The sequence below is a fragment of the Mauremys reevesii genome, linkage group 10 (genome assembly GCF_016161935.1).
Source record: "Mauremys reevesii isolate NIE-2019 linkage group 10, ASM1616193v1, whole genome shotgun sequence".
Taxonomy (NCBI): Eukaryota; Metazoa; Chordata; order Testudines; family Geoemydidae; genus Mauremys; species Mauremys reevesii.
The window spans coordinates 15,877,167-16,139,153 of record NC_052632.1 but is presented as its reverse complement, the minus strand read 5'-3'; the positions used below and the strand labels follow the sequence as shown (position 1 = coordinate 16,139,153).

General features: G+C 43.5%; 3 protein-coding genes across 7 annotated transcripts; all 3 read right to left on the bottom strand.

Annotated features, from left to right (window-relative positions):
• Positions 1-30,405: 30,405 nt before the first annotated feature.
• On the bottom strand, positions 30,406-169,122 carry LOC120372809 (cell migration inducing hyaluronidase 1). 5 transcript variants are annotated; one of them, XM_039490201.1, is made up of 29 exons: positions 168,993-169,122; positions 93,634-93,736; positions 90,369-90,521; positions 89,534-89,672; positions 87,045-87,281; positions 85,556-85,735; positions 79,975-80,045; positions 79,123-79,218; positions 78,369-78,490; positions 75,848-75,989; positions 74,587-74,778; positions 63,904-64,079; positions 62,913-63,122; positions 55,866-56,071; positions 54,104-54,173; positions 53,103-53,231; positions 51,736-51,821; positions 48,546-48,677; positions 46,453-46,488; positions 46,190-46,345; positions 44,571-44,751; positions 42,456-42,671; positions 41,549-41,760; positions 40,918-41,103; positions 39,483-39,687; positions 38,583-38,672; positions 38,101-38,258; positions 33,155-33,255; positions 30,406-31,093 (listed from the first exon to the last, which is right to left on the bottom strand). In XM_039490201.1, the coding sequence occupies exons 2-29, from the start codon at positions 93,689-93,691 to the stop codon at positions 30,966-30,968; spliced, it is 4,068 nt and encodes a 1,355-aa protein (XP_039346135.1). In that variant the 5' UTR covers positions 93,692-93,736; positions 168,993-169,122; the 3' UTR covers positions 30,406-30,965. The 5 variants fall into 5 exon arrangements, with proteins under 5 accessions (XP_039346135.1, XP_039346137.1, XP_039346138.1 ...); XM_039490203.1 differs by having other exon boundaries at positions 38,583-38,669; XM_039490204.1 differs by having other exon boundaries at positions 90,369-90,518.
• On the bottom strand, positions 104,401-181,338 carry LOC120372811 (cell surface hyaluronidase-like). The gene is made up of 25 exons (XM_039490208.1): positions 181,265-181,338; positions 180,482-180,758; positions 173,896-174,399; positions 168,175-168,315; positions 167,207-167,762; positions 166,251-166,420; positions 165,801-165,989; positions 165,258-165,427; positions 163,884-164,093; positions 159,336-159,541; positions 157,609-157,678; positions 156,788-156,916; positions 155,573-155,658; positions 153,998-154,129; positions 153,842-153,877; positions 152,789-152,941; positions 150,003-150,180; positions 143,442-143,657; positions 133,568-133,776; positions 119,651-119,833; positions 115,701-115,920; positions 113,671-113,772; positions 109,991-110,151; positions 107,983-108,092; positions 104,401-104,782 (listed from the first exon to the last, which is right to left on the bottom strand). Exons 2-25 carry the CDS (start codon positions 180,744-180,746, stop codon positions 104,628-104,630), a joined length of 4,551 nt encoding a protein of 1,516 aa, XP_039346142.1. The 5' UTR covers positions 180,747-180,758; positions 181,265-181,338; the 3' UTR covers positions 104,401-104,627.
• A 3,515-nt stretch (positions 181,339-184,853) lies between these two features.
• On the bottom strand, positions 184,854-236,503 carry ABHD17C (abhydrolase domain containing 17C, depalmitoylase). Its single transcript, XM_039490207.1, has 3 exons — positions 235,538-236,503; positions 191,398-191,577; positions 184,854-186,353 (listed from the first exon to the last, which is right to left on the bottom strand). The coding sequence occupies exons 1-3, from the start codon at positions 236,074-236,076 to the stop codon at positions 186,134-186,136; spliced, it is 939 nt and encodes a 312-aa protein (XP_039346141.1). The 5' UTR covers positions 236,077-236,503; the 3' UTR covers positions 184,854-186,133.
• Between the last annotated feature and the right edge of the window lie 25,484 nt (positions 236,504-261,987).

Genomic DNA, 261,987 nt, shown 5'->3' with positions numbered 1-261,987 from the left:
GCTTAGGTCAACTTACCGCGGTGTCTACACTGCGCTGCGTCCATGGGAGATGCTCTCCCATCAATTTACCTTAATTGTCTCGTTCCGGTGGAATACCAAAGTTGACCGGAGAGCGCTCTGCAGTCGATTTAGCTGGTTTTCACTAGCAGCATCGATCCCTGGTAAGTGTAGACATAGTCATGATGGCCTACTTTGCACAAGAGCTTTTGGTGAGGGACCTTGTTGAAGGCTTTCTGAAAGTCCAAGTGCACTATATCCACTGGATCACTCTTGTCCATATGTTTGTTGACCCCTGCAAAGAATTCTAATAGATGGTTAAGGCATGATTTTCCCTTTACAAAAGCCATGTTGACTCTTCCCCAACATATTGTGTCAAAAAAAAATTGCTGTTAGTTTTTGTCTTTTGCTAATTGCTCTTCAAATTCTTTCTGACCTGCCTAATTATACTTTTATATTCAACTTGCCAGAGTTTTTGTTCCTTTCTATTTTCCTCAGTAGGATTTGCCCTTCAATTTTTAAAAGATTTTATTTAGCCATGGTGGACTTTATTTTTGGTAATCTTACTCTTTTTTCCATTTAGGGTATACATATAGTTTGAGCCGCTACTATGGTGTTTTTAAAACTTTCTATGCAGCTTTCAGGCATTTCACTCTTTTGAGTGTTCCTTTTTATTTTTGTTTAACCTCATTTTTGTGTAGTTCCCCCTTTTTGAAGTTAAATGCTACTTTGGTGAGTTTCTTTGGTATTTTCCCCCGTACAAGGATGTTAAATTTAATTACACTATGGTTGCTTTTACCAAGTGGTTCAGCTATATTCACCTCTTGGACCAGATCCTGTGCGCACTACCTGGGACTAAATCAAGAATTGCTTCTCCCCTGTGGGTTCCTGAACTAGCTACTCCAAGAAGCAGTCATCAGTGGTAATTGCAGAGCCATTGGCCATTATCTTTGAAAACTTGGGGCAATCAGGGGAGGTTCTGGACAATTGGAAAAAGGCAAATATAATGTCCATCTTTAACAAAAGGGAAGAAGGAGAACCTGGGGAACTACAGCCTCACCTCAGTCTCTGGAAAAATCATGGAGCAGGTCCTCAAGGAAACCATTTTGAAGCATTTGGAGGAGAGGAAGGTGATCAGGAACAATCAACATGGATTCACTAAGGACAAGTCATGCCTGACCAACCTGATTGCCTTCTATGATGAGACATCTGGCTCTGTGGATATGGGGAAAGTAGTGGACATAATATATCTTGACTTTAGCAAAGCTTCTGATACGGTCTCCCACAGTATTCTTGCCAGCAAGTTTAAAAAGTATGGATTGGATGAATGGACTATAAGGTGGACAGAAAGCTGGCTAGATTGTCAGGTTCAACAGGTAGTGATCAATGGCTCGATGTCTAGTTGGCAGCCGGTGTCAAGTGGAGTACCCCAGGGGTCGGTCCTGGGGCCGGTTTTGTTCAACATCTTTGTTAATGATCTGAACGATGGGATGGATTGCACCCTCAGCAAGTTCACAGATGGCACTAAGCTGGGGGGAGAGGTAGATACGCTGGAGGGTAGGAATAGAGTCCAGAACAACCTAGACAAATTGGAGGATTAGTCCAAAAGAAATTTGATGAGGCTCAACAAGGACAAGTGCGGAGTCCTGCATTTAGGACGGAGGAATCCCATGCACTGCTACAGGCTAGGGACCGACTGGCTAAGCAGCAGTTCTGCAGAAAAGGACCTCGGGATTTCAGTGGATGAGAAGCTGGGTATGAGTCAACAGTATGCCCTTGTTGCCAAGAAGGCTAACAGCATGTTGGGTTGCATTAGTAGGAGCATTGCTAGCAGATCGAGGGAAGTGATTATTCCCCTCTATTCAGCACTGGTGAGGCCACATCTGGAGTATTGCGTCCAATTTTGGACCCCTCACTACAGAAAGGATGTGGACAAATTGGAGAGAGAGTCCAGCGGAGAGCAATGAAAATGATCAGGAGGCTGGGACACATGACTTACGAGGAGAGGCTGAGGGAACTGGGGTTGTTTACTCTGCAGAAGAGAAGAGTGAGCGCGGATTTAATAGCAGGCTTCAACTACCTGAAGAGGGGTTCCAAAAAGGATGGAGCTTGGCTGTTCTCTGTGGTGGCAGATGATAGAACAAAGAGCAATGGTCTCAAGTTGCAGTGGGGAGGTCTTGGTTGGCTATTAGGAAACACTATTTCACTAGAAGGCTGGTGAAGCACTGGAATGGGTTACCTAGGGAGGTGGTGGAATCTTCTTCTTTGGGTTGTAGCCCACAAAAGCTTATGCTCCAATAAATTTGTTAGTCTCTAAGGTGCCACAAGTACGCCTGTTCTTTTTGAGGCTACAGACTAACACAGTTGCTACTCTGAATCCTTCCTTAGAGGTTTTTAAGGTCAGGCTTGACAAAGTCCTGGCTGGGATGATTTAGTTGGTGTTGGTCCTGCCTTGAGCAGGTGGTTGGACTAGATGACCTGCTTTGGTCTCTCCCAACCCTAATCTTCTGTGATACTATGATGATTTAGAAATTTTATCTTTGCATCCCATCCTGAGGTGATGTATTTCCAGTCCATATGGGGATAGTTGAAATCCCCTACTGTTGTTGGGTTTTCTGTTTTTGTAGACTCTCTGATCTCCCTGAACATTTCACAATCAATCAGCTTTCTGGTCAGGTGATTGGTAGTATATTTCTACTGCTATACTCTTATTCAAGCATGGAATTTATATCCATAGTGATTCTATGGTACTGTTTGATACATTTAATATTTTTACTAGAGTTGACTCAGTTTTCTTTCATATTAGTGCCACTCCCCTACAAGTGCGAATTATTCTGTCATTCCTATATATTTTGTACCATTATTACCATGCCCCATAGATTATCATAATTCCACCACATTTCTGTGATGCCTATTATATCAATAGCCTCATTTAGTACTAGACACTCAAGTTCACCCATCTTAGTATTTAAACTTCTTGCATTTGTATACAAGCACTTGTAAAATTTGTCAATATTTAGTTGTCTGGTTTCATGTGATGCAATTGAATGGGATTCTTTCATTTGTTTCTTTTCAGCTCCTACCTGTAATTTATCAACTTCTATCCTCTCCTCTTTATGAAGTTATAGAGTATCCCCTTTAATAAATCATCTCCTAAGGGTGAATCTGTCCGAAGTGTGTGCTCCCCCGCAGTCTTTAGTTTAAAAACTCCTCTAGGAACTTTTTAATTTTACATGCCAGCAATCTGGTTCCATTTTGGTTTAGATGGAGTCCATCTTTCCTGTATAGGCGGCTCCTTTCCACAAAGGTTCTCCATTTCCTAATACATCTAAATCCCTCCTGTGAACACCATCATCTCATCCATGCTTTGAGACGGGCAGTTCTGTTGGTCTAACTGGCCTGCACGTAGCACTGGAAGCATTTCAGACACAGGAGGCGTGTGGACCTTTGGCTGGAGGAGACTAGCTCCCAGTCCTGGAGTGCAGGGCAGGCGGGTGGTGCCCGCCCAGCCCCAGAGTGCTGGGAGGGCAGGTGCCATGGCCCCAGCGGTGGGAGGTCGGACGGCACGGCCTCAGAGTGCTGGACGGGCGGCGCAGCCCCAGCCCTGAAGTTCTGGAAGGGTGGGGAGCATGGCCACAGCCTCAGAGTGCTGTCTGGGTGGGCAGCATGCACGGCCCCAGTGCCAGCCGGAGCCCAAGCTGGGGCCACTGCACAAGAGAACTGGGATGAGTGGGCCAGAGCAGGAAGCAGGAGGGGGCCTGGGGGCGGAGCATGAGTGGGGCCACGCCTGGCACAGCCTTCCCCAGCCTATGATACTCATTGTCCACTATTTTAGAGAATGTTACCATGGAGATCCTGGCTTTTAATCTCTTAGCTAGCACTAAATTTGCCCCCCCCTCCCCCTAGGACTTGTCTCCTACCTTTGCCTGTGTGTGTGTGTGCGGGGGGGCAGGGGGGAGGAGTTTGCAGGAGAAGAAAGGGGAGGTGGTGTTATTGGCCTACATTCAGTGAGCATTTCTTAGGTGGAGCTGGCTCTTCTGCTCCTGCCCTAAAGTCCGACACAAAACTCTCATTTGCTGTACCTGTTCTCTTGCTTATTAATTGGTTTTTTAAAACCCCTGTTCTCGCTGAGTTATCCCCATCTCCTTGTCAAGGGATAAGGGAATCCAAGGATGGCAGGCTAGAGCCTCTTTAGGAAGCTCTCAGCATTGCCTGACACGCTGCTAGTCTTCTTAGCGCAAAGAGCCCAGCTGCCTCCCATTCCCTCCGAAACAGACCATATTATAAAACTGCAATCAAACAGGCACATGGCAAGCAAGCTCACGACAAACAAACTCACCTCAAGGATCACATAGTGGCGCCTCCTTCACCGGGAGAACTCCCTCACAAAACTCTTTGCTGTGCCTGCTTGCCAACTTTCCTAACCTCCTGCCCCAAGCTCGCTCTTCCCTGCCACCCTCCATTTTCAGAGGTGCTAAGCACCAGCAATTTCAAGTCCATCTTGGGAACTGAGATCAGCTACACCCTTGAAAAATTAAACCTTAGTTGTGTCCAGTTGGGCACCCAAAAAAATGGAGGTACCCAAACTTAGTGGATATGCTTGAAGTTATGCTCTTAAACTGAGCCACAGAAAGGTTAACTTGCTTTCTGTAGCAAAACAAGGTATAAAAGTGCTTACCTACCTCAGACAGGTGTTATATGGCAACTTTGCTATAGAAAATTATTTGGCTGTTGTCTGGCAGTGGCAGATTATGTATATGAGAGCAGCAAGGGTCAAAGCAATATACTTTAGCATTATTTAAATACCTATATGTTATTGGATAAAGCATGTCACAATTTAGCACTAAGCTTGTAGTTCAAAAAGTTATATATTTTTGCCTAACTGTTTCTCCATTTTGGTTCTGTGGGAGGCTACTGAAGTTGGCGATATTGCATCTAACTCTGCCTTAACATGGGCATAAAGTGGGAGTAATTGCATTTTAGTCAATGGAGTCATTTCAGTGTAAACTCAAAAGTGGGCCCAGTAGCTACTACTACTATACCCCAGTAGCAATCTGAATTCTATTAAAGGCTTTCTGAACAAATGTACTTAGTAATAAGTGATGAATTCAGGCTATAGTGGGCAGTTCCTGCTCTTTTGCTTCAAATAGGTTGCGGTGTGCTTCGAACGATTGATGCTTAGCAAATAGTTTATGCAGTAAGCATTTGGGAACATAAGCAGCTGCTTCATACAGATTTATATTAAGTACACAAAGACACTTACATTTTACAGCCACTAGTGATGATAAATTGTCTGAGTCCACCATTTTGCATTTTAGCTTAAACTAAATATAGCATACATTTGGGATGCTGTAGTATAGAGGGGGATGTAGTTATTGCCAACTGCATATTTATATATGATGTAGTGGGAGTCATGCTGTTCAGCCTGATGTATTTTTAAACACCATTTGCCAATAGTTAACCCTGATGCAAGCAATCCTGTATTATAAAAATAAAGGCCCCAAATTTTCAAACCCATCTGTTTATAGTTAGGCGGCTGAATCCATTTCTTGGCACCCACATACAAATAATATGTTTTTCAAAGCTATGGTGCATGTAAATATTTCCTGCTTACAAATGCTATGCAGTTCTCATCTACTTCAGTAGGCTTTCTGCATGCTCAGCTTACCTGAAAAAAGGGAGGGTCTGATCTTTAGGTGGCTAAATATGGCTTTAGGACCCTTAATTTATGCACACGGCATAGAACATTTTAGCACCTCTTTATACATAGATGGCATTTCACTTTTGAATTTGAGCTCTGAGTGGCTTGAAAGCCTGTACCTTGCACCACCAGACGTTGGGCCAGTAAAAGATACTAGCACACCCACCTTGTCTCTCAGTCTCAGGGCCCTCCCTGGAGGGGTGCAGGGACAAATCAGCCCATATGGGCTCCCCCTTAACATTTTTTATACGGGTGAAATCTGGTGTGGGGAGGGGACAATGCAGTGTCACAGAGTGGCACTATGCTAGGGGCAAAAGGGCCCCTTGTGCTGGGGGGTCCTGAAAAAGGGAAGGGTCTGGGATGGCAGGGCAATGAATGGGGTCAGCCTGGCACTGGTGGGTCCTGGGGGCTGGTGCAGCGGTGGGTGAGCAAGAAAAAGAAATACACCGTACGCTTCCTGCCAGTGAGTGTGAGCCTGACCCCTACTGCTGGCACCAAGCTCTCCCCCCTGCCCTCCTGGCTAACCCCCCCAGGCCATCCTGCCCCCCCAGGCACTCCTAATCCTCCCCCGGGATGGCCTTGCTCCCCAGCACACGACACATGCACATTGACTCACCCCCGCCCCCCCCAAAGCGCGGTGAGCAGTCATCCCAATTTGCCATACCCAAGGGGCGGCTCTGCTCACTGCACTCTCCACTGTTAGCTGATTATAGTAAGTGTTACAGGAGCAGTGTGCCACATAGTTCTGTGCTCGTTAGCCCCTTGAGGAGTTAGGCCTGGATTCTTTGGTGCACCCAAGCTGCACTTGACGTAGGACTAGGGTAAAGTTGGCAGGGAGGGAGTACACAAAAGTGACTTTACACTTGGCTGCTCTAAGTTGCATTCAGCTGTCCAGGGTCCTTGGGTGCCATTCTGGTAGCTGGAATTTAGCAGTATGCTATTCACATGCAGCCATGCCCCCAGCAGTGGAGGACAAGGCCATTGAGCTGCCACACCAGCCTTATGCCAGGAGACGGTTCTCCCTGACCTGGGGGACCTCCTTAGAAGGCTGGTTAAGCAAGTTTTACAGCCCCTTTGTCCCTTGCGGGTAGGCCTGCACTGCATACTTCTTTCAGCAGCTCGTGGCGTACATACCTGCATAACGCCCCTCCCCTGCCCAGGCACAGGTAGAAATAGTTGTGGAGCTGGTGAGGCAAGTAGAGGAAAGAGGGAGGTATGTGAGTATATGCCCTACACAGCTCTCTACTCACCCAAGTCATGCCACCCCAGCTACACTGCTCCCCTCTGTAGGAAAAGACTTGCCGAGCCGGGAAAGGCTGCGCCAGCTCCTCCCCCGCTGGGAGCCCTTCCCAGCCACAAGGAAAGGCTCTGGGAGCTGATGAAGATTTTCCCCAATGTCTCCCCCCACCAGAATTTTTCACAGACGGTAGATTCAGAGACCGAGTAAGATGTATTGGGAGCTGGGGACAAAGAACATCCCCCCACCCCCGTAACGCCCACCCACGGGGCCCTGCCCCCCTGCCCCAAGGCCTGGCCAGAAGCTGGAGCCGGGCCATTGTATGAACTGCCCAGGGAGCCCATGGCCACTGTGGGGAGCCCTGGACCCTCCACCTGCCCTGGTGGGGGCAGAGACACAGGCTGGGGGCTGCTCTCAGGCTCCCCAGCCCCTCACTCTGGACATGTGAAGGGTCCAGGACTCCCCACAGTGGCCCAGGCTCCCTGGGGAGTTTTAGGCATTTGTGCCACTGAGCTGAAGAGTACAGGGCCCTGTGAGATGGTTTGACAGTCACTCACCAGAGCAGAGCTGTGCCGTGCGTCACCATTCGCCTGTGCTGTGATGGGGAGGCCACAAGATCCTGCTGAGCTGGGGCACAGGGAGGGCGCTTCAGCCCCTGCTAGAGCATACCGAGCAGGGACGGGGTAGGAAAGCCTTTGCAAAGGCTCCTCCCAACCCTGATGCTGCTTGTTCTCAACCTCTGCATGAGCCGCTTGTGCCCAGCTGATATGCCAGTGCCAGGCCATGGCTGAGCACTTCCACAAAGAGGCAGACTGGTGTTGCTTATGGAGACCACTGTGCCCAGCAAACCCCAGGTAGCAAGTTTGGGGCCTGTGGGACCTGGGGAGGGAACCTGAGCCCAGCATCTCCAAGAGGACAATGGAGTGACCCCGCCCTGGGGGAGGGAGGGGCAGGTGAGACGACGCTGGGGGTGGGGTGAGGCGGGAGGGGGGACGGGCGGGCTCTGGGCAGGGGTGGGAGTGGGGAAAGAGGTGTTCAGGCCAACTTGGGGTGGGGATTTGGGCACCCTACCTACCACCGCCATCGCTGGCTAGACACCACACTGTAGCCACCGCAGTGTGGATACAGCAAACATCCCATGGCAGTGTGTAGCTACGCATAACGTACATCCCGCCACCAACGGCATGTCATGTAGCTGTAGCATCAGAGCGGTGCAAAGAGGCTATGGTGCACCTGAAAAAATCTGCCCCTTTGTATTTTAAATACAGTTGAACCCTGTTATGTCGCCGGCCTAGGGGTTTGCCAAAAAGCGTCGAGATAACCGATGATCGAGATAAACATTGGGACCCGGACCCGGGCAGCCAAAGAAGCTGGACCCGGTAAGCGGGCCGGGCGGCAGGCAAAGCGGGGAGCGGGTAAGCGGGGCCCGGCGGGCGGCAGGCGAAGCGGGGACCGGGTCTGTGGGGCCGGGCGGGCGGGGACCGGGGAAGCGGGGCCGGGCGGACGGGCGGGCGGCGAAGCGCGGGACCGGGAAGCAGGGCCGGGCGGGCGGGGCGCGGCGGGACCGGGAAGCAGGGCCGGGCGGGCGGGTGGCGGCGGGGACCGGCGAAGCGGGCTGGGCAGGCGGGCGGGCGGCGGCGGGACGCGAGGAGCTGGGCAGCTGGGGACGCGGGAGCGGGCAGCTGGGGACGCGGGAGCCGGGGCCGGGGCCGGCAGCTGGGGACGCAGGGCTGGGCGGCCGGTGAGCGGGCGGCTGGGGACGCGGGGAGCTGGGCGGCTGGGGCTGGGGAGCCGGGGTCGGGACGCGGGAGCCGGGCGGGAGCCGGGCGGCTGGGGGCGACGGGCCAGGGCAGGAGTCGCGTGGCCGGGGAGGGATGCGGCAGGAGCCAGGCAGGGCCGCCGCCGGAGTTAGTAGTTTACCGGTAAGTGGCAAATTCGGCGCTCTTCTGTGCTCGAGATATTAGGGTTCGGCGAGATTAAAGAATCGACATAACCGATGAGAAACCGATAAGACAAAGAGGGAGTTTGGCGGTTCCACTTCTAAAACGTCGACTTAATACGATTGGCAAGTTAACCGAGGTCGAGATAAATGGGTTCGACTGTACATTATAGTAAATGGTGTCTACAAAGTGTAACACACACCATTTTTCTCCTGTGTTAGCAAAAAGCAGGGTCAAATGGCACACCGTCCAGTCATGTTGTTGGCTGAGCTTGCAAGGCTTTCCACTCACTCGACGGCATGCCTCGGCCTGCATGTGTCTGTAATGTACTGGTCAACTTTTGACTGGCCATATCTGATCAAGTCCAAAATTTCAGAGGCTATGCTAGGCATCAGTGGCCAGAACCCCTAGTGATTTGCGGGGAAAGAGACAAAGGGCACATGGGGGGCGGGGAACGGGGACTTTCGAGCCCCTGCCTGCTGCTTAGCACAGACCAGGTCCAAGCACCTCTGCAACTGTCTATAGAGCAAATTAAACAATGAACTTATTGATGGCTCGCATGAATGGCTTCGAACATACCCCCACCCCACCCTGAAGAGTGCCACATGCATGAACTGCTGGCAGCACCCAAACAGCTCCGTCAGTAGAAAGGCCTTCTTCCCGCCTCCCTCCTAGCACCCTGTCTCCTCATGTCAGTGGCGGGATGGGGGAAGAGACAGAGGGCATCAGCCTGAGCCCACCCCTTCCAAACTAGAGGGAAGACAGATACGTGGGAGGAGGGGTACAGCGATCCCCTGAATTGGTGAGGAGGAGGATTTGGTGGGGAACAGAGCCCCTGCTGTTGGGAGAGGAACAGAGTCCCTGGCATAGTGGGAGCAGGGCCGGCTCTAGGCACCAGCCCTGCAAGCATGTGCTTGGGGCGGCACTTTCTAAGGGGTGGCAAACCCCCCCCCTCCCTTTTTTTTTTTGCTTGGCGTGGCAAAAAGCCACTCGCCCTGTGATCCGCGCCCCCTGCACAGCCCACTCGTGCGGGGAAATGCCACGCCGCCCTCGGGCGACTCAGCACGGCAGCGGCAGCAGGACCCCTCCCTGCATCCCAGGCCCTGCTGCCCTCCCTCCCCAGCACCTCGTACACTCTGGGAGCCCCTCTCACTGCTGCCGCAGCCCACACTCAGCTCCAGGGCCCAGGCTGTGGCGGCGAGAGGGGCTCCCGGAGTGTGAGAGGAGCCAGGGAGGGAGGGAAGCGGCGTGGCGTTTCCCTGCCCGAGTGGGCTGTGCAGGGCGCCGCTGGGCTGGGCAGGGGGTGCGGATCCCGGCTCGTGCGCTGACAGGGCAAGGGAGGGAAGCAGGGTTCCCTGGAGCCGAGCCCTGGCTGCGGCGGCGAGAGGGGCTCCAGGAGTGTGTGAGGAGGTGAGCGGCCGGCTGGGCTCGTCAGTGCTGAGCCCGTAGCCCCACAGCCGGAGATCCTCGCCTTCCCGCCCGCTGGGGCTGGGCCAGGGCGTGGTGAGGCTGAAGAGCAGCAGGTCCGGGGGGGTCTCCAGGTCCTCGGCCGCCAGCATGTCGGGGGTGAGGGCGGTGAGCATGAACTGAGCCACCTCAGCCACCAGCAGCACCGCAAAGCCCAGGGAGGGGGCCGTGTTCTCTGTGCCACCCCGCAGCTGCACTGCCATCTGGAAGTACTCCTGCGCCGTGCTGCCCAGAAGCTCCACCCACATGAGGACGGAGTTGCGGCTGGGCCAGAGCTCAGCTGCCATGTGCTGGAAGCGGATCCCATGTTTGGGGGTGGGAAGCCTAGTGCTGGGGTGTGGGTGGTGGGGGAGAGAGAGCCCAGTGCTGGAGTGGCGGGGGTGGGCATTGGTGGGCAGGGGGGAGTCCAGGGCTGGGGTGGGGGGGGTCAGCCAAAAAATGTTTTGCTTGGGGTGGCAAAAAAAACCTAGAGCCGGGCCTGAGTGGGAGACCTTGTTGTGCAGGGGGGATGGGGAACAGAGCCCCTGGCAGGGTGACTGGAGGACCCTGCTGTAGGAGGAGCACACAGGACCCCTTGCAGATAGGAGTTTCGGCATGGGGGCGCATGCTATGGGCGAATGAGAGTTTGCAGCACCCCTGGTGGGTCAAGGGAGCTGGGGAACCCTGCTATGGGCAGGTGACACAGAACCCCTGATAAGCAGGCATGGGGCTCTTTCAGTGAGACTATGAAACAGAGAGGGATGGGAGAGTGACACACAACGAGCTTGTGGAGCAGAAATGAAGGATTGCCAAGAGCCCCTGATCCATACAATGAGCTTGGCTATGGAGTGTGTTTGGTGCCGAATACAACTTACCACTACAAAGGTAGACAGTGCCTTAGTCCACTTGCAAATGTATGGCACCGTCTTATGTAGTAAGGGGTGGTTTTGCTCCCTTTTTGGGTAAAATGTAACATGACCTCATCAAAACAGTAGGAACACGTTTAACTAGAACCAGGACTGTAACCAGAGCACTAGTTCTTAAATGAAAGGCCTTTAAGCATTTTACAGGTAGTGTAGCAGGGGACAGATTATGATGCTGCACTGTAAATAGAAGACGTGTTTTCTCTCCATACATTGTTTATTCCTAGGTTCAACATCAGCCAGAAAATGGGCTGATTGAGTAAGACTATTGTGTGTATAACGTAACTCAGGGGTTCTCAGACTTTTGTACTGGTGACCCCTTTCACACAGCAAGCTTCTGAGTGCGACCCCGCCTTTATAAAAACTTTTTAATATATTTAACACCATTATAAATGCTGGAGGCAAAGCAGGGTTTGGGATGGAGGTTGACAGCTCGCGACCCCCCCTGAGGGGTCCTGATCCCAAGTTTGAGAACCCCTGACGTAACTGTATCATAGAAGGGCACTTACTGCACTTACCGCAGCCAGTAAGTCCAAAGGCATAATTTAAACTACAGAACTATGTCCCTCGCCATGCTGACCAATCCTCAACTAACCCCACCAAATCCTTTGCCTTAACTGCATCTAAGTCTGTAGCAGTAGATGTCAATATGAAAGTTGCTGTAATATGGCAGTAGTGATAAACACAGTCAATTTCACGCAATGGGATTAGGAAATCAACCTGGGGGTTGTAACAGGGAAGAGTGTTCAAGACAGATCTGAAGGCCAGGTCTGATTCTGACTTTAGCTGTACATTGAAATGCTGGAGCTGGACCTCACTTAGCTTAAAAGACTAGAATTGAACTGTTTACCAACCAAAGGCTGGAGCAATGATAAGTCTCCTTTTTGTGAAGTACCATCATTTTCAGTTGAAAATGAACTGGCTTTAGTTCTTAAGTGAGACTAATTTCCCCGCCCGGTTGTATTCCACTGCACAGCAACAACAAAGAATAAATGAGTGGCACTGAATCTTGTACTATGAGCTCCTCTCTTTGCAACTTCGCTTTGTGTAAGCCACACACCTTCTGGGTGTGATGTTCTGTCCCATCTATTGGGGTGTGGTTTGAGAGAGAGAGCTCTACATGATTGTTGGCTCTTAGCTCCTGCGGTAGATGCTCATGTACTAAGCTCCAGCGGTCCCATGTTCAATCCTGACCAACGATGACCAGGATCTGTCAGTGTTACATTTGTGCCTCTTAGCAAAGCTATTGATTTATGTTTTAAAATGGCCTTCTGCAAGATGATGTGGAATCCCTGTCATTGGTGGGTTTTTTTAAAAGAATAGGCTAAACAAACATGATTTAGGTCAGTGGTGGACAACCTGCGGCCTGTCAGGGTAAACCGCTGGCGGGCTGTGAGACAGTTTGTTTACACTGACCGTCCGCAGGCACAGCCGCCCACAGTGCCCAGTGGCTGCGGTTCGCACGTCCCTGCTTCCCTGCTACCTGGTGACTGTTATGGTGATTTACACCAGCTGGTGATCTGGCCCCATATTATCCAGAACGCATCATCGGCGATCCCTCAAAGTTGAGGATGATTGTCTTTCATGGATTATCCATTTCAAGTTAACTGTGGGACCACTGATGGCTGCTGAGGCCTAGTCTAGAGCCACAGACTCTACCACATTGCAGGTATGTATTTCCGAGCAGGATGGGTGAATATGCAATGTTAGTTCGAGCCATAGTGTGCTCTTTCTGTTACTCCTGTTTTACCATTACCGGGAGTCACATCTGGTTCTCAAAGTGCTGAGCTCCCTACCTCAAGCAAGTCCTCCAGTGTTGTCAGTCCTGAGCTATACATTCCCATGAGTTAATGTCAATATTACATTTCCTCATATTAGCCTTGAGGACCTCTCTGTAGTGTTTTTTTTAATGCCCTCCTCTAGCACATTTGCCTTGGCTGAATTGAGACTTGAGATCTCGTTTTGGCAGTCTGAAATCAGGCATCTGGACAACATGACCTGCCCAGGGAATTTGATGATAGCTAATCATCATGATTGCTCATGATATTGGCTTGCAAGAGGACGCTGATGTTAGTGCATCTATCTGCCCATTTAATTCAAAGCATCTCACGCATACAGCATTTATGATACTTCTCCAATGCCTTAAGATGTGTCATCTATATTGTCCACGTTTCAGACCCATACGCTAGGGCTTTGTAAACCATAAGTTTGGTTTTAATTCTGATGTCGCAATCCTCAAACACCCTCTTTCTCAAATGACCAGAAGCTCAGCTAGCACATTTGATCTGGTACTGGATTTCTTCCTCAATGTCAACTGTCTATGACAGCAGCAAAGAGTCCTGTGGCACCTTATAGACTAACAGATGTATTGGAGCATGAGCTTTCGTAGGTGAATACCCACTTCGTCGGATGCAGTTTTAAACCCATTACATGCATCCATCGAAGTGGGTATTCACCCACGAAGCTCATGCTCCAATACGTCTGTTAGTCTATAAGGACTCTTTGCTGCTTTTACAGATCCAGACTAACACGGCTACCCCTCTGATGTCTGTGACAGGTGGCCTTCAAGATGTGGGAAATGCACAAGGTTCTCTAAAAGGTTATCATGGAGCTGTGTTGCTGGTGCTGGAAACTGTGTACCAGGAGCTTGCTGACAGAGAACCTTTGTCTTCTGAATGATGAGTATCAGTCCCATTTTCTGGTATGCGTCAACAAAGACATTGATGATCGCCTGAAGCTCTGTTTTCGAGTGAGCACACACTCCAGCATCGTCAGCATACTGAAGCGCGATGACTAGGCTCAGCAGTGTTTTGGTTCTGGACTGGACGTGGCCCTGGTCGAACAGCTTACCGTCCATTCACTAGCTACAACTACACGTGTTCTATATACACAGGTGATGGGATAAATTCAATTTCAGTCTCATTAGCATATGTACAGCTCTAGGCTGAACACTCTGGGCTAGATCCAGAGCTGCATTGGGACACAAAGCTGTGCTGAAGCCAGCTTACCTGGCTCCTAGAAGATCCCAGGGTAGAGGGGAGCTCATGGGGTGAGGTGGCCGGGGCATAGTCACTGCAGTCACTTCTACACTACTGCTCCCGCCAGCCAGTCAGCCAACATAGGGGCTAAGGAACAGGGGGCACAGCAGAGGTTCCTCTGTTTCAGCAATCTACAGCTGCTGGACTGGTGCCTTGGGGCTGTAAGCAGCCAGTACAAATTCCATTGGCATATCAGCCTTGTTAGACATGACCCACACAGGAGGCAGTGCAAAGTGGGGCATGGGCAATACACTCTGCCCAAAGAACCCTGGGCAGGAGGGAGTAGCAAAATAACCAGGTCCTACTGTTACAGCCTCTAGAGCTCGTGCAGGCAAAGAGAAACCAGCGGGTTATGCCCTTTTGTTGGCTTGTGTTATAAGGAAGGGAAAATACCTTTACTGTATTTGCTAGTGAAGTTACTTCCGAATGGACAGTTACCGAAAGTGAGGCTGCACAGAGGATGCTAGATTGTGAGCAGTTTTAAACCCATTATTGTCATAGGGGGTTATAAGAGGCCTTGCTACAAGGGCATAGTTCTTTGCCTTTCTGTCAAGGATCAGCTAGTCAGTCTCTCATCTCCCTTCATTTCAAGTCGCCAACAATCCCTCTGTTTTCCCATTACATAAGAAAAACCTAAACGAACAACAAATACCCTAGAAAGTGGGATTTTAAAAAAAAGGCAAATGCTGCCAGTAAACAAAAACAATGCAACGTGTGAGGCACTGGAGCCAGACTAGGAACATTCAACAAATATGTGTGAAGTGAAGTGTTACAAAGTGCTCATTTCCCCAAAACTGGATTAAGTCAGGCTACAGTTTGCTGCAGAGTATGAAACGTGCAGAACTTTTTACAATGGCCCTCCCACATCCACATCCCCTTCGCTTTTATAGCGCATCGCAGGCATCAGTCTCTCAATCCAGATCAATGAATGAAATCCCAAAGATGCTTCCGGTTCCATTCAGTGGCTCCTTCCTTTGGGGAGTTAAAGGCTAACACCAGTGCACATGGGGAATGTTCTGCAAGAATGATGCATGAATGCACCCCTTCTGAAGGAAAATAATAGCTGGATGTGACCATACTAAAATGACTCCAATGTCAGATTTTTTTAAACCCACCCCTCTCACTCATCTTCACAGATGGAGGAATAAATGAATAATAATATTGCCAGCTTGGGGAACACTTGAGAACATAATAAATAACAAAACTATATGTACCACTACTTCCAGTTTCTTTTAAAGACATCAGTGTAGCACTTTCTCTTGTTACGGAAGGGATTTCAAAACAGGTAACAGTTATTCATTTCTCTTGTAATCTTTAAAGGAATCAAATACTTACATCTGCTAGAGTAATCCTGCAAAGCCTTGGAAAATAATGTTTTGAACTGCCTAAATGGAACGGTCAATAGCCACTAGAAGGCAGTCACGTATAAGGGAAAAACTTCAAAACCAGATTACTGTACCAGATGTCTCTGAACCAATTATGCATGGCGCTCAGAAATCTAATTCTACAGTCATGAGTTGTTAGGATCCTCATTTGTTTACTGTCATTTTAAAGTATTGCTTTATGTGAACCAGGAGCTTTCATAGCCAGTCAGAAGGGAAAAGAACCCGCATCTCTGTCTTGTATTAATGTTTTGCAGAAATACTGGTAACCTTTCAAAGAGTGTCAGCTTTTTAGCTGGGCACCTGTGAGGTATCTGATTTCAGGCAGAATCTCTGAGGTGCAATTGCTAAATCGGTGGACTAAGTGTGAACATCTGTTACCAGGTCTAACATGCTTATAGACATGAAAACATGCCCATAATTCCAAGGTAAAGCCCAAGACGAAGAATGCTGTCTCGGGATAATAGTCTCCTGTTGATCAGCAAAGCTGAGGCATTTATGGAAAGTAAATGTGTTGCAGGCAAAAACCAAGTGGTGTATTTCTGAATCGAGAGCTATTAGCCCCGTGACCGTCTTTTATCACATCAACTCCATTTCTGTTCCATTGTGTGAGTGGCCCAAATGGTCACAACAGCACTGCAATGGTCAGTTTGTATGTACAGCTTTGAGGTGTGGGGCTTTGTGCTTGGGGGTAGGTGACCGCGATGCTTCAACAGTAAAGCAGTTTCACTGAGAATCTTTAGTGCAACCCTGTTAAATGCTGGGCTGCCTGAGGCCTGGGCTACACTACAAAGTTGTGGCAGCTTAACTTTACATGTTTCGTCTTAGTTTTGCATGCACCCACACCTCAATTTGTCTCCTGTCAATGTAGCAACCCTCTTACAGCGACACAATAACACCACCTCTTCGAACGACGCAGAATCAGTCAACCTGCTTCCATCAAAATAGTGCCAGTGTAGACACTGCATTACCCGTGTCAACCCTAACAGTCCTCCAGCAACTGTCCCGCAATGCCCTGGCCCTGCAACAGGGGCCACTCCAGTCACAATTTTGAACTCCACTGCCCAGAGGTCACAGTCAACAGAACCAACCCTCCCCCCCCCAATGCTTTTAAATCCCCAGCATGTTTTGGAAATGCCTTTTCCTGGGTTTCCACCTTGGTGAGCATCCAGCCATTCTGGCTCCATGCATACAGTGAGCTCCATCTAGACGTGTTCCTGCCTGAAACAGGACAGAAGTCCTGCATCCCCTCAGCCTGTGGGAGACAAGGCTATACGAGCCCAGCTGCAGAGCAACCAGAGGACTATAGAGAACTGTGCAGCTTGCACAGGGGATGCTATGCCTGGGGCACAACAGAGATGAGCCTCAATGCTGGGTGAAGCCAGGGAATGTCGGGAGGCAGAGCAGAAGACAAGGGAGGGCAATGACAAGTCTGGGGCCACCCTGAATACCTGCCGCGTCACAATGAACCGCATGCCATACTTGGTGGGGACCCCCACCAATACCCTGAATGCAGGGATGCTGAGAGCCATTGAACTAAACCATAAATCCTAGATATAATGGAAACCACTTCGAGCTAGGGGAGTGTGGCAGCACCCCCATTTCCAGCTCCTATGCCTGAATGTGACCACAGACACTTGGTGAGGGCTGGGCGAGAAAACCCCTCCAGTGCACAGCGAGGAGGAGGGGCTAAAGTAGGTGACACAAACAACGTGATGACCCCTGCAGCGCTTCAAAATTCTGCCAGAACTGAGCCAGTCCTGTCAGGTGAGAACAGCTGAGCCTGGGAAGGAAGCGGTAGGGAGCTCAGGTAGGTGTATTGAGGCACTAGTTCTTATCAGCATGTTTGTTTCCCTTTTCAGAACCTTCCCCTTCCGCTGCCTGGGTGCTTGTTTCAAAATGGTTCCCATCTGCTCATTCAGAGAACAACAGCATTTCATTTGTCGCTTTAGTTTTGAAAACAGCAGTAGAAAGACAATTAAAATGAATACATGGGCAGGCATGTATAGCTGCCACTTCAGTGAAGTATACATGGTAGGAAATGAATTAAAAAAGCTTAGGGTAGATTAGTCTGACTTACACAGTTCAATACAGATCATTGTCCTATGCTCTGCTTGAGCTAGAGGCGGCGTGGTGGTTACTTTTGGTGTGTTGTTCTAGGCAGGGTGGGGGGGAAGTCTCCCCAGGAAGAGTACAGTACTTTATTTATATGAACAGGGATGTCCCTTTTATCCCCTTGAACAATCATGATGACACTTTCATGGAGCTACTCTCAACCCTTTCTCAAATGTTCCTAGGAATGGGGGCCTGGTTTCTGCCCCCACAGTAGGAGACATTCCCATGCCATTCTCCAGTGTGGGCCACTGGCACCATTACAGGAAACAGGACAAGAGCATACGGGCCCTGCTGGCTTTGGCACATCTGTAGCCGCTGCTTTCTTTGGGCCTCATACACACCCTCTAGAGTGAGATAGCCAAAATCACCACTGCCTGTGAAAATATTGGCAATATTCAGTGCATGGTCCCTATATGCATATGCATGGCAATCCAGCATCTAAACCTCCCTTGCAACAAGTCCCCACCCTTGCTATGCCATACTCACCATGGTTTAAGCTGTAGAGCAGTGCTGTAATGAGCTTGTCATAACTATAAGGGGAAGGGTAACAGCCCTCCTGTGTACAATACTATAAAATCCCTCCTGGCCAGAGACACCAAAATCCTTTTACCTGTAAAGGGTTAAGAAGCTCAGGTAACCTAGCTGACACCTGACCCAAAGGACCTATAAGGGGACAAAATACTTTCAAATCTTGGTGTGGGGAAAGCTTTTGTTTGTGTGCTCTTTGTTTTGGGGGTTGTTCGCTCTTGGGACTAAGAGGCACCAGACAGCAATCCATGCTTTCTAAATCTTTCTAAACCAGTCTCTCATATTTCAAACTTGTAAGTAACAGCCAGGCAAGGCGTGTTCGTTTTATCTTTGTTTTCTCAACTTGTAAATGTTCCTTTTGCTAAAGGGTTTACCTCTGTTTGCTGTAACTGTGAATCTAAGGCTAGAGGGGGTTCCTCTGGGCTCTTTGAATCTGATTACCCTGTAAAGTTATTTTCCATCCTGATTTTACAGAGATGATATTTACCTTTCTTCTTTTAGTTCTTTTTAAGAACTTGATTGATTTTTCCTTGTTTTAAGATCCAAGGAGGTTGGATCTGGACTCACCAGGAATTGGTGGGGGGGGGGGGGGCGGGGGGAAGGAGGGGGAGTATTTAATTTCTCCTTGTTTTAAGATCCAAGGGTTTGGTGGAGAAGTCTCTCAAGGCTACTCAGGGAAGGGTTATAGTACTTGGTAGGAAAATATTCTGCGGGGGAGGTAGACAGAGTTCTCCAAATAACTCATAAATAATTTGGGTGGTGGCAGCAAAAACAGATCTAAGCTGGTAGTTAAGCGTAGAGGTTCTCATGCAGGTCCCCACATCTGTACCTTAGAGTTCAGAGCGGGGAAGGAACCTTGACAGAGCTGCTCCAAAGCTAATCTGGCACTTTGATTTTTTTTTTTTACTGAAGATCTTTATGGGAAAAATGTCAGGAAATGCTGAGACATTTTTCTGTTATACCTGTAAATCTAATGCTGTATCTGTCTCTTTTTATCAGCAGCCTCAACCGAGGGGAGGTGGCCATTCCATGCCTGATCAGGCCAAGAAAGAAGCGGACCTGCGAGCTCACCATGACCACAGGGGCTGAATGACCCAGACCAGGAACAGAGAGAGCAGATGCTGGAGGAGGGCATAGCGACCAAGAGACGGCATCCGGAAGAGCACCAGCACATTATGGCTGTGCTCAGGCAAGAAACGCAGATGTTGCAAAACATTACGGAGGTAAGAATAGGTTGGCCAAACATCTGTGGTTTACTTGGTCTTGCCTCAGTGCAGGGGGTTGGACTTGATGACTACTCAATGACATTTTCAGCCCTACATTTCTATGATTCTATTATTCTAAATACCCAATGACTCCTTACACAGCAGCATTTTGATTCCACAGAAAGCTCCATGGTCACTGCTCCTCATACACCCCTGCACAACAGGTGGCAGCAAGGCCTGAACCTTTACCAGTGCACAGCAGCAGGGGAATAAGGAGAACTATGATTATGTCTACATTGACCTATGGTAACTACAGGATCAGCCAGCAAGCCCAGTGCACTATTTGTTTTCACCATGAATAAAGCTCTTTAGTATGCTCAGTGATGTTTTCTCATGTACTTTTTACTTGTTTTTGTGATAAATATCAATTTTCAGCTTGTTTATTTGCCCTTCAGGCTTGTTCATTTGCACACAATAAAGTTTTAGTTTTTGAAAGGCAGAGTATATTTATTTATTAGTTTGCAAAGCACCATCCCCTCATACACACGATTTCTAACAACCGTCACTGCCCCCCTCCATATTTAATGTCTTTATACAGGGAATCAGACAAGTGCTCAAAAGCATCACATAACACTACTGTGGCCAACTGTTAAAATGATCTTTTGAGGCCTCTGTCAGCCAGATAGCTTCACAGTTGGCTCTTCTAATTGGCCTTGTGTCTGGCTGTTCAAAATCAGCAGGCAGCCGGTCCACGTCGCCCTTCCCTCGGCCCTTTGCTTCACAAATATTACATAAAACACAACACGCCGCAGTAATGCTAGGAATGTTTGTCTCACTGAGATCCAAGCTAGTCATGAGACATTGCCAGTGAGTTCAAAGTCTATCAAGTGCACATTCAACTGTCATCCTGCATCTGCTCAGCCGGTAGCTGAATCGTTCCTTGGTTCTGTTGAAGTGGCCAACATACAGGTTCATGAGCCATGGGATCAAGGAGTGGGAGCAAGGGGCATTTCAGCATCACCAGTGGTAATATGCTAGTCAGGGAAGACAGGCCCTACTTGCAACTTTGGGGGAAGTCCTGTGTTTTAAAGATGCAAGAATCATGCACTTACCCTGACCAGGCCACATTAACAGCAGTGAAGCATCCATGATGAGCCACTAGCACTTGCATAACCATGGGAAAATCCTCCTTTTGGCTTACATGCTCTCTAGCAAGGTCTGGTGGTGCCAGAATAGGGCTATACCCCACCAGAGTGCAGGACCCCCCATTGCTTCAAACCCATCTCCTGTTTCCTGCACATTGCCAAGAGTTACAGTCCTGTGCCGCAGGAAACACTTAATGGCCTTGCACACTTGGATGACAACAGCCCCCCCACTGTGGATTTTCCAACGCCAAATGTGCCCATGCCCAATGGCAATCCTGTGTTGCAAGCTTCCATAGCACAATCACCATTTGCTTTTCCAGTGTTGATGCAGCTTTCATTCTGGTGCCCCAGGCTGGAGGGAGCTCGATACACAGAACCAGGAATATGGTCTTTTGCATCCGAAACTTCTGCAGCTACTGCTCTTCACACAATGCTATCCTACTACTCAGTGCTCATTTTTTCTGGCCCATAAGTGCCTATCCATAGTGTGACATTGCTCAAGCTAAGATTTGCATTCACCGTCTACATCAGCCATTCCTCCTCCTTGGGTAGCTCATCTTCGTCACCCACCACCAGTAGTAGTGATAGTTGGTGACGTTCCACTAACAGAGGAGAATCCTGCATCCTGTATTAGCGACTGACATGAGAATTGCACTGTGCAGGGTGCATGTTGCTGTTGGAGAGATTGCAGAGACCTAAAAACGATGCAAAGAACTGTGGGAATTTTAAAAGAGGCATGAAAATTATGGGGCTGGAATAACCATTATGGGATGAGAAAGTGAAACTGTGGGCACTTGACCCCCTAGTTCCCAGAAAGCCCTGGGCAAATTGCTGATAGCCTACAAAGCACTTCAAAAATGTCCCAGAAGGTATTGCCTTGGAGGCAGTCCAGGCACTGGGATATGTACCCTTTATGTACCGCATCTTCTGCTGACACAACCACTTGTGCTGAGGGCGTGCAGGACTGACACAACAGCCAGGCCTGCATGCACTCCAGCAACATACAAAGGTCAGCGGCTCTAAGCTGCCATAACTTCAGGCAGCCAAACTTTGGGGTGTAGGTACAACCGGAGAGTCTGGCAGCAAGCAGGAGCGCGGCAGTGACAACCCTGTGAGCACACAAAGAAGCACCACAGAAACCAAGAGAAACTCCATGCTGGTGATTATGCAGCATCAAGCCTAGCATGATCTTGCTGGGGAACTATCATGCTAAAGGTTTTGGGGTGCTACCTGTCCCACCTGAGCTACAGTGCCACTGGCTTTAGAAGCAGGGGTGTTCCCCATCCCTGAGCTTTACCACTTGCCTTGCCTGGAGGTTCCTCATAGGGAGCAGCAGCTAAGTAACGCCTTGAAGCCACAGGGAGTTTCAGCGGAATCCACCTACATAGAGGAGTAGACTGTACACACCTTCCAAAGATCCCAAGCATGGGTATGTCTCCATTGTCTACGTAACAAGAAATGAAGAGTAAGAATTATCCTGTAGCATCAGCAGTCCCAACTATTCTGCTAGGCACAGGGCAGACAAAAGACAGTCCCTGCCCAAAGAGCTTACAGTCGGCGTGTAAGACAAATAGTGAAAGCAACCAAAAGGGGAGGTCTGGAGGATGGGGCAATGGTGATACAAACACAGCCACTAGCTTTGTGCACAGGTTAAAGGGTTAGGGTAGGTGGCTTGCTTGGATCATCATCAGCAGTCCTGGCTCAGAATTACACTCTCATAAAATCTCCATTTTTCCTTGGGCGAATGTAGGCTTCTTAAGCGTGGCATGTCTCTTTCCTCTGTCCCACCCTCCAAGGATGGAGACCCAGCTACTTTCAGTTCAAAAGTTCAACTATGTCCACACTTCCCAGAGTGCCTCTTGTTTCTCCTCTGGTGCCTTAGTTGTCTGTGGTTTCTCGCTACACAGGCTGATACAGTCTGTTGGGGTGGGTTTTTTCCGGGCTTCAGTTTGTCCTTTTCCCTCCCCTTTCTCTGGATTCCAATTATGCTCAGGGCCAGGCTGCTTTTTCCAGCTCTGCTTCAGCTTTGGCACCCTGCCGTTCTCCATTGTATCTGGGGTTTATTTTCTTTCTTCTTCAAGTCCTCTCCCAGCAGAGGCTTTAATTTTTCACTGTCATGTGCTTAGTAGCTGATTTATTCCTGGTCTCTTTGCTTTACATCATTAGACCCGCTGACAAGATCTTGTACTGCCTTTTGCTTTCATCAAACGCTTTCAAGTTTTTCCCTGTACATTTCCAGCTACATTTCTGGCTCTGCTTTTGTTTCGGCACTCGTTCCTTCCTTCTCCACTTGCCTTCGGCGGCTTTGTTTTCAGCCGAGCTGCCTGTTATTAGAGGCCAATGTCCTTTCATGCTCCGGAGTCCCCGGTCCTTTTTATACTTCAACTTTTAAAAAAGGCTCTTTCTAGACTCTCAAATGCCAGGACAGGCACCAGGAGCCAGGGGCCTTGGAAGGCCTCCACTTTACACTGGAAGGTGCGTTTGGTATTAGCAGGCAAGTCGCTCAGCTGAGTTGGAACTGGAACAGCTTTGCTTAAAAGTGAAAAACCTATTTGTATGTGTCCAAAAGATGAAAACAGATTTTTTATTAAAAATAAAGGCCTCAGTTCTCTCAGCCAGCCAAGGTGGGCTTGGCACACGCCCAGGAGGAGGGCAAACATGGCCTAAAGGCAATGGTGCTGGAACCTCAATGGCCACGCCCCTCACTTTTTAACATGGGTGTAGTTTGGGGGGAGGGAATAGGGGGAAGCATTTCCCCTCCCAAACTGCAAGCCTTGGGCAGGCGTGGAGCAGTGCCGTCCGGGGCCGTGTTTCGTGATCCCCGAGAAGCACAGCCCCCTGCTGATGCTGCTCCGTGCCTGCCCAAGGCTTGTAGTTTGGGGGAGCAATGCTGCCCCCTGCTGATGCTGCTCCATGCCTGCCCAAGGCTTGTAGTTTGGGGGAGCAACGCTGCCCCCTGCCTCCCCCAAACTATGCCCATGTTAAAAATGGGGCAGCGGCATGGCCCACTGGCCTCCTCCAGTTCTGGTGTCCCCAGTTCTACAAAGGTTCCGGTGGCCTTGCCTTAAGCCCTCTTTGCATCTCCTCCTATGCTACGATTCTGGGACAGTTACAGTGATCATGGACAGGGATTCCCCAGCCACACCTCTTTTTGCCTGCCATTGCCCCTGCACCACCAATGAGGGCGGGACTGTCTATGTGTTGCCATATCAACGCTACCACAGCCGAGGACCCGCCTGCACTGGGGGAATTCTCCAATGGCTGGTTAACCCAGAGTTAGCGCTGCATGGTGACCCAGCTGGCTTCATTTGTGACCTTACGGATGGGCAGCTGCAGATATACCCCCAAAGCTGCTGCCAGAGGCAAGTGTTATGTAGTACTGGGGCCACTGAGCCTGCACCCAGGCTAGTCACCCATTGATTTCAGGGAGTGCATGCCAGAGTGCAGGACTGGGCCCAGAGTTTAGATAAAGGTTAGCAAATTACAGAGGGCCCTACAACCCCAGCTGGGGGAGGGGCCACATGGCCCCAGGAGCAGGGGCACAATCATGTGCATGCTTCATCCTTGTGCCAGGGTGAAGTAATCGGTACCAGCTCTTGCCCTGGTGCAGCGTACGCCCAGGCCTGGAAGACAGGCTGTAGGGCGCAGGGAAGAGGGGGGTGCAATAAGCCCTGAGACCTGTGGCAGAACAGCAGCTCTAGCCAGAAAGCGGGACAGGGGCCCAGCAGTGCCTGCCAGGAACTGACCATGACCCCACCCCTCTCTGTGGGGAGCGTCGAGCAGCTGGCCCAGAATGCTCCTGCCCATTACACAGGGGACCAGCAGCCCACTGCTCTGCTAAGCCACCGCCGCCTCTAGCCAGCACCAACTGGGACAGGTGCTGCCACCACCTCCCGCCACAGCCTCCTCCACTGCCCTGCACTGCAGGAGGTGAGTCCCGCTGGCCGGTGTCAGTCACCTGGCAAATGACCCCTGCCACTGCCTCCCCACCCCCAGCCTCCCTCCCTTGGCTGAGTGCGGTCCTCCACCTCTTGCTCGCTCCCTGGCTCTCCCTCTGCGTGCTAGCAGAGCTCAGTGTTCACCCTGCTTGACCTCAGCCAGGCTTTGCAATCCCAAGGGCGATGGAGACCTTGCCTAATTGGGGTTGGCTGTTGACTTTGGAAAGAGAGAGACGTGTGTGTCAATTCCTACTCCCCCTTTTGCCCTGGTTAAACCCTGTTGCAAACATTTGAGTTTTTCCTTTCCAAGCCGGAGGAGGAAAATCTCTCACGGTGCCTGCCCTGTTTGGTGTGTGTCATGGCAAGTCACTGAGTGTGAAAGGGAAAGCAAAGGGACTACCACCCCGGCCCTCCTCCAGTTCTCACTGATCACTTGCTGCCAAGCCCCAGGGAATGTATTCTCCTCCCTCTCATTCGCCAGGGTATGGATATGTACTTTGTATCATCATGTGATGAATATACCGTTTGATACGTAGGTTTGGCAGAATTAACATTTTTTAATATAATTTTGTCAGATAATGTCTGTGTATTGGCAACACACCATGCCACGCCACTCTTACTTTTGTACTGCTGCTGGTAGCAATGCTCTCTTCAGAGCCGGGTGCCCGGCTAGCAGCTGCCCCTGTTCAGCTGCCCAACCTGGGCTTAATTTGTGCCATGGCTTGCCAGGGCTGTGCCACGGCACCTTTTTCCATTACAAATTAAGCACTGCCCCCACTTCCCCTCTCTCTGAAATGGGTTGGGCTTTGTTTTTTTGAAGGCAGAGCTGGGTTTTTTTCTCCTCATGAGACTTGGCATGAGATGCAGGATGATAATGGCACAGGCTCGGGTGGGAGGGAGGATATGAGGGAAGGGACAGGAGCAGATGGGAAGACAGGGAGGGAAGGGACAGGAGGGGACAGGAGCTTCAGTGCTGCCTTTGATCTCATCTTCCATTTGTTGCATGTAAGTGATTTGGAGATTTCACACATATCATTGATTTCAACCAGAAAGGAGTTTGTAGCTGCCTTGCCTGAATCACTTAGGAGGGTGATACCATGCCCTTTAAAATGCTAATTACTATCACTAGACTTGGTTCAAAAATGTGTGCTCGGATGTTGGAAATACTGATTTCCTGCCACCAAAGTCTCATTTTAGGAATGCTGCCTCTGAAAGGTTTTATAGAGACAGTCTGTTTGGCTCAACCCCACTATGGAAAATGTAACACGCTAATATAATGATTGCCCTGATTATCAGAACCTCATAGGGATACATGGATACTCATGAAAAAATAAAATCAGGATTTTTTTTTCTGCTGTATACTCACGCTTATTTCACAAATGTCATAAAAAATAATCGTCACCTAAAGTACTCTAGGTTCTGGTTAACAGCGGTTATAGAACAAGCAAGCAGCATGGCGGGAACAGGCACACACAGTCAAAAGGATATGTAAACAAATAGCAGTTCACTGCCATAAAGTTATAATGAAGAGTACAAGAGACAAAGTCATAATTTGGCATTGAATATTTATTCTGATAAACCTTTTTGTATTCCAGGCTACTACATATTAATTCTGTTGTAAGCAAAAACTTTTGGAATGAATCTTCCAAAAGCTTTTGTCAGCATAAACTAGACAGTCAATGCATTGCCACATTCTGTGGACATAAAACTTTCAAGTGCAAAGCAGATTATCTGAAAAGACATATTTCCAACCTCCTTAACAGCTTGGACAATGCTAAAATCCAGTAACAGGTCTTCAAATCTCTGCAAATTTAGGTCTCATAGTGCCTTTGTAATAAATAAATAGAAAATATATCTTTTTCATTGTGAAGTCTATAGGAAAATGTACAAAACACTATACATCTAATTCCGAAAAAGGACCAGCTATTTCGGCAACAGGTAAAACAAGCATTTGAACTGACACACCCCCACCCCAAAATTGCCCTAATGATGACAACTGTATATGTAGGCTAATGTGAAAATATTTGCAGCAATAAAACCTTACAGACAGGATATTTACAGTTTGTGAACGGGACAGCTTAAAGAATGTACAAGCTACAAGGAGTCAGTCAATTCACTATTTGCAGAGGAACACACGTACAACCTCTAGAATCCACAAATATTTAAAAAATGATATATCAGAACTACTGGTTGGTGATATTAGGCCAAATTCTGCCGCCAGTTCCATGCACTTAACTCCCATTGAGCCAATGGGAGCGGCTTGCATTTCGGGGACGAATCTGGCCCATTATGCCGAGCCATGTTCTCTGTCTAAGGCTTAACAAGTTGCAGTGACCCTATCCTAAGTATTTACAGAGTAAGACCCATCCCCTTCCTCCTAAATGGGCCCACGTGACTATCCTTGCATGACAGAACAAAATAGACTTTTATTTTCCTGGATAAGATGTGATTTAAAAAACAAGTATATTTCCTAGTGCCAAGTCTTATGATTTCACCCTGAGAATTCCAAAAATTGTGAAAATTAGAAGCTACACTTCAGTACAAATGCAACTTGCCTTTCTGTATTAGTTAAACAAAGAACTCGACTCCTGCTCCATTGGGTTTGATTGTACTGAGTCGATAGGTGCTCAGCTACTACAATATAAAGACGTGGTTGGCTAGAATAGCAAAGGGCAAAAACAGGATGTTTTTGGAAAACCCAATCCAAACCCAGAGGGGTTTTGATCCTGGTTCCTCTCCTAAAACCTTCAGAATAAAAAAATTCTGGTCTTGGCCCATTTCTAGTCTTTTTCATTCATTATATCGTACAAATGATCTGCTAATACAGAGCAATAGATGCCGTTGTACCTACAGTACAGCCTCGATTATGGGACTATTGTGGAGAACACTGAATGCATTCAGATAGCCAGGGTTCTGAATAATCAAGGATTTTTTAATGTAATTACTAGACTTAAGGGATAGGACCCTGTTTTGGCTAACAGAGAGTTTCAGATAAATGAGATTTGTATAATCGAGGTTGAACTGTAAGTGAGACTAATCTTTTTTAAGGAATAGTTGTGATCTGGGGATGGAAAGAACCCAAATCATCATAAGACACTGGGAGAGAAATATATATTTTTTGAGAGCTATGCCCTTTCACACTGCATCCAGTGGAATTGGCCCAAAAGGCATGAATGGTTTAGAGCAGACATGCCTTTGCTTGACTGAGGAATCCTTCATTAATAGACATTAAAGAAGCCAGGGAAAAAGGGAAATAACCCTGGATCCTTTTAAAAAAATGAAACACTCTTGAAATTCCACTAAGGGAAATAAATAGTATAGAAAAACAGTGTAGAAAAAAGCAATTCCAGTTTTTAAACCCAGGAAGGGCTGGAGGGGCACACACCTACATTAGAGCCTGAATACCACTTTTAGACCAGCAACCTGGTCTAAAAACAGTGCCAGAAAGGTCTTTTGGAATTCAGCACCTGCCCAGTGACACCATGTGCAATGACACACGGATTCATGGCTGCATCATTCCAATCCAGAGCTGACATTTTAGATACAGTGAAAAAAAAAAAAGACACTCAGAAAAAAGTCCTATTTAAAAAGACAAACCAACAATGGATTTTTGGGGGGTAGTGGAGGGGAGGGAAACACAGCTGCTCTGGCATATGGACAATTTGCCTACTTCAAGAAGCCATTTTTTTTTTTTGGCAGTTACCTGAACAGAAGCCACTTGAGACACCTGCATGACATCTTTGGGAAACACACAGCATTGCATCTTGTGCATTTTTGAACAATATACAGTGTTTTTAGAAGGTTAAGATACATTTCCCAGCTTAATGAAGTGTGCTGGCAAGCAGTTCTGGTTTACACTCAAATTTGCGCATCATCCATTTTTTTAAACTTAGACCATTATGTTTCGAAGGAAAGGGGGCAGAAAATACACAAGATTACATTATTTGGGGAGGAGATGTATCTTCTGGGATCAACTTTTCCTCTTCAGCCCTTCCATGTGACCTCAAAGCCCCCTACATCTTAGTGATTCACCCTCCAGCAAAGATCTAGCTCCCTCTGGAGCCTATTAACATACTCACTGCCCTGGCCAGAAGAGACTACAGGCAAGTAATGCACAACACATTGGGCCTGATCCTGTCCCCCCTGATTGCACTGGAAGTACAATTTAATCCTCACCCTTGATTAGGGATGGAGTAAGATGACTCCCCAGCATTCCCTGCCTGGGAGTGAGAGACCCAAGTGTGGATCCTCTCGGTAGCATGGCATGTAGGCACAGTCCACTGGGCTGGCTCTGAAGATTTATATTTGAAGGAATGTGTGAGAAAGTCTGAGTAAGTGTGAAGTGCTTGGTTGTCAGGTCTTTTCCACCAGTCTGTGGCTGCTTGCCTGGGAAAAACACAGAATCATGACAACAACTATTTAAAAGTATAACCTTGGGAATACCAGTTGTTGGTTATGGGATTAAGCAGAAATAGGAGGTTCCATTATGACAGTATTTGGTTTGCACATATGTGACCCTAAGAGCACCCCAACGCCAGAGGGTAAGGGGTGCCCTGGTTTCTAGCAGTGAGCCTCCATTGGCCTAACCAGCTCAGTGTACCCCAATGTACTGTATCTAAAAGGTGCCATGTAAGATATCATAGGCAAACTGGTAACAAGTTGGTCATTAATATTATTGCTGGTGCATGTATGAAAACTTATAAATGTGCACTGGAAATATGTTCTTAAAAATGTGTTTGGCAGGTAGGGCATAAGGCACCCTGCCCTTGACAAAGGAACGTGGTCCCACCTGCACAAATGTGTCTCTGATGTCGTCAATTGAGCCAAGAGAGACAATGGAAGTACATTTACATAAAAGGTAAACAAAGCCATCAAACTAGCGAGTTGGGGAGAGAGCCACTATCACGACGGGAGGAGACGACTGCAAAAATGAACATGGTGTCAGCTCCTGGGTGGACCCAGTAAGCTGAGTCCCCCAGCAGGCTTCCTGACTTTGAAAACAAAGATAAAACTTTGAGGATATACGCAGAGAGAAAAAGCTTTTTTGGCATCCTTCATCTGAAGAGATAAAGAAACGAAGTGCTTTGAGCTCTGTGTTGGTTCAGGGTTAAGAACTGGCCAGCCACGCTGGAAGAACAAGTGTGGTGAGAAAACTACTTTGAACAAGAGACTCTAGTTTAAGTTAGGTTTTAGTCTTAGAAGTGTATTTTTACTTTTGTTTGTTTGTAGCCATTTTGGTCCCAGTTCTGTCTACTTGGTATCACTTCAATATCATTTCCTTGTTAATAAACTTAATCTTATTTTAGTACACCACCATCTCAGTGCAGTGTTTCAAACTGAAGAGTGAAATCCTCAGCCAAACTAACAGGCTGGTGCTGCGTACTCTCTCACCAAAGGAGCAATGAACTTGATAAGGTTTGGTGAATGCTACAAAGAGAGGGGCTGAGCACCACAGGGGAGACTGTTTTGGGTAGACTCCGGACAGAAGAGGCTGTTGGTGTCACCTAGCAAGGAGTAATCAAGCAGGTGGAAGCCAGGGTGAGATCACTGAGCTGGCTGCTGGTGTCAGAGTTCTGAGCCATAGCTGCATAGTACGGAAGCACCCAGGGCAAGTGGTGACACAACCCCTTATTGGTCTGGGTGAACCCAAAGCATCACAATATGTTAAATCACTCCTATGCCATTTCTTTCCCCACTATGTACCATCAGCTGAAATGTGATAACTCCCCAGTGGTTCAGCACGTACAGTTTAGTCTCAGGATTCTGTGGCAGTTTGACAGAATAGTGCAGAAGCTTTCAAATAAATTCTCATTGTTTGACCATGCTTTGCAGCTTTTAAATACTGACTATAATTTATGATTTCTGATCCAAATTTTCAGCCAGCCTCTGAATTTGCATTCCCAGTTTTGTGTGAGCAGCTGACTGCACTCTCAAAAACAGCAGAGAGTGGATGCAATCAGTCCCATGGGAAAATTCTGAGTCTTGTATGAGAATTAGATTTGACATTCATACCTGAGAGGCTCACAAGGGATGTAGAGGCAGAACATGACCAGGCCATGTAAAAGGCACTGACGCTCCCCTCCCCACTATTTGAAAACAGTTTTGCCCCAGATATTAGCTTAGAAAATAAAGGTAAATCTGGTTTCAGCGAGCAGATCAATAGGGCAGGATCAAACAAGATGTGCAGCACAAGGAATGCTGTTTGTCACATGTGGCCATCTACCCACTTGCAATAATGCTTTCTTCATGTACAGCAACAAAGAAATGCTACATCTCTGGAGCGCTGTGGCACAGTGCCTGTTGTGAGCAGAGTCAGTAGTCCTTTTCTACTGGGGCAGTGCTAACAGCAGGAAGGCAAAGCATGGTGTCCTCATAATTTCATTTTCTTCACCACAGGGATTGGCACAACTTGATAGATTTTAGCTGCATCCTCCTCGGTGATCAGTTTCACCCAGACTGGTCGAAAGCTGCCTTTGAATCCGACAAAAGCCATTTTATCTGAAAACCAACAGCAATAAATTGGTATTGCAGCTGACTGCAAACAAGTGGAAGCACTTTTATAGATTCAGAGGAAACCACTGAGATCATTTAGCCTGGTCTCCTGTACTACACAGGCCATAGAACACCCCCCAAATAATTCCTACAGCAGATTTTTTAGAAAAACATCCAACCTCGATTTAAAAAATGTCAATGATGGAGAATCCACTATGACCCTTGGTAAACTGTTCCAATGGTTAATTACCCTCATTAAATGTATGCCTTTGCATTTGTCTAGTTTCAACTTCCAGCCATTGGATCGTGTTATACCTTTCTCTGCTAGAATGATGAGCCCATTATAAAATATTTGTTCCCTGTGTAGATACTTCTAGCCTGTAACCAAGTCACCCCTTAAATTTCTCTTTGACTTCATGCCACTCACACACATGCAAACTTCGTGGAGCTAACCACTATGCACTCTACCTGTGTTAAAGAGGATGCTCTGGTTATAAAATTTTCTGTTGTATGTGTTAGATGTTTGTAAGGTCATACTCTGCTGTGTGTTGCAGAGAGGAACACCACAATGTTGAAAAGTCCTGTTTTTGACATTTTCCAAATAAAACAGTTCAACATTTAGTTTTGAAACAATCCTTTGTTTCACATTTTGTATGAAATTATGTACTATAATCTAATACACATTTTGAAAGTCAGAATCAAAATGAATGGCCCAAAATATCACTTTTCAGAATTGTCCTTTGCAGAGAATTTTGAAATTTTTAGCTTTTATTCCTATTTTGAACAAAGGGGAATTTGGAAATCTTGAAATTCTTTGCAAAACAAAATTTCTGTCCTCCACACAGCTCTGCCCACAATGACTTGTTTTAGCCAAACAACATGGTAAATTTGGTTCTTGATAAACAGGAACCTCACAATTAGGTCCAAACCAATTGGACTCTTCTAACTTTGCCTCTGACTCTAGGTGCACCCTGATCTTTCTGAACCATCTTGTATGTAATGGTGCTGGCTGGAGACTCCATTTTCAATTCTTACTGGTTCCTTTAGCTCAAAGAAAATACCTGCTAAAGTTACACAGTAGCTTCCAATGGCAAACTCTCTGGGTGTGCGTCTTGATGCAGTGTAAATATGTACAATTCCAGAGCAGATATCAACCAACCATTTCTCAATGACAATATTATACAGTCAATTACAGACACACTGGATGCTGGGGCTAGGTGTGGTAGTTTGAATATATGATTTATCTCTGAACCAATGGCCATCTTAAAAGAAATCATTAGTGGAATCAGAGGACTAGAGAAGTTAGAGATGGAAAAGAGGTACCAGAGCTGTCTCCCCTGAAGTAAGTTCTCTACCTTCTCTAAAACTATGTCATTACTTTTGGGAACAGCATTTAGCAATGGTCATTGCTGTGACAGTGTGCAGAGATGTACTGCCTTATAGAGGATGCACTTACAAGAGGGAACTCAAAGCAATTCTGTGTTAACAATATTCTCTGTCTACAGTGCTATGATTAAGTAGATATGGAAGATTTAGGCATGTGCAAGCAAAGCAGGATTAAATGAGCCTCGGTTTAAAATAGCTGTTTAGTTGTGCTGATACTTGGCACTCTGGTTTAACAGTCTGGATGTTTAGGAGACACCTGGACATACTCAGAATGGTCTTTAATTTGGCATTTTCACTCCCCACCACTTGGAAGGATGCTATCTGGGCACTTCTTCCACAAAGGGTACCAAAATGCGCTGCCTTCTCTACAGCTGGTGTGGATGCCATCTTAGCATCCATTCAGCACCGGGATGTTGTAAGTGTGGCTTCTCCTTATGCCTTATTCCCCATTGATAGACATCACACTGAGCCTGGGTGGCAGGAATCCTGAGGTCTTTCCCAAACTGTCCTCAAGGAGGGAGGTCTGCATCTCTCTCACTGACACATGAGTCCAGTTGAGAAGCATAGTGCCTACTTATTTGTGCAAGGTCAGTTTACTAGCAGAAGTTGGTATATTAAAGGTTTTTAACTTGTTCGGTTAACAAATCAAAAGTTTATATTTATGTTTTTAAAATTCCTTACCTTTTAACTTAAAACCCTTCTCAACTCCAAGTTTTTCCAGTACTTTAGTCCAGGGTCCTTTTGAAATGAATCTGCCTTTGGATGCCATCACCACTATAGAACTAAAGAAAACAAAGTCATTTATAAACAAATGAGCAATAGTTAAACCTTTGTCACTTGTCTGATTTAAGCACTGGTGTCTGCCATCAGTGTGACACTGGGACACCAGTGAACTAGATGTTCTCCAATGACTTAACCACATATTCACTTTTCCATATGTGCAAAATCCATTAGAAAGCATATTTAATTTGCTCATTTTACATGGAGTTTCTAGAGCAGTTTAAATGTTCAAAATCAGCATTTCCATCACATGCCACTCTGAGTGGAATGTGCTTCATCTGGGATGCCCTAAGCAGTTCTCATTTAACTCTTTGTTTTCATATCAGCAATGGACTAAATCTCAAATAAATTCACCTTCCTAGAATCTGTGCAGAGGGTCAATTTTCCTTCTTTTTGAGTGCATGTTTGATGTAAATGTGCATTATTAGTGTCCTTATAAATAGCATGGTGTCTTCCAAAAGGTCCTTGGTTGCTTTGACTGAAGTACAAATGATGTACAGTTCAGGGATCAGATCACCTTACCTATCACAAATCTGCAGCAACCTCTGGGGTAAAATTTAGCAGCTGTTTAAGCAACACTATAAAACAGGTTAGGGCAGAAAGTGAAGAAAAATCCCCTATCAAATTGAACGCAGAAGGGGCATTCTGTAGACAGAACCATCCAAGCTGAAGTATAGGCAGGTTAATGAGGTTAGCACCCCTATTCTGCAAGGTGCCAAGACCTCTCCAGTGACTGCACCAAGAAATCCTGACCCTATTGAAGAAAATGGGAGTTTTGCCATTGACTTCGATGAGGCACAGATGGGCTCTGGTCCTTGCAGTCAAGTGTGCACCTCTTCATTAAAGAAGTGTTGCAGGGTGATTGATAAAATGTTTGACTAGTTTAATTGATTTTATTCTATCTTGCAAGCTCTCCAGGTGAGGTGTCCCAGTGATGTGAATGGGTGCTCTGCAGGTAGAAAGCCTTGGTGGATCAGCCCGATTGTGTTACAGTAGTACAAACTGTCACTATAATTAGCCATCCAAGAGTTCCTTGTTTTCCAGATATTATTACATAGAACACAACTGCTGTGCTGCTGAATGGACTAGCTACATCTTAACATGACAATTCCATTAAAATCCATTGTAATGGGATAATGGCAATACAGCAACTACAAGGAAAAACCAGGAACAAAAGGGTTAATAGTCACTAAGGCCTGATCTCCACTTAAAACTTGGAAAATTCACACTCCTGAGAGATGTAGTTAAGCCAACCTAAGCCCCAGTATAGACACTGCTAGGTCGGTGGAAGAATTCTTTCATCAACCTAGCTACCAGCTCTCAAGCAGGTGGATTAGTTACAGCAATGTAAAAACCTCTTCCATCACTGTAGAAAGTGTCTACACTACAGTGCATCATACCTGTCCCATTGTAGTGTAGACAAACCTTTAGTCTGTTTTTAGCTTAAACCTCAGCTGTTACATTTAATACTTGCACTGTTATAAAACTAATTGGGTTAACAGCATGTATTTAGTTACATTCTTGGTCTGATATTAGTTTTTTTTCTTTCACTTTACTAAAAAATCATTTATTTCAGCTAAGTCTTTCTTGACTTGGAGCTTTAAAAAATAGCTTCGACTTGTTCCAGCTATTTGCTTTGGAAAACTCATCACAAAAGTATGAACATACACAAAATATGACAACTTGGCCTGCAGTAAATTCCTAGAGTGAACTAATAGGCTCTGTCATTCCAGGGAAAAAAAGCAAGGAAAAATGTATAGTTCAAACAGATTCATCACAGCAGACCCCATTTTTCTTTCCTGGATAAATGGTATGTTTAACAGCTATAGCTAAAATGTCTGGCTATATCCCATTTCCAGAAAGCAGGCACGAGAATGGAGGAAAGGGCTAAGAGAACATTTCAGAAGAGCAGGAGAACAATCCAAGGTTACTACCCTACTAAATACATATTGCAAAATTAGGATCTGTGAGGTGCTAATTGTTCTTCACGTCTATTGACTTCCATGGGAGTTGAGGGCTCAGCAAGTCCAAAGATCATGTTCATAGGCCTTGCCTACACACACACACACACACACACACACGTTGTACTGCTTTAATTTACTCCTTGGGGAATTCTGCACCACTGTGCATGGACAAAATTAATGTCTCCAGCAGATTTCTTTGCTTCCCCGCAGAAAAATGACTCTCTCACAGGGAAGCAAAGGGAAGCTGCAAAAACAGTCATGCACGACTCCCTAGCAACACAGGTACAACATTCCAGGCACCCAGCGCAGCCGGCAGAGAGGTAAATCACTGTGGGGCTGGAAACACTCCAGCCAGTGGCTCCTACCCTGAGCCGGGGGTCAGCTGGCTAGTCCTGGCTGGGCTGGAGGCAGGAGAGGTTGGGACTTCCTCTTCTCCTGCAAGGAGCAGCTGGGTCTGTGTCAGACACCCTCCCCCAAAAAACCTCCCCCAGCTGCAGGAAGCTCAGTATCCTCCCCTGCTTCCTGCCCCCATCACTCCTCAGCTGTGGGGGGAGGGGTCACTGTATGGGGGAGCTGCTCCCCCACCCACCCAACCCCTGTGCATCTGGACCTCCCATACCCAGACACCCACACCATCCTCACCCCGTACACCCAGAACTCCCCTAGCTCTCCATACCCAGACCCAACCCCACTGCATGTCAACCCTTGCATCTGGAACCCCCCTGAACCCAGATCCTCTGCTTCCGGACCCCTGCACCCAGACCACTCCACACTGAGTTCCCTACACTCAAACACCCACCCTGGGCTAGGTTGACCAGATGTCCCGATTTTATCGAGACAGTCCCGATTTTGGGTTTTTTTTCTTATATAGGCACCTCTGTCCTGATTTTTTACACTTGCTGTCTGGTCACCTACCCTGGGCCCCCACACCGACAGCCAACTGTCTGCACCCAGACTCCCACCCCACCAAGCCCCACTCCCCCAGCACCCAGACCCCCCCTACTAAGATCCCCACACCCAGACCCCTCTGCTGAGCCCCAACAACCTTCACCTGGAAGCCTCTGTAGAGTCCCGTTGCCCCTGCACCTCGAAACCCCCCCTCCAATGAGCCTCTGTGGGGAAAACACCACAAAAATGAGGTGTGGGACTACACAAAAATGAGGAGGTTGGTTAAACAGAAATTAAAAGATACAGCACCAAAAGTAAAATTCCTGCAATCTGCATGGAAACTTTTTAAAGACTCCATAATAGAGGGCTCAACTTAAATGTATATCCCAAACTAAAAAACATAGTAAGAGAACCAAAAAAGTGCCACCGTGAGTAAACAACAAAGTAAAAGAAGCAGTGAGAGGCAAAAAGACATCCTCTAAAAAGTGGAAGTTAAATCCTAGTGAGGAAAATAGAAAGGAGCATAAACTCTGGCAAATGAAGTATAAAAATATAATTAGGAAGGCCAAAAAAGAATTTGAAGAACAGCTAGCCTCAAAAAGTAATAGCAAAAAATTTTTTAAGTACATCAGAAGCAGGAAGCCTGCTAAACAACCAGTGGGGTCACTGAATGATCAAGATGCTAAAGGAGCACTCAAGGACAATAAGGCCATTGTGGAGAAACTAGATGAATTCTTTGCATCGGTCTTCACAGTTGAGGATGTGAGGGAGATTGCCAAACCTGAGCCATTCTTTTTAGGTAACAATCTGAGGAACTGTCCCAGATTGATGTGTCATTAGAGGAGGTTTCGGAACAAATTGATAAACTAAACAGTAATAAGTCACCAGGACCAGGTGGCTTTCACCCAAGAGTTCTGATGGCACTCAAATGTGAAATTGCAGGACTGCAAACTGTAGTCTGTGACCTATCATTTAAATCAGCTTCTGTACCAAATGACTGGAGGATAGCTAATGTGATGCCAATTTTTAAAAAGGGCTCCAGAAGTGATCCTGGCAGTTACAGGCCAATAAGCTTGACTTCAGTGCTGGGCAAACTGGTTGAAACTATAGTAAAGAACAAAACTGTCAGACACATAGGTGAACATAACTTGTTGGGGAAGAGTCAACATGTTTTTTGTAAAGGGAAATCACACCTCACCAATCTACTAGAATTCTTTGAGGGGGTCAAAAAGCATGTAGACAAGGGGGATCCATTGGATATAGTGTACTTAGATTTTCAGAAAGCCTTTGACAAGGTCCCTCACCAATGGCTCTTAAGCAAAGTAAGTTGTCATGGGATAAGAAGGAAGGTCCTCTCATGGATCAGTAACTTGATACAAGATAAGAATAAATACCTCTACCAACAATTACATGTATTACTACTCTACAAACCAATATGAGCAGAGAACACAATCCTCAATTTAAGAAGCATTGATATGGTTTCTATTAGTATTTAAGGCTGGCTAGACTACTGTGCTCCAAGATACAGCTGCTCGGAACATGTGTTTGGTACTCAACAGTCTAGTTTCATTGCTCTGGATCTTTAGCTAGCATGCTTACAGAAATCAAAACACACCGCACATGTGTTTAGGGATGGAACACATGCACATAACATGCATATATTTTATCAGTGGCATCTGATGAGAACTAATAGATTACTCAGGCAATATGAAAACATGTTAGGAGCATTGTGGTTTAGGAACTGATAATGACAGTTTTTTCACAGGTTTACAGTCCATGCCTTAGTGCCACTTTGAAACTCAGCATTTGGATTCTGATGGGATTCTGATGAAGTTGACACTGAGCCATGTCATGCAACTGAATCCTGTCATGAACAATGTCATTAAGATTTTGTAACTAAGCCATATCAGGTGACCAGGGCTAAGAAAAAGGATCAGCATTTCAGCAACAATCCTGGATGCTAAAGTTTTATTACACACTGGATTATTTACTCACTTGTTTTTGATGTTGGTGACATAATTGTCTATCTGCGTTGGGATACCCTGTAGAATAGAGTTTTTGAAACTTATTCGGTCAACAATTTTTCCATGTTCCCCATCAATCACAACAACTTGGATACCGTCATCAGCAAGGAAAAACTTCTTATTATCAACCTGCAGAAAAGAAAATATTCTTGATGTGCCAAAGAAATCCAAGTTCATAACAGTTAACTGTAAGAAGCCTCATGACTGTGGCATGGCAGTGTTGAACTGCTCTTTGCTTCAAGGGATAGGATTCCCTATCTCCTAGCTTGGACCAATTTGAATTTTTGTCTATTATGTTGTACTACTCATATTCGTAAGAGACATAGCCTGAATGACCTAATTCCTCGAAACGATCAGTGGTAGTTTCCTCAGTAAATTCTGGGTGAACCCCCAGAATTTTAACCTATGTATTTCTAAAAGTCCAACAAATGTGGCTGAGAAGGAACCACTTACCTCAATGTATGCAAAGTCATCCCTGAGGTGGAAGTATCTGGTCTTGAAGGTTTGTATTTTCAGCTCTAGGAAATGGTCCTTATTATTCTGCTTAAAAATAGAAAACGGTGTTTACCACTTTTGTACATTCCCCAAATGCTATTTATTTTAAACCAAGAGCTTCCTAGCAGTTTAATCAACAATAAAAAAAGTACCTAATATGTTGACACTTGAACATGAACCTGTCTTTCAGCAGAAGCCTTGATGTGCAAACGTCCACACTGCTATTTTCATCCCCACAGCCTGAGCTCTGTGAGCCTGAGTCAGTTGACCTGAGCTCCGAAACTTAGTGCCCTGGGTTTTTCTTTGCAGCACAGACACACCCTTAGCTATGCAATCCCCCCTCTGGCATTGCTTCTGCTATTAGGCAGGCGTGGCTTGCAGCCATGCAGCAGAACTCTCATCAGAGCACAATCAAGTTCTCCTGAGCAACCCGTCGCCCTGCTCATCACTTTGTGTGTTGTGTTTCTGTGTGCAGCACTCCACCCTTGACCATTAGATCAAATTCTTACTGTGAAATGCAGTCTTCAGTACCCCAGAGCTATCCCCATTGCCCCCATGTGTATCCAGCACCTATCCCTAGGAGGCAGGCATATAGTATGGAAAAGTAACTGTTAGGGAACACCTGCTGCAGCTTTAAGTATCTCTTCCTTTTATGAATCTGGGTTTTCTGTACTAGCTGGTGGCTGGTTTAGGTTGCTTTACACTTCTGGACCATTTCAGGAAGTTATGCACAGGGTAGAGTAGTTCTTATAGAGATGATCTCCATGGCTACATGGAATGATGCATGATAAAGCTTGCAAATTTACAAGGAAACAGAACAACGGTCATAGAAATGTAATAGCAAACAAGGTACTTTACCAGTTGTGTGTTAGAGAGCTTCTTAGGCATCGGCACATCTACTACTGCATTTTCCGCGTATTTTGGATAGGCCTTGGCTTCACAGTCACTGATTCCAGCGTTCTTTGGGATCACAGCTTTGATCCTTATTCTCTCACAGCCTTGGACTGAACAGAAGGCAAACTTCTCCTTCTCATTCTGGGCTTTGAGTTTCAGAAACAGCAGCCTGCAGATTGGGGGTGACAATGCACAAATCACGGGGCGTTACACACCAAAACGAATAGGTCCAGGTTATAATAGAGTACGTCTCAGTGCTTTGTGATAACAAATGTGTAATACGGCCATCCTAGACTGATGCTAATAGAATATCTATACCACATCTCGCATTATGTATTTATATAGCTCTAGAGGTCTGTTATTTTTACATAAATCAACGTGTGTATATATATTTATTCAGAGGGGGGGGATGATATTCCCTGTGAATCAGGGGTGGAGGAATAGGAGGGAGAGCAAAAGGGAGTTACTGAGAATGGAAGTGGCGGGGATGGGCAGCCCATCCAGGTTGGGAAGGGGCTTCCTGGTAGTTCTGATGGCCATTCCTACAGCAGTTCCTCCATGGCTGGTGCCCTGCACTTCCCCATCCCTCACCAGGAGCTTGGCGCCATGTGCACTACTGCCCCCTTGCTCCCTGTCCAGGTGCCAGTCCCCTGTGCCATCCTCCACCCCACCCTGGCAGCTAGTGCATGTGTTCCTGCCCCTCCATCAGGCCAGGTGTCTCCACTGGGGCCCATGGTGACTGGAAGGTGGCCAAGGAGACCTTCCTGCTCCCCAGTGGTCAGTCCAATCTCATGTACCACAGCAACCCCAGTCCCTCCTCCATGAGATATTGTGGGGATGGAAACATAGATCCACTCCCTCCCAATATTCCCATCGAGGGAGCGCTAGCCCCCCAGTATTTATTATAAATATACATCTCTTTCTCTCTATATATACGGTATATAAACCAGCCTCAATTTCGTATAAGAAAGAGTCCTATCCCTCAAGGGGTAAATTTGTCCTGTTCAAATCCACTGGGCAGCTATGCATCACCCATGTCGATGCTCATAAATGGTTGTGGTTTAAGATTCCTAGATCGAATTTTTGAAATGAGAAGGGCTTTATGCTTGTTCAACCTAACTTCATTGCTATGAATTGGGTCCTCTTTCTGCTTTTCCTTTGACCCTGCTGTACATTCATTTGGCACTGGGAGCCATTGGAGGCGAGGGGCTGTGGCTGGGAGCACATGAATGAAGGGCAGCTACCATGAGTCAGAAGGAAATGAAAAGTTGATCGGGGCTTAAGGAATCTGTTTGTTGTGATCCCAGTTTGCAACTGAATGTTGGTCTTGGCCAAAACACTTTCTGGGTCAGATGGGCTCTCTCATATCTGTCTAGTTGACCAAGGGCTATTTCCTTACCCAGTGTCCTCATCCCAGTAATAGTATCCCTTGGTAGGATATCTGTACTCCAATTTGTCCATCTGCAAGGTCCTATAGAAGGTCCCTGTTTTGTATGTTTTCTTCAAGAGACGATTGTGGATGTCTGAGAGAATGGAAAATGTTGTCCCTTTAGGATAACACAACCCTAGCTGGATCCAGTCGTTCCTAAAATAGCAAAGAGCCACATTATAACAAATAATAGACACATGACTATGACTTTCCTGGGCACGTCATCAGCCAAGTTAAATAGTTCACTCTGAAATGTAACACTTTTTTCCTGGCCGGTTAACATAATTTAGCCTTTAAGAGAACATCTATGTGCTACTTAAGCAATATAGGCTACACTCATCCCTGAGCTAATACCATTGGCATCTATTCACCAGGGATTAATTTGATCCTAGGCATCTAAAAAAAATGTATTCAGAGGGACATAAGTATCACGACAAATTAAAAGATGGGGCAGTTCAGAGTGGTCTTCATGGAATAATGATGTCAACCCCGAAAGAACTCCTCATGACTATTTCAGTAACATCACTCTTTAACCATTTACAGCTACATTACTGAGTTGGGATGCTACTTTTGTGTGGTAGGGTTTGGAGGGATCACTCACTTGTTGAAGTTGATGAGCCATATAGCCAGTTCCTCGGGTGCCGTCTTGTCCCAGTGGACGGTATAACCTTTCTGCAGTGTTATAACTGGCTGATACTGCTGGTAAGGAGAACTTTTGCTTAAAGCCCCCTCCAAGTAGAGAGGATGACTGTGGTAGTCGTTTTTGATTATTTTCATTCTCAGGGTGGCTGACTTGTAGGCCTGGATGTATATCTAGATTAGGGAAACAGTCACAATTGGTTTAATAAGATAGATGGCTACAAATTGGCTTTAAGTATGTTATTCTGAAAACACTCCCAGTACCTAAAACAAAACTAAAAAAGGTCACGGCACATAGGAGAGAGTGAAGGACTGGTTCCAGGCAGTGGTACCAGGTGCTTTTGTGGGAAGAAGAATAGTTTTGTGGCTAAGTCACAGGAATGGAAGTTAGGAGATCCAGATTCCATTCTGGCCTCTATAAGAGACTTCCTACGAGACTGTGGGTAAGTCACCTAACTTAGCTGTGACACAATTCCCTCCATAAAAATGTGGAAAATAACACTTCCCTATCTTAGAGTCAGTTTGTGAAACTTAATTAATGAATGCTTCTGACATGCTTGGAGATCTTTGGAGGGAAGTTGCTACAGAAGTGCAGTGTTCTTTTCATTGTTGCATATTCATGGCCAAAATTTTTAAAGTGCCTCTGAAAATGTACCATAATATTGACAGGCAAACTCACGTGTGTGTGCAAAACCATGCAGATAGATGCACTGCCAAATGCTATGACACCCCGAGTGTCCTATAAAAGTGCATATTTCTGAGTTCAAGATGACTTCAAGCCCTACCGTACTGGGAAATTTAAAATAGCTATAAACCTATCACCTGTACGCCAAACGCAATGCCAGTGGTGTAATGTAAATTCTTTGTACCTGTGCATAGTGCCCACTGCAGATGGCACCTCTCCAATCTGGCACATCAATACAGTCTGGGTGTTTGATCAACCAGTTATCTTCCTTTATAAGGTATGAGCCGGGATATTCCGACACAGAGCCATCTACATCATGAAAAACTGATGTTTTATCACCATCCATATTCAGGTCATTGAACCAGGGTCCAGGTTCTCCAAAGAACACTCTTGAAGTAATCTAAACAGAACAGTGACATATATTTACATACCAGAGGAGCAATTCAAGTATTTTAAGTACTTAGCATTTTAAGTGAAGGACAATTCTGTGGTTGTTTGAATGGCTTGAATTGTTTGATTTTAACTAGCATTGTAAAATAGTTGGGACAAGAAGTGGCATTTGGATTTGCCAGTCACTGTAGGGATGGGGAAATTTAATTGTACATTAGGGCCAATATTTTCAAAAATGATCATTGATTTTGGGTGCCTCCAATTCTGGGTCCTCAACTTGAGACATCTTAGATCTGGTTTTCAGAAGCTCTGAGCACCCACAGCTCCAGTTGAAGTCAATGGAGCTTCTAGGTGCTCAGCACCTGTGGAAGGAAATCAGGCTCTGAGTAACTCAGGCTGGGTGCCCCCAAAAAGGAGCACCCAAAATCTGAGGCCACTTTTGGTAGTGGTGGTCTCGTCAGCTAGCAGGAATTTCAGTGACATTTGCTAGAATATTTGAGTTGCCCCCCACTTGTCTACATACTGCATGCATGGTCAGTGCTTGAGGCTAAAGCAGAGCTAAGTCACGCACAGCAGAAGTCTGCTGGGTCATAAGCCCTTTCCTGTTGACCATGAATGAAAGAGGTAGATGACAAACCACCAGCATTCTATTCCTGACCTCCATCCTGGGGTTCACGTTTTGTTGGAAGGTTCAGGGACATTTTTATTTTATCTGACCCAGTTCATGTGTTCCTACTTCTTCTTCTTCTTCTTCTTCATTTTTTAAAATTTGTATGCTACATAAAGTTGCACTTACACTGGGAACAATCAGCGGCCTCCCCAGGGACATGGCTGCTTATGTGACTTCTGACCAGTGGTTCTTATCCAAGTTAAATAAATGGAATGTCACAAACCAGTCTGATGAAATGTGGCTGAGGCTGGGTTGGACACTTTTGGGGATTTTTTTCTCCCTACCAGACACTTGGCACAAAGATTTTCAATCAACTTTTCTCATGAAATTTTAGCATATCTGGTATTTAGTAAACATGAGGCAATCAGAATCATTCGTTCAATCCACAGATGTCTGTAAATACCCTTGCAAGGCTTGTTAATTGGATTAAACAGCTGCTAGGTACATTTCATCAGGAAGAGGGACACACTCAGGACCAGCAGGCATATATTTGTTCAAGCAGATGCAAAAATACCTGTCAATTTCTCTCTCACCAGGATTAGTTCTAACTAATTTCTTGGTTTGGTTCAAACAAGCACCCACAAGTTCACATGCTTATTCAAAGCAGATCGGAACCTTTTGGGCCAAATTCTGCTCTCATTTACATTTGCGGGACTGATGTCAATGGAATTACCAGATGTAAATAAGAACAGAATTCAACCTAGATTCTGCTCACAGGGATGTTCCTTGGTATTTCTTCCTTCTGATTGGGCTGGAACTTTTATAAGAACAGCCTTTCTATGCTGGCACTTCAACATCTTACCCCACCTGGAACCAAAGGGGACTTATTTTCCTCTCACCTGTACTGGTTTTACTCCAACTGTACCTCTCTTAACTTCAGTAGAATTACTCTTTGTAGATGAGAATGGAATCAGGCCTATGGTAGCTCAGAGGCTCATGGAAATAGAAATGCTATTTATTTATATGGGAAACAAGCTTTGGGGGAAATAGGTCCGGTTCTGGTTTGCTCTGAGTTTGTGAGAAAGTTGGGCTTGTTTGTTTTTTTTAATTCAAACCAGTTTTCTTATCCCTAATTTACACCTAATTTGCTAAAAACATGGCAATCATTGGGACTAGGTTGTTAGGCTTCCAATTCTGATGTTGGTTTTTCCCAGTGGCCATTTCCTGAATCACATTTTTCACCATCACACTCACGTCCAAAACCAAATGACAAGGAGCCCATTTGAAGGAATAACTCACGGGAACGTCTTCAAATAGAACGTCTGTGACGTTGTTATTGGGGCAGCTCTGCCAGGCATTGTTGAGCCGGAATGCCAGGGCACTTGTGTGGCGACCATCCAGTGCAGCAAACTTGCGAAATGTACAGTTTTGGACATTGACCGGCCCATCATAGAACTGAATCCCTCGAATTGGAAAATTGCTGAAACATATTTGAAAAACAGAGAGAAGGAGATTTGGTCAGAATGAGTTACCATTAATCTGTATCTTAGATAATGGATAGCCACATGATGCTTGCTCTGTAGCTGATATTATTTTGCCCAGCCAGCAGGATAACTCTGAATTAGTGCTGCTTTTGTTTTAGCCTGTGCAATCCTTCAGTTCTTAGGAGTTCAGTCAAGGTCTCTCGTGTCTAAGCAGATCATCTTTATCTGTACTCCTAAAGGCAAGGAACACTGGATAATGCCAAGGCACTGACTTAAAAAGAAAAAATTCATGCTGCAATCACAAACAAGTTCTGCAGCAGCAGCAAAACCTGTAACCGATCACATCTGCACTCCTTATTCTGAATCACTGCAGGGCTAAAATCCCAAGACAGCTGGCACAAATAAAATAAAAACTGGCCTTCAAAGAAGCAAAAAACTGTTGCACTGCCTAGGATACAGTTTTAAGGGAGCTGACACACTGCAGAGCACATTAACCCAGACATCATTTAGATACTGGTGGAAAGGTAGAGAAGACACATGCTTTTTCACATTCTGATTTGAGTGGCTGTGATGTTTTAACCCTTTAACAGGCTTGGATAAAACATGTCAAGGATTGCTCATAATAAACAAGACCACAATCCCTTACTCACATGACTGGCCCTTCCTCACACAAGAATTTCTCATTCAAGTGAGTGCTCCTTGCCTTCGGGAGCTCTTACACACAACTTCCACTGAAGACAAAGGACTGTAGAACAGGGTACTAAAAAACCATTTCACTATTGGTATAGAGGATAGGCCGACTGGGCCTCCATTGACAAGCAGAACTGGGGAGTGTCATGCAGAAAGAGACGACATTCAAGCTCTTTGTGCCCTGGAGGCTTCTCTTGGGGTGGTTACATTTTTAAAAACAACAAGAAAATATCCTCGCCTCTGCAAAACCAACTCAGAGCACCGAGATCACGGACAAGGTCACCTGTGAAATTCACAGGCAGCTTGTAAAACATTTAACAAGGGCACAAAGATCGTGCGACCCCAGCAGCAAGTCTGCTTGGTCCAAAGCCCGGGCAGGGGTCCTGAGAGATTTCCTTGGTGACTGGCAGCTGATACGGGTGGAGATTGCGGCCTTGCCCGACCCTTGCTGACTACATGTACACAGTTGAAAAGCTTGGCCCAGTTAGCAAACTTTTCCTCTACTTTAGCCGCCCCCCCGAGTCCCATTCACGAAGCAGGTATTGATGCTGTCCTGGCAGCCTGCAAGCACAGGCCTGCCAGCAGCAGCTGCACAATGAGGACCTTGAGAACAAGAGACATGAAACAAAATCCTCTGTGTATAATTTCTTCAGTTTAAATTACACCAAATAGTGCTGAAAAAATATATCAACTTAAACAAACAGAAGGGATGGGAACTGTTCACTTGTGCTGGGCAAAACTTACTGGCCTATGGGGAGAGTCCTTCCACTGTGATCCAGGCCTCCAGGCCCCCAAATGTGGTTGTCCATGGTCTCGGTCCCCACGTTTTTACTCTCACCGACAAACAGGCTGTTCTTTATTTCTTGCTTTGAACCATCGTCATGTGGGAAAGTTCCGCCGCTAGGAGAGACAGGACTGTATGTTAAAGGGGTTGCTTATGGCAAACTCTATTTTGGAAACATAGGCCAAAGTAGGGGGATGGCAAACTAGGAACGAATAATGCTTACCTTGCCAAGGTCAGGCCAATGCCGTTGTCAGCAAATCTGCAATGAGAGAAAAGAGTGGGGAGGTGCTTCACACGCAACGATACAGAGCCTTCGTTCTTCCCAAAGGTAGGCAATGCCAAACTGAGATATCCAAACCAGTAAGGATTTTAATATGAACAAGGAGGGATGGGGTTAATTAACAAAATTAAGCTCCCTTATGTTAAGTGGGAGGGTGGGGCGAACTAAAAGCGTTAGCAATTTTGTTCATATTCCAGTTTGTGAAAAAAAGTTTTCTAGCATGGCTCATAAGGTGTATAGATCCAGTGTAGTGGTAGTTTGATAGATCTTTAACTGGGATTATATCCTGCCATTGCAGGGAGAAGGACTAATTGGATACTGATCAGTCTCTCCCCTCCCCCGCATCTCTGTCTACCATGACCCTTTCAAAGTTATTTAAGGAAGTCCTGTATGTCTCAAACTATTTTCTGTCATGTAATAATCCTCTGCCCTACACACATTCCCCCCTTATGCACCTCTGTGTTTATTACTCAAGTCATAGAGCCTTTCTATGCAGTAGCTTAAAAGGGGGTAGAAGGTTCTGACTTCTGTTTCATCAGTGATCAGACACAGACTGGAGAGAGACCTGAATCAAAACTTTGGATCAAAACGCTACTGAGTTTTGGTGAGATTCAAACTCTGAATCTGGACCTGGATCTTAATTTTACAAATGGTTCTTATTTTTATAATGGGTCAGACCAGAATGCCAGTTCCAAACACTCCCCAAACTTGGAGGACGTTAGAATCCAGATACAGAGATTAATGTTATAGTTTGAACCCATCTCTATTGTATACTGACACAAGCATCACCGTTACAACTTGGTGCTGGAATTTAAACTGTCACGCACAAGACAAAAATCAGTGGGAACAGAATAAAAACAATCTCCTTGATTCAGTCAGTAGGTGGTAGCATATTACATGCTATCTACTTTTCATGTATTATTCTTCCAGCCCCATGAAATGTTCATGTACTGCATGCCACATTAATATTTGCTTTGTTAATGTAATACATAGGTCTTACTGTAGCAACTGAAATGAAAATTAACTCTGTGATTATGGCTATAAAAACAAGTTACAGTTTGAAGGCTGCAGCCTCAGATGCACTCCAAAGGGCACTGCCAAAAACTGATAAGATGGAGAAACTATTTAGAAACTATGGTATTTCAGTAACGAATGCAAATGTCGAAATAACATGCAACTAATCTGAAAAGGCAGGAATGTTAAACATTTTTGGCTAACACAGTCCATATGAAGGACAAGTAACAAGAAGACTTGATATCATATTTCTGTCCATTCTGACCTACTTTCATTCTTGCTTGTCTCACGGACTCACTAAGGCCAGTTTATAGCCAGTGGTCATTTTAAAAGGCTTGGATTATTCTAAGGTAAAGCAGTTTTTGCAGGCACTGGCTACTACATATGGGCAGACAATTGTACTAGCGTAGTGCAATGTACCCTGTAAACTAGCTTTTACTTTTTTGCCTTGGTTAATTGAGGTTGCTATCAAGATACTGGATCAGAAGCAGAAATTGAAGAAGATCATCCATTCCCAAGTGCAAAGAGAGTCTGTTCTGAGCAGCTCAGGAAACTGCTTTCAAAGGGCGTACAATGTGCATTTTCCCAATTCCTCTCCCTCTCTATCATGATGCATAGTTTTATGTCTGTTTCCTTGGTACTGGCTTATTCAGCAAAATGCTGAACCACATAAAACTGAACCATGACCCAAGCTTAGCTGGGGAGGCTGGTTAGGCTTATGATTTATTTTGTTTATTTTAAGCTCTTCATTTTTCATATAGAATGGTTTATTTGAGCCAATTTTTGCTGCCGCTTTGAAAATCTGTACAAAAAGCACACTCAAAAACAATTCAGCAGACTCTTCCCTTTGGACAAAACAGGTTTTGTTTGTGTAAAATAATGCCTGTGTTTTCTTAATGTTTCATTTTTATTTTAATCATGACCATATGCAAGGTGCAAAGCGATATAAATAGTCTAACCACAACTATGCTTGCCATAAACACGGAGTTCAACTCCGAGGGTTGAAATAAGGCAAAACTCACTGGCAGTCATCCAGCCATACGTCTCCACCCCTCAGCCAGGCCCCATGTTCCTGGTTCTTGTACGCAATAAAGCGTTCAATTATCGCAGGTTCCCTAGGCTTCAAAGGGTCAGCATCTTTGTGTGGACTATATCTGCAAACACAAGAAGAGCAGAAACTGTTGTCAGTGGAAGGCAGTCTACCCCAGTGAGATTCAACTGCTGTATTGACTTGTTAAACCTTTGGTGGGATTATTTCTGCTAAACACAGGAATTGTCAGGCTGAATCAGACCTATGGACCATCCAGTCCTGTAGCCTCTCTCTGACAGTGGCCAGTACCAGCTACCAGGAATAGGCGAGAAAAGCTCCAATAGTCAGTCATGAAATAACCCGTCCCAGGAAAAGTTTCTTCCTTTAGTTAAACGTTGGTTTATGTCCCAAAGCATGACACTGTATCCTTTCTAACTCTTGGGATTATTTAAAATCCTCCCAACTATAACTTTGGAGATTCTTATTATCTATACAAATGTCCAATTCTTTTCTTTTAATCCTGCTCAACTCTTGGCCACATGGATATATTGTGGCAGTGAGTTCCGCAGGCTAACTGCACATTGTGTGGAAAAGCAAAGATGGTATAAAAGTGAAAGCATTTTGAGGAGACCATGATGACATCTTCTTTGCTGCTCCTACCATAAGTCACCCAGGCCACTAATAATGAGATTTATTAGCTCGCAAGCTCTCACACATGATGAAATGATGGTCTGGGGAGTCATGGAGGAAAAAGGCAGAGATAAATGGAAACGGCAGTAAGGCATTTCCACAGTTGTTGTGTCAGCCTGCTCTTGGGTGACAGCATTTGTGTAAGCCCGGATAGAAAGATGTTAAGTTGGGTGACAAGGTGGGGAAGGTAATATCTTTTATTGTACCAACCTCTGTGTAGTTCAAAAAACTCGTCTCGCTCACCAACAGAAGTTGGTCTAATAAAAGGTATTACCTCATCCACCTTGTCTCTCTAATATCCTGGGACCAACACAGCTACAACTACACTGCACGTTGGGGTGTCATTTATTCCTGCTCTTCGGGGGCAGCTATCCTTATCATTACTAAGGTTTAAGTTACGCAACTTCAGCTACGTGAATAATGCAGCTGAAGTCGATGTACTCAGACCTACTTACGTTCTCCTGTCGACTCCGCCTGCGCCTCTCACCCTGGTGGAGTACGGGAGTCAACAAGAGAGCGCTCAGCAGTTGATTTATTGTGTCTAGATTCTTGTGGACACAAGAACAAATGGGTATAAACTGGACACTAGGAAGTTTAGACTTGAAATTAGACGAAGGTTTCTAACCATCAGAGGAGTGAAGTTCTGGAACAGCCTTCCAAGGGGAGTAGTGGGGGCAAAAGACATATCTGGCTTTAAAACTAAGCTTGATAAGTTTATGGAAGGGATGGTATGATGGGATAGCCTAATTTTGGCAATTAATTTTGGCAATTGATCTTTGATTATCAGCAGGTAAGTATGCCCAGTGGTCTGTGATGGGATGTTAGATGGGATGGGATCTGAGTTACTGCAGAGAATTCTTTCCTGGGTGCTGGCGGGTGAGTCTTGCCCACATGCTCAGGGTTTAACTGATCGCCATATTTGGGGTCGGGAAGGAATTTTCCTCCGGGGCAGATTGGCAGAGGCCCTGGAGGTTTTTTGCCTTCCTCTGCAGCATGGGGCATGGGTCACTTGCTGGAGGATTCTCTGCAGCTTGAGGTCTTCAAACCACAATTTGAAGACTTCAATAACTCAGACATAGGTCAGGGGTTTGTTATAGTAGTGGATGGGTAAGATTCTGTGGCCTGCTTTGTGCAGGAGGTCAGACTAGATGATCATAATGGTCCTTTCTGACCTTAAAGTCTATGAGTCTAATCCCCACTGGATCGACCACTGCCCGTCGATCCAGTGGGTAATATAGACAAGCCCTAAGTGTCTTCTGTCAAATACAATGCAGTTTAGAAAAACCTGACAGATTGGCATCCATGTCAGTGCCAGTAATGGGCAGCACTGAGATTAAACTTCATGGGTCAGAAATGTGGAGTGAGGCCAGGCTGTCAAATCATTAACAGATATTCAACAGCATTTTATTTCACTTAATAAGCCATCACATCAACCTAAATTGAGCATAATGATCATAAGGGTCCAACAAATGAACATCACTTTGCCGGCTTCATCATTATGAAGTCACTTGGTATTCATGGTGAAATCACAGATCCCAGTGAATTCTCTAGACACTAACAAACATTCACTTTCGGATGGATTCTGTCTCATTTACACCAGTGTATATCTGGAATAACTCTCTCGGAAGTAGGAGTTAGCATGGATTGATACTTCTCTAACAGAAAGCAGAATATGAAGTCTATGGAGTTATTCTCAATTTACAACAGTTCTACGCAACACAGAATCTGTCCCAGGAAGTCTGACTGTCATTCAGCAACACTCTTTAATTGCTAAGCTTTTAGGGCTCATTCCAGCCTTCAAATTGGAAGGCACAAACTTTTTTGGAATCAGCTACTGTGTGTATACGCCATAGCCAGTTTTCCAAGGCACATATTCTGGTATATGAAGAGGCAACATCAAACTCTCTGCTGTAGATGCTTACTGCAGCAATGGAAGGAGTTCTTCTGTCGCTATAGTAAATCCACTTCTCTGAGAGGCGGTAGTTAGGTTGACCAAGAATTATGCTGTAGACCTAGCACTGTATACCCTGGGGTTTAGGTGAGCTTAACTCTCTCTCTCTCTCTTAAGGGCCGTGATTTTTCCACATCCCTGAGTGACGTAACTCGGTTGACTTAACTTTCTAGTGTAGAACAGTCCTTGGTAGAATTCTGAGGTATTATCAGGGGTTTTAAAACAATCACCCTAATGGGTTGAGTTTACACTCCTCACCAGCTAGCTTGTAAAATCAACTACTGTGGTTGTACCTTGCTGTGTGGGAAGTACCAAACCCACCAATGAGATTCATGGAGAGTGTCGGACTGCAATGGAACGGGTAGGTCACACCCCAGTGATGGCAAGGAGAAAGTGAAGCCTTTTGCTCATTAGGGAATTTTATACAACACCTACTGACAACAATGAAGAAATTCCCATTGACTCCAGGGGAAGCAAGATCCAGCCCTCAAACTGTGTTATACACATAACTTTCCAAATCAAACCATGGACAATGCATTACCTCCCAGAAATCAGTGTCAGGAAAGGTCTTTTGTCCTTAGCAGATGCTGGTGTGGTTTTGACTCCATTATCAATGATCATGCCAGCCTGGGGAGGGAAAGGAACTTTGTGATGTATTTATACGCTTGAAAATGATGATGTCGTTTTAAGTTTCTGGGCCAAATCTTCAAGCTGGTGTAAAACACCAAGGGTTTTTTTTTTAAGTCAAAGGCATTATCCTGATTTACACCAGCTGAGGATCTGGCCTTCTACATTTAAAACACCACCTAGACCAACACCAGTGAAAGATGGTGCAACATTTAAAGTACAAAGCAAAGATTTTTAAGAAGGACCAGAATTTGTTAAATTTGTCCTGATCACTTAAGCAAAACTTCACTTTCTTCAAAGTCACTAGCTCTCTCTGACTTGGGTAGGTGCCTTATGCTTTTGGAGAATCTTTAGCTAGCAACATGGCTCTCCAGAAAAATATTTGTATTTTATTAGAATTATTACCACTCCAGTTGGAGATGAATTGAAATACCAGCCCCTTGCTAAGTAAAACTCCATTCCCGTTGATAGTCAAGCAACCTGGTTGTGAAATCCTGCCCAGAAGTGCTGCTCCTAGAAGATGTGCATCTGAGAATTGTGTCATAGCATCAGCCACTCGCTGTGTCCTATAATGCATCATTTCAGCATGGCCCACTTTCAAGGTTACTGTTTCTGCAAGTGGCATGAGAAACAGGAGGACTGTCCACTCTACCACCTTCTGTCTGCAGCCCCTTAAAAAGCCCTTTGTGTTTTCCAGCACCTGTTCAACCCATCTCACTAGCCAATTAAATATGTGCTGCAATCTAAAGACATTAAGTAACAGATGAAGGCTCAGAAGCTCAGTGAACAGTTTCCCAGGGTAGTATGTCTGGGCTGAATAAGTAAAGAGATTTAGAAAGTGATTAGACTGAGATTATATTATGTCGTCTACCAGATGCTATTTGATCAATGGCTAACAATGGCTAACATTGGCAATGATCTATAACCAGGCAAGCTGCCAAAAGATGCAGCTTGCAGCACCATTTTAGAAGAGCAAAAGCAGACCGATGACCTGGTGGAAAGGAGTGACAATAAGACCCTCTTATCTCTCAACGTCCCAATTAGAAAGTTTAGCCTTTAGCCCAAGAATAGTAAAGTGAATCCAATGTAAACAGAATCTGTAATTCTATTATACCAGCAAACAAGCCACTTTGTTTGTAGATACATATGCTGAAAATTAGTTTGCAGTTGCTTGTAGTGAATCAGAAATCACAGGACTTAATGGCTTGCAGGCTCAGAAAGCTGGAGAAATCGAGTGGTGTTTTTAGACATGAAGATAGTTTTCATTGCGTGCAGACTCACTCGGTAGTTGGAATGTGCCCGATTGTTGTAGAATTTCCCCATTGGAATGTGCTCAGTGTAGCCTGGAGAATATATTCCTTCTGAGGGGCCCGTAGGCACATGGTGAAAAACAAACCAAAACCCTGTTTCCTGCAAAAGGGAATAGACAGCGTGAGCCTTCACTTGAACTTTACAGATTTACATTTGGACAGGGGCTTGCCAGGAAATAGTGCAAGGTGAAAGCCAGCAGATTTCAGGACACATAACAGTAGGTGGTATTGCTCTGTAACTATATGGAAAAGACCCCCCCCCCCGCCCCTCCCACACACACACACAAAAGCAGTTAGGGCCAACATTTCCAGGCCACCTAAAATTAGCCTCAGGCATCCATACTGAGGCACCTAAACGTAAACTGGCCTGATTTTCTGAGGTGCTGAGCACCCACAAACCCTACTTTCATCAATGAGAGCTTCAGGCACTCAGCATCATTGAAAAATCAGACCACTTATTTAGGTGCCCAAAATTGATAATAGGTGCCTACATTTAAGCATGGAGATTTGGAAACCTTGGGCAACATACTTTAGTTTGTTTATTTTTTCAATTAAAAATAAACAAACAAAGACAATCGAGCTGAGTTAGAGTTTCCGTAGAATTAGCATTAGGATGGATTTAAATGTCACAGCCCTACATACCATTCAAGTACTGGTTTAGGACTGAGCCTGTCTCCATTGCGGCCAATAGGAGCTTTGTCATTGACTTAATGGAAGTAGGAAGGTTGGGTCTTTAATTTATACAGGCTCTGGTTTGGGAATTTTGTTAATAGTAATCCAGATCTGCAGTCCCTAACTTCAGCAAATAACCAGAAGTGGGCAGGTGAAGCAAAGGAGATTGCATTTGCAGCACTAGCTGCATCAATATATGGCTTTTAGAAATGCCTGAGCAGTGGAAACAGTGAGAACCAAAAGTTGCAGGGCTTTTGCAGTTGTTCTGAATTTTCCCAAATAAGAAACCTTTGTACTCACTTCGGATCCTGCAGCTGCACAGTTTATAAGGTTGTTATGCGGATTGGCCATCCAGAAGGTGGATACAGCACTGCAGATCAGGAACAAAGAAGAGCATGAAAGTGACACCCGAAGCGCACACAAAGGAGTTAGCATTTCATTACATACTGTACAGGCAGGTCAGATCATAAAGCGGATAAGCTACTGCCTAGAGGGTGTAGCAACTGGGGTTTCTTTCTCTCTCTCATCATATCACAGCTGTCACCATCATCTGCAGATGCAGCAAAATGGCCTTATCTTTAAAGACCTCAGGAATTAAATGAAGAATTTCTACTGAAATCCCAATCCTGGTATGAAGCTGTTAGCTGTCAATTATATTTCATGATAAGGTAAATGTGTCATTGCACAAGTCATAGACAAGAAAAGCCCTACAATGGAGCTCCAGGTTGCCTGGAGACTGGTTTAGCCAGGGTTTTGACAAAGTGTTTCTATGGGCTTTTCATAGCAATCCCCTAGCATCTGCCCTTTCCACATGCTACTGTGCTTCACTACCATCCCCCACTGGCTTCTCAGTCCATGGCCAGATTCTCATATCCATCCTTAGACTGAATACTCCCACTGAAATCAAGAGGGGAGTACAAAGCAACATGTGTAAAAATGGACAGAATCTGGCCCTATAATTTTATTTCAAAAATTCGATAAGAAGCTGGAAAAAAAAAAGAGTTAGCCCTCTGATGTCACAAAGCCTAAAACTTGCTGTTAGCTAGCCGTAGTTACCAGTGAAACCCTAGCTCCAGAATGCGGGTTCATAGACAGAGAGGGCAGCCATGCTGGCCATGTTTCTCCTATACTTCATCTAAGTCGATCTTTACAGAGTAATGGGATAAACTGCAAAAAGAACTCTGGCTAAAGTGCTTTTCATTTCAACCACTCCCGAGATCCATCCCATAAATCTGCCCTGTTGAGGTTTTGTGGATCTGAAAAGACACATTAGAAGATTGGATCTTGCAAGATGGGAGATGAGGTTGCTTAGCACCTTCTAGGAGGCACTCAGCGGTTTGCCAGGCTGGGCTTAGAGTTTGCCTCAAATAGAAATGGGCTTTAAGAACTTTCATGCACTCACTTATACAGTGATTAGTAGCAGGGACTCTATGCTTAGGCAATCTTTGATATTCCATAGCCACGTTCCAAGATCTTGCTGAACTACATTGAATTCAACTCTTCGGTTTGAGTTTACTCCCTTACAGTATATGCCAAGTGGATGCAAAATATGACTGTTGGGACAGATTCTTCCACCCCTCCTTACCCTGAATAGTACCCTTACTCCACAAGGAATTCCACTGTAATCAGTGGGACTAGCTGCAGAATAAAGTACAACTCAGTATGAATAAAGGTGGAAGAGTCTGTCCCTTTCTGAATGTAATAGCATTTTATACCCACATAATGGGGGTGTAAATGAGATGCAAGGCAATGCAGAGTCAGGGCCATTTGTCTTCATATTGCACTTTGAGAGGGATGCATGCAAGAATATCTGCGATAACAAGCACTTTAGTTGACCTTACACTAAAAATACTAAGCAAAATTATACCCTGCCCGTGTAAATGTATAAATAGCATGGAAACATCCTGCAGAGACAACCACCCTATCTTTTTGAGCACACGACCCATATTCCTGAAAGCAGAGTACTCAGCTATATACACCCAATCCTGTGTTTCATGGATTAAAAAAAAAGTCAAATCCTACAAGGCGAGGGAAAAAACAAACAAAGAAGATTTCCACTTACTTGCAATCCTGCCTGGGTTTGGGGATGTACCCTGGGTATGCCCCTTCTGTAATCATCTTGCACATTTTACTGTCTCGGTCAGATGGCAGGAGAGTGCTAGGTTTAACGAGCAGCCCAAGGCAGTGATCAAATGTGTTGCGTTCCTCTGGCCCATCCTCAGTAAAGAAGCAGTGTCCCAGGGTGTTGTAGCCCACAACGTCCTTAATCTGCATGTACAAAAATGGAGCTGCATTCAGATTTAGTTTTCCCGCCACTTAGAGATAATAAATAATAATAATGCTGTTAATTATTATTATTTTACTGTGGAGCCTCAGTCAGAGACCAGGACCCTATTGTATCAGGAGCTGAGCATAAAGACGGCCCTTGTCCCAGTGAATTTACATATTAAGTGATAGTGTAAGCTTTTAAGATTTAATTAGAATTTGCCATTTCATATGAAATGCTAATTACACTCTGCCGTAATCTGCATGTCGAGCAAGTGATAATATTATAATAAAAGACAAAAAACTTGAGAAGACAAAGAGATGGGAATGGGGGAGGACATCAGATATTTAAGCCACATCTGGGCTCATTCATCTTTGTGCGCAGTTACACAAACAGCGAGGTGGATGGACTAAAATGTATCCCCTGAAGTGAAAAAATAATAATTTTTCCAGGCTATCAGAGATGCTGCTAGTTGTTTACTGGACAGGCTGAGTTGTTTTAGGTCTGACCTGACCCTTTTTCCAACTGATGACAAGAGCTTTACTTGATATTGAAACAAACCAGCTGGTGTTAGTCAGCGTAGTTCCATTGAAAACCCTGCAGTTCACATGTAGTTCACACTGCAGCCCTATTGTCTCTCGCAGAGCTGTGCTGATTTATCCCAGTTGAAGATCTGAGGTAAAATTTTCAGAAGCAACTAAATGACTTAGGAGCCTAAAACCAGGGCTGGGTGGAAAACATCATTTCCATTTCATGGAAAACACTGAGGTTTCAGAATGGTTTTTGTTAAGATGTGGAACAAACTTGAGACCTTTCCAAGTTTTGTGAACAGTGGGGGAGAGCAAGAGATCTCCAGAACCACCAGATGATAGAAAACTCCCATGGGATGTGGGAGATCCAATGTCAATTCACTGCTCTGCCTGGTACCCCCTCTCCCTGGCCCAATGAATACTCATTTGTCTATACAAAGTGGAACAGCTCCAACAGGAGACACTGAAATGAACTCTGGAGCATGGAATGGGAGACCCAGGCTCAAGTCTCTGCTTTGCCAGATTCAGAGCGGGTACTTGAACATGGCTCTCCCACACCCCAGGTGAGCACCCTAAGCTCTGGGCTACTGATTATTCTGGGGTTGCCATCTCCAGCCAGATCTTCCTGATGAGGTTTGTGTGGAAACCAAGACATTTCAACCAAACAGTTCGGTTTAGACCAGTGGTTCTCAAACTGGGGCCACCAGTTGTCCAGAGAAAGCCCCTGACGGGATGGGCCAGTTTGTTTACCTGCCGGGTCCACAAGTTCGGCCAATCACGGCTCCCACTGGCTGCGATTTGCCGCTCCAGGCCAATGGGGGCTGCGGGAAGCGGCAGCCAGGAAATCCCTTGTCCCGTGCCACTTCCTGCAGCCCCCATTGGCCTGGAGTGGCGAACCGCGGCCAGTGGGAGCCACAATCGGCCGAACCTGCAGATCTGGCAGGTAAACAAATGGGTCCGTCCCACCAGGGGCTTTCCCTGAACAAGTGGCGGCCCCAGTTTGAGAACCACTGGTTTAGATAAAACAGCTTTTCCAGTAGGAAGAAGTTTTGTTGAAAACTTTTTGCAACCAGTTCTACCTAAGACCCATTTTCAGAACTGATTTAAGCTCTTGATAGACCAAGTTCCATTGACTTTAAATGAGACTTGGGCTCCTAGATACCTACATCACTTTTGAAAATGGATGTAGACACTTTTAAAGTGTTCTCTGCTCTTTATCTCAGAGGTTTCAGCCAAGGGGAACCAATTTCCAGGGCTGAACTTGAAATGGTTAAATATATACACTCAGGCAGAATACTTTGCCTGCCAGATCTATTACACACTGCCATGTGCAAACACATGTATTATGCATAGCCCCTGGTCCAGTGTAAATATTCAAGCTTCTGAACACAAATCATCACAGTAAATTAAAGACTGTTAAAATTACATGCAGTGTAATACATTCTATTAAATTACTTCTCTGAAATTTGCTACTAACTCTCTCAATTTAATTAGATAGCCAAGCAAGTCTAACACCACCAGTATTTCACTGTAAAATGAGTGTGCTGTGCCATTTTAATAATCCCGTCTTGGAAAGCATGAAATTTGCCAGCCTTGCAGTTAGAAACACCTATTGGATACTAGAACATTTCATGAAAATTAACTAAAATATCCTCAAGAGGAGTATCACCATACCTTTACATCAGCAAGGCCTTTAGTCACAGGGATGCCAAAACTGCAACTGACCAGCTGTGTAAATCTATTATTTTTCCTGAGTACACTGGCAATGCTTTAGAGACACATATATGGTGTTTCTGGAGTGTTTAGCTGCTGAAAGCTGACAAGTGACTTCTCAAATAATTCCTCAGCTACCTGCTACACCAATTCATCACACCAGTGAACTCTGGAACTAGATCTGTATTGGTGTAATTAATACATCAGGACTGAAAAGTGAAAAACTGACGTATTACTTAGAACACAGCTAGGGAACAACAAATCCCTGTATAGGTTCAGCGAAAACCACGAGGCGTCCTTGGGGTATCTTAGAGACTAAAAATGTGTTTGTCTCTAAGGTGCCTCAAGGACTCCTTGTGGTTTTTGCTGATACAGACTAACACGGCTACCACTCTGAAACCTGTATAGGTTCAGTACCATTGCAGAGGTAAACATCTGCTAGTATTGTAAGAGGGAAGCCAATATATTGGCATAGGCTGGAATGCTGTACTGTATCATCTCCTTTGGCAGATATCCTAATGTAGGATTCTGGCTGTGGGGACAGATCCTCAGCTGGTGTAAGTCAGAATAGCTCCACTGAAGTCAAAGTAGCTACACTGATTTACACCAGCTGATTTACTTGTCACCCTTTACTTGATTAATTATTTTTCCTATTTCTGGCCCCGGGATGACTCAGACTGGAAACTGACAAATGTGGAACTGTTTCATTTTCAGATTCTCATGCACCAGCACAGTGCTGAAAAGTTTGGGAACTGCTGGACAAGATTTATTTGTTAAAAAAAATGCATTGGGGGGAAAAATTAAATTTCACAAAAACCTTACAATTAGTCTATACGCTTATTTTAACAGTGTGATTTATGGCTAGATTTGACAGTGCCCTTTTAAATAAAGCAATTGCCATGTAGCACAGTTGGATTACTGAAAGCAGATATCACTATAGCAGTTAGATAACACTGCTGCTTATCCCTAGCAGCACAGCTCTCTCTTGAGTTCTGCCAGACAGTTTATCAGCCTTCATTTAATGTGCATCCTTGATAACAGCTTCCATTTCAGCCTACACACTATGGGCCAGTTCAGTGGCTCTGACCAGGGTGTAAGTAGCAGCAGAATTTGATCAATGGGGTTGCAGTGGTATAAGGGAGAAGGAAAGTTGGCCAGCATATTGCAGCAATCATGGACATTTTCAATTACATAATTACGGCAACAAGGCCATTTAAACCAGTTTGGTTTGAGAAGGGCCCTCTATGCCCTTAAAGTGAACATATGCTTGTGGACAAGCGTAGAACATATTTGGTTCGAGCCAGCCACAGCTATTTATTTATTGTCCAGAGACAGGCTTTCAGCATCAGTGTGTAAATGCACAGGAAGATGACTCTGCCACCAGGAGCAAACAGTGACATCTGTTTATTTTTTCTTTCTAATATTTTATAGTGTTGACATTTCTGAGCCTGCTGCCAAGGGTGCTAAAAGCAAAATAATTTGTGACACTAGTAACCTGAGAGCCCAGTGAGGAGTCTGCATAAAAATCTCCAAGCTGCTTTAACAATGACTTAACTGTTACAAAATACCCACGTGCCTCCCCCCTCATTCACCGAAGCATTAAGCAAGCCCTTAACTATAGGCCTGTGAGCTGTCCCATTGAAACCAATGGAAATACTGGAAGTCAATGGGACCACTCACATACCTAAAAATAATCATCTGATCAAGTGCTTTGCTGGTTCGAGGCCTAATATTCCAGCAACTTTTTTGTGTGTGTCTACTAAGAGGCTAGTTCATTCAAAGATCACCAAGGCAACTGGTCTCCTGGCAGGTTATGCCTTGGGTCTATCTGCTCATAGAGGCATTGAATGATATGTGAGGAGAAGCGGGCAGGAGATAACTGTTTCCGGATTTTCTCTGCTATAACTTAGCTAACTTAAATAAATGGTGCCCAGATACTACAGTGAAGACCATCTTAGAAGTGCAGGTAATAAAAACAGTACTTTCCTCGTTGGAGATTTGGCTGTGTTTTTGTGACTTCCGGTAGTATCTCAAGGGGGAAAGAAACCTAGATTTCATAGCAGAAGAGCGCGCTGCAGGATCAGCTGAGGAGGAATTGCTCGGGGTATACGTCCAATTATAGGGTAATAAGATCGAATGCATTTTTAATTGAAATGAACTACATCTGTGTAGTTTATCAAACTATTAGCAATCCTCTTTTGTGATGCAATGGGACAAACAGCTAGACTGCACAGCATGGAATTTATTTCACGAAGCATTTCATTTCAACAGAGGGCAACAAACATGCAGCTGAAATAAAATGTGCAAAATCAATTTTTTGGAGGTAATGAGTGTAGATTAGTAAATTATACATTTTTTAAAGTAAAACAATAATCAGATTAAATGATCAATGTAGGGGGTTTTTTTATAGTTGCATTTCTCTTTTTGTGGAGGTTTCTTTTAAATAACTTGTCATGGAACAAACTCTAAGGCCCCTCAAAGAATCACAGTTGTTGAGTAACAACACCAGAATTAAGCAGTTTTCTTCGATCACATCAGCCTGTCTGCATTTCATCATTGCTGTCTTGGCTGGAAAAGCCTGAGAACAGGGATCCTTACAGTATTTCCTAGTCACAATGACATGGTTTTCATTTGGAAAAGGCACAAGGGACTGAAAATTTCCAAATACCCTGTATAAATCCACCCAGCTGAACCGTGAAATGCCACTCTCTGGGTATTTGGTTTGGCAGTAAGAACAAGTATCAGTCAATAGAGACACAGGGTTTAAAATTAGAATCAGAGCTGAGGTTTTAGTCATCCCTCTGCTAATCAACAGCTGTGCAACCGCCACATAGCTAGAAGATGTGTTTATGGTGCCATTATTAGGAACCTTCTCATTACTTGACAAACAGACTCCTGGCAATTCTCTTCTTCCAGGCTGTGCGTTAGTTACATTCTTAACTACACTGAGCTGCTAGATGGATGGCTTTAAATTGGAAAGCAGCTATACACCTTGGATGCCTACTAAAATTTAGGCAAGGTAAAGTAGAATAGATTTTTCAGAAACCAAGTCTACAGCAGATTTTAGGATCCTGTTGAAAACAAAATAAGGGATGAAAAATGTTGAGCTTGAACACTGCAAGCTCTTACAATGGTTCAATGAAAAGTTAGTGCAGGTGTTTTTAAAATACCAGTGATATACTGGGAAAATTCCTAGTGCTCAATGACCAACATTTGGCACAGCCAGTGGCATGGCATGCTGGTGGTCTCATGTTAAAACACTGATCTCTTATGTACAGGGTTGAGATCTTGGCTGGTTAAAGACCTGTTAAAAACACTTTTGTATATTAGCTCAGATTCTTTTTTTCACATGTGGTGCCAACATAGGAAAAATGTGGGATTCCCGAGGAACCAACAGGTATGTTGAGGCCACTGTTTTGGATTGATGCTTGGGAAAAGCTGAGAAGTCAGTCCTGATGTTTGTTACATGCCTTTAAAAGCTCTGCTTTCAAAACACATTTCTGAACCTTTTCTGAATGTGGGGCCAAGGTTTCTCTCTCTCACATTCACAAAATGAATGTATATGGTGGTTGGTTATATGGTTTCAGTACTAACATCCAAACTGTCCTCTTTGGCCTTGGGCCTAGATATCCACAAGCAGTTGGGTGGAGCGGACATGGGGTCCAAGCTCTAATTTCTAACGTGCCCAGCTTTCAAAATAATCTTAAAAACAACATAAAGTTAAAGTTAAGGAACACACTAAAGGTAAATGTGATGAACAGAACCTGCTTCTATTTGAGAAGGCACTAAGACGACAAACAGTGCTCCATGACAAAGCTCTCAGAGCTAGCATAACAGTGATACAGAAGGTGTGCATTTGCTGATCAAAGCCTTTTTGAATTAAACTCAGCTCCAGTCCATGTACTGTTCATGCCCCAGGGAAGCAGCACTGATGGAGTCTTATGAAAATGTGAGAATGTTTTTCATTACGTTCTTTACTCTGAAGTAGAGTGATTGCCTAGAGGCTCAGGGAGTTTGCTGCTGTTGCTATGGTCATTACATGCGCTCTCCTGTGCTGTAACTTACCTGATCAATAGATGTTGTACTATAGGAAACCTTCAGGATTACCTTATGTTCTGACAAACAGCTCTGTTAAATCAGAGGTCTCTGACTGCTTACGTTGTGAATGGGAATTTCAAACAAAAATCCTTATTAGCAATTTAAAGTAACCTTAGATCTGGTGATTACTTTCTTTAACAGTAAACTATTTGTTTATAGATAGATTCCACAACCCATTGTAGATGGGATTGTCTGCAGGAATCTCTGAATACAGTGGCATTTGAAAGCCCTGTCAGCTTTGAGTCACGTATAAAATTTGGTCCCTGGTTTTTCATTCTTATGTTGGATTTGTGTTTTAGACACATGTTGAAATATATTCATATTAATATCACTCAATAAATCCAAGGCAAAAGAGAAGAGCATTTGGTCTAACTCTACAATTCTATCAGTAATGAGACTTGTTTCAGGGACCTGAGTAACATTTTCATGTTATTAGGGACAGCAATTGGGCTGGGAATCAAATGACATCTTGATCAGCAGTCATCAAACTGCTGTTTCTTACCAGCAAGCCATTGGAGCCGTGGACTGTGACACAGCGCGAGAAGGTGTGGTGAATGGAGACGCCCTTCACATAGGATGGAGGGTGGTAGCCTCCCTTCTCATCCACATCTCCAGCCAAGTGGAAGTGAATTGGATAGTGTCCCATTCTCTGCTGGCCCATATGTTTCAATTCTAAACCTTCAATATGGGCAGCTTTAAAACCAAGACCAATCTGCAGAACAAATAAAACACTAGTCAAGTGGCAGTAGGAACATCTGGCGGCTTGTTTCATATTATTCACTGTTGCATGCAGTGTTGTTGTAGCTGTGTCTGTCCCAGGATACTAGAGAGACAAGGGGGTGGTGGTGAGGTAATATTGTTTATTGAACCAACTTCTGTTGGGGAGAGAGACAAGCTTTCGAGCTTACACAGACTACTTCTTCAAGCACTGTGTAAGCTCGAAAGCTTGTCACTCTCCCCAATGGAAGCTGGTCCAATAAAATATATTACCTCAGCCCCCTGGTCTCTCTGTTTCATATTAGTCAGGCAGAGCAAGTCTTAGACTATGATGGTTGATAGAGGGGGGTAGAATTTGGAGTAATCATAAACCATTGCACAGCAGATGCTTCCTAGTTTGCAAACTCAGCCAAACCTGTTTGCATTTAATGCTTTTCATAAAGCAATTGTGATAGATTTAAGGGGAGATGGGCTTGAACTGAAGCCCCAGATCTGAGCACCACCAAACCCTAGGGAAGCTGGATTTTGGATCCAAACTCTGCAACCTGTGAGTGCTGAGCCCCAGCCAGTCTGGCAGGGTAATGTTTGAAGGGGTGTGGTGAGCCCTGCGAAGAAGAGAGAAGCAGGAGTTGAATCTATAGTCTACTCTAGGAAGGGCTTGTTTACGTTGCAGGCCTCCACTCACAGGACATTCCCTGCCATCTCATGGCCACCTTACTAGGTGCATGATGTTTGGTTCTGTGTAGAAGGGTATCAGTAAAGGACTTATACAATACCTTGATGTGTCCCCCAAAGGTGTCAAAATCAAAGAAGGTGCATAAACCATTGCTATAGTCATAGCATTGCTTCTCCATCTCTCCCATCACCACTATGTTTTGGCTTAGCAGCCCTACTTCCGCCCTCATGTCCACTCCGTCGATCACTTCTCCTATGTGAAGGTAGGCTGCTCTCCCTAAGGGAACAAGATGCATTTCCATGTTTATTCTGAAAACACCGCATGTACCAGCTGACTCTTACTGCTGGTGGGGGCTGGGGCGGTAATGAACTAAGCACCCGAGTCCACAAAATCTGTTGGCAGGCACCTCAAGGCTGGGGAAGCCCAGAGCACAAGAGTCAAAAAGTCCGATGGAGATATCCTCTACAGAGGACGTAGGATTTGTGGGGTTTGCTTGGGTCCATTCGGTAGGCCCTAAAATAACAGCTGCTGTTAACTGTGTCCAGTTTCTCCACCTTTAAAAGAGACTATACAGTAACCTAAAAAGAATTTTTACACTGCCTGGAACACAACTAGGTTTGTACTGTAGCCTGATGCATCGGGAAAAGTTTAGCTACAAGCAACGAGGTGTCAGACCTATTGAACACTGGGAATTCTCCCACTATATCAGCACAGAATTAATTTTTCATAGTTGTAGCTATAATTATGGGACACTGGGAAAGACTCGGGGTGTATGACATGGCTCATGGGTGGCTGGTGGCCAAATCCCACAGAAACTAGTAGGTGCTTTGCTGCTACCTTCATCAGGAGCAGATTGGGCCACTCTGTGCAGAAATCCTGAATAAACTGCAGTGCGTGACCCATCCCAGCTGCTAATCCAGGGGATGGGCTAGAAGAACCCACATGTGGTTTCCAAGCCACTTCACCACTGTAAATGCTGATCCACTGGCCCCTCCCTCAGCCCACACTCAATGCTTCCTTCTGTGCCAGCTCAGTCCAAACTGGTGGGGAGCTCTGCACACAGAAGTGCAGTGGCCCCCTGCCAGGCCATGCTGCACCTAACTACCTTGAGGGTTCAAGGAATGAAAGACTTTGCGTGGACTGGCTAAAAATGGGTGAATTCCAGCCAGCATGAACAACGAGAAAGCAAAATAATCTCAGCGCTGTAAATTTCATTAAAACATATGCATGATGCACGCCTTCTTCCTGGCTCGGCTCGCTTGAAGAAAAAGAAGCAGGAAAGGCTTATTTGACTGACTACATTTCACATTATTCCAGTAAAAATAGGCAATAAACTCGCTAAGTAAACACTGTGCTATAAAGAATGTTACACTGGCATGTATTTCATTTCAGCAGAGACCTACACAGCAGTTATTAGAAACAAAGGGCAGGCTTGATGCTGAGAGATCTCTGAGAGGCACTTTCTGTTTGAGCAGAATCATCATGTGGGAAGAGGGGTTTTAAAAAAATTGACGTGGCCTCTTTTTAAATGAAACATGATGTTCTCACTTGATCGTAAAGCTAAAGAGACATCAGTTTGATACAGGTTATTCTCCTTTAGCCTTCCAGTGAAAGGTAACATGGTTTAGGGGATAAGGCACTGTGCTGGGAGCCAGGAGAGCTACATTCTTTTCTGGCTCTGACACTGGCTAAATTACTTGCATTTCTCTTTACCTCAGTTTCTCCATCTGTAAAACACCTTGAAATCCTTGGATGAAAAGTGCTAAGCTATTACACAGAAGCATTACAATGACAGACACAGGACAGGCTTCCTGATTATCAGAAGAAGGGCATCTCTTTTACCCGTTGTGTCTAGTAACTTTTATTCCTCTTCTAGTGAGCAATGGGACCAACTACACTCTGTTCAGAGGAAAAAGGAAGTGTAGACGAACACTGATAGGGACTAATTCTTTGATGGGATGTTAGCCATATCAGTCGCTAGCCATATCACCCTTCCCTCTTCGAACCTGCATCATAATGGTAGGCCTACATGTGGAACAGACTAGCCTATTGGTAGTGTTCCTTGAGTCAGCTGGAAGGGTTGCTAGAGAACTAAAGTAATTCCCCCACCCCTGTGATGAATGTGCTGCTTCTACAGTGTTCCCAGACCAGAAGTAAGGGCCCAAGCTTGGACTCTGGCCTCAGTTCTCTTGTTTTGTCACAAGGCTACGCGGTGAGTGGTTTTTTTTGCATATGATCAGTCTGGGACCCACTAGTTCTCACAAGATCACTCAACTGGAACAGACACACCCTAACTGAAAAGGGGTGTTAGTGCCCTTGTTTGTGCACATCAGTCAGTGCACAGACCTGTCACTGGCCCCCGCACAAGGAGACTCTATGGTGGATGGTTGAGACACTGCAAATCAAGGGAGCCCCAACAGTAGGGCTGTTTTCTTGAATGTTATTTTCAGTTATCTCCCATCATTGGCCTCTCCCTTACATACTGAAACACAAAGCGAAGTTCAGATAATCTGATTTTGAACAGCTCTTGGATTTGCAGTACTGCAATTAAAACAGATAGTTTTATTATTTGTGAGTGTTGAGCTCCGGCATAAATGTCATGATTGCATGTATTTAATATAATTTAATTCCAGCACAGACATGCACAAAATTTAAGCACTGACAAGAATGTTAAATATTCACTAACCAGCTTCTAAATATAACTTTGTTGGGTGTATGCTTTTGCTCACTTGGCTTGATGTGAGATAAGAAAATTGCCTTGCATCTTTCTTTTTAAAATGTAAAAGTGTAGTTCTAAAATGGTGCCTTTAACGGGCGGTTTCAAAAAACAACAAACCACCTCTTGTAACAGCAGCCAGAACTTCACGCTCCCCTTAACAATGTAATAGGTGGGCCATACTGCAGAAAAGGTGGGCATGCTTCTTGGAAGAGACTACTGCTCCGAAGTCCTCATGTAATGTAAATTCCATGTGGAAAACAAAGCCAGGCGTCTCCACATAGCAATGAGCATGATTCCCATTAAACACTTGGCATTCATGGGGCACATTCAGAGACAGATGTGAAAGAAATCTGCTCGAGAGGTCACAAGGAGACAGGACCGTCTCTGTAGCATGGTAAATTGAGTTTGAAATTAAGTTGTTGCTTACAGCCGGCATGCTGAGAGTTGCTTGCTGGAGGTAGGCAGTTTGCCGACAAGTGACATTTGGGACACCTGCCATATGAAAGCCCAGCATCAGTGACTTGCAAACCAGTTCCATAGTGGTTTGGTCAGAAGAAAGAGAACTTTGCTGCTTTGAATATTGTCTTCATTGTTTGAACACCAGAGCTATTTTTGTGATTGTCCAAAAATGAGCGAAGCCAGATGCAAAGCAGTTTACAGTTTTCATGGGCTCAGTATTGCTGGCATCACTCAGAGGGATGTCGTCAAGTATCAGCTAGATGGCTCCCACCAATAGCAGTCAGCAGCTGAGACTTATTTTCATAACCAGAGTGATGTGGTTAGCCACATTGCATGGCCAGTGTGGCAGAATCAAAAACTTGCTTGATTTATCATGTGCCATCACACTAGAGAATTAAACTAACAAAATACAAATATACACAGAAATAAGTCACTTTAGTCTGTGTGTCTATCTAACGGAGGCCCTGGTTTGGCAAAGCAGCTGCTTAAGTCCATCCCTACTCAGCAATGCAATTAATCACACACTTAAAATTAAGTATGTGCTTAAATTCCATTAAAGTCAATAGGATTTAAGCATGTTCTTAAAGGTAAGCATGTGCTTTGGTGAACAGGGATGGCTTGCTGAACCAGGGCCAGACAGAAGCAAAATAGAACGGCAAATCAGAACCACTCTAAATTCTATGGAGGTTCATATTCAGAGCTTCGTATCAGAATGTAACCCTCAAGCTTTGATTCTGGGTTCTAATCAAAACCAGAAGGAACCTGGGGATCAGATTTAGGAATGTATTTTTAGGCACCTAGTGGGATTTTCAAAAGCACCTAGGCAGCTAACTCCCAATGGGATCTTTAGGGGCCTAAGTCATTTTTGAAGATGGGATTTTTGGCTCCTATAGGTGCTTTTGAAAATTGTACCCTTAATCTGATAGAAACACTGCAGCCTCAGGCAGTGTTTAACTAATCTGTCTGCCTGTTTTTCCATTTGGTTGTCTCTCCATCAACCTATCAATCTGTAAAATATATACTTCACTGATGTACATATTTCCATTTTTGGCTATTTAAATTAACCAATATTCAAACTAAATTCATGTTCATAGATTTTCCCCCCCTTGGATTAAAAAAAGAGAGAGTCTCCCTGCTTTTCAGTTTTTTGGGACCCTGACCCCATTAGCACCATGGAATATTTAAAATTATTCATTTTTCTAGCATTCAAGCAAAGCACGTACAACCACAACACTAGCTACAGTCTGTTCTATCTAATGTGGCTGAAAGCCTTTCCCCACTTCTTATCACTCTTTATAATCATCCAGATGTAAAAGAATTGTCATTTATTTCAGAACAATATTAAAAATTGATTTCCTCTAGATCTGCATTCTATGACCTCCCAGAGATTTTATTTCTCAAGAATGCTCCTGGCTGTTTCTTCTCTCAGACAAAATATTTGGGTTTTTTTTATGTTTAATCTTGCACATATCCTGGGCCTGATCCAAAGCCACATTGAAGTCAACGGAACTACTCCCACTGATTGCAATGGGCTTCGGATCAGCCTTTCTCCAAGGAGCTTTTGCTACATCTTTTAAGCCATGTCTACACTTGGAGCAAGGGGTGCGATTTCCAGCTCAAGCCGACATTCGCTTGTTAGTGCTTGTGCAGCTAGAGTGCTAAAAACAGTAACGTAGCTGTGTTAGCACAGGCAGCGGGAAGCAGTAGCACACGTTAGCCACCCCATTACGCACCGAGGGGGTTCAGGCAGGCTTGAACTCGGGGCAGCTAGCCTGTACCGCTGCTTCCACGCCATGGCTACACTGCTATATTTAGCGTGCTGGCTCAATAAGAGGCAGCGTGAGTAGGTCTGCTTGAGCTGGGAATCACACCCTTAGCTCCAAGGGTAGACAACCATAAAGTAAATGCTGCACACAACCTTACCTGTTTGATTCACATTTTCTTTATATTGCTTATGTTTAATGGCAAACAAACACTCTTTCCTGCTATCCATCTTCCAACAGAATCCTCACTGGTCTGCAATATATTGACGGCATTTCCCATTTTTATTCTGGCTGTAGCTGGCCAGTGGAGAATTCCCCTGAACCTCACACCCAGAATGCAGCCACTTAATTAGTTTTATGAGACAGCCTGACAAATTTATGAGTGGGATTGTATGATGGAATTGCCTGTGCTGGGGAGGGGCAGGGCTCAGCAGCCCTGCGGGTCCCTTCCGGGTCATGTCTTATGTTCCTAAAATCTCATGCTGTCCATATGCAGGGATCAGAAAGGGATTCCCTCCCCTCCCCCCACACACACTGTGTTGCGTTTTGGGTTTGGTTTTGTTTTTTTAAATCTTCTTCCTCTGAAGGATCAGAGATGGCCACTGCTGGCGCTGGGACAGTGCTGTGAGGTCAGTGCTTAATTTGCAATGAAGGAGGTGCCTGGGCTCAAGCACTTTTTTTTTTTTTTAACTTTCATAACTGACGTGGCAAGCCCAGAGGTGCCGGAGCTCTGAACTGCCAGGCCCAGAGGTGCCGGAGCTCTGAACTGCTAGGCCCTGGCACCAATTAATCTATGTGAGGTGGTGCAGAGAATTCTCTCTCTCAGGTTCTGGATTGGCTGGTTCTTCCTCACCTGTTCAGGGGCTAACTGATCATCATATTTGGGGTTGGGAAGGAATTTGCCCCCTAGTCAGATTGGCAGTGACCGTGGATTTTTTCCCGATTTTCTGCAATGTGGGGCCTGGATCATCTGGGAATATCTCACAATCAATTGCCTGATGCTGCAGGGGCCTCCGGCACTGGTGCACCTCGGAGCTTTCTAGCCTCTGCCTGTGGCACACAATAATTTAGTCTCCTGAGGGTTGTAATGAATTGGATTAATTTCAATTGTTGGGTTAAAAGTGCGAGTGCTCATCTCATTGCCTGTAATTGTTTGTTAGTACTTTCTGCTGTAGCTAATAAATCTGACAGGGTAGTTCTTCCTATAAATATTAGGGTTTTTTCCACACTTGTCTATGACCCAATATGCCTCCCTCTTGAGAACAGCCTGTTGTTTTTTTCCTAATTTCCCTTGAAACAAAACCCCTTGTACCTGGTATTGGGAGTGTGAGGTGGAAAAGATGGAATTTTGATTGAGAAATATTAAGGATTTCTCCCTCTCCCCCATTCCTAAAAATCAAACCTGTTCCCACCTTTTTTGAAATGCTGGGTTAACATTTATTCAGGGTTTTTTCTTTACATCTGCTGCCAGACAATCGCCAGGGCTAGAGGAAGAAGCATCAAAAGACAGCTAGAAAGGGCCTTTTTTGTGATAAATCCCCCAAGAAACATGGTCTCCTGAGGTTTCCGAGCTAAACGGTGCACATCTGTAGAAGGTATGGAGAGTTTAAATCAGCACCTAAACTTTTGGGTGCATATAACAAACCTGGACATCGACTCTCCATTACCCTGCACCTTCTGCAGTCATTTACAGGGCCAAGCTAGTACAAAGTGCTACTAAAACAAGAACGGTAGCATTTTACACTCTTCGCCCTGGTGTAAATATCTGCAATGGAGAATCCAGCTCAACACCTTTTGAGGAGATGGCTGAATCTGGCATATTTTAGAATACAAGAGATCAAGAATTTTCCTACTAGCTTAGTGTAGAAGAGATCAATAAGCCAACTCATGTATCGGAGCTGGAATGGAGAAATTGTCCCCACATCTGTTCTTAGGTAAGTTCCTTATTCTAAAGCTCGTCTCCCATATTTTAGCATTACCAGATAAACTCAGTAACGCTCCACAATTATTCAGTCTCTGCAACCATACCAGTTGGATTCTAGATGTGTGTGAGATGCAGTTGTAATCACAGATTTACTAATGGGTGGGATAATATGAGTAATTAGGCCAACCATAAGTAGAGTATTTTTTTTAAATCATGCTTTATCAAGTACAGTATATGCACAAAAGGTTGTTTCATCATGTATATTCCATCCATGGTGAAACTTATCAGCATTGTTAGTAACTTCATATACAGCCACAAAGATACAGATAAGACTGGTTTCCTGGGGAAAGCACAAGAAATACTTGATCTTTCATCCTATCCTACTGTAATAACACAACCCTTCCTTCCTCCTTCTCTCCCTCCTCTGACTTGCACTGTGTTCCCCCAGTTTTGCAGAATCCGGAGATAAAACATCAAACAGTTTTAATCATTTCCTCACAGAAAATAATCTAGACATAAAAATGACAAGTGAAGACGGTTAAACAAAGGAGGAGAGAGAGGGGGGAGGAGTTCCATTTCAATACATGACCATTTTACTGGGACTGGTGACCTCCAAGTTTGAGCCTCATGGAAGTAACAACTTTGAAATCAATACAACTGCTCACCTGAGTAAGTGTTTGCAAGAATGGCTCCTTAGGGGCCTGCTTTAGCTATTTCGGCTGGAATTTTTAAAGAACCATAAGAGAATTAGGCACCCAAATCCTATTGAAGTCCAATGGGAATAGGCGATCTAATTCCCTTAGGCTCTTTTAAAAATCCCACCCTTAGTGCTCTAATATTCATCTTTTTACTGCTGCTTACGCCACTTGTAGTCAGTAAAGCAAGTATGACGTCTCAGCAGGAAGTGTCAAATATAAATAGTATATGAGCTGGCTAACTAGTTTAACTTATCTGGCAAAATATCCAAAGCTGTATCTGTTAAAATATTAAAACATTAGAACACTCATTATAATTAGACTTTTGCTCTGCCAAATTGATGTTCCACAAAAATCCTTACAGCCATATTGTTAAATGGACACTTCAGTAGTTTAGGGCTGGTCTACACTAAGGGGGAAAATCGATATAAGATACGCAACTTCAGCTACGTGAATAACGTAGCTGAAGTCGAAGTATCTTATATCGATCACTTACCCGTCCTCACGGCGCGGGATCGATGTCCGGGGCTCTCCATGTCGACTCCGCCACCGCCGTTCGCGGTGGTGGAGTTCCGGAATCGATAGGAGCGCGTTCGGGGATCGATATATCGCGTCTAGATGAGACGCGATATATCGATCCCTGAAAAATCGATCGCTACCCGCCGATACGGCGGGTAGTGAAGACGTAGCCTAAGTCCTGACATTTATGTTTAGTTAAAAAAAAGAAACAACCCCAACAAACCAAACTGGTTAAAGGGGACAAAACCTATTATGAGTAGAACTATTTTTATAATTTGTTTGTTATTTCCAACAGGCAGATTTTTGGAGCTCTCAGTTCCTAACTCAAACTGTGTTTACATCTTTCTATATGAAGATCCTTCACTGGAACTGATACGGAAAACTGAGAAGAATGAAGTAGACTGTGGAAGAAGACAGAAAAAAACAGTCTTTTCTGCCCAATCCTGCATGTTATATGAATATGATACAATGGGACTGATCACCTGTCTAAACACTGCAGCATCGGGCCCACCGCTTGCTAGTCATTTTAAATGAAGTCACAGAGAAGAATGGAATGAGATCTCAAGGTGAAAGTCCCAACTGTACACAATCAAGGACAGTCCCTTGACCTATTTGTCTTCTCGTGAGGATGGAGGAGATTTCAATCTTTCACATTATTCCTTTCAACTAGACTGAACTATGTCAGAGTCATGCAGGATTCTTCCATTTTATTTTTAGTGTGTGGGATTTTGCTATAAGAAAGTTGGATGCAGTTATTATTGGGTCAAATTGTGCCCCGACTTATATAACCAGAGAAATCCCATTGACGTCAATGGAGTTGCAGGGTTGTAAGACAGGGCAGACTGTGTGTCATCTGTGGTAATAAAAGGGATGTCCAAATTCTCCTAACAACTAATTGGAAACAGAGCACAAATACTTCAACAAGTATTTCCACTTAGATCTCTACTTGAAATCACATGGCTTCTTTTTCCCCCCTGTCTATGCACTTCCCTAATATTAACTCAATGGAAATTGTTGTAGAAGATTAATATAATTAAATTATAAAAATTGTAGAGATCCGGGAAGACCCAAGGAGAGTCTTAGAAATGTATTAATCTGCGGTCTTCAGTTTTATTTACTATTTTCCAAGATTGTTCTCACAATGTACTTTGCATCATTATAGATTGATGCAGGTTTTCCAATAGCTCAAGTGTTTCATGAGAATAATATTCAGCTGGCAGTCGCATTCTCTGGGGGAGTGCTTGTCACCTTAAGTCATAAGACTATGATGAATTCAAAGTCAGAATAATATTTTTTTTGGCTTAACCAATATCCCTCTTTTTGCCTGTTGAACAATGAATGACTAGAGCCCTTCCAAAAAAACAGTGCAGGAGGAAACACTTGTATCCTTCAGAAAGGGCTGCATCAGAGATAATGATGCATGAAGTAGTTAATGTTGCAGAGCTGAGCAAACTGCCTGGTGCACTGATTGTTCTAAGTGGGAGTATGTTTTCTCAAAATGAATTTACATTAAGTGTATGTTAAAAATCTCTCCTCAAATGAATCTGACTCACCATTATTATCTCTTATTTAAACACTGGCAGTTCATTGGCAATGCAACATGTCTGAATTACCACCATAACCATTCAGCTATGCTACATTTTTACATGGTTTTTTGTTGTTGTAAAGGACGGTACTGGAAAGTCCTCTGTCTATTGACAGAATGGGTAGCTAATGCACTATATCTTCACACTACCCATCGATGTGCCAAAACCAAGTTCTGGAAGGGAAAGAGGACCTGACAGACTCAGGGGAAGACTTAAAAGCCATTTGTTGTGTTTTGGAAAATCTCTGCCTGACATCTGTGCCTCTCTGCTGAAATGGACAATAAGGTGTCACTTTCTGGTGGCTGTATTTTTTTAACTGGATTTAGAACACAAAGACCATTGAAGAACAATGAGACAGCAATGATTTTTCACCGCCAGCAGCCTGTTCCAGATTTGAGCTAGTCCTCCAGAAGAGAAAAAAACAACAACAAAAAACCTTTGTATCACTACACCCACCTTCCCATTTCCTGTGTCTCAGATCAATTCACTCAGCATTCTACAGCAACTCTGGTTTACTCAAGCACCGTGGTTTGAGATTATATGGCTGGTCATGTGACTTTAGGGACATATAGTTAACACATCTCCACTATGTCATGTGCTCTATATAGATACTAAAAACAGATGGTTTTAACAGAGTAGTATTTTATAAATGGGATACTGTGTTTCTGCCTAAATATATCTGCATGGCATAAATAACCAGCTTTACAATAACACAGAGCCTTAAAAATCTCTCATGACCTGCTCCTCCTCTCCCTTTGATAATAAAGGACTTCATCTTATGCTTTTCAGAAGCTGATCCTCTTCTAGAGCACATCAAATCCTATAAACTCAGGCCCACCCTGCAAAGTGCTTGGGAGATAAGATCTAGAGCTGGATGCTTGGGAAGAAAGATGGAAAACCCACAGATAAACCTGAAGGCACTAGCATCACTTACAGATGTCGGGTGATTTTCAGATAGCAAAAAGGTACAGATTTCACAATAGCATCAACAAACTGAAGGCCAAATTCAGCTCTCGTTCACATCTCTGCAACACCTTTGGTTTAAATGGAGCTTCTTGGGTCTGAAGGAGAGAAGAATGTGCCCATCGAAACATGCAAATGACAAGATAAATCCTCACCTGATACTTTGACCTCAGTAGGCCCACAGGCTCTGCACGGCAAGACTTGGAATTCTTCCGCCTGGTACATGGAATAATCTGTACTGGCAACAACAAGTCTATCTCCAGCCTTCCATGATCGTGCATCATCTGCCAGCCTCAAGATTGTGCTGTTCACATTGGTATCAATGCTTACAGTAAGCTTTGGTCTCACTAGGAAGCAAAAAGGGGATGGCAGAGAATTCAGCTCACTGAACCTTAAATTATCTGCTAACTTCTCTGGGCATTTTTGATACTAACAAAATTTAGTAGTTTACTGATCCAACATAAATGTTACAGCTCTCCCAAGTACGTTCTTGGCTGGGTTTGGTTTGTGAAAAACAAAACAAACAAACAAACAATAAAAGGCCCGTTCATTAGTTATTGGCGAGTAGATTTTCCACTAGCCATTTAACTAAATTTAAATGTAGCCCTTAGTGGCTCCACTCACCACACCCACTTAGCTCCAGCAGTTATGGTTGCGCTGCACTGTTATTTACAGTAGCCATAAACCTCCCAGAAGTGGTTTTTAACATAATGACTGCTTTTTTCCCCAAGATAACTGCCTTCCATCTTTATCTCCCTACTAAATGAACGTTAAAGAATCACATGTAATTACCAGTATGAGGGCAGGTATTGCTTAAATGAATAATTGCAAAAGAAATAATTACTTTGAGAAAAACATTGCTTCCCAACAGCATTAGCAAGAAACACAGTCTCCTCACTTGCTGAAGGAATAATCCTGCCCCATCTTGAAATGCTTTAGGAAGCGTGGAGCTTGTTACAGGTCTTGCCAAAGTATCTGTACAGTATTACTGAGGTTTGTTGACATCACGTCATTCCACGTAGTGCTCAGGAATCTCTCTCTCGAGATACTCTATTGAAGACTTGTCCGGTTCACCCTAATATCCCAGCCAAAAATCAGCTTGAGGAGCTACATTGGACCAAATTCAGTTCTACAGTAAATAGAGGTTACTCCCATTTACATCAGTAGGAGGTGCTCCATCCGGCCTAGTTTGACCCATCCTGTCTACCTGTGGCTAAGTGCTCAGTCAGGGACCCAGACATCAGAAGAAAGCAAAGAATGCAACATGGAAATCAAAGGGTTTCCCCAGTGAATTATTGTGTTTGGTATCAAATTTCTGCCTTCTATAAAATAGCCAGCTCAGAAGGAGGAAAATTCAAAATGGGATTTCTGCTCTGAATAACATGGCAGCTGGGCGTTAAAAAGTGAGTCACATACCAGGTTTGCCACACAGGAACCGCACTCGGTAATTTTGGCAGCCTTCGTCTGTCTGATCCTTACCATGGCACATAAACCTATAATCGTGGCCGCTTTTGTAGAAAACCTCAGTTGTTAAATTGGCTCCAGAGAGTGTAGCTGCCTAGGATGAGAATAGAAATGCACAGGGGTGGTCATTAAACATGAACATCCTCTTACTCTTTCTCTGCATGGAATGAGGGTGATCACTGAGCATTAAGATGATGCACAATGACCATGTAATAAAACAGGATGAATGATCCTGGGTAGAATCCAGTTATATACTCTAGTTGGTTCATGCACCATAACTTTTTTATGCAGACCACATGGATTTAATACTAGGTGAATCATGTCACTCCCACATCTATATTAGGACTTGTTTCCAAAAAAAAACAAAAAAAACAAAAAAAAAACCAGGACTCTGAGCTTGGCTAATGCTGCCTTGTTTCCCTCGATTTTAGATCTTCACTACCTTGGGGTCAAATTCAGATTCTTAATGCAGATGGATGGGCCCAAACAAACTCATGGCTGTTAAGCATCTTAACTTTTCTCATTTCGTTACCTGGGGCCAGACTGTGTCTGATCCTTGCAGGAGAAAGGAGGTGGGAGTCTTCTCTCTCTCTCCCTTGCAAGGGCCAAGGATAATTGTTATCTCTATACTCAGGGAGCACTAGGAATGCTCCCTCATTCACCCTGAGGTCACAAATTGCCCCAAAGGGGGCAAGAAGAGGGGGGCCTCTGCTCTCCCACATACAAACCAGCCTGTGCAGCTGGCTGGGTATGCTGGGAGGGGATCAGGTTACACCACCCCAAGGGATGATTCAACATGTCGAGCATGCATTCCTCCTGGGGCAGTGCAGTCCATACCATCCCCCTTCAAGGCTGGGATTCAATACCACAGTCTAGACCTCTGTTTGCAACCCTTTTTGCCATTGCATAAAAATGCTACACATTGCATAGGACCAGCCAAATAACCTTCATTTTAAAAAGGCACGAGGCTCATAAATGAGTCACCATCTAAATTAGGGGCCTGATCCTGCAAATCCTACCAACTCATATAGGCACGCTCACTGCAATCAATGGGAAACGTGCCCTTGGCTACACATTTCTTGTTCTATTTTGATTCTTCTTGTGCTTAGCATCATTGGGGGAGGTTAGTTCTGATTACTCAACATCCTCAGCTGGTGTAAACTGATGAAGCCAATGGGCTACACTGATTTACAGCTGAGGATTTAGAAGCTCATGATTTATAACTTTTCAGAAACAGAAAAATACGGCGTTTCTTGTTTCACTTTTAATACATATGAACAAAAGCAACTATTAGTTAAATTAGTATCTGGCCTAGTGGCTCTCATGTTCTGAACTGAAATCCCTCTTCCAACACATGAACAAAAGCTGAAATGCATCTATAGTCAGTTTTACCACTGACCTGAAGTAATAGTGAACAATGAGGAAAAAAACTGTTCCACGATGAGTAAATTGAGTAAATCAGTCCTGGAAGCCCTTGTTCGTACAGATAGTCCTCATTGCATGAGTAGTCCAACTAAATTTAATGCAACTATTCTTGCGAGCAAGGGCTACTCAGGTGAGTAAGAGTTTGCTGGATCAATTCCTACATGCCTTAATGCTCAAGCCAACCCTGTAAAAACCCCACAGTACCAATCATTTTATGGTCTTCTGTTAAGCAGCACTTGAACTGCAGAATTTTATCAACTGGACATTTAAATATGCAGAGGGAATTTGTCAATGAAAGCCATTTTTCCTTCACACATTAAGTAGTTTTTTCAGTCATAACAAGGTGTACATTTCCCCCTCAACATGTACATTCAAGGATTTCATTACATGTTTCGCACAATGGAATTCAGACTTCTTTCTACCAAAGAAAAAGCAATGGACTTTAAAAAATGACTGCAAGCCCAAAGACATTTTCCCTCATAACCTAATGCAACCTGTAGTTTTAATATTATGATCACATTTTGTGCTTAATTTTTCAGACAGCTTCCATTCTAAGGCCATTTTAGACCCTTGGAAAATTTCCATCCTCTCTTTTTTCCCATTAATCTTCCTGTAGGAAACTACATATTTTGTGGACTGCATAGATGCTGTCCACAACCCCATCCACAGCCCTCAAGGTTCCAGAAGTGAGAACTTGAAGAAGAAGATCCAATTCTACAACTCTTCCTCACACCAGTAGTCCTATTGACTGACCTGGGACTGGTTGTGTGAATAAGGGTTGCAGGATCAGACTCAGAATGAGGAATATTGTTTGTCTTATGAGCCTCCCATTAGTGTTAAACATTTGCCAGCATTGTGGCCAGTCTATGTGCAAGAGCATCAAGAGACGTCTAGAAACTAAATGCATTCACACTCACAACACGGTCACCAAGAAGGCCTGAGGTCTACTAGAACTTTCTTGACTTTGATGCTGCCGTTAGTTGCTTACTATACTGCTATTGCACATCAGGCAAGCTAATCTATAGGGAAAATGGGGAGTTTGTCCTACCTGGATATCAAGGGGGTGACTACATATTTTGCCTGGGTTTGCCGCTCTGAGGTCAGAAAGTTTCTCCGTGTCTTTGGATCTTGCCTTTTTGGGCTTCTCAAACCACTCTGTCCATTCTACATCTGGAGACAAACAGGAAAGATCGTTTTATAGAAAGCCGTACTTAATGCAGCAAAAATGCACTTACCAGCATTTAGTCTCAAATACCATGAACCAGTTACTTCAATAACTGCCTAGTTCCTGGTTCTCCTGGCCAGTCTGGCAGCTACTTTACTGATGCTCTGAAGTGTAGCAAGGCAAGGGAGCATGGAATTATTTAAAAGCTACGTAGCATGAGCATTTCTAACAGCTGTAGAACTCAAATTGTGCCCTTCTCTCTAGAGCCCTCTGTATACAGTATATTCAAGTCAGCTTGTAATCAGCTGCTGTTCGTTAAAGGAAACGCCATTCTGACAAGTGGTGACCACATAATCAAAAGAAATAAGAGGACGTATGTTGGTTTGGTCTTAACACATGGACTGTCACATTCAATGCAAAAAAGACAAAGGATTCAAATCACACAGAGTCTTGCAGGGGTTGGAAATTGAGATGCTGCTTGTGTTCTTGTTTGGATTAAAGGCAACCTTAGCAGATATCAGACCCTTTCTTTCTAAAAAGAGGGAATGTGATTGGTGTGAGAAAAAGGAATATTTCAAAAAGCGATTAGCACTGTTTAAGCGCTGTCACTCTGCTAGCAGGCAAACAGATGGCTCACCTTGAACCCACTCACTGGTTGAAGACACATTAAAATGCTCTCCATTCTCAGCCTGGAATAGTTTGAATACTTTGGCCACTGCTGACCCTTTGTGTCCTGTAAAACAATTAACAACAATTTCATGCAACAATTGCAAGCGATAGAAGCTAAGACTTAATAGGAATGGAGCAAGCCCCTGTTTGTCTCTCTTGGGAGACTAGAGCAGATTCAGTAATTGCCCTCGAAATTTCCAGCAAAATTGTTCCTCCTTCTCTTGGAATGATTTTTCAGACTCTTTCCTTCTACTCAGACTTGATTTTTTGCTAATTCCTCCTCTACAAAAGCAAAGTGAATTAAGAAAATCATATTTTTTGGTTTTATTTTGCATTTTTTGTTCGCTAGTTTACATTGTGAAAAACTAGGTCATTATCTTTATTTAGAAAATACTATGGTATTCCACAGCAAATAGCCTCAAAAACTAGTATAGGCTGCAGGGTTTTGACTCTCATGGTACAATATCAGGTCTTAGATTTGCATCTCATGTTAACTGAGATCATTCCACTGATTTATGTCAAAAAGATGGATACATAATTTGGCTTCAATAGAGATATACTGATTTATAATAGCTGAGAATCTGGTCCTGTATTCCTGTGTACGAGTGGCCTGTGTCAAACCCCATCCAACTGCATCACAACATGGGGATAATGTAAGGAGGTAAGACTCCTGTTCACAGCTTCAATGTAGTGTCGTGTCAGACAGTACAAACGTCATGGAACAAATTTATCCCTTATGTAATTACACTGACTTCCATGGAATTATACCAGGGAGGAACTTGACCAGGCAATTTCAAGCAAGCATTTGCTTCTGCATTACCTAGATATTCAATGTGGTCTTCGACAGAAGAGGAAGGGTTTCCTTTTACTGTAATAAAACTCCAAGGATGCCTGAGAAATCAAGATGAGAAATGATTATATTATTTCATCTGGTACTTGCATGCATCATTTGTTTTCTCCTCCCTGGTGCACCATCTTCAAGACAGACAGATTTATGTGACACTGCAGTTTGTTTTACACTGACAATATCTTAACACTTAATATGCTTTGCTAAATATGCAACAAGAGAAATGAGGTTCAAAGACAAATATCTTCTTGATATAATTAATCACAGTGTTGTAAAAATGTAACAGGTGGACTTCATTTTTTATTGAATATCTAAAGAGGCTTTTGTGTGATAGCAACACGGGACACTGGCAATGCCTTTGGGTGGCTGCAATGCTTCCCCCCCCCCCAAAAAAAAACTTTAAAATAGCCAAATTCGGTTAAGCAAATTGAATTTGTACTGAAATGGTGCAGGTCAGGTTTCAGCCTGTAGTGAGCTGTGGGGATTTATAATGGACTCTGTTTTATTGATTTTCTGGCAAAAACTGCTATCAGAGGTGCATAGATATGCTACAAGAATAGATTTTCTTTACTTTGAACTGTGATCAGGAATGGGGGTTTATGAGCCACGATCACTGGTTCAGCTCCAGCCCCAGGTCAGTAATAAGTGAAGTTTGTTACTATCTGATGGTCACAGGTGGACTCAATCCAGTATCTACTAGAGAGTTATCAGCAATGCTAGAAACACTAGCATGTGAACTGAACTGGGTTGGGGAACAGAGACTAAATTGCCCTCTCAACTTTGGAGATGAACCCTCTAGAGAAGGGCACTAATGGGTCAGAGCAGGGAGTTTTGTCCTGCTGCTGAATGTGATTTACTGTTATGTGTCTAAATAGACTAAATAGCCATGAATGCTATTAATTAATAATGCGCATCACAACAGAACAAGAAGTGCATTGTGGGACTTCCACTATAGTAAAGAGGCCCCAACATTTAGCAAATAAAAACCCCATTAGAGAAATCCTCTGTCTCTTGGCAAAACTTCCATTGATTTCAATAAAGTCAGGACTTCATGCTAGGAGTCCAAGCCAGTACCTCACACATTGCATTTGATGGTAACTGGAATGTAGGTGACTTTAAAACCTGCCCTCAGGCGTCTATAGAAAATATATATGGACGCTAAAAGCCAACTATCAAAAACAGACTATATATTACCAGCCATCTCACCTTTATTAGGGTTTGATTCTGTTCCCGTTGAAGTCAACGGCTAAATTCCCCTTGACTTCAGTAGGAGCAGACTCTGAGTAGGCATGGTCCCATGGTGAGAATGGGGGTGACATATACCCCCCCTGTTAATGTAAAGAAAATGGCTTTTCAAAAAATCAAGGCAGCTTCAGCAGCTCATCAGTGGCCTGACCACAGGACAGACCAAGGGGAAGCTGCGAAGCTGCCAGCACAACTGCCTGAGGCGTCTGCCAGGGAGCCAGATGCTCCTCCTGGAAAACTTTCCTGCACACTGAGTGCCAAAGGCATTGGAGTGCTGTGATCTCCATCCAGAGAGAAAGAGAGGGGTGGGACGGTGGAAGAAATGACATTTTATCACTCAGCAGGCAGGACAGACTTCCCCCCGCCTCCCACCGACTTCCTTTTTTTTGGGGTTAACAAAAATAAAAACAAATGACAAAAATATGATTAAAAAATAAACAAGGCCAAAAGCATTCAAAATACATTGCAGAACAGTTCAGTTTGTTCTTAAACTAATATTTGCACCCGTTTCGTTCTTCCCAGTATTTAGTTCCCGAGTTAGTTTATGGCTAACAGCATGGTTAAGCCAGTTCATCCTAATGCACGTGGCCACATGTAACGTCCTGATGGCGTGAAATGAGAGGACTGAATTCCACTCTCCTTTATGCCTGTATGAACCCAGAGTAGCACCACTGATGCCAGTGTGAGGTTCTGATTAGAACTGTTAGCAGCTAGTGCTGAAAGACTTTGTCTTGATTGATTTATTTTTTAAAAAAAAAGCTCATTATTTAAAGGGCACATTCATTTCTCAGTGAGACAAGGAAGGGGAAGCTCTTCTATTCATTCTGATTTTTCTGGATTCAGCAAATGGGCAACAGGAACAGACATCATGAGCCAGATGCTCAGCTGGTGTAAATCATCATTCCTTTGACTTTAATGGAGCAATGCTGATTTATGGCAGCTCAGGACCTGGTTTAGTGTGACAGAAGTGGAGACAGATGGTTTCTATCTATCTATCAATCTCCCTGTGTAGCCCATAGTACCAGAAAATTACCCAGGCAGTGACTGAATGACCCGATTCATTTGGCACTTTCAAAAATGCAAAACAAATATCTGACCCCAAAATTACTAGCTGGGGTTGCACCAGTTATTGTCTCAGCAACATTCGCAATCTGTCTTCAGCAACGGACGTAGCGCTGTGCAGATCTGGCACACAGGTGTTTGATTTAGTACCATCAGCCCGTCATCAAGCCAACAGATGTTTCAGGGTGATCAGAAAGAGAAAGCAATCAATCCACTGCCCATTGTCTGACTCCTCCTCTGCAGTGTAGTTTAGAGGGTGGATATATAATCTAGCAAATCGCCCAGAGTCATTTTTACAAAACTACAGAACTTTATACTGTCCAGAATGAGCAGGGACTTTTTACCTTTGACAGGCCCTTACTTTAGCAGTACTAAAAATGTGCCTAAGTGTACAGTGCACTAAAAATCACTAACTACTACAGAGTAAAAACCTAACAAGAGGCAGCATGGCATTCAGACTTTCTTGTATGATTATGTAGCTATTGATATGCAGTATCCAGGCACAGGTTCAAAAATGACAATCAAACAACATCCAGTCCCTTTCCCTCACTATCTACTGCACTGCAGAGGAGAAAGGGGTCAGATATAACAATCTTTGTTATTATCTGATTCTGGTACAAATATAGGTTTGCAGTTGAGTTTCTGCTCAGAGTAGAGATGGGTCTAAGCTGCAGAATTCAGAACCAAATGAGGTTGTTCCAGTTCAGGCTTTGGGTTCATCCTGGTGTAGAGAAAGGAGCCAGTTGTGAAGTTTGGGATCTGGTTCTGGATAAAGGCATCCCCAGGTTTCAGGGTGTTTGTGAGTCATGTGTTATTTGTGGACCAAACCTTGCAATCCTTAACTCAGGCAAAACTCAGAACATTGGCCTCAGTAAATAATGACTTCAACGGGAACTTTGCCTGAGTAAGGATTCCAGGCTTTGATCATGTATAATTTAGAAGCTAATAATTAGGCACCGGGGCATTGTGGAACAGAGAATCTTTGCTAGTTTGTTATCCTGATCGATTTTTAAAATAACATTTTCAAAAGTGCCTAAGTAAGTTAGGTGTCTAACTCCCATTGAAAGTGTGAGGTGTCTAAAGATGTAGACAGGTGCCTAGTGGGTTTTGAAAATCCCACTAGGCAGCTGTCTACGTCTTTAGACACCTAATAGTTTTATAAATCTGTCACAGGAGACCAAGACTCATTAAAAAAGTCATTGGGACTTCAGAGGTAACATTTTTTAAAGTGGTAGATGCACTTAACTAGTACACAGGGATGCAAGTATTTTTACAAACCTGTATGTTACCCAGTGATCACCCTCAAAGGGTCAACATTTGCCATGAATTCCCACATCAGAATACCCAAGATGTCACTGTTATTTCCTGTCAATAAGAAGAGGTGCAGTCTCCCCACACACGCCAGGTTTTTGCACTTGCTCAAAATTCCACATATAAAATGGAACTGGGGGGACTCTGGCCAGACAACTTTTAGAGGTCCTGTACTAAATCAGTAAGGGTGCTCCCTGAGTGATGCGGAGCAGCACTCTGGCTGTGTGGTCACAACACTGAAATTTGACCTGGCTGCTCCTCGATACAGACAGAGCTGTGGCCAGGCCAAATTTCAGTGAGTGGCATTGCAGGCGGGTGCACAGGGTCACAATGCCACTCAAATTTGGCTTGGCCACCCCTCCATCCAGATGGAAGGGCATCCATGCCAAATGATGTTGCAACTTGGTGCCCAGGGGGTCTGTTCCTGTGGGGTGGAGTTCAGGGGAGCCTGCTGAGAACTCGACTCCTGGCAGCACTGACTCATGCAATGTGTGGGTAAGAGGGGGAGACTCGCCAGCCAAGGGAAATCCAGGGTCTCTATGGCGGGGGATGAGTGGGCACTGGAATGAGCTCCCCCCCGCCTCACTGGCTGGAAGAGAAGTTTCCCTCTTACCCAAGAAATATCCGAGTCGGCACCATTGTTCCCTATTTTAAAATATAGAAAAATGCTGCAGTAGCTCAAGTAGCAGCGTGGCAAGTGTTAGCTTTTAGATGGCAACTGCTAGTTCATGGCAGAGCTGAGTCATAACACAATGAATCAGATTCTCTAGGCATTTCCATTAGAAGTACCTGTAGTAAAGGAGCTGGAAATTAACATTAAAATGCCACTGTTGGATAAAAATACCAGGAGCAGTTTCACCAAAATTATGGAAAAAAAATTTTTTCCCCATTGCAGGACTGGAAAAAAGATGTAGGATTTTCAAAGTCTCTTTCTGTGTCTCAAAATTAGAATTACAGAAGCAGAAATCTGGCTGGCCATTGGGCCATAACATGGACTGTGGGTATCTGGGAGGAAATAGTGGGTTTTTTTGTTTGTTCAGTTTTTGTCCTATTTTTTTTGCAGACTAGGTTGTTTCATTAGGAATTCTCAACACAGTGCATCCAATTCCCTGTAACAGATAAGGGACTCTCACGGCTAAGTTTCCTTATATACCAGAATGAAAATGTTCTCCATCTGCAGGTACCTAATTGTCACACACATGTTCACAAAGATGGGCCTTTGGCTCTGTTCTTGAAGGATTTTTAAAAAATGGTCCACAATGACTCCTCCAGACTTTACATAGACTATGACCTATTGGGTAACAAACAACCACTTTTTAAAAATGCAGAGCAACGTGATAAACTAGGACTCCAACTGGGCAAATAGTACATATTCTCTAAAACAGTATGTGTGCCAACATATACTGTATATTGGCCAAAGGGCTTTTAGAGTCTACAGGGTAAATATAATGCATACTAAATTATATGCTGCACAAATCCCAAATATATATTTGATCAGTTATATAATATATTTTCCAGAATGTCTGTCTATGTATTTAGCCAGGGCTATATGGCTGTTATACTAGCCCTAAAGTTTGTTTACCCAAGAGAACAATATGTATATACAATACACTGGATAGATTTATACATACATCTTAAATCTCTAGGGTATGCCATGGAAACAAACAGGAATGGATAACTTGTGGGGTTATCATGGAAAAATACAGGCCTTTTAATGTGAATCATGTGTTATTCCTCAAACTCCTAATAAAAATGCCCAATATAGACACTGAATGCATCTTAGGCTATTTAATTAACTGCTAAAAGTTCGCACAGAAAAAAGGAAAATTTTTCAGTGTGAAAGAACGTTGTGCCTTTGAGAGAGTAGAATTATCTGGCTACATGAAAAGCATAATAAGTGCTCTGTGCTGGCAGAACTGGCAGGATAGGCACATACCTAAACCCAAGATGGAGGAAATGCTTGCTGCCCAGTTTGGTCATTGCTTTCCTGGCTGAGTCATCCAAGTTTCTAGACCCTTCATCATTCACTGCTACTGACAGGATCATGCCATTGTCAATTGCTCTCAAATACTGGACAAGACGGGCACTTTCCCCTTTCAGTTTGTAGGTATCGAACCTAAAGGAAAGAAAACAAGCATTTACCCAGGGAGCATCACACCTTCTGTATATTCCCTCTGGTTAAAAATAGGTATTATATAGAGAGATCTACATGTTTGTATTGCTACAGATACCATTATACATCATTCCTTGCAAAAGTGCTACTTAATAGTACAGTGAAATGGAATGATTATTATACTGGTTTGTTTAAAAGAATACATTATGGATTTCCATAAAACTAATTCAGAGAATTGCCTCAGATCTAGATAATGAAACAGCAAAATTGTAACAATAATCGTCCCGTTTGAGAAATAGTGGCAGGTGAAAAAAGTAGGTGGGTATGTAGGAAGAGAGAAAAAACGTTTGGTTTTTTTACTGATATACTTTCTAGGATGGTGTTTAGAATTGCTTTTTATCCTAGTTTAAAAAAAGCATGCCACTACCGGAGTAATACATTACTTATTGTGCAGTTATTTCCTTTTGTAACACCGGATTAGAAATAAGATGCATGCCTGCATTTTAAAAAACAACAACCCTAGCTCTCAGATGAAAACCCTTACAACCAGCAGTTCTTCATAAACATTTTTAAAGCTTTGAATATTTAAAACTAATTGTCTTAATTAGTGGTAACATGTTTTCTTAGAGAAGGGACCCAAATTTGATTGAAGTGAGCACAAGATAAAATGCATCACTTCACTTATTTTTGGTGAGACTACAGTGCTGCTTCAGTTGGAATTCAGCCAGCAGCTCTGCATCTCCTTTGAAGTCAATGAGAGGTTTGTCTGAGGCAGTTCTTCAGGGCCCGGTTAGGATACTAGTTTGCTTAGATTGTAAGTTTACTGGGGCCCGATCCATCTTTTTGTTCTGTGTTTTACAGCTGTCAGCACAATAGGGTCCTGGTTCACGACTAAGGTCCTAGGAACTACCACAAAACATATAAATAATAATAATTTCATATGTAATAAATCTAGTACTTGCTAATAACCCATGAGAAAGGAAGTTTCTGGGTAAAATGCCCAGAAAAACCTAAGGACTCCATGATACGACTGTCTTTGATCCACATTAAGGGCCTGATCCTGCAAGGTGCTGAGCACCATCTACTCTTGCTGACTTTGCAGGGAGTTGAAGTCATTCATCATCTTGCAGGATTGAGCCCTAATTTGGTTATGGAGACTACGGAATTGAAAAAAGCTATAGAGAGACATACAATGAGACCTACATAAATCTGTCACTGGAAATTCCCTTTGCCCATCTCTGATCTGACGGTGATGCTGCCTTCAAGGTAATGTCAAAAGTTTCCAGATACTGATGGCTCTAAACTGACTCACCGATCTGAATGGACGACTGCCCCTGTTTTTGGGTCAATAACATGGACAATGACACCTCGATGCCCCCAGCTCCTTTCAAAGTAGTAGCCACCTTCTTCCATGCCACCAGGGTGAAGAGTCTTGTTTAGAAAAGTCCAGGACAACTTTTTCTCACCATGGATCTCAAGGGTTCCACCTCGACTGACCCCAATATATTTTTGCCCAAAGTCAGCGTCTGGCTGGATGCCATCATCTGCTCTGTAGTGTAAAAAATATACACAGATATATGAATTAGAATATTTTACTATCAAGCCAACACCAAGTGCTGGTAGTGCCGGACAGGAGAGGAAGCAACATGTTTAGAATGCATTTCTTTCAAGAGATCCTAGGAAATGCAAAATGCTGGGACTCTATAGAAAATAAATTCTTTGTCTGAAATAACACTAACAACAGGGGTCAGAGACAATTTAGGACAGACGTGGCAGCTGACTCATTATCACTAGTTTGTTGTTCTTTTAGATTACTATCGACATTCCACTTTGGAGGCTTGTTGACACACAAAAGTTGTACTGGTAGGAAAGCAGTACAACACACTTAGTGTGGATACAGTCATATTGGTATAAATGGGCTTACACAAGGATAGCTTTTCCCATATGGGAAGGGGAATATGCTAGGCTGATATAGCTGCATGCACACTAGCGGTTGTAACTGTATAACTTTTTTTTTTTTTAAAGCAAACCACATCCCTAGCTGAAGTAGTTATATCAGTACAAAAGCTGTATATCAACCAGGCCTGAGTGAATAGAAAGTAATATTTACCAACTTGAAACATTAGAGCACTTTGCACAGAAGAGAAGTCTATTTCTTTGACTGAGTTACCTCTTGTGACACTACACCCCATATTCTTCATAGAGATATTGTTAGATATGAACATGGCATAACTAAGATATGTTTCACGTAAGATGGATCATGTGAGGTATCATTGGAAAGGTTGTGATGTAAGGACTATGATTATCCTATTTGTATGCATGTATCATTTCTGTATCTGAAGTTAAGAATATTGCCTATGTAACAATTACAACTGTGTTTATACCTGGGGAATGTCCACCAGACAGTAGGCAATCAGCCTGGATGGGCCATTAGGGAGAACAATAGGACTCTGAAGATGCTAATCTCCCACCTTCCTGAGAAGCTTCCTGGGATGCTGCTTTGACATGGCAAGGTCATGTATCATGTCACCTGGTACTGGACCCCATCTTGGCCTACTAGTATTTGTCCACTAATAGTGGTGGGGACCAAGTGTGGAAACAAAGGATTCCCACCATATATAAATCCCATTTAAGGCAGGGAAGTGAGTTAATCTAGGTCTGTTCTTCACTGAATCCTTGCCCAAGATGACTGCTGAAAACACCTAAGACTGATCTGGGGAAGAAAGGACTGGACCCAAGCTAGAAGGTGTCTGGCCTGTGAAAGGAATATCTGGAGTTCTAAACTGCAAGCAACAGCAGTTTGTCTACAAGAAACTCTGTAACCTGCTTAAAACAACATTTAGGGTGAGAAATTACTACTTGTAGCCAGTTTCTTTAATGGATTAAGTTTAGTTTGCGTGTTTGCTTTATTTGCTCAGTAATCTGCTTTGCTTTGTTTGCTACGCCTTATAATCACTTAAAATCTATCCTTTGTAGTTAATACATTTGGTTTTGGTTTCTATAAACCAGTTTGTGCAATTCATAACTGGGGGGGCAAAAAGCTGTGCAGCTCTTCCTCCACATTGAGGGAGGGAGCGAATTTCATGAGCTTAAACTGTACAGTTTTCTGTGCCACACAAGACAATACAATTCTGGGTTTACACTCCAGAGGGGGTGTACACTTGAGTGCTGGGGAATTCTCGAGCTGAGTCTTCACACGCAGTGTCTGTGTCTTTCTGCAGCTGGCTGTGGCCCTGCCAGTGTGTGCGGGAGGAGGTTTCAGAGCCTGGCTCAGCAGGGCAGTGTAACGGAACCCAGACTGGTGGAACCGGCAGGCTCAGTGGTACCTCAGTACATCAGAGACACCTGTCACACCTCTCCCTCTCTCTGGCATAAGAAGGAAAGAAATTTAGGCATGAAAATTTTCAGACCAAGGTAACTGCAAGAAAATAATGGAAACGTTGGGCCTTTTTTCCTGTGACTTTAAAATATTTGAAAGAAAGGATAGGCTACAAAATCTCTTGAGCAAGACAGCTAATGAGATCAATTGGTGGTGAAATATGTGGCAGTTTTGTGATAGGTCAAACAGGACTCAAAACCAGGTCCCAAAGTTTCTCTCTCTCTCTTTTTTTGTGTGTAAAGTTAATTAGCTCTATAGGCCAAGAAGCCTCCCACAAAGCATTGTTTGCATGAGTGATTCATGTTTAATGTCAGTGAAACCTTAACTGCGATTATTATTTTGTATCTCTGCGTTGTGAAAGGGAACATGTAATACAGAGATCTAGCACTAAGTTAGGGGATCCATGTTCTTTAGGTACCTACCGCCCGTATAAGATGATCATCACATTACTTTGGTATGGACATAGCTCACTGCCGATATGTAGCTCTCCTCCATTTTCAATCAATATATGTCGAGTTCGCAAAACTATAGGCTGTGTATTGTCCTTAATTACCAGTTTTCCTAAGGAAAAAAATAATGGTATGAAGTTTTAAAACATAGCAAGTCACCAGAGTTAGTGGTGCTATTGTGCAAAAAGCAGGGCCAGCTTTCCCAATTGCATGAGAGAGAAATGTCAAACATATTCCCCAAAACTGCTTTAGGGCCAGATCCTAAAGTGTGTATTTGGCTTTTACTCAGACAAACTCTCACTGAAGTCAATGGAGTTTTGTATAGAGAGGGACTGAATAGGAGACTGCACAAGGACTTACGAGTTAATGCTGAACAAAAGTGGTTAATGCTAGCAGTCATCAGCAACAAAATAGGGTACTGTCCTTTTAGTCAAAGAGTAAACACATATCTGCCTTGTCCTGAGACCCTAAGAATATCCTTGCTTCATTATGACATTATCTGTACAGCAAATTGCTAGGATAGGGTTTACAAAGGAAACTGTAGGACCAGAACTATTAAGCAAGTCGATGTATTTTTGTAAATTCTCCAGAGAAGACAACAAACAAGCGACTCTTAGCTGCCCAGAGCTGATATCATCCCTATCATCACCCACCCTGGTACGAAATTGAAGTTGGCATTATCCAATATTTGCTCTACCTCATAGCACCCTGGAGGAAGCTGTCCCTGTGCCATATGTGCTGATCTAAGTAGACCTAATGGAGAACCCTTGTCCCCTGGCTTGGCTCTCAGGCTGGCAGAAGGATTTACCTCCGTCTGTGATGTGGATAGAGTGGACGGTTGCAGAGGAAGAGAGAAGGAGCTTCCTGCCTTTGCTGACTTCAATGTGTTGCTCTTCATCATGACCAGCGTTCCAGGATTCCAGCTCAGGATCCTGATCAGGACACACTGAGGCTGCTTCTGCTGATAGAGATGAAGGGAGATGATACAATTATCCTGGATTCACTCAAGAAAGAAAATGTTACATCTATGCCCTTGATGTTGTCATGCTCGATAAATTACATTCAAAGAGGATGCCTCTTCCCTGAAATGCAAAGATGTCCCACCTTGATTGGACTGTATTTGGGTCATGATAACAGGAAAATGATAAGTTTGGGAACATAGATTCATAGCCTATCAGGGTTGGAAGGGACCTCAGGAGGCCATCTAGTCCAACCCCCTGCTCAAAGTAGAACCAATCCCCCAACTAAATCATCCCAGCCAGGGCTTTGTCAAGCCTGACCTTAAAAACCTCTAAAGGAGGAGATTCCATCACCTCCCTAGGTAACCCATTCCAGTGCTTCACCATCCTCCTAAGGAAAAACTTTTTCACAATATCCAACCTAAACCTCCCCTACTGCAATTTGAGACCATTACTCCATGCTCTGCTGGACTCAGGAAGCACAAAAAACCTTACTACCTTGCACAGCAAAACATCACTGGTCCCACCGAATCAAGATAATGGTAGAGAAAAGGGGAGGATTTTGCCCTTAATGTTACAGCTCTGCCTGTCAATGTCCAGCTATAATATGGGCAGTCTGTCACTAGCTGCACAAAGGTGTCTGCTCTGGGGAGCAAATGAAAAAGGAGAAAATAAGACCCAACCTGAACCATCACCTAAACATGAGCTAATGCCAAACAATACCTGTGAGGTTGGTAAACTTAAAGGGGGAAAAAAAGCCATACACTTCTACAACCTTTACTCTTCAGTTGGGATTGGAAGCATGAATGGTTTAAATACCATAATAGCCAGGATAGTTCTCAGGGAGATTCCAGTCTGACCAAAGCCAGGAAGAGCTAGAAATCTCATGAGAGAATGGTTGGCTTCATTATATCTTTCACACAGAAGAGAAGGATCCACCCTCCCGAGGGTTGCACATCATTGGTCTCCACATACATACACACACATCTCAATTGTGCTCATGCACCAAACCCAAGGGCATCTCATGTTACAAGTATTTAAGATAAGATATTTCTCTGCTTTAATCTTACCCAACACATTAGCCCCATGTCTACTCTAGTTCAACAAGGGGTGTGTGTGTGTGTGTGTGTGTTTGTTTCATGATGGTTAAAAACTTCCTAATGAAAGAAGATTGTTTAAACTCCCATTGTCCTCAATGAATCCTTTCCCGCAGGTTCTCATCAGTTCTTGTAACTTCGCCTAGTGCGATCAGTTTTAAGACTCTCTCACTGTCAAGATCTCCCTCACTGACATCAAGAAATACTGACACAATTAGGGAGCTATATAGTCTGTATTCTTTTGCCACTAGAAAACAAGAAGGACAATTGGAATTCTGTAACATCCTGAACAAAATCTGTCCATCTGCAGTCAGTTTTCCTGTCAGATCCCAAATCAACTCCAACTCTTAAGAAAACAATAGAATTTGATCAGCCACTGGTTTGGTGTCTCTGAAGGACATCCTCTATTGAGACTCCAAAGGACCAGTTATCTAGGGTAGCAAGTGACATTTCATGTGTGCAACATGTGTCCTGGCTCTAGATGAGTTCTTTATACAGAAATGCAGGGATCGAGTCAAAGAATGCTAATAATTGTGGAGCATGATTCAAACACTGAAAAACATCGAGGACTCAAATCAAATATATGCACCAGCTCAAACTGGAGTGATTCCATTGGTATCAATGGTATTCCTCCCAATTTACACTGGAGCAGAATAGATCAGAGACTCAGGCTCCTGATCTCTACTGGGAGACGTATAGAATTAATAAGAGTAGCCTGAAAAAGAAATAATTCAGGCAGTAGATAGAACTTGCATTGCAAGCAGATGCCTGAAAACACTAATTTGAATAGACAACAGTCAAAAAAATGATCGAGGGTTCGACAAGGGACAAGAATAATTGGAAGTGTGCTCACATCGAGATTATAAAAATCAATCACAGACACTGCCATTTGAGTCAAATGTAAAGGTGTAATCTTCCAAACAGGCTAAGCTGGATGGGTAAAAGGCAGCTCATTCTTATTATTTGTTTTTCGTGGGTGCTTTCCCAACATTCAAGAAAAGACAGCACCAGCCCTGAGGAATTCAGAGTCTAACAACAGGCAGAGAAGTAGACAGAGGTTAGGGGGAGGGGATTTACTCTTATGACTTGGATTTAAATTAGCAAAAGCCAGGATAATTCAGAGTTAAAGGTCCAAGCTCCTTTCTTAACCCATTCATACCAGGAGCAGTGGAGAAACTCTACAATCCAATCCTAGTCTGTGTTCTCCAGCAAGACATCCATTGCCAGCCATAGAAGGACTGAAACAGCTAAAGGGTTAACTGGTTCTCTAGTACCCACTTACTTCATCACAGATCTAATGTCAGCCTTATCTATGAATCTCCTGGTCTTTTTGCACTCAGATGCCAGCTCCCCTTCAGGGCACTCTGTGGAATTAGCTACGTTTCCTTTTGGGCCTAAAATTCCCAAAGCAAAGCAGACAGTGTACCTCATGTTGTTGCTTAATGATGGCTTTGGGGGTTAAATTAGGGAGAATTAAAAAAAAAAAGTCAGAAACAAATCAGCCATACTTAGAATATAGAGAATACCACAGTGAGGAGAGATGTAGCTGGGAAAGGGTGAACCTAATGCATGAAATGCTTTTACATTTATCAGCAAGACCCAGAGAAGGACCGAGGAAGCATCCAGGGACAGGATGGCTTTTTGCTCTCCCCATAATTTCTAATGTTCTAGCCATGAGGGCAGAGCTAGGACAATGCAATAAAATGCTCAAAGCACATCTCAGAACGACAGCTCTTGGGCTATTTTATAAACTTGGCTTATTCAGCTTCTTCACTTCACATAGCATTTTCAATTGCTTAGTAGTTTTCTCCTTTGCCTTTAACGAAGCTGCTCTAAACTAGGGAGGCTGGTGAACTTGGGAAACAAATCCTGTTATGTATTTCCCCACATTGCTTGTGCTGTAACCTCCCTGCAGACACTGGATCAAGGACTGAAAAGACACCTGACCTACAGCTGCACTTTCCCGAGTTACAAATACTGTTGTTATTTAGATACCTTCTGTTGGCTGGAAACTTACCTGTGCGTACGGAAGAGATTACAAATAGAAGAGAAACAAAAGTGATGACCAGGTCCATCCTGGGAAGGGAGGCTGCTTTCAGTATTCTTAGTTCTGTGGAGACCTGTGACAAAGAACACCAAGACAGGAATTAGATCTTTGTCAACTCAAGCATATTTTAAGCAAAAGTTACACAGGACATGGAGAAAGGTTTACAGCCTGTTTTCTGACTAAGCAGGCCTTCACTTTTCACCCTTCTTGACTTGTTAGAGAAGAACAGGAAAACAAGAACACCCCCTCCCACCCAACATATTCCCCTTTGTTAGGTTTAATATTCAGATATTCAAACATGTACACAGAAGGAAATCACAACATGTGACAGGAAACCTCTTAGGAATGCAGTATAAACACATATGGTATCAGGACTGTGGATGGCTGCATACTCACATGTGCAACCCTCCCCGCCCAGAATGAAAAGAACACAGGATCAGATTTTCAGAGTGGCCTCAATGTGAGTACCTTAAAGCATATGCCTGTGTTCTGGCAACCATGTTCAGTGCATCCCAAAATTCTGACCTGTGGTCACAGTTGCAGTTTTGAATCTGCACCTTCTGGACTTTTGGGTGCTCAGTCACTCAGCCACTCCAAATTGCAATTCTGGGAACAAAGCTAAAGGATGCTTTTAGAAATTTCCCCCGTGAAGATCTAGCTTCAGTGTCATGACATTTAGATTTGGAGTGGGCTGGAGCGCTGTCTTTAAGTAATCCCACTGTGTCTAGGATTACTGTGATTATAGCCCATATGCTAAGAGGCCTGATTATGCAACTCTGCCTCATGCTGGTGAGAGTTCACGGACATGAATAGTCCCACGGAGGTCAAGGGTTGTGTATTTCTGTGCATACTACTTATGTAAAATGTTCACTCATATGTATTTGTAAGGCATTGTTTAAAATCCATATTCTTTAACCAGTATAGTCCTTGGAGCCATTACATTTCATTGTGCAATTCTGTAGTGATGGACTTTTAAAGAAACTTGTTTGTAATCTGTATAATGGTTATAAAATAATACAGAGTCAGCATATGATTAGACAGATTGTTCATTCATCTGTTATATCCATAGGGTTCTTCTGTATGTCAACTAACATCAGTTTAGGCTCCTCTTCGTATTTACATACATTTGCTTTTAAAGTCACTGATAGTTGTGTGAGCATCTTGAGCGCAGTCTCTTCAAACACAATGTTTGGTTGCAAATAAGACCCTTAGGTTCTTTTCCAAATTAAATAAACCTCCTTATGCAGACACAAGGAACCTATTCATATTGCAAAGTAAAAGAGTGTCAAATATTTGTTTAGAAAAATCACATTGGTTTGGAGTTATACAGGTAAAAACAATAAAAGATAACTCTGGGGAGCTCCAATTTCTTACCTAAGAAAACTTCAATTATTGTACTTATCCTCTTGTAATAAAAAAAAACACCCCAAGATTTAGTCTGGAACAAATTCCACAGCTGAAATAAATACAGGAGGTGTCCGCGCTGTGCATGTAAATGGTAAAATTTTAATTACAACTACTTACCCAAAACATATTGCCATGAAATTTGAGGCATTGTATTAAAAGTAGCATTATAACCAAATTTGTCAAGAATAGGGTGATCAGATGTCCTGATTTTATAAAGACAGTCCTCATATTTGGGGCTTTGTCTTATATAGGCACCTATTATCCCCCACTCCCTGTCCCGATTTTTCACACTTGCAGTCTGGTCACCCTGGTCAAGAAACTTCCCAACGGGAAATAAGTTTGCTTGTACAGTTGTAGGGCATAGTAACATGAGGATTGCTGGTCACATGGCTCATGCCCACTGAGTGAAAGCAACATTCTATCCATGAGTGACAATACAGACAGCATGCCACGTGATACTCAGTGTTAAAAAGGATATTGCAGGATAGTAGAGAAAAAGCAATACACACAGTAATAGTGTTGGTCTGAATTTTGTCATCAAACCTTCCCACCAAACTCCCCCCGCCCCCAAAAAAAAGGAAGCCATTTTCATCAAATTGATTTGAAGAACATGCCAACTTTGACAAAATTTTGTTAAAAAGATTAAGTGAAACATTTCAATAATGTTAAAACATCCTGTTTTGGCATCTTCAGTATCAAACACTTTGATTTTTCATTTCAAAATGACTTTTCCAAATGAAATAGTGTTTTTATATAAAAACAGTTTGAAGAAAGTTAAAAAGTCAAAATTAAAATGAAATGTTTCTGTTTTATCAAAACGAAATGTCCCAGGTGTTTAAAAACATGACCTTTTTAGAATTTCATTTTTCTGGAAATTAAAAAAAATTTTCATTCCATTTTGGAACTGGCGAAATTTCAAAATAATGGAATTTCCTGCAAAATGGAAAATCTATTTTCTTCCTAGCTCTACTCAGTAATGGCTTAATCTCCGATTGATGTACATTTTCAGTGAGTAGTAACCGTTCAGTAGGATTGTGGTCAGAACTAAGCAGCATGTGTCTGACCATTTAACAGTGTCAACATTTTATACGCTAACAATGTTATAGTAAGTGTTATTGAAGTACCAGTGACCATTAAAAAGTCAACATTTGCCCACTGTTATTACACAATCTGATTTGAAATAGGGTAAGTATTGTCTATTTTAAGTATAAGCACAAACTGTGCTGTTGTGATACCGCAGTATAGCGGTGCATGTGGAAGCGACTTTGTAATGATGACTGAGGCACATCAGTTTTGTTTGAAGGCATACATTTTCTAAAATGAATGGTTTGGTCTTTCATTTATAACACATTGGTTAGATACAAAAGGTATGAAGTTTGACAGGGATAGCATGCATTTTCTATCTCATTATTGGGTAGTAAAGAAATTTCTTTGCCAGAATGCAAGGACAGTTGTCACTTCCTCTGGCCATTGCTTCCTTTGGAGGCAACAGCTATGGTTTACTGCCAGCCAGTGCTAAATGGCTTTGTCCTCAAGCTCGCACAGCATGGTGTGGACCAAGAATACAAACATTTAAAATATAGACATTTTTGGAGATGCCGCTTGTGTTGGGCCCAAATAACTTCTGCAGAATCTAAACTGCTGTGATTAAAACAAGCTCTTTCCTGTTCTCTGACTAAATGGAAGGGGGGCTCAGTTCAGTTCTCAGTGTTCACTAGCACTGTTAGTACAAACTGGCATCCTTTTTGGATGTCCCAGAGAGGCCAAGGAGAACAAGTTCCGCTCCCACTACAAACAGTGCCTCTGCTGGGCCAGATTTGAATTACACTGACAGAGCCATGTGGGAAAAATACGGTTCCTGTTCTGGGGATAAACAGAAGATCTCAGGTTCCGTGGGTGTCAATTCAACACCTTTCACAAGTGCTAGAGTCAAACAATTAAAAAAAAAATTAAGAAGGGGAAAAATGACTCTTTTCATTCATGCCTTCCGTGCGGGAGGGTTTCAGAATAGTGCCTGCTGCAAATGGGTTGTTTTGTTAGCTTAGAGTCATGTGGGAATAAAGCAATCAAGCTCCAGCTTACTTGAACGGACGCCATATTATTAAGTTCAACTATGAAGTAATAATTTCTGTCAACAAATGGCTATATATATTCAAATATTCTGAAAGCGCAAGGGCTGTGAAAGAATCCTTCTAAATAAATCTTGAATGTTTCTCAAACTCCATCCGCAAATTCTCTGTTGGGTGAGAAAAGTTTTTTTCATTTAGCCGTTAAAAGCCACCTGGCAATTGTGAGTGGGAGTCATATCCCTACGTCTGGCAAGACACACTCTTTGGAAGGATCCAACAGCTGGGAATCATTTCAAAAAGAGTGAATATTAGCAGACAATGCTAAAAGTAGATACAGGAAGCCATTAGTCAGTGCTTAGACGGCTGCTACTGCAGGTGTCAATAGTCATAATGCACTAGAAAGCATTAAAGAATTCTGTAGAAAGGAGCCCCCTGATCTATCTAGTTCTTCGTAGTTGTATGCTGAAGCAGACAGAGAACAGATGGTGCTGAGGGGAAAATGTAAACATACATTTAAAGACAGCTTGAGATTTAAAAAAATTCATAATGAAATAAGTGTGGGCTCTCTAAAGTTCCTCAGTCAGTGGGGCGTAGGTGGGGGAAGGGAGAATTACTCTTCTCCTCACAGGTACATCTCATGGTTGTCAAGGTAATAGCCCAATCTGACTGATGACTGCAAAGAACATTGAAAGCCATTTTGCGTTACAGATGTCTTTGGTGCTATTAAACGGGTAACAATGTAGAGGGAAATGCTCAGTTGAAAGAGAAGCCTGTAATCTCCACACTAACTGGAAAGTGGAAAATGGGCAGAAATGGCAAGCATTTAAACAGGAGCATTCCCTTTCTTTTCTCTCCTCTCACAGTATAGGGGGTAGGATGCTGGACTGGGACTCAGGAGATTGGGGTTAAATTTCTGACTCAATAACGGATTTCCTGCATGATCCTGGGCAAGTCACTTAATCTCTCTGTGCCTCAGTTCCCCTCTGTAAAATGGGGATAAATGACATTTCCCTTCCTCACAGGGGTATTGTGAGGATAGTATTCATTACTGATTATGAGGTATTCAATTATTACTACAATGCTGAAGCCATAGAAGTACCAAGACAGGTAGATAGTTATCTAGTAGCCTAGACACCCTGGCCAAGATTTTCAAAAGTGACTCATGACTGTGGATAACTCAGATTCTGGGACCAATACGATATACCTGGAATGGGGCTGATCATTAGAATGTGGGTCCTCAACACTTTCTGAAAATGAAGCTCCTTTAGGGTGTCTGAAGGTAGGCATCCAAAAATGGCTGGGGACACCTGAAGTCACTAGTAGTTACTTATGAAAAGTTTGGCCTATGGGCCTGAGCCTTCTCACACTGAAGTCAAGGAAGAACTTTTATAAACTAGAACGGAAAATGGACATGGGAAAGTATATAGCACCTTAGCTACTCTAGAATCTCTTTGTAAGATCGGTGGTCCACAGAGCAGATCTGCACAGAACAGTACACATACTTAAAGAGAGATAAAAGAGATGATGATTTGGTGTTTCTTTTAATGGAATTGCCAAGCTGAGTGATATCAGAGAGACAACATCACCAGATTGTGTGTCCCACTGCATGCTGTGCTTGGTGAAAACTGGAGCTTTCATTATACTTAGGAAAGATTAGTCTGAGCCCATGTTTAGATTTCAGTGTTTTGGTGGCCAGTTCAGAAGTGCATTGGAAGCTTCCTTGTTCATGTGCAAAGCGCTCTGGGCTGATCAGGAAACTGATTTCTGAGAAAGGAATGGGAAGTTTAATTAGCGCCTATGCTGTCCTTTTACTGCCATCACACTTGTGATGACAGTTCACATTCCCTATGCTGAGAGAATATTGCTCTTTGCCTGTAACAGGCCATTTCACATCTTAACTCAAGCTGGGAAAACTGACTTGACAAGTACATTTGGCTTTCTTCACCTTGGATACATCCGCCTTTCTTTACACTGACATTCCTGAGCTAGGGTGAACCATCACACAGCAGGCTGCTAATACATTTCTGTAGTTATTTAAAAGCCTTCATCCAGCCCTGCCACCATGCAAACAAATATCCAGGGATTTCCAATTCAAATGCTTGCATGACCTTAGCCCCAGTGACATAAATGCAGCATTGTTAAATCTTAAATGGTACTGTACATGAGTTTGATGTTGTTTTTGCCATCTGTACATTAGGCAGATTTTTGTGGCAAGGCAAGGGAAAAGGGAACCAAATAAAGATGATGATCTTGAAGTAGAATAGTTGAACCAATCATTCTTTACAATTGGCTTAATACTGGAGCCAGAAACAGAACCTGACCGCTCTCTCTCAACCTGGGTTCCCTATCAATTTATCTAACATTTTCCTCTCCTGGGAAGGGGATTTAGTTCAGTTCCTCTCTACGTATACTTGCTGCAAGTTCTTTCATTCTGATTCCTCCAAGCAGATCCTGGGAGGTGCTGAGTGCTTTTATCTCCTACCAATTTCAGAGGAAGTTGAAGAAGGACAGCACTTCATAAAAATCAGACCCACAGGCCTCTAAAGTTTTGGGCAGCATTTTTCAAAACACGTAGGTCATTTAGAAGCCTAAGTCCCACTTTCAAAAGTGATTTAGGCACGAAGGAGGCTACGTCTCACAAAGTCAATGAGACTTAGGTGGTTTAAAAATGTCTACCCTTTGCAAATAAAGGAGAAGGAAAGCCTTTGTGTATTACTCAGGAAGATGGCCAGTTGTCTCAGACTGGCAGTTGGTGGCATAATGTAATGCGCATATTGGCTGCATTTGGAGGTGGGTGCATTTACACATTTGCTAAGACGCAGCACAGGAATTTTTTGCAAATACAGCTAAGTTCCCTGGACAAATGGGGCCAAGTTTTGAAGAGGTCTAAGCCAGCCTCTTTACTTGCACCCACACACTCATATATGCAGTTTTTAGTGCACGCGCCATTGAAATTTAGAAGCAGCTTTTGAAACATTTGTCTCTGGTATCCTCAGGGGCGGCTTTAGGTATTTTGCCGCCCCAAGCACGGCAGGCAGGCTGCATTCAGCGGCTTGCCTGCGGGAGGTCCCTGGTCCCGCGGATTCGGCAGCACGCCTGCGGGAGGTCCGCTGAAGCCGCGGGACCAGCGGACCCTCTGCAGGCATGCCGCCGAAGGCAACCTGCCTGCCTCCCTCGTGGCAACCGGCAGAGCGCCCCCGTGGCTTGCCGCCCCAGGCACGCACTTGGCGTGCTGGTGTCTGGAGCCGCCCCTGGGTATCCTGAGTGTCCAGGTGGAAATAGTGTCCTTTGTTGAATGTTCATAGCTTTGGGGTCTCTTTAACCCTGACTGGAAGGAAAGTTTTTCCAGGAGCCCAATGGGCTAGTCACACAGCACTACCCAGGGTTCCACATTGGGATGCAAATATTTTTCTTTTTGCTTTTGTGGCACTTTACTCTTTGTGTCTGGCTCACCTTAGCTCCTTGCCTGTTTCCCCTGGACACTTGCCACTTGGCTTAATTTTGGGAGGAAAGGTATTCTTCAGAAGGTTGGGTACACGACTTTCCTTCCCCCAGCTTCTCCTTCACCAGCTGTTAGCGTTAGACTGGGTGTAGGACTCTGCGTTATATTACTAGGATTCAGGATCTGGATCTGTCTGATATGATCAAATAAATCTCCAGGATAATAAAGAGCATGTACCATCAGTGATTTGTTCCAATGTTGGGGCTCAAACTCACAGCCAAATACCTCTTGCTCTTACGGCCTCAGAAAACTGAATTGGGTTATAAGAGGACTTCAAAAGCACTTAACAGTGCTGCTTGGAGGGTTCAGTCCTCATCTTATCTAGATTTTTATATAACACTCATCACCTCATATAGAGCTTGATCCTGCTTCCTTTTCCTCCAGTGGCCCATGGAATTTATCACATCACTTTGTACATTACCTTTTGAACCTCATCGAGGTCTTCCTCAGTCTGGCTAATGATCCAGAAAAAAAGCTCTGTTACCTTGTTTGTTTTGGCAATGAATCCACAATCCACTCCTCTCCTCAGGCAGTTTCTCTCTGACCACCTCAGGTGTCCTACCTCATAGGCTCAAGAGATCAAGTCACTCAGAGTGCTCTGAATCGCGTCAGCTTTGTAGCACAATGGCTTGGTCCCACGTCAGTGGCATGACGTTGCTGGACAGTGAGTATGCAAGCCATTCATCAGAGAGCAAGAATCTAGCCAACAAAACACTAACCTCAACATGTAAAAGTCTCTTTGGTTGTTTCAGCTGTGAAGTCTTCAAAGCACAGAACAGATATTGGTAATGCAGCCCTCACCTCCCTGGCCCATAACTTGTGCACATGTATCAAAAATTCAAAGGAGAAACAAAGCAGTAGTGCAGAATATGGGTCTACTCAGTGAAATAAGGCTTAGCTTTAATATGCAATGATCCAATTACATAATATACTGAGGAAAGAAGTGGAGTTAATTCTATAGAAGGACTAGTATAAAATTACCAATTTATCCAAAATAAATTATATAAGGCTATCTATTAACATGAATTTATACACACACATTGGAGACATATACCATTAGGTATGTTTATAGACATTACATTCACATACATGTATACAAATTTTATACATATAGTATAAAAATGATGTCAACATCTATGCATTAACATTTCTGATAGGACTGACTCCATCATTTGAGTCAGAATTTCACTCACCTCATTCAGTTTCAGTCAAGGGAGACGCCAAAAGCAAGATGGAGTCATGATGACCACACATGGGGAGAGTTTGAAGGCCCCTGGCCTGGCCTTTCATTTTGAATTATCTTCCCTTCCATTCAATCTGTTTGACCCCCTCATTGAAGCTGAAATTGTCACAGCTAGACAGACAATTAACTGTTTCAATGGGGCTGAGAAACATGCTGTACCTTTGCTGAATCTTGCTCACCAACCTAGGCATCATCTGGGCCAACAGGACAGGAGCTCGTATACCATGGTGATGAAGATAACCAGACAAACAACCTATACTTTAACTGTGTGTCACTAATAAGACGAAAATTACTGTTTGCAGTGTTCATTGACAAACACCGGCAGATAAAGCAAGTCCCATTTCCCCCACTGAATTATGGGAAAGCTCTTGCTGCTCTCACTCACTCAACACACTCATTCTGCTCCACAAGAGATCATCAAGTGCTTCATTCATACCACTGAACTGCATATGCATTCAAAAAAAAAAATCATGCCGAGTGCATCTTCACATTTCTAGAAAATCCCTAAATTGTGTCCATCAACTGCAGTGACAGAACTTCATTTGGAAAAGATAGAATGGGAATGAGAAGCGATTCTGCTGAATGCACCTAGGATGCACTTAAGTTCTTATTACAGTATTTAGGCTACTGGACGTCAGTTCTCTGATCTGAGCGGAGGATCACATGATCTTTAATTCACAATCAGTTTTACCTGTAATTTTAGTTTTTCCTTTTATATAGCTTTCCTGGGAATTTAGTGTTGATTGACAGCTGAGGAGACCAGCACTCCTTCTATCCATAGAGCAAAGATAACAGTATTGCAAGCTTCCCCATCACTGACCTGCCAATGATCTGAAACTAGAAGGATAACCCCCAGAGATGAGAAAATATTCTGGATGATGACACAATCCATTAGTTTTTGGCCTCAGCCAAAACTGCTAACAAAGTTGTCAATTAGTGCTAGTTGCACTGCTGATTGTTCTATGAACAACTGCCTCCTAGGAAATGCACTGAGGAACATGCCATTTTATAAACAAAGAAAAAGAAATAAAAATTGCTGATTTATTTTTTGGGGTGCAAAGGTTATCAAAATAGCCCCCTGGCATCTAACTCTCCATGTACTCTGCAGTCTGTAGACATAGGAAACACTAATTTCAATTTAAAACTGTAAAAGCCCTTGTCCAGCTTTTGACGTCTAGCACAGTGTAAAATCTCAGATAAATCCATTTCCTCAGTAATAATAGGAACAAAATCATCAAGTCATCTGTTTACACTGCAAGTTTACTCTAGTCAGCAGCTTTAGGTGAAGTCCTGGGCCCCCTGAAGTTAATGGGAGTTTTGCCATTGACTTAAAATGGGAGCAGGATTCTACCTTTCCTCACCCTCCCAAATAATATCCTTTCCTTGTTGCATCCACACACCTGCTGGTTCAAATCAGGCCCATCACCAAGATCAGCGAAGCACCTAAAATGTGACCTTAATTAATAAATGTCTAATACCCTGAAGGAGTTTGGAAAACATTTTACGGACAATCTCATCGTTATTAGCAGTCAATCAAATCTAAATACATTTCAAATTTTAGTCCAATTGGTTTTTAAAATTCTCAGCATTTTGGATTGCTGCACCTCTCAAAACAGATATTTACCTGCATGGTTTCAAAATTACCTCTCCTTTATTGTTATTATCGGTAGCACAATGTTAACCAAAATTCCAGTGCAGTCACTGCCAGATAAGTCAATACCTGGTTGTCAATACCAGTTGTTTCCCACTTTCCATTCAATGATATTATGTCTTAATTACTGCAAGAAGCAGCAGTTTAAAGAAAAACCACAAAGAAAGAGCCTGTATGTGCCAGCAATGGCCCAGATACTCTGCCTTACACAACCAAACTGCTATTGACATCAGCAGGAGAAAAGTCCACGTGAGCATCACCTGAGGAAGGTAAGATTTGGCCTTACCATACCAGGACAACTTATCTCGATTCATATACTTGGGAGCCTTTAATCAAATTTTCTTGCCAGTAGAGTAGACATGATTTCACAGTCATTAGCTACAGATAGAAACAATTGCACAACAGTTGTATATAATAAGCCTGATGAGAAAGAAGATATTATAAGATTATTGTGAGCTTATCTGTTGATGCGCATTGATTTTATTAACTTCAGTTCATCTAAGGAGCTGTGGCAGATGTTTTTTCTTGTTAATTTTGTGTTTTGTTTTTAAAGCAAACCTAGATTTGAATGGAGGTCATTGGATTCCGGAGTGCAAATTAAAGGCAGAATGAAGGGTAGGAGTTGTTGCCTACCTCTGATGGGGTTCACCTCCTTTCCTGGATACTGTGAACTTTTCTTTGCCAAATTTCATTCCTGACTCATAAGCTTCCGAGGAGCAAATTTTCACCTTTGGAATGCACCGGATTGTACCAAATGGCAGGTATTTTCTGGTTTCCTTGGGAAAAAGTAGCCTTTAGGGCCTTTAACTATCTCCCAACCCAGCAAAACCATTCCATCCACGCATTACTTGAAAAACAAAGCTTAACCCACACTTTGTAAGATCAGAATATATTTATTAGTTATAAAAAAAATACAAATGAAAAATCAGCCTGACACAAACCCATAAAAACAACACCATCCAAAGTTACACTGTGAGTTGCAGGATTTGCCTGGCTGATGTTAAGCCAACAACAACGCAGCAAGATTAAATTGTCTGATTTCCCCAGCCACTCTGGAGTTGTTTTGTAAGTGGTTCAGATACAGAAAGAATTCTAAAACTCTGCAGAGTTAGCTGAACATTTGTATTCTCTCAACATCAAGGGAACATAATGCTGTAGAAAAGCAGTTTTCTGATTAGCAGCTTGGTTAAGGATTTTAATCCAGGAGGGTCTGGCCTGTCCTTTATATCCAAGCATAGCAAAACTCCCTGAAAAAGGAGAGACAAAAAGAGTGACCCTCTGTATCACTGGGTTAAGGGAATAACCGTTTATTGTCATGACACAAACTCACTGCACAGATCAAGGAAACATTTTGGCCATCCCTTTGCTTGGATTATAGTAACATAGCATTTTATAAAAGACATAAGGAAGGAGGAAGGAGAGGAACAAAGCCTGAGATAAACCACATTGAAGCAGTATTCTGATTGCACTGTCCTCAGGAATTTCAATTAACTAACTGTGACGGAGGTCCCAGGTTTGAGTTAGTGGGACTATTGTTCTGTTGTCTGTTTTTAAATGCTGTTATTTTTTCATATCTGACTGGATGAAAATGGCTAGGGAATTTTGAATCCTTATTTTATTAGGTTAGATCAGTTTTCTCGGCCATGCCTAGGCCATTGTTCCCTGTGTTGACTCCCCGTAGACTGTGGGCTCAATCCTACTCATGCAACAGGACTATTAATGTAAACACTTTTCACCTGAGTAAAAGTTGCAGTTCCAGGCAACAAGATCCCAATCCTGTTCCCGCTAAGGTGAACAGCAGTTTTGACAGTGGCTTCAGTGCAATCAGGTTCAAACCACATGCATTTAGAGGAAATGTTTCATCCCTCATTAACATATAATCACCTCTGGAATGGATTGTGCACTGTTAAAATAGCTGCCAGACAATGTCAGAGTTGTGGAGTCAAATACTGCATACAACTGAAGCATCAGGGGGAATTTTAATATAATTACCCAGATTCAAGTTTGGGACTAACACCCTGGTGCTTCTGAAAAGCCAGTTCTTTGGTTTCTTATTTCATCCAAAAGAGAGCAGCAGCACACTATCACTTAGCTACCTACCAAACTATCAGCACCTTTAGCTTCCTGCAGCAACATGGATTTTCATTAAGATAGGTGATTCTGTGTGAAGCATTTCCATTTCTTTCTACACCACCAGAGTAGTGATACAGAGAGCCACAGTGGAGGACAGAATCATGCATGTAAAGTACCCTGAATAGAGCTAATCAGGAAGGGTTTTTAGATCCCAAAAAAAATTACACAAAAAAAAAAAGTTTTCAATTTTCTTCAAAAATTTCTGTGTTTTCATCAAAAAACTGAAAACATTTTGGTTTTCTGCCAAAGACTGAAATTTTTAGGGTTTCAATGGCTAAAAAAATGAAAATTATTTTCTGCAAAGTTAAAAAAACAGCTGATCAGTAACTAAAATGAGCACAAAGGCACACCCACCCTCCTTGCTCTGAAGTGTATGTTCTCCACTTATTATAAGAATAATATGAGTGAGTTAACATGGCTACTTAAACCAGGCATCAGAGTAAGTTTAAATAAATTTTTCTGGATAAGTTACTTCACTGCTGTAAACAGATGCCAAAGAAAAAAAGAAGTGTGACTGAAAATACAGCCAACTCCAATTCTGACCTCTGCTTAAGAGGTATCAAACTGAATCACAGATGGCTGGCTGATTTTCTTATCAACTAAAGGAATTACTCCACAAAAGCGGTACTTGGCCGACCTTCTATTTTCCAGTAGGATTACTGTGTGGAAATACGGCCCCACCAGTACAGTGTGCACATGGCTGCTACATTCACACTAAACCTTTGACAAGAATTTCAGCTAAAATCAGCAAGAGACAGGAAATCCAAGATTAAGTCTGTTGGTCTGGGGCACTACAGCCTAATCGAGTACCTCTGATATTCTTGGAGCTATGCAGTTCTTCAGCACAATGGTGGGAGGTACTTGGTTTCAAATTCTGTCCTCAGGTGCATGCATGCAACTCCTTTGGAAGGGGAATTGTGTGCAATTGGGGGTGGAATTTGATCTGGAGGACGGAAGTGCAGACGTAAATCTGGCTGTCCCTTCCTTTGATTATTCTGCTCCCACGGAAGTCAATGGGAGTTTTATCTGCCGCAGCAGCAGGGTCAGTGCTAGCTCACTTTAAGAAGGTCTGACCTTGCTATGTTTTCTCGGTCTGAAGAGAGCGGGTGTTTGTCCTGCCTAAGGACCAATTAATGGTATTAGGATTGGGCCACAGTTTTGTATCACTATATTCCCCCCCACCTTCCTTTTTGTTCCTTTACAAATATCTTTATTGATTTTAAAATAAGGATATGAAACTCTAGATGGCCTGATTAAACCATTGATGCCAATGGAAAGAAATCCATTGACTACAGTGGGCTTTGGATGGGGCCCCGGGAGGGCAACAAACTCTGGAAAAACAACCAAAAGGCACTTCACCTTCCTTGCAGAAGTCAATCCACTGACTGGAAACTGAAGTGGTACTGAGGGTGGGATAGGTACCCCAGCAAAGACAGTGCTAGCCACTTCCATTAAAGGGAATGATGGAAAAACACCTAGTCCAGATTGCAATCTAGTTCATCCAAAATTATCTCAAGTTTTTTGGTCTGGAAATAAGGCTGGAAAACAACTTTTTAGATCTGGGTTTCTTCATCTCCCAGTTGGGTTGTGACTACAGTGAGAAAAGCCCTTGTTACGTATTTGGTATTTTGGAATGTCTGCTTCTAGTCTTGGGAAGTGCAGAGGTGCAAAAAAACACTAAAAAAGAACAGAGATCAACTGTCTGGTTTCAGTTTTGAGAAAAAGGCTCAGCTTCTTATTTTTATCTGAACTGAAGGGGCACTTCATTATAGATTAGTTGATCACTGTAAAATGTCTTGCTACTGCAAATGATCTGCAGGAAATCAAGGTAAAAGTATAAGTAGGGTTGTCCAAAACTGGTGATTTTTTTTCCATCGTGATCTACATTTTGCTCTCATCTGAACTTCATTTCAGGGTATTTTTCTTTCTCATTAAACTTAACTTCATGGCTGGTTTTTCCTCTGAAAACATTTGAATTTTAAAGTTGGAGTCTACCCTTTGATCAGAAACTGATTAATTTCCACTGGAAAAATGAGGCTTTTTTTGTTTTGTTTTTTGGAGTGAAAAGTTCACAAAATGTGGCTATTTATTGGTGAGACCGGTTCAGTTTTTGATTTGTAACAAAAGGTAAAAATTCCTCAAATTTTTGCCTAGCTCTGAGGCTCGAGCTTTTCAACATTTTTCCCTAGATCATATTGGTATAGTATATATTTATAAACTCAGAAGGTGGTGCCTGTACATTTTTGCTAGACAAATGCACTTTCCGTTTTAGTCAAAGAAGGCATGGCAGTGTAATTCACATAAATATAGTCACCTTTTTTGTGGAAGACAATAGGCTTTGCAGAACCTAACCTTGTAAAAACAGACATTTCAGAGCTTCCCATCATTTCTGACCCGTCTTTAGAGCACACAAGAACAACTGAGCTGAAAAGAAGGACAATTATTATAGCACAATAGCATAAGACTATTCTTGCTAAGTGTCTGTTGCATCTTTATGCCCCAGTTCAGGAAAGCACTTAAGCATATGCCTAAGTCCCATTGACTTCAATCACACACAACAATGCTTTAAGTTAAGCATGTGCTTCAATGCTTTCCTGAATCAGGGCTTTACCTTTTCAATGTCACCTTCATTTCATTCTGAACCAAAGCAAAGCAAAAATTATTGTAAAAGCATATCCTACATAGGGTGTTGATATCTACCCCCAGGAAAAATTCACTTGAAATACAATATAGTCCCAAACTCAAACACATTCATAACATCTGCATTTTGCATCTGATTCTCAATCAAGCCTGAGGCTGGCCTCTAACCTCACAGATGCAATTTTGAGCCCACAATGAATTGCACCTGCAATGAATTATAGGCCCAGTTGATAGCATTCAGGTGACTGACTACCTGTTTGTGCCTGTGAAATATGCACCCAGACCATGTATGTATCTATGTGGGTATGTGTGAGTAGATTATTTCATATATTCACACATACATATGATGGCGTGTCCACCCCACACAAGCCCATGAGTGGTTACGGTGGTTAGCTGGGCCAATTAACTCCTCAGGTTGCACCTGGAGGAGGAGCCAGGAAGCAGGGATTAATTGGATGAGGCTCAGCTGGATGGGGAAAAGAGGGCACATAAAGCCTAGTAGCTGACAGCAGCACTCTGCAGTTGCTCCCTGGTTGAAAAGAGACGTGAGGGGCTGGCAAACCCAGAAAAGGAGGGAGAGTCACAAGAGGCCCAGGGAGAGACAGTAAGGTCCAGGAGAGACCAGACCTTGGCTGCTGAGTACAGGATCTGAGTTGGAACCTAGAGTTCTACTCCTGAGGGTGGATCAGGGTTCTCCTACCAGCCACTAGGGAAGTGGCTCAGACCAGGCAGTGGAGAACAGACTGCCTGGGACAGTTTGAATGGGAAGACTGATATCCCAGAAGGGAGGACCAGAGTGACCTGGCCAGAGCTGGAGCGAGTGGGGCTGCCGGGTGAGAGAGAATGATGGGTGGAGAGATCTTCAGAGGAGGGCACAGCACCCGGAAAGAGCTAATCCCCAGAGGGACCAGGAGGTGGCACCCCTAGCAGTGAATGGATCCTGTGACAATACACATGGGATAGCTCAGCAGTGTTTGTATCCATGGTCATGAACTGCTCGGAAATGCCTTGGAGTGAAAGTCTGTTTTCTGGTTATTTGACCTGCTTTTACCAGCAGCCAAGAATTTTTCTATAAATCTCTGCTGTTCCATGTTTATGTGGTGACACAGGAAACCACAAGGAATGTGGAACAGACACAGATGATCCAGCTCACTGCCGAAGCACATCTAAGGTAACAGAGCCGGCAGGTCAATTAACTGGCTTGCCCAAGACAAGTCCTGTGGGAGAGTCTGGCACACCTCTGATTCTTCTCCATCAAAAAAAGCAAACAACCACCAGCAAGAATAAACAAACTCTCTCTCGTTTCAGCAATGGAAAAAAATGAGTTATCCCCTGCCAGGAAATTGCTGCCGTTTCAGTTGGACACCAGGGTAAGTTAATAGAACTGCAAATGTCATTGCAAAAGGCCTTAGGTACCTCACAGTGAAAAACAAACTGTTAACTCAAATGGAAGTGCCAGTTTTCCAGAAAATTTGTCTCCATCTGCAGTCTGTGTAACCCTCTGAGAGAAGCATAGTGATTTATTTTTTTTAATTTTCTGGAGAAAATTTGATTTTTTGGAAAAGCTTCAGTCTGTCAGATTTCACCAGGCACAAGATCAGCTATGAAAAGTAGCTCATTTTCCTCTTTGTCTATCACCCACATGTTGCTACATGAATTTAAACTTTCAGCACCCTGCTTACCTCTCTTCTACAGATGTTTGAACATAATCAGTTATTGCACTGGCAGCATTTATAGCACTAACTGTGTCAAAGTGCCGCCTACTCACGACTGCGCCTGAACATGCGTCTAGCACCAAGAAGAATATCCCCTGGCTATTGAACTGGAAAATTTCATCATTTATCTGCAACCAAAATACAGGTTAGGATTAGCTGAAGCAGACTGTGGACAAATAGGCAGCTTTAAACTCTGGTCCTATCTCTTGTGTTTATAATTCCCTTCTCACAGACAGGTGAGAATATCAAGCATTTATACTCTAAAATTTATCATTAATATGTAAGAGGTACCAACTCCTGAAGAGGTTTTATCATTGGAGATAATGAAGAATAATAGTTTTTCCTAAGTCTGGTGAGCTGTGTGCTATATGAAAAGAGAGGAAGTCGGGGTCTGCCTCAAAGAACCTAGTTTCTATATTAAAACAATAGAGTTGTGAAACACAATACACCGGTGGTCACATTTTCAGCCTACTTTTAATCAAGCCTCTGTTCACACAGGTGCATTTAAGGTCAGTTAGATGTCTCAGTACCTGGTTTAAAAAATGGTTCTTTCCCTTGACAACTTCAATTTTTTCAGTGGAAATTTGATTACTAAGAAAATTGTCAAGCAGAAATATTTTGATTGGGGAAATGCTGCCACCGGCGTCATGGGAGTTGTAGTTCAGGTACCTCATGCTCCAGTTCTCCTCAACAGAAATTTAGAACTAGGACTACTCAATACCATGGCATGGTATTGAAGCTCATGTAGTTCTCCATCAGGGAGCTGCATAACTATGGGTAAGGCTAAGATTTCGTCATGGATATTTTAGTAAAAGTTGCGGGCAATAAACAACAATCCATGGAGGCCTGTGACACTTACTTAGAATACTCTGGAGGAACACTGCCAGGGCTTGCAACTGCTCCAGCCCCAACAGGGGCGGCTCTAGGATTTCCACCGCCCCAAGCATGGTGGCACGCGCGCGGGGGGCGCTCTGCCAGTCGTTGGTCCCACAGCGCCGGTGGACCTCTCGCAGACGTGCCTGCGGAGGGTCCACTGGTCCCGCGGCTCCGGTGGACCTCCCGCAGGCATGCCTGCGGATGCTCCACCGGCGCCGCGGGACCAGCGGCCCATCCGCAGGCACGTCTGCGGGAGGTCCGCCGGAGCCGCCTGCCACCCTCCCATGGGACGCTGCCCCAAGCGCACGCTTGGTGCGCTGGGGTCTGGAGCCGGCCCTGAGCCCCAGCCACTGTTCCGGTGGCCCCGGGGCTGGTCTGCCAGTCCGCTGTTCTGGTGGCTGCTGTTCCAACATAGCCGGGGCTGACACCTGCTCCAGAAGAAGTTCCAGAAAGTCACAGAATCTGTGCCCTCAATGACAGAATTGTAATCTTAACTATGGGTGACCTTCTGTACTAATACCTTATGGCAGTGTTTCCCAAAATTGGGACGCTGCTTGTGGAGGGAAAGCCCCGGTGGGCCGGGCCAGTTTGTTTACCTATGGCGTCCACAGGTCTGGCCGATTGCGGCTCCCATTGGCCGCAGTTCGCTGCTCCAGGCCAATGGGGGCTGCTGGAAGCGGCGGCCAGGACGTCCCTTGGCCCACGCCACTTTCAGAAGCCCCCATTGGCCTGGAGCAGCAAACCGCGGCCAGCGGGAGCTGCGATCGTCCTGACCTGAGGACGGGGCAGGTAAACAAACTGGCCCGGCCCGCCAGGGGCTTTCCCTACATAAGTGGCGTACCATGTTTGGTAAACACTGCCTTATGGAATGAGATACATAGGCACACTGATGAAATGGAAGCATTAACTCTAAATTTATTTTGATCCTTCAATGTTATTCTTAAAGTAAGGTTTAAAAACAATACAGCAAGAGCTGGATAGATTTTATTAGGATTTCTGCATAAAAGGCATAACATGGCATGAGGTGAATCTAGTGCTCAAATGGTTTTAAACCTTCTGGACCCTTATTACCATTACAGGTTTGCCAATTTTGGTTGGACATATTCCTGGAGATTTAATAACATGACAATCCTTAATTAAAGATTAATCTTTGGCCTGGAGTCTCCAGGAATTAATCCTGCAGGGTTGGCAACTCTAATCACCAATGAGTTCAAATCTCATGCTTCTGATGTGTGCTCTCCAAGGAATACAGGCCCAAGGTGGATGAGCCTGGATATACATTGGCCAAAACCCAGCAAAAAAAACTGCTAGGGCTGCTTTTCCCTGCAACAGGATATGCAAAGTTAAGAGCACTGAGATTTCAGGGTTGGAAGGAGAAGGGAGTTCCAACAGGAAAAAAAGAATTGGGAAGGAGCCACTGCAGGGTCACAGAATAAAAGGAAACGCAAGGATAACTCTGGGTCAAGGGTAGGTATTAATTGTGGGTCATGGAGCGGTGGAGAGAAGCTGTTTAGGATGCCAATAACTGAGACTTTTCTGACACAAATCACAGATGAATGTGTCAGCTTCCTAGACCTGGGAGACTTCATTTTGCCAAATTTAAGACTTATTTGGAAACATCAGGTTATAAATTAAGAACCACAGTTGAGGCTTGAGTTTCATTTGGTAAAACAAGAGTTCTGGGCTGCTGCATAGCTTGTTCTTTTGGGTGTTTTCCCCGCAATTCTCTAGGCCTTTACTTTCCATATACATGTTTTCACAATTAAATTTCCTTTGAAAAATAATGGTTTGAAAATACCCTTGGCTTCTCCCATCATCTCTAAATAGGTCTGTGTGGGAATAAACTGCACAGAGTACCTTATACATTCATTTTACAGTTCAGTGCAGCCAGTAATGCATCCTCAGTTAATTCATCCTTGATTTGGGGGGGGTTGCAGAGGAACCAATGCAGCCGACAATAAATCCCAGCTATTCTGAATCCATAAGGATGGCACACTAGCCTGAGCTGGCATTCATTAGCAGTAACAGCATCTCAAATGTACAGGTACACTCTGACAATACATATGCAAGCATACTGTCTAATGAGAGAAACTTGAAAGATGTGCAGATATGACCCTATAGCTGTAAATCCCAGAGTACTAAATAGAGCTGGGCATAATTATAGAATAATAATTTTGGGTCATAACAGAAAATGAAATTTTGAAAAATTTCTAGTAAAAAGCTAATTTAGTTTGGGTCAATTATTTTCAGTTTCAACCATTTTTAAACGTTTGAATTTATTTTTAAAGTAAAAAATTGTAAACTTCAACCTAAATCAAAAGGTTTAATTTAGAAAACGTCAAAAACATTTCAAATTAACTAAAATAATTCAGCAAAAACATGAATTTGACATGAATCTGCATTTTTTTACACTGAAAATGTGTGAAATTTTGCCCAGCTCTAAATGATAATCTGGTTTATATCAGCTACAAAACAGTGACCTGGGGTTTTGTTTTTGCTTTCTTAACAACAGAATGGTGGATTTTAATCCGATAAAGGGCTTCTTTATTAAGGCCCCCATACTGGTCCTATTACAGTTAAAACTCCCACTGATTTTATTTAGAGCCAAATGCTAGTCCCCATAATTATAAATAAGAGAAACAATGCATATGAATCTTCTAATCTAGCTTCCCATTTCTATTGCTTTCACGGTCTTCAAGATTTTTCAGTGACTTTTACAGGAGATGAATTCCCCTATTTAATCACGAATTCAAGTCTGGTAGAAAGCATACCTTAATGAAAGCTGACTTCGAGTGATTCTGTATGTCAGCTCTACTGACCGACTGGATCTGGATTCTTACATATTTGGTTGAGGGTTTACTAGTGATAGCAACCTGTAATTATATGAAGGGAAGAAGCTTGGTGGGGGGAAAAGTGGCTCTCAAACAATTGCTCATTAACAAAAAATTGTATCAACTGCCCATTTCATTCTACCACACACCCCTGGAATGCCATCCTGCAAATACTCCAAAATGCATATTTTTGCAGGTTATGAACCTTAATCACAAACACATGTATAACTCAAACATTTAGCCTGATGGGAAGAGATTAGGATAAAAATGATAAGAATAGTTACTCAAAATCAATCTAAATCAAGTACAGATATCTCCAAATACAGGGTTGTCAGTGCCTAAATACCTTGGTTATACTTGCCTATAAACTCCAGCTCTTTCTTACCCTCCCTGGCCCCTCCATCCTCCTGTATAAAAACTTGGTGCAGAACAAGAATGCATTTAGAAAACGGATCATTTGTTGCTGAAAGATATGCAAAGGGGAGTGGACTGTTTCAATAATCTAACCCTCTGCTGGTTTTTTTGTTTGTTTGTTTTCATTCTGTCTCATCTTATTTCTACCACCATATATTTCTGACTTTTACTGACAACAGGCTTGATTCCACGATTCTCATATCTATTAATTAGTGCTATTCTGCAAGCAGCCCCACTGGTTTCAATGGCATTCATTGCAGAGTAAGCATAAGAGCACATGCTTAACTTCCCTTATGTGAGTAAAAGGTACTAGAACTGAATGCAAAATGGGACAGAATTTTGAATGCCAATTTTTTTGGGGGGTGGGGGGCAACTCTGGTAAAAGGCAGGGCAATAAACAACTCATGAACATTGTTGTAAAAATATCATCCTCTGTTAACTTTCAGTGTTGATAATGTCATTGCAATTGTTTGAATTTTGAAAATTCTAGATCCATTTAAAAAGATAAGCACATGCATAGGTGTTTGCAGGATCAGGGTGTAAGGGACTTAGTGTGAATCTAAAGATGCCATAGAAAGTAGAACTGAGTTACTGTACCTTTTTTTGGCAACAGAATTACATGTTTAAGTAAAGATGCAATCTGGATGGCTATGCCTATGTGTAGATCACATATTGAACCTCTCTGAATGCTTCATTAGAAACCATCAGTTCTACAGGTACCATTCATGAAAGGAAAAGATTTTTCCAAAGGTCTGGGAAACCACAGTGTCCTCTGATCTGTGTGGAATGCCCCTGCATTAATTAATTCAGGGAAGTCCTATGGACTGTTATACAGGTTATCAGACTAGAGATTGTCACAATGTCTTTATAATCTATGAACTGGTCTACTCCTTGGCTCATTCTGAAATTAACTGCATTGTCTTTTTGAATCAGGATATCCTATACTTCACTTGGGCAACAGTCATTGTTCAAAAGAATTTCATCACATTAGCTAATACGCTGAGTACAATGTCATATAATCAGTTAAGTGTTAAGGATGCACATGCCTTGTCTGTGCATTATAGACTAGATTCTGCTCTCTGTTACACTGGTGTGAATCTGGGATGACTTCACTTGATTTACAGTGGTGTAAATCCAAAGAAAGGGAGATCAGAATCTGCATGGCTATTCATTTAAAATACAGATAGATCATGATCATCATACCCTGGCTTGAAGAACAGCATTTTATATATAAAAATAAAATATTGTACATTTGGATTCAAAGCTAAATACATCTCAACAATCCCCGTGACAACTTTAGTTGCTACAAATATACGCTTCATTTGCTTCTACTTAACTGACTTCGGAGGAGTTGTCTGTCTCTGCAGCATACTATAAAATGCTGTAGAAAACCAGACCCTCCTACTACGCTATCCTACCTTCTGGTCATGTTCAGGAGCAGAGGGAATTGCCTAGGGCCTTCTGCATACCTTGTGAAAATTACCTTCTTATAAAGATGCTTACGTTCTATAGAGGAAGTTCTGATTGGCATTGCAAAATAGTATTCAGTTCTGTACCTGTGGGGCTCCACACTGGCTGCAAGGCACAGTCAGCCGCTGAGACATTGAGTGCTGTGTAGCTGGTCTCCTGTTATTCTCCAGGAAAGGGTTCAGGGCACAACTCCAGGAATCCTTCGAGGACATATGTGTGATGATTTTAATGCGTTCACAGCCTCGCTGAGAGCAATAACTGTGCCCTTTTCGAGCTTCATGAGCTTGGAGGATGATAAATAGGTACCTGACAAATGAGACCATTACAAAATGAAAGAAAGGATCAGAGCTACCCGGAGTGCTAGCAGAGGAGTATTGGCAAGAGACAGGATCTGTACTGCATGAAACTCCCCCTTGTAATGTTTTTCTGAGGAAAGTTACTTCAATACCTTCCTCCTATTTAGTACCCCATAATACAGCACACTATGCACAAACCAGCAAGTCAGATTCTGCCTGGGCCCAGGGGCGCTGGAACAGTCTGTATAGTGGGGGTGCTGAAAGCCATTGAACCAAACTATAAACCCTGCATATAATGGAAATCACTTCAAGCCAGGGGGTGCAGCAGCACCCTCAGCACCCCTAGTTTCAGCTCCTATGCCTGGCTCTGAATGAGGGTGCAAACAGCTCCTTGTCATTGTGCCTTGGTGTGGAGGCCTGGAACAACTGCTGTCCTTGCACTTGAGGACAAATTCTACACAAGTATATTACCACTTGACCACCTAGAGGGAGCCAGCCACCTCCCCCCACCATTCCAAAGAGCTACCAGAGCTGGGCTGCATCTAGCCAGAGAATGGAGTAGCAGCCATGCTCTCCCTATATCCTGGAGGTATTATGCCTGGCAGAGGACTCTAGCAGCTCCTACTGGGGGTCTCTGCCTTTGCATTGCCTCATCCCAGACTGTCCCTTCCAGGCAAAATTCATCTCAAAGTGTGCAGAAGTAACGCTTGAAGCAGCCACTGTACCAATTCTCTGATTCTTAGGCTCATTTTTCTAGCTGTTCTAAGTATGTTTTCAACTTTGTCTATTTTGTAGTTTAGGCTGGATTAAATCACAAACAGCTCAGCTACACTATCAGGGCTTTATCGAAAAGGGTTAATTTTAATGCTTCTTCTTCTAGGCAAATGGAAACAAATAAGTACACTTGGTTCATCTCCAGAGATTTAGCACATGTGGCTGAAAAGAGAAGGGGGAACATCCCACGGATTATGAAATAAAAGCTAATAAAACCTCCAAAAACTCAACATCTATTTTTGGTCAGCCTAAAAAAAGCAAAGCTTAGCTAAATAAAAAACAAACAGCCCTGTAGTTCCAGAACCGAGTCAGGTCAGGCCCATCAATCTGTGTTCAAAGTCGAAAAGAACAGCAGGCAGCTCACGGCTCTGTCCCCTGCATACCCTCATGAGTAACTACTTTCGCATGCACTTCCCTGGTAAATAATCTGTTTGCACCATTTGGGTAACATTTTGTACAGATTGAAAGAGAGAACAAATGAGCAAATAATTATTTCACAATTCCTATCATGAGAACACATTTACAGCATTGCTGAGTCCCACATAGCATAATATACACTCCAGGATTTGATTGGTCACATACAGTGTTTGAATGAATGACTATTTTCCTTTTTTTATTTTAAAATCTGACATTTGTGACTTGACTTCAATGTTCGCTGCATTGGTAGGTTAGGTACAATGGGCAGTGCACATTGTGTACAAAGGTACACATACCTTTTTTGCAAGTACTTTAGCAGAGCACTAAGCTGTGGTTTTTCTATTTTTCTTTAATGGAAGATATTTGGGTCTTATTAATATTACTACTATTCATTATTTGTATGATGGTAGAAGCCACAGGTCTCAAAAATCGCAGCCCCATTGCACTGGTCACTACACATGTACAGTAAGAGAGTTCTTGCCTTACAGACCTTACAATCTAAATAGACAAGACAAAGGATTATTTTCCCCATTTAATAGAGGGGCAACTGAGTCAGAGCATAAATGACTTGTCCAAAGTCACACAGGAAGTCTGTGGCAGAGCTGAGCCTAGAACCTAGGTCACCTGAGTCCCCCATCAAGTGTCTTAAGCACAAGACATGTCTATCCCAAGGATATTAGTTTATTGGCTAGGAAGAGTTTCAGCAAAGTGGAGAAGGGTGAGAGAGGTTATAACATTTGGACTTGTGGAGATCCTGTATTCCCCTGTGGTTCTTAATGCTGTTTCTGTTCATTGTTTTGTTTTTAAATTCACTTTTTTTTCCCCCACAAGCACTGCTCTGCAAAATTCAATACTGGGGGCCTAATTCTGCTCTCACACATCTGTGAAACCTCTCACATACCTGTGAAACCCCACTGCCGGCCATGAGAGCCACATGGCTATAAACAGAGGGAAAGTTTTGGGCTCAGGAGCACATTTTGTCTGCCCCTAGAATTTCTTTTGAAAAGTACCAGAGGGGCAACTCTGCCTCTGCCTCTTCTTTAAGGCTTGCCTCACACTGTCAAAATGTGAGAATCATCCAGGGCTTCCCCTTTTGAACCCGCTCAGGCACACAATCTGTGAAAGGTAGTTCTAAGTCTCTCAGCCACACTGTGCACTGGAATCACCACCCCAGGATGGTCACCTACTCCAGATAGATAGTCTCTTGATGTGTGATGGTTTTTAATATGTATATCAACACAATGACCACCATTCTAGTGATGTGGACACCAGTGGGGGGGTGTAGCCCCCAGCACTTTCAAAGGATCTGAAGCCAGGAGAGAGAGAGAGAGAAGCAACTTTCTCGGGTGGGGGGGCGGAATTACTGAGCAGTAGAATCTTAACACAATTATTGTTTTTGTGTTTTCCCCTTAATTTCGCTTTCGTGAATGGCAGTTCAAAGTTCCACAGCCTGTCACAAAGATGCTCTTCATAACTCTGCATTTTCTATCCCTGTAATACAGACAGTGGGCCAAACTGTGCTCTCTCTGTGACACACGTGTAAATCTGGAGCGACTCAACTTCCAAGAGGTTATTCCAAATTTACACCAGAGCATAGCTTAACCCCCCATCTTAAAATTTTCTTTTGGAAGGAGCACAGACTGCAGAGTGAAGATGGAACAGGTCTGGTGTCAGGCAGAAATATAGACACTAGTAGTGTCTGTCATATCAATCTGAATAAACATTAAAAAAAATCAATATGATAATATTTATGTTCTGATATCACCTGACGGTCAATTCCAGCAAAAGGCTAAAATATATTGCTTCTGCAGATAGCACCACAATAAGCAGAACTTGCAGACCTGGGCATTGGAGGTCAGATAAAATAAGACACCCACACACCCTGAAACTTTGCCCAAAAGTCTAATCAAGACTAACTAGTTTAGAAGTTTGCAAATGCTTGGTTATCTTCCCTCATTAATTTATATTTTCTTCACCCAGAATTCCCTTTTTCAGCTGGAAGTGAGAGTGCCAAAATAGCACAAGACAGACTGTTCTGGCAGGATTTAAGCTCAGAGAATGCAGATAAGCTTGTAAACTTCTGCCTTGGGATTCGGTTCTTACTGGAATCAATGCCAAATTTTGAGGATCAAACGGGACTAACTTAGTGCTGCCAAGTTCCACCCAGAAGCTTGAGGAAGTTTTTTGGAAGGTGATGGATGGCTTACAGGACTGATGCCATTTTTTCTTCACCCTCCCCCCCTCCCCCACCATTTTGGTTTCCTGCTTTGCTACCCTTTTGCCTCTTCTGCTCTCTTCCCTGCCCCAAATTAACTAACTTCCCCCTTCCTCACCCTAGTGATGCACAGCTTCTCATCACCAATACAGTCTTCACTCTCAGAAACTTGCCTGAAAGACATTAGAGTGAGGAGCGAAGCACTGAACACAGAGGTAGCAGTGGGAGATAAGGGAAGGCAGATGAGGGAGAAGGGTCCCTAATGTGGGATGCTCTTTCCTTAAGATGGCTGTCCTGGCAAGTCTTGAGGCCTGTGGTTAGGAGTCCCACTCACCCCAACGCACTGTCGAAGTAGAAGAGCCGCTCGCCCGTTCTGTTGAGCACGCTGGGCCAGGAAGGGGCTGCTAGGTAGTGTTTTACATTGTGCACTCTCCCCGTCTGTCGCTGGTAGATGTCTGCCACAATGGTGAAAACAGCCTCCTTGGGATAACATAATGCAACGTGCAGCCAGTCTCCTCTGTTGGCAAAATGGTGCAAGGGAGTGAGGAGAGAGATAAAAATATATGCTTGTAAGTGTTCAAGGAATTGAAAAGAAATGAGAAAAGGTCTCCTGCTGCAAGCACAATATTTAAGGGGTAGAAAGAGTCTTTGTTTTCAACACCCCTTCCCCTTTTGAAAAAGCCCAACCAAACTAACTTGGGGATTCACCTTGTTTGGAAGCAACTGCTTCTTGTCACTATAGGCCCAATCCAAAGACCACTAGGTCCACAGAAAAGACTCCCATTGACTTCACTGGGCTTTGAATTGGGCTCCAGAACTGCTTTAAAATCAGAGAATTGCTCTCAGCATCCAATACGACCCGGAGACAGCAATTCTCCAGGCTTTATTACAGGACAGAATTTCTTTTCATGATGTCCATTGTCATCTCTTGAAAGGCCATTAGGCTTGGTTTTGTTCATCTAGCAGGAGGAGCTGGTTTCAAGCAGACATTTCAACAGGGGCACTGATACAGGAATTATATAGAAATCTCTGAGCTGAACCAGAGCCATACTTTAAAGAGACTTGCTTCTTCCACTTTATAGCAAAGTTTATTATTGTGGTTTCCATTAAAGCCCTCTCTCCAATACTAAACTTATAATAAATAGGGCTATAGTTAGAGGGTCTTTTAACTCCAGTCTTCCAGAATTTCAGCCATGTGCTGATGACAGCCAACTGAGAAGAATGCGAGTTGACTTTACGCCCTGGCTCTACCACGGCTATTTCCACTGCCACTGTTGCGGAGAGGAAAACTGGTTTAAACCTGTAAACCTATGTTACAAGTAGCAGGACCATGCAAGGTGTTACAGTACAGTTCAGAAACCGACTGAGGAGAATTTTCCAGCAAATCATGGTTTCCAGATGCATTTAGCTTAGAGAATTTTTTGTAGAACAAGAGAAAGAAGCTGCAAGTCATAGAAAGGCTACGTAAGGGGGGGGGAAATAAAGGGAAAAAAAAGTGTGGCTTTCATTGTTTCTGGTTCTCCTATTCAGTGACTCTGTGCCACATATAGGCATCTGAACCATTGGCATGGTTAACTTTACCAATTGTCCCAAAGAGAAGATGGGATTCTGGGATTTCTGACTGTTGATGTTTTAAAATATTTTTAAGAATACTTGGATTCCTGTTTACACGATGGGATGTGGTTCAGAGACAGAGAAAACCCTGTATATCCTCCAGTGTCTTTTCAAGGCCCTACACCTCTGGAGTAGAAATGAATTTATTATTCCACTCAGCTGCTCTGTGAGGGCTGTATGACTTATACAGTGCAGAGTTGCCAGCCAGCCATGCAAATGTAGCCGTAAATGGAGGCAAATGGATTTGGTTTGGGGAGTTCTGGGAATCTAAAAGCCAAGACTTTCGCTAAGTATCTCCGCATTAGCTGCACTGAAGGCAAAAGCCAATCCCATTGGAGCCGTTCAAGTTCCTCCTGGTTTTCCCATCTTGGTTTATGTTTAAAAAACAAACAAACAACAAACATATATTACAAGGTGGAATAGAGGGCAAGCGGTTCTAGAATAATAAACCACATTCCTATACCCAGGCCCCATCACACTGAGCCAAATACTAACCTCTAGATTTTAAGTAACTCCAACTGTGCCACACTCAGCACAACTAGAGACAAGAGATATTTTCAGACATATTGGCCTCCAACTAGAGGAACTACACCAGAGCCATGGTCATGGAATATTTTTAGGATAGTGTCCCAAGAACACAACTGTTTCTTAAGGGTGATTTTTTTCCCTCTCTTTGCATTGCTTTAGCACATTGGGTTCCCTGGAGATGCTGCCACAGAAACATCCCGACACCTCCTTGAAAGGCTGGGAACTGACTCTTGCGCAGTGTTACAGTCCCATGGGGGAGAAAAGCACTGAATACAAACAAGAAAGCGAAGGGGGAAGGAAGACACATGAGAGAACAGCTGAGACGGTTGAGTGTCCCCAGGCACTAAAGCCTTTTGCCAACATGATGGGGCTGACTGGATTTTGGAAAGAAATTTATTGAGGGTGAGATCTCTTCATGAAAACAAGCCTTTCTTTGTGAATGTTCTCACAGGCATACATAAGCCTTAAGGATATTACCACAGCAAAGCTTTAGAACAGTGGGGAGGGAGAGGAAAAAGTCTGGAGTCGTCAGTTAAATATAAAAACAAAAACAATTGATTAAATACATTTAAACAAGATGCAATAAAACAGCCTCTTATTTAATCCTAGTTTTGTTTTGAACTCTCATGTTAGCTACTTTGGCTATTTTGTAAAGGGGGTGGGGTGGTTGTTTTGTATGAGTCATTGACAACCATCATCCATACATTTTGCTTTGCTTGTCTGTGGCACCCAGGACAAGCAAAGCAGTGATAACAGATGATGCCATGTAGGACCCTGCACTGCTTTTGGTGAGCAGAAATGTACAAGGTCAGAGCCCTTCTGCCAGGACCGGCTCTAGGCACCAGCAAACCAAGCACATGCTTGGGGCGGCACAATTCCAGGGATAGCATTCTGGGTGGTTTAGGGTTTTTGGTTGGTTTTTTTTTTTTTTGCTTCGACAGTTGCACTCTCAGAGGTTTTTTTTGTTTGTTTGTTTGTTTTTTTGCTTGGGGCGGCAAAAAACCTACAGCTGGCCCTGCTCTCTGCAACCATTGCCAGGACTGCAAGGGAAATGCAGCCTCCCGATACAGTGGCTGTAAACAATCAGGCAATGTAGCTTAATGGGTCAGCAGAAGATTTAGGCTGAGATGACTGCACACAAAAGAAAAGATGGGAGCTATTCCTGCTCGCTGTTGAGTGATGAATGTAGAGAACTTTGTGGCTGGAACTTTAGCTGCAGGAAGCCTTATATTCTCTCTCTCTCTCTCACACACACACACACACACACCTTGGTTGTTTTTTTTGGAGAGCAGTTAAATTATGGCTCCTCCGTGTTTCTGAACTTAAACCTCTCTGTTTGGATTCTTGTTTTCAGCTGGAAAAGTAACAGCTAGAACTCTCACAGATGAATCAAGCTAAATTTAGACTGGCATGCATCTCTGAGCCAAAATGGGCCATGTTCCGCCTTTCCTAACATGTAAGCAATATCAGCTGGGATTTTCCAAAGCCACTGAAAGCCAATAGGGCTTGTGTTCCTCCATCATTTTTCTGAGCTGCTCCTGTTATCATAAAGAGAAACGTTTACAAATATTATATTTTTATATCTGTAAAGGGATGCCTTGATTTTAATTCATCTTTTGGAACAGACTAGATTCTAAAAGTAGTTGCAGTACTTCACCTGCCTGAGTCCCCTGTGAGAATCTGTAGTTTTAGATTCCCTCATGCTGAATGAAAGATCAAAATAAAAGGGGATGGTGATTAGCAGATTGTACAAAAGGAAGTAGTGAAACCGACTGTAGATAAAATGCTGTCAAATATAGAAAGCAGACAGATTTTCTTCTTTTAGTTATGAGGATTTACTTGTAACAATGGGTTAACAATTTTCAAGCAGAAAGTCTGATTTTTTGGAGTTGATCCTTTAAAATGAAATTAAAATCAAAGTCAGATATTTTAGAAGCTTTAATGAAAGAAAATAGCTGTGTTTACAACCTTTACTGGTGACCTTATTCCTTTCATTCTCATAGTAGGGGATTTAAAAAAAATTTTGGGAGGTCAGTTTCCTCTCTGTTTTTTCGCCAGACTACTGGCACCTGAAGAAGCAAAGCTAAATAACAACTGGTACAAAGTCAAGGTTTACTGAGTCCTACCAAATATCTTCAAATATTAAACTGAATACTTAAAATGTCTACTGGCACAGGCATATCTCAGCGCTGCAGCTTCTGCTCCTGTGTTACTGTCATTCAACAATCCACACAGTGTATTTCATTTTTTTTTTATGCATTTGCTTAGCACTGTTTATTTTCTCTTGGAAATGGCTGTCTTGTGGCCTTTTTTTATTGCAATATTGATATTTGCTGTTCTGACTCCCCAAGCGAAGCAAAAATACCAAAATGTTTAAAAAGTTCCTTTGGCTGTTGCCAGCTGCTGAACTTCTTGATCAAATGAAGCAACAAGGGGGAAGTGGAAAAAGGAAAGAGAAGCATAGAATATCAGGGATGCGAACGAGCTCAGGAAGTCATCTAGTCCAAAACCCTGCTCAAAGCAGGATCAATCCCCAGACAGATTTTTGCCCCAGATCCCTAAATGGATCCCTCAAGGATTGAACTCACAACCCTGGGTTTGGCAGGCAAATGCTCAAACCACTGAGCTATCCTTCCCCACAAAAACACACCACTTCAGAGATTTCCTATTATTGGACACAGGATAGATCTGTAGTTTACTACTGTCGAGTCCCATAGTAATTCCAGCAAAAGCTGAACCTCCCTCTACTGTTCAGTTCAAAGCACAGCTCCAAAAGACCCAGAAGAGTGCCTAAGACCCCAAATGAAAGACCCAAAGGAAAAAGTTTGACATATTCCCTTAGTACACACAAAGTATTTTATATTCACAGGGTCTAGATTTTGCATTTCTGATGCTAGTAGTTTCTAGGAATAAACAAGGAAATACAGTAATGCCTGATTTTTCTGGTATGGTGATAAATCTGCATCTGAAGTGAGAATGGTATAACTTGGAGTGGTACAGACAAGAGGTTCAGCTAAGTTTAACAAGAGTGTACATCTGTTTGCTGCCCCCTCCTACAGGCAGAGGGCAAAGAAAGTTCTTGGACCATATAGGTTTAGGTGGAGCATTGCCCTCTAGAGGCTGGAATGTCAGACCTGAGCCAAATGTGTGTGACCATGTCTACAATGCACTTTCATCAATAAAACTTTGGTTGCTCAAGGGTGTGGGGAGGGAAAAAAACCAAAAAACACCACCATACCCCTGTCTGACAAAAAGCACTGGTGTGGACAGTGCTTTGTCAGTGGGCGAGCATCTCCCACCGACAAAGCTATAGCCCTTTGTTGGGGGTGGTTTTATTTTGTTGGCAGGAGAGCTGTCTCCTGCCAAAGAGAGGCTACACTGCGTGCCTTACAGTGGCATGGCGTTAGTGGCACAGCTGTGCCTCTGGAAGCTGCTCAGCGGAGACACAGTCATCGTTGCTGGCCTATGGAGAACATAAGGAGCCCTGATACGGTTCTCGCTACTGGAGAGTCTAAAGTGCAGTGTTCTGTCCCTGAAAACCACCATGAAGATTTTGTGGACATGATTTGTTCTATGGCTGATGACTATGAAATCTACAAACCAGATTCTGATCTCACGGGTGAAAATCTGGAGTACCAGTGCAGAACAGAATGTGGCTAGAGAATTAGGCTGTGTCTACACTAGTACTTTTATCAGTGAAACTTTTGTCAGTCAGGGCTGTGAAAAAATACAAACCCAAAACACACCCCGGACCGACATAAGTTTCGCCAACAAAAGCGCTGGTGTTGACAGCACTGTGTTGGCAGGAGATGCTCTTCCACAGACACAGCTACCACCCCTCGTTGGGGTGGCTTAATGATGCTGGCGAGAGAGCTCTCTCCTGTCAACACAGAGCAGCTACACAGATAGGAGATCTTACAGCTACACTGCTGTAGGGGCTGTAGTGTAATCATAGCCTAAATAGCAGAGAAAAAAAATCCAGTGGTTATAGCTGCCTGCAGCTCATATTGGGAATTAATAAAGATTAATTGATTTCCAAAATATAGAAGTCAGGAGAATGGGAGATTTTTGCTCACTAGGTCAGTTTCCCCCAAACTATTATTACTCTGAGTTAAAAATGGCCCTCTGATTCCCCCCCCCTCCCCAACCTATACAAGCACAATGAAATGTATTTTCAAAGCGTGTCATTTGATTCCTATTCACATCAATAAGAAAGTTTCAAATAGAAATCCTCATGCACGGCTCTGAAAGTTAATATCCCAATGGGTAATATAAATCACACACAGAGAATTCTGAAGTGAAGATGACAAAAAAAGATCATACTCAAAGCTTTCACTCCATCTTAGCAGCAAATCCCAAGAGGTGCTCAGCATCTGCATTTCCCATTGACCTCAGTGAGAAGGCAGTTTGAGTGATCAGTTCACTTCTCCTAGGAGTCTTCAGATACAGTGAACTGTCTGGTTGCAGGCTCGTTATCTGTCCACCAAAAGCTCAGATAACGAGCCAAGTTCAGCCAAGTTAACAAACACAGCAGCCATCTCCTGAAGGCTAACTCCACTCCAGTGCTTGACTTGGAAAGGGGAGTGTGATGTACTCTCCACTCATGATTGGAAAAAAGGCTGAGAACAAACCTGAGAGTATCTTCACTGCCCTCCTCCACCCCCAATTCCCACACCTTCCATTTCAGCAGACTGGCCTTGAGTCCATGTTTCCCAGTAGCTCACTAGAGCTGTCCATCCCATCCACTCAAATTTCTTTTTAAGGCTTTTTCTTCAGTTCCAGTCCATTAAGCACATTCAAGTCCTCACAGGGACAAGACAGCTACCAGGCAAACAGCCAGCAATTTTCCTTTTCAAGGCCTTGGTAAGACTAGCCGCTTCTGAAAAACAACTCACTACAGTTCTAGTGACAAATGGAGAGCATGTTACATTGCCAGAGCGGTGTGAACCAACTAACAGAGCCTAAATCTGCATAGATAATTGACAGAGATAGTTAATATTCACACACACCATTTCATTTTCACATTTATGCCACTTTAGGCAAAGGGGGTTATATTTTTGAGGTCCAACAAATTAAAGCTCCAACCCTACTGGTGATAGCTAGGAGGCATGGAAAAGGAGTCAGCACAGTATTTGGCTAATAGAACCTTACATTCAGACTACAAAGAAAACCTGTACTGAAATATTAGGAGTTTCGCTGACATCATATTTTTTCCCTAACACACTGGCTTTCTTGAAAGTAACGATTTCATTTTTTTAATTTTCTCTCCTTAACTGGATTATCCAGTACTGTATTGCTATTTTTCTGTGAACATGTCACACGCACATATGGTGAGAACAGGTCTGTGGGACCTGTGAAATTCACAGCCACAAGACCCGCTGGTTTGGGGAAAGGGAGAGGAAAAAAAATAAAGAAAAATCTCAGCTTCCAGTGGGTGAGAAAAGAAAAAGTAACATGTCTAGCCCTTTTCCTCCTGGAGACAGCCTTGAAAATGAAACCCAAAATAAACCGAAGTAAATGACTTCCTAGGGTAGAAAAGAACATGCAGCTGGGTTCTGCATCTGCATTAGAAGGCTGGGAGTAGGGATGGGTCTACAGATTGCCTGACCCACACATTCTTCCCATATGTTTATTATGTAAAATGAGTCAGTTAAGAGTCACCTCGCTAACCTTCCCCAATATCCTCAGGCCAGCCCTGGGCACAGAAGTGGACAGGAGGACAGGTTTGGGGACAGAGGGTGACAAAAGCTGTTTCACAGGCTTACTCAAAAACATTAGCGCCAACTCCACATATGCTACTACAGTAATAATTTGCAACTACAGCTAAGCAACTCGCATTCCAAGGTTTCTGTAAACATTGCAGCTCCTTTCTTAACAGTAAAACATCTCACTACAGCTCCAATCTATTTGATTAACCTAATGGATCAAAGATAAGTAAGAAAAATTATTTTTGAGACACAGAGAGTTTAAATATATTTACTAATTTCTATGTTATTTGGATATTTGAATTTGAACTGGGATATAATCAGCATATTTAGGGCCAGATGGTGATACCCTAACTCACATCTAGTAGCACATTATTATTATTATTGATCATTTGTATCCTGGCTGCACCTAGAGGCCCCTACCAACCATCAGAGACTTATTGTGCTAATTACAGTATATACATATAACAAAAAGATGCTTGCAGCCCTAAAGCTGCCAATAGCAATTTGATTTGCAGAAAATTTGCTTTCATCTTCCTGTGTATTTATCAGTCCAGGTAATAATGGCAGAAGCAAAGGGTTGCTCATACACTAGTTAATTTATAAAAGAATAAAACCACAACTTAAAAAAAAAAATCTCCATCAGCTGGGCATGTTTGCAACAAGCTCATTCTAGCCTGGTTTTATTTGCTTTGTTTTCCTCCAGATTGCATCACTGGTAAAGAATTTAATTGTACACAAGATAAGTAGCTACAAGCATGAATCATACTAAAAAAGCAGCTGTAGGCAATAATCCCTTCAAAGTTCAAACCAGCTCATATGAAGCCAAATACTATTAGTGCCTTGGCGTTTCATCTGGGGAGCTGGAGAATATAGACGGTTTGCTTATGCTGAAGGGCACATTATGATAATTTAGGTCATTTAGATCAAAACACTCATCCAGATCTCACTTTGCTAAACATGGAAAAAGTGTTAAAGTGCCACCTTTTCATCTAGAAGTTAGTCATGGGCCCAAATCAGAACCTCAAATTTGAGGCATGGGGAACAGGGGAGTGGTGAAGAGGCGATCTGAACCTACCCCTGTGGTTTGAGTTCTGGGTCAGATTCAAAATAACTCCTTTTTTCCGGTTCCTGTTCAGAAAATTTCAACACTATTGAATATGATCACAAACCCTAGCTCTGGTAGAGCCTGGAACCAGACCTTCAGACCTCAGTCTAATACAAATGAGAATCCAAACACAGCCTCCTGTGCCCATTTTTATAGAAATGTAAATATTCAGCCCTTCCATATGCCAGTGTCTGAGTCCAAAGAAAACATGAATACATCCAATTTCATTCACTTCCAATCAGAATAGTACAAAACCAAAGCCCCCCAGTCCTTCCCCATCACTGAAACCTTTGCAGAGGTTCAATGAAGTGCTGAGCACCTCTTACGACGTGCTGAGTATATCAGCTTCTATTGACATCAGTGGACACTTAGCATCAGGCCACGAGACAGTACCAATGAATAAAGCATTATGAAGACTGCCATGAGAGTTTCCACAGTCCATGGCAATAAGGCAGATCAGAGCATCCGCAGGGAGGTTTTGTGGGGGATTGTGAGGATTTGACTGTAAGTGACCTCACCAATTTATTAAGTCTGTTATTCAGCTACACCCTGGTATTTCCCTCAGTCAGCTGAATCACAGCGGATGGGGGAAAAGTGTTTCTCTCTTAGCGTTAACAAGTACAGCGGTATTAGCTGGTGCTCATTAGTAATGCTGAATGTACAGCCTAATTGCCCTTGCTTTTCAGGCTATTTCCATAGCACAATTTACCACATGATGCTTTGGACATTTACTTTGAGGTGATTTGAGCCCTCTTTAAATTTTCCTGATAACACAAATAAACCCTACTGATTTACTGCACTGAACCATGCATTTGATAATCGTCTTTGCTTTAGCCTCTTGCAAGATTAGAGAATCTGCACACAGACAAAGACTAGGTCATTAAATTAAAGGACTTTGCCTACTGTATGAAGTGCCAATCTTTGGACCATTTCTCCAGAGTCTGAGAGGAGACACTTACCAGAGACACACAATGTTCCCTATAGTCTCCGCCTAGCTTTCCAGATTCTCTCCCCCTCCCTCTCCCTCACCTAACAAGCTTCTGTGGTTCTTTGTGCTTCACAAATGGATATTAGTGCTGAGCAGAGCCCTTAACCTAGTTTTTACAGATATTTCCATCCCTCCATGAAGAACAAAAAAACAAGGGAACATTGAAACAGCCTCGATGAGGAATATCGGCCAACAGAGAGATGAGATACATTGTGGAGAGGTCTTAGGTCTCTGTTCATGAAACTTTCACACACAATTTATGCTGGACAAGAACAAGCTTCAGAATATTTTGATAGGTTCTACGGGACTTTATTCCCGATAATTAAAATTCCCGATAATTAAAATTCCAATTGGTATTCTCTTTCTGCTCAGTTGCCAAAATGTTTGCAAGTTACCAGGTCCTATGTTAATAGTTTCAAGAGCCCTCAATAGCACACCTTCATCTTATCCTTATACTACAACTCACATCCACCTGACTACACTATGCACTAGAAGACAAAAAAATGTTCCTTTCTGAGCCAGCCTGGACATGCCCAACACTAATTTAAAGCTCAATCTGCAGATTTTAACGACTTTGATTTTCTATATCAAATCAACTGGTGAACCAACTGCCATACCCAACAAGTCACATGCATTTCTCACTGGAAAGGAAATCAGTTTTCTTCATGCAACATACCTGTACAAGAGTTTCCACCCCAGAGCCACAGATGGCAGCAAGTGGTGGTTCAAGAGGTCAAGTTTTTGTTTGATTTACATTTTTTAGTGGAAACTGAAGGAATTTCGAGGGGAGGGGTGTCACAATTACTGTAATCCTCACGTAGCCATCGAAATCAACACTGAAGAGGTACCTCCATGACATTCCTTCAGCTAGTCACAAATAAAAGGGAGGGCTCCTCCTAAGTGCTTGGGCTCCAAATAGCATCCTAGATACACACTTGTGCAGCGCTGCTGGACACAATGGGTTAGATTCTCACCTGGAGTCAATTCACATTGACTCCAACTGAGGCATCTCCATTTACCCCTCTGGCCCACCTAGTGAATTTCAGTGCTCCAGGCTTTCAAACCAGTGATACTTAGACTGAGGGTCAGGGGCTGCAAGTGGCTCTTTACTGTGTTTCCTGCCACTCACTGTGTGATTTAATTATTAACCAATCAGGATGCTTTTACTGTGTTATTAACCAATTGTAGAATACCTGGTCAGTCAGTTTGCTCTGAGTACATTCATTCACGCATACACAGAACATGAAATAATGAATTCATGCTACTGTGGCTCTTTTGGGCAGTGTTGATCACAAATTTGGCTCCTGAACCACTGAGGTCTGAGTATCACTGTCTTAAACAGATATCTGAACTAAATGTAAATTACCGCTGTTGGGATTTATGGAATTTCTGGTGGCAATGAAGGAGTTAACCATACAAGTATTCAGCATCAGTATTATGCCTGACTGCTGGAGCAATCCAAATCCTGGTACGCATCCCACTGTCAAATTCTTTATTTCCCCCCGACCTTCTTTTAGCCAACTCAAAAACACTATTGCTGCCTAGCTGAAACATCAGTATCCCTGATGTAGCTATCCACTGCTCTACCAATGCCAGGTAAACATAATTTAATGATTTAATAAAGCTGCACTGCAATTACTACTCCCAAGACACTGCTATTAAGCTTATCATTCATTCTTCTTGGTTTTGCTCAATATGCACTTTGTACATTCTTCACTATGTCAAGAGTGTTCATTTTTTGGTTGATTATTCACAGTACTCTGTGTTTAAAAAAAAACAAACAAGAAGAAATATTAAGGCAGGTAAAAACTTCCCAAGGGGTCTAACTTGGATTGTCTACATCTTGACTTGTTATTTCTTCCATTCCAAAAATAATAAGAATGCTGCACTGAAGTAACGGTCACTTTGGAAATGCTTAACAGACAGTGTTTTTAATCAAAATCCTCTTTTCCCCTCAGTTAATTTGCCCTTCCATGAGAACCTCTTTTCTCAGTGCTTCCCCTGTGCAGCCTAAACTCTTCATCATTCCCATTACATCATTTCAGTTCTTGCCCTACTTAGAGCGTCTAGTCTATTCAGAATGAACAGGAACTTGCGACGCTTGTTTCTTTCTAGACTCTTGCTAGTAAGAAGTTTTATATGAAGCAAAATTGTGGTTTTCTTTCAGTGTATTTCTTCAAACCAGACAGCCTGACAACTGTTTCTTGATCAGAAAAAAAAAAAAAATCTAAGGACAGGCAGCTTTCCCCCATTCAACTGATTTGATCGTGGTTCTCTTGTTGTTGTCTTTTGTGAAACTAACCATACTGCGGGGCTTTGAATACATGATACGTGATTTATGTTGCTGCCTGAATAAGGGACCAGATCTCTGGCTGGGTATTGTCAGAGACCCAGGGGCTGTGTATAAATTTGAATCTGTTTTAATACTGTGGGACAGAGCCTCTACTGGAGTAAAAACTAGCCTGGCTCCCCTGGAGTCACCAGTTACACCAGCTGAGGATTTAGCTCTATAATTGCAAGGAAAATTACTTTTAAAATAGGAAAATAAATGACAAAACTAGGGCTTGTCCACAGATGACAAATTGACTTTTCTTCTCTGTGAAAGTACAAGATCTTGAAAACTCTTAGACATTAATAGCTCCTCCATGGCAAGAGAGTGTGCGAGGTGTGACACACATACACAACACACATATCTTGGGACTTACACCATGGCCTATATCTACCTTCATCTTTAAATCAAAGGAGAAGTTTGCAGAGACTACATCTCAGCACAGTCACTGGGGAAGGCTGCTGGGAGTATGATAGAGCAGTTCATGCTGGGATACCTGATCTCTATGAACAGCATCTCCATACCGGAGATTGAGAATGTCCTTCTCCGGCGGCAGCTGTGAGTCATTTGGACAAAGCTACCAGCAAGTATTCAAAATGGATTTTGGTTGGGCAAAGCATAAACACCTCTGCTGTATGAGCACTGCCCACAAATTTGGGCAGAATTTGACCCAAAAAATTCAGCACAAAAATTCAAGGAAACCAACACCATTCAAAACAGAGCCAAAAATGCTACCTTCAGCTAAAACCTGTGCAATTTAACTGTCTTGGAGGGGCAGAGTTAGATATTCTCTATGGGCTCAATTTGCAAAGGTATTTAGGCACCTAAAGATGCAAAGACTCCTAACCTGCTTATACACTTTTGAAAATCACACTACATGCTTACCTGCATCTTTGGCACCTAAATACTTTGTGACTCTTGCCCTATGTCAGGGTTTCCCAAATTTGGGACGCTGCTTGTGTAGGGAAAGCCCCTGGTGGGCTGGCCTGGTTTGTTTACCTGCCATGTCCGCAGGTCTGGCCGATCGTGCTTAACAGTGGCCGCGGTTCGCTACTCCAGGCCAATGGGAGATGCTGGAAGTGGCATGGGCCAAAGGATGTACTGGCTGCCTCTTCCGGCAGCTTCCATTGGTCTGGAGCAGTGAACCACGGCCACTGGGAAGCATGATCAGCCAGACCTGCGGACACGGCAGGTAAACAAACCGGCCCGGCCTGCCAGGGGCTTTCCCTACACAAGCAGCCTCCCAAGTTTGGGAAACAGTGCCCTACGTGATTAAGGCAAAATGTAATAACGCAAGAGTTAGTTTGCACAACTCTGCTCTTTTACTGTATCATCCTAACAGGACTCAAGAAGTTATATGTGCTAAAGAACCTGTGTGTCAATTACAGAGTTTTTTATATTGCTTATCACTGTAGTACCCAAGTATCTATTTTGACAATGTAAATAATGCGTGTGCCTCACATGTTGTGAGGCTCTCTCTCCTCTCAATTACACCAGATCCAATCAGGTGCAGCTGCACTGAAGTGGATGGAAGCATGCCAATGTAAAACCCGTGTACATGTGATAAGAATCAGTCCCTTTACCCAATAGTCAAAACAGGAGAGATTGGGAGGCGGGGAAATGGAACAATCTGCAGGGGAAAAATAAGTCTAAAGTCTAAAGTCTAGTGTGAACAAATGAGAAAGAGCACGAGGTCTCCTATGGATCCAATTTCGGGGACAGCATGCTAGTTGTAAGCTGGATTTTATTTCAAAACTTACTGGAAGGAGAAAAAAAAGTCTCTGTGCATCAGAAAGGCTGCAGTAAAGTGAACACAGAGGCATTTGTTTGTAATTGTGACGGTCATAAACAACTTACTGCAGCTCTCTCAGAAGTTGCTGATATTGTGCCAAAAGATAAATCAGCAGGACCCTGGAAAAACAACAAAGCAATACTCACATCAGAGACAGAACACATTCAAAGGAAATCTTGGGTGGTACCTGTTGAAGTTGATTGGGTACAGAATGACATCCTCAGGTGCTCTCCCATCCCACTGAATGGTATAGGCCTGCTCCAGCATCACTACAGGTTGGTACTGTTGGTATGGTACTCCTCTATTCACTCCCTGCAGCCTCAGGGGATGAGAATGGTATGTTGCTCTGGCAATAGATAAGGTCAGATTCTCAGGACGTCTGGCCTGAATATAAAGCTGAGGGTGAAAAACAAACAAACAAACATTCATTAAGCCAACCGGGTCTCACCTTAACATCTGTGTTTGATCATCATTTCCTTTAAATGGCTTTGCTGATGGAACGTTCAGAACATTCTGAAAGCCACCGAAACATTTCTGACTCCAGTAATGCAGTACATCAAAACCAAATTTTGTAGCTATCTGCATGTTATTTTATGGCGTACAAAAGGACCAGAGCACCAACCAATGTTTACAATTCAAACTCAAAGCGAAAAGGGGTTATTCAGAAAATATTACTAGGTGCTTTGTTCCCTTATAAAGGCAAAAACAATTACATTTTAAATGAAGGGCCACAGGCCTGATCCAAAGCCCACTGAGGTCTTTGGAGGTCTTTCATTGACTTCAATGGACTTTGGATCAGACCCATAATCTGTTGTGGAATCCACATGTCTATTCCACTCTGAAGCATTTGGGGGCTGGAACATACAACTAGGGTCCTCGTAAACTTTCCCTCATTCCAAATAGTGTGTTACGTGATCCACAGCACTATTCTTCTGCATTGAGCCTAACAGATGCACCCCTCCCTCACAGGGATCAGGATGTGGATTGGCTCAGCACATTCCTAGGAATGAATTTTTGCCCTGACTCTAGCTTCATGTGAAAGCCAATTTTTGTTGAAAAGCTATTTTAGCCTTTAGGTCAGAGGTGGGCAAACTACAGCCCGTGGGACGGTCCTGCCCAGCCCCTGAGCTGCCGGCCAGGGAGGCTAGTCCCCGGCCCCTCCCCTGCTGTCCCCCCTCCCCCACAGCCACGCTGCTGCACGGGGAGCGCTCTGGGCTGCCGCTCTTGCTGGGCTGCGCGGCTTGTGCCCGCTCACCTCCCAGGCTTTCCAATAAGCCAGTCCTGCTGCTCTGGGCAGCATGGTAAGGGGGCACAGAGCGGAGGGGTTGGATAAGGTCTGGGGTCCACGGGGAGTGGTTAGGGGACAGGGAGCAGGGGGTGGTTGGATGGGGTGGAGTTTGGATAGGCATGGGAGTCCGGGGGGGGGGGGGGGCTTGTCAGGGGTCGGGAGTGTGGATAGGGGTCGGGGCAGTCAGTGGACAGGGAGCGGATAGGGGACAGGCTGTTTGGGGAGGCACAGCCTTCCCTACCCAGCCCTCCATCCTGTTTCGCAACCCCAATGTGGCCCTTGGGCCAAAAAGTTTGCCCACCCCTGCTTTAGGTGGAACTCCTAATGTACAGCAGCCTTCCCATATCGGGAATGCCAAGGCAGTAGCTGGATAGAGGTATATTCAGATCTGCTAATGTAATGTTAGCCCTTTAAAACATTGTGCAGTGCAGCCACACTCCCTGGAAGATTTAAAATAAATTGGGAGCAGCTTAGGACACATATAATCATGCTTCACTATCTCATATACTGGTCAAAAGGAAAGTGCACCCATCTTCAGCTGACTAGCACTTTAAATTTTTAAATAAAAAAAGCATACATGAATGAGCTTGTTTCTACAAGAAAATTCATTTAGTGCTACCTGTTCTGAAACAAAGATTTCACACCCTGAAGAAGAGCAAAATGGGGACAATCCTCTGTCAACAGCTTTTACTACCACTGGGGAGAATGTGAGGGGGCAACAAAGACTAGTAGATGGAGCACTGGACTGGGAGTCAGGAGACCTGGATTCTGATCAAAGCTCTGCCATTAACCATCTGTGAGACCCTAGGCTATTCACCTTTAGGTGCCTCTTTTCCCCTCTAGGCTGTTGTCTGCTTTGTCTATTTTGACAAATTGCTTCAAGGAAGGCAGGGACTGTCTCTTACTAGGGGTATGTACAAGATCAAGCACATTAGGGACCTTATCTTATCTCTAGGTCCTAACATAATAATAATTCAACAGAGAACATAGTGTATTTAAAAGGAGTTGCTCCATGGGCATGACACAGACTATGTGCAGAACCACAGCCCAGAAGCAGGGGCGGCTCCAGGCACCAGCACGCCAAGCGCGTGCTTGGGGCGGCAAGCCACTGGGGGCGCTCTGCCGGTTGCCGCGAGGGCAGCAGGCATGCCGCCGAAGGCAGCCTGCCTGCCGTGCTTGTGGCGGCAAAATGCCTAGAGCCGCCCTGCCAAGAAGCTGGGTCTGGCCTGCACCTCACTTTTCTGTCAGGCATAACATACAGCTCAAAATGTTGCATCCAGCTTCCTTCTTGGAATCTAACTTCTTGGTGACAAAAAAAAATTGATTTGATAAGAGAAAGTGGTGGGGAGTCCAGCACAGGGGTTATGTAACCGGTGGTCTGCTTTGTGGCATGATATTTTTGGAAGCGTCTCAGCTTGAGATTTCATGCTTGGGTGTCTATAGGCAGACTCTGAGTTCAACAACAACAACAAAAACAAAGTGACCTGATTTTCACTTTCAGGTCCTATTGACTTCAGTGAAGCTGAGGATACTCAGTGCCCCTGAAAATTTGGTTAAGTGTATAACTATGGGGTTAGCAGCCTTACTGTAGGCACCTACGATTGAAAAATTTGGCCTAAAGTCACAAGAGATCATTCAAAAAAAATTGATCCATAATTTTTAGACATTTGCTCAAATCCTGCTCTCACTTACATTGACTTAGATAGGACTGTTCCAGAGTAATCATAATTACATCTCTGGTCCTGGCAGTACATAAAGTACCACTGGGGGCTGGCACCTTTTAGGATCAGACCAAATATTAGAATTAACTTGTTCTCCTTCCCCCTCCCCCTGTTGAAACCATAAATCATAATTTAGTAAAATAAATTTCCCAAGTGAAGCACATTTGCTCACTCCTCAACGGCTCAAGGAAAAATGAATGTCTTTTAAGTTCACATGTAAAACTTCTTTTAAATTTATGAAACTAAAGAAAATCCATTTGCCCTTTACATACAAGCCCCAGATCAGGAGGTTAAAAGCACAGTCACTGCCCCCAGGTTGAAATTCTGTATAACCCACACCACAGGAGGTCAGATTAGATTATCATAATGGGCCCTTCTCGCCTTAGTGTCTTTGAATTTATGTATTATTCTTGAATTGAATGGTGTTTTTCTGAGTACGGAATGTTGGAATCATGTCTGACACTGCAAAATAATTCTCTAGACCTCTTTCCACATGAAAGTCAGTAGAATTCATCATGTCACTCTAACCTTTGTATTCCATGGTTCTTCTCCCTGCCCTCCAAATACATGTCTCAGGATAGGCAGAAAATCCTTACATTCCAGGATGGAAAAGAAAAGCATCCTAAATTTTTTAACTGCTGAAAAGAAGTGGCCAAGGGTTGTGAACTAGGCAGTCCACTGCACTTACTGTTAATAGGTTCAAGAAAGGATAGAAGAGTTTAGAATATGCTTCCAAACTATGTTTTTTATCATCTTGTGTCAGATAAGTTATCTGGCAGTAAAATTTTCTTAATGTCTTGGGACAAAGTTACAGGCTTAACTAAAAGTATAATAATTACAGTTGCTTTATAAACACTGTATCATTGTCAATGAATAAAAATGCAAGCCTTGCGGTTAGCTACAAATATTTGTAAACTTACTTCATTTCCCATTCCAGCCAACACATGCAGGATTTCCAGAATTGTAATCAAGTATCTTTTTAGCTACACAGTACAGAGTTTACATATGCTGGATACTTTGAAACTTGCCTGTTCATTTTTATTATTAAAATATCAAATGCTGAAAGTCCTGATCCAGCAATGAACTCCATGCAGACAGGCCCTTGCACTCATGTGCAGCCCCAGTGAAGCCAACAGGTTTAGGGGACAGGAGCTCAAGTATCAGACTCACAGTCAAGTCCTCTTGTTATCCACGGAACTGAATAAGAAGCCTCACTGCAAGTTTCCCTATGCCACTCTGCCTGTGGACTTCATCCCTGACCTGGAGGGATAGATCACACCTAGGGAAAAGGAGGGAGCCAAGGCTATGTCTACACTAGCACTTTTGTTGGTCAAGGGTGTGAACTTTCCTCCTCCCACTGACATAAGTTTCACCAACAAAAGTGCCAGTGTGGACAGTGCTATGTCGGTGGGAGAGCTTCTTCTGCCAACATGGCTACTGCCATTCGTGGGGGTGGTTTAATTATACCGACGGGAGAGCTCTCTCCTGTCAGCATAGAATGGCTAGACCTTACAGCGGTACAGCTGTGCTACTCTAAGGTCTATAATGTAGACATAATCTAAGTCTCTGCCTATTCAATCCCTGACTTTGCTGAGTCTGCCATCCAGGATGCCGATTAGCACTAGTTCTAGCAGTGATTTCATGATTTGGAAGCCTGCTCTCTGTGGATTGAACTTAGTCCATTTTATATAGCCCCAAAATAGCCAACAACAACTTTTGGTTACTACTGCACTGGCTGAAGTCAAAACATCTACACAGCAACCAGACACCCACTGCTAGCCCATGCCAGCTGACTCAGGATGGTGGCACTCAGGCTGCGGGGCTATTCAATTACTGTGTAGGCTTCTGGGCTCAAGTTGGAGCTCAAGCTCTGGAACTCTCCTGCACCTTGAAGGGTCGTAGAGCCCAGGTTCCAGGAAGCCTACACAGCAGTGAAACAGCCCCACAGCCTGAGCTCTGCAAGGCAGAGTCGGCTGACATGGGCCAGCCCTGGGTTCTTCTTTGCAGTGTAGACTTACATGTAGACTGCATATCACTACCCTAAGCAGCCCAGTCTCCTGAAAACTTGACACAAACACCGATATCTACCTACTCTTCTTATAATGTCATGACAAAGTCCCTTTCCTTTTCCTCAGTCCTTCATTCCATGACATCTTTACTCTCTTCACTTGAAACTGAAGAAAAGAAAAAAAACAAAATAATCTCCATATATTTCTGGAGCAAGAACTTTGGTATATGTGAACTAATCATCTCTCTCCAAGGAGGAAGAAGAGACATAGCAAGAGAACTTTGTTCTAGAATAATAGAAACCCAGCTTCCCTTTGCTCCAGTATATATGTTTACATAAATAAATAAATAAAAATAAATAATCCAACAGGAGGAAGAGAAGTGGGCAAAATATTCTAAAATGTGAAGAGTGATGAGAGCCTGATCTAGCATAAGGAGAAGAGACAGCTATTTGGTAAGAAGAATCCTAAAGGGAATCTTATAATGGCTCATTTAGATGTGATTAACACAGTAATCCAGAAGGATTTAGTCCCATCTCAGTTTACACTGAGAGATTATTTAGTAGATTGTGAAATTGAGAAGTTCTCTTCGTAACTCACATGTTATTTATTATCCACCTGGATAAAAAGTGTGAAGATAAGCAACATACAAGGTATATACACACAATACATTCTTGGCTTCTGGACTAAGGCAATATCTGTTTCCCATCTAATGATCTAATTCAGCCATTGTTTTTATTCCTGCTATAGTGTTTGGGCATCAGACCTCAATCCGAAGTTCAAAACTAAGCGCAAAACCTTGGGTAAGATCTAAGGTGCAGTGTTTCTTCAGTAATCCTTTAGAGCCCGTACATGAGCCTGGAAAGCTGGTAACTTCCAAAAGAAGAGCTATTTCCCATGACAAGAATTTTGTCTATGGAGTTATACAGCTTGCAGTGGCCAACTATACTGAAGACCTCAATAGTCTTTGGAAGATCCCTTTTTAGTTCCATAAAACATGCTGGGAGACATTCCGATACCCATTACACCAGCATGAATCCAGAGCAGCTTTGCTGAAGTCAGCAGAGTTATTCTGCATTTACACTGGTGTGTAAGTGAGATCAGAATGTGATCCCCTAATTGCACTTGAAGACACAACTAGCTTAGAAAGCTTGTTAACTTTTCATTTTCTAAGGACTCAACTCTGAGGTTTTAAGCCTCCTTAAATCCCAATGATTCAAATTGAGCCCTAATGGATTCTATAATCTTCTCTATCTCCTCAAAAAGCAACCTTTCCTAGCATGGTTTAGAAAAATTCTGAGAGCAGCTACCTGCAATATTTCTTGGGTGTTTTATAGTGTATGCATTCAGGAATGATGATGGAAATATCAAAGTCATAACTGGCTAACTAGGCTTTGAATAGGTCAGCAGATGCCAATGGAAAAATCATATTTATATTATATATATAAACTAAGCAGAGAGGATGCATATATCCACTCTAGAAGTGTTTTTGACAAAATAAAAGCATTAAGAGAAATGGAACAACTTCCTGCCTCTATTAGAATACCTCAACCAAATGAAGAAAAATGGACCAAGTGGGGTGAATTGATTAAAAATAAATAATTGCTCTAAATTTTGATAATAGTACTATAGTATACTACCTCAACTCTGCTGTACTCCCCTATCTTTTAGTGCTTACATCAGAAAAATCGCTTGTTCTGCCAATTAGTAGTTTAAAAAAAATAAGTGTTTCCCAGCTTCTTCTGATTAACACCTCAGGTGCTGCTTGGAAGGCATGTGAGAAGAGAATAAAAACCTGGATTAAACTGCTCAGCTGAAGTCAACGTGGCAATGGGCAGGCACGATGTGTAACCATTTTAAAGTGCCCAAGTCAATCTTGGACCAACAGAATTTGAGTGTGTCCTAGAGACTCTGCAGAAAACTCAGAGTTGCCAACACTCATGATTTTATTGAGAGTCTTGTTATGTTTGGTATTTTTCTTAAAACTCCAGCTCATGGAATCATATTATAGGAGAAGCTCAGTTTTCATTAAAAACAGAAAGGAAGTTTCCAGCAGAGTAAAGCATGAAAACATTGAATCCTAAAGGCTCAAAACTTAGGAAGCAAATAAAAGACCCCCAAAATTTTTTTAATCTCATGATTTTTAAGCTAGACTCATGATTTTTAAGCATGTGAAGTTGGCAATATTGGAAATGAAAGTGGTGGTGCTCCTCAGGGACCCCTGCTGGCAGCCCCATCCAGGCAGCAATTTGAAACCAGGAGAGGTAAGGGGTTGTGATGCTGGCTGCTTATAGGTGGGAGTAAGGGAATATAGGAACAAAGACAGCTCTGGAATTCACACAGTGATGCCTCAGGTAGGCTAGAGAAAAACAACATGAGGTGAGAGAATCAGACCAGAGAACTCTCAAGAATGACAAGCTTCCAGTTTGTCCTCAAAACTTGTCTGAGTTAGAAATACTGCAGGAGGAATGGACTTTTCTATAGTATTTCCACTTTGGGTGCTCATCAAAACCAAGGGGGAAAAAGCCAAAGCAGTGAACTGAACTATCAAAACTTTCTCAAAAAAAAAATTGGCTTAAGTTCCAAAAGAAGGGTTTGGTTCATATTTTATATGACCTAGCTTGCCCATCCCTAATCTAAATACCTTCGTCTCAGTTCAGCTGTGTAAAGAGCAACAACTCCCATTGACTGAAATTACACTTTCACCTGCTTGTGCCATGGGTGAATATAATGTCTTGTCTTTTAGAGCTACATGGGAGGGGAAAGAAAAGCACATTTTGTAATGGAGTTTCTAAGATTAAAGTAAACCAAAGGCTTCCTCGTCTTTCTCCATGATTGGGTTCATTCTTTTATGCTTTTGAACTGAGATATGTAGTGCCAGATTTAGCACACACACAAATCATCAGACCCAGCAACTTTGGTGTTGCAGTAAAGCATTCAAATGACTATTCTGCAAATTAAATCAGCTCCTATTATGTAGAACCAACTATCTTCACTGCTTTCATTTCAGATTCATATCGATTTCCCCACCTAAGGGCTCATAAAGTGAAGTTTTTAGTATGTACTTTATTCACCCAGCTGGATGCTGATTGGGTGAAAGGAGCTGGTAAGGGACAGATCCCAGGGAAGTGAATGTTTATTCTTGCCTGAACTCAGCCAAGGAAAGTTTCTATGGTGGAAAAACCGCCTCACACTGTACAGTGCCATAATGGGAAGAGTATAAATAGAAATAAAAATATAGATTCCGACTTGTTTATCATTCTGAATTTAACCCTTGAGTCACCAGAGATGGTGATGCCTCACACACTCTCTCTCTCTGATTTATGGGGTTGCTACATATGAGCCCAATCCTATTTCCACTGCAGTCAGCAACAAAAACCCTCACTGGACTTCAATTGGGCAAGATCAGGCTTATACTTTGAAATAGCTAGCTGTGCGCTCCACTGACAAAACAAACCTGATTAATCAGTGCTGTATGGGGGCACCTCTAACACTGCACAGTCTTGAATAACTTAAGCAGGATTTTGTTCTGTGCTATAGCTGTCATAGTGATGGCTAATGAATGCATAAGGAGACATGCATGTGCAGTATGCCCCATCAGACATACAAGAATCTTAAAGAAACATGTGCCCTCACAGTACATACTGTGGACTTTAAGACCGTATTCCCACCTTCTCACCCCCCATATATCCTCCTGTCTTATATCCATCACTTTATTTGGGGGGAGGGGAACACTTGGGGAGGCAGTCTTGATCACATTTTTTTTATCATTAAAAATGAAGATATTCTGTCTTGAGAACAGGTCACTTTAAATGAACAGCTCAAGCATTTTCAGTGTAATTCTTCTTGTGTATGGCATGTCTCTTTTGCACTGTGCCACTGCAGAAATGAAGTGCCCATCTCCCCGTAAGTGAAGAAAGAATATCATAGATTAGAGAGGAGAATATTACAGCTCCTTTCGAGAGACACATCTCATCTCATCTTATGGGCTCAGATGCCAGCTTTATAAACACAACCCACACCTTGCCAGGTACATCTGCTGCCTCGTGGTTCAATTTCTCATGTGATTGCATAGCACCTAATAGCTGCCATGTAAATAATAAATATAACATCACTTGGGGTGATTAATGTGTTTTTAGTCAAAAGGGCCCTAAGAATGCAAGAAACTAGTGATTTCCGTTCATAATCCATACATTTGTATTCTCTCATTTTCTCTTTAGGAGTAATATGATTAATACTACTACTTAGCACAAAGACAGGCCTTCTTGTTTTCAGGGCTCTTTACAAATACTTACAAACTGAGCATCATAATCCTCCTGTTATATAACCAAGTAAGTATTACTCTGCCTCTGTTTAAACATAGGGAAATTAAAGTCAAGGGCCTAATTCTGGAGCCTCATTCACAAGAAGGAAGGGCTCCAGGATTGGGCACCAAGTGATTAAGCCAATGCCTCTTAGACAACTTGTAGCCATCCTGGCTTCCAGTCCAAACCTAACTAGTTTGTTATATTAAGACCACGTTTTCCCTTAGTACCCTAGCTGGGTGTCACAGGACATACCATGGTGTATCTGCTTAGCATGAGGGCCCGGGCAAGATTTTCAACTAAATGTAACTTTAAAGCAGGTTATATACTTTTCTTTGCTGTATGGCTGTAAAAATATAGTCTCTAGAGGCGGGGGAGTGGCATGGAGAGACGGATAGAGAGGCTGCTTTCTTTTTCCCCAGACATTAAACAAATCCCTGATCTACATTACAGAATTACTACTGTATAACTAAAATTGCTCCAGGGTGTGAATAATCCACAACCCTGAGCGGCGTAGTTATACCAACCTAAGAGCTGATAGATAGTGCTATGTCGGTGGGAGAGCTAACGCCTCTCTCTACCTAAACCAGATCCACAGTACTAATGCTTGCATCAAGACTGATTTGAAATATTACACTGGGGATGGTAAAATGCTTCATTGCTAGTAGTGCCCTGATTCAGCCCATTAATAAAAACACCCACTCCCAACCTTTCCAGATCCATTACAATCTCCCAGTGTTACCTGTGCATATTTCCCACTGCATATCATTCCATTCCACCGTGGGACAGTAAGACATCCTGGATGACGAAGCAGGTAGTTGTCTGCTCTCCCTATGAAGGTGTCTGGGTATCCCGTCACTGAACCATCCAGGTCATGGAAAATAGAAACTTTGTCACCATCATTATCATTGTCTCCAAACCACTGGCCTGATCTGCCAAAAAACACCTTGAGTCCAACCTATAGAGAGAGAGCCAAAAGAGGAGTTACTGGTGTAGCCATAACTGATTACTGGGCATAGATGTGACATACATTAATATAGCTCTGTCAGGAACACTTTTGACATAGAAAATCCTATGGGTTTGGAGCACCACACCAAGACTTAAGCTACTAATGCATCCTGGATTTAGAAACAATTTTGATGGTATAAAGTTTATTTACTAGGATTTTTGTCTTCCCTTGTTTCTTAATGAGGAAGGATGTTTTCATGAAAACAGGATCTTTGGTTCTTAGAAATTCATCTGTTCCTGCTGCTTACTCCTTGAAGTAATAAGCAGAAGAATGTGACTTTAAGGGATTAAGCAGCTTTGGAAGCCTATGAAATGATTAAGGAACAAACATCCTTTACATGGAAAATGTCAGAAAAGTACATTTTTATAAATGTTCCCACTTAGTCTCATAAAAGTGTGAAACAGCAGCTTTTTTCAGAATTCCCGTTAGTAAATATTCCAACATATGATTTGGACACTATTCTTTTTGGAAAGCAAACAAAACAAAATAGAAGCTAAAACCTCAGTTGCTCTCCCTATGCATAACCTCAGTTTTTGGGATGGCTAAACATCAAAGCAAAAAGCATAAGCCTATTATAAAAATACAACAAAGTAGGGAACCTGCAGATGTTAAGCAAAAAGGTGTTGACTATTTTGATGTCTGTAGAGAAAGCAAGTGAACAGGTCACAAGGCGATGGTGAAGGTAAGTGTTTTAGGTCAGGTAGTTTTTGCTGACTCCCTGAGTAATAATGTGTGCTACACAAGACAATAGTGGCTTGATCATGCAGACCCAAGGAAGAAATCTTACTTCCATTAGACCCGTTGACTTTAATGGGACTACTCACATGAGTAAGAAATAATTACTCATGGGAGCAAGGGTTTGCAGGTAAGGCAGCAAATCTACTAAGGTCTTTGAAAGCTCAATTTTATAATGCCCATTGGGCATTACCACTACCTTACTCACATGAGAAGTCCTATTGTTTAAATGGGACTACCTCACAAGGGTAACAACTACTTGCATGAGTAAAGGTTGCAGGAATGGGCCCTTAAATTATGTTTTAGTTAATCTAGGCTTTTTCTATTACTTTAAAATCAAATCAGATCCTATAACCACTTTTCCTTCCTTCTCCTAACCTAATTCCTAGCCTCTTACTGAATCAGTCCTAAAAAAAAAAAAAAAACCCACACACACCACCAACCAAAACACACTGAATTGTAATGTTTGTTTTTGAGCAGTTTCAACTCTTTTCTTATTTCCCCGCTGGAAACCTCTGCCAAAGGAGCTATTTGGTAAAGAAGAAGGATCCTGATGGATACTTTTTTTTGTAATATCTAAAAGAGGAAATTAGTAAAATGTAAACGTTATCCTGCAGTTCAAAGCTCTACTATAAATACCTTGCACCAGTGCATTTCTGGGTTTGAATATGGACACTCTAACGGCAAGAGAACAGAGACCTCAAAACAAAGTACAGTGTGTACAGTTTCCATTTAATTAGCACACTAAGCTTTTCCAGACACAACACAGAAAGTTTTATTGTTTAAACCCTAATCTTTCTCCTGCATTCTCCTGTAAACTGTGAGAATGAGAAATAAAATGGCTATTCTAAAAATTCAGGTTAAAGATTACAGTAAAGTGGACAAAAGAATCACTGCTAAACTCGTAAACTGGGAAATGGTCTGTATTAATTTATGAGCCAATCCTAGGAAATACCATCTTTTGTACTGTAGACACGGAAAGGAATCAGCTTCCAGGTATAAAGTTTTGGGAACAGGGATAAAAAGCACAAGACTGATTTATCTATATCTGTCATATCATGACTTTTATGGACTTTAGTGGGAACTCTGTCTAAGTGAAGACTATAGAAGTTGGACATCATTTTGAAGATCTTCACTTATATACTATTTAGAGTGATAAATTATATGGACTACATGGTGGGTGATAGGTATAAAGATCTCTTTACTCAGGGGGTTGGAGTATTAGAATAGCAACTATAGGGAGATGGATTAGTAGACTGAGGATTAGTAGACAGATATGTGAAATTTAATCATCAAATGCCTCTCCAATTTAATCACATGGATATCATCTCCACATATATAGTATATACACACATGAACATGCACCTACACGCCCTTATGGAAAAGCCCTATAGACTTCAATCAAAAATTGTAAATTTTCGATAGATTTTTGTTAAATTAACCAGTGGAATTGAATAAGGAATTCCATCTTTTCAACAAAATTCTATGGATGGTGCAAAACACCCATAGAAAGAATATCCCTGTCTACTACTACTATCATCATCATCATGTGATAATCAATATTTTTACAGAAATGGGTCACCAGGGAAATTTGTTAACCAGTGTGGACCTACCCCTGTTTTACAGTCACAACTCCTGAATCATTATTGTGCCTCTTGTTTTGAAGCAGAGATTAAGGTCCTGATCCTGCAAGCTGATCAGTGCAGGCAGATCCTGATACCTATGTACAGCCCCCCTGAATTTACTGTAGCTTTAGAGGGCAGGGATCCACCTGCATGGAGCAGCTTGCAGGACTGGGACCCAAATCAGGTAAGAAGGAACAATCTCTCTCGTATTATAGAAAAATATGGCTGACAACATAAGACATCTGTTTCTATGGGGTCTGATCCCAAGCCCATTGACTTCGGTGGAGTTGAGGGCTCAGTTCTGCAACATAAAGACGCCTTTTTACTTCAGTGGGAACAAGACTGGCCCCTTAAGCCCACAGCCCTTTTCTTTTGCTCCCCCTGCCTCCCATCTTCAGGGCAGAAATGGTTTGTGATCAAGTGCAGCACAATTATCTTCCTGGTTTTTGTCTGGGGCTTTTATGGGGGGGAAGGGGGGATCCACACTATCGGAATTGCCATTTTTAAAGTGCATGAAAACTTCAGTTTTGCCTGGCACTCAGGAAACACCATGGTAAGACGGCATAGTCCTAATATAAAGGCAACTGCTTACATTACAAAGTGCTCCCCTCCTATTCACACAGCTACACGAATCCTGCCAGTGTAAACGCCCTTTCAGCAATTGTGTGCTATAATGGGGAGTCATTAGGCTGAATCCAGGCCCCTCCTCCCCCCAAATATGGCTCCTCTGTGCACTTTCAGCAATGCAAAGGGCCATAAAGCTGTCCTGAACAGGGAGCTGGGGATTCCCCTGGCATGGGCAAATCCATAGATGGTAAAGAGCTGCCACAGCCTGCTGTCAATGGGCAGAGCTCCATCTCCAAACTCCAGCTATTCCTGGTAGCTGGAAAAACCACCACAGGAGCCATTAACGGTCAAAGTTAGAACATGCTCAGGGGACTGAACCAGTCCTGGGCTACCTGACGATCATTTGGAGCTCAAATGGTGACCTACCACCACCTTTCTCCCCCAGGAGCTGGCACAGCCTGCCATAAAGGGGCACAGCTCAGACAGACCCAAAGACTGGGGCTGACATTTTTATTATTCATTAATTTTTTTATTACACATTTATGAATAGTACAATGGAAAGCTTTCCTAGGAAACTATGCACGAACTCTGAATGACCTAAAGAGGATATTTCCTCCTACCTGTCTAGATTCTAGCTATGGGACATGGAGGGTATGTCTACACTGCAGCTGGGAGCAAACCTCCCAGCTCGGTAGTCACTCACACTAGTGGGACTCAAGCTAGTGTGCTGAAGACAGCAGCATGGATGTTCCAACTCGGGCTGGAGCTCAGCCTCCCAAGCTTGAGTGCCCAGGTTGAAACATCCACATGGATATTTTTAGTGTACTAGTTCAAGTCTGTCTACTTGGGCAGGGAGGCTTGGTCGCAGCTGCAGTATAGATATAGCCACACAGACCCATGGCACTACATGGCCATCTGAATCTTGTGTAGGCAGAGGACCAATGACTGCTTTGAAGATAGCCTTTTAATAGCACTTTATAAGCATTGTTATTCGTTTTATTACCTGTAAATGCACAGATTTTCCTTCCCTCATATGCAAGCTTTGTGTTTGTCAACAGAAATGTGAATAATACTTTTGTAGAGCGCAATGTTTTGCTTTTCTGTTTCACTTAACAATTTGTTTTTATATTGTAATTAAGCAAGACCTGACTAGTTTTATTATTTAGTTATCTAATCAATGAGCTGATTAGCTCGAACAATTAATATGATTATGCACCCAGCATGACTAATAGCTTTAGTATCATTATGCAACTTGCAATAAGGTTTGTTTGTTTGGGTTTTTTTTAAGAAGTGACAGTAAAAATAAGCCATCCTTTAGGGAACTTCTTTCAAAATTAATAAACAGAAGCCTATAGATGGAAATTAACAAACAGCTTAGGGGCTCTATGTTAATTATATGTTATCCAATAAAGCCATTTGCCACAGAGCAATATGCAAGAGGACCTTGCAGTTTTACTTCAGAATCAGCAGCTCTGGATTCAATCTGGATAAAGCAGAATCAAAGTGAAAGGTGTTTTTAGTAACTGCTGTGGCAGAGGTGGTTAACTGCCTTTTTTTTTTTATATGGTTGGCAAAATATAAGGTAAAGAGACATTTGTTGGGAATGGACAAAACAGGAAGTAATTACTTGGATAATGTAACTAACGTTTTATAATAAACTCAGCATGTGTTATTTAAGCATGTTTGTCTTTAATGCAGAAGCATTGAATAACTCCTCTGAAAGGTTCTGCTTTGCAGACCTCAGATCTTAAAGGTGTTGCTGTAATAAACTGTCTCCCAGACCTGAAAAGGTGCAGTGACATTAAACAGGCTCAGACCTCAAAAAGTGCTACAGCTTTACACATCTGCATTTTCAAATTTTTCTACAGGTAACGATCCACTAATGGGCCTAAAAACATATGCATTTGAAGTTAAAAACCCCATCTGACAGCCCTTACTCAGGTTACACTCCCACTAGCCTCAGATCCACTGCAAGATCAGACCTGTGCATTTTATGTTTCCCTCTAAGCATACTCCTCATTCCATGCTGGATGTTGCATCTTCATTGTGGCTAGTTCCCCTGAGGGATGCAAAGAATGTACAACTAAATTATCCCTTACCCTTGTTCGGACTTCAGATGTGACATACATGGGTAATACAGAGGTCTGATTTATTTAAATGCACTAGGATGAAGTGCACTTTATTTTCACAACAGTACCACAGGAGTGACTGTGCTAACACAACCTTTATATAAAATATGCTCCTGTTGTGTGGATAAGGTGTGATGGAGGAAAGGCAGAAAAGCTGCCTGCTCAGCCAAAGAAAATGAGGTCTGTCAATATTAGAGCTGTGGAAAACTTCCCTACAAATAAACTCAAGCCTTGAGCTAAGGTTATAGAGGTTCATGAACCACACAGAGGGCCTGGGCCTTGTTTTGGGCAGGCCCGGGATAGGTTACAATCCCCAGAAGGAAGCCACCTGGAGGTCAGTAATTTTTCATGGTTTCAGCCCAACCCAGGCAACTTGTAGTGATTTTGAGAGAGTTTGGTTTTGAGTTTTACCGGCTCAAATGAACCAAGAAACTCAAAAGCCAAACTCAAAGAGATGTGAATGCCGCATGAATCCACGAGAAAGGCTAGAACACCTAAAGCATTTTACAACTCCTGCCAGCATGCAAATATGGGAGCTGATTCGGCAGTCCTTCCTCTTGCTCAATCCCCACTGTGATCCACAGAACTTTCAGGGAAGACCCCAGGATCAGGCCCAAGGTTCTCTCTAGGTATCTAAGGGTATGGCTACACTACCCACTGGATCGGCAGGCAGCCATCGATCCAGCAGGGGTCAATTTATCATGTCTAGTCTAGACACAATAAATCAATCCCCGAGCGCTCTCCGGTTGACTCCTGTACTCCACCGCCGTGAGAGGCGCAGGTGGAGGTGACAGGGGAGCGGCAGCAGTTGACTCACCGCAGGGAAGACACTGCAGTGAGTAGGTCTAAGTACGTCAACTTCAGCTATGTTATTCACGTAGCTGAAGTTGCTTAACTTAGATCAATTTCCACCCCCAGTGTAGACCAGGCCTTAGAATTGTACTACAACTTTCTGGCACTCATGCTTGTTGAAGTTTGATTTGTGTAGCTCCCAATCATTGGGCCAGATCCTCAACTAGAGTATACCAGCATAGCTCCATTGAGGTAGATACCGCTATGGATGACTTACATTAACTGAGATCTGGGCCTCTATGTTAAGACCTTATGCTATTGCAGATTTTGCATCTCTACTCACCCAGAAGTAAGATGTCTCTGGAGTAAACCTCTCAGCATGGTTAAACACTTTTGAAAGTCAAACAAGCTCAACCAAAACCCATACTCCTATTTTTCTCACTTACACTTCTCTCCATCCTGATCTGGGACACGTTGTTCTGAGGGCTTATCTGCCAGGAATTCTTCATGAAGAAACCAATGGCGCTTGAGTATCGGTCCGCAGTGGGAGTAAACTTTCTGAAAGTGCATTTCACCAGCCGAACAGGCCCATCATAAATCTGGAATCCACGAATAGGGAACGTCCTAGGGAAGTTTCAAAATGAACAGAATTCCAGTTTAGACATGTGGGCAGGATCAGTGCTTTCCTCCAAAAAGCACAGAGAGACACTACATTTGTCTCTAGCAGTTACACCCTCTTCACATTCCCTAAATCAGGATCATGCTGCTCCAGCCATGAGGTGCTGAGCAACCTCATCACCTTGTAAGAGGCACCCAGCTCTCCCCAGCTAAGGCTCAGAAGAGGAGCAGTGGTTAAGTGAGTGATCTCAGAAATAAAATCCCAGTCCAGAGCAGGATCTTGCCTCACCCCACTTTACGGCCCCTTATGGCCAGTCAGCTGGGGCAAAACACCTTAAACAAGCAGCTTCCTGGAGAGTCCACGGAGGTCAGAGAAATCCCAGGGACTGTAGGGCCAGTGTAGTGGCGCCTTTGATACTTCTCCAGCCCAGCCCAGCCATAGGCATAGCTGGGGGGCTGTAACATCGGTCTAATCCCCTGCTGGTGTAATGGCCTCTTGAGAGCAGCCATCCACTGGTTCAATTTAGAACAACTTGGATTTTCCTCTCCCCACAAGCTGCTCCAGGCATCACACGGTCATTCCCAAGGATATGGCCCATAACATTTTACAGTTGTAAGATTACATCTTCAGGGCTGGCCTGTGGAATATGGCCATGTTGCACAGAATATCAAAAATCTAGGAGATGCCACTGCAGTCTCAGGTGAGTATTGATCCCCCTTTCTTGTTTATAGTACTGAATTCTGTGTTACGCAGGTGCTGTGTGACTAATGAATGGCCTACGGTACCTTCATAAAAAATAATGAAAGGGGCCAGTGGAGACATGTTTACAATTAATTTGTTCAGAAATTTAGGTAAAGCTGGATTGCTCAAGCATCAGAAGCAGAAAGCCCGCGTGTTCCTTCTTATCGATTACAGACTCCACAGTTGCGTTCAGTGTTATATTATATACAGCGAGATGCAAGAGTGAGATTTTATCTCTTTGAATTTGACTGTAAGTGTCTATCCCAGGCTCTAAGTGCTTTAACCAACTAAATTAAAATATAAAAAAACCAGCACCCCAGCATATAGTGCAATGGGAAAACCAGAGGTACATGTGGGAAAACCCAGTCCTTGATCCCGAGCTCACTGAAACCAAAGGGCTTTGGGTCAGGCCTTTACAATGCCACTGCCTGTGCTATAGCTATTCAGCAGATGGGACTGATTTTAAATGCACTTTAGATTTAGAATTTTATTCTGTTGAAAGATGAGACAGTGTGTCAGGTAGCAATATTCCTTCTTTCCAGGTTTGCAGTTCCTACCAATAAACACAGGTTATTAAAAGGTGAACACTGAAATGCAATGGAGCATTCCAAATGGTTGCCTGATAATAACAGTGGCTCTAATTGTTCTGTAGAGATTCAATTTCATAGCCAGGAATCTCCTGTGGTTATACAGGTCTAAGGGCTACTTGCATGCCGGGCATGTTATAACCAACCAGCAAATAGTCTATTGTTACTCATTGCTTTTTTAAAACATTCCTTAATAGATGTTTGTCATGAATGACAATTGTTTTGGAGTTTCTATTTGTTCAAGGCGTGGGCAATTGTAGAAATATGGGGGTGTGCATTGACTGTTAAAGAGGCGGGCTGTATTCCTGTAAAGGGAGCTAACATACAGCCCTAGAAAGAGAAGTGAGATCCTGAGTGACTTTTCTTTTGCTTTCTTTGTCAAACTGGTCATATGTTGTTCGGACAGGAAGAAAATAAATGTACGCCCACTGGAAAAGGAAAATCAAAAGAAAAATAGCATCCAGTCGCTTGTTTGGTGACTTCAGTGGGAGATGTGCCTGTGTCAGGAATGACGAATCAGGTGCTTACTCAGTAAAGGGTATGTCTATACTGCAATTAAACGCCTGTGCCTGGCCTATGTCAGCTGACTCTGGCTCAGGCTGCAGGGTGATAAAATTGCACTATAGACGGTTGGGCTTGGAGCTATGGGACTCTTCCCCCCCTCCCTCACGGGGTCCCAGAGCCCAAACATCTACACCAGACTTTTACAGCCCCATAGTCTAAGCCCCATGAACCCAAGTCAGCTGACACAGGCCAGCCACGGGTGTTTAATTACAATGTAGACATACCCTAAGGGAGATCAAATGTGTGCCAAAGTCTCTTTGGAGTTGGATGCTAAGGTGTACAGGCAATCTTGTCTCCCCACCCCTTCAGTTCAAATGGAAAATTATCCAGCTTTCCCTATGATGCCACACTGGCATGTCTGGGTTCAGAACAATATTTACAATTGAGTTATAGTGTAACCAAGAGAGCCGTCAGCCCAGACATTGGCTGCAATTGTAGCACTGAAAAAAGTTCTTGGTTTCTTTCAAACTTTCTAATCCACTCTCCAATGACTAATAAATTAGGCAGAAAAATTACATCAAAGACATCCAGTTGTTAAAGCTCTCACTGAGTTTGTCTGGAGAATGGGTTTTATTTGGATATTCATTGGTTATGGCCTGTATAATAAATTTAAACATCCATTTACATTACCCTTTAGTAGTCACATTCATTTCAAAGGCTTTTCTTCTATCACATTTTTCTTATGCTAATATCAAGGATAAATGCCAGATGAATAACCTACTTGTTTCTGGGTAGTGTTCTATATTCTCCATTTGCCCCTCTTCCCCAGTAGCTGTTTTGTCCTCCCTGGGAGCCAATGTTGTTGCTTTCTCCAACAAAGATGGAATGTGCAACTTCCAGGCTGGAACCCTCATCTGTTGGGAAAGTTCCATCACTAGAATCAGACAAAGAAAAATGGAAGGTAACTATGTGGCACAGTTCAAAAGAATAATTAATGAATAATTTAAAGGAGCTTTTAATTGCACTTCTGAAACGGTCATTTTTAATCTGAAGAGATGAATCTGCAGGAATTAAAAAACAGTCTTTAGAAACCAGCCAATTAGTATTAAGCACCAGTAATAATGCTAATTTAGTAGTTCAGGCAACTACACTTAGGTCTGATTTTTATATAGCATCCTCCATCCTAAAGCATTTTACAAAGCATGAGCCAAACTCTAGTTCAGAATTGGGAAGTTACAAATTCTTTGAAAAGTGTGAAAAAACAAAAAACACAGCTAGGGTCTGATCCAAAGCTCACTGAAGTCAATGGAAAGATTCCCACTGTCTGCGACTAGCTTTGGATCAGGCTCTTAAATCACAATTTATCTCAGAGAGGTTTCTGGTTTACAACAGAACAAACCTTTCCATTACCTGCAGGTAGTAGGAATGTGGTCAGAAGAACCATTCTACAGCCACACAGAGGGCCTTTTCCTGCCACTTCTGCATGGAAATATACCAAAGGTATGGACATTTTTGGTCTTGCCTTGACGAGACTGAATACGAATCTCCTTAGCGTGCACCAGAATGTTTAGTCTAAGGGTTTAGAATCTACAGCCCAAAAGTCATAATGTCTGATTATTGACATATTCCCCAGACACGATAAGGCAAAGAAATTGAAATGCCATATTGCCATTTTCATTAATAACTATTACAGGAGAGACCTGATGTGGTTTGGGAAGGACATGTGAGATTCTTGCATCTTAATCTGAGCACCAGAGAAGCACCTTCCATTCTTTAATGTTTTAAATTGTGGAGAACCCTGAAAAACACAGCATACCTAGAGAAATGAAATTACCTAGCTAGGGTGAGTCCAATTCCATTGTCTGAAAACCTAGAAAAGAAGAAACACGAATGTGTAACATCAGACGTGCCTAGTAACTTAATTTGTCCTACAGACCCACTTATGTCAGTAATGAGCAGAAGGATATAAACTGTAATTACAGTCACCTACCCACAGTTGCGGAAAATAATGTCACCGCCCCTGGCCCAGGCCCCATGGTCGTTATTTTTAAAAGCGATGAGGCCATCAATTAAGGCAGGAACTCGTGGTTTTACAGGGTCAGCATCCTGATGTGGGCGGAACCTGAAGCAAGGAATCTAGTTATTATACCAGAGCAATGGGAAATAACCTTAAACACAGGAGGTCCTGTCAGTCACAGTCACTGATGGGTTTCAGGGAAGTAATTTTGTTTCTATTTTCAGCTGAATTTATGTATCCTGGATCACATTCAAAACAATAGCTTCATTTTGGTACTGCATCTTATTGCAAGGCTAACACAGAATAAACATTAAGAGTGAAATTCTGGCCCCAGTGAAGTCAATGGAAAAGCACCCATTGATTTCAATGGAGCCAGGATTTCTCTCTCAGGGTGGATTTTCAGAAGGATCTACATGATTTAGGAGCACACAGTAACATTTGCAAAAGCACCTGTCACTTGGTTGCTTTTAGAAATCCTACCCACAAGCCCCATTGAGTTTCAATGGGACTTGTGTTCCTAAATCACATTGGCATTTTGAAACTCCCACCCTGCAAGAAGATGCCAACTGATGATAATTAAGTGACATGCATGAGCTATTATTCCAGTCTTAAAGTGGGACTCCCATGTCTGAAAGCTTTACTCAGCATGAATCTATAGATTTTCCAATCACTTTCAGAATATTTCTTGCCACGCTTGCTGATTACTGAACACTGCTGAATTTGGGAAGAAAAAAAATCCCCTTATTCTTCCCCAGTCCATCTTCACATTGCAGAAGGATGAAACTGAAACTCATGGGGCTGTATTGTCCCCTCTGCTCCCAGAAGCAAGGGGCCCGAGGGAGGAGGGAAGCCACAAAAAGGAGAAGTGTCACTTCCGCTGCATTACTGTCCCTATCCTTCAACTCCGTGGGAAACTCTCAGTGCTCTGTGAAGCTCACAATGTACGAGTGAGGTGGGGCTGGCCAGGACACAGCAGAAGAGAATGGCTGATCTCTGCAGCATTGCTCCACGTAAGCCCACAGGATTCCAGTGGGTTAGCCAATAGCATTAAATATTCACTTTCCCTCTCCGTGACATGAATCCCTGGAAGCTTCCCTCTCCCCCGCCCCCCATAAATGTATAGACAAAAAGAGACACCCCGTGTGTGAAGATTATTGCAAGCAGATTATGTAACAGATGGCTGAGATTGTACCCAAAATCATAGGCACTAATTAGGTTGTGAAATTGATTTTATCATCTAGATTTCAGCTAAGTCATTGATAACAATAGTTAACCAAATTATGAAAACTCCATTCTTTTCAAGGACTCTTCTGCCAACATCTCAGAGCTCCAAGTGCACATTTGTCATTTTTTAAGCAATACTACAAAGGATTCAGCACACAGTTCTGAAATATTTGCCTCTTTATATCCCAGGTTGTGGGTCTATATTCTCAGGCTATTCCATCCATAACAAGGTCCAGCAACCCGCCGAGTATACTGCGGGCTCCTGAAAACACCAGAAGCAATAAAATGAACCCAAACATTTTTATCCATACAGCATTTACTCACCTGGCATTATCTACAGTAAGATACTCTCGAGGATTTTCAGCACTGGCTTTTGTTGTCTTTACTCCTTTTCCAATAAACAAGCCAGCCTGAAAAATATATAGGAGTTCAATTATTTTAACAAGGAGACCACACAGCACAAGCTAAAGAAGATCAAACGGTATTATAAATGGAACACAAACATGTTTAAGGCACTGTAAGCCCTCTGCATGCCAGTGCTTTCCATCCCAAGGATTGGCCTCTGAGCCATTTGGATGTTGTCACATTATTACAGTGCCCTTAGTGAAATACATCAAAGTCAGGGCAGAATGCTACAGTGCTATGCCCTTTACATAGTCATTTAAGTGGGCTTCTGAGCCAGAACAAAGAATTTAAACCCCCTCACGCCAGGAAATAAAGCATCCCTGCTGGCCCCGGGAGACAAAGAATGATGTTGCAGAGAGAGAACAGTGCTCCTGCTGAGAGGCAAGACCTTAATTCCTCTTAGATTTGTAATTTCTTTACAATCAAAGCAGAACATGATCCAGTGTAGTGAAGTTAAAGATTGCAATGCAGTGTTATTGCAGAGATGAACCAGCACATACATGGATAGAGCAAGATAAAGTTGTATGAAGTTCTCTTTATCTATTAAAGTATATCCTAATAAAACCACCACCACCACCCACCACAACGTCCCAAATTTGATACAGTAATATTTGCTTCCTCTCCATCTGGAATCCTGAGCAATAATGAAAAAAGGATTCTTATTTGTAGATTCTGTCTTTATGCCTACAGCGCATTTAGACAAAATGTTTTCATGGAATTACCTTCGAGTGAGATTAAAGTTATTGCAATTATTTGGGGGGGAGGGAAGAAAGCAGACCAGGATTTGGCCCTACCCCAGCTATTTTGCAGGGCTCTGGTCACACCTCCCCACCCACCCACCATTGCAGTAGAGAGTAGCCTACAGCCTTCTACCCTTTACACTACATCTACTACTGCATGCATTCCTCTGTGCTGTGTGGCACAGAGCAGCAAACCGCCCACAATCTCAGTTTGTTCATCTGTATAATAGGAATAATACCATCCAGGTACATTGCAGAGATGTTGAGACAACTGTTTAGTCAGTGTCTGAACAGCACTATGAAAGTGTTTCTAGCCCATGCGACCTGAGAGCTACCTACAGTAAGTGCTAAATCTTATTATGTTTGTGCAAATGTAGGAAAATCTTTTACATGCCTTGAAATTAGAATGGACTCTGTTGTTGTAAAATATCCCCAAGGGAGTAAACTCCACCTGTGCTTCTGGGTATTGTCCCTCAGACTGTCCGGTTGGAACCCGGTGGAAGATGTACCATATCCCAACATCCTAAAACACAATAAAAAGGTTGAGACTCTGGAGCAGTACAATAAATTCTCAGACCCTATAGTATTTAGCTTTGCCAGCTGCACCAATATAAATACAGTATATGAAATCAAATTTTCAAAGAAACTTCTTACACAGCCTGCAAAATGAGCAGGCACCACTTTGTGCATACAAAACCAACACATCTGTCTATACAAGCTTACTCCGCTTGCATGCATAAATGCTCATCCGAGCACACACCTGCGGACTTTGCATGCACATATATTGGGGGTATGAAGGAGAAGGGTAGATGAAATTTTGGCTTAGGGAACATGCCATCATTCATACACAGGATTTGCATGTATAGCTGGGGTTCCAGTTCTTTATTAAACATTATTATTAAATACAATGGTCACCATTAAAGAGTCAACATTTGCCAACAGAAAACCACACATTTATTTCCTGCTTTACACAAGGGGAAACTGTGGTGTCACATATCAGGTTCTGTGCACATGGATGATCTCTGGACACAAACACAACTTTCCAGTTCACTAGCAGTGATATTGTACCAGGTCAATAAATTACCTAATTGCCTTTGGCCTTATGCAGCAATAGGCACCCAGATTCTACATTAAAAATGTGATGCCTTTCACACCAATGGCATCAATAAGTGGATTGAAGGTGATATATGGCCCTTGCTGGTTAAATTATATTACCTGAGCACCAGCTGCTGCATTCTCTATCAAATTGTTGTTTGGGTTAGCAATCCAGAATGTGCTGACAGCCCTGAAAATAAAAACACAAAATGATCCTAAGGAGTAACGAAACAGGAAGGGCTAAGCTTTTATAGCATTGCATTAGACTTTAGCCACAACACTCCCATTGATTTTAAAACTCCATACATACTCTTCATGAAAAATAAAAGCAATGATGTCAGACATGTTCATTTATGGTCCTACATACTGAAAGCATTAAGTTATATGAGGCTATTCACACAAAAATCTGTGCTCTGTTAAAATCAAGTAAGGAAACCCGAGGTCATTTTTTCAAGCATTTGCTAGGGACAGAATTAAATAGCTATGGAAAATGTCTAAAAACTGAACTTCTGTTCTTCTTTAGAGCTGGGAGTGAGGGAGGAAGGTCTAACTCCTTACAGCTTTACGATCCATTCAGAAGGACACCAGAATAAGCATCCTCTGCAAACAGATTATTAATGGGATTAAAGAGCGATACTAATTCCTTTGCTCAAATTAAGGACACTATCAAGCAGAAAGATTCATGGCGGAACAGACAAAAGCTAGTTATATTTATGCAAACATTATGGTTTATTAAAGCAGACTTCCCTTTTTGTTTAAGAAAAATAAATTTGATGGACAATATATACCACATGTAAGGAAAAAATATATATAAGTATTTACTCATAGAAGCTAATTTGATCATTTTTAAATCAGAAAATTCTAACACACATTTATTTCTTAACCATCCTATTACATTTGTAGGGTTTCCATGCTCATGGGAACAGTCCTAAATCAACATGAATATCCTAGTGGATTGGATGGTTTGCAGGAATGGCCCAAATACCTGCAATATACCTGTGTTAGCCACAAAAGCACAGGAGTATTCCCAATGAAGTCAATGGGATTACTTGGCAAGTAAAAATTATCAGGATGTGGCCCTTAAATTTTATCCCGGAAAATACAGGGGTCCTGGGCTAAACTATGCTCTCATCAGCAACCCTAGTTGAGTCAATGGGATCGTATTCGTACCCACATTACAATGGACCATTTCTTCAGTTTGGATGTGTACTCCAGCCACCAATAATAAGGACTTTTGTTTTTCCTCTGAGCAAAGTGCAACAAAACATGGCTAATTATAATTTATGCTAATCGTTACATTTGATCCCCTAATGTATTCATGTGCTAATGGCTAATTTACTCTAGACGCTATGATCCAAATTCATCATTGGTGCAAAAAAAGCGGGGGGGAACTCCCTTTGAAGTGAATGGGATTTATGTCTGCTTATGCCAGGCTGAAATGAGCCCCATTTATCAGACAGATTTCATGGAACCTTCATTATCCCAATTCAAAAGGATTCAGAGACGAGCAAAACACTATATTGTGTTTCTCTCTCACTAGAAACAGTGACAAGAATGGAACTCAATAAATAAATAAACTGACTGAGATTCAGGTCTTTATTAGCACAGACCTTCACGACCCTCCACCTCAAGACACTTTACCTAGTAGGTAATATTTATTTAAAAAAACAGAAACTTGCAGTAGAAGCTAAAATTTGTCACGACCCCAATAGTACCATGTGTCAAACTTGGGAAAACAAACCCCACTCTGTAAACACCTTAGTTTCACCTCAGTATCATAAATTTAGTACTTTCAAGACCAGATGCTATATAATAGTGAAGACTTATTGTATTCATTGAGGGCTTACATGCAGTCGGTGCTTGGTATAGGTATATAATTCCCATAGACATTGCTACGCATTGCGAGGCATGTGGCTTCATCGCGGTCTGAAGGCAAGATTGTTCCAGGCTTGGTAAGGAGGCCCAAATTGTGGTAAAATGTATTGCGTTGCTCCAGCCCATCTTCAAGGAAAAAACAGTGACCCAAAGTATCATAGCCAATAGTATCTTTCACCTGAACCGATTATACAAAACATGGGTTACATGTTAACTACAAAGATATTTGTCATTGATAAACTTCAAAAACCTTTAAGACCAGTTTTGCCACCCTCACTCACACTGAATGGTACTTTCATCTGTGAGTAGTCCTGAAACTAAATCCAGAGTAAGATATACTCAGTAAGGGTAGGGTGACCAGATAGCTATTGTGGGGGGAAAAAAAAGCCACCACTGAAAAAATGGGATGGGGAGGGGGGGAAATAGGTGCCTATATAAAGAAAAAGTCCCCAAAAACCGGGACTGTCCCTTTAAAAAACAGGACATCTGGTCACCCTAAGTAAAGGTGAACTAATTTGGCCCTTACTAAATTCAGGGCCTTATCTTCCTCACATTGCAGTCAACAGCAAAACTCCCATTAACTTTAATCTGATTAGGATCATATGCATAATTAATAGCAAATGCTGCAATTCTAGGTTTGAAACTGCACTGGATTCTATGTAAGAATATTTGATACAGATAAAGTATTGTGATATTTATCAGCATGAGTGTGTTACTCTAGATTTCTTTGAGAGATTTCCCAAGTGGTCCTGGGGAGTCGGAGGTGAAGAGATTCAGTAAGAGTTTTAATGCAGAAAAATTTGCACTACTAAATTCAATAAGATGTTTCATCTACATTTTCTGGTTATTAATTCTCCTAATGATTTGCAGAGGTTGCAACCCATCATGTCTACATTCTTAAGATTAACTTGACACGTGCACAAAAATATTTCATTAAAACATACTAAGACCAAGCGGACTTAGCATAAGCCTGCTTCGATGTACAGCATTACAGTGAGGATTTCTAAAATATCTTCATAACTGAAAATACTAAAAATCAGACCAGTTAAAATACTGAGCATTTTTTGCCAAATCTTATTTGACAGGTTTCAATGAAACTTTTAAGTTAACTCTATACTTTAAATGTCAGCACATTTACTTGCAGTCTTTACATGGACATTACGCAAATCAGGGGCGGCTCTAGGATTTGTGCTGCCCCAAGCACGGAGGCATGCCGCGGGGGGCGCTCTGGCGGTCGCCGGTCCCGTGGCTCCGGTGGACCTCCCGCAGGCATGCCTGCGGATGCTCCACCGGAGCCGCAGGACCAGCGGACTCTCCGCAGGCATGCCTGCGGGAGGTCCACCGGAGCCGCCTGCCGCCCTCCCGCGGGATGCTGCCCCAAGCGCGTGCTTGGCGCGCTGGGGTCTGGAGCCGGCCCTGACTCAAATTGATGTCAGTGGGAATTTTGCATGTATAAGGAGCAAGACTAAATAATATGAACCTACATGGTTTCCTCTAGATACAGAGGGATAGTTAAACCAGATATAGTATATGAATCTGGGGAAAAGGATGATTATTATTGTAAGTGTACTTGTAATTCAGTGTTTATCTACTGTATACAAGTATACTTACAGTATATGAATCTGGAAAGCAGTATGAGAATTGTATGGTACAGACTTATATAATAATTGCAAGTGACACAGTTGCCAATTCCCACTGGCATTCATTTTCCCCTGATAATCAACTCTCTAAATTGGAATCAGCAGCTTTTGTATCTGTCTCAATGAGATGTCTAGAGAGCACTTAATATACAGGCAAAAAAAACCACAACACAGACACACACACACACAAACACACACCTCTTACTGACTGCAGTTTTTGGAAGCCCACTGACAATATTCCCACTCAGAATTCAGGAGCACATGCTCAGCCTGAGAGGGTCAGTTGCAACAAGCCTGAGCAATCTAGAAGCAGTGGCACTGAGGAGTGTGCTAGTCAGTTCAGCCTTGCTAACAGATAGCTAAACCCATTTCTGAGCTAACAATGCCACATGTCTTTGCCAACCTCCTAAGAATGGTAATGTTCTATCTAAATATGTCCTTTAGTGTGATGGGCAGGAACAGTGCTGAGGATGCTTTCAATCAGCAGTGAGCTAAGGAATAAACACATAAGACCAAGTACTCCTCTTTGGAAGAAAATAAATGATTAACAATAAATCTCTCCATGCCAGAAAGACAGAATTTCAGTTGCATCCTTTGATTCTCATGGATCTGGCTGAGGGTTGCAAACTTGGATTTTAGATCCATGGTGAATGATGAGCCAAAAGCTGACCCTGTGCCTGAAGCAAGATTTAACTTTTAATTCAGGTGGGTTTTTTTGTTTAAGCCAGAAAAAGACAGGAGCTCCCTAGTAATTTTAATATCTGAAACTACACTGACCACACACCTAATTGGGAATAACACTGTTTAAAGATCATTTATATTTGCACTGAAAAAAATCAGGGTCCAAAGAAATAGTCCTGCAATCATAATTTTGGCCTGATTATCCTGGTGTATTCATGAATATATATTACAGATCGAAACCAAAGGTTTGGAAAAGAAGTACCGTACTACCTATCACACTGTGATATTGGGAGTAGCAGACTATTGTATGTTTAAGAATGAAACTGTGTCCACTCAGTAACCTTGTGCTCCAGTAGTGTTTCCAATATCAGATAATTAGGATGCTTCCAAACGCTGAATTATATATAGCTCAGCAATACAATATAAGTGACCTTCATGCTCTGCAACTTTATACAGTAATGACTACAGTGTTCGGTGGCATGTGTTGTGCATGTCAGTGAAGTAGCAGGCTTGTCACAACCCGCTTTTCAGCTGTGATAAGTAACCTAAACTGTGCTGCGAGGCTGCTGACTGTGTGCCATGTCTGTGCCATGTCACAAAGAGCTGACATCGGACGTGGCTTTCATCTTGTTGACAGGTACACAATTGTGCCACAAAATGCTGCATCCCACCTCATATTTTACTAAGTGCTCCAGTTTATTCATTCATGATAGCATAAAACTGGGGGAAAACCCTGTATCAAAGTTTCTCTTCTCCAAACTCTGAAGCATCACAACATAAGGCCAAATTAATGTGCATATTATATATATTTTAACATATTACTCAATTGTTCATGCACTGAGATATTTGTTCCCGTCTGAAACCTCAGATTGGTCTGAGAGGACTAGCTACAGATTTATTTTAATTACTGCACTGGAGCAAAATGATTTCCTTCACAGATTCAGCTAGTACATTTATCTACTCATTGATCTGGGGACTCAGAGCCTTTGCAAACCCATATGCTATCCCCTGCAGGGCTAGATTTTGCATTTGGGTTTCTAATTTAGTTGACAGATGTGGAATCTCAGTCAGACAGCTCCCTACTGACTACACTTTTGACAAGTCTCAAGAGCGCAAGTTATTCCAGTTAGGTCAACATTAATATATCCTCTAATTGTTCATCTGATTCAAAAGATCTAATATAAATAAATGATTATATTTGTGAGGAAGGAAAAGGAAGACACTATTTATTCCATCAACTTTTGGAGGTTCTGCCAACACAAACACTTAAGATATGAGGAACTGACAATCAACCCTTTTTGGAGGAGATCTGGCCAATGCAAACAGATCTTCAGGCCCACAGAAGGTGCTTTCAGCCCCTGACTCACTTACAAGTACAGTACCAAATGGGCACATACTGCAAAAGCAGTATTAATATGTACATGTATAGGAGCAAGAACAACGTTTCATGAAGAGTGCATAGGGATCATGGATAGATCAGGGTGGGGGAGGATGATGACTAAACACAGGTAACATGCCCCACAAGTACTTCCCTGCCAGTGGGGCCTCACTTCAGCACACCATGCTATTTCATGTGGGGGTAAGAAGAACATGGAGATGCAGTGGAGAAGTTTCCTGAACAAATCTTGGCACTTTCTTGGTTGGGCGCACAGTTTCTGGTAAGCCCCTTTCCACAGTAACTTCTGCCATAGAGTTTGACCCAACGCCAAATTCCCAAGCTCTGTTGGTTTTGCAGTGGGCATTTTGGCCCTTCTTGCTCACATTTCTTTCCCCTTGGTTTTACAAATATTTTTGTATTAGTCCAACATTGTTCCTGGCTTCAACTATAGCTCGATTGTATCACTGTTGCAAATTCCAAGATCGGTAACTTTACCATGTGTTGATGAAGATGACTGTGATAGTGTGAAACTTTCACTGAACAGATTGCTCAGAACAATCAAAGATTTCACTATCTAATCATTCTTAATTATAAACATAATACACAGAACTTGAAATTTCTTTCAACTAGTAGGGCCACTATAGTGTCAATTCTAAAATTTAACCATTTCAAGGTTCATTCCAACAGATACACTAGGAAAAAAAAAGTCATGCTTCAAAATACGTAATTGCATGGTGTTAACATGTGTCAGGACATATTACACATTTTTTAACATTCAGCAAAATAAAAGAAGTAGTTTGTCAGTAAAATGTATCTCTTACCAGAAGGCCATGTGTTCCATGAATGGCAACACACCTAGAGAAACAGTGGTGTATGGCCAGATTATCAAGGTAAGTAGGGGATTCATAGCCTCCTTTCTCATCCACGTCTCCAGTCAAGTGAAAATGAACGGGATAGCTGCCCAGTATTTGCTGCCCCATGTTTTTTAATTCCACTCCTGCCATGTGAACAGAGGTAAAATTCCTTTGGATCTATTGAGACAAATACAGACCTAAGGAAAGAATTTGCAGTACAAGAGTGTGACAGCAAAAAAACCAAACAATTGTTAAACAAGCATCAAGTAACAAAGTGCGTGATCCTGCAAAGTGCTAATCTGCTTCCACTGACTTCAGTATAGGATTGGGCCCAAAGGTTGCATCTTTCTACATCTGTCTCAACTTCCCAAATACCGAATGGGTAGTGGTGTCCAAAATGAACAGTCTTGAACCATTTATAGACTTTATTCCTGGCAATATACACACTTATTTAATAGCTATAGAAAAAAAATACTACTGCCAGCTACCAAAAAGTCATATTCAACATCTTTAAGGTGCCACCAAAAGTCTATATTTCCTGGTAGCTACATCTCAATCAAATGCTATTGGGCTAGATCCTCTGCATAGCGCAATTGATTTCACCACCTGACCTCGCTGAGGGTACTCTGATTAACATCAGCTGAGGGTCCATCCAGTTATTTGGAGGGGAAGAGGGGGAAAACAAAACAAAACAAAACAAGCAACAACCACCACCTCTCCAAAAAAAACACAATGGCCCAGAATGTGATTGGGATCCGCATGGCTGCACTGAGGTAAAGCTAGTGTGACCCTTGCTTCCTTGAACAGCTGCCAGGGGCCACTCACAATAGTAGACATTGTGCTCTGGAAAACACATGGAATGCTTGCTCCCACCATCCTACAGAGATGAGTACACTGAAAATGAAAAGGGATGTGAACACGGGATCAGGACCCACCCCACCACCACATGGGCCTGTGAAGCAGGGTTGATGCACTGAGGGATGCAGTGCTCCATCCTAGTGAATAAAGCAAAATGTGCCTCTGGAGGGAGTAAAGTCTCCTTCTTGCGTAGTGTAACTTCCCAATGACCCCCACTCAGGGCTATGGCTTACAAAAAACGAACTAACCCAGAGGAAGATAGAAGTGTATATTACACCTTATATTAGAGGTGAGCCAGAGGGTGTAATTTCATTGTGGATCAAGTTTTGCAAATAGCTCAATAACCTTTTAGTATTCTCTCTCATTACATACAAATACATACCTGCTGTACCTGGGGAAAAAACTGTCATTTTACATTACTCATGTAAAAGTTGGATAGTAAATAAATATCTGAAGTTGAGAGAGAGGACAAAAGCCACTTACTTTAATCTGTCCTCCAAATGTGTCATAGGAGAAAAACTGGCATTGATTTTGTCCATAACAAGAGTCCTCCATTTCTCCCTGAATAAGTATATTTCTAGTCAGGAGACCAACTTCTGCCCTCATGTCTATGCCATCTACAACTTCCCCGATATGAAGATAAAGTGGGCTGCCTGTGGGGAAAAAAAAGTTATATTTGAATTTAGCTAAGTTTACTATCTTCATTCACCACACAGTTCTAAACACATACACAATTTTCTCACAAGATTCAGTCAGTCATTTTAATTATAATAAATTTCTATGTGTTTCACAACTGTGAAGGGTCGGATCCTGCAAGTGCTAAGCACTTATGTTGAAATCACTAAGCAACCAGCCAGCAAACACAGGCGAGTAGTCTCATTGCCTTCAATGGACAACACTTTGTGTAAACTTACATGCCTAAGTATTTGCAGGACTGGGCCCCAATTTTGCAAACTTCAGCTAAAGTGGAGTTAAAAAGTGACAAATATTTTTTGCACAGAAATAACTTAAGAACGTATTTCATACCATCAATCTTCACTTGATTACTTTTACATTCAGGGCAAGGAAGGAGATTAAATTCTTCAGCTTGATGCATGGAATAGTCAGTGCTAGCAATGACTATCCTATCACCAGGTAGCCAACTTGTAACCTCATCCACTAAGTTAAGAATTATGCCTTTGGACACTTCCACTCTAAATCCATTATGAGGAATTCCTAGGGGGAAAAACAGTCAGTTATTCTTTACTGCTGTGTACCAGTGCATTTTGGATAATTGCACTGAGTATCTACTCAATCAATTTTAATGAAATAATTCAAGGTCTCATATCCTTTTATGGGGCATAAAGACTATGCCCAATTATTATTTCATGACACTTTTTGTCTGTGATCCCCATGCATCGGACCAAGTTCTATAATATTAGTCTAAATTAGTACAGATTTCAATGGTAGAAGAAAAAAGAAAAGAGCACACTACACCTTTTACCCATCCACTGAAAGCAGTGACTCTAAAATTGATTCCTTCATAGGTTTGAAAATCTCTTCCTGCTATTGCTATCCCAGTTGTTCCAGTCCCTTGATACTGTTTTCTATCTTCTGTTGTTGAAAACTGACCACCTCCAAGGATCCCAACCAGAGCCCAGGGCTGCCTGAGTAAGATCAAGAAGAGTCTGATCATATTGACAGAAATACACCCTGTACCCCACAACCCTGAAAGGGCCTTTGTACACAGAGTCCCTGTTACAGAACGTATTCTTAAAATAAAGCAAGCCTGGATTCTAGAATAGTCTCCCATACAGCTCCCTTAATGGCTGTTTTCTTTAATATTTTATATACCAGTGGCTTGAAAAATATTATTTTTTCCTAGTTACAGAAGTTTGCTTGCTTTGATCTTATTATTACACTATGCACCTGGGTATGAGTTTATACACAGTTTTGCGATCGTGCTTGTTAAAAGTAATGTTGAATTCAAAAACCCTCTTAGATGATAGGGAGTTACTATTACAATCTGGAGCTGACAGCTGTCAGCTGTTAGGAAAGAGGCCCAGGAGCTGTCCATGGTGGCGCTACAGGTTTCGCAACGCCTCCCTGCCACGTGTCCGATAACAAAAGCTCTGCCCTGGAACACACACACACACGCTGACAGACACCATGTTCATGTCCTTGTGGAAAAGCCTGATCCGGACACCCGGAAAGTTAGTTCTAGCCCGGTGTCCCCCACTTTGGCGGTCCCACACTAGCGCTGACTTCCCGCAGAATCAGCCAGCCTGGGGCTAGTTTGCGTTTAGCTTGTGTTGTGACCCCAGGCTGGACCAGGCTACAGCACATTCAATAGTCTCTGCCCAGAGGGCGAGGACTGAAGGTTTGGGGCTCGTGCATGATTTCCGCGCGGGACTGAAGCAAATCCCCACCCGAACACCCCGCCCCGGTCTCACCTGTACCCCAGATGCAGGATGTGTTTGCTATGCAGAAGCTCCTTGAGGAGGAGTCGGGTCTCCAGAGTCAAACTCTTCGCGGCTGAGTCTCCTACTGCGGCTGCCACCACCTTGCCCGGAGCTTGGGTGGCTAGAAACTCCCGCAGCCTCCTGCTCTCATCGGCCAGCAGGTGCGTGTCAAAGCGAGCAGCGGCCACCACCTGGGCTGTGTCCGCATCAATGATCCGGATGTTGAGGCCTCGGCTGCTCCAGCGCTTCTCGGACTGGTAGGATCCATAGGGGAGCCCGCCCGCGTACAGGGTTTGGTCCAGCAGCGTCCAGGAGCGAGGCTTCCTCCCGTGTAATTCCAGGGTCCCTCCTCTGTCCACGCCCAGGAATTTCTTTCCGTAGTTCTCCACCTCCGGCCCCTCGGTGGCCTTCCCGTACAGCGAGATGGTGGCCCGGGAGCGGTAGGGGCACCGCGGGGAGCCAATGTGCAGCGCCCCGCCATCCTGAATAAGGATGTAGCGGGCCCTTAAGGCGATGGGCTGCTGCTGATCTGCAAACACCAGCGCCCCTGGAAGGGAAGTGGGGAGACTCGCAGCGACTCCTGCCCGGCTTTGCTGGGCACCTGGCAGCCCGGCTAGCAGGGCGCAAGCCCCCTTCGGCCACCGGCAGGCGCGGCACACAGGATCCCGGGGGCTGCAAGCGGAGGGGGCCAGTGCAAATCTCCCCGACACGCCAGGACCCCCGCCCCCATCCAGGCTACTGGTAAGGCTCGGAGCCGGGGGACGCCCAGGTTTAGTGTCCAGTGACCCCCCCTCCTTGAGGGGATCATCCCAGCGGGTCAGGCCCCCGCGGTTCCCTGGGGGCCTGCTCCCTTCCCAGGTTCTGGCCATGCCCGGCTGCAGCTCTCCCCCCAGACGGGGCTCCGAGCGGCTGGCCAGGCTCAGGGGAAGGCGGGCGCCAGGCCCCTGTTGGTTCCTTACCTCCGTCCTGAATGCGCAGCGAGTGGAAAGTCGCGGAGCTCTCCAGCCTCAGGGCCTCCCCCCTGCCGATGACCACCGAGCGGCTGCCGTCGTGCCCGGGACGCCAGGGAGTCAGGTGCGGGGCGCGCTCGGGACACGGCCCTGCAACACACAGGCGCACACGCCGGTTCAGTGCCGCCCGCCGCGCTCTGCCCGCAGCCCGGCTCCAAGCCCGGAGGATACGCACCTGTTGCGCCGGAGTTCGCCGCTCCACCCCTCTCGCAGGGGGCTGGGGGCAGGCCCAGGCGAGGAGACGGGCCGGGAGGAAAGCCCTTGGGACGAGGAGGCCGCAGCACTGGCGAGACGCCCCCCGAGGCTCCTTGGTCGCTCTCGGACTCGTGCGCCCACGGGGAGCCGCGGTTCCATCCGGTCCTTGAGCCCTGCCCGGCTCGCGGCGGGGCTCTGCCGGCCTGAGCCCGGAGGAGCAGCAGGCACCTGCTGCCCGGGCCGGAGGATCCCCCAGGCGAAGGTGGCAGCGGCTGGGATGGCCCCGCACGCGGCGATGGACGCGCCAAGCCCCAGAGACACACACAGACACTTCGTTCAAAGCATTTTATTCCCACCGGCCCCCGCTCTCCGGCGCCGCTGCAGCCCCCTGCGGAGTAACGCGGCGCTGGGTAAACGCTCCCCGGCCCGCAGGCACGTGGGCTCCGGCGCAGACACAGCGACGTCCCCCAGCAAAACCCAGCCCAGCCGCGGCACCGGACAGGACCCAGCGACAGAGCCGGGCCGCCGCGGGGCAGAGCCGCCAGGGGACCAACGTGCTCCGAGCCGCTTACCGAGCCACGGCTGCTAGGCAGGGCTCCCTCCGCCGCTCTACGGACCGGACCAGGGACAGCTGGCGGGCGCTAAGGTGAAAGCGGCTCCTGAGCGTCCGGCCGCTTCTCCACTCCGGCCGGGCTCCCCCAGCCTCCCTATTTATAGCCCATCTCCCGGCCTCCGGCGCGGCCCCCGCTGTTTACAGCCGCCGAGCCGCTGGCTCCGCCCACCCCGGTGACGCCGGCTCCTCCTGGACCCGCCGTGCGGCTCCCCAGATGGCAGGAGCCGAGCCGAGCTCCCGCCGGCGAGCATCCCGGCCCGGCCCGCCGGGGCCTGCAGGGGGCGCGCGCCGAGCGTTCCGCGCCCACGTGGCCGGACCTGTCAGGCGGCTGGAAGAAATTCCCTGAAACGGGGAGTGGGGGAGAGGTGCCCATTCCCTGCTAACATCCCCTGCGGGATGCAGCTGCCGCCTCTCTGCTACCTTCCAGTGAGGGTCAGACAGAGGGAACGGGTGGCTTGGACTTCCTCTATCGCTTGCACAGTACAGGCTTCACCTTAAAGCGACCTGGGGGCCCCTATCCTCACCGGCAAGGAGCTAAACTTTTCTGCAGGGAAATCGGTAGAGGAGGTGAGCAGTAAAGGGAAAGCTGTTGCCAGACACACAGGCTGGGAAGCCCCAGGCTACATGCTTAAGGAGTGAGGTGCGTTCCTCTTGCTACCCTAAACAAAGCCTGTAGGCAAAGGAGGTGGCAATGGACACCTGCCTAGGACCAGATTTGGATGGCTAAGGATAATTTAGAGAGACAAAGTGGCGAGGTTATATCTTTTATTGGGCCGATTTCTGTTGGCGAGAGAAAAGTTTTTGAGCTTACAGAGAGCTCTTCCTTTGGCAGTTAATCTTGCAAAATCAGTCTAATTAAATCAGCCTCACCCTTTTCTCCGGGATGTGTAGCCGGAGGGCAGCTGGGAATGACTTTTTGTTTAAAGAACTCCAATGGGGAGGACTCAGGACAAGAATGCATGAAAATTGCAGGAGGTAGGATACCACTGGTCTGAGGCTGAGACACCCATGGAGAGGTCATCTGTCCCACAACAGTCACTGTAATGCTGTAGAAAATACCTTCAGGGGTTATTCCAACAAGTCTTGGGCCTGATCCAATGGGCTTTGGATCAGGTCCCTTGCTCTTAAATGATCTGCTCCTGCTCCCATTGATTGCAGTAGTCTTTAGACTGGAGTAGAAAGTCCATTTCAGATTCCATTTTTTTTTCTGAATCAAAGTTATCAGTATTTCTTATGCTGTTAAATGCAGCATGAAAGACCAGAGATTCTGCCAAGCAATGTGTAAATATATTTGAGCACAGATTTGTGGCCACTGAGCTAATTCATTCCCTCATCAAATCCTTCACTAACCATTTAAAAAACCTCAATCCAGAGGAGAGGGACAGCTGGAAGTGAGGAGGCAAATCTACCAGCCACAAATACCACAAAGAGCCAAGGCTAAAGAGGAGCCCACTGTGCAAAGCCATAAGTGCTGCTGATCATGAACAATAAGGGAAGGGAGATACATTCATGTGCCATCATCTGGTCTCACTGTTTCAATCTGTTGCCTCTGAACTTTATTCTGGGGCAAGATTTCTTCTGACGTAGGGGACAGGGCCAATTAAATTGTTTGGAGATCTCTGGAGTCTGAATTCACCTGTCGTAAATGTGCAGAATTTCAGGTAAAAGAGAACTAGAACTTATTTTCCATAGGCATTTATCCAAATGTCCGTTGCATCCCCTGACTGTCGTATTCACCTTCAACTAAAATGTTCATTCTAGAGGAAAATAAAGGTTAATAGACTTGACGAAAATAAAAATAACAGGTTGAGAAATTATATTCAAGCTGTATGTATTATGCTAATACATCAGTACTGGAACTAAATGTATTAAAGGCTTGGGTTATCACTAAATGAGCCCCCTCCCAGCCTACACTTGCCTTAGGGTCCTATGCAACAGTCATTAACTTAGGCGAAATTCCCTCTGATTTCAGAGGGACTTTTGCCAGAGGAAGAACTGCAGGCTCAGCTTTTAAATCTTTATTCGTATGCTTGCGGAGATCTCCAGATTCTTAGATTTAAGTAATTTCCAAAATCTCTCTCTCTCAGTGGTGTTAGTAGCAGCACAGCTATCATGGTTTGATTCTTTTCCTAAGGAAAAGGTTGCCTTGAGGTGAGCAATTTAGAGGCAATTTTCTCCCAGTATTGAAAAGTTCCTAACTGGCATGTGGGCAAAACTGTGGAACAAATTAGACTAGAAACATCTCTATGCTTTTCTGAGAATCCACTTCAGGACTATTTAGGAAATATTACTATCCGAGAGCTGACACTAAAGAGGTGAAATGGGGCTGATTTCACCCTTGACAAACCTCGTTTTCAGGATTATTTTTCTTTTTCAGAAAGAAAGAATAAACTCCAGATTAAAGTTTACACAATACTCTTCAACTACGCAAGATGTTCTCTCAGCACAAGAACATTTCCAACCATGCAAACATCCTCACACCTTCACACAGGAAGACAGAATACCCTGTCTCATCAGCCTTTCCTAGCAAAAGGACCTCATTTTGCTGTTACTCTTACTCTTTTTTTTAGGCTAATCAGTAGTAATCCATCCTGATAAAAACAAAATGGGTCATGCCATTCTTTCCTAATGGACTACCTGATATTAGGAAACTTTTAACAATCCAAGCCCCAACGTGTTGCAATAAATGTAATATTTTGCATGAAAAGTTTAATTGGATTGACTGGGATCTAGTGAGGTCTCATTTAAAGGGAATGACAAAAAAATAGCTGATTCATGACAGAGACATTTTGACTAATAGTTTGTTCCCACAATGCCCCTGACTTTCTTCTGGCAGTAGACACAAAATTCACACAGGAACGAAGGGATGGTACTTCCTTTGTAAGCACTTTCCTCCCTGGTAAACTCCCTCTGTGAATGATATCCTGTTTCCTTAATACTGCTCAGAGGGTGGAAGGAAAAGCAGGGTCAGTTTTCACTAAGTAGTTCCCATGGAATAGTTTGAACAAAAGTACCCTACCTAACGCAGTCCCTGTTTCTACAACACAACCCAGTCTGTCTACTTTAGATAAAAACTGGATGCTCAGGACAGTTTTCAAATGCACACAATACACATACACGTTAGCATAAATTATATAAATAGCTTGGGCAACATATGTGTATGTATCTATGCACACATTACATATATACATATATACACACACACACACATATATATATATATATATAAATAGAGAGAATGAATTAGTGTTTTGATCTGTATTGTTTTGATATTCTTTTTTAATATTTATTAATTACATAGATATAAAATCAGAAGCTACAAAAAAGCCAATAGACTGGTTTACCAGATGGGGATGGTCATCTGAATATTCTGTGCTGAGATTTGTCCACATCTGGTTTTAAATTCTACCAACAGGGGTCACCCTTGCACATGGTTAGCATACTCAGTCCTAATATCTTTCAGATGATCTCTCCAGGGCCCTTTTCATGAACAATACTGAGTAAGTCTTATTCCAGGATTTGTACTGAATTAACTGCTTGCAAGGATCACTTAAACCACTATACTTGCGATGACTGCCGGTTTAGGCTGGAATGGGTCAAAGCAGGAATCCATTTCATAAGAATTCATATATAATGTGACACTTCATCCTGAAAATGGATAACACGAGTCTCCAACTTATACGCCACCATTAAAACACAACGTATTTTCAATAACTAAATATAAAACTTGCCTCTTCCCATCTGCAAATGCTACTGAATATTCTGTGCTGATATTTGTTTTCTCAACAAAAGTTATATTACTTGCATCTCTCTGTAGGCAAATACATTCAGTTTAGTCTTGAGAAAATCAGAATACATCAAAGTATTTCAATTTGTTCTAATGGCTTAAAAACTTCAGTACAACCACCTCATCCAGAAATGCTTTGTATAATACACAACAAATTATTGATCATTATTTGTATTAAAGTAACACTCCAAGACCCCTGTCAGAATTGGGGGGGGGGCATTGTGCTGGACATTGCACAGCCATAACATTCCCTTTAATGGCTCTTGACTTTCAGAGGTGGTCTTCTAACAGAATGCTACTCAACCTTTCCAGGCAACTGTACCAATTAACCTGTCAGTCAGTGACCTCTACAGTCTGCATCCAGAATCTTTCTAGCATCCCTTACTCTGCAGCCAGCAAATTCTCCTTTCTCCTACCTACCTTAATGGATCCCTTCCTACTACATTTTGAACACCTTCATCTCCCACTAAAGTCAATATGGAAATTCAGGTGCTCAGCATTTCACAGGAGATGCTTCGCAATGCACTTTGCCAGTTTGGGCGTTTAATAATGAACACTGGGTCAAGGCTTTTACAGGGCCGCAGTGAGACACCTATAACCCTCTCCTACTGGATTCTGCATGATCCTGTCTGCTTGTAGCAAACTATCAGCACAGCAGGCCAGATTGCAGGAGGCTGGTTTACAGCAGCCCATGCTCCACTGTGGGTTACAGGTCAGACAAGGGAATGAGAAGCGGGCAGCAGTGTCAGAACAGAGGCAGAACATCAAGCCTTTCATTAAGGGGCTGATCCTATAACCCATGCCATTAATCCCACTGAAGTCAGTGAGTAAGCATTGCAGGAACGGGACTTATGGTGTGGGAGGAAATGGAAAGAGGGGAGGAAGATGGGCAACCAAGTACTAATCAATGGCAAAAGCTGGAAGCACCAGTGCTTAGAAGCCACCATTCTAACATGTATCCTTAAGCTCATAGGTGAATCAATTAAACATCATTTGTCACATGAGGCTGGTAAACATAGAGGCAAGCAGAAAACGTTAAGAACACAGGAAACATGCATTCTCCTTAGATACGTACCACTTTGTTTCACTTCAGACTTAAACAACATTCTCCTTGTTTTAAGCATTTGCTTCTTTAGCAGTGAGAAGGCTTTGGATTGCTGGGCCTCAGCCAATACTCCCATATCCCTGAGGACCTTAAGCACACGGTATAACAACAGTGGCTTCAGTTTAGATTGCAGCAGCTTGAGAGGGTTGATCTGAATTTTGGGTGGGTTGACTTCCTTATCACAGTTATGAAATCGAAATATACTCCAAGCAAGCTTAGGTCCAAAGGCATCCATAAACACATATCTGTAAAGCTTAAGGAGCATGTCACAGGATAACTGCTCTTCCTTTGATTTCTGAGTCAGGTTCTGATTTGTTACCAACCTTCTTCTTTCCTCATGACTTACAAGAGCATTACTTCTAAGAAGGCTGTAGAGTTTATATGAGCCAGGAGTCCCTGGGAGAATTTTCTTACCGTGAAATAGTCCTTCATAATCCAGATCCCACAAAGAACTGTTGGGATTCAGGCTATTTTCTGAAATAATCATAAATACAGTAAAAACCTATTAGGCATAACCATGGAAGAACATATTTCCTCCTAGCAGAGTTATAAAAATATACATTTAAGAATGTTTCACTATATTACTGAATATATTTTGGCTTACTGCACCAAAAATGTATTTTGGCAGGCTTACTGTATGTATGAATAGCCAAATGAATAGACTACAATGATGACTCCTGTATTTTAGCTATTGGTGCTTTACTCTGGTCAAAGATTGTAATCTAAGAACCATTTTGTGTATTTTCTGGTCTAAACAAGTATCTTACTCAACTGTTGTTATAGTCTATGTAAGTGTTATTGTATGTACATTCCTGAACAAGAACTAATGACCATGACAATGCATTCTGTTCTGTATAATGTCTGCAAGCAAATACAGTGGTATCTACTACAGACCCGCAATTGGACCACATGAGTGGCTTTGTGGTAGACTGGCCCTTTTTTTGACTTGGCTGAGAGGGGGAAAAGGCCCCCTTCTGTCCCCGTGCTTAGCCTACTCAGCTCTTGGGCCCAGATCTGGGGCCTGATTCAACTCTCATTCAAGTAAATGGGAATCTTTACACAGACTTGAATGGGAGTTGGATAGGGCCCCTGCTGTAGAGTTCACCCTCGCAGTCTAGAATGTTTTCCCAGTGCGGAAGTGGGCAGCATTTTGGCTCCACCCCACTATCCTCCAGATGCAAGGGGCCAGCTTCACCTTTTCAAGAGCTGCAATAACTTAGGCCCAGATCCTCAATGGTATTTAGGTGCCCAACTCCCATTGAAATCTGTGGGAGTTTGGTGTCTAAATACCTTTGAGAATCCATGCACTACTTTCTCACTGGAGCAATAGAGAGACGGGAGAGGAATTGTGACTCCCTGAAACTTTCCAGGTTTGCTCCTGAGGTAGAGCAAGTTACACACCACCCTCTACTCCAGGCTGAACCTAGAGGCTCAATCTAGCCCTCTAACACTAATAAATCAACAATTAAGTTTAATTAAAATACCCTCTGACTTTACAATAAATAATACATCTTATCAGCCTGAAAATCTCAGACATGATCACTGCAAGAATTAAAAGGAATAAGAAAACCAACCCAACCAAGTGTGCCACCCCAAAGGCTTATAAAATAGGTTTTTAAATAATATCAAGATAACTGCTCCATGTCATGTCCTCAGAACCCTGGAATAAACCTGGAGCCTTCCTGATCCACAGTTTCCTTTTCTTTTCTGCTTTTGAAGGAAATGACTAGATTTTAAGGGGTTTTGTGTTTACCAGAATGGCTCTCTGTCCTCTTGCATGTTTTAGAAGCTTAAAATGTACACCTCTATCTCGATATAACACTCTCCTTGGGAGCCAAAAAATCTTACCGCATTATAGGTGAAACCGTGTTATATTGAACTTGCTTTGATCCACCAGAGTGCGCAGCCCTGCCCCCCCACAGCACTGCTTTACCGCGTTATATCCAAATTCGTGTTATATCGGGTGGCGTTATATCGAGGTAGTGGTGTATTTGATTTCAAGATAATGGCTAACAGCTCATTGCTGGATCGATGGGTGGAAACATTAAACTCAGACAATCATCAGAAGTTTGACTTGCAGGTAGTAATCCTATTAGTTCAAATTTTATAAAATTGTTGGTTTTTTTCACGCTTCAAAAAAGCATATCCAGGGCTATAAGTTCATAGCCGTACTAAATAACCCTTTACTACATCATAGCTGTGATATGACTGTTTTATTAGGTGGTGGTGGGAATGTATAACTATCTCAGAATTATTATATCATAATAGTAAATAACAATACTTTGCATTTCTATAGCATCTTTCATCTGGAGGATCTCAAAGCACTTAAAAACTTTGTTAAATTAAAGCTCACTACACCCTTGTGACATAGATTGTAAGGCTGGAAGGGACCTCAAGAGGTCATCGAGTCCAGTCCCCTGCCCTCATGGCAGGACCAAATACTATCTAGACAATCCCTGATAGCCATTTATCTAACCTACTCTTAAATATCCCCAGAGATGGAGATTCCGCCACCTCCCTAGGCAGTTTATTGCAGTGTTTAACCACCCTGACAGATAGGAACTTTTTCCTAATGTCCAACCTAAACCTCCCTTGCTGCAGTTTAAGCCCATTGCTTCTTGTTCTATCCTTAGAGGCTAAGCTGAACACGTTTTCTCCCTCCTCCTTATGACACCGTTTTAGATACCTAAAAACTGCTATCATGTCCCCTCTCAGTCTTCACTTTTCCAAACTAAACAAGCCCAATTCTTTCAGCCTTCCTTCATAGGTCATGTTCTCTAGACCTTTAATCATTCTTGTTGCTCTTCTCTGGACCCTCTCCAATTTCTCCACATCTTTCTTGAAATGAGGTGCCCAGAACTGGACACAATACTCCAGTTGAGGCCTAAACAGCGCAGAGTAGAGCGGAAGAATGATTTCTCGTGTCTTGCTCACAACACACCTGTTAATGCATCTCAGAATCATGTTTGCTTTTTTTGCAACAGCATCACACTGTTGACTCATATTTAGCTTGTGGTCCACTATAACCCCTAGATCCCTTTCTGCCGTACTCTTTCCTAGATAGTCTCTTCCCATTCTGTATGTGTGAAATTGATTGTTCCTTCCTAAGTGGAGTACTTTGCATTTGTCTTTATTAAACTTCATCCTGTTTACCGCAGGACATTTCTCCAATTTGTCCAGATCATTTTGAATTATGACCCTATCCTTGAAAGCAGTTGCAAACCCCCCAGTTTGGTATCATCTGCAAACTTAATAAGCGTACTTTCTATGCCAATATCTAAGTCGTTGTGAAGATATTGAACAGAGCTAGTCCCAAAACAGACCCCTGCGGAACCCCACTTGTTATACCTTTCCAGCAGGATTGGGAACCATTAATAACTACTCTCTGAGTACGGTAATCCAGCCAGTTATGCACCCACCTTATAGTAGCCCCATCTAAGTTGTATTTGCCTAGTTTATTGATAAGAATATCACGCGAGACCATATCAAATGCTTACTAAAGTCTAGGTATACCACATCTACCACTTCTCCCTTATCCACAAGATGAGTTATCCTATCAAAAAAAGCTATCAGATTGGTTTGCCATGATTTGTTCTATACAAATCCATGCTGGCTATTCCCTATCACCTAACCACTTTCCAAGTGTTTGCAGATGATTTCCTTAATTACTTGCTCCATTATCTTCCCTGGCACATAAATTAAACTAACTGGTGTGTAGTTTCCTGGGTTGTTTTTATTTCCCTTTTTATAGATGGGCACCATATTTGCCCTTTTCCAGTCTTCTGGAATCTCTCCTGTCTCCCAGGATTTTCCAAAGATAATAGCTAGAAGCTCAGATACCTCCTCTATTAGCTTCTTGAGTATTCTAGGATGCATTTTATCAGTCCCTGGTGACTTGCAGGCATCTAACTTTTCTAAGTGATTTTTAACTTGTTCTTTTTTTATTTTATCTTCCAAACCCACCCCCTTCCCATTAGCATTCACTATGTTAGGCATTCCTTCAGACTTCTCGGTGAAGACCAAAACAAAGAAGTCATTAAGCATCTCTGCCATTTCCAAGTTTCCTGTTACTGTTTCCCCCTCCTCACTGAGCAGTGGGCCTACCCTGTCCTTGGTCTTCTTCTTGCTTCTAATGTGTTTCCCTTTATTCCTGTAGCTAGTTTGAGCTCATTTTGTGCCTTTGCCTTTCTAATCTTGCTCCTGCATTCCTGTGTTGTTTGCCTATATTCATCCTTTGTAATTTGATCTAGTTTCCATTTTTATATGACTCCTTTTTATTTTTTAGATCATGCAAGATCTCGTGGTTAAGTCAAGCTGGTCTTTTGCCACATTTTCTATCTTTCCTACCCAGCAGAATAGCTTGCTTTTGGGCCCTTAATAGTGTCCCTTTGAAATACTGCCAATTCTCCTCAGTTGTTTTTCCCCTCAGTCTTGAATCCCATGGAACCTTACCTATCAGCTCTCTGAGCTTACCAAAATCCGCCTTCCTGAAATCCATTGTCTCTATTTTCCTGTACTCCCTTCTACCCTTCCTTAGAATTGTGAACTCTATGATTTCATGATCACTTTCACCCAAGCTGCCTTCCATTTTCAAATTCTTGAATTCCTCCCTATTTGTTAAAATAAAATCTAGAACAGCGTCCCCCCAATAACTACTATGCCCATTTTACAGATGGGCAAACTGAAGCACAGGGAGGTTTGCCAAAGATTAGATGATAAAGTCAGTCACAGAGCCAGGAACAGAACTCAGCTGGAGCCTAACTATCCTATTATTGAGCAGGGGGTTGGACTAGATGACCTCCTGAGGTCCCTTCCAACCCTGATATTCTATGATTCTATGATTAACTGTGTACACAACTCCCCCTGAAATCAAATGACTGGACAATTAGTCCCGAGGAGTCCTGAATCCCAGCTTCCTGTTCTGACCAGTACAGCCTTGATCCAAAACTCACAGCTGTAAATGGAAAGCCTCCCATTAATTTCAATGGGCTTTGGATCAAAACCCCTGGGCGCTATCTAAATAGGTTGCATTTTGCAGCCATGACAGCACACTTTGTAAATTTAAAATATTTCTGGTTTGGAGTTTTTCCAATGAAAACCCAAAAAGTGTTGGTAGTAAATGTTAGTCATTTTTCCCCATGGAAAACTCAAAACATTTCCTAACTATATGTACTAATAATAAGCAATATTTTGTTTTAAACAATACATATATCTGCTAACCTTTTCAAATGAACCTAGCACTATGTCATGTGTTCTAAGCATCTGAGTTAAAGATAAAGTATTTAAGACTGTGATTTTATCTTTATAATTACCAGCAATCATCTGAAAGATAAACTAAAGATCCTATTAGGGGCCTGCTTGTAAATCAAAAAGGGAAGAAGCACCAATTGGGTTTGCCGTCTCCACTCAAGAGAGATCCAGGACTGGAAGTGGAGGGGCAGAGGTGCATTAGAACGGCCTTACTGGGTCAGACCAAAGGTCCATTCAGCCCTGTATCCTGTCTGCCAACAGTGGCCAATGCCAGGTGCCCCAGAGGGAGTGAACCTAACAAATAATGATCAAGTGATCTCTCTCCTGCCATCCATCTCCACCCTCTGACAAACAGAGGCTAGGGACACCATTCCTTACCCATCCTGGCTAATAGCCATTAATGGACTTAACCTCCATGAATTTATCTAGTTCTCTTTGAAACCCTGTTATAGTCCTAGCCTTCACAACCGCCTCAGGCAAGGACTTCCACAGGTTGACTGTGCGCCATGTGAAGAACTTCCTTTTATTTGTTTTAAATCTGCCGCCCATTAATTTTATTTGCTGGCCCCTAGTTCTTATATTATGGGAACAAGTAAATAACTTTTCCTTATTCACTTTCTCCACCCCATTCATGATTGTATTGAGGGGCAGAGCTGTGTAATGGAAATTTGTGCATGGCCTATGTGTACATGCTTGAACTCAGCTAGTGCTCACTTTGGGGCAGGGGAGAGAGAGAAATGCAACTCAGATTATGGAGAGAATAAAGGAGATAAATGTAAGTCATTACCAGGAAGAGAATAATCAAATAATGGTGTTCTGTGTATTGGCCCTTCTCCCAAGGGCTAAAGTACTATGTGTTAAGGAGGGGGTATGGAATTAAACCACAAAATTCTGATCTAGATGCTGATTTTGGACACTCAGGGGCTCCGAACTGAGGAGAAAATGTGGATCTGGGGAAGTCCAGAGGAATTGCCAAACAGTATGAAAGATGGGAGTGTGTATTCACCATGCTGTGGCAAAATGGACAGAACTCTGGGTTCTAGTGTTTTAAATGCCCAAGCACTGTTGATTCGGCAGGCTCGCAGGCCTCCGCTTTCTGCTTGTGAGCCAGATAAAGAAAGCAGCTTTGCTGCCAGCGCTGCCCATTGGAAAGCTCTGCATTGTCCACCGCATTTGTAATTTGAGCTGCAAACTACTGGTCCTCATGTCATTCTAGCCAGCCTCACGCGTCAGCTGCACCATCAACGCTACATTAACCAACCCACGGCGGAGCGCGTGCGGGAGACACAGACAATGTTTTACTAACTGGTTAAACTTGTCGCTTGAGAACCTGGGCAACGAGGCAGGAGCAGCAGCAGGTTGGCAAGTACCAGGGCACGGGGGTTGGGTGCAGAGAGACGCACATCGTTGGCTTTCTTCTTCGGGCGACGCTCAGCCGGCTGCAGCCCCGCTGCTCTGCTCTCTGCCGGCAGGGAAGGTGACCTGGAAGCCATGGCAGCAGGCGAGCTGGCAGTTCTGCTAACGGGAGGCGCTGCTGCATGAGGGGTCTTGGAGGCGGAGGGCAGAGACATGGGATTGTAAACCTGCAACCAGGGCAGATGGAGAGACGGTCTCCAGCCGTTCGCTCTCTCCCGCCCGCGCCGCTTTCCTCCCCTGCAGCCCCGGTCCCCGCCGCCTGGCCCCCGCGCTGCACAAGCACCGAGCGGGGGAACCGAGAGCTCCGCCACCCACCAGCCTTCCGGGACTCCCCGAGCCCCGCTCCCCTCCGCTCTGCGGAGCGAGGCCCCGGCGCCCAGCCCCCGGATCGCTGAGCGCGGCGCAGGGCGCCTGGCTACAGCGCGCACGATGCCCCCTGCCGTCCGCGGGGCACCTCCAAGCCACGTCTCAGCCCCAGCCGCGCTAAGCGCCCGTCTCCGTGCGGGAAGCGCCAGGGCCCTTGCCCGGCGGCTGTGCGCCCTGCTGGGGCCGGGGCTGCAGGCGGCCCAGAGGAGAGCTGGGAGCGCCCGGAGCCGCGGCGAGCTCGGTGCTTGCCGGGTTCCCCCGGCCGCCTGCTCCTCCTCTGCTCTGCGGCGGCGTCACCGCTTCTTACCTGGCAGCCCGGCTCCCGGGGACTCCCTTCCGCCCCGAGCGCACGGGGCACAGCAGCCAACGCAAACCCCTCACTCCCTGCCGAAAGCCGGCCCCGACCCTGCCCCACGAGCCGGCCCTGCCACAACCTGCCAGCGCGGAGTGGCTGAAGCCAGGCGCAGAGGGGATGCACCACCAGGCACTTCAGGCCGGTCCTGGAGGTCCTATTCCCATCCCCCCCCATTAGTCTTCGGGAACGTGGAGTTGGCCCGGTAGCAGTATAGGACCTCCCCCAGCTCCGGGCTAGGTAGATCAAGTGCAAAGGTACCTCGAGCTGTTATTTTCTAAGCTACGGCTGTTAGGAAAGGAGGTAGCAAGAAGCAGCAGAGGGAAGTTTCTCCTCAATCTGCCTTCAGGAGAAATCCAAAATGAAGGAGTTAGTTAGGTTCTCTGTGAGTAAGACTGGACAGTCGACCGCAGCACACCTGGCTAGTAAAGAGACTCCTCCTCATTACAGTATAAGGAATAGAAAGTAGGTTGATGCAATTGTTTTCAAAGGCAATTCTTCTTAAGTATACAGGTAAATATTTCAATAGGCTTGTACTGAGTAACAGAATTTAGGCCAACTTTGCTATTCTCCTTGATTTAGTGAATCCAGATTATTTTATTCTAGAAAGTTTTGAGCCAGTTACTCCTTCCCCATTAAATAATTATAGGCCTACTGAAATCTAGGAGACAAACATTTTTACACATCGAAAGGGAACATTTAAAATTCAAGTGATAAACATCTCCAAAGATTAGTGGGTGCACTGAATATTGCAGATCCAGAGCACTAATCTGAAAACAGAGTTTGGTGCTTATTTAGAGGGCTAATGAGTCAACACCCCATGTAAAATTGCCCCAATTAGGGGAAGGGCCTGGAGTCTGGACACATTCCAGCAGAAAGTAACAATGATAAAGGATCTCCCTAAGGGCTGGTCCACACTAAGAAGTGGGTGCACTAGGAATATTCAGCTACGTGAATAGCACTGAATCTGAAAACAGAGTTTGGTGCTTATTTAGAGGGCTAATGAGTCAACACCCCATGTAAAATTGCCCCAATTTTGCAGTGGTGGAGTACCTGAGTTCGAACTATCACTTCCAGTTTGAAGTAACAATGATTAAAGGATCGAACTCCCCTAAGAGTAGAAGATAAGTCTAATTAGCCTATATCACTACACAGTAGATAATTAAGCAGTGGAGGGGGCATAACATAACTTATATAGGGAAGAGTCCAAAAATTAAGTGATAGGGTACCAAAATTAGAACCAGAATGAATATATTAGATCTGTAAACAGTGTGTATCAGATTCCCAAATGCTGCCATACCAGCTGTAACTGAGAAGTCAAGAAAAAAAAGTATTTAGATGTATAGTTGTGCTCCATGCCATCTTTCTACCCCAAAATTCTACTACATAATCAAAGCTATCACAGCTGTCCCATGTAAAAAATAAATGGAAGCAACATACACACCTAAGAAAAAAAATGTTAGGAAACATTACATCCTAAAAGACCAACTAAATACTCTAACAACATGGTTTACAAAACAGCATATAGTCAGCAATTAATTTTCAGAGACATCTTGATAGCTCTAACACATGCTTACACTATGGTAAGGGCATATCTAAATGTAAGAACAAAATTATATTACAAATTTGAGTTGGTGGGAGGATTTTTTTTGTTTTGTCAGCTGGAGTTTAGCAAAAGTCCCATTGATAATATTTTTTGCAAACCCAGAGCATTTTAAATAACAGTTGAAAGCCCCTCCCCCCACAGTATCACTCCATTACTTCTCCTGATGCAAAAAGGGTCCTATGCTCATGCTATTCTCTTTCAATAAAGGGTGTCCTGGATTTGCTCTTGTATAAGCTGTTCCATGAGTCAGTCATGGATTTTTAATTAAAATTTAATTCTGACATCCCATAAATAAATTTTTTAAACAGGTGGGAGATTTTTAAATGTATGAATTAGAAATATTCAATTGCCCAAAGTCAGGGAATGATAATTACAAAATTACTGGGCTGAAGAGAGAGTTCAATATAGATTATATAGGCTTTTTCACTGAAGAGTTTGATAGCATCACACAACTCACAGAATTGATTCAAGCATGGGAACATTGTTGAATGCACTGAAAATTCTTTGAGGGTAAATTTATTGAATTGAAGGAAGAAAGCAACAAGACCTAGGGGGTCATTGCAGGGATTGTTATTTAAATGTTTTCATTGATGACAGGGAAAGTTTAAAACATGTTAATGAAATTCAGATTATATGGAATTGGAAGGAATTACTGACATTAACCAGAACAGAGAAACATCAAGGGACCTATACATATCAAAAATTGGCAGAAAGTTTGGGTAAATGGAAAAAATCTGAAGTAAGTTTACAGTTTTAGAGAAAGATCTGGAAAACGCTGGAGCTGAAAAATCTAGTGGTGAGGATACACAGGATGTGTTTGCAATGCAATAGCAAATATCAGTGAAAAATCCTATTGCAAGATAGGGCTGAATATATAGACATTTCAAGGAGCAGCAAAGAGACGATGATTCCAACCCTATACGAGGCTGATGTGACCACATTTGGAGAACTGTATTCAGCTATGGGCACCTCATTACTAGAAGGATATTGACAAATTTGAGCAAATTCAAAGCCTATCAAGTGATTGAGGAAACCAGGGGAAGTGATTTATAAAGGAAAGATTAAAAAAGAGCTAAGTGGAACGTGTCTAAGCAATATTTAAAAGTGACTGCATTATGCAGGGGAGGGGAAGAGACACTCTGGCCGAAATTTTCAGAAGTGACAAAGTGGTAAGCATTTCCTGAAAAAGCAGGCCTCTAAATTGTCTGAAGTTGGACACTCAGAACTGGAGAAACTGAAAGTCCCTAGTCACATTTGAATGCATAGGCCTGTATCTACAAATGGGGAGTATACACAGCAGGGGCCCCACTCTTTCACCACAGGGTCTGAACAACTCCCACAGATGTTGTTAATAGGATTTGCTGTCCCCGGAGTTGGAAAGGAATTGCTTGGACTATTTAAAATCTGACTGGACAAGGTCTATTGCAAAGAACCAGCCTGGACTGACAAGGAGAGGGACTGGATGACCTAACTGACCTTTTCTATCTTTAATTTCTAGGATTCAGGGATAGAAATGAAAATTTCAATTTTACTTTAATTACTAGGGCACTACAGCTCTAAATCAATCTCAGAGACAGCATGCACACCGTGCTCTGCTGACATTATTAGTTAATTGCGTTCTTGTCACAAGATCTCATGATGACCATATTCAAACATTGCTCCCAGCCATGATTTTCAATATTTAAACAGTACGTCAAGAATCCTTACCCAATAACATCAGTTTACATTCCATTCACATACAAAATTGAGCAGAATGGCAGGTTTGCTCTTTACAAAAAGGCACAAAATAATCCTAAACATTTAACATTAAAATGCAAGGTTAGGCTATCAGATTATTTGGTATTTTCTCCCCCTTCCAAAATATAATTTTTCCATACCTCATGTTTGCTGCCTTTGTATGAAAACTATAGAACAAATGAGATTCACAATTCAATATGCTCTAATCCATGCATCCTTTATTCCATTACAACCACTGTGTTGCATTCTAGCAACAGTACACAAACTGCAATCAACCGCGATCAATTTTTACAACAATCTGAGGCTTACAGTACATTTAAGGCCTTTACATTTGGAAAAAATTAGACCTATAGTAGTAGTGTAACAATTGTAAGTGTCTTGCATTTCTGATGCATATTCTGTGCGATTCCAGTGTCAAAGAATCAAATTACTTCGAAACTAAAAAGATTAGTTCAATGAAAATTTAGTTACATAAATTCATCAAAACATAAAATGTTAATTTTTTGCCCAGGAAATCTTATAAAATTTTAATAGCAAAATAATATAGGGATAAAAACATATTTTAACAAAATGTATTCAATCATATACAAACCAGAATTTTGCAGTTTATTGTATTTAGACAAATTAAAACTACCAATTAAGAATCTATGCACAATGTAAATTCAAATATGTACAGTACTTTTAAAAAGTCTACAGGAATGCTTTACAGATGGAAATGTTATGGCTCTTATTCAGACCATCTGAATATTAAAAGGAGTTTTCTATTAATGAATTTATACATTATTTTTATTAAACAAAAACAATTTAGTCAATTTTTCCTTAAGAATATTCCAGTTATATTTATACAGAAAATGGCTGAGAGGTTGCTACAGAATTTAGCCCCATGTATTAGTTTTGGTTTTTTTTCCCCCCAGGAAAGAGTAGGACATCTTAAATAATTTACTTGGGAAGATCAGTAAGTTAAATAAAGATCACTAAGAGGAAAGACCTCATCACAATAACTTGCCAGTTACAATACCACAGCTAGAAATTTACAAAGAAAGTACTCCCTTAGATCGAACCCATGAATCGATTGTTAAGAACAAGCTGCAGTTCATAACAGTTGTGTTCCATATACTGAGAACACTGAAAAAAAGTCTCATAGGACAGAATTATAAATGATCAGAAGATAGAGAAAACTGACTTTAGAATATTAATATAGCACTAGATAAAAAGTGTCCCCATATTCAGCTAGTATCCCCTTGTCCTCCAGGGTAATGAAACTAAAAGTCATTGGAATTACAGTAGTTGACCATATTGTGTGCATTAGTAGAATAATTTCCAGATATAAAAGACAAGTTTCATCAGATGATGATTAGAACACCCTAAAGACCGGTATTTCTTCATAGTATAAAGCTATTACAGCTCTCCAGTTAAAGCATGTGCAAAAACAGGTAATTTCTTCCATTCACAGTAACTGAGGTAAAATCAAGTAGGCTTCTTCAGGAGTTGGGGAGTTCATGAGATATGAACTGTTTTAGTCTTTCTAGATATTGTGCATAAAGCTCTATGTCGTTATGCCCAGCCCCTTCCACCCAGAGGGGCTCCACTGCACGTGGACATCGCTCATACATTGCCAGGCCATGGGAGAAATCTATTACCTCATCTTCAGTACCATGAATTACCAACACAGGAGAGGTTACTTTAGATATCTTGTCAATGCTGGAGGGATGGAAAAGAAAGAGAAGTTACTCAGGCTTTTAGTTTTTACATTTGTAATACAAAAGAAAACAAAGTTGAATTAATCACTAAACACAATTAAGGAATATTGTATTTTTTTTTTTAATGGATGCCCCCACTTGATGCCCCACTGACTTATCCACAAAACAGGCACAGATAACTGAGAGTGCAAGCTGCCCTTTTATCGCCATCTTGCTATCAATCTCTTCAATGGCAAGAAGTCTGTTCACTCTCCTGCCTGGTCAAATCTTTGGCTTATTAGTGACTATCTTACCAGCTAGCATGTGGACATCTGTCTAACTCAGAACCAACTTGAGCCCACCAATGCATTCCCACAGAGGATGAAACTTAAGTCACCATGTCTGAATCTGAGCTAGTGACCAATGTAGCCTACTACTAAGCTAGCGACATTTGCTCCCTAATTCACTATGTCCCTTTGATTAAAAAAATCATTTAGAAAGCATCCTTATCTATGTTTTTGACCCCAGAGATGAATACAGATTCTTTTAAAGGATTCATTGATTTTAAGATTAATTTGAAAATATAATTTTCTAAACGCCAATATATCATATTTAGACAACAATTTACATATACAATTATTTGTTGCTTCCCCATCAAGTACTAGAATGAACTAAATATACTATACTTTTCATAACAGGTAAATACATCTCAATCTAAAAATATTTGATGAGTGTGGACACCAAGAAAAGAAAGGAACTATTTAGGGTGGTACAAGGGGATAGAACTAGAAATAAGGAGATGAAATTAGGAAAAGGAAGAGTTGGCTTGCTTGTTAGCAAGTTTTCTTAACAGTGATATCTACTATACTGTGGAAGAGTTCCCCAAGTGGCGAGAACTCCATCGCTCTGGACATCTGAAATAAGACATCAGAAGATCTATTGTAGTGAACAATCTTGAACTGACAGAATAACTAGAGTAGACAACTTTTTCCCACCTCTAATTTCTATGATTTGTTAAATAAAGTTGAACAATAATTAAAGGGAGTCAGGATTTTGCTATTCCCAGAAGAAGTAAAGGAAGTAAAACATCTAGATGTGAAAGTGACTACACAAAAGTGAAGCTGTATCTATCCAGTCGCTCAAAATGAGTAAAAACCAAAAATATAGCCAAGCCAATGTGACAATTTATAAATAAATGTAACATTTTGAAAATACAGATAATTCAATTCAAAAATTTAATGTGAACCGGAACAGAGAATTTCACATGTGTAAAAGCTCAGCATTAGGTGTACTGTGGGATTCTAGGTAACAGCTATTGCTAAATAAACATTTTGGTCTCTCTACATCCCAGTATCTCTTCAAAACAGACTGTACAAGCTTAAAACAGTAAAAAGTTAAGTCTTTTGATTTTGAGATTAGATTCTAGGTAGGAAAACATTAAATATGGACTAGTCAGGTTTAGCTTTTTCCATGTGGAATACAGATAAGGACTTTAAGAACATTAGAGAGAGACTGTCAATGTAAGACATGTACAATTGTAGTTTTTATTTGCATCCGCAGGTGAAGAATACCACAATTAAATGGCAATTTAGTTTAAAAAAAGTCTTAAAACCCAATGGACTGCCAGCCACTGAGTAAAGATTTCATAATAGGCATGTCAGCTATGTGCAGTTATGTACACAAAAGGCTTTTTATATATCACTCTTACTAGCTAGCTACTGTTTTTAATACATTTTAAAAGCTGGGAAACTCCCATCATTGCAGCATCCAGGTAACTAGCTTAACAGTTTGTGAATACAGATGATGAATTGTCATTCAAGAAAAAATATTTGTATTTTGCAAAAAATTGGAAAGCATCCCATTGCCAACTCAGCTACGTGTAAGGCAGTATTTAAACTGCACATTAGCCTACTTGGTATTCTCAGCCACACCACTCTGCAGCTAGGAAATCTACAGAGATTACATTCTCATGGGGTCGCAACATAAAATGCACATAACAGCAATTCTCCAAAGGTGTATATAAACATATTGTTTCCTACAGTAAAGGCAGACAGCTGAGCTGTACACATTAATGAAAATGCACAAATGTTTATTTCCCTTGTTTTAAGTATAAGTGAAGTGAGTCACAGCAATGACCAGATCAGTAGAAGGTTAATAAAAAAAACACTGTACAACATCTCTGCTGTCAAGCTTTAAACTCCCCCCCCCACGTATTTACTTTTTAAACTGTTTGATTTGGCTCATTTAATTTAATCACTGCTACACAATCTTGTGAATAAAGTAATTAAAACGTTAGCTTTTTCTCCTCTAGAAGTATTAATTTTAATCATAAATGTTAGAAATTAAAAAACTCTAAGATAAGAACAATGCACAAGTTTGAGAGCAAGATCTTTTAAACTACTAATACACCCTCAGTGAATTCACATTTTAACTTGCTGAGAAGTGTACTAAGGATGACGACTTCACAAAAAACTTGTAGCTCTATAAGCTTGAAGATCATGTATTTTAAAGAAGCAGTTGTCTCACTAGCTACAGTCTGCCTTCCTAAAACACTCTCTTTAAATGTTAGCTGTTACGATCAAGTTAAGATAAAAACATAACAAATAGAATGAATTCCACTGCTATATCCTAGCTACAAAGGGTCCACCTACATGGTGAACCCCCCTCCCTCCATCCCCGCAGCAAGTCTCAGAGCCTGGGCCAATGATACAGGCTAAAAATAGCAGCGTAGACATTCTCGCTGGGGCTGGAGCCTGGGCTCCGAGACCCACCGCCTTTGCCTGGTTTCAGAGTCTGAGTGAGAACGTGTACCTGCCAATTTTAGCACCATAGCGTGAGCCCTGCAAGCCCAAGTCAGTTGACCTGGGTTCCGAGACTCATTGTCCCATTTTTTTTTGCAGTGTACATGTACCCAAAGTCTGCAGCAGGTCACAAAGCTCAACTCTGCACAAGTCTCCATGGAGTCTGCTCATCTTCTCCCTTCCCCGGCTACAGGAAACTACTTGGGGTATTTTTTCCTCTCAGACTTTTGCATGCATCGTCTGAAGATCAGTATCATTAGCAATGGATGACAGTCTCAGAAGACAATGCTACTATATATGACTATAATGCTCAAATGAGGATCCTTTCTCTGGAAAAAGTTGCATGGAATACTTAATAGCAGACATTCAAGTCCCTAGAGAATCAGGGACGGCTTCTGTAGCTGCAAAGTACACTCTGCAGCATAGTGTCATAGTAGTAAATGTTAAACAATACTGCTTCCACCAAACGGCCTTGTACAGCTCAGATTTAGACAAGGATTAGAACTATTTGTACTTGAGAGATGCCTCCCAGAGAAGTCAAACAAGAATCTGGTGCTGATTACTCAAAGCAAATTTGACTACTCAGTTAACAATCACTGCAATAAGCAGCAGGTGGTTTAAGACAGTAGTTCTCAACCCAGGTTAAGCATACCTTGGGGGTACGCACAGGTCTTCCATGGGGTACATCAACTTATTTAGATATTTTCCTAGTTTTACAAGCTACATAAAAAGCACTAGTGAAGTCAGTACAAACTAAAATTTCATGCAACGACTTGTTTATTCTGCTTTATATAGTATACACTGAAATGCAAGTACAATGTTTATATAATTATGTGGTAAAAAATGGGAAAGCAAGCAATTTTTCAGCAACATGTATTTTTATGTCTGATTTTGTAAGCAAGTAGTTTTTAAGTGAGATGAAATTTGGGGTTCACAAGATAAATCAGACTCCTAAAGGGGTACTGTAGTCTGGAAAGGTTGAGAGTATTTTCTTACACTTTACAAAATGTTGTAATATGTTCTGGTTTATTAAAGCAATTTTCAGATGCAAATTAGATAAAGTGTGTTCATTACTATGAAGTTTTAATAATTAAAGACGGGGGAGTTAAAATAAATTACATCTGGCTTCTTTGTCATAGTAGGCCCACAAAATTGATTCTTCGAGGTTCTATTGTGTGGAATTTGGGCCTCCTCCTTTCTCCCTCACTCAGAAAAAAAGAATGATTGTGCTCTGGAAGATGCAGTTTCTGCTTTGAACATGAATCCTTGTGGACATCCCACTTACAAACATTTGTAAGTGTTGCAAAAACAACTGCAACACTGAAGGGTGCTCTCTGGTCCCTCATTTTCACTCTTAGGATGTAAATTTCACTTGCTTTTACAATTCAGTGTTTGATACAGTTTAGGATTCCTGGAACAGCTGTTAGCATCTAGAATGTAAAAGCCTAAACAATAGCGACAAGTGTATTCCTTATCCTGAAACTAATCACGTTTAACTTTCAATGCCGCATTTTAAAGATTTTTAGCTCATTTTAAAGACAACAGCTGAAGTTCTGCCACATATCTTATCAATTGATCTTAGGTGCCCCCCATTATGGTGGTATCTGAACACCTCAATCTTAATGCCTTTATCCTCACAACCCCCTTGCGAGACAAGGAAGTATTTTACAAACGGGGACCTGAGGCAGAGAGACTCACAGGAAGCCTGTGGCAGAGCTGGTCACAGAGTCCTAGGCTAGTGCCCTAACCACTGCGCCATCCTTCCTCTCTTCCTTTATGCAGTAGCAGACATTATCCCAGCACCTTTAGTCTATTGTTTTTGTAGAGCAGTATCAGCAGTTAACAAGAAGCCTAAAATTCTTTCCACATATATTTGTTGACACCACGTACCTTTTAAATCAGAGTTGGCTGAGCAATGTACACTTCTAAAGGGGTGTTACTTTTTAGCTACAAGCACTTGACAGCGCAACTATAGCTAACAGTTACCAGTCCAAATTTAACATACAATGGATTGGTGAACTGTGGACGAGCATTAAAAATTGAAATGATAAATAGCTGTAAAGATTGTAGGGTTTTCTTTATTTGCTTATTTAGCAAACGAACATGCCAGTTTGAGACTACAAGCTACTCAGTGGCAAATGAATATATTTATTATCTGTGCCTGTTCAGAGTTCAAGATGCATGTCACAATACAAATAAAAGAATACACTATAGAAAAGTTTAAGGTGACCATAGAGCAATCCCTCCAGCAATATTTGCACATACCTTGGGAAAGCATCAAAGCAATATGTTTTCCTGGTGTCAGGAAAAGCTACCCGTAATCCAGACATCAAAGGAGAATGAAGGATTACAGCTGCACACTCATACCGAGATGCCAGGTCCACTGTCGGGACAGTTCCAATACTCTGACCATACAGAATTATGTTCTCAGGACTCACACCATACCTGCAAAGAGAATTAGAAAATATATCGCTTAATTTTTTTTTTTATTTTTTTTTTTACAACCTATATCAAATGAAGAACAGTGACAGGGACAAAACACACGTTCTACCCACTGCAGCTCTCCAAAATCTACTCCCAGCATATAGGAAAGTATCAAGTCTGTATGTAATGGAATAAATCATTATTGAAGTATTATGTACTAATTAGAACACTTTCAGGATTATCAGCATGCTGGTTACTCTCAACCATACTTGTGAATGTTCAGGAATCTATCTTCCACAACACAGTGCCGTAAACCGTGTTTGACACTGAAAAAAGGAATCTTACAGGAATTGCTATCTTAACGCTGACACTCGGTCTCCTGTTTAAAAAAAGCTCTTTGTTATATAAAAACAGTCGGATTCAACCCAAGAGGAGATATAATCAAGATCAAATGAACTGGGAATTAAGTACAATTGCCTTATTTACATAGTTAATAAAATGCAAGATGGATGGATCTTAATTATTCCCATCCATTCTGCTAGCATCCTAGTCCGTGTGCTGTATAGTTCAGAGCCTACTTTACTTATAGCTCAAGTTACAGACTGATGTATAGCAATCTGCTGCTACAAAGCATCACTAATATCACAATCTCAGATACTCAGAAATATCAAAAAATTGGTTTAAAATATTAAATTACTTTCCAGGGTAATCTCAAATTTTTAGGATAAACAATATTTGGTCACCACAATATTTAACACACAAATTATAGCTGCTATTCTGAGAGTCACAGGATATTGCCCACAGAGCCTCAATGTCCAGCCCACTTTATTACAAGCGGCACAAAGAAATAATTCACAGCAGAGGTATGCATGTTTCCGGTAGGAAATATTTTTTAATCTGTTTGTAAGAGTGCATTTTCCCAATGATGATAGGCCCCGTTGTCACTAATACTATCATTGCTATGGCAATGGAAGTCAGAACCTACAGCTGGGATTCCACCAGGTATATGGGGGCAGGTTTTCAGTCCCTTTGGATGTGAAATGGATAGCAGCCTGGTGCACACATGACTGGCTGCTTTACCAGAAACCCACCAGCAAGCAATCAGCTGCTCCTATGGCAGCAGTAAAAGGGATAGGGAAGCATAGGCGCCAACTCCATGGGTGCTCCAGGGCTGGAGCACCCACAGGGAAAAATTGGTGGGTGATCTGCACCCACCAGCAGCCAAGCTCCCCTCCCCGCCCCACCTCCACCTCGTCCCCAAGCATGCCACATCCCTGCTTCTCCGCCTACCTCCCAGTGCTTGCCTCTGCAAAACAGCTGGAACAGCAGGAACGTGCGTGCTCAGGAGAGGAGGCGAGGAAGAGGCTAGACTGGGGTGGGGATTTGGGGAAGGGGTTGGAATAGGGGAAGGGAGGGGGCAGAGTTGGGGCAGGAACTTTGGGGAAGGGGTTGGAATGGGGGTGAGCAGGGGTGGGAGGGGGCAGGACAGGTGGGGAGTAGGGCAGGGCCAGGGGTAGAGGGGGGGGTCAAGCACCCACTGGCGCCAACAGAAGTTGGTGCCTATGTAGGGAAGAAAAAAGTTACTGAGAAGGGGGAACACAGTACTAATCATCCTAGGACAGGTTACAGTCTGATACTTAATTTTATAATAGAGCAAGACTTATTTGGATTGTAGTCTCTTTGAGACAGGGACTGCGCCTTCCCAGACGTTTGTACAATGCTTAACACACCGTAACATTACTGCAATATAAGTAAGCAACTATAATAAAAATTTGTCCCCAGAGTGAACTCTATGCTCCTAGTGGCCTGTCACAGCCAGAGTCTGATGTCTTTCAAGATGTAATGCTCATTTAAGGCAAATTTTCCCTGGCTGGCAGAGAGGGCCCTGGATGCAGCGAAACCCTGTATGGTTTTGTTGCATGGGAAGAGAATCTGAGGAGTGAAATCCTGGCTCCTCTGACTTAAATGGGATGGGGGCAGAATTTCTTTCCAGAAGTCATTTGAAAAGAATCTGCACTCACTTCATAGTACAGTGCAGCCAACAGATTTGGGAGCAGTGCACCCAACTATGCTGATCCATCCACCAGCCATTTCACCCTGTTACTTAGAGAGATGGGTGCAGTCGGAGCAAAGACCACCACAACCTAAAAGTTGCAGCAGCATGTGTGCGTGTGTGTATAGAATTCCACCGATTATTAATATTGCAGTAGGGCCCAGAGGCACCAATCAGGCATTCACTGTGCTAGATAATGTACAAACATACAGTGAAGAGATGTCCCTCTTCCAAAGAGTTTACAATCTAAGCATATGGTAAAGAAAACAGCAGGTAGATGAAGGGGAAGCACAAGGCAACAGTGATCTGCTCCCTAGAGTGCAAGTTTTGTAACCCTGTCTTTGCCCAGAGGCTAGGATTTTCCCCATTTGCTCATTTTCACCACTTTTGGTTTTATTTTGTTTCTGTAAGTGGTTTATGTAATTTGTTGTGTCAGCAAAGCACATGGCTACCACAGTGATAGGCCCCCTAGAAGCAAAAAACTTAAGGCACAATCTGCATTTTGCAGGAAGCAAAATCAGTTAAAGTAGGATGCCGTGTAAAGTGCTATAAACATTGGGGATTTCTACATTGCAATCAGCCCTGTTTCACTGACTGTCAGAGCCATTAAAAGTTTAGTTCTGATTATATCATGGCTGTGAAGTGGCATTTTTGCTATATTTGTCTTTAAAGAATTAAGACGCTAATATTGTCCTTTACGGTATAAAGTGCAATGTGCTGAAACATGCACTGAGTCAAGTGACAAGGGTGTAACTGGTACCAGAATTAACAGTGACACAAAGCAGGAAGGGCGACTAAAGATTGGTTTAGTTACATAGTTGTCATGTCTACATCACTTCTAGCTAATCAGCATCAAGCAATTAGATAGTGGAAGTTCCTATAACTAGTTAAATTCTCTCTCTCTCTTTCCCTTTGCCCTTGCTCCTTTTGATCAGAAGAGTGCCACATCTTTCAGACAATTTTACCTCGAAACAACTGAACAAAACACTCGTATTTATATTTTACACATTTACTGCAGGGCCAAAGGACATTTGATGATTCAAGAGCAAGGTCCATGAACAGGTGAAACAGAATCTAAACACCTGCCATTTTAAGTTTTGATTGGTGATGTCTCAGCTCCTTAAAATAATAAACATTTTATAAGAAGGGAGCAGTCAGAAGGAAAGTGAATCACAGGAGAGGACAAGCATGGGTAGAAAGAGAGCAGAGGGAGTAGAACCTGAAGTCAAGAAGAGAAGAAAGGAAGGAGTGAGGAAAACAACCTAGCAAGAAAGAGTGCAGTGGGGGAGGGAAGAAAGCGAAAAAAAATATTTTGAAAAGACTAATTCTTTTCCTCAGGATTCTGTCACCACTCATTTTCCTTCTTAAAGGAAGAATGTTAGTCCACCACCCAAAGAGCGACTCTTAAAAATATCCTCCATGAAATAAATGAGCTTTGGTCTCTGTGTAAACAGAAGTCCATGTGACTGAATGGAAGACCCAAGCTACAATTTGCGGGTATGCAATTGTGTTGTTTCTACAGAGCTCATCTTATCTGCCTGTAAGTCTAAAAACCGTTGAGGTGGGGAGCGCAGTGCAGGGGAACAGTGCAATTTGGAGAAAGGAGCAAATCTTGAAGCATCTACAAAAGTTATATAGGCACAAGAAAGACTACAGTGTAGCCTCACATACAAAACAAAAAGAGACCACGTCTTTTACTTTTAAAATGGTTGACAGCTGCAAAACATTGTTTTTTCTCTTGCAGAAACATGCTAACACTTATTTTTTCCTATTGACCCCCACTCATAGGTGAAAAGGTTCACAAGTATTTGCAATCACAATACACCCACTACAGCAGGGTTTTTCAGCCTGTGGGTCGGGACCCAAAATTGAGTCACCAGAGTTTTTTCAAAGGGTTGCGTGGCAGCTCCGGTCCCACAGGGCTGGCTGGGCTCACGTTCCTGCTCCAGCCTCTGCAACCTCTGGGGTTCCAGCATCACTCAGGTTTGACCCAACCATCATGACAATGAGAGTCCAGCAACGCCACTCTCACAAATTTGGTCCAGTTGGGGGATGGGGCCAAACCTGAGTGGCACTGCAATCCCCTAGGTTGCAATGCCCACAGGAGCTGCCATTGTGGGTGAATGCTGTGCAGGATCCAACCCCTTCAGGGGGCAGGACCCACCTGAAACTAACCCAGGGTCTCCACCATCAAACTATTTACTAGGTCCTGATAAGCCATGAACATTTACAAATGGGTCCTGAGCCCACCAAGGTTGAGAACCACTGCTGAAAGGACATAGTTGCTGGCTACAAACAGACTGAAACTGGTGACTACTCTGTTTGTTCCCAGACACACCACTAGGTCAAACTCTGAAACAGAGACTCAGGCCATCTCAACATGTCTATTTTTGGGTGGGATCAGTCTCTTTGAAAAACCAATTTTGGTTAGTCCCTCCCCACCGTTCTCATACCCAACATTTAGCTTTCATATTTACTATATCTAGGTACCGTTTGAAATGAAAGTGCCTGCATTGTAAGCAGAGGCTGCTTTGCTTTTTTCCCAGGGCCTCAGAAATACAGAGCAATAAGTCCCTTTCAAAAGGAACAATTTGGAATTTGATGGCATTATGTGTCCGTCTCTCACGGGGAGCTCCAGTAAACCGTCTTCAAGTAACACTAAATTATTTAGTTTGCAAATATCTAAAATAAATCCAGCACATTTCAGCTAAATAGACAAACCTGCCATATTGAGAGGAGATTACAGATTTCTAGAACATTTTTATTAGAGCACATCTCATAACCTACTTCCTTTTTTTAAGGTCTTTATTGCTACCCTTTATATAAAAAACTTAAACCTCCAGCATGGCTACTTTCAAGGCACCTACCTTTTAAGGTAACTGCTAGGTCTACTCCTTGTGGAATTCTGCGGCACTGCGCATGTGAAGAATTTTTGTTCCCTGCATATTTCTTTGCTTCCCCACAGAAAAATGACTTTCTGACAAGGAAGCGAAGGGAAGCCACAAGAGCAGTCATGCAATCCTCTCCAGCAGTATGTTTTGGGTGCCCAGAGCAGCCAGCAGAGAGGTAAATCACTGTGGGAGAAGGGGCAGGACTGGGGAAGACCTGACTGGTGGCTCCTACCCTGTGCTGGGCTCAGCTGCTGGTCCCGGCTGGGCTGGGGAGAATGAGACTTCCTCTTCCCCTGCCCGGCATCCAGGGCCAGGTCAGACCCACCCCCAGATTTCTCCCCCAGCTGCAGGAAGCTCTGCAAACTCCCATCCCCCTGGCTTCCTGAATCCATCGCTCCTCAGCTGCAGCGGGAGCCAGGGCCGGCTCCAGGCACCAGCTTATCAAGCAGGTGCTTGGGGCGGCAACTCCAGAGCGGGGCGGCACTTTCAGGTATTCGGTGGCAATTCGGCGGAGGGTCCCTCACCCCCGCTGGGAGTGAAGGACCTCCCGCTGAATTGCCACCGATCGCGGCTTTATTTATTTATTTGGCTGCTTGGGGCGGCAAAACCCCTGGAGCCAGCCCTGGGGGGAGCTGCTCCCACATTCACCCAACCCCCATGCATCCAGACCCACTCATACCCAAACCCTCCAGTCAAGCCTCACCCCACCACGCACTCAGAACCCCCCAATGAGTCCCACTCCCCTTGTACCTGGACCACCCTGACAAGCCACCCGCACCCTGATCCCCACCCCATTGAGCCCCACTGCCCCAGCATCTGAACCCCCCATTAAGCCCCTCACACCCTGACCCCTCTGCTGAGCTCTATTCCCCACACACCCAGACCCCCCATCCTGAGCCCAAACCAACTTAACCTGGACCCCCCTGCAGAGTCCATTACCATTGCACCCAGAACCCCCCAAATAGCTCCTGTGCATCCAAATCCCCCCGCACCCGGATCCCCCACTGAGCCGCCTGTACCCAGATTGTTTCTCAACCCACACAGAACCCTCTCAACTCATACTTGGATCCTGAATTGCAGAATTTTAAAATATGCGCAGCATTTTTAAATTTTTGGCACTGAATGCCCTCAGGAGTACATGTCTCATGTTATAAAGTTAGAACAAAGATTTCCTGCATATTTGTTTTTAAATTTCTGAGTTTTTGTAGAAGCATCTAGGATCTTTAGACAGTATAAACTAGTATAAAGACCTAGGGTCAATAAATAGCATGGAATTCTTTCTTGCCAAACATATCATTCATCCTTAAAACTCAGATGATTTGGATCAGCTCTAAATTTCAGCATCTGGAAGTACTTAGGTAATGTTTCCATTTCTTTAAAAAAAAATAAAATTGGTGGATAGAGTTATCCTTTATAGAACTGCCTCACCAATCTAGAGAGAAATCCACAGGAAGTCAGTTATTTTTACAATGGGGGAAGTGATAGACCTTTGACTTCTGTTTCAGAATTGGACTGATTCATGTGATTAGTCCCACTGATTTCTTTTTTTAAAAATCAGAAGACTCATACCAGTAAATAAATACTATGCCAGGCAGCGTGTTTGGGGTTGGGAAGGAGTTTTTCCTGAGGTCAGAGTGGCAGAGGGGAGGGGGAGAGGAGTTTCGCCTTCCTCTGCAGCATGAGGCAAGGATCACTTCCTGGTTTGAACTAGAGAAGATGGTGAATTCTCTGTAACTTGAGGTCTTCCAAACAAGATCTGAGGACCTCAGTAACACAGCCAGAGGCTATGGGCCTACTACAGGAGTGAGTGGGTGAGATTCTGTGGCCTGCAGCATGCAGCTCAGACTTGATGATCACAACGGTCACTTCTGGCCTTGAAGTCTGTGAGTGTTTGCATGACTGGACACAGACTGAATTTCAGGTCATGCCTCAACGGACACCCCTCTTGCATTTAGACCAGAATACCACAGGTTTAAGTCCCTTACTAGAAGCCAACAATGACACTGCAGGGAAACTCTGACTTGGAAGGGGTGGGATGCAACACTATAAAGTATCAATCTTCAAATGAGAAAATTAAAATATTTTGAGCACTACAGAAAACCTGAAAACTGCAGTACATAAGCAATATCCTTTTTGCCAGTCACTGGTAGAAGATTCCTTGACTTCACTTTAAAAAACCTTAACATGCACAGTAAAACATGGAAATTCATTCTCATTACGCTATTCTAATTTTTTTCATTGTAATGGAAAGTATATACTACCACAGAACCTAGGGCTGCACTAATTCATCACTTTTACTTTTCCACTGCAGTAAGACCAAAAAAATGTCTGCACAATAGCCTGGTTTATGAAGTTATATGAAATGACCAAACAGTGTTGGTTGGGTTGGTTATTTTTGGCATATAGCCTAACATACTGCCACAGAGGCAGACAAAAAGTAGACAACAGTCGAAACAAAACACAAGATATGGCTCTGTGAATGTGTCCACACTTGGAATAATTCAAACAGAGGCCAGAAATATTTAATCAAGGGATATTACAGAGTTTGATTTCACTAAGCCTAAATTACGTCTGATGATTTGATGCGTCTCAGAGAATAAAAGAAATAGCCATTTATCATTAACTTATGGCACTGGGAAATCCCCATGCTAATTAACACAGACACACACTGTAACCATAGTATTAGTTAATACGGGTTAGCCTTTTAGAGATCATTTCAAAGTGGAAGCTCTCTTATTTCTAACATTTCTTAGAAGTTTAAAAATTTTTATTCTCTTCCATTTGAGAAGTTGATCTTTACCCTTGTGTTCCCAATGGAGTAGGAAATAAATGTGGTTCCCTTTATTATGCCCCTGAAAAGAGAATAAATTAATTGGTGCTTTATATATTCACTGCCTTCCTTTCATTATATTTAGCTACTTCTATTATATTCAAGAGTAATGCAAGGAACCTACAGGCTTGTATCCTGTAAGACAGGGGTCCCCAACGCGGCGCCTGCGGGTGCCATGGCGCCCACGGGGGCATCTAAATGCTCCCGCGTCCTGTCCAGCAGTCGAGCGTCTGCCGAAATGCCGCCTAAATTCGGCGGCATTTCGGCGGATGCTCGACCACCGCCACTGTCCTTCGTCTGGCGCCCACCAGACGAAAAGGTTGGGGACCACTGCTGTAAGACATTAGGTTCAGCAACTTAGCATAAGGCTTGAGGCCTATATGAACTTTGAACAGATAAAAACAGCCCAAACGCCACATATTGGGGAGCTGAAAATAGGCATTTAAGGGGAATTTTTGACCACAGGCACAACCAACCACAATGTTCAAGAGTCCACCCACAAGAGTGTCATGACGTACATAACAGGTACATGAGCTACACCTACAAATAACCGACCACAAGAGGGTCATGGTAACAAATTGACGTATATGATAATAAGTTGAAATCATTCATATACTAACCTATAGAAGAAGCGCATGCCAACTTTAGTAAGGTGAGCATATACAAATAAGGAAAAGGTGAAATACCCCTACTGAATATGCAAACATAATAGCTTCAACATACATATTATAAAAGTTACATCCCAGCCTAGGGGTAGTAGGAGAAGGAAATCTAGTTCTTTGGAGGTGCCAGAATGATGGTCACTGGTGATGAGAGGAGAAGATGATGGTGCTGAGGAAGGTGACGGCTAACATTTCAGGTCGTTCTACAATGGATGGTGCAAGTATATGTGTGTGCAAATGTACATTCTGTAGTATCTTTATCTGCCTTACTGAGTTGGGGTGTTTGTGACTGTGCTAAATGTATTAATAAACTATTTGTAAATATAGAACAGTTCCTATAGTGTGAGTGTGCAGCTGTACACATCAGGGTTCCCAACTATATAATAATTTGAATAATACTGGGCCTGATCTCGGGACAAGAACCTCTCAATCTTCAAAGTGATCATTGGGAATTCTTAAGTAATCAATGTTATATATAGATATAGATAGATCGGGCTACATGCTGGAGAAACAGAATAAAATACTGACTGTTTATATCCCAAGGGCTAGTTTTGTCCAATCCTAATGCAGTTAGGCAGGGTGGTAAAGAACACAGACGCCAACTCTGTGGGTGCTCCGGTGCTGGAGTACCCACAAGGAAAAATTGGTGGGTGAGCTCCCCACTGCCCCGCCCCAGCTCACTCCTCCCCTGAGCGTGCGCCTCTTCTCTCCCTAGCTCCAGCGCTTGCCGCCTGGGAGGGAGGAGGGGGAATGTGGCCATGCTCAGAGAAGAGGCAGGGCCAGGGCGGGGATTTGGAGAAGGAGTCCAAAAGGGGCAGGGAGAGGGTGGATTTGGCGGTGGGAACTTTGGGGGAGGGGTTGGAATGGGGGCGGGGCAGGGGTGGAGCCGGGTCGGGGGGGCACGAGCACCCATCAGCACCAGGAAAAGTTGGCACCTATGGTAAAGAAGGGAGCTAAGCCCCACACCAGATCATGTGGTCTTGTTAGGGCTGCCTGGATTATGGCACTAGTACCCTGTGATATATTCAGTGACTTCCCTCCACAAGGAAATGGACAGGAAGTGGGAGGAGCCATGGTTCTACCAGCCCACTGGGTAGGAAGGAAAGCAGCACTCTTTTCAGGGCTGCAGCAACTTATTCTTCCTCAGGACAAGAGGAGTCAACTCCTTGTGGTAGTACAGCTACACATCATCAAATCCTCAGGGCTGAGCTCAAAGGTTCAGTCTCACCCTATCTGCGACAATGGATTCTATTACTTATTTATTTTATTAACTCAACAATGAAAAACTTCAGGTGATCTATGGCATGGTGAGTAACTAAGCAGTATAGAGCTTGTCCTACACAGCCCAGCTAGGTAAGGAAAGGACAGCTTATGGAGTTTTGGTGTAATCTTGCAGTATATTACATTTGAAGTTAGATTTGTATGCCATTTATGTAAAAGAGAATATTACTCTTCCAAAGTTGATGGAACTTTTACTTGTATTTGCAGGTCATTTAACCAGATTCAGAATCCAGTAGCTAGTCCACACTAACATAAGAATGTTTACTTTTGTAAAGCTGGTCAAAATTTCTGACCTAAGAATAATAAAGCTACTTTTAATAAGAACTATGGGATAGGTACTCAATAGTTTTTATAATTATAATTAGATATCTCCTGTCTGTGTGTTCCAGTCTATGCATCCGAAGAAGTGAGCTGTAGCTCACGAAAGCTCATGCTAAAATAAATTTGTTAGTCTTTAAGGTGCCACAAGTACTCCTGTTCTTTTTACGGACACAGACTAACATGGCTGCTACTCTGAAACCTATATTTCAAGACTATATTCACTGCTCATCATCTTCCCCTGCAAAAAGATATAGAGAAAGCATGCACAAGTAGCAAATATTTCACTAACTGTAGGTAAGATTACACACAGCATTAAGCAAGGTTCCGTAGCTATGCCAATCTGTGTTAGATACACAGCTAAGTTGATAGAAGAATGCTACTGTTGACCTAGCTACTGTCACTCTGGGAGATGGTGTTCCTACAGCGATGGAAAAATCCCTTTTGTTGCTGTAGATTGCATCCACACTAAGGCCACGTCTACACTACCACTTATGTCAGCAAAACGTATGTCGCTCAGGGGTGTGAAGAAAACATCCCGAGTGACATACGTTTCTCTGGCATAAGCGCTTGTGTGCACAGCGCTATGTCAGCAGGAGAGCTTCTCCCACTGACATAGGTATCGCTGCTCATTGAGGTGGTTTTATTATGTTGACAGGAGAGCGCCCTCTCCTCGGCATAGAGCGGCTACACCAGGGGTCGGCAACCTTTCAGAAGTGGTGTGCCAAGTCTTCATTTATTTGCTGTAATTTAAGGTTTCGCATGCCAGTAAGACATTTTACATTTACAGGGGCCGGTGGACGGAACCCCAGACTGGCAGCGGGCTGAGTGGGGCCGGCGGCCGGGACCCCAGAACAGCAGCGGGCTGAGCTGCTCATCTCACTGCCGGTCTGGGATTCTGTCCACCGGCCCCTTCCAGCTGGGGTCGCGGCCGCCGGCCCTGCTCAGCCCACTGCCGGCCCAGGGTTCCATGCATTCAGGCCAGCAGCGTGCTGAGCGGGGCTGGCGGCCGGGACCCCAGACCAGCAGCTGAGATCCTAGGCCAGCAGCAGCGTGCCATTGTAAATCAGCTTGTGTGCCATAGTTTGCCGACCCCTGGGCTACATGAACAATCTTATAGCAGGACAGCTGCATCAGTACAGCTGTGATGCTGTAAATTCGCTAGTGTAGACATGGCCTAAGTGATGATGCTCTCCTAACTACGGTGCCATAGCTATGCTGCTATAATCCCTGTAAGCGTAGTTGTGGTTTAAGAATCACTCTGGCTGTTAATAGTTCTGAAGAAAACCTCGGAAATACAAACCGAGCATAACCAATGCAGAGAGGTCTGCAAACAGCCTGGAACAATGGAGGTGGGACTTGCCCGTTACCTTACTGCAAAGCAGCTGGAGGCAGAGCAGACATACCCAGGCTAGCTTGACTGAACTAGCAGGCTAAAAATAGCAGTGCAGTTACAGCAGCAAAGAGAGCGGCTCAGGCTAGCTGTCTCAGTACCATTCCACCTGACCCCTTGGGTACGTCCTTGGGCAGCTAGCTATGCTGCTGCAGCCACACTGCTATTTTTAGCCCAGCCAGAACTCACACCTCCCAGCTGCTGTGTAGACAGACAAACCCTCAGGGAGATGTTAACATCACCGGGCAGCTGAGTTAATTTTATTGTTAGCTATCTCATCCCTCGTTTAAGAGCAGACGGGGACGGTCCCAGCGCTATACAATTTACTCTGTGTGAAGTCTAGTTTGGAGCCGCAAAGTGGGTGCTGCTTGGGAGATACCACCATTTTCTCACCCCCTTCCCGCAAACAAGAGAAGCCAAAAGAGATGAGCAGAACCCTTGGGCATATAAAAGCTGCACCAATGGGGAGATCACTCACATAGCCCAGTGGACACAAGTGGCACATATATTGTGAACGTTTGCACAATTTACTGTAAGCGGTGTCATATTTTGGCAAGTCATGCGAGTGGAGCTTGGAATCACCTCCACCCAGAGACGACCCATACCTGCTGATAGTGGGGGAGGGGAGGGAGCAAACAATTTAATGGTTTTGCTGCCCCTGGAACAGCTCGTCATGCCCCACTCTGACAGGCCCCTTCCTTACCCTCAGTCTCCCCTCCCCCAAAACAGCAGCCCCTCCCTGCAGCTCCCAGTTGTTGCTTCTGCCTCTTCTCCCGGAGTGCAGCTTGCTGGCTCAAGCAGCTGCTACACAGGGAGGGGGCCCAGCCACACCATGTGACTGAGCAGGGCAAGCAAAGCCTGGTGGAAATCTGGGGGGGCTGCATGCTCACCCCACGCATTGCCTCTGCCTCCACCCCACTCTACTAAATTCATTCAAATACCACGATAATAAATCCCCACACACAACACATTAGGAAGTATTATACTCACTAGTAAACAAACATTTGCAAGATTAGACTCTTAAAGAGAAAAATCCAGCTGTTTTAAGAAGACATTAAGTACCCTGAATTTTGAAATCGGGGAGGGGAATGTCCTCCAGATTCTAATTGTGCATGCACATGATTAAAATAAACCTTTTTAAATATTAATTGTGAAGGACTCATAACGCAGCATCACTTTCCTCCTAGTGGAAATTCCATTTAGGTACCTATATGCTGTCTCACCATCACAGTCCCTGAGCATCTGCCATTCCTCTTGGCTCTGGAGTGTTATCAGGGCAAGCTGAAATTGTGACCTAGATTTCAAGTGTTTCATTTCTGCACTGCAAAGCTGGTCTTCATTGGAGTTTTGAAGTACTCCTAGCCTCAAGAGAGAGGTGATCTTGGGACACGAACAGAAATCTATTTGTTACACAGCTAGGAGGTGAGAAGCTGCTTTTCTCAGTTGACAATTTTTGGTTTCTTACGTTTTAAAAATGTACTGAAGTATTACTAAGGGTCTAATCCTGCAACCATTTATTACTGGGGCAGTGCTGGCACACTTTGGCAAACTGTAAAAAAATGTGCAATTATAAATTCTATGCACATATCCTGAGCTATCTGCGTTATTCCTAAAAATACCTGGCACAAAATTTCTAGATCCAAGAGCAAAAATTAAATAGTTCACTTCTTCTAAAACTTAGAAGGGAACAGAACTAAAACTTTGGCTCATTCTTCATAAATAATTCACTGCTTATTCTATGGTTATCTGCCTTTCAGAATCAGGATCAGGCTATTGCAAAAAAACCATTTACCATCTCTAAACATAACATCCTTAAACCAGACTGGGAGAAGGATCATCTCCAATTCTTGCTCTCGATAAAACAAACAAACCAACTGCATACCTGTTCCCACAGCATCAATGGGTACCCTGAGTTATCTTCACCTACATATGGTTCTCTTCCTGTGCCCCACAAACTTCATTATGCAGAGATTCAGATCACACACAGACTGCATGTTTAGCATATCCTAGCTTTGGTTTTTTTAAACTAGAGCTTTGGAGTTACTTAAATGCAAAAGTAACTCCAAAATTAAGATGCTCTGTAGTGCACAAGCATGTATGACAGAAATTGTACGTTTTATTTATCATAGACAGGAAACCTTCACTGACCACAGCATTAATAACTCAAAAAAACCCAGCCAGCTACATTCCATTATATACGCCTTATTGTAACCAGTGTACAAAATCTATACAATACACTCTCTGGAGTACATTTAAATAATCTGAGACATCAGGGGAGATGATGTTACTTTCACAGGGATCAAAGCCTACAGTGTCTTCTGGAATGAGGAATTCATTACCTCCATTCCCAGAAATACACTTGTCCCTTCCCTGTTGTATTTCTATTCCAGCTGCACACATTGCACTGAATGTTGTGTAATACAAAACAGTTGAGTAATATTCTGGTACACTCCTCACAAGGTGTATGATTACAGTGCCAGACAACTAGAAATCTGACAATGCTTCTGTTGTGGCAGAAAGCCTCCACTTTAATACTCTGAATCCTAAACTCAGCAGCAGGAACCAAGAGGAAATGAGATGAACTGTATCCCAAAAACTGGCTCTTATAAAAAGTTTGTTAGGCTATTCAGGAAAACAAAGGGAGTTTTATATATTTCAATGATCTTTTAATGCCATGATCTAAAACGCTGTATATTAGAAAAACAGATTTTAGACAATGTCAAAATAAGTCCATGCATCCTAGGTAGGCCGTATCCCTCCAACTTCATTAGAAGGTAACCAGAACAAACTAAATGTAAGGTTTTACATTGCATTTGCAATCCCAGAAGATGTACCTTTCAGTCATTTCTAAAGTTTCAATCATTTCCAAGGGGGAGAATCCTGCCCTACTTCAAAGGCTGGAAGTCTTTATGTTGAGCCAGGGCATTTACAACATCAGGGGCGGCTCTAGACATTTTGCCACCCCAAGCATGGCGGCATGCCGGGGGGCGCTCTGCCGGTCGCCGGTCCCAGGGCTCCAGTGGACCTCTCACAGGCACACAGGAGCCGCGGGATCAGCGGACCCTCCGCAGGCACGCCTGCGGGAGGTCCATCGGAGCTGCCTGCCGCCTTCCCGGCGACCGGGAGAGCGTCCCCCGTGGCATGCCGCCCCAAACACATGCTTAGCCTGCTGGGGCCTGGAGCCGCCCCTGTAGAACGTTCTTGCTCAGCTTCTCAAAGTTAGGCTGCCTTGGTTGTCCAGGGTATCCCCTTTCCTACCACCCTCAGGCCTGGTCTACACTTGGGGGGGGGGGGGTCAATGTAAGATACGCAACTTATTAAGTCGACGTATCTTATTTCGACTTACCTCCCGTCCTCACAGCACGGGATCGACGGCCACAGCTCCCCCGTCGACTCCGCTTCCGCCTCTCGCCCTGGTGGAGTTCCAGAGTCGACGGGAGTGCGTTCAGGGATTGATCGCTACCTGCCGATCCAGCAGGTAGTGTGGACGTACACTTCGTGGTAGTGGGAGATTGCAGGCTCATAGGCCTGAAATCCCGATGTCCCTTTGCACCTCTACAGAGGAGCACTACATTATTCTATAAGAAATCTTATTCCACTCTCAATATCAGGGTATCTGGTGCTTAGGGAATTAAAACTCAACAAGGGGATTAACATCTGTCAAGTGGGGTTTCCCTCGGCACTGTTCTGCTAGGGTAAAACAATGCATTTTCCTTCTCAAGAATACAGACACACTACACATTTTAAGAGAAAGCAAGGTAGAAGTGCATTTTGAATTTATATTGGAAGCCTGAAAGCTTGAAAAATTAAGGCCAAGGCTAAGTGTGACAAGACTCAATAGGAAGCCAGCAGAGCACAGCAGTAGTATGCACTCAGCAGCCTGTGTTGCTGATGAGGCAAGCTGCATCATTCTGTACCAGCTGTAATCCCCCCACACACACAGCTGATGGTTTCAAAGCACAAGTAAATTGCATTATAATAATCCAGTCTGGAGTTGACAAAAATATGCATGATCAAGGGTAGGTCTTCATTGCCAAGAATGGGATGCAGTTTCTAGCATTTGGAGGAAGCAAAATGGGTTTCTTGCAGATACTGCTATGTGAGAATCCAGCATCAGCTGGAAGTCTAAAGCAGCATTTCTCAAACTGGGGTCTGCGGACACTACTCCAGGGGGTCCGTGGGCCCGCTAATCAACTCCTCCCCATCCCTCACTCCCTCCCAGTGCCTCCTGCATGCTGGGGAACAGCTGTTCCCCGGCATGCAGGAGGTGTTGGGAGGGAGGGGGAGGAGTGGGGATGAGGTGCACTCAAGGGAGGGGGTGGAATCATGTCCAGGACCACTAGCCCTGCTGATCAACTCCTCCCCCTCCCTCCCAGTGCTTCCTTGGTGCGCAAGAGGCACTGGGAGGGAGGGGGAGGCGCAGGGAAGGAAAGAGGCGGGGGAAGAGGAGGGGAAGGGGTGGAGCGGGGGTGGGAAGAGGTGGGGTGGGGATGGGGTTTTGGGGGAAGGGGTGGAGTGGGGGCAGGGCCTGGGGCTGGGCAGGGGCCTTGGGTGTCCACAAATTTTTTAAAAATCAAAATGGGGGTCCTCAGATTGCTAAAAAGTTTGAGAACCACTGGTCTAAAGTAACCCCTAACTACAGCCTGGCTTACTGTGTGGAGACAGATCCTCTGTTGGTGGAGCCAGCACTGTAGCAACAAGCTCTTCCAAGGGTTTCCCATCTGTGCCAACAAACATAACCTTTACCTCCTCATTTGTGGAAAGATCTCAGCCAGACCCAGACAGGTGGGTGACTCTGCAGAGCTCACCATAAGTGCAATCACTAGGTGAGGACTGAAGTAGGACCCAACATTTCACTATCCTGTTGTGTACAACTCCAGTGCACAACTCCAGGAATCCGGATCACTTTTTGTGGCTACATTTCTGCTGCCTGTGGTTACCCAGGAAACTAGGCCACAGAACACAGAGACCGACCCAGAGAAAGAAACACCTGGGAAACTCTTGATCCCACCTAGGTCCTGCAACTGTAGCCCTCTCCCCAGTAAGGAGAGTGGAAATCTGAGGCCAGGGTAAGGATAGAACATATGGGGGGCTGGGGCAAATGACAAGAAACGATAACATTTTGAAATATTCATGTCAAAAGTTATATCAGTTCCAAGTTCCTTTTTTCAATTCCTCTCCCCCTCCCCACCTGCAAGATTGTGTGCAGGAAAGCAGAGCTCCCTATTCCAAGAAATAAAATTAAAGACCTGCAAGATATGTGATACTGTGAAACAACTAATGAGACAATAATCAAGGGCAGCAGAGTCATTTTGCTAGGATTTCCAGCTCTAGTCAATTTCATAAGTGCATTTTTTTTGTGTGTGTGTGTTCAGGATAAAAAGATTAACAGCCCTGGAGACTATAATCTTCAGATGTGCCTACAAAACAGGCACTGAGAGCTTCACTTACTCAGTGTACCTCAACTCTGATCTGGGCATGATTTCTTAATTTCCGTTGAAGGCTTCAGTGAGTGTTAATTGTGGAAGTGTTTTCTGTACTGTGTACATCTGTCCACTGGGATCAGAATGTGATCACCAAACCTATTACATACAGAGCAAGAGAATTTTTGGTCAAAGCCACCAGATTAGACCCCTGCTTTTTCATAACAGAGTAGGTCATCTTTAATGTCCAGGAAAGACAGACAGGACTTTAAATCTTAAGTTTTCTCCTGAAAGTTCACACATTAAACTGCACTGTATGTAGTTGAAATTGCTCGAGAAGAACGTAGGTTGAAGTAAATTTGGCTTCAGTTTGAACCTATAGTCCCAGGGTATTTAACCTTTCAAATTGGGTGCTTAAATTAATTATTCACGCTGGCAAAGTGCTGGACTTTCAGAAGCTTGTATCTAGGCTACCATAAGGCCTGTCTTGGTGGGCCTAAAGAGGGCGTGTTTTTCAACTGCATTAGCTCAACCGAGTTAGCTTAGCACAACAGAAAGTCCCTGCCAAGGTACAAGCGTAGGCAATGTCTACACCACAGATGTTACAGCAGCACAGCTACAGAAAGAGAAGAGGTTTTTCCATTGTTGTAAATCCACCCTTCTGAGAGGTGGTTAGTTCAAGAGAAGACTTCTGAGCCTTGTTGTAGAGACCACTGGTGCAGGCTGACTTAACTGTTTCTCAGGGTTGTGAATTTTTCACACCCTTGAGCAACATAGCTAGATTGACTCAAGTTTTAGGTGTACACCAGGCCTAAGGGCTTCTCTTCACTGCAAAGTTAACTTGAGTGTTGACTCTAACTTGACTACTTGTGTCTAACTTGACACACAAAAAACCTTTAACTAAAGCATTGTTGTGCTTTTTACTCAAATTGGCTGGCCCAAGAGGGAGCACAGGTGAGTGCCACTCATCAGCTGCTAACATGACCACTTTGCAGTGTGGACACAGGGTAATGCCACTCAAGTGCTGTTAGTCCTCCAATACCTACTCACAATTCCCCCGCATGTGAGCAGAAAGGACAAGTTCTCCCACAATACACTGCAAAATAATTCAGAGTGCAACTCATCCTACTGCAGCACCAAGAATCATGGAGTCTGGCTCCCGCCATCTTAGTGCTACACATGCGTGAGGCAGCACCAGTACGGACACAGCAGCTCGTGTGTTATTTCACAATGTAGCCAAGAAAGGCTAACTCAAGAGGTGTAATCTGAGTTAGATCTGAGAAAACACATACCCTAACACACAGCTAACAGAACTTCCAACATGTCAGCCTGCATTTTGACAGGGCTTTTCATATAATGTTATGCTGACTCAACTGGGGGGGGGGAGGCGACAACAACACCTTTTTGCCTATCAAGCTAGCCAAAGCACACTGGGTCACCTACTTCTTGTGAACTGTAGTGCTAGGCGTTAATGTATATGGACTTAAACAGTGAAATTCAACCATCACAGTGGATGGAGGTTTCAATTTAAGTGTGAAATGTATTTGAAATTTCAAGCCTGTAGGTTTGCGCAGCTAGTGTGCATGTGTTAAATTTCAATGAACTAAAAAGGTATGAGCACTCCATGGAGCAAGGGACAGAAACAAAAATAAACTTAAAATCCTTTCGCGGAAGACTGACTATCTTCTGCCAAGTAAAAACTGTAAATGAAGGGGAAAAAATGTTAAACTGAAGACTGTCAGAAGCCCAGCTCAGCAGCAGAGAGCTGTTCCACCTGCCAGACATAGGAAATAAAAATAACTTTGTAATGTCAGCCCCTAAAGGGTTAGTTCCAGTTAGGCAAACCATTGAACTTCCTATCTCCACCTACTATAGGACGATTATAAGGCCCACAATCTGGAATGTATCATTCCACAGAACACACAAGATATAGACTGAAATCTGTAAAACGAGTCTGTGTACAACTGGTACATCATTCCTGGTAACAAATAACCAATTTTATTTAAATTATCCAAGAACACTTGAGACCCATCAAGCTGATCATATATTACTCTTTGATCCTGCACAGACTTATGCATGTGCTTAACTTTACACAGATGAGCAGTCCCCATTGAACTCAAAGCAACCGCAGTCTTCTTGCAACTCTTTCCTTCCTTTCACCCTTCATTTTTCTTTCTACCTGTTTGTCATGTCATGTCTTTAGTTTGGTTGTAAAGTCTTAAAGGCAGGGATGTTTCTACTAAATGGTCCACAAATCACCTAATGCTCTTTTAGATGCGATGAAAAAAAGAAAGTGATAAATAATGCTAACTGATTATTTTAGTAATATTTTATCAGTGTCATTCGCAGGCTATTGAACTTGAAATACTTAGCACTCATGCAGCACTTTGACTTAAAAGTCCTTTATAAACATTAATAAACTAAGTGAAGTAGGTCTTTATGCACTAATGCAGGGGTTATCAAACTGGGGCCGCCGCTTGCGTAGGGAAAGCCGCTGGCGGGCCGGGCCGGTTTGTTTACCTGCTGGGTCTGCAGGTTTGGCCAATTGCAGCTCCCACTGGCCACAGTTCGCTGCTCCAGGCCAATGGGGACTGCGGGAAGCGGCGCGGGACAAGGGATTTGCTGGCTGCTGCTTCCTGCAGCCCCCATTGGCTTGGCGTGGCGAACCGCGGCCAGTGGGAGCCGCAATTGACCAAACCTGCAGACCTGGCAGGTAAACAAACCGGCCCAGCCCGCCAGGGGCTTTCCTTACACAAGCAGCAGCCCTACTTTGAGAACAACTGCACTAATGTAATAATAAATAATAATATACTCATTATGAAGCTGGAGGAACTGAATAAGATGGGTCTATGTCAGAGCCAGAATCAGAAAAAGTTCTACAAGTAAGTGTACAAATAGGCTACACAGCCTCCTTCCATCCAAAAGCGTCAATGCAGCTCTGCTAGCTCATGATTTGTGGCTCACCAACAGTTAAGATTTTAAAATTAAGGGTACCTAATGTACTAGAAATCATTAGGGTTTGAGCTTGTGGATCCTTATGCGATAGCCAGACCTATGTCTACAGCATTTAGCCTAACCATTCATCTCTTAATTTTTAAGAGATGCATGCACTTAAAATATTAATATATTGGGGATTGATTAATCAACTGGTTGTTGAACATGGTGAGCCAGCTAGAAGCAAGTTTTTAATTAGGTTCTCACACAGTGCATAAGAGTATACATACACATTAAAACAAGATCAAATGAAGTTACTAAAAAACATTAGATCTACTCTTTAAACTGTGGTTTAAAAGTGAAAAAGAACAAACTTTAGTAAGTACTGCAACACAATGAACTTTGTTACAATGAGGAGCTGTTCACACAAGTGTTTGCTTTGGAAGAGGTGGAAAATATTCAGAGCCTAACAGGGGAACACAGCCACTCTCCTGGTGATTCTTTCCTGCCTTTTCTTGGCTATGCTTTCCCAGCTTGTTCCTTTTAGGGCACTGATTAAATTCAAACAGAACATGTAAATGATACTGCCGAAGGAAGAAGATAGCCAGATGAATTCCCAACTCTGGGAAAACAAGCTTTAAGGGTTGGGCAGAATTAGAAAGGATTTTCCTATACCTTTATGGTAGCAAGGAGGTCTCCTAAGGCTGTGACTTCTCTGTTTCTGTCTCTCTTCCCTCCTTTCCCCATTTTTATGTTGACTTTTAAGTCAAAGTTATCTCACTTAGGAATCTTTTGTTTTGATGCTAAAATCCTTATATACAGAATTTCACCCAGAGTGAGTTTTTATAGCCATGTTATAACCCATAAAAAAATGAAGCATTAAAATGGAAAGGTGATACAAATAGTGGATGGATTAAAGTGTCTTTACAAACAAATACACAGAGAAGCATTCATCTTATTTTGATGAAAAGCCTACCACTGACAGATCTTAACCACCCTATGTGAGGTCAGCTGCAGAAGATCCCTTTCTTGGTATTAACTGTAAGTGAGGTGCTTATCTACAACTGAAGCACAAAGCAGATAATAAAGATAGCTTCAACAAAAATTGGGACATGAAGGCCTTCTGCGTCACTTTTTTCAATGTAGAATATTATTAAACGTAAAATATTTTATCTTTAAACATCCCAAAATTCTTAATATTCTCTCTACATACACCTATGGTAGAAGGCAGCAATCAGCTAAGTGCATGCTATGCAACAGAAGTGGGAGGGGAAATTTTGGGAAAAGGACACTGGGACAAATCTTGGCTCATATGGAGAGGACAGTCAAATCTGTAACTCCCATGGAAAATAGAGAGGTCTTTGGTTTTTATGCTGTCATCTGATAGAATGAAAACTACATAGCAGTCAGTTTATCACAGTACTGGAGTCAGGATTCCTGGGTTCTAGTCCCACCATATGGTCTTTAGCACGTCATTTAACCTTTGGGTTAGTTCCCCAACTATAAAACGGGGACAATATTTACCTAGCTCACAGGGAAGTTGAAAGAATAAATTCACTAGTGTTTGTATAGAGCTTTAACACTCCTGTTAGTAAGCAGCTATGGCATTTCCTAACAAATATCAGCAACACTTCTTTTGAGGTGGGAAATCTACGAGCATGTAATAGATTGTTAGAAAAAGGAGGGTGATACAGCGTTCTCCTTATCCACTGAGGACAGGGGAAAGAGTATGAGCTTAAATTGCAGCAAGGGAGACTTAGGTTAGACATTAGGAAAATTTTCTAACTGTAAGGGTTGCTAAGCATGGGAATAAGTTACCTAGGGAGGTTGTAGAATTGCCATGACGGGAGGTTTTTAAGAACAGGTCAGACAAACAGGTGTGAGGGATGGTCTAGATCGGGGTCGGCAACCTTTGGCACGCAGCTCGCCAGGATAAGCATTCTAGGGGGCCAGGCCAGTTTGTTTACCTGCCGTGTCCGCAGGTTCGGCCGATCGCGGCTCCCACTGGCCGCAGTTCACTGCTCCAGGCCAATGGGGGCAGTGGGAAGTGGTGGCCAGCACATCCCTCGGCCTGCGCCACTTCCCGCCGCCCCCACTGGCCCGGAGCAGCGAACCACAGCCAGGGGAGCCACAATCGGCCGAACCTGCGGACACGGCAGGTAAACAAACTGGCCCGGCCCGCCAAGGTGCTTACCGACCACTGGTCTAGATAATACTTCATCCTGCCTCAGTGGAGGGGACTGGACTAGATGACCTATTGAGATTCCTTCTGGTCCTACATTTCTATTATTAAAACTGTCTGAGCCATACTAAACGAAATCCTAACCTGACAGCAACCAGTTGGGAAAAACCCAGTTTCTTAGCTTGCTTAGGAAAAGTAGGCAACTGAGAATAGCACTTGGAGACATGACAGTATCGGGGCGGGGTTGACAATGTGAAGATCAAGGCGCAGGCATGAACAGAAATCTCCCAGGTCTTTCTTCTCAGACAGAACCGAAGCTGTTCTGGGAAACCATTCCTCCACCTCCAGGACCCTCACATTGGTGTCTTTTAAGGCTCAACTCTCTCCCTCATCCTATCCAAAATCTACATGAAATCACTGGGACAGCTAGTCATAACATGGGCTGCAGGGCCAACGGTCTTTAGTTACATGATCACATACTATTTTTCACACAGGATCCTGGCCTCATTCAGTGCACAGAAAGGACAATCCTCATTTAATGAGCAGCTATTTGATATTTTGTTTTCTCTTTGTTGTTCAGTGTGTGGCTCCAGGTCTTATTTACTTCACACTTTTCAAACACTGCTCTGAGGCAGAACTATTCGTTTCCTCATCGTCTTTTCTATGGCCCTCCTCATTATAATATCGGAGTGTTTCACAAACATTAAATTTATTTTCACAACACTCTTGTGAGATGAGAATTATTGTCACTTTATAGATGGGGAGCTGAAGCACAGAGACATTAAATCAGAAGTATCCACTAATTCTGGATGCCCAGAATTTGAGACTACTAAGGCCTGATTTACTTAGCATTATATAGCACTTCATATGTTCTGATTTCAGTTCCGACAGACTTCAATTGCAGCTGTGAACAGGGCCGGCTCCAGACCCCAGCACGCCAAGCGTGCGCTTGGGGCTTTTGCCGTCAGGGCGGCAGTCGGCTCCCGCGGACCTTCCGCAGTCATGACTGCGCATGAGCCGCAGGCATGACTGCGGACGGATCGCTGGTCCTGCGGCTCGGGTGGACCTCCCGCAGGCATGACTGCGGATGCTCCACCGGAGCCGCGGACCAGTGAACCCTCCGCAGCTGCGGAGCCGCGGGACCAGCAGACCCTCCGCAGTCAAGCGTGCGGGAGGTCCACTGGTCCCGCGGCTCCGGTGCACCTCCCGCAGGCATGACTGCTTGGGGCGGCCAAATTCCTAGAGCCGCCCCTGGCTGTGAATGTAAATCAGACCCCAAGGCCTCAAGTCAGGCACCCAGAAAACACCACACCCAAAGTGACCACCTTTGAAAAGTTTGGTTTAACTGACTTGTCCAGCATCACATAGGAACTCTGTGGCAGAATCAGAGATAAAGTCCAATTTCCCAGGGCAGCGTTCAAATTCCTTCATCATGAGACTATCCTTTCTCTTCCAGCAATGCCCTGCCTCATTCACTACACACCTTCCAACTTCTGCCACGAATGAAGCTGGATCCTTCAGATAACAGCCTCCTTTACTACACAACCCTGATTCATCCCCAGACCAGCTGCATCCTATACACTGAATGAGGTGGGAGTTCTGTGAGGAAAGAAAAGGTATGCAATCATGTAAAGATTATCATAATGCAAACACACAAGGGAGCTGAATTATTAATTCTGGCGCTTCTTAACTTGTGAGTGCTTGACGCTGCAATCTTAATAACGGTCTTTAACATAGTTTTGTGTGTATATGTATAATTTCCTAGGTTTTCTAAAAAAAGCAAACAAAACAGATATTCCATCTGTTGGCTCATGGATCATCAGCAGGGTTGGAACCTTTAGATGTTAGATGCATTGCACAGACCTCTGCCACTTGAGCTAATGGAGTAATTTGCAGTAGGTTGTCATCCTCTACGTGGACAAACAAAGGGGGGGTGAGGTGAGGAGAAATGGGACACTCTGCTAGTGGATTTTACAGATATTTGCTGGAATCAGACCTATGGTGAGATTAAGGAATCTTGGATTCAATTGGGTCTAGTGGGCATAGACTAACCATTTCCCTACAAGTCTGACCCCTTCTGTCCTATCCCCTGCAACTTGTCTCTTTCTCAGTCCGGTCTCTTCCCCATCCCTGGCTTCTCATACCAGTACCACTTACCTTGCCCAGCAAGTCCTGGTATCACCTCTCCAGACTCCCTCTCTTCCACTCAAGAGCCTGTTCCCTTGACCAGTTAGTTCCAGTCTTCCCCGCATCTTAACTCCCAGTTTCCCAACCTCAGGCTCCAGTCCCAGCCTACTTCGTCCCTCCATCCAGTACAGCTCTCGACCCCTCTATATTCTCCATGCTGCCTAGGCCCAAAGGGAATAACAGCACAGGAGAGACAGGCTTCCTGACCTGAACTGAAATTGTAGGGAATGTCCAGCTCAGCCCCTGTCTGGGCTGCATAGAATACAGGGCATTCTGTGCCAAAAAAATAAAATTGTGCACAATTTTAAAATTCGGTAAATTTTATTTGTCAAATAAATGTAGAGTCTCCAGCATGGCATTGGGGATCACAGGCCACTACAGGGGTCGGAGATCACTGCGCAGCTCCCCCTCAGGACACGGACTTAGCGGTGAGGCTGCACCCAACCCTGACACAGCGCAAGGACAAAGCCTGCCCCAGAAACACTCTGGAGCCCTGCCCCTCTGTGCACCAGGTGTGGGCAGGCAGGCTCAGCAAGACAGGATCCAAGAGTGGAGGGGCTCAGTGTGGGGGAATCCGGGTGTTGGTTGAGAGGGTTGAGGGGCAGCAAATCAGGGGGGGGGCGCAGCTCAGTGTGGGATCCAGGTGTGGGGGGGGGATCTGGATGCATAGGGGCTTGTTGGGGGTTCTGGGTGCAATGGAAATTGGACTCTGCAAGGAGTCGAGGTGAAGGTGGTTGAGACTCAGCAGGGAGGGTCGGAGGGGGGGAATAAAACTTGGCAGGGGGGTCTGGGTTGTGGGGACCAAGATGCTGGGGGAGTGAGGCTCAGTGGGGTGGGGATCCAGGTGCAGGTGGTTGGGGATCGGTGGGGTGCAGATACAGGTGGCTCATCGGGGTGCTCCAGGTGCAGGGGGAGTGGGGCTCAGAGGATTATGGGGGGGGCTCGGCAGGAGGGCCACAGGGAGGGCTACATGACCGCTCGTGACTTCTCTTTACTTCTCCACAGGAAAAAATGACTTTCTGACAGGGAAGCAAAGAAATCTGCGGGGGACATAAATTCTGCGCATGTGTAGAGGTGAAGAATTCCCCCACGAGTAATAGAATCTCCAGGGAATTTAGCTGTGAAGCTCTCGCAAGTCTCTGAGCAGGTGCGATCTGCAGTTTTTCAAAGGCTTATTCTTTGGCCAGATATGGCAAAAGGCACACCCTTGACATACAGGCCCCCTCAACTCGGCAAAACATCAAAGGCACTGCTCCAAAGCATGGAGATGCCAGAGCTTCTAAAACAAAAAAAAAAAAATGCCATGGGCATTTAACATGGGCAATATAGTATGTATTTCCCCAAGCCTCATTCTCAGAAATGTGGAAATCATTTCGGTTGAAGTTTTCCAAGAAATTCAGCTTCAGGCAGACACTGGAATGGGAAATTTCAGCCCAAACAGTTAAAGTTTGGCAACGTTATAAGCAACTGAAAACAGGGAACATAGATGGGAAATGTTGGACAACCTTAATTATAGTCCATGCTACCAGCCCCACCTATAATACACAATCATACGAACAACCTAAACCTATCTCTTGCCAGCAAGAAATAGAACATCTTTGTTGCTTGAATATACTCATGGGAGACGTTCAGCTACTATAGTAATGGGAACCAACATAAAAACCTGCATACATGGAATTGCAAAGTATTCTAGTCCTATCATCTTGGAAGGATAATGGGTTGACTTGCCTATGCCAGAATTTGAATCCAAGGCCTCAGGGAGCCTAAGCATATGAAGCCAATGCTTAGACCACTAAGCTAATCCATGCAGCATTCTTTCCTACACTGGTTTTTTTTTAATGACCTCTTGGCACCTTAAATGTTTAGGTCCCAGTTACACTCTCATACAAAACTGAGATAGATTAAAAATTAGATTAAGAATCAGCAGGATTAGCAGCACCAGATGTTCTAGCAACAAACAGCAAGCTTTGGATAACTGGTTCAGAGCTTAGATCAAGTTTTCCAGCCAAAATGTTTATCTTCACAAACCCAGGGACTGATCTGTTTCTTTCAGTTAATATTCGGAATTGTGAATATTAGGAAGTTAACATCAAATTGCTTGGCTCAAATGAAAGTGTTGCTGAAAACTGCCTTGTGCTCTCTAGGCACATGACAGTTTAACACTGGACAGAACAAATCAGTTACTAAAAGGCCAACAGGATTAGCATTTGCATTTGGTTACTGGGCAAACAAGTTTTATACCACTAAGTTTAATAATATAATTACATTACAGTATGAGATACTAAACTAAGAAATATAATTAAGAAAAGAAGTGATCAGAGCATTTCTTTTTGGCATGGAGCAGGCTTGGGGTTTTGGTTTGTTTTTTGGGGGAGGGGAGGGGAGGGAGGGTTGCTGGAATATCCTGGTCTATAAATTTAGAAAGTTACTATGCTTCTTGGTAAGAAAATTCAGTCCTAAAACAATCATGTACATTTGTTCTCCTCCCACAATTACAGCTCTTTTTCACTGTTTGAGCTACTACTGAGTAAAAGGCATTTTGCCAGTACAGCTTCAAAATAAAGAGGTTTAAATTGTCAAGTAGCTATGCGGCATACCATGTACTTCTCCTGCAGCTATTGTATCTAGGTAACAGGACTGCCTTTAGTTCTGAAAGCAATTGGTGAAAGGTTTCACTGGTCAAATTTATTTTCCCTGATAATAGCATGTCTACCAATTATCATGCAGCTACTCCAGTAGTGACAGTAGTGTCTGGCTCTAGCTCAAGGATTATTAATATATTTGCTTAAGTGGTGCACTCCAACAGATGTTAGTCAGGAGGGTTGGAGGGCACAACATCAAAGGCTGTCCATTTAAAGATATACTAACATGGATCAGAAAGAATGACAGCAGCTTCAAGTCGTTCAGTGTTCCCTCTAGCCCAGTGTTTCCCAAACTTGGGACGCCGCTTGTGTAGGGAAAGCCCCTGATGGGCCAGGCCGGTTTGTTTACCTGCCGCATACGCAGGTCCGTCCGATCGTGGCTCCCACTGGCCGCGGTTTGCTGCTCCAGGCCAATGGGAGCTGCTGGAAGCGGTGCGGGCCAAGGGACGTGCGGGCCAAGGGACGTACTGGCTGCCACTTCCAGCAGCTCCCATTGGCCTGGAGCAGCAAACCGCGGCCAGTGGGAGCCACGATCGGCCGGACCTGCGGACAGGGCAGGTAAACAAACTGGCCCGCCAGGGGTTTTCCCTAAAGAAGCAGCATCCCAAGTTTGGGAAACACTGATCTAGCCCTATATGTCTGCCCTGTGCTGTGATTCTGACAATCTAAACAGATCTAGTACTTGGGTAGGGCACCTCTGTGCAACACAATGGTCACAAGAAGCTAGTACTAGCAGTTCTACTCAAGTATCACTCTTTTTTGAGTTAATGAACCAATGCACCAGCCTGGCATTAAGCAGCCTTGTGCTGTTAGAACAGGGGTAGGCAACCTATGGCACGTGTGCCGAAGGCAACACGCAAGCTGATTTTCAGTGGCACTCACACTGCCTGGGTCCTGGCCACCGGTCCGGGGGGCTCTGCATTTTAATTTAATTTTAAATGAAGCTTCTTAAACATTTAAAAATCTTATTTACTTTACATACAACAATAGTTTAGTTATATATTATAGACTTACAGAAAGAGACCTTCTACAAATGTTAAAATGTATTACTGGCACGCGAAACCTTAAATCAGTGTGAATAAATGAAGACTCGGCACATCACTTCTGAAAGGTTGCCGACCCGTGTTAGAAGTTACCATCTCTTGGATAAGAACTAACGTTGACATTTTGATCACTTTTAAAAAGTCAAATATACCATGTCACTTTTTGAAAGAGTAGATGCACTAATGTCTACAACATAGCCAAATTCCAGCTTAGGTAACTACACTCTGCCTATGTATAGTCTCTGTGGTTTCAATTAAATAATGAACCCACTTCTAGAGCCAATCTGTTGCTGTGCACACATACTGGTCACATTTAACCCCAGAGGTGGTTGAATTTCAATGGTAGGTGCAGAATTGTTTCTTTCCTCCCTTAGCACAATGGGAGCCTTCAGGGTGAAAGGCACAATGGAAGTGTTGCAACAGCATCTCCTTATACAGACAAAACCATGCATGGCAGAGATGTATACAGTGTTCCTATGTTGTACCTCAAAACTGGGAAAGAAGGGGGGAGAATAGCTGGTTAATTCCAGTAAGAAAAGGAAAAGAGCTACATTTAACTTAACACGGATTCCTTTCCCTGAATTAGCACTGCTTTCAGAACAAAACCCATTAGTGAGAATTACTGTGACTGTCTCATCAGAGAGACAGAACATCCTGGGTTAAGTCCCTGCTGCTGCTGACCCATGACCGATTTAGAACTGGATCCAGAGGAAAAGCATCCCAGATTCATACCCCAAAGTCCTCCATTCATTGTGAAAGTCGTTAAATTGAAGCGTATTTAAGAAGAGTTTGCTGGGAGGATAGGAAAGATTAAGTGGGACAGAGAGATGGACAGTTTCAATGTAGGTCAGTAGTGTGTGTTCAGTGGCCTATGTGAAATGGATTTGAGGTCTCAGGTCAGCTCTGGTGGAAAGATGCCCAATTAAATTTGTATTTGTCACAAACTTGTTGGCATTTTCCACACAGAAGTAAAGGATCACAGAGACTGAACAACCCTCTCAGCTCCTAGAGGTGGTCTCTCCTTTAACCATTTTCAAAAGTGCTCAGTGGTGGCTTAACTCTGAACTCACTGAAGTCAATGGTAAAATTCCCACCCTCTTCAATGAGAGCAGGAGGTAGGTCAATACTGAGTGCTTGTCAAAATCCTACTATTGACCACAAAACTTCTGATAAGTCACATTCGAAAGATGACCACATTTTTCTTTTAAGCCATCTTTAATTTGGCTTTCAAGCCAAGAACCAATTCTGACTGAATTTTATTTAAGAGAAAACAATGGTATTTGATTATGTATTCCCCCAAAGTTAGGATCCTCTGCATTTGTAGTACATTTTAGTACAGATCTTAATAAGAGACTGTAGAACTACTATATTATTGGTTTTGCAGGTAAGGGGCTTTTCAAGTGAATATTTTTCAAATAATTGTCCAGAGGGAGCTGATGGGAAGGGTCAGAGGGTTACCGTATTAGAAACTGTAACAAGTGGCTAGAGGTTTACTGTAAATGTAAACCTTGCAGTATACTGGCCAAATTCCAGGTAAGCCACAACTTGCTATTTTAACTACTGTACTGACATCTCAAAGGTGATTCTAGCGTCAGTAGTTTCCTGCAACGTGTGGAGAGCCAGAGTGTAATTATTAACCAGTCTGAGGCAAAGGTTAAATGTACGTAACCATTGTACATAAAAATAGCAGAACTGGTGTTGAAACAAAAGGGACTTCTCCATGTAACAACTTAAGAGAGCTATTCATGAAGTTAAACTTGATACAGAACATTCATACCTAGATTGCTACAACAGTAGAGTTCTGCTACAAGTTTAGCAACATTAAGGTTCTGACTTCACTACAAAAAAATAAGTGAGTTTTTACATCAAGACAACTAACGATGTAAAATCGTTATTCAGAGAAGGAACAGGTAGATATCATGATGTAGCTAGCTGAGTTCAACCCAGTATCCCCACCCACCTGGGGTTTACTCCTATTAGCTATATTGAGCTAAAAGCTACCTCTGCCTAGTCTCCATAAGGATTTTACATCAAGTTAAGCCACACTTAAGCCACACTTTTGGCAGTGAAGACATAGCCATAATGAATGAAGAGTATGCCGAAGTCGAATTTTCCAAATAAGCCCTGTGAAGTCACACTCGAGAAACACAGGAGAACAATTTAGAAAGCAGCCATTCATCTCAAGCTCTTTTTGCCCTTCATATTACACTATCTAGCACTCCGAGAGAGACATACTCCACTTGAGAGAAAGGTTTTATTTCCTTCTGAAACTTTTGTACCCATTCCTTCTACAAGTAACTCCTGAGATTACTATAACTCAGTAGTCAGAGAATTTTCAAAGTGTCTATTTCCAGGATGTGCACTGGACAGGGTTTTGTACATAATCAGTTTCCCTGTTTGTTGCTGGTGGACTTTCTCCCTCCCCCAGGCTCTTCAAGAAGGCGTTTACCACCAACAGCTAAACGGAACCTGAGCCAGCAGCAGTCAGTTGTGTGCAGAGAGAAAGGGAGAGGGGAGGAAAGTCTTATGTTGTGAGCAAAAACCCTTCTACCAATCCTATTTAAAATTAAAAAGGAAATCTAAAAAGCCTCAGGACATGCCATTTAAAGGGTGCTCTGTCAGAAAAAAATATTTTTGAAGTTAGTTTCAAAAGATGTGAGTGTCCCATTACACAGCAATGCAAGTTATTTTTTATTTTATTGCAAAGACAAATAAAATGGATGTGACCATGTAACCGTGAATTTGATTTAGCAGTCATAACATATCAATATCTGAAGTAGTTTGCCAGTGTTCTGTTAAAAAACTTCATCACTGGAGAGTTCCCAGGTGACAATGCATGCCGTGTAAAGAGAAACTTGCCTGACACAGATGCATGCAGCATATCACAGTAAACAGCTGATAAATGAGCCTCAATTTAGCATGTATTTCATACAAGGGGGTCAAAGTTTCTAATACAGAATTTCAACAAGTAAAGTTCAAACATTCTGCTGGCCCAAAGTCTTCCTGAAACAGAAGCCCCCTCACAAATAAACCAAGGTGTCTGAAGAAAATCCAATGAATTTCACATAGAGGAAAGTGAAAACCAAGCTTATAACAAACTGAACAGTAAGAATTTACCAGAGAAAATGCATTAAGATAAGGATCCTTTAAATTATTCCCTCTGCAGACTGAGGTATTCTTAATTAATGAACCCATCTGGACTCAAACCCACGTGGGAGTTTCCTAATTTGCAAATAATTATTTTGTTGAACTGTTACAAAAACAGTTCCTTGCAATTCATGATTCTCCCACAAACATTCAAGTGCTCATCTCAGCTAACTGCTACCGTACTGGCAGGAATAAAGTTATTCAGCCAGATTTTGCCATTTTAGTACAACTACTTTCTGCCTTTGCATCATCTGGTCTTAAAGCCAACATATCCAGCCTAGGAGGCTCATGTCAGTGCAAGGGGAAGATCTTCTGGTTATATAAAACCAATTTAGAATCTCTTATGCCACTCTACTCCGCCCACCCCACCATATATTACTGCCGACATGGCTGGGAACAGTGCTTAATTTGTGCCAAGGCTTGCCAGGGCTGAGCCCCAGCACTTCTAGACTTGGCAGTTCATAGCCCTGGTACCTTTGGGTTTGCCACATCAATTATGAAAGGAAAAAATTGCACCTTTCATTACAAATTAAGCCCCGGATGGGAAAGAGGGACATCACCAGGACACCACTACGCTACACAAATTCTAATCTGTGTTGTGCGACTTTCTGGGATTGTTTGAAGCCATCTTAATGTAATGCCCAAGGGACCTGCTTTGCCCACAGCAGCCCTAGGAACAGGGTAGTACAAGCTTTACGCTCCTCCCCAGCGCCTAAAACTTGCATCGTGTTCCGCTTCTCCTACTGGGCAATTCTATATTGAAAAGCAACTTTCTTGTCCCTCAAATTAGATCTGTAAACATAGCAAAACTGATAGAAATCCTGCACTTGAACTGCCAGCCCTGCAAACCACCTAGAAGCTGAAAAAAATCAAGCTGGGTTCTTTGCATGCAACAACAAAAACCCAGCTTGCCTATCCGATGCCAGGTTGAGAGGGAAAGACTAGCAGTTAGGGGAAACATTTCTCTTGCTAATTGAACAAATCTGATATGGCTATAATTGACCCAAGGACATACAGACCCTGCCCTATACCCTTTTTTACAGGCAATTTTCAGAAGAGGCATGTACTTTAAGAAAAGTGATGCCACATTGATTCACTAACAATTGTTAACTTTCCTCATCCAAGTCTCTGGTCATTCATCTAAAAAGTGAAGAGCAACAGTCAACACAGAAAATGAAAGAAGAACCATCTGTTCCTGAAAATTGCTTGTTCACAAATAGTTCCCATTCATCACAATGATTAATCACAACTGGAATGCTAAACTTGCTACTCTCGCCTCAGCTCTCACATCAAGTTCAAGTTCTCATCCTCCCATCAAGGCCCTGCACTTGTCCACCTGGTCTCCATCTCCACCGATTCCCTCCTCCCTCTGCCTGAACTCCTCCCAAATTCTTCTTGTTTCTTTCTACCACTCCCTTCCTATCCCTCCAACCATCCTCTCCATTCAAATCCCTCCTTTTAATAAATATGTAAGCGTCACAATTCTAGCATTGAAGATTTTCAGAGACTGGACTCGATCATCTTGTGCATCATGCTAGTGCTCTGTAACCTGTGCAAGCTCCATGGGCAAAGGACTGTACATTGACAGCACTCAACTAATGAGCATTTTGCAGTGGTCACTCAATATTTTGCATCATACAGCAGGATGTTGAAGTTGCCATGAGGCGGAGGGGACCTCATTAAGTCTTACTTGTTATTATCTTAAGTACAATCCCCCCTGTAATGCCCAATGAAGAGCTTTAGCTCAGCTATGTATCAGATAAGCATTAGATATACCTGTAAGCTGCTTCAGAGATTCAGCAGTTAGATTTTAACTGATCCACAGGTTTGGGGAAAGATTTTTCCCATGGAGTAGCAGGATATTTTTCCAAAATGCATAACACACATATATAGTATAAGTCTAGATCTTCCATCCTTTCTTATTCAAAACATCCTAAAGATAAAATCAGTAGCCAATATATTCAAGAAGTGAATGTAAAGTGGCTACAGATAAACACTGTACTCAATTGTGAGGACTTATACGCCACATTGAAGAGATTCTGTCAAATATATGCGGCCTAAACTTGCAAGTTGATGAGTGCATTCAACATCTCTGGACTCAGCAGCAGTTAAGGTTACTCGCAAGAGTTGCTCAATGTCCAGAAAGAAAAAAAAATGGCAGTTTTTCTGTGGCTAAGAGGCCAAACAACGCTGAGTATGGGCATTAGTACATCAATTTAAACTGGCACAAGAATCACTTCGTTCATGGCCTATCTCAACATCTCCCAAACACTGCCTTGAAACTGATTCATCTTTACCTGTGGAGGAAGTGCTGGTTACTCATTAAATGCATCACTGGCTTGAGAAAAACAATGTTCTTTAACCACCCATTTATTAGTGTTTGCATAGTTCTGATAGGTACATTCTTTGCTGGGTGTAACTCAAGACTTTACAGACTAATTTTCTGCTGATCCTCTTAAAACAAACTTGCGAAAGGGTTTAAGGTGAAAATTACCATAACCTCAATTCCCCACTTTCCTGTGGCAATCTAAAAACAGAATTTAAAACAAAAGAAATTAAAGCAAGCTAGACTCCACAAGGCAGGTGCCATCAACATCTCCTTTAAATTACTGTATACCTAAGCAAGAAAGTCATTAAAAGAATCTTAGAATTGAAATGGACTTAGCTAGAAAAAAAAATAAACTTGTTTCCTTTAGTCTACTCAGTCTTTTAAAGTCCATTTTCTCAAACGGTGTCAAAGTTTGGCCATCAAGTTTGCTGACAGTTGGCCCATATTTTTGTTGTAGTTGTAACATTTTCCCCCATATAATTTATTCATAGCATGTATACCCTTGGTTCTTGAAGTCCCAGATGCCATTACTAATTGTGTTTACTTAAGCGCACAAGTAACGAGCTTCTGTAAGCTTAGCCTAGCACTTAAAGACACACCATGGTAACCGAGGGGTGCACTTTTATATTTAAAAAAACAAAACCAAAAAACCAAAAATACTCATTCGTGCCTACTCCACACTGATCTAAATGCTTCCAGTAGTATGCACACATCAGACCTTGCAAGCCAGCCTCTTTAAGGCAGGTAATGGGCAGGCAGAAAAGTATCCAGAGAGATCATGTACCTCTGATAAGGAGAAAGGGAAAGACTAAAACCATTCTTTCTCAAATATCTCTCAGCACTTAATCTACTACATGGCACTGAAGGCAGAAGGATACCTTGAGTTCCTAAACACGGATGTGAGCACACTTCATGACTACTTAGGGTATGTCTACACTGCACCTGGAAGTGAGCACCCATCCTGAGTAGACAGACACACACATGCTCTGCTCGAGCTAGTATGCTAAAAATAGCAGTATGGACATTGTGCCACGAGCAGCAGCACTGGCTAGTCACTCTAGCACAAGCCCACCGGACCCACTGGGTTTGTACTTGGGCAGCTAGCTCATGCCATCACCCATGCCATAATGTCCACACTGCTATTTTTACCATGCCAACTTGAGAAGAGCATGCGCCCAGCCTCCATTTTAGAGTTCTTTATATCCAGTATATCTGTAATTAGGTCAGAACTACACCCCTGAACCTTTTATGATGAGAGGGTAAACAAAAAACTGGTATGTCCAGTTTGGACAGATGAATTTTAAGGCTGTCTACACCCAAGACAACTAAAAAACAAAAATCAAATCTTATTTTGTTGTTATCACCAACAGCAGCTAAAAACAAAGCTAACTTAAAACTATTCTTGGCAATTAAATATATATCAATGATGGAAATTTAGCTTTCAAGTCTGCTTTGATCTTACAGTCAGTGACTATCTTTGCTAAATGTTACAGTTTTTCTAAAGACAAAGAAAACAATCTACATAACATGACACTAAAATCTGATGCACAAAGTTATTAAAAATGTTTACCAGAACCAGTGGCAGCTATCTACTTGCCTGTGGCATGCCAATCATTTGAATTAACGTATGTTCGCTGTGCAGTTAGCTGTATAATACATTGCTGCACAAGGTAACATTACCCTATTTTGCAGTCATATTTTTGATCAAATTTGTGTTCCATGTGATTCTAATTGCACTGTTCACCAGGATATGCACATACTTTCTAAATTTTAGGGGGGGGGGGGAACAATTTCTCCAAAAATAAAAAGAGTGTACATTACATAACCGCTTGCAGCCCTCACACCATAATCTCTTTAAAAGGGCCAAAAATAGGAAATACCACCCAGTAAAATCCAAGAGTCACACAGAATGCTTGGGAAAAATTCCAAATCCAAACAAATTTATGAAGACTACAGTTTATGAAGTCAGATTCCAAGGAAGTATGTGCAGAGCAGGTAGATGCCAAAAGAGCCAGCAAAAAAAGTTTTTGAACTTTTGCAACCAATATTAAGGAATGAAGGAACATCATACTAATATGAAATCTTTTTCTGAGTCTCTCTCTTCCTATACTATTTTGAAAAGCCACAATATCTGCAGTTTAAACGGAACTAGAACGAAACTTGCCCATCACGTGAAACAGTAAAAATGAGGAAGTACTGTAAAGTAAATGTATTATTTTATTATACTGAATATATTTACATCGGTAGTGAACAAAATCTGTGATACCTACTTAACATTATTAACTGGTCCACTTTTCTTACATTATGCACATCTGATTAAGTCTAGGATACAAACAGGTACGATGTGATTTGTAGCAAGTGCTAGAACTATTACACAAAAAAATTAAAGGAAACGTGCTGATAAACTATAGAATAATAGGTCACACTGGGATCATACTGTTTGAGCATGTGTGTATCTGGGGTGGGAGTTTACTCCAGACACAAATTATACCAAAGAGATACATTTGGGAGAAGGTTTGAGGAGTTTCAAGAATCTTAACACCCTTCACCCCAAATGTACATAATATAAATTGCTCAACTAACTAGCTCCTGAAAAAAGATTAAGGTACACCTCTACCCCGATATAACACTGTCCTCAGGAGCCAAAAAATCTTACCGCGTTATAGGTGAAACCGCGTTATATCGAACTCACTTTGATCCGATGGAGTATGCAGCCCCACTCCCCTGGAGCGCTGCTTTACTGCGTTATATCGGGTTGCATTATATTGGGGTAGAGGTGTACAAGGCTAATTCTCTAAAGCAGTGTTTCCCAAACTTGGGACACCGCTTGTGTAGGGAAAGTCCCTGGTGGGCCAGGGCGGTTTGTTTACCGGATGCATTCGCAGGTCCGGCCGATCGCAGCTCCCACTGGCCACGGTTCACTACTCTGGGCCAATGGGAGCTGCTGTAAGTGGCAGCCAGTACGTCCCTCGGCCCACGCCACTTCCAGCAGCTCCCATTGGCCTGGAGCAGCGAACCACGGCCAGTGGGAGCCGTGATTGGCCGGACCTGCAGACGCGGCTGGTAAGCAAACCGCCCCGGCCCACCAGCAGCTCCCATTGGCCTGGAGCAGCGAACCACGGCCAGTGGGAGCCGTGATCGGCCGGACCTGCAGACGCGGCCGGTAAACAAACCGCCCCGGCCCACCAGCGACTTTCCCTACACAAACAGCATCCCAAGTTTGGGAAACACTGCTCTAAAAGAAAAAACAACAAGGAGTCCGGTGGCACCTTAAAGACTAACAGAAAGAACTTCAAGGGACTATGCTAATTAAACAAACCTCAAGTCAGTTGTTCAAATATTCAACTCAACTGAATGATTTGATCTGAATTCTTTGAAACAAGATTTTATGCTAGAGGGCTGTTCAAGCAAGATTATGTCAAAGAAAATTAAAGTGGCAGTTTAAGTGTGCTGATAAAAATGGTAACTGCTATTTTCGTCTCTGAAAAAATATATTAATTAACATGGGCTATACCTTTCTACTCAGACAGTCACCACTCTGATTTAGAAAAGTGCTAGGACCTCCTCAGGTGATTAGTTACCTTCCCTGCAAGAATTCAGGCAGTTATGTGCTCTGGCTTTAATGAAAATTATTTGCAATTTATTTTTTTAAGGCAAGTTTTGCAAAGAAAATTGCACTGGGTGGGAATGGGGTGTGGGAAGAGAACATCAACAAAACAGATATCTCTTTTCCTTTTCTCAACCCCTCCCCCCCAACCCTCCTTAATGCAGCTTGGATAAAGTGACAGTTCAGAATAGAAGAGATCTTTAAAATCTGCATGTTTGGGAAAAAAATAGTTCCGGATTGATATATCATGAATACTAAATGAATGGAAAATAATCTCCTACCAGAAACACTTGGATTCTATTGTGTAATATTGAAGTCTGACTCCTTCAGTACTGGTGAATCAATGGAGGGAACTAGCAGATCTCTACTGACTGAAGTATAAATCATAGTTGAACTGTTCTGATGCTCTATTATGGGTTGAGAGGACATACCTAAATAAATTACTCCATAGATCTTTTGATATTCGAGTCTTTCAAGGATTCAGACATAACCAGCTACAACCTCTTCATCCATTTCACAGCATCCAGATAGCAGACTGCGGAGTTTCACTTTGATACTATATTTCAGAGTCAAAGAGTTAGGGAAGTGATGCCTTCTTTCATTCATGTAGGATTTTTAAAATCACTTCACAAATCTTTCCTGGAGAGTTTAGGGAATGCATACATTGATTTTATCACTCCTACATATCTGAAGCACATCAGCACACCAGCGTAAGCTAAAAAATATGAAGAGTGGGGGGAGAGGCTCCGGTTTATCCATCACTCACTCCCATCAACACCAATCAATAACTGCACACAGCCCAGGAGATCAGTTTACGATTTTATCTAATTTATTTTCTATTGAGTGAAACTGGATGTAGAATTTAACTCACAGATTTAACAAAGACATTTAATTAAATATCATGATGACAGTAAGAGAATACTATACCCATTACCAGAGTCTTCCAAGCATTACACAATCTGCAATTGACTCAAGTACAGGCAACATGGAAGTAGGGAAAATATCAAAGAATAATGATGGGAAAAATGTTTGTGGTCATGCTCGAGAGTTTAAACACAATACCCAAACTGGATGATTGGGAATGTGTATCCTATTCATAAGGCTAACAGAATTTACCTTAATATAGGATTGTTAAATGTTTTTAATATTTCACAAGTAATTCGGGGGAGGGGAAGGGGGGGAAGGGAGAGTCAAGCTATAGGAATCATACGTATCAGCCGCCCTCTCAGTCAGTCAAATATTAGGATCAAAGTTAATTATATCACCACAAACAGCAAAGAGCACTAAACCTAATTAGACCTTGACATAAAAGACAAAGGGTCTGAAAAACTTTCTATTATGCCCAGTTCTATCTGTAGAACAAATTAAAGCAAAATAGACTGCCCAAACTGAAACAAAGAATCTAACTCACAGAAAGTGTTACCTAGACCTATAAATCCAGGAATTACCAAAATAAAATATTTAGGTGCTTGATGGGAGTGTGTTAATTAACTGGAAGAAGATTTATCTCAGCCTGAACTCCTCAGTTTATGAGCACACCGTAATTATAAAGGCTCTAGCAAGTTTGTTAAAGTGCTGAACCAGCTTTTGACAGAAGTAGTCTTTTCTGCAGATGCAGAAAGAATATTTTCTTCACTTCAGTTTATTCAATTAGTTCAAACCAATGACTGGTTTATTCAAAGTTAACAAACCAGTTGGGAGTAGAAAAAGCAAGAAAAACTTTTCTTCTCCATCTATAAATAAAAGCTAGGTGTGAGAGGATGAGATCTACTAGTTCTAAAACCTTGAAGGACAACAGCAAGCAGAAAAAAAATATCTGTTCAATTCACTTAGTAAAGATAATACTTTGTTTAATAAATCAGTTAATTTAAAATGCAAAATATGTTTTGATGTACTTTTTGATAAACTTTTGTATGTATCCAGCACATTTGAAGTAGTTTTATTCAATAAACAATTTTAAAATGCCATTTTTGTGCACTGTTTGTTGAACTTGACACAAATCACAAGTAAAATAGTCATCTAGTAAGAAATGCATCGTTCACCTTTTTTTTAAAATGTAAAAATTAAGGATCTATAAAAATGTAATTTAAGCTATATAGTTGCTTAATAAATGTGCATCAATATAGCGTATCCTGATTAGCAAAAAGAAGCACCAAGTTAAGTGTAAAGGCTATATTTAGTTGCAAATCAACATGTTTTAATGGTTACCAACCAATGAGAATCACCCTCTCTTTAGGAAAATACCTAAAAAGTACAAATGGCAAAACAAGAGTAAAACTGATTACTAAAATCAAGAATTCCTGCCTGCTTATTTCAATCATGATTAAAAATCAGTGATTTAAATTTTGTTGATTTAAACCAGTCTACCCTGAAGCAAAATAATCGGAAATACTGATCAATTTTTCTCCATTTATAAGCTTAAAAACAGCAACCCCCATGCTTCAGTCTATGCAGATGTTTAAAAATAAAACTAATCCCTTAAAATGAGTTTATAATAGAAATCCTTTCAGATCTTTAATTGTAACAACGGTTAGAGGCGCTTACCACTGACTTCCAAAAGTTCAGTGCTTTGACTTTCTTTAAAGCTTCAGCAACAAACATGTACAGCTTAATATTATTTTAATAGTCTTAACATTATAATCTAACATAGGTTGTCATAATTTCTAATTTAATTTTAAATAGATTTTTAAATACCTGTATTTAATTTAAATTAAAAAAATCCAATTTGTAATTTTTATCCACCATACACCGGACCCTCGCTAGAACGCGTGTCTATATAGCGCAAATTCACATATAACGCAGTCACAGCCAAGGAGCCCAAATTTAATTACTTTAATTGCAAATGATTTTAACGTAGTCCCCACTATAACATGGTCCCCGCGTTAACACGGTACCGTGCATGGATCCCAAATCCCACGTTCTAGTGAGGGTCCGGTGTATTTTGCTTACCTCCAGCTCAGAGATTAGACCTTTTTATATTTAAAGAAATGACAGATTAATATATCTTCTAGTTCAGTGGTTCTCAAACTTTAGCAAACCGAGACCCACCCTTTTGATTAAAAGAATGTGGGGACCCCCTGCCCCACCCCTTTGCTGAAGCCCCGCCCCTGCCCCGACCGCTCTCCAAAACCCCTCCTCCCGCTCGTTCCATCCCCCTTCCCTCTGTCACTCGCTCTCCCCCACCCTCACTCACTTTCACTGGGCTGGGGAAGGGGGTTAGGGTGCAGGGGGCATGGTGAGGGCTATGGCTGGGGATATAGGCTCTGGGGTGGGACAAGGGATGAGGGGTTTGGGATGTGGGAGGGGGCTCAGGGCTAGGGTAGGGATTGGGGTATGGGAGGGGGGTGAGGGCCCCAGCTGGAGCTGCAGGCTCTGGGATGGGGCCAGAGATGAGTGGACTGGGATACAGAAAGGGGACTCAGGCTGGGGCAGGGAGTTGGGGTGCAGGGGAGGGGTGAGGGCTCCAGCTTGGGGTGTGTTCTCTGGGGTGGGGCCGGGGATGTGGGGTTTGGAGTGCAGAAGCAGGCTCAAGGCTGAGGGTTCAGGGGGTGCAGGCTCCGGGAGAGAGCTTGGGTATGGGAGGGGACTCTGGGCTGGGGCAGAGGGCTGGGGTGTGGAAGTGGGTTTGGGGTCCCAGCGGCGCTTACCGCAGCTCACAGAAAGCAGCTGCCAGGTCCCTGCAGCCCCATGGCGCATGGGCAGCCAGTGAGGCTCCGCATGCTGCGCTCGTGCCCGCAGGTGCCACCCCTGCAGCTCCCATTGGTCGCGGTTCCCAGCCAATGGGAGCTGCAGAGCCAGCACTTGGGCGTGGGCAGCACATGGAGCCTCCCTGGCCACCCATGTGCCTAGGTTCTACAGGACCTGGCAGACACTTCCAGGAGCCGCGCAGAACCAAGGCAGGTAGGAAGCACTGGGAGGGAGGGAGAAGGAGTTGATCAGTGGGGCCTGCAGACCCCCGGGATACCCTCACAGACCCCGAGAATCATGGAACCCAGTTTGAGAAACACTGTTCTAGTTCACATACTGAGTAAAGAATTAATAAATGTTGAGGTGCTTATGTAGCCTGATCTATAGATTACTTAAGAATTCCCAGTTATCACTTTGAGACTTGATAGGTTTGTGTTCCAAGATCAGGCCCGTTAATATTCAAATTATTATATAGTTGGGAACCTCGATGTGCACAGTTGCAACACTCACTATAGGAACTCCTGTATATTTACAAATAGCAGCTAGTGAACACATTAAAACTACTTTTCATATGGTTTATTTTCAATCCATTGCCTATTACAGACAAAATATTAAAATACAATTTGTTAATATAAATTCGTTGTATACACGTTCAACAGCTCAATGAGCATGTTGCAAATACATAGCAGTAAAGAGAACCGTTCCCGCACTCTCATTAAGAATTAATGCCAGTCTTGCCTGACTACTGATGGTAATATTAAATACATATTGATAAAATCAGTATTAACTTTACTAAAGCTACTAGTACTTTACAGGGGAATTGTGAAACTAAAATTGAGTAAAATTCAGAAATGTACCAAACATTCCCCTCTTGCAGCCAGGCAGAGGCCTGGGTTATTCAGCAAAAATGTTTGGTTTTATTATCAAAATCATCGTTGGGTTCCATGTCTATCCTTTCATGCTAATTAGAGACATCCTGAAAACTTCTTTCTTGGATGTCACCAACACTGGCAGTCACAGACAACAAATGACTCTTCCAGATCAGTAACATTTCAAGCTGAAGATTCTAAGGGTGTCTTCCGTGAACTCAGAAGAACCTATAGGGACACCTAAATGCTTCCTGTGGCCTCGTTAGCAAGAGGCACTTTTCAACGTATTTCAGGACATGACTTAATTTAGCATTGCACGTCATTACAATATGTCTAAGAATTGTGAATTTAAGGTGTAAATCAAAGCATACACAGACTCCATTGGAGCAGTTTTACTGACACAAAACCAGGCCCAAATGAGCCTTAAATATTACTGTAATGGTATAGCGTTCAAGTATAACACATGTATTTTAACATATTATGGGTCAGGCTTGCATTTTTATAATGAAAGCGTTTACAGTTATTGTGTCTCAGTTCTAATGTTGCTCGAAATTCTGAATAGTGGCTGTGAAACTGAGCAGAATCTTGTTAATTTTGATATGCTGCTTAGAAAAATATATGAGGAAATGTCTGCAGGCTCAGGAAGACAATTTTGTGCTGGTTCATATTTAAAAGATTTTCTTTACAACTAGGAAGCCAGAGATTTTTTTTAAAAGATAAAAGCTTACATTCTGTAGCAACTGATCCCTTAGCTGGCATCATCAATACATATATTTACTAAGGAAATCTTCCTCCTCACCAGCAGAGTCAATGTACACACAAGCACACACATTTAAGCATACATATCTGTCAGAATCATGTAAATCTCCATGGCCAGAATCAACATGTGTCAATAAGGCACCAACTTCATTGATTATAACATTTATTTTGACTCCTAGAGCTGTGACAATTATAAAGTCTAAATCTGTTAATGTAATGTTAAGAATTGGAACATACAAACACACAACAAGGAGCATCCTCCTTCACTGAACAAGTATCACCTTGTCTGCCTTAGGAAATAAAGAAAGAAAGCAGCACTTTTACCTGTGGGTAAAATAAAGCCACAAAACAGGTTTAGATCAGTCTTGTAAAATTCTATTCACTTGAAGCAGATCATTTTTAAGTGGCAAGTTAATTATTTAGTCTTGCAATCTAGAAGAATGGACAAAGAATGCGTTCCTAGATTGGTAAATTTTCATGGCAATTTTTCAAGTTTGATTTAGACGATATTAAAGGTGGGGCTAGTGAGGGGAAAACAAAACAGTCACCTTAATACTTGGCTCTTATATAGCACTTCTCCTCCCTTAGATCTTATCCACCATGTGCCTAAGTATTACAACACATTTGATCCTTTCTTTCATTACACTAGGCAACATCACATGCCCTAGGTAGTTCTTTACAAATTAACTAACTCAATTTTTCAAGCAGTTTCAGTATTCAAGAGTTGTCCGAGAGCCCTGGAAACGCAACTCAGTTAACCCACAAAACAACAGGTACAGTATATACAGCAAAAGGGTAAGCTTTCCTACACCTACTTTCCCACCCAACAGCATGCTTCAAACTTGACCCAGACAGGTCACTGCCAGAGGCAAGAGGACAGTTTGGACTCCATGCCTATTTAATCCCTGGATGCTCCATCTGCAAACAGGGAGATTCAATTAGTAGCAATTCTGTTGATGGTTTGTGAGGTGGACACCTGCCCCCAGGAATCGGCTGAAATCACCTACTCATTTCACACTGGCCAGGTTGCTCTGGGAGGATGCAAGACCTCAGGCTGCCAGGCAGGGAATTCAGCTCTGAGTTGTCCCCTCCTCTCCTGCCCCACTGCTAAAGAGGAAGGCCTATGTTATAGAGTTTCCATGGAACATGGGGGCTCCCAACCTCTAATTCCCATCAGATAGTTACTTTTTTTTGGTCCTCACTAACCTGATCTACATTCAAACTTGTTACCCAAACTTTGTCTATATGTGGAAGTAGCCCCTATTCAGCCACTGCTGGCCAACAAATGTTGCAAGTGCACCAGTGCAAACCCCAATCATAGACAAAGTTGTGATTTGCAGCCACTGAGCTCAACCTGGTGTCAAGCTGGGGTAAGCTCAATCATTGCACATTACAGCTTCCTTTATCAATGGAGGTAGGCAGTGGTGTGGCTACATCAGTTGTTGGCTAGTGATGACTGAATCCCAGATATAGAGACGACCCAATAAGCAAAATCTCATTACCAATCCAAGCCATGCAGTTCCTCATGTGACTGCTGCTGGTGCCCCTGAAGGGCCATAAAAAAAACCTAACAGACACTTCTTACCAGGTTAAGAAGTGTATACAGACTTCTTCCTCCCACCCCTTAGCAGGTTAAGCATACAGATGTCAAGTTTAACAGGGTGAGAGCTGTATGCAGAAATACCCATATTCCTTAGCAGGCCAAGAGCCATGCTCTGGTACCTTGTCCCCAACATCAATTTACCTTGTCCTGAGGGCCTGCCAGGCTGCGTCTATGTCTGCATACAGGTTTTTCTCAGAAGGTTTGCCTGAGCTCACCCCGTAGCCAGAGTAGTCGTAGGAGAAGACGTTGCAGTTGATGCGAGAGCCAAGGCCGATGTAGAAGCTGCACATCTGGCCCAGATCCACAGCATTGCCATGCGAGAAGAGCAGCGTATACCGGCTGGCAGGGGCACAGCGCACAAACATGCACCCCAGCCTGTTATCCCGAGATGTGCGAGAAAAGAAAACCTCTACGGCATCCAACTCCCGCTGTGAATACTGCCAGTCCGCCCGCTCACTCAAGTGCAGACTGCAGCTGCCCGTTCCTGTTGGCGTCCCAGACCCTGCTGCTGCAGCCCCAGCCTCCTGCTGCTGCTGCTCAGGCTGTAGCACTGTATATGTGGGCTCCGGGGGCAAGAAAGCCAACTTGGCAGCAATGCGGCTAGGGCAAGGTGGGCAGCAGAACAGCCAGCACAGCTCGCCCAGAGAGAAACCGTTCATTCTGGGGCCTTGTTCTGGCATCAGCGACGCTGGAGAAAAATTTACCCACACTGGGGGGAAAAAATTCAGAGTCCACCCACCGCACCCACTCTCAGCCTTGCGAGAGCAACACCCCCAAAATGCAAACTGCAACTGTCCCCCCAAAACTGGAAGCCACCAAAACCAATCCAGCCCTCCAAATCTAAGAAATCCACCTAGTGTGTGGGGGGAGGGAATGCAAAATATAAATCAAGTGCAACCCTCCTTCAGAACCTGCTACAATAAATCCAACTCCCCCAAATGGGCTGAAATCACCTAGTCATTTCACACTGCCCAGGTTGCTCTGGAGCACCTAAAAAAATTAGTCACCCCCCCCCAAATCTATATCTGACTCAGTGCAGCTGCCCAAAACCAGAATTAAAATCTAATTCCCCTCATATAAGATCTGCCCCCAATACAACCCCCCAAAACCACTAAATGAAAGATTCCCCCCCCCCACCGCAACTCCTCACAATAACCCCAAGCCCAATGCCCCACCCCGGCTCTGCACCCAGTGCCTGGCCCAATCCTGCAGCCCCTAGTGCAGCCCAACCCCCAGACACCGACCAACTGCGACCGGCCCCCAGACCCCTCCACAGAGCCCCGAGCGGATCGACCCCCCCCAGGCAGACCCTCGCTGAAGGGCCCCGGCCCCGCGCTGGCAGGCGGCGTCCCCTCAGCCTCGGCTCCCCCCGGGCAGGGCCATGCCGGCTGCGGCGCGGAGACAGTAGCAGGCAGCGGCCATGTCCCGGCTCCCCTCACCGCTTCCGGGTTAGGCAGGGGCCGCCCGGCCCGCCCCGGTACCTGCGGAGCGGCGCACACCAGCGGGGCGCAGCGCCCGGCTCGGCCGCCCACAGGCCGCCCGCGCGGCTCGCTGCTGCCCCCTAACCCAGCGCGCGGGCACAGACGGGGGGGGGGCGCAGTAGCCGCAGCGCTAGAGAGAACCCGGACCCTCCCCGTGGACCCGCCTCCTGGCCCTTTAAGAGAACCCCACGAGCGCCTCCGTCACGTGCGAGGGGCCCCCCGCTCTCGCGCCCCCGGCCCATCTCCTCCGCGCATGCGCTGAGAGGGTCGTGTGCTTTCCCCCCTGGCTGGAGAGGGGGTGCTTCGGGCAGCAGCTCTGCCCTCGTCCGGGGCGGGGGCTTCCCTCTCTCCCCCCCGCCCCACGTGGGATTCTGCATGGAAAGGGGCTGACTGGGTTCCCCCAGCTCGGGCTGCCCCTGCTCAGGGCTCTTGCCTGCTCTGCTTGTACAGTTTGCCCCATCCCCTTAAATGAAGCGGTGGCCTCTGGACTCTCCCCAGGGCCCACAAGCCCAGTAATAAATACATGCATCTGTGCTGGAACTGGGGGTGCTGCTGCACCCCCTGGCTTGAAGTGGTTTCCAGTATATACATGGTTTACAGTGGGGTTCAATAGCTCTCAGCACCCCCACTATGAAAATGTTCCAGCACCCCTGAATACACGCAATTAAGGGTGAGACACTGAAGCTCTTATACCTAAAAAGAAAATATTGTAGGTCACAGGCCCTTAAATCATCCCTAAAAGCTCCCTGCAAACATCACACAGGTGCTCAACTTTTAAGTACATGAGTCATCTGGCAGAAGTCAGTGGTGCACACCTCCCAACCCTTCAAGTTGCGAACTGGGCTGCACACACCAATCTATGGAGAGGTGGATGGGCCAAACCTCTGGGCCACTCTGAATACCGGAAATGTTCTGCTTCAACCTGGATGGGGGTTTGTGGGTCAAAGCAGGACAGTCTTGCAAAATCTGGGACTGTTGGGAAGTCTGCAGTATTGGGGGGGGGGGGTTGTTTCCATTAAAAATGTAATAAAAACATGTATACAAAGGTGTCATTCACATGTGATGTTCTCTGCCTTTAGAATGAAAGAACCACAAAAGATAATTACCAAATAATCTTTACTGTAATCTTGCAGACAAAGAGAGATTCAAGTCCAGGCTCTGGATTCATCACAGGAGCCCAGGCTCCAGACTCAGGACAGCTATTAAATTATAGTATAACAAGCAACCCCTGCTCTGAAGAATGTATATAGCTGGTACTGTATGGGTTTAGCAAATGCAGAATAACTGAATGAACCTATCCTGTGAAGTTCCTTCAAGTCTATAAGCAGCATCTCATAACACAAAGCCCTATTTAAAAAACAATGCAGATATTCTTGTGCAGAGATGGTATGGTGGGCTCCTCATACCCTGATAAGTAATCGGGCTGCTCAGTTCTTAATAAGGAGATATCTGTCAAGCAATGCCTTTTTGTGTCACATCTAGAGTGACACCGAAACTGGGATAAGAGTTGGAAGTTTGGATTCCAACTTAGCTGTAGGCATGTTACATGGGATAAGTCAGTGTAAAATTTCTTGGACCACGTCAGATCACTAAAACATCTAAAAGGGGCTATGGCATGCAAGGGACCAGGCAGCAAAGGCTGAGCACTTACATTATAAATAAATTACTACCGCAAACAGAAGAAAATTAAAGAGACAACATTTCCCATATGCAGTGTTGTAGCCGTGTTGATTCCAGGATATTAGAGAGACAAAGTGAGTGAAGTAATGTCTTTTATTGGACCAAATTCTGTTGGTGCTTGTCTCGCCAACACAAGTTGGTCCAGTAAAAGATATTACCTCACCAACCTTCTCTAACGTTTCCCATACTCCACCCTGAGTCCTTCCTTAGGTCATATTTATAAGAGTGAGAGTCAAGTGTCCTCTTCTAAATGGGAAGTGTCATGTAATTTCAAAAGTGTCATTGAACTTGTCTGTGTACATGTAATTAATTAGTAGCTCTTCATTGTTCTTGTTGTAAATTCTCTACCATTTAGGATAAGCCCACTCTATCTCTTGTACAAAAAAAGTAGTTTCTACCTACACTGTGGGTGTCTCCTAGAGAAAAACAACAATTGCATAGGGCTGGGCGAGTGAAGAGAATAGCAAAAAGGAAATAATCTTGAAAAGGGAAGGGTAGAGAATAAGGAGCAGAAAGAAGTTCTGAAGGCAAACAGAACTGATATACTGCTGATATCACATCAAGGTGTATGTACAGGATAAAGTTAATATAACATTCAATGAAATAAAATGATTGGGACTTAAACCAATCACTCATTTGGCGAATATCCAATATTCCCGAGTTTCGAAAAGAGACGTAGCTTCTCTTGCGTGCATGTACAATGGTGGTGTGAAGACCAAGGGACACCCTTATCCACACCTTTGTGCACCCGCTCATGAGGCAGCCAAAATGTGGCTATGACCCTAATCTTCCCAGCATAGCAGTCAATGCTGAGAGGGTTGTGCAGCACCCTACATAGCTGAGGCACGCGTGCGTGCACACACACACACACACACCCTACACAGCTGAGGATACACACACACACACACCCTATACAGCTGAGGCAGACACACACAGGCACACATACACCCCTACCTGATAGTGGGGCCAACTGAGATTTGGTTTGGGCTCCAGCACAGCTTAGAGCAGTCTCAAAGCTGCTCTAAGTTGTGCCAGGCTGCAACAGCCCCCAAAGGACCAGTCTAGCAGCTTGGGATTGCCAGAATACAATGGTGCTGTGGCCATGCTCCCTCACCCCAAGCTGTGCCTATAATACACCCTTTGTTAAGAGCCAACATAAAGAGCTGCACAGAGAAAACCATTTGTAGTGCCCAAGAAAAAGGTTTATTGGTCCTACAAAATCCAGAAACTACACTACATATTCATGAGCACCATCTACCGGCACCTTATCCATTAACTATTTCCAGATACACAGATATAGAACTCTCTTGTAAAAACCCCTACACTGATGCTACATCACCTGGGGATTCCCCTGCTGGGATTGTGCGGGCGTTAAAGCTGCTTCATGACACCAGAGCTCAGAAAGTGCAAAGGGACCAGAGACTATCTGCATCTCCCATGCTGGAGATTCCCTCCTGCCAGGGAGTCCCCAGAAAGCATACAGCGGGTGGGCTACACCAGTGCCTGCGTTTCCACCTTGGTGTCAGGGGTAGAAGGGCAATGGGCAGGGGGTGCCCTGTTAACATTTACAATTCTCAAAAGCTGAAATTGTTATTTGAAGAGCGGCTTTACTGGATCTTTCCTCTGTGTATTCCTCTTGGTGCTATTAGCTCAGCAGTTTGCCTCTTGTGCCTTTCTCTCTCTCTCTCTTTCCCTCAGCATTTCCTTTGCCCTGTTTTGTTTCTTTTCTCTTTCATATTTCACCCAGCAGGCATCTGCATAATTTTTACTTGACCAAATACTGTGAAAACACTCAAGAAAAACAAATATTTCTGCTTGTTACTGCAGAGCTTGTCTCTGTAATGATCTGTAAATAAAGATGTTCCCACTGCTGTGCATTGTCACTAGCACAACACTAAGATTCACTGAACAAAGAGCACAGCTGTGTTGCCGAACTTTAATAGTTGACCCGCAGCAGTGATATGTGCTGAGGTTTAATAACTGGGTAGCTGTTTAAATCCCCTGGAGATGCGATGTAACCCACTGGAAAATTTGTGTCTGCGGAACTTCTGTCGGATTTGATTTACTGGTGAAGGTGGCAGTAGAAGGCCTGAGGAAGAGTGGTGGCAAGCCCCTCCAAACAGCTATCTACAAGAAAGTTACATTACTTCCCTTAGCAACAAATAGGCCACATCATTCTTATCTAGATATTTATTATTTCTTTTGTGTTCCTCTGGTCTTGTCCTGCCAGCTACAAAGGCAGAATACTTGCCATTCCCTTTCCTCTTTCTCGGAACATCAGATATAAGAAAGACCAGGCAAAGAAACAGTGAACATGAGGTCAGAGACGATGCCTGGCAGCAGTAATGTGTAGAATATGTATCTTACACAATAATCACACCTGGTTTGTCCCAGCAAAAGAATGTGATTGTTAGAGCTGGGCAAACAGTTCACATCATTAAACACCCAAAACTGTGTGACATACATAAGAACAGCCAGACTGGGTCAGACCATGGTCCATCTAAGCCAGCATCCTGTCTTCCGATAGGGGCAATGCCAGGTGCCCTAGAGGGAATGAACATAACAGGGCAATCATTGAGTGATCCATCCTCTGTTATCCACTCCCAGCTTCTGGCTGTCAAAGGCTAGGGATACCCAGAGCACGGGATTGCATCCCTGATCATCTTAGCTAATACCCATTGATAGAACTATATTCTATCAATTTATCTAACTCTTTTTCAAACCCAGTTATAGTTTTGGCCTTCACAACATCCCCAGGCAACAAGTTCCACTGGTTGACTGTGCGTTGTGTGAAGAAGTACTTCCTTTTGTTTGTTTTTAACTTGCTGCCTTTTAACTTCATTGGGTGACCCTTGGTTCTTGTGTTATGTGAAGGAATAAATTACAGTTCCTTATTCATTTTCTCCATGCCATTCATGATTTTATAGACCTCTATCATATCCCCCTTAGTCATCTCTTGTCCAATCTGAAAAGTCCCAGTCTTGTTAACCTCTCCTCATATGGAAGTGTGACAGGTTGGGTCACAGAGAAACCCCTTTGGGACTGCCACCTGATGTGTTGGGACTACCTCTGATCCCATTTTCCCTGGCAGCTTGGGACTTCAGTACCTTGCTTTGTTTGAGCCAGATGCGCTTGCCTGCTGCAATCACAGATCTAAGTCTGAACCACGTTCCTCACAAGCTGCAAGCTTAACTGAAAACAGCTTAAGAAGTGCTCCTGTCTCCAAAACCCAAATACCCAGTTCCCAATGGGATCCAAATCCTAAATAAATCCGTTTTACTCTCTATAAAGCTTATACAGAGTAAACTCATAAATTGTTCACCCTCTATAACACTGATAGAGAGATATGAACAGCTGTTTGCTTCCCCAGGTATTAATACTTGCTCTGGGTGAATTAATAAGGACAAAGTGATTTTATTAAATATAAAAAGTAGGATTTAAGTGGTTCCAAGTAATAACAGACAGAACAAAGTAAGTTACCAAGCAAAATAAAACAAAAACATGCAAGTCTAAGCCTAATATAGTAAGAAACTAAACGCAGGTACATCTCACCTTCAGAGATGTTCCAATAAGCTTCTTTTACATACTTGACTTCCTCCTAGTCTGGGTCCAGCAATCACTCACCCCCCTGTAGTTACTGTTCTTTGTTCCAGTTTCTTTCAGGCATCCTTTGGGGTGGAGAGGCTATCTCTTGAGCCAGCTGAAGATAAAATGGAGGGATTTCCCAGGGCTTTGTATAGTCTCTCTTGTGGGTGGAAACCCCTTGTGTTCTCCTACACAGAATCACAGCTACAAGATGGAGTTTTGGAGTCACATGGGCAAGTCACATGTCCATGCATGATTCAGTTCTTTACAGGCCGACACCATTACTTACATGTCAGTTTGAACGTTCCCAGGAAAGCTCAGATGTGGATTGGTGTCTCTCAAAGTCCATTGTCAATTTAAGTATTTCTTGATTGGGCACTTACTGAGAATAGTCTTTTCTCAAGAAGCTGACCAAATGCTTCACTGAGACTACTTAAAATCAAAGAAGTACATAGCCAATATTCATAACTTGGAATACTAAAATGATACATGCATACAAATAGGATGAATACATTCAGTAGATCATAACCTTTGCAGACATATATGTTACATGGCATATCTAGCATAAAACATATTCCAGTTATGTTATATTTACACTCAGAAGCATATTTCTACAAAGCATTATTGGGTGCAATGTCACAGGAAGCTGTTCCATACCCTTAATCATTTTTGTTGCTCTTTTCTGTACCTTTTCAAACACTAATTTATTTCTTTTGTGATGGGGAAGCCAGAACTGCATGCACTATTCAAGTTGTGGGTTTACCATGCATTTATTTAGTGACATGATGATATTTATTGTATTATTTATAGTATCCTAATGGCTCCTAACATTCTGTTAGCTTTTTTAACTGCTGCTGCACACTGAGCAGATGTTTTCAGAGAATTATCCACAGTGACTCCAAGATCTCTTTTTTGAGTGGTGACAGCTGATTTCAGTTATTACAAACTTGAAATGCAGATTAGGTGCTTTCTGAGGTTTGAGAACCTTATGCGTGAACTTTGGCCAATTTATGGTGAAAAGACTGTAATTGTATTACACAAATGGGAAACACTGGTATCCAATGAGCTTCATTTTAAGAGTCTGAAGATTCAACTAATCCCCAAAGCAAAACTCAGGCAGCATGAACCCATGCAAACTGAAACCAAAGAAAACATTCTTCTAACCCCAAACTAAGTGAAACCAATGTGTATAACGCAACTTTAGTTGCTAGATTCCCTGGTGATGGATACATTACAAAGACAGAACTAAAATGTGTTAACCATTAAAAGGCTCTGATTTTTTGAGTGTGGGTACTCAGCACTTTCTAATAATCCATTTCCTTTAAAGCGTATCAAATTGGGCACCCAAAATTGAGGCACCTGTAATCGGTAGTCACTTCTGGAAATGTAGGCCTCACAGACTAGATCTGAACAGGGGCGGCTCTAAACATTTCACCGCCCCAAGCAGGGCAGCAAGCCGCGGGGGGCGCTCTGCCGGTCACCGGGAGGGTGGCAGGCGGCTCTGGTGGACCTCCCTCAGGCGTGCCTGCGGAGGGTCCACTGGTTCCGCGGCTTTGGTGGACCACTGGAGCTGTGGTACCAGCGGACCCCCCGCAGGCGTGCCTGCGGGAGGTCCACCGGAGCCGTGGGACCAGCGGACCCTCCGCAGGCACGCCTGTGGGAGGTCCACCGAAGCCGCCTGCCACCCTCCCGGCGACCGGCAGAGCACCCCCCGCGGCATGCCGCCCCAAGCACGCGCTTGGCGTGCTGGGGCCTGGAGCCGTCCCTGGGTCTGAATGAAATGTAGGAAGTCAATATTTTCTCTGAAGAAGGAAAGTGAAAGACATGAACTGGATAGTTTTTAAATCTCTGCTATAGAATAGAAATGGACACAGCCAAAATGCTGGATGTGAACCCCTAAAATCTGTGAAAGCCTCAATCTGGATCAGAACTTTATGGGGCAAAGTTAACTTGAAGGGTCTGAGCTATAATCCCAAATCTGGACCTTCATGAACATTTGTGTCCAGTTCAGATCTGGACACAAACTTCATGGTTCAAGCCTATCTGATAAAAAGAGGGATGTAAGTTAGACCAGACAGAAAGGCACTTCACTGATAGAATCTTGCAAAGAGAGACAGACCCCCGTGGGATTTCTCTTTGAATCTGCTGATTTATTATGAAAAAGTACTATGAAAGAAAAAAAAAGCCTATTAAAATAAACATTAATTACAGAAGTTCAAAATAGATCCCCTTCTGTACAACTTCCATTGCCATCCAAGAATGAGTTAAGTAATCTGGAAATCCATCCTGTTTTATAGTGCTTCCCATCACCATAATGTCTGAGCTCCTGGCACAGGCTTACAAGCAACTCTGTATCACTACTGAGTCAGTTGCCTGAAAGTGCCAATATTCCCACTGAGTAGTGTTATGTAAGTTATTTTGCCATAACAAAAACCTAAAGCTGGGATGCAGTGGAGTGATAGAAAACGCAGGACCAGTACTGTGTTCATGCACTGAGTTAGGGTGACCAGACAGCAAGTATGAAAAATCGGGACAAGGTGTGGGGGGTAATAGGAGCCTATATAAGAAAAAGACCCCAAAATCAGGACTGCCCCTATAAAATCGGGACATCTGATCACCCTAGTGGGAGTAGAATGCAGACATGCAATTTAAATGTGTATGGAGAGGCGAGATCACCCTATAATGCAAAATAAATATTGCTGAGCGACTACTAGAGAGAGATGCTTAGTTAGTTTGGGGGATGCCACCATTTCTCTGAGCCAAATTCACCCATGATGTAATGCTAGATGAGTTTCAATGCAATCACACTAGGGATGAGTTTGACTTTATGTGGTTTTAAAACTTTAGAAATTTTAGTGGTTGTCCTTAGAGTATATACTATAGGTCAGAGTTTCCCAAACTTGGGACGCCGCTTGTGTAGGGAAAGCCCCGGCAGGCTGGGCCGGTTTGTTTACCTGCCGCGTCCGCAGGTTCGGCTGATTGCGGCTCCCACTGGCCGCAGTTCACTGCTCTAGGCCAATGGGAGCTGCTGGAAACGACGCAGACTGAGGGACATACTGGCCGCCACTTCCAGCAGCTCCCATTAGCCTGGAGCAGCGGACACAGCAGGTAAACAAACCAGCCCGGCCCGCCAGGGGCTTTCCCTACACAAGCGATATCCCAAGTTTGGGAAACACTGCTATAGGTGTGGCAGGAGAGGGCATCTGCATCTCTTGCTTCTCCTTCATGGACTCTTACAAAATCACAGAGGTTTATCTTCAGATGCAATGTAAATACATGTAACACTAAGGTCAAGCATCTACTTGGGAAAAAGTGCATAGCACACTTTATCTGAATGAGTTAAATAGGAAAAAATACCAGAAAAACTATTTAGAAAACTTGTATAACCATTTTCTTTCAAGGGCAGAAGTCCAAGATAAAGTACACTGTTCAGGGTTTGAGCTTTCTCTGAGGTTTGCAAGAGCTTAATCAAAACCCAGCTATCCTCAGACTTGCTGTGAATACAGTATGAGAAGAATGTCAAAGGGAAAACAAAAATGTGCAAACATTAGAACTTGTAGTGAGGGGTGGGAGAGGGGGAAAGACCAGCTGTGTGATATACAATAGGGTTTAGATCTTGATTTGCAGTGACTGCATTTCATGCTTGTCACAGGCAAACTGGCATTTTAAAGATGTGCTCTTGATTGCTTTTTTTCATGTCAGTATCTTTGTTCAGGTTATCTGGACTGATGACAGGAATTTCAATTAAAGCAAAATCCTCGCCTTACTATACTGAGCTGCACAGGGTGGGGGCAGAAGGAAAATGGAGCAGGACTAGCTCTGTAAAGAGTTCTTCTTAAGGCATCTTGCTGACACAGGACATGATAGCTTAGGAAGGCCTGAGGCAATGCACTCTGCCTGCAGTATAGCTTATTGCTCCTTTAAAAAGGGGCAGCATGCCTTGGTACCTACAGCCTACGGCCACATACCATAACACACAGGGGAGCTACGAGTTTAATAAGCCCCAGTCTAGCAAAGCAGTTGCTCCTTCAGCTAAGTGCTCAAGAGAACAGCAGTCTGGAGTCATACCCTGGTTCTACACAATTGTAAGCCGGGGTGGTGAGAGAGAATGGCTATGCATCCTAGCAACAAACGACAGACCTAAGAATGTTATGTTCTCTGTATGTGTAAATATCTTCTTACTGTATGTTCCATTCTATTCATCACGAAAGCTTATGCTCAAATAAATTTGTTAGTCTCTAAGGTGCCACAAGTACTCCTGTTTTTTAGACCTAAGAATGTAAGCAATGCTGTTGGAAATGAAATTTAAGGGACTATACATCTATAAGGCTAGGTTGAGAAGAATTGGGATGAAGTGTTTGTGAAAATCTCAAGAACAAGAGAAGTGAGAAATAAATAGATCTGAATGTAGAATGTAGAGTCAGAAGAGAGAGAATGCACAGTCTATGTCTTCACTGCATGTTAAGCATGGGGTAAGCAACCACAGGGTATGTCAACCCATGATAGCCTACCCTGCGATAATACAACCACATTAGTGTCAGGGCCGGCTCCAGGTTTTTTGCCGCCTCAAGCAAAAAAAAATTTTTTTTTTAAAGTCCGGAGTGCTGCCGTTGAAGCAAAAAAGAAAACAAACAAACAAACAAATAAACAAAAAGCCGTAGTGCCGCCCCTTGAAAAGTGCTGCCCCAAGCACATGCTTGGGACGCTGGTGCCTAGAGCCGGCCCTGATTACTGTGCTGTCCTGCCCTGCATCCTCACTGGTGTTGTATCTGGCCAGGACAAGCTATGCAGCAACCCAGGCACATATCCCAAAATTCATAGCAGCACAACCCATTCTTCAATCTCAAGCAGGGTGTTGTGGGACAATGTGTCTGCCAACTTGATTGTGTGGCCAGGTGGCTGCATGCCAATACGTGGCTTGTTAGTGGGCATTGATCTGCTGTATTAAACACTGGGGATGTGTGAAGCAAGAAAAACTGCAAGCAAGAAGCTGAGCAGAGAGGAGGAGGAGGAGGGAGCTAAATGGAGGCAGATTGATAGTCCATGACTACCAGATTCTTAGTCCATTTTGGTCAATTTCATGGCCATAGGATTTTAAAAACCATAAATTTCATTATTTCACCTATTTAAATCTGAAATTTCACAGTGTTGTCATTGTAGAGAACCCGACCCAAAAAGGAGTTGTGGAGGGGTCACAAAGGTATTGTAGTGGGGGTTGCAGTACTGCTACCCTTACTTCTGTGCCATTGCTGGTAGCCATGCTGCCTTCAGAACTGGGGAGCTGGAGAGCAGCAGCTGCTGGCTGGGATCCTAGCTCTGAAGGCAGCGCCGCCACCAGCAGCAGTGCAGAAGTAAGGGTGGCATGGTATGGTACTAGCATGCTTACTTCTGTGCTGCGGCTGGTGGGGCGCTGCCTTCAGAGCTGGGCACCCATCCAACAGCCGCCGCTCTCCGGCCACCCAGCTCTGAAACAGCGCAGAAGTAAGGGTGGCAATGCCGTGACCCCCCTAAAATAACCTTGCAACCCCCATGTAATTCCCTTTTGGGTCACGTGTTTGAGACCCCAATTTGAGAAATGCTGGTCTCCCCAGTGAAATCTGTCTAGTAGAGGGTAAAAGCACACAAAAGACCAGATTTCATGGGGGAAGACCAGATTTCACAGTCCGTGACGCATTTTTCATGGCCATGAAATTGGTAGGGCCCTATCCATGTCCAATCAGAAGGCCTAGGGGAAGGAATTGGAGGACCATCATGTCTCAATTGTTGTGAGTGCCTGTGACTACAAGTCTTTACTTCTGTTACCTCGGGATTAACAGCTACCTCTGATCCTGCTCCACAGCTCACCGGTGGTGGCAATCAAGCAGTGTAACACTGACAGAGGCGAGTGGCTGTGTGAACACAGAGCACGTTAAGGGGGGAATCTGTGGCTGTGACTAAGGCCAGGTCTACACTACAGACCTGTATCTGTATAACTACACTGCTCAGGAGAGTGAAAAATCTACATCCCTGAGTGATGTAGTTATACTGATCTAACACCCATATAGACAGCACTATGTCAACAGGAGGGTTTCTCCCCTTGGCATGGCTACTGCCTCTTGGGGAGATGAATTAACTACGCTGATGGGAGAAGTTCTCCCAATGGCATAACGTCTTCACTGAAGTGCTGTAGTGACACAGCTGCACCGATACACCTGTGCCGCTGTAGCACTGTACGTGAAGCCAAGCCCTGAGTTAAGTCCCCAGAGAATACAAGGCCACAGTGAAAACTAAAACCACTCTTAGATCTAGATCAGGGGTCGGCAACCTTTCAGAAGTGGTGTGCTGAGTCTTTATTTATTCATTCTAATTGAAGATTTCATGTGCCAGTAATACATTTTAACATTTTTAGAAGGTCTCTATCTATAAGTCTATAATATATAACTAAACTATTGTTGTATGTAAAGTAAATAAGGTTTTTAAAATGTTTAAGAAGCTTCATTTAAAATTAAATTAAAATGCAGAGCCCCCCGGACCAGTGGCCAGGACCCAGGCAGTGCGAGTGCCACTGAAAATCAGCTCACATGCCGCCTTCGGCATGCGTGCCATAGGTTGCCTACCCCAATCTAGATGTCAGCTCATTATCGGGGATGGCTGATTTGTCAACAACAGCCAGAATTGTTGTTAGTAGAGCTTGCACTCATATAAAAATAGGGAAACCTTTTTCTGTGAGATATATGTGGTGGATCTCAACTACCAGATTCCGATCTCTGTACCTGCACGTAACAGCCAAGACTCTACCTGCTGAGAGCATAAAATTAGGAGAATGGGTTGTTGTATTGCTTAGAAATGTGGAAGTCACATTCATATGTCACATTGTTTTTATGAGAAAAGTGAGATGACAATTGGCTTACTTTTGTGCACCATTTCATTTCCCCCTTCTCTTAGAAAATGCTGAATAACTCTGCTTCAGTTCATCGTTAAATCAGCTCCAGAAGGTTTTTAAGGTCAGTGGAGATGAGTCTCAGGCTTCCATTCATATGTTACAGTCATGTAATTTAAATAGAAATGTGCATTTAGGCTCATGCAAACTACTGTCTATCAAGATTCAACAAGCCTTTGCTGACTCTTGTGGAAACAGCCACACTGACATTTAGATACTTAAAATCAAGGAAAATTAGACTCCACACTTGAACTTTAGGCCAAATACTACTCGCTGTGTAAATCTACTGCCATCAACTCAAGTTTTACTTTAAAAAGTGTGTGCAAAAAAAAAGTAGGTATGGGGTTTTTTTAGTCTAAAAAATGTGTATATTTTCCTCCCAAAATAACTGTAAACTTGATGACTGGAGATTCCTCAAATAAGAAACAGAAAATCACCAATTACTACTAATAAAAAGACAATTGCTTGACTCATTGAAACACAAGTAAATCTGAGATGCAAATTCACCAGATTCACACTAAGACGTGTGCTGCCAGGCAGACTTTCATCACCAACTCTCATTCTGACCCGTGATAGTCTCATAAGAACGGCCATACTGGATCAGACCAAAGGTCCATCTATCCCAGTCCTGTCTTCCAACAGTGGCCAATGCCAGGTGCCCCAAAGGGAGTGAACAGAACAGGTAATCATCAAGTGATCCACCGTCTGTTGCCCATTCCCAGCTTCTGTCTCCCTTTCCTTTCCCCCTCCCTCCTCAGCCTTTTCTGTGGCAGGCTGCAAGAGGGGCCTCAGTGGGAGTCATGACCTGCTTTCCTTCCTGTTGGGGCTCCATTTTAGTGCTCAAGGGAGCAGATAAAGGAAGGCCATTACTGCTCTTTTAGGCAAAAAGAGTCTGAAGGGAAGGGACAGACTGCCCAAGAGAGAACTGCTGCAGGAAATCTCCCCATCCCCAGAGGGAAGACAGGCTTGAGGTGGACTGAGAAACTGGAGAGCCATTCAAGGGCAGCCTGGCCCCAGTGAGAGAAGCAGCTGCAGGGGGGTGGGAGGAGTAGAGAGCTGCTGAACATTTGAACAATCCCCCTCTGGCCCCAGTGACAGAAGTTGTGGCAGCAATAGGCGAGAGGAAGAGGAAGTTCTGGCAGTAATAGGAACGATTCTGGGTGAGTTCTGAACAACCGAGAGCAGTTTACAGTGGACGCTGAGGTGCACTGTCTCACCATTTGTTTTTCTGTAGAAGTTTGAATTCCCAGCCGCTATCTTTGCAATAGTGCATTCTGCACAGGGCCAAATCCTGAAGTCCTTACTCAGGCCTGGGAGATTTGCCTGAGTAAGAGCCTCCAGCTATGGTCCCTAATGTCTAGAGGAGCAACGCAATATGGTTTACACATGCAGCACATGCAGAGTTGCAAACAGATACAGCACTGATTGCAGGGGCTTTGCTCAGGTCAGCTCTGTGCTTTTATCAAGCACTTAGTATGCTCATTATTCAACTCCCCCACCGCACCCCACCTCTGTAGACACAACTCACATCACCATATCTGTCTGCCAGCCACTAGGGCTGAACTGTGTTTTCTGACAGACGTTTTGGAGCATGAGCTTTCATGGGTGAATACCCACTTCGTTGGATGCATGTGAAAGCTCATGCTCCAAAATGTCTGTTAGTCTATAAGGTGCCACAGGACTCTCTGCTGCTTTTACAGATCCAGACTAACACGGCTACCCCTCTGATACTTGTATTTTCTGAGACCTCCATTAAGGTGTTCCCGGGCAATCAGCAGGTGTCACTATTGAACAGCAAAATGTCAACCCTCCTGAACCTGCCCCCCCCCCAATTTCCAGAAGCTAATCGATTGCAGAACGAATGGCAGAAGTTGATACTGACATTCTCCTAAAGGGATGAAAAGTTCCTCTTCTTTCTGACTCATCTCAGCACACACAAAAATAAAATAAAATAAAATAAACAAATATTACTTACCATCAGATGGGAAAGTAGTGGGAAAATTAACTTTTTTATTTTTCTTCCAGGGCATGCTGTGCAACAGCTGCTATTGTATGTGAGGTAATTTAGGGGAAATGGGCTTATTTGCAAGAATTGGCTTTTGAAGAGCACAAAAAATTTCACAGAATTGCCCCAGACCTTGGAAAGCCTCTAGTCCTTCCTAGCATTTTGCATACAATTAGCTAACTCCTCAGCAGATCTGTGAACCGTTACAGAATATGGAATTGTTTGACCTGAAGTAACTTGAGAGTTTGGCATACCATTGTTTGAATGACACAGACATTTAAAGGGATTTGCTCAAATGATAGTGTCAGCCTTGTTTTTCTCTTTTATATGGGGAAACCACAACTACATACATGCTAGGGTGAAAGTCTTCACTCCAATCTCCACTGTGTATCTCTGATGCTGTTCTGCGCTGCATGGGAATATTGAACTAAAGCAGAATTGTTGTTTGCCATCAGCAATTATATGGCTTTTAACCCATTTGCAGATAAGGCAACGGAGGATTATATATTTCACAGAAACTTGAATCACCTCACATTCTATCCTATAGTGTGTGGTGTTTTGAAAACTGTGTTACAATCGTAGGCTGTCCCTTTACATAATGGGGTTTTTCCCCTGACCTTGCTTGCAGGTTAGGCTCTGGGCCTAGCAGCAGTCAGTCTGAAGATAGAGTAAGGTGAGGTGAGTTGTGCCTCTCTACTAGGAAGTAGCCTGCTTTGTCTCTTTTGTGTGTGTGTGTTATTCTTCTGAATTCTAAGAAATAAAGTTGTGTTACATTGCAACCTTCCAGCAAGAGTACTTTCTGTTTTTATCTAACTTCTCTGAGTGTATGTCATGAACATAACATAGAGGACAGTGGTGACAAGTACACACAGGCACTGGCTCAAGACCACCCAATTTACAGTAGGGGCAGCCCCACACATAGAACAAGGGAACCTGCATTACAGTTTCTCTGCAGAATCCTTATAAGTCCTGTGCCTGACCAGCTCACTGAGTCTGCCTGAGATGTGGGAAGAGAAAAATGTTGTGTAATGCCTCCAGGCAGGTCTGTTTATGCCCCATTTAACATTTCAATGAGTGGCTGGAATTTGAGACGTGCCCAAGTTTTTGTAGCTGGCTGACCCTAGAAACAGGCCTACAAACAGGATGCTCTAAATCCTATTACTTCACTGTACCAGAGATTCTTCTTTAGCTGAAATGGTAGAGACCAGTGTTTCAAGTAGTAAGGGCATATGTTCTGTTCTCTATTGTGCTATTTAGTTCAGAGATGGAGCTAGACCAAAATCCCTAGATACAAACATCCCCTGACACTCATCTTTATATAATAGGTGAAACTAAAATCCAGATGTGAAGAATCCTTAATTATGGGGATGTTTGTATCTGGAGACAAACTTTGCAGCTTTGGGTGGCTTTCTAGTTTAATTAACAACTGTGAGGTACGTGCAAACATCTCCTGCCTCTCTTTTTCTTCCTCCACCAAATGACCAGCTAAACAGACCTAGGGCAGATCTTCACTTAGTGTAAATTCTCATAGTTCCATTGACTTCAGCAGATCCTATAACTTCAGGGGAGCTGAGCCAGTTCACACCAGCCGAGGATCTGCACCCCAGAGCTGTCATAGAGCCCAAGAGCTTACTGTAGCGTTTACATGTGGAGGCAGCCACAGAGTAAGTATTAGACACAGGGCCACCCGGGGGGGGGGGGGGAAGTGGGGCAATTTGCCCCCACAAGAATATAATATTCTATAGTTTTGCAACTTTTTTTTATGGAAGGGGCCCCCAAAATTGCTTTGCCCCAGCCCCCCTGAATCCGCTGAGCGGCCCTGATTAGACTCTTGGTTGCATCTACCTCCAGCCACAATATTTGTTATTCAGTTACACAACAGAAGCTGAGTTGGCTCAGACTCAGGGAAGATTGTTGATGTCTCTAAAGACTAGATAACTTCCCACTGAATGAATGGGTTTTTCACCTCCTCCTCGTTCTCTACCCGCTCTCTCTATTTTTCTCTGGTTAGCATTATCATTTGCTAAATATATCACAACACACTTTTTGCTTTTGACTGCAGTTTTAAGTCCTTTAGTGTGGCTTCCTCCAATTCTAGGAATTTCACAAATCACTGATGAGTGGGATGGTAAGTGGGTTGAATAATAGCTTCTTTGGCTCAAGCATTGTGTCTGCTATAGCAGAGATTAGCACTGACGGATGGCATTTTCTCTCTGTGCCACAGCTCAGGAGGATCCTATGAATTCATAGATCCATAGATCTATGAAACATCGAGGGAGTAATAATATTTTACCTTTAAATAGCACCTTTTACATGAAAGATCTCCAATGCTTTACAAATTATGTACATCTAGCAACAAGTTTAAAACTGATAAGAAGGAATGCTTTCTACAGAACACAATTAGCCTTTGAAACTAATTTCCACAAAATATCCCATTACCCCCTTTTTGACCAAAATTCAGAGGCCTGCAGGTTGTTTCTGTTAGGAGAAATTGATGAGGAGGTCAGGTATTTATTTGATGTAATCCTATTTATAAAGGATATACAACGTCATGTTCCCTTGAATACAGGAGGAATCAAACAGGAGATCGTTTCTTCACTCACTGTTCCAAGCCTCTTTCAGCCAGTATTTAACCCCGAAGCTCTCTCTCTCTTTTTCAGCATCTTGCTACCAGTGCCTCTGTGACTGTGGTCTGATTCTGCAAAGGGATTTAGGCGTGGTGTCAGCATCACAACTCCTAACCTTTCGGTGCCTAGAAAATCACAGGAATAACAATCAGAGGGGTAGCCGTGTTAGTCTGGATCTGTAAAAAGCGACAAAGAGTCCTGTGGCACCTTATAGACTAACAGAAGTATTGGAGCATAAGCATACGTCTGACGAATTGGGTATTCACCCACGAAAGCTTATGCTCCAATACATCTGTTAGTCTATAAGGTGCCACAGGTCTCTGTCACTTTTTAGGAATAACAATGCAATTCGTAAAGCCTGAGTTGGGCTCCTAGGCTTCCTACAAGATACATTGGGAAAGACAGACACCTTACAATGTTATCAACAAAAGCCAGCACACTAAGTGGAGAGTTTCACCTAAACTAGTCAATAGGAGATGAGGATGAGCAGGGTGTATCCTCAGCACCTCCTCTCTCAGAGATAGACACCTAAGTATGGGCTGCTGGGAGGTGCCTAGCTCTGCTTGGATCTACAGCCACGAACCCGTTTCCCGGAGTCAGGTTGCTTAGGCTCCTAAGTTGTTTCTTGGGAGAATGAGTTAGTCACCTGCCTCACTCTGCACAAAAGGGCCAGAGAAGGAGGTGAGGCTGCTTCCATCACCCTTATAACTTGTAGCCCAATGGTTGGGAAGTGGAGTCTCATTTTCCCCCTCTGCCTGGTGGAGAGAAAGGATTTGAACAAGGGGCTTCCACCACTCAGAAGCATGTGCTAACTATTTAGCTATGGAATATTCTGCTGTGGGGCTCCATCAATCTCTTCTGTTGAAGCTGTTCCACTTTGGCTAACTACTTAGAGTCAGTAGGCAAGAGCGAGGATGACTCTGAAGCCTGGTGGTTAGGGCACTCACCCGGAAGGCTGGAGCTCCAGGGTTCCATTAGGGTGACCAGGTGTCTGGTTTTTTACTGGAACACTCGGTCAAAATGGGATCCTGGTGACTCTGGTCAGCGCTGCTGACTGAGCTGTTGACTGTCCGGTTGGTGTTGCCATGCAGCGGGGTTGGTAGGCACCCTACTAGCCTCCATGCCGCGCGGCTCCCAGGAAGCATGCATGGGGCAGCCAGGGGGCTCCACATGCTGCCCCCACCCCAAGCGCCACCCCCGCATCTCCCATTGGCTGGGAACTGCAGCCAATGGGACCTGTGGGGGCAGTGCCTGCAGACGGGGAAGCACATAGAGCTGCCTGGCCTTGCCTCTGTGTAGGAGCCAGAAGGAGGACATGCTGCTGCTTCGAAGAGCCGCCTGAAGTACGTGCCTCCTGAAGCCTGCACCCCTACCCCCTCCCACACCCTAACCCCTTGCCCCAGCCCTGATCCCCCCTGCTGCCCTCCAAACTCCTCACTCCCAGCCTGGAGCACCCTCCTACACCCCAAACCCCTCGTCCCCAGCCCCACCCTACAGCCCACACCCCCAGCTGGAGCCTCATTCCCCCCCATGCCCCAACCCCCTGCCCCATCCCTGATCCCCCTCCTGCCCTCCAAATCCCTCAGTCCCAGGCCAGAGCATCCTCGTACACCCCAAACCCTTCATCCTCGACCCCGCATCAGAGCCCGTACCCCTAGCTGGAGCCTTCACCCCCCCACCTCACCCGGGAGCCCCCTCCCATTCTCCCAACCCCGTGGCTCCACCCCCTATCTGGAGCCCCCTCCTACACCCCAAACCCATCATCCCTGGCCCACTCCAGAGCCAGCACCCCTAGCTGAAGCCCTCACCCCCTCTTGCATCCCAACCCACTGCCTCACCCTGGATCCCCCTCCCACACTCTGAATTCATCATTTCTGGCCCCACCCCGGAGCCCACACCCTCAGTTGGAGTCTTCACCCCCTCCCGCACCCAGGCCCCCTGAGCCAGCCTGGTGAAAATAAGCGAGTGAGTGAGGGTGGGGAGAGCAAGCGACAGAGGGAGGCGGGGATGGAGTTAGTGGTGACAAGGCCTCAGAGAAGGGATGGGGCATGGCAGGGCCTTGGAGGAGGGGCATAGGGTGGGGCAAGGGTGTTCGGTTTTGTGCAAGTAGAAAGTTGGTAACCCTAGGTCCTGTCATCCTACTCTAGTGACTCTTTGCTCTAGCCAGATTTTGAATCCAATAGGGGCCTCCGAGCATGCCGTCCGGATTGGGCCCCATCGGCAAGATATGTGCTCCTCTATCTTCCCTCTATCGGGTTCTTGGATCGCTCTGGGCCTTAGGGAAGAGAGAGTCATCTGGCTATCTAAAGAGAGGCAGCAGTGTGTATGCTGGGGGGGGGGGGTAGAAACTTAGGCCCCCATGGCACTTTTACAGCACATTTTAGGCACTGAGTGAATTTAGGTGCCTACAGAATTGGACAGCAGCTGAGCAGGAGTTTTATGGTGCTCAGTGGAGCCTAGACTTGGATCTAGGTGCCAAAATACCTTTATGGATCTGGGCCTGTGGCTGGTGCTTCCTTCTCTGTCTCCATCTGTGATCTTTCTTCCACAGGAATAGAAACCTTCACAAAACAATACCTAGAAGTAACCCTCTACCCAGATGTGCCTTGCATGTGTTTGGGGTGCAGGCTGCTGTTGTTTCTGATTCCATAAAGAAACTTAACTCCTTCTTACATGTATCAGTTACAAGGGGCGATTACACCCACTGTTTTCAACAAGGTTAAACCCAGCCTATAACAATATAAGTGAGGTCAGGAGCTTAGAATGATTTTTTTTTTAAAGTTAGACATTTATAGGGATATTGGAAACTGCCACTATTGAATCAGATAGGTTACAAACCTTCTGGAACTTTTACATTGTCTGGGTAGAAACTAGACAGACACTTCCTGTGTGGGTAGACTAGTCCATAAATTGTTCATTACAAGGGGGTTTTGCACCTTCCTCTGAAGCATTTGGTACTGGTCCCTGTCAGAGACAGCACACTGGACAAGGTGGACCATTGGTTTGATCGGGTAGTCCTGTGTCCTTCTTTGAAAGGATTTCTAATCCCTATCATGCAAATCCATGTTTGTGCAAAAAGGCCTACTGAAATCAAAGTAAAGGCCTTCAGGATAAAGCCAAATTTCCTTCCTTGCATTCTAATAATCATTATCTTCCCAATGTGGGGAAAAAAACCTCTATTGTGTTCCCAGCGTTTTCAGGGCTGCTTCTTCCTGTGCAGTTGAACACACCCCTGTGTACCATGTCAACCCCCTGTTTTCCTCCCAGTAAACTCTGTTGGGCATGGGTTGGTCTTCATAGGGAAATGGAGAAAGCCCACTTGCTTGAACAAAGCACTTGAGAATATACAGTAGAGATTAATCCTGCACTGGAAAGGGAATGGACTAAATATTTAATGTGTTTACTGTGTTCCGTTTCTGTGACTGACTCTCATCATTCAAGTTCAAGTCCTCTGTGTCCCTTCACAAATCACTATTACTTCCCATACTTCAAATGAGGAAATGGCTTACAATTTATACATATGTTTACATGCCATTATAATGTTGAAATTGGGGCTATGTGGGCATTTTACTTGCAGAAATTGGCCAGATTTTGGCTCTGAGCCAGCAAAGCACTTAAGCATGTGCTTAACTGTAAACATTTAATTCGTTCCATTGAAGTGAAGAGGCCTGTTTACAGAGTTAAAGTTGCACAAGTGCTTTACTGGATCAGGACCTTTGAGACCTAGTCACGTGACAGCGATCACAACTCCGAGCAAAACTTGAGCCATTCTGAAGGGAAAATGGTTTCAGAATGGAAATGTTTGCAAAACGTGAACTTGGTTATGATGCACAACAAGCAAACAAACAAGCAAACAATAGAATTTGGCAAGAAGGCAAATTTTATGGGATGGGAAGTCCATGATTTCACACAGTTCAAATTCCCACCACTTTGGCATAACTTGCAGCTCTTTTGTTCTTAGTCATTTTGAAGGCCTATTTTTGCATCTTGGCCACGTTGGTGTATCACGAGAGCTTGATGCAGTCAGCATGTGACCATCTTTACAGGGCTATGACATGCTGTTTTGATCTACTCCAAAAGCTTTTCAAACAAAAAATCCATAACCCTGAGTTAAAGCAGCACAGGGCAAATTCACACGGCCTGATCCTATTGCATTTACACTAGGAGTTTGCATGTAACGCCATTGAGCCTTCCCCATCCTTCCAGAAAGTAATTCTCATTTAAGTCAACCTGGGGTGAAAGATTCAGACCCACTGACCTCAGTGTAAGAAGAACATCAAGCCCATCTGTGACCTAAATGGTGGGTAAATTACACACAGGAGACCAGAACTTCAACCTGCATTGAAGCCAGTGAGGCTGTGCTGATTTAGACCTTTGCTAAGGATCAGGTCAAGGGTGTAAACAGGGTGGAGAATGGGTGTAAGTGGTAAAGGGATGAAATGTCCACCAATCTGACATGCAATGGGTGTGCAAACTGAATGTGATTTATATACAGGGCTGGAAGGTGTGGTGTATCAGGGAAAACAACAGCCGCATGTAAATTAGTGGGCGGGGAAGGGTTGCCTCATTGTACATACCCCTGTCCTGTCGGGGTTTTATTTCCGCAATACCCACCGAATGCCAAATTGATAAAAGATTTGCTGCTTTCCCACTCACTAGTCTTTCCTGAGCCTTGCACCTGTACCTTGCAGCACTAGTTATATCCCCTCTGAATTTGAACCAAAGACTCCGATAGCTGCTTCCACCAAAATGTGTTTGGCCTATTCTGATCTCATTTTTACCACTAACTTCATTGGACTGGAGTGGAGATACTTCAGATTTACACTGGTGTAACTGAGACCAGAATTTGACCCACAGTTTCTGATGGTGGGTCTCGCACAAGAAAGTCTAAAATAAGCCTGACGGCTCAGCTTATGGAGTATGTTAACCTCGCAGGGTGTGGCTATTGTGCTTCTTCTAGTGCAGGGGTGGCCAACCTGAGCCTGAGAAGGAGCCAGAATTTACCAGTGTATATTGCCAAAGAGCCACGGTAATATGTCAGCAGATGCCCATCAGCTCCCCCACCCCGCTCCCAGCGTCTCCCACTCACCAGCAGCCCCACCGACCAGTGCCTCCCCCTCTCTCCCTGCCCCTCCAATTCAGCTGTTTTGTGGCATGCAGGAGGCTCTGGGGGGGGGCAGCAGGCAGGGGGGGGGGGGGGGGGGGGGGGGGGGGGCAGGGCTGTGGCAGAGGCAGGGGGGCAGCAGCAGCAGCCAGCAGCACCCATTGCAAGGTAGCTTCAGGCCTCCAGCCCCCAGTCGGGGCCCGGGCCTATACACAAGGAGATATTAACTTCTGAAGAGGGGCTGGCCACTCTGTGTTCTAGTGGCTGAATGAAACAGAAATGAAGCTCAAGATCCATAAACACTGTTTTCAAATAGAAACCTCTGATATCCCAGAGAATTTACTTGCGCTGTATCATGCACCTATAACCCACCACCCCCTGTCCTGTTTTTTCACAGTTGCTGTCTGGTCACCCTATGTGTGCCCCACCCCTGCCAGTCCCTTATTAACAGAGCTGTGTTGAGATAATGCCATTCTTAGGTCACGAGGGAGGTTATCAGCTTCTCCTGACAGCCTCTCAAAATCCTGAGGCATGAGATGATCCCATGCACCAGGCACCGCCTGTCATATCTTACAGCTTAAACAATATTAAAGGAAATAAATTCCTGAAATGCAAAGATGATTGAAATGCTAATTGCTTCTAAGAGGCTGTCAGCTCAGCAGTTGCCTGATCTGGGGCTTGGGGGGAGCCCAAAGGTTATTCTGGGGAAAATTTGGATCCCAGTTACACTGGTGTAAATCCAGAGTAACTCCACTGACTTCAGAAGAGTTACTTTGGGTTGACTTTGGTGTAAATGAGCCTGGAATCTGTTCCACATTCATGAGTACAGCCTGATGTAAAGAAACCCACATACCTAGACAAGAAGACAGCCATGAAATATACAAATTAATCTAGGTAGGGAAACAGCCAGAGTCATCAGCATTAATGCTCCTATATTTATATTTTGGAGGATGGCAGAATTCCAGCGGATCATTAACTGGAGGCATAATCTCCCCTCAGTCCACATCCAGAACCCTGTGGGGCTAAATCTTGCGGTTGCTCCATGTGACTACCTTTTAGGTAACTGGGAATTTGTTAGCAAAAGGACTTCAGAACCAGTGCCAGTGTTTGATGTCAAGAGACATTCTGAACATTCACCAGGGGCATGTGCGACCCTAAATATACATTGCTTTGCTAACAGTAATAGAACAATACATCTTTTATCATTTGCTTTTCCCTAATTTCACCCTGGCACTTGTACCCAGTAAAGTTACAGATCATGCTAGATTATTGCAGAGATATTTTTCTTTTACACAGAAGTTATCAGAAAGTCCATACTATATATGAAATCTGTCACTAAACAATGAATTAGTTATATGTGCAACACTGACAGAGAGAACAGCATATAGAGTGGCTGGAAAACAATATGATTACATGCATAAATAGAAGCATGCATCCTGCTATTATAAAGAATGAGCCTTGGGAGAAATGATTTTCATTATAGTCTCATACCATTCACAAAAGATTTTCTTTTAAAGGTTAATTTATGAACTTCTGTGCAACAACTGTCAGCACATTTCTTTATGGAAGACACTGATGTCTCCAACGATTACTCAACCACTAGCATTAAAGACATAAAAGATGCAGGAAATGCAGTAGATCTTTTGCGTAGTTTGGAAGGAGTTGGTTTCCCGATTACCCCTGGAAACTGGATTTACTGCTGGGCAGAAAACCACAATTCACAAAGGAAGAGAATAGTTGATACATGAATATCCACCTAAAGGCTACTCATCAAAACAAACAATGTGTTAGGAAAAACAGCCACTTGATGTCATAGCTTGAGGAAATTACTCACCAGTGTACTGTATTTTTTAAAACGTAACATGCAAAACACTAGAACTTTGTTGATAATGGGTTCTTGTGTTTTGATATTAAGTCACTTTACAGTAAGACAGACTGCACGGTCCAAATATCTGGTATTGACTGATTAATTGCATGCTGAATTGTCAATGTTAGCATTTCAGAATATTATTTGATTTTAACTAGCATGATGATACTTTGTGTCCAGATGTTACCAGACCTTGCACAAGACTATAGGTCAAAGTAGACTTGATTGTTAGCACAGTCAACATCTGACACAAAAGAAAGGAAGGTGATGAAGACAGAAAACTGGGGCATGGACAGAGGCATGCATACGTCATGCATGGCACAGCACATCATTTAAAAGTCTCCTGGGGCAGTAGCTTCCTTCTGATGTTCATCAGGCCATTTATTAGAACACAGTGAGATCTTCCTTTCTTTTTCCACCCACTGAGTTAATGATCATTATTACTGTGTAGCATGATTATTGGGGGCCAGATATTGGTGTGAGATAAACCCAGAGTAACTCCATTCGCTCTATTGGAATTAAGTTAATGTACATTGTTGTACCCAAAAGCAAAATTTGTCACTATACATACACTGTGGGCTACAAGCACAAGACCACACCGTGTACAAACCCCTCCTGAAGATACTCATGTAAATTGGAGAACAATGTGTCTTATGATCCAGGAAGTGAATTTTATCCCCAACAAACAAGGTCCACTGGGTGAAATGCTGGCCCCGATGAGGTGAATGGGAGTTTTGCCACTGTAGGAGGAACATACGCAATGATTTTGAGTGATGGAATTGGGATTTTTCAAAGGTTTTGTTATTTATTTTTCCACTAACTTGGTTGGTCTTTGTGTAATTGTAAAACGGCAGAGTGCACTTTTAACATCATGCTGCACATTTTTACTGCACTGCACATTTCTTGGCCCTGTTTCTGACATGGCTCCTTGTTTCTTTTGTTACTTATGATTATACACTAAGATCTAGTAAACTGGCATCATTGCAGGCTTCTAATTTTACAGCCAAAGCTCATGGCTCAAATGTTTTATTCTCAGCTTTGCATTCGTAGCTCAGAGATAAAGAGCACCGATCTTCTATTTACCAGAACCCTTCCCAAGATCAATGACATTCAATGACATTTAGGCATTGGGGCAGATAGCCAGTATTGCCCGAAGTACACCACACTGTAACGGCATGCAGCTTAGTAAATTAGTAATTGCTGCCAAACAGTCTCTTTGTATAAACTAGGCAAAAGGTCAGTGCATTGGCAAGCACACAGGCATGTCTCACTGATACAAGTGACGTGCAGGAGCTGGAAAATGTATCAGTCTCCCTGTGTAAC

Excerpts from the sequence above, each read along its gene's own strand:
- LOC120372809 (XM_039490201.1), bottom strand. The coding sequence starts at position 93,691 with ATGGACCTGGTCATCACTTTTGTTTCTCTTCTATTTGTAATCTCTTCC. Across the intron at positions 85,736-87,044 it reads GCAGTCGTCCATTCAGATCG|GTTCGATACCTACAAACTGA; the intron begins GTGAGTCAGTTT and ends TCTTTCCTTTAG. Across the intron at positions 80,046-85,555 it reads TTCCTCCATCTTGGGTTTAG|GCATCCTTGGAGTTTTATTA; the intron begins GTATGTGCCTAT and ends TTGATTTCTCAG.
- LOC120372811 (XM_039490208.1), bottom strand. The coding sequence starts at position 180,746 with ATGTCTCTGCCCTCCGCCTCCAAGACCCCTCATGCAGCAGCGCCTCCC. Across the intron at positions 165,428-165,800 it reads TAATCAAGTGAAGATTGATG|GCAGCCCACTTTATCTTCAT; the intron begins GTATGAAATACG and ends TTTTCCCCACAG. Across the intron at positions 154,130-155,572 it reads CTTACTGTAGATAATGCCAG|GTTCCGCCCACATCAGGATG; the intron begins GTGAGTAAATGC and ends TCCTTGCTTCAG.
- ABHD17C (XM_039490207.1), bottom strand. The coding sequence starts at position 236,076 with ATGCCAGAACAAGGCCCCAGAATGAACGGTTTCTCTCTGGGCGAGCTG. Across the intron at positions 191,578-235,537 it reads TGGCAGGCCCTCAGGACAAG|GTATGGTGTGAGTCCTGAGA; the intron begins GTAAATTGATGT and ends TTCTCTTTGCAG. Across the intron at positions 186,354-191,397 it reads TGCTTTGATGCTTTCCCAAG|CATTGACAAGATATCTAAAG; the intron begins GTATGTGCAAAT and ends CCATCCCTCCAG.